At 43.4% G+C, this 288358-nt stretch overlaps 1 long non-coding RNA gene across 1 annotated transcript; it reads left to right on the top strand.

Annotated features, from left to right (window-relative positions):
* The first annotated feature begins 244032 nt into the window (after nt 1–244032).
* LOC117515025 lies at nt 244033–257663 on the top strand. Its single transcript, XR_004562000.1, has 3 exons — nt 244033–244156; nt 247737–247741; nt 257654–257663. It is a non-coding gene; the product is annotated as an uncharacterized LOC117515025 (long non-coding RNA).
* The last annotated feature ends 30695 nt before the right edge of the window (nt 257664–288358 follow it).

Raw genomic sequence — 288358 nt, 5'->3', positions numbered from 1 at the left:
TCAGACGGTGGCGGTCTTTAAACCGGCGGGAGCCTCCTTAATCTCTGTAATACCCCATAAAATCATCCCTGAAAGCCATCTAAATTTTCCGAATGGTGTCCACCTGGAGTCTCTCACAGTTTCTGGACAAATTGATGCAGCAAAGCTCCAAATTGTTCAGAAATTTATTCGCAATAAAAATCCAACGGGAGGGGTGGACCACTGCTCACACAAAGCTGCTCACAGGTGAATGACGCAACCGACAGGCGTGAAAAAACTCACGCATTGCACACGAAGGTTCAAGCTTGGCTGATGAAATCACACGTGATTCAAATCCATATGGTTTTTGCAAAAAATAAAAAGGTCGGATACTTTTCTCACAGACCTCGTATATTCTTTTACAACATGAATTGTATGGACATTAATGACATGCAACACAAAAAATATATTTAATGCCAGTTTTTTGTGGGCCTCCCCCATGCTCTGGGCCCTGGGTACATAGTACCCTTTACCCCCCAGTCCGACGCCCCTGTGTATGGAGTGAGGGTGATCTGCAAACAATGATGCAAACACTTATTTGTCAAAGAAATTAGAACATTATCTACCATCTTGACAAATCAAGTGTTTCTACTCCAATAAGAGTTGAATTTGCACTGTGATAGAGTTGATTTAGTGCTGTAATAGAGTATATCTAACTATATGGACTGGGACCAAATGTTATCCCAGCAGAGTAAATTTTGCTGAGTAAAATTTACTCTGCTGGGATAACAACAGTAAATTTTACTCAGCAAAATTTACTGTGTACCAACCAACACAGTTGACAATACAAATATAAAGGAAATTGTTGTCTTTTGTTTCTATCTGCACCTCCATGAATGACTTATCAGTCCAATGTACGAGTGACAATCTCTGCTGCATTTGTTGCCCGTGCACTGTGATGCCTGCTGAGGTTGCCACTGTCACTCCTTCCTTCTAGGACGTTGCTCAACAAGACCTTGGTTCCTCTCCTGCTCAGCCCTTCGTGCACCTGTTCTGACAGTAAGATTCCAGGCTGCACGGTCCTCTGCACACTGCTCCCATGTGTTGTGACATTGATGCTGCACATTTTCATATCCTTCTTGCAGACATCCTTGAAGCACAGGCGCGGTCGACCAGCCAAACGAGTGCCCTGTCTTTCTTTCTTTCTTTCTTTCTTCATTTGTTTGTAAAGGGACCATGTACAATAAAGAACATAAATGTTTCCATTTGATGCATTGTACCAGAGTTAGCTTAAAGCTAGTTTACATCTGCAGTCCCTTGGCAGGTCACAATTAAAACATAACTAATAAAACATTACAAAAGCACAAGCTCAAAGCTGCAGAGCTGTAAATCACCCACACAGACAAAAACACTCATATACACACCTTCTACCAGCTCACTGTACAGTAGATCTTTCGGGATGTGGCCTGGATCCATTCTCCTGACATGGCTAAGCCAACAAAAGTGCCTTTCGCCAAGAATGGTGAACATGCTGCTCATGTTGGTGCATTCCAAGACCTCTGTGTTGGCCAACTTGTCCTGCCATCCAAGATGTTGTCCTGCTTTTTTTCATATCTGGTGTAGGCGGTCCATGCCTTAGCTGAGCATACAGGTCTGGTAGACGCACAGTTCTCAGTGAGGCTGGAGTTGTTCCAGACTCTGTGGCTTAGTCTTGGCATAACTGCTGCTGCATTCGCAAAACTGCTGTTCATCTCTTAGTTAGTTCCCCTCCGGCAGATCCCGAGCAGCCGGGAAAGCAGGCCGACTGGGTGACTGTGAGGAGGAATCGTAGTCCTAAAGAGAAGCCCCGTGTACACCGCCAATCCATTCACATTTCTAACCGTTTTTTCCCCACTCAGCGACACACCCGCCGAGGATCAAACTCTCGTTATTGGCGACTCTGTTTTGAGAAATGTGAAGTTAGCGACACCAGCAACCATAGTCATTGTCTTCCGGGGGCCAGAGCAGGCGACATTGAAGGAAATTTGAAACTGCTGGCTAAGGCTAAGCGTAAATTTGGTAAAATTGTAATTCACGTCGGCAGTAATGACACCCAGTTACGCCAATCGGAGGTCACTAAAATTACATTGAATCTGTGTGTAACTTTGCAAAAAAACAATGTCAGACTCTGTAGTTTTCTCTGGGCCCCTCCCCAGTTGGACCGGGAGTGACATGTTTAGCCGCATGTTCTCCTTGAATTGCTGGCTGTCTGAGTGGTGTCCCAAAAAATGAGGTGGCTTCATAGATAATTGGCAAAGCTTCTGGGGAAAACCTGGTCCTGTTAGGAGAGACGGCATCCATCCCACATTGGATGGAGCAGCTCTCATTTCTAGAAATCTGGCCAATTTTCTTAAATCCTCCAAACCGTGACTATCCAGGGTTGGGACCAGGAAGCAGAGTTGTAGTCTTACACACCTCTCTGCAGCTTCTCTCCCCCTGCCATCCCCTCATTACCCCTTCCCTGTAGAGACGGTGCCTGCTCCCAGACCACCAATAACCAGTAAAAATCTATTTAAGCATAAAAATTAAAAAAGAAAAAATAATATAGCACCTTCAACTGCACCACAGACTAAAACAGTTAAATGTGGTCTATTAAACATTAGATCTCTCTCTTCTAAGTCCCTGTTAGTAAATGATATAATAATTGATCAACATATTGATTTATTCTGCCTTACAGAAACCTGGTTACAGCAGGATGAATATGTTAGTTTAAATGAGTCAACACCCCCGAGTCACACTAACTGCCAGAACGCTCGTAGCACGGGCTGAGGGGGAGGATTAGCAGCAATCTTCCATTCCAGCTTATTAATTAATCAAAAACCCAGACAGAGCTTTAATTCATTTGAAAGCTTGACTCTTAGTCTTGTCCATCCAAATTGGAAGTCCCAAAAACCAGTTTTATTTGTTATTATCTATCGTCCACCTGGTCGTTACTGTGAGTTTCTCTGTGAATTTTCAGACCTTTTGTCTGACTTAGTGCTTGGCTCAGATAAGATCATTATAGTGGGCGATTTTAACATCCACACAGATGCTGAGAATGACAGCCTCAACACTGCATTTAATCTATTATTAGACTCAATTGGCTTTGCTCAAAATGTAAATGAGTCCACCCACCACTTTAATCATATCTTAGATCTTATTCTGACTTATGGTATGGAAATAGAAGACTTAACAGTATTCCCTGAAAACTCCCTTCTGTCTGATCATTTCTTAATAACATTTACATTTACTCTGATGGACTACCCAGCAGTGGGGAATAAGTTTCATTACACTAGAAGTCTTTCAGAAAGTGCTGTAACTAGGTTTAAGGATATGATTCCTTCTTTATGTTCTCTAATGCCATATACCAACACAGGGCAGAGTAGCTACCTAAACTCTGTAAGTGAGATAGAGTATCTCGTCAATAGTTTTACATCCTCATTGAAGACAACTTTGAAATGCTGTAGCTCCTCTGAAAAAGAGAGCCTTAAATCAGAAGTGCCTGACTCCGTGGTATAACTCTCAAACTCGCAGCTTAAAGCAGATAACCCGTAAGCTGGAGAGGAAATGGCGTCTCACTAATTTAGAAGATCTTCACTTAGCCTGGAAAAAGAGTCTGTTACTCTATAAAAAAAAAAGCCATCTGTAAAGCTAGGACATCTTACTACTCATCACTAATTGAAGAAAATAAGAACAACCCCAGGTTTCTTTTCAGCATTGTAGCCAGGCTGACAAAGAGTCAGAGCTCTATTGAGCCGAGTATTCCTTTAATTTTAACTAGTAATGACTTCATGACTTTCTTTGCTAATAAAATTTTAACTATTAGAGAAAAAATTACTCATAACCATCCCAAAGACGTATCGTTATCTTTGGCTGCTTTCAGTGATGCCAGTATTTGGTTAGACTCTTTCTCTCCGATTGTTCTGACTTATTTTCATTAGTTACTTCCTCCAAACCATCAACATGTCTATTAGACCCCATTCCTACCAGGCTGCTCAAGGAAGCCCTACCATTAATTAATGCTTCAATCTTAAATATGATCAATCTATCTTTATTAGTTGGCTATGTACCACAGGCTTTTAAGGTGGCAGTAATTAAACCATTACTTAAAAAGCCATCACTTGACCCAGCTATCTTAGCTAATTATAGGCCAATCTCCAACCTTCCTTTTCTCTCAAAAATTTTTGAAAGGGTAGTTGTAAAACAGCTAACTGATCATCTGCAGAGGAATGGTCTATTTGAAGAGTTTCAGTCAGGTTTTAGAATTCATCATAGTACAGAAACAGCATTAGTGAAGGTTACAAATGATCTTCTTATGGCCTCAGACAGTGGACTCATTTCTGTGCTTGTTCTGTTAGACCTCAGTGCTGCTTTTGATACTGTTGACCATAAAATTTTATTACAGAGATTAGAGCATGCCATAGGTATTAAAGGCACTGCGCTGCATTGGTTTGAATCATATTTATCTAATAGATTACAATTTGTTCATGTAAATGGGGAATCTTCTTCACAGACTAAAGTTAATTATGGAGTTCCACAAGGTTCTGTGCTAGGACCAATTTTATTCACTTTATACATGTTTCTCTTAGGCAGTATTATTAGACGGCATTGCTTAAATTTTCATTGTTACGCAGATGATACTCAGCTTTATCTATCCATGAAGCCAGAGGACACACACCAATTAGCTAAACTGCAGGATTGTCTTACAGACATAAAGACATGGATGACCTCTAATTTCCTGCTTTTAAACTCAGATAAAACTGAAGTTATTGTACTTGGCCCCACAAATCTTAGAAACATGGTGTCTAACCAGATCCTTACTCTGGATGGCATTACCCTGACCTCTAGTAATACTGTGAGAAATCTTGGAGTCATTTTTGATCAGGATATGTCATTCAATGCGCATATTAAACAAATATGTAGGACTGCTTTTTTGCATTTGCGCAATATCTCTAAAATTAGAAAGGTCTTGTCTCAGAGTGATGTTGAAAAACTAATTCATGCATTTATTTTGTCTAGGCTGGACTATTGTAATTCATTATTATCAGGTTGTCCTAAAAGTTCCCTGAAAAACCTTCAGTTAATTCAAAATGCTGCAGCTAGAGTACTGACAGGGACTAGAAGGAGAGAGCATATCTCACCCATATTGGCCTCTCTTCATTGGCTTCCTGTTAATTCTAGAATAGAATTTAAAATTCTTCTTCTTACTTATAAGGTTTTGAATAATCAGGTCCCATCTTATCTTAGGGACCTCATAGTACCATATCACCCCAATAGAGCGCTTCGCTCTCAGACTGCAGGCTTACTTGTAGTTCCTAGGGTTTGTAAGAGTAGAATGGGAGGCAGAGCCTTCAGCTTTCAGGCTCCTCTCCTGTGGAACCAGCTCCCAATTCAGATCAGGGAGACAGACACCCTCTCTACTTTTAGAATTAGGCTTAAAACTTTCCTTTTTGCTAAAGCTTATAGTTAGGGCTGGATCAGGTGACCCTGAACCATCCCTTAGTTATGCTGCTATAGACTTAGACTGCTGGGGGGTTCCCATGATGCACTGAGTGTTTCTTTCTCTTTTTGCTCTGTATGCACCACTCTGCATTTAATCATTAGTGATTGATCTCTGCTCCCCTCCACAGCATGTCTTTTTCCTGGTTCTCTCCCTCAGCCCCAACCAGTCCCAGCAGAAGACTGCCCCTCCCTGTACCTGGTTCTGCTGGAGGTTTCTTCCTGTTAAAAGGGAGTTTTTCCTTCCCACTGTCACCAAGTGCTTGCTCACAGGGGGTCGTTTTGACCATTGGGGTTTTTCCGTAATTATTGTATGGCCTTGCCTTACAATATAAAGCACCTTGGGTCAACTGTTTGTTGTGATTTGGCGCTATATAAATAAAATATTGATTTGATATATATATATATATATATATATATATATATATATATTCATTCATTCATTTCATTCATTTAAAAGAAAAAAAAACAGAAAAGCAGAAATAAAGCATCTCAATTACCAGAATGAAAAGGAGCAGAGAGAAGAACAAGTCTTATATTTTCTGCCCCTTTTTACAATACAATCTTTCAATATCCAGCGTCATTATTCGACATTATTTAACAGATTGTATTTCTTTAACTTGTCACATACCACTGACTTATTTTATAATTGTGACCATTATTTAATAGATTACATCTCTGACAGGTTACATTTTTAAACTTAAAACATTTTAAACATTATTAACAAATTACCTTTTTGACTTCCTTACAGCCCACTGACTTATTTCATAGTTTCATACTTACTTAATACATCTAGATTAATACGTCTTTTAAATAATTTAAGGGACCTTAATTCTTTAATTTCTTTGTTGAGATTGTTCCATAATTTTACACCATTTACTGCAATACTCCATTCCTTTACTTTGGTTCTGTATCTTGGTTTTCTAAAGACTTCTATTCCTTTCAATTTATAACTACTTACTCTTTTCTCAAACATATTTTGAATGTTTGTTGGTAAAGCATTTTTATTAGCTTGGTACATTGTAATATTTTCAAATCGACCAAATCACGAAATTTAAGTACCCTGTACATAATGAACAATGGATTAGATGGATCTCTAAAACCACTGTTGCTAATCACCCTTAAAGCCCTTTTCTGCAGAATAAACAAAGGTTGTATATAAGTTGTATTGTTGTGGGCTGGGGTGTTTGGCTGGCTTTGTTTTTGTTTTCTGTTTCTCCCACCAGGTGGTATGCGTTCAGGACTGAGTGGCTGACGTGGGGCTGAGTTTGAGGACCTCACCCTGATCACCTGGAGGCTTGTTATCACGTGCAGTTCATCAGGACTCACAGCTGTGGTGCATCTGTCTTGATCAGGGCATGTTGCATTTAAACCTGGAATACACAGTGTGTATTTGCCAGAGACTCGACTTTGTGACCAGACATGTGAGATCGACGTTGGGAGAACAATCTCACTACTACGGACGCAGAGAACGCTCCAGGTTTGACGCCACGGTCTGTGAAAGAGGATTGGGTGAGGTCTCACGCTCTTCAGCACACTTCCTGAGGTATTTTGGTTTTTGTGACTTTCATGAAGTAAAGTCAGTAAATTTGGTGTCCCTCACACCTTGTTATATTGAGCTGTTATGCTATGCTAATCGTCTAAATCAGCTTCTACTGCAGTGGAGTTTTGAACTGAGTTGTTCCGTGCCTGCAGGGAGAGAAGCTGATTTTACATTTAGGCCAGGAAGTGTTTTGCTGATTGTGTGCACCTTTGAGCTGTCTCTCTGTGTGGAGAGTGTTGGACTCACCTTACGGTTTCTTCTTTCACAGACTCGGTTTGTCGCGGCCACCTGGGGGGTGTCGACGGGGTCCTTGGGTCCAGAATTGCTGTGGCTCCGGTCCTTTTGCGCTGCTGGGAGCGCGCCGTTTTTCCACCTCGCCAGACTGTTGACTTTTGGGTTATTATCACTTAATACACTATGTTAATTAAAACTTGTTTTCCTTTGAACCATGCTCTGCTTCTTTTATGCTGGGTCCTGTCAAATGCTGGGTCGGTTCTCTGCCCACGTCCGACACATAACATGTATATGTTGATCCCCAGATTTCTACACAATAAGTTAAATATGGGAAAATCAATGAATTGTACAATGTTAATAAACCATAACTATTTAATGAATATTTTACTTTATGCACAACAGCAATGGCTTTCGCTATTTTTCCTTTTATGTAATTTATGTGTGACTTCCATGTAAGATCTTCATCAATCATGACTCCTAAAAATTTCTTTTTTTACCCTTTGTATATCCATTCCATCTATTTGTAATGACACTTTTTTTTTTTGCTCTGTCATTAAACAATATGAAATTTGTCTTATTAATATTTAGTGACAGTCTGTTTATATCAAACCAATGTTTAACCTTTTCCAGTTCTGTATTTATCACTTGTGCTACTTCCTGTATATCTGATCCAGAGTAAAACAGCGTTGTATCATCATCAAATAAAATGCTTAGAAAGCACATTAGATACATTCACAAAATCATTGATATACAAAATAAACAGTTTGGGTGCAAGTACCGATCCTTGTGGTACTCCATAAGTAATATTACACAATTCTGATTTGGTATTATTTATCTGAACAAACTGTTTTCTGTTTTCTAAGTAGCTTTTTACCCACTGATGTGCAATACCTCTTAATCCATATTGTTGTAACTTGTGAAGCAATCTTGAGTGGTCAATAACATCAAAAGCCTTTTTCAAGTCAATAAAAATACTTACAAAATAATCCTTATTTTCTATTGTTGTTGATATTTTCTCTATTAATTCCATAATTGCCATAGCTGTCGAATGTTTTGTTCTGAATCCATACTGAGCATTATTTAAAATATGATGTTTCTCAATGAATTTATCCAACCTTGTCACAAAAAACTTTTCCCATAATTTTAGAAAACTGTGGAAGCAATGATACTGGCCTGTAATTAGAGAAATTATGTTTGTCTCCATTTTTATATAATGGGACTACCTTGGCAATTTTCATTTCATCTGGAAAAATCCCCGTTAACAGAGACAGATTGCAAATATAAGTGAATGGTTCAATAACAGTTTCTATTATACTTTTTACAGCCATGTCTAAATCTTCATGGTCAGTTGATCTTTTGCTTACACAATTTTTTTTAACAATATTTCTTATTGCATCTTTTTCCACATTGTCCAGGAAAATACTATTGACGGTATTTACAAGTGTATGTAATGTATCTTCTACTATTGGTTTATTTCCCACCAGACTTGATCCTACATTTGAAAAATAATCATTAAACCCATTTGCCACTTCTTTTATGTCATATATCTCAAAGTAATTTGGAAATCACTTTCCATCACACTTTTTACAATTCCCCATGTTGCCCTCATATTGTCTTTACTCTTATTTAATTGTTCACTATAATAATCTTTTTTTTTGTTTCCTAATTATTGTCAATAGTTTATTTTTATATTTTTTGTATCTGTGTTCTGTTTCCTTTGTTTGCATTGTTAAAAAGCACCTGTATAAATACTTTTTCTTTGCACAAGCATTTTTTATTCCCTTTGTCAGCCATGATTTATTTACTCTTTTCTTACTAATTTCTATTAATTTACAGTTTTTATTATATGATTTCATCAATATTTTCATAAATGAGTTATATGCTACATTAACATCACTGACATAAACTTCTTCCCAATTTTGATTTTTAAGATCATATTTTAATGCCTCTAAGGCTTTTACTGACTTATCTCTTTTAAAGTTTATAACAGTTTTTTTCTTGTACCTATTTTTATATTTAAATATTGAAAAGACTGGTAAATGATCACTAACATCTGTCATCAAGATCCCATTCCTGATAATATGTGTGTGTGTGTGTATATATATATATATATATATATATATATATATACGCTTCTTTTATCTTCTCCTCAAATACTGCCTTTTTTCTCCTGCCCCACTTCTCATGTCTTGAGTAAGCGAAGCAGTAGAAGATTGTTTTCTTCTCTTCAGTGGTCCAAGTAACAGTGGCGTATTTTCGTAGATTTCTTTTTGGCCTTTGAGGGTGTTGCTGCTGGAGTCCAGGATCAGAGCTATGCTGATCTGATGGGTTATCCAGTTGAGTGCTCTCGCAGGGGAGATCATTCCCTGCAGCACTAAGAGAAGTTGCACCATTACTTTCCTCACACACCCTGCTGCCTAGGCGTGATTTGGGGACCTTTTTATCCTGGGAGACATCCGGCCAGTACAATTTGCCATTTTTCGACTTTTCCATATTTGCTTTGTGGAGTTTTTAGCTAGGGTTCGTTTTCACTGAAACGTCCTCATACAGAGATCTCTCCCCGCAAACCCTCTTCACAGTGGGACCGAGGACATTTGAGGCAAATGTCCAGTAGGAACTCCAAACCCACCCCATATATATATGTATGTATGTGTGTGTGTGTGTGTGTGTGTGTGTGTGTGTGTGTGTGTATATATATATATATATATACGAGGTCTGTTAGAAAAGTATCCGACCTTTTTATTTTTTTCAAAAACTATATGGATTTGATTCATATGTTTTTACGTCAGCCAAGCTTGAACCTTCGTGCGCATGCGTGAGTTTTTCCACGCCTGTTGGTTGCGTCATTCGCCTGTGGGCAGGCTTTGAGTGAGCACTGGTCCACCCTTCTCGTCGTTTCATTGCGAGGAAATGGTGGAATGATTTGGACTTTTTTTCCATCAGAATTTTTTCAGAAACTGTTAGAGACAGGCAGCTGGAAACCATTCGAAAAATTTATCTGGCTTTCGGTGAAATTTTTACGGGCTTCACAGAGAATAAGGACTGTTACTACAGCTTTAAGGACGGCCCACAATGGCGCACAGCACGCCGCACTCCGAGGCGCCATCGAGAGGCAGAAACCACCACATCATTTCTAAACGGATGGCTGTGTGGAGCCAGGACCGTTGTGTGCAATTTCTCTGGTTATCACAAGAGCTGGACATCAGCCATTTTCCGGCAGATTTCACTTTTAACAAGAGATTTTGTCACGGAAAGCCGCACGGAGGCTTCGCGTGTCACGACCGATTCGCTGATGAAGCGAGACAAAGGAACACCTCCGTTTCGGAGTGTTAGAGGACAAGTTGGGACATGCCTATCTCGGCTTTCAGTGCTTACCAGTCGAGTGAGTATAAGAGAAATTGTGGAGAGCTGGGCAACGCGCCGTCTCGAGCAGCGTGTGAAACAAAGGAATTCAGCCGAGAGGGCGGGACCACATCTCACTCAAGGCCTGCCCACAGGGAAATGACGTCACCGACACGCATGAAAAAACTCACGCATGCGCACGAGGGTTCAAGCATGATTGGTGTAATCGCACGTCATTCAAATCCATATAGTTAAAAAAAAAAGGTTGGTTTATTATCTAATAGACCTTGTATATATGTGTATGTGGCACAGTTTGTGTTTGGGGTGAACTAAGCAATCGACACCAAACTTGGTATGGTGACTGGGAAAGGAGATGTCTCTGGGGTCCTTAAGTTGAAGGCGCATGTGTGCGAACACACACACACACACACACACACACACACACACACACACACACACACACACACACACACACACACACACACACACACACACACACACACACACACACACAGTCAGCCTTATATAGGCTTTGGAGGGTTGCGTCGAAACTACTTCAGGGATTCTCACCAACTTTTCACCATGGATACATATTAGGCGATGGAAGACTCCAATAAATTCTGGAGGTGATCTGGATCCGAATCCGGATTCTGGATCAAGATTCACTTTATATAGGCTTTGAAGGATTTCTTCAAAACTACTTCACAGATTCTCACCAAATTTGTACCACAGATAGATATTAGGGCATGGAAGACTCCACTGAATTTTGGAGGTGATCTGGATCTGAATCCAGTTTCTGGATCACGATTTCACTTTATATATGTTTTGAAGGATTACGTCAAAACTACTTCACGGATTCTCACCAAATTTGCACAACAGATACATATTCGGACACGGAAGACTCCCCAGTATTTTGGAGGAGCACCTCCAGATCCAGCAGCATCACAAATTACTTACTACATAGTGGTGGCTGGTGAGGGCGGACTTTTAGATTCTTAACGGGCCAGTGTGCACTGCATGCGAGTTAAGGTGTGCATTTTTTGACTTAAAAGGTACCTGCTGTGTACAGCATGAAGACTGTCGATATGCCTCCCAAGAAGCAGGGGGTGGTTAGGTCGTAAAAAACCCAAGTGCTCAATGGATGAAATGTAATAAAGCTGATGAAACATCTGCAGACACTAACAACAGTATATGTCCCTCAGCATTGCCATGATATGACATGCTGTCACCTTTTTAATCATCATTCACTTGCGTTTCACGAATGTCACAAATAGCTCTATGAAAATTAATGATGACAGCATACACACAATGCAATGCAACTTACTATACCTTAACTAAAGTGACATGAAATATACAAAGACATGGCTAAAATTCTTCATTACCCATGTGTAGAACAGGTAATTCAGTTAGTCTGTATATGTATAAAGCAAGTGTCTGTGTGTGTGTATGTGGCTCACATATCTCTCTGACTGTTTGTCCGATTGACCTCAGCTTTCAGATATGGCTTGCACATGGCACGATGATGTGCATCCTGTACTCTGAAAATTTTGGGGAATAATTTTCAAAACCTTCATTTACATTACAGGGTTGGTCCGTTCGGGAAATACATTGCTTCTTGAAACGTGCCTGTGAATAAAATCAAGCACATCCTCTTTTCTTCTGTGGTGCACCAGTTTAATTGGCTAACGGTAAGCCCCTTTCACACCGGGCCTGCTTCAAGTTGCATATGCTGTGTATCTAATAACACAGGATTGTCTATGTCAATTTGAGTGGTATAGTTTTAATGCATTGTGTACACGGTCTAAAAAGTTCAACAACAATCCTGCTTGATTTATAGCTTAGCAACAATGGAGCACAGCAGGAATCATAAATTGGTGTTGGGTAGCGTTATATTGTGTGGGTTTGGCATCCAGTCACGTTAAGCACTGTTATGTTGCCTCAACATGCGTGAAACTACTTCCTTTCATGGTGCTGCATGACACAACTCGAAGCAGGCCCGGTGTGAAAGGGGCTGTAGCTTAGCCTTAGGTGAACAATCAATGGGTCCCACGATTTACCCAGACTGACTGCAAATAAGAGTAAATTAAGTACTTTTATTTAATTTTAATTATTTAATTGTTTTTTGTGGCATTTTGTTAATGCTGAAATGTGCTCCGTCCTACCACTGTGAACAAATCCAGCACACCTCTCTCCTTCTATTGTGGATAACAGCATCCTTATTGTTGCATTGCTGCCACCTTCTGCATCATTGTGTTATAGCAGTACTAAACCCTATTAATGAGTCCAGTGTCGTTCTAGCCCAACAACTGGCCTGGCTATGAATTGGGCCGGATACTGGCCTCCATCTTGGAGTGAGATTTCCCACTCCCAAATGACCAATAGGAGAGCAGTGCTTGCGCCACACCCCCAAACCTGCCCAAAGTGAGGCTGACCAACGTTGACGTCAGCCGCCAACCAATCATAGGCAAGGAGAGAGAATTGGGCCAATATTTGGCCCAATTCAGGGCCGGTCATCGGGCTAGTATCTTTGAAGTACAACCCCAATTCCAATGAAGTTGGGATGTTGTGTAAAATGTAAATAAGAACAGAACAGAATGATTTGCAAATCCTCTTCAACCTATATTAAATTTAATACACCACAAAGACAAGATATTTAATGTTCAAACTGATTACCTTTATTGTTTTTGTGCAAATATTTGCTAATTTTGAAATGGATGCCTGCAACACGTTTCAAAAAAGTTGGGACGCGGCAACAAAAGACTGGCAAAGTTGATGAATGCGCAAAGAACATCTAATTAGAAACAGGTGAGTGTCATGATTGGGTATAAAAGGAGAATCCCCAAAAGTCTCAGCCGTTCACAAGCAAAAATGGGGTGAGGATCACCACTTTGTGAAAAACCATGAACAAATGGTCCGACAGTTTAAGAACAATGTTTCTCAACGTTCAATTGCAAGGAATTTAGGGATTCCATCATCTACTGTCCATAATATAATCAGAAGATTCAGAGAATCTGGAGAACTTTCTACACATAAGCAGCAAGGCAAAAAACCAACACTGAATGCCCGTGACCTTCGATCCCTCAGGCGGCACTGCATTAAAATCCAAGATCATTGTGCAAAGGATCTTACCGCGTGGGCTCAGGTACACTTCAGAAAACCATTGTTAGTTAACACATTTCATCGCTACATCAACAAGTGCAAGTTAAAACTCTACCATGCAAAGTGAAAGCCATACATCAACAACATCCAGAAATGCCGACGCCTTCTCTGGGCCTGAGCTCATTTGAAATGGACAGATGCAAAGTGGAAAAGTGTGCTGTGGTCTGATGAGTCCACATTTCAAACATCCCAACTTCATTGGAATTGGGGTTGTATTTAAAAAGCCAACACTTTCCCCTCCCACTTGACCTTTTGCCTAAGATTGTCTGCAGATCACCTAAACAAATTCATACTTATTACAATATTCCACCATACATCATACAATATTCCTAAAAATGAAATCTAACCAGATTGAGCTTTCAAAACACTTTAAAAAAAAATTGTGCTGTTGCATTACTTTTTTGCTTTTCCCCAATGGCCAAAAAAGTAAAAGGCACCGGTTGTGATACTTTCACATTAGTGGAATCTGGTTCAACTCCCTACAGTGTCCTTGCTAAAATATATGACAACACAACAGTTTTCAATCGATCCACACATTTCACAACAAACCTAACTAAATGTCCCTGACTCACATTGTCAGTAACTACTATATTCACATCCATGTGTTTGTGCTTCCTGTACACGAAATGTGTTTATTCCTTCCTATATTTCTATGTGCCCATATATGTCTGACCATGTTGGATGAATGTCAATGTTTTTCTTAAAGTAACTATTTGCGTCTCTGTATCTCAGTGTTATCCCTGTCTTAACAGACGTACACTTTGGCTGTTAAAACTATGTAAGCGTAAGCACACCTCTTGGTACATCCCACCTTCAAAGACAGCCTCATACGACCCTCCATGAAAAATCTACTTTAGCTCCCAATTTTCTAGAGGAATGCAAGCTTCCTATGAGGGCACTGCAGTAATGTTTGTGTGTGTGTATCTCTCTCTCTCTCTCTCTCTCTCTATATATATATAGATTCACGGTGTGTTCAACTGTGTATGAGGCTCGTGAGAATAAAGACCATGAACCATCAGTTAAAGACTCTGATCATCATTCAGCTACCGACATCTCCTGCTCACCTCCATCACACACGCATGCTGTTTTCTACGAAGATTCTCTCCAGCTGCCTTCCCAATATATTGGGAATATGTTTGAAAGCTAACTCTTCACTTTGCAAAAACACTAAATGTCTCCCCCACCTGACTTCTCTGTGAAGTTCAGCTGGTCTGGACCCAAATACTTTACCACTGAGATATCAGCTTCTGTCTCTGCTGATATTTAATAAAGAAGTTAAAAAACCCCCAGCTTGGCCGCTGCATATCATCGCTGCATATCATCGCTGCATATCACTTAAAATTCATCTGGAGCAAGTGGAAGAAGCTCAGTTTCCTGAGGCAGTATAGTAATTAATTCGTAACACTTTGAAGAGTAGAATTGGTCACTGTTGTTTGATCTTCAATCATTGTAAGTCACCCTGAGTCCCACAGGACCCAAGGTGCCCGCTGGTCTGACGTTGCATCGGCCGGCCACGATGGAAAAAGCAGCTCAGTGTTCATGTTTTCTTTCATATTGTGGAAGCGGAGCACAATTCAAGGAAGCCCCGTCTCTGAGGAGTCCTATTGTCTTCAGAAGCAGTTGGGCCAAAGCTGTGCTGCTATTTCCCTTCTTTCAGCCACAAGTCCACCAGACCTGACGTGACCCACTTACTTTTTCTCGTCACACATTCCTTCACATCCCTGATGTTCTTCCCTCACACTTATCTTTGAAGAGTAAATTTATTCAGTTTGATTTACAGTGAGGCAAATAAGTATTTGATCCACTGTCGAGTTTAAAAGTTTTGCCACCTACAAAGAATGGAGAGGTCTGTAATTTTTATCGTAGGAACACTTCAACTGTGAAAGACAGAATTCTGTTTCCTGTAGTTCTTGACCAAATTTGCACACTGCAGCTGGGATTTTGGTCCACTCCTCCATACAGATCAGCTCCCTCCAAAGATTTCCTATTGAGTTCAGGTCTGGAGACTGGCTTGACCACTCCAGGACCTTGAAATGCTTCTTACAGAGCCCCTCCTTAGTTGTCCCAGCCATGACCCATCTTCAATGCTCTTACTGAGGGAAGGAGGTTGTTTGCCAAAATCTCGCAATACATGACCCCATCCATCCTCCTTTCAATACAGTGCAGTCGTCCTGTCCCCTTTGCAGAAAAGCACCCCCAAAAATGATGTTTCCACCCCCATGCTTCATGCATGGGATGGTTTTCTTGGGGTTGTTCTCATCCTCCAAACATGGCGAGTGGAGTTGATACCAAAAAGCTCTATTTTGATCTCATCTGACCATATGACCTTCTCCCATGCCTCCTCTGGATCATCCAGATGGTCACTGGTGAACTTCAAATGGGCCTGGACATGTGCTGGCTTGAGCAGGGGGACCTTGCTGCCCTGCAGGATTTTAAACCATGACGGCGTCTATTGTAATCTTTGTGACTGTGGTCCCAGCTCTCTTCAGGTCATTGACCAGGTCCTCCTGTGTAGTTAATCATCCTTACCCCACGAAGTGAGATCTTGCATGGAGCCCAAAACCGAGGAAGACTGGCAGTCATCTTGTGTTTCTTCCATTTTCTAATAATTATGCCAACAGTTGTTGTCTTCTCACCAAGCTGCTTGCCTGTTGTCCTGTAGTCCATCCCAGGGCCGTATATAGGAATGTGAAAGGGGGGTTCAAATCCTTGAGTTGGGGGTCCAGTGGGCTGCAGGGCCCCGGTGGGGTCGAGGGGCAACGCCCTTATGGGGGGCTCAGGGGGGCAAAGCCCCTTGAAGCAGAAGCTTTTTGAGGATTTCGAGGGGTAAAAAGCTACATAAATTTAATTTGAAACCCAAAATGTATCATTTTAGGAAATACATTTTTATATACAAATAGTCCTTGCTTGGGATTGGATCAGTTGCCATAAGAACCACCCAGGAAGAACCAAGGTAACATTAATGCAAACTTTATACCTGCCTGTCGGTTGCGAATGACACAACTGACAGGCGTGCAAAAACTCACGCATGCGCACGAAGGTTCAAGCTTGGCTGATGCAAGCGCACATGATTCAAATCCATATAGTTTTTGCAAAAAATAAAAAGGTCGGATAGTTGTCTAACAGACCTCATATTTAGCGGTATTAATATTCGCGTTTACATTATGAATATGTACGTATATGTACGTTATGTATTAAAATAGCGGTATTTAATTTGGCGACCTTGTTTAACTCGCGAAATTCGCATAATAAATCCCACGTGAATATTTGCACCTTTACAGTATTTGCAACAGGAAGGAGAAGCTCCCTTTATTTCTCAGCTTATACATACAAACATGTTTTTACAAACCAGACAAGTGTAATTGTGTGTCTACATGGGTATTTACAAGCCTACTAATCTGTTTGATATCAGAGGAGGATAGGGACCAGGGAGCAAAAATTCTCAACCCCCATGGGAAAGGTTTATCTAGCAGTTTCCCCTTTCATCACTTAAGGGATTACTCTGGCAGAGGAAATTGAAACTTGAGGGTGTGTGATAATAGCTGTGTAACAGTTAGTGCTTGTTGCTTATTATCAATGAAAAGAAAATACATAATGTTGATATCCAGATCAGAAAAAAATCAGCAGAAAAAAATCAGCAGAATTCTCAGGGGGGTTTGGTTGAACCCCCTGAACCCCCTCTATATACAGGCATCTTTGGTCTTGGCTATGGTGGACAGGTTGGAGTGTGATTGAGTGTGTGAACAGGTGTCTTTTATACAGGAAACAAGTTCAAACAGGTGCAATTAATACAGGCAAAGAGTGCAGAACAGGAGGACTTCTTAAAGAAAAACAAACAGGTCTGTGAGACACAGAGTTCTTGCTGGTTGGTAGGCGATCAAATACTTATTTCATGCAATAAAATGCAAATAAATTATTTAAAAATCAAACAATGTAATTTTTCAGATTTTTTTTTTTTTTTTTAGATTCTGTCTCTCACAGTTGAAGTGTACCTACGATAAAACTTATAGACCTCTCCAGTCTTTGTAGGTGGGAAAAATTGCAAAATCGACAGTGGATCAAACACTTATTTGCCCGACTGTATATTGCACCTTTCAAGGCAAAGGCCACTGAGTGCTGGAAGGTGTCACCAGAAAAATAACCAAGGAGACAGTAAAAATAGCTATTATTTAAAATAAAATACATTTATAAAATGCCAGATATGAAAAAGAAAACACTGAGCAACAAATAAAACCTCAAAGTCACAAGAGTACTACAATCCAAAGGCTTGTCTGAACACACACACACACACACACACACACACACACACACACACACACACACACACACACACACACACACACACACACACACACACACACACACACACACGTGTAGCGGCTGCACTCTGCGCTGTATGACTCCGCCCATTCGCTCCCCTCGGGACGCGAACTCACGATCCTCGGCATGGGAGTCGGACTCTCTAACCAGAAGGCTAAAACCCTGGGCTCTGGCCTTGTGACCAGAGAATCCTTTTGATCTGTTGGGAGTGAGGTTTACTAACTACATCTGCACAGCGACACCTGCTGGCCTCCGTTACACTCATTCATCTTCAGCCTGTTATCCAAGACTGGGTCGTGGGGCTTGTCTGAACAGATATTTTAAACTCTTTAAAAGGATTCCATGCAACAAGGTGATGGAGCTCTGGGAAGGGAATGTTCCACAATGTTGGAACAAAGATCCATCCATCCATCCATTTTCTTCCGCTTTATCCGGAGTCGGGTCGCGGGGGCAGCAGCTCAAGCAAAGCCGCCCAGACCTCCCGAGCCACACACACCTCCCCCAGCTCCTCCGGGGGAACCCCAAGGTGTTCCCAAGCCAGCCGAGAGATGTAGTCCCTCTAGCATGTCCTGGGTCTTCCCCGGGGCCTCCTCCCAATGGGATGTGCCCGGAACACCTCTCCAGCGAGGCGTCCAGGGGGCATCTGGAAAAGATGCCAGAGCCACCTCAACTGACTCCTTTCGATGTGGAGGAGCAGCGGCTCGACTCCGAGCTCCTCCTGACCTTTTTCCGGTCGAGAACCATGGCCTCGGATTTGGAGGTGCTGATTTTCATCCCGGACGCTTCACACTCGGCTGCAAACCGCCGCAGTGCACTCTGAAGGTCCTGATTTGACAAAGCCAACAGAACCACATCGTCCGCAAACAGCAGAGACGAGATTCTGTGGTTCCCAAACCAGACCCCCTCTACACCCTGGCTGCGCCTAGAAATTCTGTCCATAAAAATAATGAACAGAACCGGTGACAAAGGGCAGCCCTGGTGGAGGCCAACGTGCACCGGAAACAGGTTTGACTTACTACCGGCAATGCGAACCAAGCTCCTGCTGTGGTCGTACAGGGACCGGATAGCCCTTAGCAAAGGACCCCGGACCCCGTACTCCCGGGGCACCCTGTGGTGGGTGCCCCGAGGGACACGGTCAAACACCTTCTCCAGATCCACAAAACACATGTGGACTGGTTGGGCGAACTCCCATGAACCCTCGAGCACCCGATGGAGCGTGTAGAGCTGGTCCAGTGTGCCACGACCAGAACGAAAACCACACTGCTCCTCCTGAATCCGAGGTTCGACCATTGGTCGAATTCTCCTCTCCAGTACTCTGGAATAGACCTTACCGGGGAGGCTGAGGAGTGTGATCCCCCTATAGTTGGAACACACCCTCCTGTCCCCCTTCTTAAACAGAGGGACCACCACCCCAGTCTGCCAATCCAGAGGTACTGTCCCCAATCGCCATGTGATGTTGCAGAGGCGTGTCAGCCAAGACAGTCCTACAACATCCAGAGACAGACTTAAGGTACTCAGGACGGATTTCATCTACCCCAGGAGGATTGCCACCGAGGAGCTTTCTAACCACCTCGGTGACTTCGGCCTAGGTAATGGGTCCGCCTCTGAGTCCCCAGTCTCTGCTTCCTCTTCGGAAGATGTGACAATGGGATTGAGGAGATCCTCGAAGTACTCCTTCCACCGCCCGACAACATCCCCAGTCAGGGTCAACAGCTCCCCACCCGCACCGTAAACAGTGGTAGTGGAGAGCTGCTTCTGCCTCCTGAGGCGTCGGACGGTTTGCCAGAATCTCCTCGAAGATGACCGATAGTCCTCCTCCATAGCCTCCCTGAACTCCTCCCAGACCCGAGTTTTTGCCTCTGTGACCGCACAGGCTGCGGCATGCTTGGCCTGCCGGTATCCGGTCAGCTGCCTCTCGGGTCCCACCTACCAACAAAGATAAGTAGGACTCCTTCTTCAGCTTGACGGCATCCCTTACTTCCGGTGTCCACCACCGGGTTCGGGGATTGCTGCCGTGACAGGCACCAGAGACCTTGCGACCACAGCTACTTGGAACAAAGATTTTAAGTTTAAATCCAGTGGTGGGCAAAGTTCCACTAATCCACCAACTGCTAATTAGCGAAGCTAACTTTTTTGTTCGTGTATTAGCCTTTCAGCTAACTTCAAAAACCATCAGCAGACCAATTAGCTTCCACAAATTGATCCTCTGCTTGGGCCATGATACAGACACAAATTACAAAACAATTCACAAAACAAATATACAGGAAATGTTGCAGGTGAACAGGACAGGAGGGGTGCAGAAACAGACACCACACCCATCTCTGGATGGAGCCACATCTCAAACGGAGAGAAAAAACAAAATCATTCATCAGAAAGATAACAAATACAGTATAATTTGTCAGCATTAGTGTAACAGTGTTCCATGATGCATAACACAAAATGGCTGATGCACATCCAAAATGTCCTTGTAACTATTTGTTATCTTAGCTGCCTTTTAAAATGGCTGACGCACAAAATGTCCTTGTATTTGGTAAACTATCACATCCTCTTACAGCTGTCTAATTGATAAAACCACCTGATCTTTTTATATATGTTTAATTGATACAAACAAAGTATTCATGTCTGTTTGGAAAAAGAATCAGCGTGAAACTACACTACATACATAAACACACACTATAAGATTTTTACATTACAACCGTGAACGCACCGCGAACAGACACCACCCACTTTCACCACCCTGCAGCCAGCTCACATAGACACTGATTCAATCCAGGTTAAGACCTGCCCATATAGTGGTGGCTTAGGCTAAGATAATAAAAGTTAGAGAACAAAGGAAGTCGGGGTTCTTTGTTCCTGGTGTTTACATGCGACCGGTTCAATATCGCAGTGCTGAGATGTGGCTTTGCAAACAGACACAGTGACATGTTGGTGTGTGTGCTGAACTGAGAGGGGGTGTGTCCGCTGACAGGAGCAGCTGTGGAGAACTGTGGTTCTGGATGTCACGGCTGGAGAACACTTACCGTGTTTGGACGGACATGAACTAACAACTTTCCACTATGATGCACGTGTGTCTGCTTGCTGTCCTCATGTGGACATGCATAAAAACATATATTGCTGTTGTGACGGGCTGCAGCGAGCGCGCACATGCCGCACACATTAACAGGCTGTCCCACGTGAAGCAGACCATCAGATCAGTAGGTGATCTGAATGTCATGTCACCCACGTGAGCTCTGTTCCACATGATGTCGTGTCAATCCCGCGGCGCGCCTTCCACAAGACGCGTGTCGGGCAGGACATGCTCACGGGGCATGCCGCCAGCTGGACACGCCACCAGCAGGACACGCCACCAGCAGATGTCGACATGATAAGAGCGCCCTGCTTCTCATTCATCTGAGTTCATGGGTCACAGACGTTAGCTATATTTCGCAGGTGGGAGAAAGCAGTCCTCATAATATCTCTAATGTGGAGGTCAAAGGACAACGTAGGATCAAAAATGACCCCAAGGTTCCTCACTTTGTCAGTGTGATGTATGACACACGAGCCTAGGCTAAGCGTTAGCTGGTCAAATTGATGGCGATGTCTCACTGGATCAAGAAACATCATTTCAGTCTTATCAGAGTTTAAAAGTAGGAAGTTGCTGGACATCCAGCTTTTCACTGATGCAAGGTGATCATCTAAGAATTTTATGTGGATGAGATCACCAGCAGTTATCAGCATGTATAACTGAGTATCATCAGCATAGCAATGAAAGGTAATCCCCCCCCCAAAAAAGTCATTTACATTCACAGCATACAGTGCCCCTGACGTGGGCAAAAGGCATAAACAGAAAAGGAGGTTTGACTTATGGTTTGATTGAATAAACAAACTAATTCTGGACAGTTGTTGACTCTCTCATTTCTACTAAGTGAAAATATCACAAATATCTTTTAGTTTTAAAGTAATGCACTCATTTTGAAAGTTTGAGCATTAAAACTCATAGATGCCAAAAGTCATTATGGAAAATTGAGCCTTCTCGTCACTGGTTGGTTGGTTGTAAAAAAAAAAAAAAAAACCCCACACATGTTACTGTAACGTGTGTGTTGATCTTTACAAATAAATCTGTATTTGTAAATATGTAATTTTTTTCATTGTTAAAAAAGGCATTTGCAAAACTGAAAATTCTGTTTAAGTGTGATAGAGTGCATCGAATGATGACCATATGACAGTTGTATTCTATTTAGACTCCCATCCAGTAGATGGCGGTGTTCTATGAATTCTGGGTCAGAATTAGTGCATTACTTTAAAACTAAAAGATATTTGTGATATTTTCACTTTGTAAAAATGACAGTTATCCGGAATTAGTTTACTTTTCTGTTTATGCCTTTTGCCAACATCCGGCGGACTGTATCCTGTGAATGTAAATGACTCTTCCTTATAGCAGTGAGCAGGGCGCACAAACAGAACCTCTGACTCATTGTTTGTGTTGGGTTTGTGATCGTCTTTACTCAGTAGCATCGGCAGTGCTTAAATTCAAAACTGGTTTGTTATAGCTGACAGTGTACCAGAGTCAATACTAAAAGTTAGTGGTTATCAGTTAGCTGTAGCTTCCACTAATTTTTTTTTTATCAGTTTATCATTATGAAAGTTAACTTGTCAGTTAGTAGATTTGTGGTTTATCGAAGGTAATTTTTTGGTTAGCTGTGCCCACCACTGTTTAAACCTGAATTTAACTGGAGGTCAGTGGAGCTGTGATGAGGTCAGTATTACATGTGATCTTTGACCAAACCAGGTTTAAAGGCTGGCAGCTGTTTTGTGTAGGTTTGGGCAAATTTGCTTAGTGATGTAAACATCGAGTCAAGACGAGTTAAAGAGTTTTTTTAATCTCTGACCCACAGACCAACATCCTAAACTTACACAGTAAAATCACCAGTGTTAAATTAACACTGACAGTGTACATATGGTCCCACTCTGGCCAGAGTAGGACCATATGTACAGTGGCATTGTTAGTTTAACACTGTCAGTGTTGGTTTTACACTGGTGATTTTACTGTGTAGAAAGATTGGAAGTTTGACTAATATCAGCATCAAAGACGAGGGGCTAAAACAGGACTCCCTAGTTGTGAATAACCCATGGAGTAGATGTTGATATTTGCGTAATTTTCTGACTGGTCACAGAATACAGGTCAACAACAACAACAACAACAACAACAACAACAACAATAACAACAAAGACCTCAGTGATAAGGAGCATAACTGCCCATATGTAGACCAATTTTCAAATCCAGCTCATGTTATGTATCTATCTTTGTCTTAGTCCATCCAGATGTAAAAATGCGCAGTGGCCTTGGCTGGTGAAGTAAATGTGAGGTATTGTAAAGCATCTTTAGTTTCTGCTGGATGAAAAAGCGCAGTCGAACTGCAGTCCTTCCATCCTTCCTCTTTTGTTTCCTTCAGCGTTCAGTTGTAGGTAAATTGTTGTTCTTTAACTTTGGTCTTAACTCTGACGTACTGTTGATATTTTGTGCCTTCAAGGTACGACACGGTGCAACTTAGAGCCGGACCAGTAAGTGTCTATGCTGAATTTTGAACTACAGATAGATTTAGAATGTACAGTCTATCTGACATCGATAACTAGATGGCTAATTAATTAACATTTTGGAGAGCAGGAATAATGTATTTTTTAAGTTTTTCAACATTCATTTTTTTGAGAGAGAGAAGAACAAAACAAAACATCAACTACCACACAATATTATGTCCTGTCTTACATAAACCATGAAAACACAACAGTCAGACTCTTGCTGCAGATATTTGGCACCGGGTTTGGTACATTTTTGTAAAGAAATTGTTCACCAAACCGGTGTCTGAAAATGGGTCTAATCTGTAATTAAAAGTTGGACCCTAGAACATTTTGAGCACTCTGAAAGGTCTTAAGTATAATTTTAAAAAAATTGTGATATCAGGACATTGTGATCAACAAAACATAAATAATAAGGTGTAATTAGCACAGATAGGGAGTAATACGTGTGTTACAGATGGCTTTGTGGTATATTTTGTGATTGCATCATTTTTGCTTGAATTTTAATTTGGCTGCTCAGTTATTCTGATGCCAGGTTAAAAATAAACTAAACACAGTCAGCCAGATTGTTGTGTTTGTACACTTTCCAGCGCCATTTATCAGTCCTGTTTTTGCCAAGCCGTGTATCGAACTATTGCTCTGTGTTACCTCGACCATGCCTCTTGCCTCTTCCGGATGTCTATGTTTGCTCGTGCCACTGAACCCTGTTTGTGCATGACTGCGTCTCAGCCTGACCCTGCTAGTACCTTTGCTCTGCTGACTGACCACATGTGTACCGTACCTGAGCCAAGACCATGTTTTCTCTTATATCAAAGCCTAGTCTGGGAGTTTGCATTGCGGATTCTACCGCTCCTGGGTCGCCGCCTGCCCTGACAACATTTTCCATTGTGCTATAAACTCGGGGAAAAATCTCATTTGTTTCACTTGAGGGAAATTATTGCTACATTTGTGTGATGTTTTCAGATTTTTTTTTTTTTTTTTTGGTTTTAGGGGCCAATTCCAAAGATGGTGCCATACCTGTACCAGAACAAGCAAGGATAACCGTCGGCAAGAAGAACAAGCCAAACCAGCTGGAAGTGTTGTGTGGGCCGCTGAAGAGGAGGTACTGCTGGCCCACCACCACCAGAGGGCGCCCTGCCTGGAGTGCGGGCTCCAGGCACCAGAGGGCGCTGCTGCCTTATGGGAGTAGCCTGGGTGACAGCTGTCACCCATCACCAGACACAGCTGTTCCACTCAGCACAGAGGTATATCAGGAGGACGGCGTCTCCACCTCAGTGCCGAGATATCGCCTAAGACTGAGGTAATATTCTCTGCATTTACATTCTGAACAACCAGCTAAACTTGTTAAACCTTTTCAGGACTGTTGACTACTGGTAGCTTCATTGCTTGGATAAGTACTCACCTTCCTGCTGTACATTGACAAGAGGTGGAGGCGGCTTCTCCCCTCTCCGTTACTGGGTGCGGTCGCATCCACACCTGTGTGTTGTTGCTTTCTCCCGCCAGCAGTACCGGATCCGACGAGCGGAGGCAGTGGCCACCTGGGAATTCGGGACTTGGCGGTTCCAGTATTTCCAGGGTTCGGTGGCAGAGGAGATCTGGGTGGTTCCGGTTCGACTGAGACGGACGTCTCCTACCTTCGGGCCTGCCCACACGACACCAGCGGATTCGACCCCAAGTTGTGATTGTTGTATTTATTGTGCTCGTTTCACAATAGTAAACCTTGTTATTCACCTTCCTCCATTGTCCGTTCATTGCGCCCCCTGTTGTGGGTCCGTGTTCCTACACTTTCACAACAGGAAGCCATCCAAAATCATGTCTCAAGATTCCATAAATGTTGTTGAATGAGAATTTATGTGGAAAATTATTGGAGAACAGTATTATCATTGTCAGAAACATGACTGTCACATGTGAATACGTAAATGTTTTGTTTATGTTGTTTATGTTTTTGTAAATGTTAAGTTTATGTTTTGAATTGCTACGGAACAAAATGTAAAGCTCTCCAATTCACAAATGAATGTGAGACAATATTAAGCTCAATTCTATCAATATAAATATTTGCAAGTTTGCTTATCTACCTAACAGGGGCATGCTGGGAACATTTTTTACCCACAAAACCCGGCAGAACCCACCTGACAGGACAGGGACAAAAAGGCCAGTGGTAAACAACTACAACCAGAGGGACCCGGGGCAAGAAGCCATATGGCTGACCGAAATCAGGAACACCTGCTGAAATGTAAGGCAACTTTGAGTCCGTGGGGTGGCTCTGTGACCCAATGAACCCTACGGATGAACCCCAAGAGTGGCCACTTGGCTTAGTGGGGGCTGGTGGAGGAACAGGGCATGACCAAAACTGAAAAGGCCAACCCAGGAAAGTGGATGTTACACGCCAACGAAGCTGGGCGAGGTGTCTCAACTGACCTATTGACCCTAAGACGATGCCAGTGAGTGCTGGAAAGTAATAACTAAAATGATAAGCAAAATAACACAAAAAACAAAGCAACAAAACAAGCCACAGAGTAGGGAATGAACCAGGGAAGGGCACAGAGAGTGCAAACCCAACAAAACCATGAGACAAGGGGTGGTCTGGCCAAAGGGAAGTGACCTTCCAGAGGGAACACATACCCAACAACCCCACCGCAGAACAAAAAATGAAGACAATACATATGGACCTGACAAGCCATCTGAAAAAACAAAAAGTGGAACACCACGCGGGCCAAGAACGGCTGAAAAACCCAGGCAAACCCTACAAAAAGAGCCAAAGTGACCAAAAAATGAACAAATAAACGAGCAAAACAGTTGGAGTGGGAACAAAACAGAAAACATCAGGGACCTGGGAAAGACCATAATATTATTACTATATCATGAAGTCATTATACAATATTTATTGTATATAAGTACATATTTATAATATTCAATCAAACTTAACTCATCTCCTAAGGGAGAAATTATCCCAAGTGAGGCTTTTAGCCTTATTGAATTTTGAGGAGCACTGATACTAAATTAATGTGGGGGGGAAAAAAAAATACATTTCATGGTCATCAATCAATCAATCAATCAACTTTTTTCTTGTATAGCGCCAAATCACAACAAACAGTTGCCCCAAGGCGCTCCACATTGCAAGGCAAGGCCATACAATAATTATGAAACACAGTCTACGTCTAAAGCAACATAACCAAGGGATGGTCCAGGGTCACCCGATCCAGCCCTAACTATAAGCCTTAGCGAAAAGGAAAGTTTTAAGCCTAATCTTAAAAGTAGAGAGGGTATCTGTCTCCCTGATCTGAATTGGGAGCTGGTTCCACAGGAGAGGAGCCTGAAAGCTGAAGGCTCTGCCTCCCATTCTACTCTTACAAACCCTAGGAACTACAAGTAAGCCTGCAGTCTGAGAGCGAAGCGCTCTAATGGGGTAATATGGTACTACGAGGTCCCTAAGATAAGATGGGACCTGATTATTCAAAACCTTATAAGTAAGAAGAAGAATTTTAAATTCTATTCTAGCATTAACAGGAAGCCAATGAAGGGAGGCCAACACGGGTGAGATATGCTCTCTCCTGCTAGTCCCCGTCAGTACTCTAGCTGCAGCATTCTGAACCAACTGAAGGCTTTTTATGGAACTTTTAGGACAACCTGATAATAATGAATTACAATAGTCCAGCCTAGAGGAAACAAATGCATGAATTAGTTTTTCAGCATCACTCTGAGACAAGACCTTTCTGATTTTAGAGATATTGCGTAAATGCAAAAAGGCAGTCCTACATATTTGTTTAATATGCGCTTTGAATGACATATCCTGATCAAAAATAACTCCAAGATTTCTCACAGTATTACTAGAGATCAGGGAAATGCCATCCAGAGTAACGATCTGGTTAGACACCATGCTTCTAAGATTTGTGGGGCCAAGTACAATAACTTCAGTTTTATCTGAGTTTAAAAGCAGGAAATTAGAGGTCATCCATGTCTTTATGTCTGTAAGACAATCCTGCAGTTTAGCTAATTGGTGCGTATCCTCTGGCTTCATGGATAGATAAAGCTGGGTATCATCTGCGTAACAATGAAAATTTAAGCAATACCGTCTAATAATACTGCCCAAGGGAAGCATGTATAAAGTGAATAAAATTGGTCCTAGCACAGAACCTTGTGGAACTCCATAATTAACTTTAGTCTGTGAAGAAGATTCCCCATTTACATGAACAAACTGTAATCTATTAGACAAATATGATTCAAACCACCGCAGCGCAGTGCCTTTAATACCTATGACATGCTCTAATCTCTGTAATAAAATTTTATGGTCAACAGTATCAAAAGCAGCACTGAGGTCCAACAGAACAAGCACAGAGATAAGTCCACTGTCCGAAGCCATAAGAAGATCATTTGTAACCTTCACTAATGCTGTTTCTGTACTATGATGAATTCTAAAACCTGACTGAAACTCTTCAAATAGACCATTCCTCTGCAGGTGATCAGTTAGCTGTTTTACAACTACCCTCTCAAGAATCTTTGAGAGAAAAGGAAGGCTGGAGATTGGCCTATAATTAGCTAAGATAGCTGGGTCAAGTGATGGCTTTTTAAGTAATGGTTTAATTACTGCCACCTTAAAGGCCTGTGGTACATAACCAACTAACAAAGATAGACTGATCATATTTAAGATTGAAGCATTAAATAATGGTAGGACTTCCTTGAGCAGCCTGGTAGGAATGGGGTCTAATAAACACGTTGATGGTTTGGATGAAGTAACTAATGAAAATAACTCAGACAGAACAATCGGAGAGAAAGAGTCTAACCAAATACCGGCATCACTGAAAGCAGCCAAAGATAACGATACATCTTTGGGATGGTTATGAGTAATTTTTTCTCTAATAGTCAAAATTTTGTTAGCAAAGAAAGTCATGAAGTCATTACTAGTTAAAGTTAATGGAATACTCAGCTCAATAGAGCTCTGACTCTTTGTCAGCCTGGCTACAGTGCTGAAAAAAAAACCAGGTCTCTGCATGTGCATGTGATAATAGAAATAAAATTTTGGGGATTGAAGTGAATTACTGACAAGAAACTGACAAATAATATACAGTTAAACAATGTCATACAATTATTATTATTCTAGGTCACACTTCTTTAAAATAATCCATTACCGGTCGTTTTGACCGTTGGGGTTTTTACGTAATTATTGTATGGCCTTACCTTACAATATAAAGCGCCTTGGAGCAACTGTTTGTTGTGATTTGGCGCTATATAAATAAAATTGATTGAATTGATTGATTGATTACCGTGGCAATTATGGTCCTATATTTTGGACATAAAAATGTCACACTGATGCAAAACGTTGGTGAATTATCTGTAAAATGACAATATCCACACCTACAGACAAACTAAAGTCTGTGAGATACATATGAACCTGTTTGAAATCGGGTCTCTCAAATCCTCGCCGACACCTTCTTTGAGGGATGCCGTTCTAATTTCCAAAATAACTGGGGTGAGGCTCTTTTGAAGAAGGTTCTTGGTCCATTTTCAGTTTGAACATGTCGTTTTCTTGGCAGCAGCGTGACTCCAAAACTGACAGCGTAATAAATTATGCATCCATCCATCCATCCATTTTCTTCCGCTTATCCTAGGTTGTGTGTTGCTGCTGCCACAGGGGCAACAGCTCAAGCAAAGCCGCACAGACCTCCCGATCCACACACACCTCCCCCAGCTCTTCCGGGGGAACCACGAGGCGTTCCCAAGCCAGCTGAGAGACATAATCCCTCCAGTGTGATCTGGGTCTTCCCCGGGGCCTCCTCCCGTTGGGATGTGCCTGGAACACCTCTCCAGCGAGGCGTCCAGGGGGCATCCGGAAAAGATGCCCGAGCCACCTCAGCTGGCTCCTTTCGACATGGAGGAGCAGCGGCTCGACTCCAAGCTCCTCCCGAGTGACAGAGCTCCTCACCCTATCTCTAAGGGAGCGCCCAGCCACCCTGCATAAATAAAGATAATAAATAAATTTATCCCCGGAGATAAATTATGCAAAGTTTCTATAGAGGTCAGCTTGTCACTGACCTCTACTGGTGGTTGGCTCTCACTGTGGTATTGTATCACTTCCTGTTCCGGAGCACAGCGGTGTTTTGCTGTATCTGTTAGCTCTTTAATCTGCGTAGTTAGATTGATCTAGATAAATAGATAACGATTTATTTCACAGTGTAATCTTCACGTGCCTTAACTAAAGCGCCCTCTCTGCTGAATCACCTCTAAATTATTTTCACATTATTCACTTTGTGTGTTTTAGGAATCCACTAGCTTAGCGCAGCTATTAGCTCTTAGCCGGTTTAGCATGGCGGCTTCTCCTGTCTCTCCCACATTTTTCTGCTCTGGGTGTGAAATGTTAAGTTAGTCCTCAGCTTCCTTTTGCAGTAATGGTACTTGTAATAAGTGTAGCTTGTTCGTAGCTTTGGAGGCCAGGCTGGGCGAATTGGAGACTCGGCTCCGCACCTTGGAAAATCCTACAGCTAGCCAGGCCCCTGTAGTTGGTGCGGACCAAGGTAGTTAAGCCGCCGTTAGCTGTCCCCCAGCAGATCCTGAGCAGCAGGGAAAGCAGGCCGGCTGGGTGACTGTGAGGAAGAAGCGTAGTTCTAAACAGAAGCCCCCTGTACACCACCAACCCGTTCACATTTCTAACCGTTTTTCCCCACTCGGCGACACACCCGCCGAGGAACAAACTCTGGTTATTGGTGACTCTGTTTTGAGAAATGTGAAGTTAGCGACACCAGCAACCATAGTCAATTGTCTTCCGGGAGCCAGAGCAGGCAACATTGAAGGAAATTTGAAATTGCTGGCTAAGGCTAAGCGTAAATTTGGTAAGATTGTAATTCACGTCGGCAGTAATGACACTCGGTTACGCCAATCGGAGGTCACTAAAATTAACATTGAATCGGTGTGTAACTTTGCAAAAACAATGTCGGACTTTGTAGTTTTCTCTGGGCCCCTCCCCAATCGGACCGGGAGTGACATGTTTAGCCGCATGTTCTCCTTGAATTGCTGGCTGTCTGAGTGGTGTCCAAAAAATGAGGTGGGCTTCATAGATAATTGGCAAAGCTTCTGGAGAAAACCTGGTCTTGTTAGGAGAGACGGCATCCATCCCACTTTGGATGGAGCAGCTCTCATCTCTAGAAATCTGGCCAGTTTTATTAAACCCTCCAAATCGTGACTATCCAGGGTTGGGACCAGGAAGCAGAGTTGTAGTCTTACACACCTCTCTGCAGCTTCTCTCCCCCTGCCATCCCCCCAATACCCCATCCCCGTAGAGACGGTGCCTGCTCCCAGACCACCAATAACCAGTAAAAATCTATTTAAGCATAAAAATTCAAAAAGAAAAAACAATATAGCACCTTCAACTGCACCACAGACTAAAACAGTTAAATGTGGTCTATTAAACATTAGGTCTCTCTCTTCTAAGTCCCTGTTAGTAAATGATATAATAATTGATCAACATATTGATTTATTCTGCCTTACAGAAACCTGGTTACAGCAGGATGAATATGTTAGTTTAAATGAGTCAACACCCGAGTCACACTAACTGTCAGAATGCTCGTAGCACGGGCCAAGGGGGAAGATTAGCAGCAATCTTCCATTCCAGCTTATTAATTAATCAAAAACCCAGACAGAGCTTTAATTCATTTGAAAGCTTGACTCTTAGTCTCTACCATCCAAATTGGAAGTCCCAAAAACCAGTTTTATTTGTTATTATCTATCGTCCACCTGGTCGTTACTGTGAGTTTCTCTGTGAATTTTCAGACCTTTTGTCTGACTTAGTGCTTAGCTCAGATAAGATAATTATAGTGGGCGATTTTAACATCCACACAGATGCTGAGAATGACAGCCTCAACACTGCATTTAATCTATTATTAGACTCTATTGGCTTTGCTCAAAAAGTAAATGAGTCCACCCACCACTTTAATCATATCTTAGATCTTGTTCTGACTTATGGTATGGAAATAGAAGACTTAACAGTATTCCCTGAAAACTCCCTTCTGTCTGATCATTTCTTAATAACATTTACATTTACTCTCATGGACTACCCAGCAGTGGGGAATAAGTTTCATTACACTAGAAGTCTTCCAGAAAGCGCTGTAACTAGGTTTAAGGATATGATTCCTTCTTTATGTTCTCTAATGCCATATACCAACACAGTGCAGAGTAGCTACCTAAACTCTGTAAGTGAGATAGAGTATCTCGTCAATAGTTTTACATCCTCATTGAAGACAACTTTGGATGCTGTAGCTCCTCTAAAAAAGAGAGCTTTAAATCAGAAGTGCCTGACTCCGTGGTATAACTCACAAACTCGTAGCTTAAAGCAGATAACCCGTAAGTTGGAGAGGAAATGGCGTCTCACTAATTTAGAAGATCTTCACTTAGCCTGGAAAAAGAGTCTGTTGCTCTATAAAAAAGCCCTCCGTAAAGCTAGGAAATCTTTCTACTCATCACTAATTGAAGAAAATAAGAACAACCCCAGGTTTCTTTTCAGCACTGTAGCCATGCTGACAAAGAGTCAGAGCTCTATTGAGCTGAGTATTCCATTAACTTTAACTAGTAATGACTTCATGACTTTCTTTGCTAACAAAATTTTAACTATTAGAGAAAAAATTACTCATAACCATCCCAAAGACGTATTGTTATCTTTGGCTGCTTTCAGTGATGCCAGTATTTGGTTAGACTCTTTCTCTCCGATTGTTCTGTCTGAGTTATTTTCATTAGTTACTTCATCCAAACCATCAACATGTTTATTAGACCCCATTCCTACCAGGCTGCTCAAGGAAGCCCTACCATTATTTAATGCTTCAATCTTAAATATGATCAATCTTTCTTTGTTAGTTGGCTATGTACCACAGGCTTTTAAGGTGGCAGTAATTAAACCATTACTTAAAAAGCCATCACTTGACCCAGCTATCTTAGTTAATTATAGGCCAATCTCCAACCTTCCTTTTCTCTCAAAAATTCTTGAAAGGGTAGTTGTAAAACAGCTAACTGATCATCTGCAGAGGAATGGTCTATTTGAAGAGTTTCAGTCAGGTTTTAGAATTCATCATAGTACAGAAACAGCATTAGTGAAGGTTACAAATGATCTTCTTATGGCCTCGGACAGTGGACTCATCTCTGTGCTTGTTCTGTTAGACCTCAGTGCTGCTTTTGATACTGTTGACCATAAAATTTTATTACAGAGATTAGAGCATGCCATAGGTATTAAAGGCACTGCGCTGCGGTGGTTTGAATCATATTTGTCTAATAGATTACAATTTGTTCATGTAAATGGGGAATCTTCTTCACAGACTAAAGTTAATTATGGAGTTCCACAAGGTTCTGTGCTAGGACCAATTTTATTCACTTTATACATGCTTCCCTTAGGCAGTATTATTAGACGGTATTGCTTAAATTTTCATTGTTACGCAGATGATACCCAGCTTTATCTATCCATGAAGCCAGAGGACACACACCAATTAGCTAAACTGCAGGATTGTCTTACAGACATAAAGACATGGATGACCTCTAATTTCCTGCTTTTAAACTCAGATAAACTGAAGTTATTGTACTTGGCCCCACAAATCTTAGAAACATGGTGTCTAACCAGATCCTTACTCTGGATGGCATTACCCTGACCTCTAGTAATACTGTGAGAAATCTTGGAGTCATTTTTGATCAGGATATGTCATTCAAAGCGCATATTAAACAAATATGTAGGACTGCTTTTTTTGCATTTACGCAATATCTCTAAAATCAGAAAGGTCTTGTCTCAGAGTGATGCTGAAAAACTAATTCATGCATTTATTTCCTCTAGGCTGGACTATTGTAATTCATTATTATCAGGTTGTCCTAAAAGTTCCCTAAAAAGCCTTCAGTTAATTCAAAATGCTGCAGCTAGAGTATTGATGGGGACTAGAAGGAGAGAGCATATCTCACCCATATTGGCCTCTCTTCATTGGCTTCCTGTTAATTCTAGAATAGAATTTAAAATTCTTCTTCTTACTTATAAGGTTTTGAATAATCAGGTCCCATCTTATCTTAGGGACCTCGTAGTACCATATCACCCCAATAGAGCGCTTCGCTCTCAGACTGCAGGCTTACTTGTAGTTCCTAGGGTTTGTAAGAGTAGAATGGGAGGCAGAGCCTTCAGCTTTCAGGCTCCTCTCCTGTGGAACCAGCTCCCAATTCAGATCAGGCAGACAGACACCCTCTCTACTTTTAAGATTAGGCTTAAAACTTTCCTTTTTGCTAAAGCTTATAGTTAGGGCTGGATCAGGTGACCCTGAACCATCCCTTAGTTATGCTGCTATAGACGTAGACTGCTGGGGGGTTCCCATGATGCACTGTTTCTTTCTCTTTTTGCTCTGTATGCACCACTCTGCATTTAATCATTAGTGATCGATCTCTGCTCCCCTCCACAGCATGTCTTTTTCCTGGTTCTCTCCCTCAGCCCCAACCAGTCCCAGCAGAAGACTGCCCCTCCCTGAGCCTGGTTCTGCTGGAGGTTTCTTCCTGTTAAAAGGGAGTTTTTCCTTCCCACTGTAGCCAAGTGCTTGCTCACAGGGGGTCGTTTTGACCGTTGGGGTTTTACATAATTATTGTATGGCCTTGCCTTACAATATAAAGCTCCTTGGGGCAACTGTTTGTTGTGATTTGGCGCTATATAAAAAAATTGATTGATTGATTGATTGATAGTGGGTGATTTTAACATCCACACAGATGCTGAGAATGACAGCCTCAACACTGCATTTAATCTATGACTCAGGTGGCTTCGCTCAAAATGTAATGAGCCCACCCACCACTTTAACCTCACTTTAGATCTTCTGACATTTGGCATAGAAATTGAAGACTTAATAGTATTCCCTGAAAACCCCTTTTTGTCTGATTATTTCTTAATAACATTTACATTTACTTTAATGGACTACCCAGCAGTGGGGAATAAGTTTCATTACAGTAGAAGTCTTTCTGAAAGCGCTGTAACTAGGTTTAAGGATATGATTCCTTCTTTGTTATGTTCTTCAATGCCATATACCAACACAGTGCAGAGTAGCTACCTCAACTCTGTGAGTGAGATAGATTATCTCGTCAATAGCTTTACATCCTCATTGAGTACAACTTTGGATGCTGTAGCTCCTCTGAAAAAGAGAACCTTAAATCAGAAGTGCCTGACTCCGTGGTATAACCCACAAACTCGCAGCTTAAAGCAGATAACCCGTAAGCTGGAGAGGAAATGGCGTCTCACAAATTTAGAAGATCTTCATTTAGGCTGGAAAAAGAGTCTGTTGCTCTATAAAAAAGCCCCCCGTAAACCTAGGACATCTTACTATTCATCACTAATTGAAGAAAATAAGAACAACCCCAGGTTTCTTTTCAGCACTGTAGCCAGGCTGACTCTTTGTCAGAGCTCTATTGAGCCGAGTATTCCTTTAACTTTAACTAGTAATGACTTTATGACTTTCTTTGCAAATAAAATTTTAACTATTAGAGAAAAAAATATTCATAACCATCCCAAAGACATATCTTTATGTTCAGCTGCTTTCAGTAATGCTGGTATTTGGTTAGACTCTTTCTCTCTGATTGTTCTGTCTGAGTTATTTTCATTAGTCACTTCCTCCAAACCTTCAACATGTCTATTAGACCCCATTCCTACCAGGCTGCTCAAGGAAGCCCTACCATTAATTAATGCTTCGATCTTAAATATGATCAATCTATCTTTATTAGTTGGCTATGTACCACAGGCTTTTAAGGTGGCAGTAATTAAATCATTACTTAAAAAGCCATCACTTGACCCAGCCATCTTAGCTAATTATAGGCCAATCTCCAACCTTCCTTTTCTCTCAAAAATTCTTGAAAGGGTAGTTGTAAAACAGCTAACTGATCATCTGCAGAGGAATGGTCTACTTGAAGAGTTTCAGTCAGGTTTCAGAATTCATCATAGTACAGAAACAGCATTAGTGAAGGTTACAAATGATCTTATGGCCTCAGACAGTGGACTCATCTCTGTGCTCGTCCTGTTAGACCTCAGTGCAGCTTTTGATACTGTTGACCATAAAATTTTGTTACAGAGATTAGAGCATGCCATAGGTATTAAAGGCACTGCGCGGCAGTGGTTTGAATCATATTTATCTAATAGATTACAATTTGTTCATGTAAATGGGGAGTCTTCTTCACAGACTAAGGTTAATTATGGAGTTCCACATGGTTCTGTGCTAGGACCGATTTTATTCACTTTATACATGCTTATCTTAGGCAGTGTTATTAGAAAGCATTGCTTAAATTTTCATTGTTACGCAAATGATACCCAGCTTTATCTATCCATGAAGCCAGAGGACACACACCAATTAGTTAAACTGCAGGATTGTCTTACAGACATAAAGACATGGATGACCTCTAATTTCCTGCTTTTAAATTCAGATAAAACTGAAGTTATTGTACTTGGCCCCACAAATCTTAGAAACATGGTGTCTAACCAGATCCTTACTCTGGCTGGCATTACCCTGACCTCCAGTAATACTGTGAGAAATCTTGGAGTCATTTTTGATCAGGATATGTCATTCAATGCGCATATTAAACAAATATGTAGGACTGCTTTTTTGCATTTGCGTAATATCTCTAAAATTAGAAAGGTCTTGTCTCAGAGTGATGCTGAAAAAGTAATTCATGCATTTATTTCCTCTAGGCTGGACTATTGTAATTCATTATTATCAGGTTGTCCTAAAAGTTCCCTGAAAAGCCTTCAGTTAATTCAAAATGCTGCAGCTAGAGTACTGACGGGGACTAGAAGGAGAGAGCATATTTCGCCCATATTGGCTTCTCTTCATTGGCTCCCTGTTAATTCCAGAATAGAATTTAAAATTCTTCTTCTTACTTATAAGGTTTTGAATAATCAGGTCCCATCTTATCTTAGGGACCTCATAGTACCATATCACCCCAATAGAGCGCTTCGCTCTCAGACTGCAGGCTTACTTGTAGTTCCTAGGGTTTTTAAGAGTAGAATGGGAGGCAGAGCCTTCAGCTTTCAGGCTCCTCTCCTGTGGAACCAGCTCCCAATTCAGATCAGGGAGACAGACACCCTCTCTACTTTTAAAATTAAGCTTAAAACTTTCCTTTTGCTAAAGCTTATAGTTAGGGCTGGATCAGGTGACCCTGAACCATCCCTTAGTTATGCTGCTATAGACTTAGACTGCTGGGGGGTTCCCATGATGCACCCAGTTCTTTTTATTCACCTCTTTTTGCTCTGTATGCACCACTCTGCTTTTAATCATTAGTGATTGATCTCTGCTCCCCTCCACAGCATGTCTTTTTCCTGACTCTCTCCCCTCAGCCCCAACCAGTCCCAGCAGAAGACTGCCCCTCCCTGAGCCTGGTTCTGCTGGAGGTTTCTTCCTGTTAAAAGGGAGTTTTTCCTTCCCACTGTCGCCAAGTGCTGTTCATAGGTGGTCGTTTTGATTGTTGGGGTTTTTCTATAATTATTGTATGGCTTTTGCCTTACAATATAAAGCGCCTTGGGGCAACTGTTTGTTGTGATTTGGCGCTATATAAATAAAATTGATTTGATTTGATAGTGAGTTGGAATGGTGTGAGTCCAGAATGTTTTTAGAACCTTACAACCCAGACCTCTACAGTTTTAGACAGAAGAACTCAACCCTTTTTTCCTGTTAATTATGTAAGTTTTAATGTTAATTTTATGTTTTAATGTATTTATACATTGTTTAGGTTCTTGGTATCATATACACACTATTCTTCTTCTTATTATTATTATTATTATCAGTATTATTGTCGTTAATTTGTTTTATTATTATTTCTATTTTGAAATTTGATTTTTAAATGGACCACAATAGAAATAAGTGTTTTCACCTACTTGTGTCATCCATGTTGCTCTGCTGTCAGCTCAGTGGGGCCAAAATAGACCTGAAATGTATTTAATGCAAATACTGAACGACGTCAGCGTTAATAGGCAGCGCTACTTCAGTGTTACTTTGCTCAAAAAAAAAAAAAAACAATCCAATGGTGGAATATACTGAAACAGTTGCGTTTCTGCATAAAGCAAATATGTTTCTCATATATTTTGAAAACATTTGTGAGAAATAAACACTTCTAAATCTAAAAATGTTGTTTTTGTACCCAGATAACACCTCTGAAGTTATTTACATTTACAGTTATTTAAATGCAGCGGGCATGACCCGGGAGCACCCATCAATGGACAAAACCAGCTGCCTGCCACCATCATTAAAGATGGACCTGTATAAGGGGGTGGGGGGGGGGGGTGCAGTGGAACCTAGACCTCTTTATCAGCATTGTATGGACTATAACATTCATTCATTCATCTTCTACCGCGTAGTCCAATTAAGGGTCGTGGGGGGCTGGAGCCTATCCCAGCAGCCACAGAGCGTGAGGCGGGGTACACCTAGGACAGGACGCCAGTCTGTCGCAGGGCCACAACCAGTCAAACAAACACAGACACACCCACACACACACCTACAGACAATTTAAAGATTCCAATCCACCTAACCCGCATATCTTTGGATGTGGGAGGAAACCCACGCAAACACTGGGAGAACATGCAAACTCCACACAGAAAGGCCACGGGAATTGAACCCACGACCTTCTCGCTGTGAGGCAACAGTGCTAACCACTAAGCCACCGTGCTGCCCGGACTATAACATGCACAGCACAAATAGATAGTCAAGGACCCCAACAAACATTGATGTTGATAGAAAATCTCATGAAATGTGAGATGATTTTAGTCTTAGAAACAAGATCAGATCCACTTATAAAACTGGGAGAAAATTAAAAATGGAATCAAATTTCCATAACTTTGGTAACAAAATGGCCATGGAGACTCTCTCTCTCTCTCTCTCTCGCTCTCACACACACACACACACACACACACACACACACACACACACACACACACACACACACACACACACACACACACACACACACACACACACACACACACACACACACACACACACACACATTATGTCATTACTGCTGTTCCTGAGGTTAAGAGTTCAGCAGTGGTGAGATGGGCGGGTCTGTTTCCTGTCGTGTTGGACGCCTGTTGGACGTTTGCATGTAATTTGTTTCATGTTCACATTTGTTTTGTTGTGCAAATGAGCACAGGAGGTTACATGATGTTTTAACTCAGGAGAATTTGCATTGCTGCGTTCTGTTTCCTTCGTCTCTGCAGTTTTTCTCTCCAGCTGAACATTTGGAGTACAAAAATGTCATCATCAAAACTCGATGACTTGCTTTGATTATGACGTCAAACTGAGTAAACAGGCTGACGAACCTCTGGACAGTCCTCTGCTCTCCGCATATCCCAGCATGCCTCATTTCTCTTCATGTTTTTCCTCGTCTACTTGGGGTCGGTGTGTCTAATGGAATTGTTCCATACAGTCCATTCTTGCATCTCCACCCGCTCAGACTCTTTCCCTTCATGCCTTCCTTTATCCATCCATGTCCACTTTGACCTTCCTTCAGAGCTGCCAACATTTGAATGTACCAATGCGGGACGGTTGGCAGCTCTGCTTCCTTCCCGTCTCTTCCTCTTGACTTTCATTCTCGTGAATCTTTTACAAACAGTCGTCTCTTCTGATCGCACCTCGGCCTGCTTCCTGTACCTCCAGAGATGGTTCTTCTTCTTCTGTTGTTCCGCCGGCTGTGACAGTGGTACCCTGCGATACGACGAGTCATAGAAACGTTAAAAATTTTAAAGGTTTCTGCTTTTCACAGCTTTACTTTTGGGGACTGGTAGCAATTCTCCCTACCACATATAGGAAAAATCAACCCAGAAAAACTTGTTCCCTAGTAACAATGCCACAGTTTTGTTTATTCGATTCGCCACTGTGGAGATTCACAAGCAAACTCGACTCATTATAGCAAAAGAAACGTGTGAAAAGCAAAACTGGCCCACTGGTCCATTTGGACACTTGATGCCTGGGCCAGTCTCTCTCACACGTATGTTGTTTGTCTTGATTTCACTCATGCACGTGCGTGTGTAAAGGCGGACCGTGCAAGGAGCTTTTTCTTGTGCAGGTAGGCAAACGTTACATTCAGTGACCAGTCAATCACAGCGGGAGCTTAGATGGTGATGTTTATTGGAAACAGGTGTGAGCCAATTGTGTGTGTGTGTGTGTGTGTGTGTGCTCAAATGTTTACATACCCTGGCAGAATTTTTGGGTTTTGACCATTTCTCAGACAATATGAATAATAACACAAGTTTTTTTTTTTCACTCATGGTTAGTGGTTGGGTGAAGCCGTTTATTGTCAAACAACTGTGTTTACTCTTTTTAAATCATAATGACAGAAACTACCCAAATGACCCTGATCAAAAGTTTACATCTCCCTGTTCTTAATACCATGTGTTGCCCCCTTTAACATCAATGATACCTTGGAGTCTTTTGTGGTTGTTGTGGACGAGGCTCTCTGATGGTGAAGCTGCCACTGAATATGTCTTGGACTTTATTTGCATCAATTATGAAGAAATACAAACAGTATGTCACTCTATGGTAAATCTGTGTGGAGTAGACAGTTCTCAAAACTGAGTGACTGTGCAAGAAGCAGAAGAGCGAGGAAAGCCACCAAGACACCCTGACAACCCAGAAGAAGTTATAGGCTTATGTGGCTGTGATTGGAGAACTTGTGCACAGTGCAAGCTTTGCATTTTGTATCACCAGTTATACAGCTTCATGATGAAGTGGCACAGAGGAGGATTTTCTTAAAAGAAAACCTGAAAGTTTAGCTACAAATTGCCAGAAGGTACATCTGAGATGCAAGCCGCGATTTGATGTGTTTTGGTTAAAGAATATCCTTCTTCACTTTACTCCACTATGAAGCTAAGAGTGTTCCTCTAAGTCTCTAAGTCCTGATGGAAGACACTCCTGAAGGTGGTTGAGAATGACGGGGCTAAGGTCCTGTGGGACTTCAAATTCCAGACAGACAACCAGCTGCTGGCCAACCAACCAGACATAGTGGTGGTTGACAAGAGAAAGAAAACCACAGTTGTGATCAATGTGGCAAGCAACATCAGAAAGAAGGAGCACGAGAAAATCCAGAAGTACCAAGGGCTGAAGGACCAAATGGAGCAGATGTGGAAGGTAAAGTCCCAGTGGTAAGAGTGGCTCCAGCAGATTCCAGGCACACCAGAGGTTTCTGTCCAGAATAATGTACTCCTGGAAACATCTGAGATAATCCCAGGGCTCTGGTAGAGGACCTGAGCTTGAGGAACACACATACCACTCCCCCGGGGGAGGTGACTGCTGCTACAAAAAACACACGCACACAGACCTTTTTTACCTGCCAGATGGCTTTCCTAGATGTCCATGCCTTTCCATCTCCCAGCATTTTCCTGAGACAAGATATGTGTGTCTCAAGCCATATAGCTGCTTGGACCATCATACTCTTGCAAAGGTGTAAGTATCACCAAATACCTCATTCTGGTGACCTCATGACTCCATACGCTTTTCTCAGGGATTTTTTGATCTCACAAGCCAAGGGCCCAGAGACATGATATGGTAATGCTTAAATTTTGAAAACTATTCCAAAAATGATACAATGAGGTACATTGTGAGAGCAGGAGATCACTGATATCTTTGAATGTTTTGAAAGGTGGTACATGTCATCTTTCTCTTCTCCATTTTTGACTGGAGTTGCTCAGGAAGGGCATTCGGCTTAAAACCTGTGCCAGATTCCAATGCAGATTTGTATTCCATCTGCTGTTATGATCCCCAGCACCCAGGAACAGCTGAAAGTCAAACAATATGTGATCTTTCTGTTGTTGGGTACAACAATAATAAGAAGAAATACACCAAAAATTGTAAAAGAGGAATCTTAAAATAAGACAGGAACTCAGATATGGAGGCTACACAGTTACATTTGACAGCAACTGTATTAATAATTTTGTTGGGATTGTTTGTCTATCGTGATGCCTGGAACTTGTGCCACGAAATATAATCACCACCATTCTTCACGACGTCGATGAGTCTTGTTCCCATTTGTAAACTCCAACAATCAGCAATCAAACAATGATGAGATCTACATCACACAACCTAGACAATGCAAGACGTGAACACACCAGAAGTGTGTATATGTGTCTCGGACTCAATCCACATCCATTATTTTGTATCACCTGATCCTGAATTAGACACCAGTACTTACTGTCGTAACTTGGTATTTTTTCTCCTCATTAGTAATGTTTCGAAGTATGCTCATAAATCTTGAGTAAAATCACTTTAGACTGACAACCCCAATTCCAATGAAGTTGCGACATTATGTAAAATGTAAATAAAAACAGAATACAATGATTTGCAAACCCTCTTCAACCTATATTCAATTGAATACACCACAAAGACAAGATATTTAATGTTCAAACTGATAAACTTTATTGTTTTGTGCAAATATTTGATCATTTTGAAATGGATGACTGCAACACATTTCAAAAAAGCTGGGACAGTGGTATGTTTACTTTGTGTTACATCACCTTTCCTTGTAACAACACTCAATAAGCGTTTGGGAACTGAGGACACTAACTGTTGAAGTTTTGTAGGTGGAATTCTTTCCCATTCTTGCTTGATGTAGGACTTCAGTTGTTCAACAGTCCGGAGTCTCCGTTGTCGTATTTTGTGCTTCTTAATGCGCCACACATTTTCAGTGGGCGACAGGTCTGGACTGCAGGCAGGCCAGTCTAGTACCCGCACTCTTTTACTGCGAAGCCATGCTGTTGTAACACGTGCAGAATGTGGCTCGTATTGTCTTGCTGAAATAAGCAGGGACGTCCCTGAAAAAGATGTTGCTTGGATGGCAGCATATGTTATTCCAATTTCAATTTCAATACATTTTTCAATTTATTTTCATATATATAACGCCAAATCACAACAGAGTTGCCTCAACCCCCAGAGCAACAGTGGTAAGGAAAAACTCCCTCTGAGGAAGAAACCTCAAGCAGACCAGACTTGGGCCATGCTACAAACATAAATTACAGAACAATTCACAGAACAATTCACAGATGAATATACAAGAAATGCTATTGGCGCACAGGACAGGAACAAATACAACTCCTATCTCTGGATGGAGCTGCACCTTAAACAGAGAGAAAAAAACAGAATCAGGCATCAGAAAGACAATAATTAATATTGTATAATTTGCCAGCATTAAATGACAAGAAAAACAGAAGAAATACTAAGGAGACCAAACCTGGATGTACCTTTCAGCATTGATGGTGCCATCACAGATGTGTAAGTTGCCCATGCCATGGGCACTAACACACCCCCATACCATCACAGATGCTTTTGAACTTTGTGCTGGGAACAATCTGGATGGTCTTTTTCCTCTTTTGTCCAGAAGACACAATGTTCAATTTCCAAAAACAATTTGAAATGTGGACTCATCAGACCACAGCACACTTTTCCACTTTGCGTCTGTCCATTTCAAATGAGCTCGGGCCCAGAGAAGGCGGCAGCGTTTCTGGATGTTGTTGATGTATGACTTTTGCTTTGCATGGTAGAGTTTTAACATGCATTTGTAGATGTAGCGATGAACTGTGTTAACTGACAATGGTTTGCTCAAGTGTTCCTGAGCCCACGCAGTAAGATCCTTTACACAATGATGTCGGTTTTTAATGCAGTGCCGCCTGAGAGATCAAAGGTCAAGGGCATTCAATGCTGGTTTTGGGCCTTGCCGCGTACGTGTAGAAAGTTCTCCAGATTATCTGAAACTTCTGATTATATTATGGACTGTAGATGATGGAATCCCTAAATTCCTTACAATTGAATATTGAGAAACATTGTTTTTAAACTGCTGGACTATTTTTTTTTATGCAGTTGTTCACAAAGTGGTGATGCTTGCCCTGTCTTTGCTTGTGAACGGCTGAGACTTTTGGGTATGCTCCTTTTATACCCAATCATGAGTGTCCTCAGTTCCCAAACGCTTACTGAGTGTTGTTAGAAGGAAAGGTGATGTAACACAGTGGTAAACATTCCACTGTCCCAATGTGTTGTAGGCATCCATTTTAAAATGAGCAAATATTTGCAGAAAACAATAAAGTTTATCAGTTTGAACTTTAAATATCTTGTCTTTGTGGTGTATTCAATTGAATATAGACTGAAGAGGATTTGCAAGTCATTATATTCTGTTGTTATTTACATTTTATACAACGTCCCAACTTCATTGGAATCGGGGTTGTATTTAGCTACAGGTGACTGCTTGTCTTTATCAATCTTTTCTAGTTACATGTGGTTATTTGATGTTAAATGTCAGTGAAGTTTCAGTCGGTCGACACGGTCGTGGTTCGCACTGGTGCCTCACAGAGCCATCACTTACTGCCTGTTCGTTTGCATGTTGTCCTCGTGTTTCTTCCCACTTCCAATGACATTCAGGTTAGGTAAACTGTAAACTTTAAATTGACTGTAGATGTGAGTGAAATTGTGTTTTTCTGTCTATATGTGGCCCTGCGATAAACTAGCGTCCTGCAGGGTGTTCCCTGTCTCCCGCCCAATGAATACTGGGATAGGGTCCAGCCCCTGTAACACTTAGCTGAAATAACAGATATAGAAAATAAATGAATGACATTCCACTATATCTGTGCATGTTGAAACTCTTTAGCTTGAAAAAAGCTTTAGAAATTTATTTCTGAAAGGATTTTTTAAATTCTGTGACATATTTCCATGTCTGATCTCTTGTTTGTTGTGTGAGTCACACCGCCACAGTCTGTAGGACAGATGCTTCCTTTCAAAAGAGAAGAGGATGTGGCAGACACCAGGTTGTTTCCATTTAAAGCGACAGGCACAGAAAGTTGTAGCTGAAAGTATTTTTAAAATGCATCACCGCAGTGTCAATCAATCAATCGATCAACATTTATTTATAGGGGGCTTTACAGCACCAACAGAACATGTCACCTCCCCACTAGGTGTTAAAAGCCAGTTTAAATAAATAAGTCTTTAACTTAGATTTAAAAAGTGCGAGGTCAGGAATAGTATGTAATTCAAGAGGTAGCTTGTTCCACAGTCTGGGGCCAGCTACTGCGAAAGCATGATCACCCCAGCGTTTGTATCTTGACCTCGGAACATCTAAGTAAAGCTGACCAGACGTCCGTAATGTCCTACTGCGCAGTTAAAATTTCAGACAAGTAGGGAGGTGCAAGGCCATAAATAGCTTTAAAAACAAACACTAAAATCTTAAAATCAGTTCTACAAGTAAAACGAACTGGAAGCCAGTGGAGTGAGTACAGGACGGGAGTAATATGCTCACGTCTAAAAGTGGAGCTGATGAAAGCATGAATGGCCGTCTCAAGATCACGTCTACTGAGGAAGTGCTTTATTTTAGCCAAAAGACAAAGCTGGAAAAAACTTACTTTGACAACAGAATTTGTCTGTTGATCGAACCTCAAAGAGCTGTCAAATATCTATCACATACACTCAACAAAAATATAAACACAACACTTTTGGTTTTGCTCCCATTTTGTATGAGATGAACTCAAAGATCTAAAACTTTTTCCACATACACAATATCACCATTTCCCTCAAATACTGTTCACAAACCAGTCTAAATCTGTGATAGTGAGCACTTCTCCTTTGCTGAGATAATCCATCCCACCTCACAGGTGTGCCATATCAAGATGCTGATTAGACACCATGATTAGTGCACAGGTGTGCCTTCGACAGTCCACAATAAAAGGCCACTCTGAAACGTGCAGTTTTGTTTTATTGGGGGGGGGGGGGGGATACCAGTCAGTATCTGGTGTGACCACCATTTGCCTCATGCAGTGCAACACATCTTCGCATAGAGTTGATCAGGTTGTCAATTCTGGCCTGTGGAATGTTGGTCCACTCCTCTTCAATGGCTGTGCGAAGTTGCTGGATATTGGCAGGAACTGGTACACGCTGTCATATACGCCGGTCCAGAGCATCCCAAACATGCTCAATGGGTGACATGTCCGGTGAGTATGCCGGCCATGCAAGAACTGGGACATTTTCAGCTTCCAAGAATTGTGTACAGATTCTTGCAACATGGGGCCGTGCATTATCCTGCTGCAACATGACGTGATGTTCTTGGATGTATGGCACAACAATGGGCCTCAGGATCTCGTCACGGTATCTCTGTGCATTCAAAATGCCATCAATAAAATGCACCTGTGTTCTTCATCCATAACAGACGCCTGCCCATACCATAACCCCACCGCCACCATGGGCCACTCGATCCACAACATTGACATCAGAAAACCGCTCACCCACACGACGCCACACATGCTGTCTGCCATCTGCCCTGGACAGTGTGAACCGGGATTCATCCGTGAAGAGAACACCTCTGCAACGTGCCAAACACCAGTGAATGTGAACATTTGCCCACTCAAGTTGGTTACGACGACGAACTGGAGTCAGGTCGAGACCCCGATGAGGACGGCGAGTATGCAGATGAGCTTCCCTGAGACGGTTTCTGACAGTTTGTGCAGAAATTCTTTGGTTATGCAAACCGATTGTTTCAGCAGCTGTCCGAGTGGCTGGTCTCAGACGATCTTGGAGGTGAACATGCTGGATGTGGAGGTCCTGGGCTGGTGTGGTTACACATGGTCTGTGGTTGTGAGGCTGGTTGGATGTACTGCCAAATTCTCTGAAACGACTTTGGAGACGGCTTATGGTAGAGAAATGAACATTCAATACACGAGCAACAGCTCTGGTTGACATTCCTGCTGTCAGCATGCCAATTGCACGCTCCCTCAAATCTTGCGACATCTGTGGCATTGTGCTGTGTGATAAAACTGCACCTTTCAGAGTGGCCTTTTATTGTGGGCAGTCTAAGGCACACCTGTGCACTAATCATGGTGTCTAATCAGCATCTTGATATGGCACACCTGTGAGGTGGGATGGATTATCTCAGCAAAGGAGAAGTGTTCACTATCACAGATTTAGACTGGTTTGTGAACAATATTTGAGGGAAATGGTGATATTGTGTATGTGGAAAAAGTTTTAGATCTTTGAGTTCATCTCATACAAAATGGGAGCAAAATCAAAAGTGTTGCGTTTATATTTTTGTTGAGTGTAGCTGTCTGTTGGGTATTTGTAGCTTTTCACTTGCTTATGTAAAACACTGGAGGGGTCATTCACAAATCTCTGTGGAATCACAACAAAAGCTTTGTATCTGTTTGCACAAAGGCAGAATATGCATTCTTCACCAAAGTTATAAAGGCGTGCATGTTCACGGTTCTCCTTTATGAGTATCACTTATCATTAGATAGATAGATAGATAGATAGATAGATAGATAGATAGATAGATAGATAGATAGATAGATAGATAGATAGATAGATAGATAGATAGATAGATAGATAGATAGATAGATAGATAGATAGATAGATAGATAGACAGACAGACTTTTAATGTCCCCATGGGGAAATTTGTCTTGGACCTCTCAAAAATCATGACCCATACAAAGATACAGAACAAGACATAAACAGTTCATAACAATAAATAAATAAATACATAAATAAAGAATAAAAAAAAAATTAAAAAACATACAAATACTAAAACCTCCTAATGTGCCTGATTGTTAGCTGTGTTTATTATGATATTTGTTAAGGGCTATGATTGATATAGGAACAAAAGAGTTCCTATATCTATTCAGTCTGCAATGGGGGACTCTGAAACACCGGCCCAATGGTAGCAACTCGTATTGCGTGTGCAGAACATGGGAGGAGTCAGAAAGAATTCTGTCCGCTTGCTTCATCACGCACTGATCAAAAATTGACTGAGGATTGTTATACTGTTTCAAACCAATGATTTTCATTGCTGTGAGAACAAGGTAGTTTAATTTTGATCTTAGGGACACAGGAAGGTTCCCAAACCAAGTGGTTATGTCATATCTTAGAATGCTTTCAAGAACTGCCTGATAAAACAGTAACATAATTTTTTGGTCGACTCCATGAAAACGCAAACGCCGTAGAAAATAGAGTCGTTGATTCAAGCGGGAACATAACCAGTCAACTTGAGTGTTCCATGTAAGGGAACTGTCTATACAGACACCAAGATATTTGTACGATTGCACCTGTGTGATTGGTTGCTGGTGTATAATTACAAGGTTGTGATTGCCAACTAACTTTGGGTCAAAAATGACTTCCTCTGTCTTTTTAACATTTAAAGTAAGGTAACTGGAATCACACCACTCAACAAACTGCCTCACCTCTGAATGATAGATATTCAAATCATCATTCTGTTGAAGTATAAGCACAGAAGTGCTGAGTCGTCTGAATATTTAAAAATATAGTTCCCAGGGTGCTTGGCTGAACACTCATTAGTATATAAAGTAAAAAGGACAGGTGAGCTCACACATCCCTGTGGTGCTCCAGTACTGATGTCTTTGATTTGGGACAGGCTAGAATTTACCTTAACCTGCTGTGTTCTGTTTGTCAAAAAAGAGTGAAACCACTGTATAAGTGACGGGTTGACATCCAACGCTTTAAGTTTCTGAATTAGTAAGTATGGCTGAAGCGTATTAAAGGCAGAGCTGAAGTCAATAAAAAGTAATCGGGCATATGATGACTTGTCATCAAGATGTTTTAAAACAAGATGCATGATGGTGGAAATCGCATCATCTGTGCATCGCCCTCGTCTGTAAGCAAACTGAAATGGATCTAATTTGCCATCTACATCTATTTTCAGCCTGCTCACAATGTATTTCTCGAAACATTTCATCACAACTGATGTCAATGCTATAGGCCTAAAATCATTGTCTTTGATGGGGTTTGCCTTCTTGGGCACCGGGATGATCATAGAACGTTTCCACAGGGCAGGGACTGTATGGGTGTCTATAGACTGTTGAAAAACAGGACACCAAGCTGCAGTAAGCTCCTGTGCAAATGTTTTTAACAAAAATGATGAAATCCCATCTGGCCCTGCAGCCTTTTTTAACGGAGCATGCTGAAAGAGACGTTCGACCTGTTGTGGATCAATCCACAGTCTATGTGACGCATTATCAGAGGGGGGTAGGGAGTCCAGCTCCTTATTACACTTTTCAGAGAAATCATGTGTCTCAAATCTCAAATAAAAATCATTTAACTCATTGGCCATTTTGGAGTCATCAAGTGATATAAAATGCTTTTTATAACGGTTCATGTTTGTGATAGCCTTCATAGAATCCCGGACTCTCTTGGTGTCTGAAATATTAAGTTCTAAAAGCTCTTTATGTTTTCTCCTTGCTACACGCAATTGCTGATTAAGTTCTTTTTGTGCTGATATCAGTGCAGCCTTATCATGAGTTTTAAAAGCAATTTTCTTTCTGTTAATACAGTCTTTGATTTGCTTAGTAATGAAGGGTTTGTTATTTGGATATATAACAACATCCTTTTTTATGACAACACTTTCAATACAGAAATGAATATAGTCTGCAAGTGTTTACATTAAAATGTAAACACTTGCACAAACTGACTTTCCAATCCCATATTTAGCCCTGAATGGATGCACACACTCTCAGTTGTTTGAGGGAGCTATCAGACCTGTGGAAAAAAGAAATATGTTTCATTTACTGGTCTTGGTTCTGCAATCACAAATGAAGGAAAAGCTGCTGAACCTGAAAAAGAAGAACTATTCACGTGCAACACAGCTGCAACAATTTTTAACATCCACAGCCAAGAAAACAAATAAATGTTAATAAGAGGAGTGATAAAACGTAGTACACAATTATTTAGTTCGGGTGTTTATTAAATCATATTTTTTGAAAGCTGAGTGGTTGTTCTCATAACAGTTTTGCATTGTTGTGGACATTGAAAATTAGTACCCACTTATTTTAACATCCACACAGATGCTGAGAATGACAGCCTCAACACTGCATTTAATCTATTATTAGACTCTATTGGCTTTGCTCAAAATGTAAATGAGTCCACCCACCACTTTAATCATATCTTAGATCTTGTTCTGACTTATGGTATGGAAATTGAAGACTTAACAGTATTCCCTGAAAACTCCCTTCTGTCTGATCATTTCTTAATAACATTTACATTTACTCTGATGGACTACCCAGCAGTGGGGAATAAGTTTCATTACACTAGAAGTCTTTCAGAAAGCGCTGTAACTAGGTTTAAGGATATGATTCCTTCTTTATGTTCTCTAATGCCATATACCAACACAGTGCAGAGTAGCTACCTAAACTCTGTAAGGGAGATAGAGTATCTCGTCAATAGTTTTACATCCTCATTGAAGACAACTTTGGATGCTGTAGCTCCTCTGAAAAAGAGAGCTTTAAATCAGAAGTGCCTGACTCCGTGGTATAACTCACAAACTCGCAGCTTAAAGCAGATAACCCGTAAGTTGGAGAGGAAATGGCGTCTCACTAATTTAGAAGATCTTCACTTAGCCTGGAAAAAGAGTCTGTTGCTCTATAAAAAGCCCTCCGTAAAGCTAGGACATCTTTCTACTCATCACTAATTGAAGAAAATAAGAACAACCCCAGGTTTCTTTTCAGCACTGTAGCCAGGCTGACAAAGAGTCAGAGCTCTATTGAGCTGAGTATTCCATTAACTTTAACTAGTAATGACTTCATGACTTTCTTTGCTAACAAAATTTTAACTATTAGAGAAAAAATTACTCATAACCATCCCAAAGACGTATCGTTATCTTTGGCTGCTTTCAGTGATGCCGGTATTGGTTAGACTCTTTCTCTCCGATTGTTCTGTCTGAGTTATTTTCATTAGTTACTTCATCCAAACCATCAACATGTTTATTAGACCCCATTCCTACCAGGCTGATCAAGGAAGCCCTACCATTATTTAATGCTTCGATCTTAAATATGATCAATCTATCTTTGTTAGTTGGCTATGTACCACAGGCTTTTAAGGTGGCAGTAATTAAACCATTACTTAAAAAGCCATCACTTGACCCAGCTATCTTAGCTAATTATAGGCCAATCTCCAACCTTCCTTTTCTCTCAAAAATTCTTGAAAGGGTAGTTGTAAAACAGCTAACTGATCATCTGCAGAGGAATGGTCTATTTGAAGAGTTTCAGTCAGGTTTTAGAATTCATCATAGTACAGAAACAGCATTAGTGAAGGTTACAAATGATCTTCTTATGGCCTCGGACAGTGGACTCGTCTCTGTGCTTGTTCTGTTGGACCTCAGTGCTGCTTTTGATACTGTTGACCATAAAATTTTATTACAGAGATTAGAGCATGCCATAAGTATTAAAGGCACTGCGCTGCGGTGGTTTGAATCATATTTGTCTAATAGATTACAATTTGTTCATGTAAATGGGGAATCTTCTTCACAGACTAAAGTTAATTATGGAGTTCCACAAGGTTCTGTGCTAGGACCAATTTTATTCACTTTATACATGCTTCCCTTAGGCAGTATTATTAGACGGTATTGCATAAATTTTCATTGTTATGCAGATGATACCCAGCTTTATCTATCCATGAAGCCAGAGGACACACACCAATTAGCTAAACTGCAGGATTGTCTTACAGACATAAAGACATGGATGACCTCTAATTTCCTGCTTTTAAACTCAGATAAAACTGAAGTTATTGTACTTGGCCCCACAAATCTTAGAAACATGGTGTCTAACCAGATCCTTACTCTGGATGGCATTACCCTGACCTCTAGTAATACTGTGAGAAATCTTGGAGTCATTTTTGATCAGGATATGTCATTCAAAGCGCATATTAAACAAATATGTAGGACTGCTTTTTTGCATTTACGCAATATCTCTAAAATCAGAAAGGTCTTGTCTCAGAGTGATGCTGAAAAACTAATTCATGCATTTATTTCCTCTAGGCTGGACTATTGTAAATCATTATTATCAGGTTGTCCTAAAAGTTCCCTAAAAAGCCTTCAGTTAATTCAAAATGCTGCAGCTAGAGTACTGACGGGGCCTAGAAGGAGAGAGCATATCTCACCCATATTGGCCTCTCTTCATTGGCTTCCTGTTAATTCTAGAATAAAATTTAAAATTCTTCTTCTTACTTATAAGGTTTTGAATAATCAGGTCCCATCTTATCTTAGGGACCTCGTAGTACCATATCACCCCAATAGAGCGCTTCGCTCTCAGACTGCAGGCTTACTTGTAGTTCCTAGGGTTTGTAAGAGTAGAATGGGAGGCAGAGCCTTCAGCTTTCAGGCTCCTCTCCTGTGGAACCAGCTCCCAATTCAGATCAGGGAGACAGACACCCTCTCTACTTTTAAGATTAGGCTTAAAACTTTCCTTTTTGCTAAAGCTTATAGTTAGGGCTGGATCAGGTGACCCTGAACCATCCCTTAGTTATGCTGCTATAGACGTAAACTGCTGGGGGGTTCCCATGATGCACTGTTTCTTTCTCTTTTTGCTCTGTATGCACCACTCTGCATTTAATCATTAGTGATTGATCTCTGCTCCCCTCCACAGCATGTCTTTTTCCTGGTTCTCTCCCTCAGCCCCAACCAGTCCCAGCAGAAGACTGCCCCTCCCTGAGCCTGGTTCTGCTGGAGGTTTCTTCCTGTTAAAAGGGAGTTTTTCCTTCCCACTGTAGCCAAGTGCTTGCTCACAGGGGGTCGTTTTGACCGTTGGGGTTTTACATAATTATTGTATGGCCTTGCCTTACAATATAAAGCGCCTTGGGGCAACTGTTTGTTGTGATTTGGCGCTATATAAAAAAATTGATTGATTGATTATTTCCTCAGTGTTCATGGATTCAGTTGGATGAAAGTCTTTGAGCTGCTGATAGTTGCTTCAAATGCAAACACCATTAGCACCATACAGACAAGCTCGGCTAACAGGCTAACCTTGGTTCAGGTGTTTATTACATCATATTTTGGGGGGGGGGGGGGGCTGAGTGGTAGAGTGCCTTTATTAGAGAGAGTGACGACATGAAGAGTAAAAAAAAAATCAGTCACGTGACTCATGGTGCCATCTCGGGGCAAAAATAGCGTTGGCTGTTAATATGTCTGCATGTAAATCCAGCTATTTTAATTATTTATCCGCTGAAAATGATGGATTGCTGCGCATTTGGATGCACAAATACAGTAGTGTTCAGAATAATAGTAGTGCTATGTGACTAAAAAGATTAATCCAGGTTTTGAGTATATTTCTTATTGTTACATGGGAAACAAGGTACCAGTAGATTCAATAGATTCTCACAAATCCAACAAGACCAAGCATTCATGATATGCACTACTGTATATATAGTCACAGCAAGGGCTTCAAGATGTACAGATTATCTTCAGATCCGAACAGAAGAAACATTTGGGAAATTAAGGTCAGCCGTGTGGGATGGAAGCCGACATCATCGTCAAAGATTTGAGAGGTAAATTTATTGTTCAGTCCCATTTACAGTAAAACTCACCTAACTGTCATCATATAAACTGGATATTCACAGTCACTGGACAAAAAAAGTCCCAATGTTTTTGTGTTGTTTTCCATGTAATAAACATTGTATATAATGGATTTTGTACAGCGGATTTTTCGCTCGCATCATATAAAATGTCCTGTCCAGTCGCAATGTATTTCCATTAAAAACTCCGATCAGTCTGGACATGCAGAGGTACAAATTAAAGTTCAACCCTGACACTCGCCGATTTGTGGAAAGTGGGAGAGGAATCATTTCTGTGATTAAAAGCCCGACCGTTTAGTTTATTCAAACGGTGTTCAGACTCGGCCCCACGCCCTGATGTGCACCTGTTAAATCAGACGCAAAAGGCTGTGATTTGACACTTTCCTGCTTCTACCCCTTCATCTGCCATCATACGAGGTCTGTTAGAAAAGTATCCGACCTTTTTATTTTTTTCAAAAACCATATGGATTTGAATCACGTGTGATTGCATCAGCCAAACTTGAACCTTCATGCGCATGCATGAGTTTTTTCACACCTGTCGGTTGCGTCATTCGCCTGTGAGCAGGCTTTGTGTGAGGTGTGGTCCACCCTCTGTGGGCTGTGGGCGGTCTTTAAACCGGCTGGAGAACTCCTTAATCTGTGTGATCCCCATAAAATCGTCCCTGAAAGCCATCTGAATTTTCCGAATGGTGTCCACCTGGAGGTCTCTCACAGTTTCTGGAAAAAATTGATGCAGCAAAGCTCCAAATCGTTCAGACATTTATTCGCAATAAAAATCCGACGAGAGGGGTGGACCACTGCTCACAAAGCCTGCTCACAGGCGAATGATGCAACCGACAGGCGTGAAAAAACTCACGCATGCGCATGAAGGTTCAAGTTCGGCTGATGCAATCACACGTGATTCAAGGTCGGATACTTTTCTAACAGACCTCGTATTATAACAGTTTTTACAATGCACACTGCTTAAAAATGGATCAGAAAAGTCTGCAACTTTACAGCACACAGTTAGTAAAAGAGGAAAATGTACAGCTTACCGTTGATTTGGAGGTGATGATTGTAGAAAGAAAAGCTTGTTGAGGGTCAAATTAGTCCATAATAAAGCATAATCCAGAGACAGAGAACTTTAAAACTGTTGTGTACGTCATTGCATGAGAGAGAGTTACAGCAGCTGCATAAATCAGGTTTTAAATTCATTAAATAAATCATCAAAAACTGTACATTTCTGTACATTTGATAGCTTAACTATTTTTATATTTATTTTGATAGCACCTGTACCTGGATGTGTTGCTGTATGTGGTTAAATGATTTTAAAAAATGCTGAAAACATAAAAGGTCCATTCAGCAGTTCAGCGCAGTTGGAACCAAAATGGCACCATATTCTGAGTTGATGCCACTCTCTTCAATCAAGGCACTCTACTGAGTGGTGGTCCTCATAATGCTTTTGATTTGGTGTGGCCATTACAAATAATGACCTATCCTAGAGTCGCAGGGCGGGAGGCGGGGTACACCTTGGACAGGACGCCGGTCTGTCACAGAGCCACATATAGACAAACAAACACCCTCACTCCAGCATGTACACCTACAAACAATTTAACCTGCACGTCTTAGGGGAGGTGAGGGCTAGTGGTTAAGCGTTGGGCTTGAGACCAGAGGATCTTCGGTTCAAATCCCGGCCTGACCAGAAAAAAATTAAGGGCCCTTGGGCAAGGTCCTTAATCCCCTACTGCTCCCGGTGTGTAGTGAGCGCCTTGCATGGCAGCACCCTGACATCGGGGTGAGTGTGAGGCATTAGTGTGTGAAGTGCTTTGAGCGTCTGATGCAGATGGAAAAGTGCTATATAAATGCAGCCCATTTACCATTTATGTCTTTGGATGTGAGAAAAAGCCGGAGCACCCGGAGGGAACCCACGCAAACACGGGAAGAACATGCAAACTCCACAAAGAAAGGCCACAAGTGGAAATCTATCCCATGACCTTCTTGATGTGAGGCAACAGTGCTAACTAGGGATGTCCTGATCCGATCACGTGATTGGAAATCGGGCTCAATCACGTGGTTTCAGACTTGATCGAAATCAGACATTGCATAGTTGTGTAGATTTTATCCTCATTATTTTGATCAGCGCTATTTCAAGCTCATTATTGCAAATTAATGGGCCTTTCACGCAATCAGTGTAAAAAGCATTATTTTCAATGAGACGCGTTGCTTTTCAGAAGCATCGTGTCAAAAGCTGAGCTAAAGCGATGCTTCTGACGTGAGCGCGCATTGCCACTTGTCGGCAGGCTGACGCGGTCAAAGTTCAACCCAGTCTTTTTTTTTATTGAACAAAAGAAAAAACATAAGTTCAACCCAATCCAACTTTCGATGCTCTGAGCTGTGACGTAGCTTCGTGCTGTACAATAGGGACGACACGTCGGGCCAAAACATGGAAGACGAGTGGCAGAAACCACTGATCTGTACAAAAGAGATCGGTGCAGAAACCAATGATCTATACAAAACAGATCGGTGCAGAAACCACTGATCTACTCATTTATAGAGCAGTTTTCTGAAGAAAAATCCTTGGAAATGTTTTTTGTTGTTGTTGTTTGTTACCTCAAAATTTCTTATTACTGTTTAAAAAAGTTTAGAACACTTGAATTAGCTAAATCAGTAAATGGTTCTTTAGAAACCTTTCATCAATAAATTAAAACCACCTGTTATTTCAGATTAGATCATTTCTAATCATCATCATAGATCATTTTTAACATAAGGAACCTTGGACATTTATTTTTAGACAAATAAAATAACATGGAAATTTGTACATTTTTTAAGTCTGGTAGATTATTACTTGATTGTTCAAGCTACCTCAAGGAGAAGTGCACTGTTTAAGTGATAAATAATAAAATAAGGTGATTAAAATGAATATATTATATATTTAGCATTTGTTCATTGTTCATTCAGTTTTTTTAAAGTATCGGCTCGGGACTCGGTATCGGCAGATACTCAAAATCAGATGACTTGGAATCGGATAGGGGCCAAAAAAACCTGATCGGGACATCCCTAGTGCTAACCACTAAGCCACCATGCTGCCCATATTATGGTAACTGCATTATTTTGTCTTTTGCATTATGCATTAGCACATATCAATATTTCTGCTAGTTATGTCTAAAAAGACATTTATAGAAAAAGTTAGGACATTGAGCGCTTGAAAGGCAAAACAGTTTATGAAGATATATCCCTGATTTAAATTCCTTCAAAGTGTGGACACTATATCTGTAAAATGCCAACTCCTTGGACTGTGGCAATGAAGAGAAAGTGCAGCAGAATGAGATGTTCCTGCAGAGTGACTGTGAGCAAGAACCGTTCAGTTCTGAGGAACGTCATTATTGAGTCGACATGGAATTATAGAGCTAAAGCAGCAGACAGCAGTTTACACAACATGTGTACACGTCTGGTCCTGAGGTGAAACCTTCATCTGATGTAACGCTGCGTTTCCACACTGTGTGTGTGTGTGTGTGTGTGTGCATCATTCATAGCTGGATGTAATTTAAAAGTGGTTTTCAAGAGATGATACCTTGTAATTATGAAAATACTGTGTTTGGCTTCCAGAAAGGTTTAGAGAGGAATTGCTTCATGTGGCCAAAGGACAATGACAATTTTAAGAACTAGCAAGTTAAAAGACAAGTTTATTTTTTGCAACTTTTGTCATATTGTTAACAATCTCTATTTTTCAGCATTGTACAATGAAATCAGTTTCAGAAGTTGTGTCTGTGGTGATATTATTTGCTGTGATTTACTACTTATTAAAACTACTCATATTTAGGTTTGAAATTTGTGTTCTGATAGATACAGAAGACCAGAGAATCTCCTGTTTTGGGCCATTTTGACGTGTTTTTAACAGGCATAGTGACCATCACGTACAAGAAAGACACACCCGGGAAAGTCTTTTTCTTTGGTTACAGGCTCCAGATGCATCATGGGATAGCGTAGTGCAATCTGTTTACACACTATGAATGTAGTAGATCATCAAGGTACCATTTGGCTCCTACTTAATGCCTACTGAGTATTCGGACACCCCATGGAATGTGATGCACTGCTCTTTGTTGACTGTAGTCAGCTATTGTGAGCATTCAGATGAAGCATAAGAGAGACACTCGGAGCTCAGACTGCTTTATGTGACATCATGTGCATTCTTCAAGTTCTTCTGAACTTGTTTTGCTTTTTATTTCTGGAAAAGTTATCATTTCAGGTCATAAATTTAATTTGGAAGTTAATTTAAAGATGTGTACTGTTCCTTTAGCCTGTATATTTATTTTATTGTATTTTTTAAAGCAAAAATTGATCACTAAATGCATTCTAAATGGAAGCTGTTTCCGAAGCTCCTCAGCATCTCACCATGTCATTTAGGTCCTTCAGACTGTTTTTCAGTAAATTGGGCAGCATTAGCATGGCTAAAACCATTTAGCTTCTGGGCAGCTTTACTCCCCCAGACCCCCTACCCCCCAAATACAGCCATTTTAAGATGCCCTGACACTTGCATGCATTTTGCCTCAGCACTCTCGCGCACTTTGTCCTGACAATCCCACTCGCTATGTTCCCAGCTGGATGCCATGCTTTGGCAAATTGATTGAAAATTGATTGATTGATTGTTCTGCTGGATGCCACATGTTGTGCACGGAACACTGCATATATAAATAATTATTTCGTAGTGGATTAATCATTTTCTTTCCGGGTTGGCTGTTGAAAACACCTCGAATCGCTGCCGGAATCACAGAGGACTGTTTCAGCTGTAGCGTTTTTTCCTCTCTCTCTTACCTGTGCTTTAGGCAGAGAATGCATTTGGAACCATCTAAAAGGTCATTATTTGTAATGTTATATTGTAATGGCTTGGTAAAACAGTTCCTTCTTTTGAGCAGCTGTAAAAGTATGTTTATGATAGCTTTAACATCTCGTTATAATTGTTCAGATGAGCTGCGCTGTGATGAGCTGCGCTGATCCAATCTCTCGCACTCACACGAAGTGTTTTTTTAATTGTTTGCGCAATGTTCACATGAAGTTCACGTAATTAATGCGTGACAGAGATTTTGAACATTTCAAAATTTTCTTTGCGCACTTGCACAAAGCCGCATACATTTTACAACAGTTTTTGATTGACTGACTAAAATGTTTATTTCGAATATCAAGGCACAAAATAAATAACAACAATAATAACATAAAATATAAAGAAAACTATAATCAATGGATATTCAAAAAGGAGTGAGAAGAAGTAAAACTTGTTTACTCCCACCCCTTGTCCTTAAGTAAATAACATAATTAACTTATACACATGATATATGCATTAATACATATAAACATACACACATAATCAAGTACATCCATCCATCAGCACATGTATCGTCCCACATATAAATCCAACATAATACAAGGAAACACCACAAAAAAAAGACTAGCAAGGCTAGCCAAAGCAAGGAAAGAAAAGAACTAAGTAGAAATAACCAAAAAACAACAACATAATAATAACAATAATAATAATAACTAGACATTTGCCCCTAAAACACCTGGTGACTGGCCACAACTCCTTCATACCTTTTGAAATTCCTATTTTTATACAGCATTTTGAACTGTCTCATATTTGAACATTGCTTCCACACAAAATCCATTCAGAAGTCTCACCCCGCAGACTGATAGACAAAAAGGTTTCCTGGTTGTTCATTTCTGTAGTTATTTCCTCCTGTAATTGTACTATATTATCTCCTGAATGAAAAATATTGGTAACATCAGCAAACAGTACAAAATGCAGTACCTTAGAAACTTATACATATCATTTATATACAAAATAAAGAGTTTGGGGCCTAATACTGACCCCTGGGGGGCACAAACAATGTCCAAACATGATGAGGAACAATTATCCAACTTTACAAATAGTTGTCTGCCACTTACCGTATTTTCCGGACTATAAGTCGCACTTTTTTACATGTTTTGGCCGGGGGTGCGACCTATACTCCGGTGCGACTTGTAAATGAAAAATATACCGGTAGGATCTCAATTAATTTACTGTAACAAAACAATTTTACGTGACAGAGTCGATCTATGTTTTAAAATGGCCACCGGAAAAGGAAATGCAATGCATCATGGGCACTGTAGTATGACGGCCATCCTATAGTTCACGCTGGTCATGATAACCAATCAGAGAACAGAACTTTGGATGCGTATTCCTTACCTCACCCACAGCGTGTGAAGCTGACGAACACGGTGCTTGCTGTTATTCCGGCATGGCGAACAGAACAGCTTCAACCCTTGGATATCAATGTGAGCAGAGTGTTTAAGTTGACGCTGAGAGCTGCGTGGGAGCACCGGGTGAGCGACGGCGGAGGATTAGTGTGTGCACTTGGAAGGAGCTGGCGTCGATGATTGTGAAAAGCGTTTGAAGCAGACGAACATGGTGTTTATTCCGGGACGGCTAACAAGACAGCTTCAACCCTTGGATATCAGTGTGAGCAGAGTTGACGCTGAGAGCTGCATGGGAGCACTGAGCGACGGCGGAGGATTAGCGTCTGCACTTGGAAGGAGCTGGATCGACACCGCTGGGTGGTCATGAGCTGTGCAGGTAGGTGCTGCATGGTTCGGCTCGCAATGTGGTCCGCAAAATACAAACATATCCGTAGGTAAAATGCAGCTCACGAGAGGGCACTCGAGGCTTGTGTGACTGTTCCTGCAACTTCTGACTACCATAGAAAAATAAAAATTTTAACGTTACTGATAACATAACAAGACAACGGAGAAGGCCCGAAAAAATGCCACCAAAAAGAAAATCATACTCTGCAGATTACAAGTTGCGACTGGTGAAATATGCATCCGAAAACGGTAGCCGTCACAATATTATCATCTGAACTTTTCATGTTAACATACCTGTATGTCCATGGGACTTATAGTCCAGTGGACCTTATTTATGGTTTATTTTTCTTTATAATGGATAAAGTGGCTGGTGCGACTTATACTCCGGTGCGACTTATTTATGGTTTATTTTTCTTTATAATGGATAAAGTGGCTGGTGCGACTTATACTCCGGTGCGACTTATAGTCCGGAAAATACGGTAAATAGCTTTTGACCCAGTTGTGCACTAGTCCCCTGATACCATTTCTTTCCAGGTTACTGATTAATATGTCGTGGTTGATTGTGTCAAATGCTTTCTTCAAGTCTATGAACACCCCATGCAGCATATTTCTTGTGATCTATAGCATTTTTAGTTAGCACTATTGCTTCTGTTATTGCCAGTGTTGTTGCTCTATCTGACCTACAGTGGGGCCAAAAAGTATTTAGTCAGTCTCTGATTGTAGAATTTTTAAAGAATTTATTTGTAAATTATGGTGGAAAATAAGTATTTGGTCAGTAACAAAAGTTCAACTCAATACTTTGTAACATAATCTTTGTTGGCAATGACAGAGGTCAAACATTTCCTGTAAGTCTTCATCAGGTTTGCACACAATGTAGCTGGTATTTTGGCCCATTCCTCCATGCAGATCTCCTTTAGAGCAGTGATGTTTTGGGGCTGTCGCTGGGCAACATGGACTTTCAACTCCCTCAACAAATTTTCTATGGGGTTGAGGTCTGGAGACTGTCTTGGCCAATCTTGAAATGCTTTTTATGGAGCCACTCCTTTGTTGCCTGAGCGGTGTCTTTGGGATCATTGTCATGCTGGAAGACCCAGCCACGTAGCATCTTCAATGTTCTCACTGATGGAAGGAGGTTTTGGCTTAAAATCTCATGATACATGGCCACGCTTCTTCTTCCCTTAACACGGATCAGTCGTCCTGTCCCCTTTGCAGAAAAACAGCCCCAAAGCATGATGTTTCCACCCCCATGCTTCACAGTAGATACGGTGTTCTTGGAATGCAACTCAGCATTCTTCTTCCTCCAAACACGGCAAGTTGAGTTTTTACCAAAAAGTTCTATTTTGGTTTCATCTGACCACATGATATTCTCCCAATCCTCTTCTGGATCATCCATATGCTCTCTGGCAAACTTCAGACGGGCCTGAACATGTACTGGCTTAAGCAGAGGAACACGCCTGGCACTGCAGGATTTGAGTCCCTCTCTGCATAGTGTGTAGCCTTTGTTACTTTGTTCCCAGCTCTCTGCAGGTCGTTCATCAGGTCCCTCCATGTAGTTCTGGGATTTTTGTTCACTGTTCTCATCATCATTCTGACCCCACGGGATGACATCTTTCGTGGAGCCCCAGATCGAGGGAGATTATCAATGGTCTTGTATGTCTTCAATTTTCTTACAATTGCTCCCACAGTTGATTTATTCACACCAATCTGCTTGACTATTGTAGATTCACTCTTCCCAGCCTGGTGCACATCTACAATTTTCTTCCTGGTGTCCTTCGACAGCTCTTTGGTCTTGGCCATGGTTGAGTTTGGAGTCTGACTGTTTGAGGCTGTGGATAGGTGTCTTTTATACAGATAAGGAGTTCCAACAGATGCCATTAATACAGGTAACAGGTGGAGGACAGAAGAGCTTCTTAAAGAAGGAGTTACAGGTCTGTCAGAGCCAGAAATCTTGCTTGTTTGTGGGTGACCAAATACTTATTTTCCACCATAATTTACAAATAAATTCTTTAAAAATCTTACAATGTGATTTTCTGGATTTTTTTTTTCATTTTATCTCTCACAGTTGAACTATTACTATATTACAGACCTCTCTCATCTTTCTAAGTAGGAGAACTTGCACAATCAGGGACTGACTAAATACTTTTTGGCCCCACTGTAAATCCATACTGATTCTCTGCAAGTATGTTGTGTTTTTCTAAAAATGAGTCCACTCTGTTATTAAAAACTTTTTTCCAGTATTTTTGAGAATTGTGGTAATAATGAGATCAGTCTGTAATTAGTGAAATGCTGCTTGTTCCCAGTTTTGTGCAGAGGTATGACCTCGGCTATTTTCATTTTACCTTTGGAAATGAACCAGTTTGAAATGAAACATTACATATATATGTTAATGGTTTGGAGATACTCTCAATTACCTTTTTCACTAGTGACATGCAAATATCATTATAATCTGTAGATTTTTTTTATTCTTACTTTTCAATCAATCAATCAATCAATTTTTTTTATATAGCGCCAAATCACAACAAACAGTTGCCCCAAGGCACTTTATATTGTAAGGCAAGGCCATACAATAATTATGTAAAACCCCAACGGTCAAAACGACCCCCTGTGAGCAAGCACTTGGCTACAGTGGGAAGGAAAAACTCCCTTTTAACAGGAAGAAACCTCCAGCAGAACCAGGCTCAGGGAGGGGCAGTCTTCTGCTGGGACTGGTTGGGGCTGAGGGAGAGAACCAGGAAAAAGACATGCTGTGGAGGGGAGCAGAGATCAATCACTAATGATTAAATGCAGAGTGGTGCATACAGAGCAAAAAGAGAAAGAAACAGTGCATCATGGGAACCCCCCAGCAGTCTACGTCTATAGCAGCATAACTAAGGGATGGTTCAGGGTCACCTGATCCAGCCCTAACTATAAGCTTTAGCAAAAAGGAAAGTTTTAAGCCTAATCTTAAAAGTAGAGAGGGTGTCTGTCTCCCTGATCTGAATTGGGAGCTGGTTCCACAGGAGAGGAGCCTGAAAGCTGAAGGCTCTGCCTCCCATTCTACTCTTACAAACCCTAGGAACTACAAGTAAGCCTGCAGTCTGAGAGCGAAGCGCTCTATTGGGGTGATATGGTACTACGAGGTCCCTAAGATAAGATGGGACCTGATTATTCAAAACCTTATAAGTAAGAAGAAGAATTTTAAATTCTATTCTAGAATTAACAGGAAGCCAATGAAGAGAGGCCAATATGGGTGAGATATGCTCTCTCCTTCTAGTCCCCGTCAGTACTCTAGCTGCAGCATTTGCATTAACTGAAGGCTTTTTAGGGAACTTTTAGGACAACCTGATAATAATGAATTACAATAGTCCAGCCTAGAGGAAATAAATGCATGAATTAGTCTTTCAGCATCACTCTGAGACAAGACCTTTCTGATTTTAGAGATATTGCGTAAATGCAAAAAAGCAGTCCTACATATTTGTTTAATATGCGCTTTGAATGACATATCCTGATCAAAAATGACTCCAAGATTTCTCACAGTATTACTAGAGGTCAGGGTAATGCCATCCAGAGTAAGGATCTGGTTAGACACCATGTTTCTAAGATTTGTGGGGCCAAGTACAATAACTTCAGTTTTATCTGAGTTTAAAAGCAGGAAATTAGAGGTCATCCATGTCTTTATGTCTGTAAGACAATCCTGCAGTTTAGCTAATTGGTGTGTGTCCTCTGGCTTCATGGATAGATAAAGCTGGGTATCATCTGCGTAACAATGAAAATTTAAGCAATACCGTCTAATAATACTGCCTAAGGGAAGCATGTATAAAGTGAATAAAATTGGTCCTAGCACAGAACCTTGTGGAACTCCATAATTAACTTTAGTCTGTGAAGAAGATTCCCCATTTACATGAACAAATTGTAATCTATTAGACAAATATGATTCAAACCACCGCAGCGCAGTGCCTTTAATACCTATGGCATGCTCTAATCTCTGTAATAAAATTTTATGGTCAACAGTATCAAAAGCAGCACTGAGGTCTAACAGAACAAGCACAGAGATGAGTCCACTGTCCGAGGCCATAAGAAGATCATTTGTAACCTTCACTAATGCTGTTTCTGTACTATGATGAATTCTAAAACCTGACTGAAACTCTTCAAATAAATAACTTTTAAGGACAATATCCAGTATTTCCTGTTCTGTCACAGCTTTAAGAAATAAAGAACAAGGATTTCTCTCTGGCATATACGAGGTCTATTAGAAAAGTAGACATTATTTTTTTCAAAAACCGTATGGATTTGAATCATGTGTGATTGCATCAGACAAGCTTGAACCTTCGTGCGCATGCGTGAGTTTTTTCACGCCTGTCGGTTTCGTCATTCGCCTGTGAGCAGGCTTTGAGTGAGGTGTGGTCCACCCTCTCGGCGGATTTTTATTGCGAATAAATGTCTGAACGATTTGGACCTTTGCTGCATCAATTTTTTTCCAGAAATTGTGAGAGACCTCCAGGTGGACACCGTTCAAAAAATTAATATGGCTTTCAGGGACGATTTTATGGGGATTATACAGATTAAGGAGTGTTACTGCCGCTTTAAGGACGGCCCACAACTCCTGAGAGCACGGTGCACTCCCAGCCCCCATCGACAGGCTGACACCCCGCTGAAACAACCAGATCATTTCCAAAGTGAAGGCTTTGTTGATCCGGGACCTCGTCTGACTTTCACAAAAAGGCAGAAGATGTGGACATCAGCACTTTTTCCGGCACATTCCACCGTTACAGGAGTTTTTTTCATGGAAAGAAAAGCGGAGGAATGCGCCACGGAGCCATTCATTACGCGGGACAAAACCACCTCAGTGTTGGTCTCTCAGGACAGCTTTCAGGTGGATTTCAGACGGATTCCGATTGCTTTCCAGTCGTGTGAATATCCGATTGTGATTGTGCATGAGCTCGACATGCCAGAACATGTCCCGTGAGGCTTCATCACGGTGTTTCTTTGCGCCGAGCGGCTGCACTGCGACGCGCGGAACTCCTCCGCACGTCTGTCTTAATCTGCCGAAAAAGTGCTGATGTCCACGTCTTTTCACAATTCCTGTGCTAGTCAGATGACATACTGGATCAAGACAGCGTCCAGTTTAAAAATGAACGGCACATTTCACTGTTACAGGAGTTTTTGTCATGGAAATAGAAGCGGCTCCACCGTGCGTGTTATAATTTTCTATATCCTTATCAATAAAATACTTAGGTAAACTACTGTGCATATTGCTATTTGTTATAACATTATTTAGTACCTTCCATGTTCCTTTAATATTATTTTTATTGTCCTCTAATATCCTCTTATAATAATCTTTCTTACTAGCTCTTACAATATTAGTTAACTTATTTTTATATTTTTTATATGTACATTCTGCCTCCATAGTTCTCTGTCTAATAAAAGCTTTGTATAGTGTATTCTTCTTTTTACATGCATTTTTAACCCTCTTGTCATCCATGGGGAAATATTATATGCCAGTTTCTTGCTGTATTTCTTAATTGGACAGTGCTTATCATATAATGATGTGAATACTGGAAGATGGCCACTAATGTCATTAATTGATAATCCACCAATTGCCTTCTTATCAATGTCATTTGTAAATATGTTGTCAGTGAGAGTAGCAGAAGTACTGTAGATGTAATCCCACTGGGTCTTGTGATTCTGGGAAAAAGCACATACTGCACATTGTATCAATAAATTCATTTGTAGGTTTATGCTTGTTGGCATTTAACAGGTCAATGTTCCAATCTGCATATATGAAAATTGTTTTGTTACCTATATTAGAAAACATACTTTCCATCCATTCACTGAAAAGTCCAATGCTAGAATCTGGTGTTCTGTATATACAGCTCAGAATAATAGTTCTGTTTTTATTTTTCTTGCAGATTTCAACTGATAAACATTCCTATAACCTTAAAATCTAAGGGAGGCTTGGCTCATTTTTGGGGGAGCTTAAGCCCCCCAAGCCCCCCCTTGACACCGCCACTGAGTGACATTCACTGTATTTGTCCAGTTCAGTGATGCTTCCTCAGGGGTCCACTTGCAATTTGAAGTCCATGTGTTTTGAATTTTTTTGTTTTTGTTTTTTTGAGTTGTCATGCTTTCCAGGTTATATCAGAGTTGTGTTTGGCTAGGTGCTCATTCATGAAGACATTTGTTCCATTCAGCTTTCTTCCTTGTTTCAGCAGAGCGATTTTGTATTTCTGTTTGTGAACCTGAGTATTACAGTTTACCACGATTTGCGATGAGTTTACGCTCCTGCATGGCAGAGTGCGTGCAAGTGTGCGGATCAAAGTCGTACTGTCAAGGGACCTTTAACCCACCCCCACTTTAAGCATTTTTCTTTGTTTGCCTCTCACATGCCTCGAAAGTCCTCACCATCTCATTTAGGTCATTCAGACTTTATGTTCAGTAAATGCTTCTGGTGAGCATTAGCATGGCTAAAAACCTCAAGCTTCTGAGGGGCTTCACTCCCCACATGCCCCCAACTACAGCCCTGCCCCCCCCCCCACAATTTAAGCATTTTTATTCATTTCTCACATACCTGGGAAGTTCTCACAATCTAACGATGTCATTTAGGTCCTTCAAACTTTATTTTCAGTACATGGTCCTGGGGAGCATTAGCATGGCTCCGGCACTGAATTCCCACAAGATCTCCTCTATTGTCAATCCAGAAAGTGTTGATCCGGGACATGTTCAACATTTGACATTTCCTGTTTCACTGTGGATTCAAAATACGGAAATTCCTGTTTGGGACACCCTGTACCATAAGAGAGCTTGCGCCGCTACTTCTTCACAACAAAAAGTGCCAGCTGAGGTGGTTGAGGCATTTGGTCAGGATACCCTCTGGTAATCTTCCCAGGGAGGCCTTCCAGACTTGTGCAACAGGGATGAGGGCCCAGGGAAGACCCAGGACATCCCGGAGGTTATTACATCTCCCAGCTGGTTTGGGAATGCCTCGGGATCCCCCAGGAAAAATCTGAGGATTTGTCTGAGGATAGGGAAGTGTGGGTTGAGCTGTGGTCTCTTGCCAGCATGACCTGGACATAGATAGGTGGCAGAAAATGGATAAATGAGTGAACTCCAGTCTTTAATCAGTTGTTAAATGAGGCTTTAATTGCCAAAGCTTTTAGTGAAGCAACTGGCTGGGAGGCCTGTTGAAGTGATTAAACCTCTGCGTTCTCTGTGCCACTCCACCATGAAGCTGTATATCTGGTGATACAAAGGCAGCCCAGTCTCATGTTTATTGTGCTCCCATCACGAAATGAGTCAAATTTTTGTGATGGGGTTTTTTTTTTTAACTCACTATGACTAACTGTACTCCTTCCCCCCACCCTAACCATAACCACCCCGACACGCCCACTTCACTTTTAATTTTGTGCAGCCATCACGGAATGTATTAGAATGAATTTGTGCTGTCATGACGAAAAGGTGGCGCTTTTCGTGACAATATCACAAATCAATAGATTAATGTATATTTCATGCTGCTGAATCACGAATTGCTGTGAGACTGGGTTGTGCAAAGGTTAACAGTTACTGTGTGCTCAGATACTACAATCACAGCCACAAATGCCTATAACTTCTTCAGAGTTGTCATGTGTGTCTTGGTGGCTTCTCTTGCTAGTCTCCTTCTTGTACCATCACTCAATTTTTGAGAACTGCCTACTTCAGACAGGTTTACCGTAAAGTACCGTACAGTCTGTATTTCTTAAAGACTGACGTAAGTGACACCAGTGACACATTCAGTGACTTGGAAATGTCCATGTATCCATCCCCTGACTTGTCTAAAGAAACTGGCTGTAAAAGTGATGATTTACCATAAATTCTTCAAAGGGTGCCGGTGTCCCGTCGAGATGAGTTGAAAATCGAGATGAGGTGCATCGCGCTACTGCACATGCATGCGCATGCGCACATCGTTCTATCTTGGACTTGAAGACGTCACCCGTCGAGATGAGGTGCCTCGCGCAACTGCACATGTGGAGATGATGTAACTCGCTCGAAGTGCAACTGCGCATGCGCATTTTTTTTTCTGTCAAAGTTATTTTTTTTATTAATTGTATTCAGTGTATTTATAGCCTAGTAAGTAAAACATTTTCTGTAGTTTACGTTAGGAGCATAAATTATGTTTCGGACGCGGTCGGAGCACCGACCCAGCTTTTGAAAGGACCCAGCATAAAATAAGCAGAGCACGGTTCAAAAGATAACAGAATTTAATAAACATAACAGTGTGTGCAGTGCTAAACAACTAAAAGGTCTGCGGTCTGGTGAGGTGGAAACACGGCGCGCTCTCAGCAGCGCAAACGGTCCGGAGCCACAGCAGTTCGGACCCCGGGACCCCGCCAACACCCCCCAGGTGGCCGCGACAAACCAAGTCTGCGAAGAAAGAAAACATGAGGTGAGTCCAACTCCACACAGAGAGACACAACTCAAAGGTGCACACAATCAGTAAACACTTCCTGGCTTAAATCTATACATCAGCTTCTTACCCTGCAGGCACGGAACAACTCAGTTCAAATCTCCACTGCAGCAGAAGCTGATTAGACAATTAGCATAACGTGACAGCTCAATACAACAAGGTGTGAGGGACACCAAATCCACTGTCATTACTTCATAAAAGTCACCAAAACCAAATTACCTCAGGAAGTGTGCTGAAGAGCGTGAGACCTCACCCAATCCTCCTTCACAGACTGTGGCGTCAAACCTGGAGCGGTCTCTGCGTCCGTGATGGTGAGATTGTTCTCCTGACGTCGATCTCACACGTCTGCTCACAAAGTCGAGTCTCTGGCAATCACACACTGTGCATTCAAGGTTTAAATGCAGCAATCTCTGATCAAGACAGAATACACCACAGCTGTGAGTCCTGATGACAAGCCTCAGGTGTTCAGGGTGAGGTCCTAATGCTCAGCCACTCAGTCCTGAATGCATACCACCTGGTGGGAGAAACAGAAAACAAAAACCAAGCCAGCCAAACACCCCAGCCCACAACAATAAATGTATGTATATGTATATTTTGCCTGTCGAAATGAGCTAACTCCAGGTTAAAAATACTTATCATTTTATAGTGAGTAGATTTTATACATTACTACGTTCGGATGAACAATTTATATATTTACTTGCACATCAAAATAAGCGAACTTCGTCAAGTAATTTTTTCAGTGCACACATATGCAGTTACGCGACATACCTCATCTCGACAACACCGGTAATTGTGTCCAGCACACATTTAAGATCAGAATTTTTAGTTTCACTTTATGAAAGCATTTTGTTTTGTTCTTTGAACATTTCATTTTTTTTTGATCAAAGAAATTTTTTTAAAATTTGCATTTATGAGGTCTATTAGAAAAGTATCTGACCTTATTATTTTTTTCAAAAACCATATGGATTTGAATCACGTGTGATTACATCAGACATGCTTGGACCCTCGTGGGCATGCGAGAGTTTTTTCACGCCTGTCGGTTACGTCATTCGCCTGTGGGCAGTCTTTGAGTGAGGAGTCGCCCACCCTCTCGTCGATTTTTTCATTGTTTAGGAATGGCTCAGAGACTGCTGCTTTGTTTGATCAAAATTTTTTCAAAACTGTAAGGCACAACTGAGTGGACACCATTCGATAAATTCAGCTGGTTTTCGGTAAAAATTTTAACGGCTGATGAGAGATTTTGGTGTGTAAGTGTCGCTTTAAGGACGGCCCACGGTGCCTGACGGCGATCTGCACTTCGAGGCGGCAGCGTCTCGTCATTTCAAGTTGAAAACTTCCACATTTCAGGCTCTGTTGACCCAGGAAGTCGTCAGAGAACAGAGAACTTTCAGAAGAAGTCGGCATGAGGAGTTTATTCGGACATTCCATTGTTAATGGACATTTTGTAATGAAAGAACGTGCGGGCAGAGTCGCATGTTGGGCCGGACCCGACCGCGGGGGGTCGCGACAGGAAAAACACCTCCGTTGGAAACCTTAATGGGCAAGTTGGAACATGCCCAAGCTGTTAAACAATTTCTCAGTTACTCACTTGTTGAAAGCCATCAAATCAGCCTGAATTTTACAAATGGTTTTCAACACGGAGGTGTTTTTCCTGTCACGGCGCACATAGATTTGCCGAGTCGTCACGGAAACGACTCGGCAAATTTGCGCGCACGTCTTTCATTAAAAAATGTCCTTAAACAGTGGAATGTCCGCATAAAGTCCTCATGCCGGCCTCTTCTGAATCTTCTCTGTTCTCTCACGACGTCCTGGGTGAATTAAGCCTTAACTTAGGATGTTTTCAGGTCGAAACAGGCTGACGACGGCGCCTGGAAGCGCTGCACGACGTCCCGCTCCGTGGGAAGTCCTTACACCGACAGAAACACCCCATAATCTCTCATCAGCCATTAAACTTTTCACCGAAAACTAGCTTAATTTCTCGAATAGTGTCCACTTGGATATTCCTCACAGGTCCAGAAAAAAGTTTGATAAAGCAACGCGCGCCGTCTCAAGCAGCGTGTGAAACAAAGGAATTCAGCCGAGAGGGCGGGACCACATCTCACTCAAGGCCTGCCCACAGGGAAATGACGTCACCGACACGCGTGAAAAAACTCACACATGCGCACGAGGGTTCAAGCATGATTGGTGTAATCGCACGTCATTCAAATCCATATAGTTTTTGAAAAAATAAAAAGGTCGGTTTATTATCTAATAGACCTCGTATTTCTGACAATGTATTGAATTGTGTATGTAAAATGTACAGGTACCAGTAATTCTGATCACAACTGTATGTGCAAGTAAGTATACCTAATTTCATCATCATCAATTTTATTTATATAGCGCCAAATCACAACAAACAGTTGCCCCAAGGCGCTTTATATTGTAAGGCAAGGCCATACAATAATTACGTAAAAACCCCAACGGTCAATTTACCATGATTTACCATGGTAAATTTTTGAATGTGTATGATTTCATCATATCACGTCTCTGTGATATGATGTGACTCCCCCTCTAGCTGCCACCTTATCGTGGTGGGGGAGTTTGCGTACACGGATGATCCTAGGAGCTATGTTGTCGGGGAGGTTGGAGACATGGAGTCCGAGTGGACCATGTTCTCCACCTCCATTGTTGATGCGGCCGCTCGCAGCTGTGGTCACAAGGTCTCTGGTGCCTGTCGCGGCGGCAATTCCTGAACCCGGTGGTGGACGCTGGAAGTAAGGAATGCCGTCAAGCTGAAGAAGGAGTCCTACTTATCTTTGTTGGTAGGTGGGACACCGGAGGCAGCTGACAGGTACCGGCAGGCCAAGTGTGCAGCAGCCCGTGCGGTCGCAGAGGCAAAAACTCGGGTCTGGGAGGAGTTTGGGGAGGCCATGGAGGTGGACTATTGGTCGGCCTCGAAGAGATTCTGGCAAACCATCTGACGCCTCAGGAGGTGGAGGCAGCTCTCCACCAGCACTGTTTACGGTGCGGGTGGGGAGCTGTTGACCCTGACTGGGGATGTTGTCGGGCGGTGGAAGGAATACTTCGAGGATCTCCTCAATCCCATCGTCACGTCTTCCGAAGAGGAAGCAAAGACTGGGGACTCAGAGGTGGACTCATCCATTACCCTGGCCGAAGTCACCAAGGTGGTTAGAAAGCTCCTCGGTGGAAGGTTCCTGGGGTGGATGAAGTCCGTCCTGAGTACATTAAGTCTCTGGATGTTGTGGGACTGTCTTGGCTGACACGCCTCTGCAACATCGCGTGGCATTCGGGGACAGTGCCTCTGGATTGGCAGACCGGGGTGGTGGTCCCTCTGTTTAAGAAGGGGGAACGGAGGGTGTGTTCCAACTATAGGGGGATCACACTCCTCAGCCTCCCCAGTAAGGTCTATTCCAGAGTACTGGAGAGGAGAATTCGATCCGATGGTCAAACCTCGGATTCAGGAGGAGCAGTGTGGTTTTCGTCCTGGTCGCGGCACACTGGACCAGCTCTACACGCTCCATCAGGTGCTCAGGGGTTCATGGGAGTTCGCCCAACCAGTCCATATGTGTTTTGTGGATCTGGAGAAGGCATTCAACCATGTCCCTTGGGGCACCCTGTGGAGGGTGGTCCGGGAGTACGGGGTCTGGGGCCCTTTGATAAGGGCTATCCGGTCCCTGTACGACCACAGCAGGAGCTTGGTTCGCATTGCCAGTAGTAAGTCAAACCTGTTTCCAGTGCACGTTGGCCTCCACCAGGGCTGCCCTTTGTCACCGGTTCTGGTCATTATTTTTATGGACAGAATTTCTAGGTGCAGCCAGGGTGGAGAGGGGGTCTGGTTTCGGAACCACAGAATCTTGTCTCTGCTGTTTGCGGACGATGTGGTTCTGTTGGCTTTGTTAAATCAGGACCTTCAGCGTGCACTGCGGCGGTTTGCAGCTGAGTGTGAAGCGTCTGGGATGAAAATCAGCACCTCCAAATCCGAGGCCATGGTTCTTGACTGGAAAAAGACAGACAGAGCTTTAATTCATTTGAAAGCTTGACTCTTACTCTTGTCCATCCAAATTGGAAGTCCCAAAAAACAGTTTTATTTGTTATTATCTATCGTCCACCTGGTTGTTACTGTGAGTTTCTCTGTGAATTTTCAGACCTTTTGTCTGACTTAGTGCTTAGCTCAGATAAGATAATTATAATGGGCGATTTTAACATCCACACAGATGCTGAAAATGACAGCCTCAACACTGCATTTAATCTATTATTAGACTCAATTGGCTTTGCTCAAAATGTAAATGAGTCCACCCACCACTTTAATCATATCTTAGATCTTGTTCCGACTTATGGTATGGAAATTGAAGACTTAACAGTATTCCCTGAAAACTCCCTTCTGTCTGATCATTTCTTAATAACATTTACATTTACTCTGATGGACTACCCAGCAGTGGGGAATAAGTTTCATTACACTAGAAGTCTTTCAGAAAGCGCTGTAACTAGGTTTAAGGATATGATTCCTTCTTTATGGTCTCTAATGCCATATACCAACACAGTGCAGACTAGCTACCTAAACTCTGTAAGTGAGATAGAGCATCTCGTCAATAGTTTTACATCCTTATTGAAGACAACTTTGGATGCTGTAGCTCCTCTGAAAAAGAGAGCCTTAAGTCAGAAGTGCCTGACTCCATGGTATAACCCACAAACTCGCAGCTTAAAGCAGATAACCCGTAAGCTGGAGAGGAAACGGCATCTCACTAATTTAGAAGATCTTCAATTAGCCTGGAAAAAGAGTCTGTTGCTCTATAAAAAAGCCCTCCGTAAAGCTAGGACATCTTTCTACTCATCACTAATTGAAGAAAATAAGAACAACCCCAGGTTTCTTTTCAGCACTGTAGCCAGGCTGACAAAGAGTCAGAGCTCTATTGAGCCGAGTATTCCTTTAATTTTAACTAGTAATGACTTCATGACTTTCTTTGCTAATAAAATTTTAACTATTAGAGAAAAAATTACTCATAACCATCCCAAAGACGTATTGTTATCTTTGGCTGCTTTCAGTGATGTCAGTATTTGGTTAGACTCTTTCTCTCAGATTGTTCTGTCTGAGTTATTTTCATTTGTTACTTCATCCAAACCATCAACATGTCTATTAGACCCCATTCCTACCAGGCTGCTCAAGGAAGCCCTACCATTATTTAATGCTTCGATCTTAAATATGATCAATCTATCTTTATTAGTTCGCTATGTACCACAGGCTTTTAATGTGGCAGTAATTAAACCATTACTTAAAAAGCCATCACTTGACCCAGCTATCTTAGCTAATTATAGGCCAATCTCCAACCTTCCTTTTCTCTCAAAAATTCTTGAAAGGGTAGTTGTAAAACAGCTAACTGATCATCTGCAGAGGAATGGTCTATTTGAAGAGTTTCAGTCAGGTTTTAGAATTCATCATAGTACAGAAACAGCATTAGTGAAGGTTACAAATGATCTTCTTATGGCCTCAGACAGTGGACTCATCTCTGTGCTTGTTCTGTTACACCTCAGTGCTGCTTTTGATACTGTTGACCATAAAATTTTATTTCAGAGATTAGAGCATGCCATAGGTATTAAAGGCACTGCCCTGCGGTGGTTTGAATCATATTTATCTAATAGATTACAATTTGTTCATGTAAATGGGGAATCTTCTTCACAGACTAAGGTTAATTATGGAGTTCCACAAGGTTTTGTGCTAGGACCAATTTTATTCACTTTATACATGCTTCCCTTAGGCAGTATTATTAGACGGCATTGCTTAAATTTTCATTGTTACGCAGATGATACCCAGCTTTATCTATCCATGAAGCCAGAGGACACACACCAATTAGCTAAACTGCAGGATTGTCTTACAGACATGAGGACATGGATGACCTCTAATTTCCTGCTTTTAAACTCAGATAAAACTGAAGTTATTGTACTTGGCCCCACAAATCTTAGAAACATGGTGTCTAACCAGATCCTTACTCTGGATGGCATTACCCTGACCTCTAGTAATACTGTGAGGAATCTTGGAGTCATTTTTGATCAGGATATGTCATTCAATGCGCATATTAAACAAATATGTAAGACTGCTTTTTTGCATTTACGCAATATCTCTAAAATTAGAAAGGTCTTGTCTCAGAGTGATGCTAAAAAACTAATTCATGCATTTATTTCCTCTAGGCTGGACTATTGTAATTCATTATTATCAGGTTGTCCTAAAAGTTCCCTGAAAAGCCTTCAGTTAATTCAAAATGCTGCAGCTAGAGTACTAACAGGGACTAGAAGGAGAGAGCATATGTCACCCATATTGGCCTCTCTTCATTGGCTTCCTGTTAATTCTAGATTCGTGAACAAGACCCCGAGATACTTAAACTCCTCCACTTGAGGCAAGGACACTCCACCGACCTGAAGAGGGCAAAGTACCTTTTTCAATCAAACAGTCAATCAATTTTTTTATATAGCGCCAAATCACAACAAACAGTTGCCCCAAGGCGCTTTATATTGTAAGGCAAGGCCATACAATAATTATGTAAAACCCCAACGGTCAAAACGACCCCCTGTGAGCAAGCACTTGGCTACAGTGGGAAGGAAAAACTCACTTTTAACAGGAAGAAACCTCCAGCAGAACCAGGCTCAGGGAGGGGCAGTCTTCTGCTGGGACTGGTTGGGGCTGAGGGAGAGAACCAGGAAAAAGACATGCTGTGGAGGGGAGCAGAGATCGATCACTAATGATTAAATGCAGAGTGGTGCATACAGAGCAAAAAGAGAAAGAAACAGTGCATCATGGGAACCCCCCAGCAGTCTACGTCTATAGCAGCATAACTAAGGGATGGTTCAGGGTCACCTGATCCAGCCCTAACTATAAGCTTTAGCAAAAAGGAAAGTTTTAAGCCTAATCTTAAAAGTAGAGAGGGTGTCTGTCTCCCTGATCTGAATTGGGAGCTGGTTCCACAGGAGAGGAGCCTGAAAGCTGAAGGCTCTGCCTCCCATTCTACTCTTACAAACCCTAGGAACTACAAGTAAGCCTGCAGTCTGAGAGCGAAGCGCTCTATTGGGGTGATATGGTACTACGAGGTCCCTAAGATAAGATGGGACCTGATTATTCAAAACCTTATAAGTAAGAAGAAGAATTTTAAATACTATTCTAGAATTAACAGGAAGCCAATGAAGAGAGGCCAATATGGGTGAGATATGCTCTCTCCTTCTAGGTTAACAAAATATATATTAACATATAACATATATATATTAATATATTAACAAAATATTTTGAGACTGCTTTGTCAAGAGTTGGTTATTAGTCCACGATACCAGGGTGGTGCCCAGTAATTAATTTTCTGTACCCACGTATTCCAACTAAAGATCACTTGGGCTGGAGCCTTTCCCAACAGTCAGTGGCAGGAAGCTGGAGCACCCAAAGGGAAACCCACACAAACACAGAGAGAACATGCAAACTCCACACAGTAGAGACCAGGTTGGAAGCGAACCTGGGATCTTCTTGCTTGTGAGCAACGGACACAAGAAAGCCACCATGCTGGTGTGTAATTAATAAATTGATAAATTAATTTATTTTGTAATACATTTCTGTAATATTAATGGTTGTCATTGGCACCTCTCCCACCTTCCTCAAAATAGTTTTACTTCATCTTCATTGTGGTGATGCTGTCAGGCTTAAGGATTTTGTCAGGTGTTGAGGATTAATTCTGCCTTTTGTCTTTTACTTTTGTGCTTGGTTTCACTGCTTTCTCTTGTCTGTCACTTGGGTGCTTGGTGGTGGGCAGTTCCCTTTCTGTTTCCCACGCCCTCCTTTGGATCTTTCCTTCACACCTGTTCCTCACCACCCACTCATCACACCAGGTATTTAAGCCTCTCTTGGTAGATTTTTGTCTTGCTTGCCTTACTGTGGTTTTGGTGAATTGCCTGCTTGTTTTTGGACCACGCTTCTGCCTCATGATTCTGTTATCGTTGCTGATTTTGAATTGCCTTTTTGTGTACCAAACCCTGCTTGTGCTCTCAGTAAATCCCTTTGAATGAATCCTGTTTGTGTTTGAGCAAAGCATTTGTGTCCAGCCATTTCATGTCATGAAACTTGATAGATGCACAAAGGAAAAATGACAAAAATTGTCACTATACAAATTCTTATAGACCTGATTGAATAAAATTTACCAGAGACTACTTTATCCCTGGTGCGAGGGTGGTGCCCATTAATTTTATAAATTCATTTATGAATACTTTTTCAATATTAACAGTTAAAATCATCACCAGTAATATTTTTATGTGACAAGTTACTAGAATAATCTTTGCATAAAGAAAATGGTAAAACCGTTTGGTCTAGTCTGCAAGAGAGACTATTACTAGTTGAGATATGTTCAGGTTGGGGAAGGAGGGAGATCAGTGTTGTTTCTTTTTGGACCTTTGTGCAGTTGTTACTGTTGTTCTTCCTCATCTTCTCGTGTTCTCCCTCCTTACCTTCATCCACTTCCTTCTCTTGCTATTTGCTTCTTGGCCTTGGCCACATTCCATCATTCTATCACCTCCCTCTTCAGCTTTTAAATGCTCTCCTTCTTTATCATATCACCTCTTACATCTTCTGAATTCTCCTTGTGATGCGTTCTGACCTCTGTTCATACCATCCACGCCCTCTTTCTCCTCCTCCTCCTTATAGAGACAGACACCTCAATCCTCTATCTGCTCTTCCTCCCTATTTCCTTGATGAGATCCTTCACGGTCCTCCCCATCCACCTCCTCCTCATCCATTGCCCTTATCCTGCTTTCTTAGCAGGCTGATCCAAACCAGAGAGCTTTAATGTGAGTTATGTCTTTGCACCCTTTTTCAGAACCACACCTTCTCTTGGAAAGTGTGTGCTCACATTGACTGAGTTTGTGTGCAAGCCTGGAGGAGAGATACAATCACACACACACAGCGATGCATCAGCTAAGCTGTGTTGATCATATGGCTTCCAGAGTTTTGCTCAGAGGCCAACAGAATATAGCGATCTGTGGCTGAACACACTCTGAATGTACCTGCTCCAAACATTAATTTTTAATCTAATTCTGGATACATGCTCACGTCAACAGGCGTCAGCTGCAGCTACTATTAAAATCTGTGGGAAAACTAAACACCATCCCAGACAAAAATAAGAAAAGTAAGACAACTGATTGAACTCACAAAAAATATGAAAATAAATAAACAAACTTCATGGTGTCACAGTGAACTCAACCACTTGGGGTGTACAGCCATTGCATTCTCAGTGCTGGTCCCTGATGAATGAGCAGGGTTGCATGAGGAAGGGCACCTGGCATAAAATTTTTACAGACCAAAGACAGATAGCACAAATCAAATTTGCATACCAGATTCGCCGAGGTCTGGGTGAACAATGACCTCCACTGATACTGTCAAGCAGGCTACAGTCAGAAACTGTGCTACTGTTTCTACAACCCCAATTCCAATGAAGTTGGAACATTGTGTGAAATATAAATAAAAACAGAATGCAATGATTTGCAAATCCTCTTCAACCTATATTCAATTGAATACACCACAAAGACAAAATATTTAATGTTCAAACTGATAAAATTTATTGTTTTTGTGCAAATATTTGCTCATTTTGAAATGGATGCCTGCAACACATTTCAAAAAAGCTGGCACAGTGGTAAACATACCACTGTGTTACATCACCTTTCCTTCTAACAACACTCAATAAGCACTTGGGAACTGAGGACACGAATTGTGTGTCAAAGGAGCATCCCCATAAGGCTCAGCTGTTCACAAGCAAAGATGGGCGAGGATCATCACTTTGTGAACAACTGTGTGAAAAAATAGTCCAGCAGTTTAAGAACAATGTTTCTCAGCGTTCAATTGCAAGGAATTTAAAGATTCCATCTACAGTGCATAATATAATCAGAAGATTCAGAGAATCTGGAGAACTATCTACATGTAAGCGGCAAGGCCGAAAACCAACATTGAATACCCGTGACCTTCGATCCCTCAGGCAGCACTGCATTAAAAACTGACATCATTGTGGAAAGGATCTTACTGCGTGGGCTCAGAAACACTTCAGAAAACCACTGTCGATTAGCACAGTTCGTCGCTACATCTACAAGTGAAAGTTAAAATTATACCATGCAAAGCGAAAGCCATACATCAACAACATCCAGAAACGCCGTTGCCTTCTCTGGGCCTGAGCTCATTTGAAATGGACAGACACAAAGTGGAAAAGTACGCTGTGGTCTGATGAGTCCACATTTCAAATTGTTTCTGGAAATCATGGACATTGTGTCCTCCGGACAAAAGAGGTAACAGACCATCCAGAACAAAGGGTTGTATAAAAAAATGTCTGAAATATGTTTTGCGTTTATTATATACCACACAGGTTAAATGTAGCAGACACGGATTATTTGGAATATTTGTTTTAGCAAGTTTTCAGGGTCTCATGCAGCAGTCTCTTATAAATGTGATGAAAAGCATAAAAAAATTACATTTTGGTAGTATAATGTTCATTTACAATTGTCCTCATGTGGATTTTCTACAAGGTGTAGGATCACCTACACCTTGATCCTACACTTTGCAAGCAAATCCTGGCCAGCATCCATTTTGAACACCAGTCCATCCCAATGCAGGCACTTCCTGACTCTGGGGCTGATACCAATTTCCTCGACAGCAGAGTTATCACTCAAGCTCACATTCCAGTGGCAGCACTCAATACCCACATTTTGGTTAATGCACTTGACGGTGCACAGTTACTTGCAATAACTCACCAAGCCATTCAGGTCACTTTGCTGGTGTCGGGTGTTCACCGTGAGACTATTCAGCTTTTTGTTTACTCTTCCTCCCCTCCACTGGTTTTAGGACACCCCTGGCTCTCGCTTCACAATCCTGATATCAACTGGCCCACCAGTACTGAAAATAATCTGAAATAATCTGATAATAATCTGAAAATAATCCCTCCCAAATATCATTCTGGAGCATTATTACGATTTAGGAGAAGCTCAGCAAGGGTGGAGCACTCTCACTACCACCTCATAGGCTCTACAACTGCTCCACTGATTTGCTTTCAGACATGTGCTTACCCTAAAGCCAACTCTACAACCTGTCTCGCCCAGAAAGGGAATCAATGGAGCAATAGTGTATCAAAGACTTCCTGGCCATGGGGCAGATTCAGCCCTTGTGATCTCCTCTGAGGGGCAGGCTTCTTCTTCATAGGGAAGAAGGATGGGACCTTGCACCCATAATAGACTTTCATGGTTTGAATGCCATCACCATACAGAACAAGTACCCACTCCCATGACTTTATTCGGCATTCGACTCCTTACATGGGGCCTCAATTTTTACCAAGTTATAGATTTGCGCAATGTGTGCCATCTGGTCAGAGTTAAGAAGGGAGATGAGTGGAAGACCACGTTCAACACACCTTTTGGTCACTTTGAATATTTGGTCATGCCCTTCGGTCTTATCAATGCTCCCGCCACATTCCAGGTTTTAGTCAGTTATGTGCTTAGGGAATTCCTCAACTGGATTGTTTTCATTTAACTCAATGACATCTTTATCTTTTCCAAGAACATCTCTGAACATATCTGTCATGTCCACTTAGTTCTCAACCGTCTCCTGGAAAACCGTTTATTCCATAAGGCTGAAAAGTGTGCCTTCCACCAGGATTCTGTTTCATTCCTCTGGTTCATATTCCACCATAACAAGAATAGACCTGACCCCACCAAAATTAGTGCAGTCTGTGCCCGGCCTACACCCACCAATGTCAAGCAGTTACAACAGTTCTTTGGTTTTGCCCATTTCTACTGCTGTTTAATTCGAAATTTCAACCAGGTCGCCGCACCACTTAGCAGACTCACAGCTCCCAAAACTCCATTCCTCTGGTCCTCGGATGCAGAACATGCATTTCAAACACTCAAACTCCAGTTTTTCACAGAACCAATTCTCATTAAGCCCGATTCGGATTGCCAGTTCATCGTAGAGGTCGATTACTCTGACATCGACAGCAGGGCCCTTGTGTCTCAGCAGCTGAGGGTGACCAATAGCTACACCCCTATGCTTTCTTATACTGGCATCTGACTGCCACTGAGCATAACTATGATGTGAGAAGCGGGAACTACCGGCGGTCAAAGAGGCGCTGGAGGAATGGAGACATTGGCTTAAAGGTACTGCCGGTCCATATATTGTTTGGACAGATCATAAAAACCTTGCTTACATTCTAACAGCTAAAAGACTGAACTCCAGACAGGCCAGGGGGTCGCTGTTTTTGGGTCAATTCAATTTTTCCATCACATACCGTCTAGGATCAAAAAATACAAAACCTGATGCTCTCTCTCACCAGTTCTGCCTTCCTGACCAACCACCACTTCCGGATCACATCCTACCTGATAATATGGTCACCAGTTCCACCACCTGGGACATAGAAAGAGTCATCCGGGAGGTGCAGAAGAACCACCCAGATCCTGGAGGAAGGCCCCCTGGACGGCTCTTTGTCCCACCTTCTACCCGATCAGCAATAGTGCAATTCATCCATTCATCCAAGTTCGCCTGCCGGCTGTTCTCCTCCAACTTCTGCCTATGCTGAGTTGCCACTGGTCGCACATCTACTTGGACTTCATGACTAGATTTCCAACATCCAAGGGTCATAACACCATTCTCACAGTTGTGGACAAATGGCACCCTCTAGCAGCTCGAACGCTTCGCGATGAGAGGCAGCAGGTGTTGTGTGGGCCGCCAGAAGAGGAGGTACTGCTGGCCCACCACCAGAGGGCGCCCTACCTGAAGTGCCGTCTTCAGGCACGAGAGGGCGCTGCCGCCACGGACACAGCCGGGGGTGACAGCTGTCACTCATTATCTCATGACAGCTGTCACCCACCTACACTTCATCATACCACTCCATAAAAACCGGACGTCATCTCCACCTCGTTGCCAAGATATCATCGACCTGTGAAGATAATATTCTCAGCCTTAAAACTAACTGTGTCTTAGTCTGAACTCGTTTTACAGCTGTTTTCCTGTGGAGTGCCTTATCTGGGAGATTGGCGTAATCAGCGACGGCTTCGCTTCGCACCCCAGCCAGATAAGTGTTTGAGACAGGAGCTGCACGAGTGTGTGTGAGAGGTGGAGGTGGACTCTCCACCATTGTTGCTACTGGGTGTGCACACACCCACATCTTATTGTTTCTGCTCCTTGCCAGCAGTACCAGATCCGACATTTGGAGACGGTGGCCACCTGGGGACTCGGGACTTGACGGCTCCGGTATTCTCCAGGTTCGGTGGCAGAGGAAATTGTGTGGTTCCGGTTCTTCTCAGGACAGACGTCTTCTATCCTCGAGCCTGCCCACACGTCACCTTTGTGGATTGACTGTTTGCAAAATTCTGTATTTCTCTGTATTGTGGTTGTGCTCATTCACAACAGTAAAGTGTTCATATTTGACTCTTTCATTGTCCGTTCATTTACGCCCCCTGTTGTGGGTCCGTGTCACTACACTTTCCCAACAGGATATCTCGGCCAAAGTCATGGATCCCGAGGGGCATCACCCATCTGTTAAACAGCCAATGGAAGAGCAGGGTGCACAGGCGTCTGAGGTGTGATTGGTGAGTTGCAGCAAATCCTCACCGCCTTTACCGCTCGGTTGGATCTGATGACCGAGCAAAACGTCATCCTTAATCGCAGGATGGAGGCTCTCACCGCACAGGGCACTGCTGCAGCTCCTCCTCCTGCCGACCCAGTGCAGAATAAAGACGTTCCACTGGTCGTTCAACGACCCCCCCCCACCATCCCCCAGAGCCATACGGACGTTGTGTGGAGACGTGCGCGGACTTCCTTATGCAGTGTTCGCTCGTCTTTGCACAACGAAACCATAATGTATGCGTCTGACGCCAGTAAGGTGGCTTATGTAATTAACTTGCTTCGTGGTGAGGCACGCACTTGGGCTATGGCGCTTTGGGAGCAAAAGTCACGGCTCCTTACCACTTATACTGGGTTTGTGAGGGAGTTCAGAACAGTTTTTGATCAACCTAACAGAGGAGAGACTGCTTCAACAGTGCTACTGTCAATGAGACAGGGGCGCCGGAGCGCAGCCGAATATGCAGTCGACTTCCGCATCGCGGCTGCGAGGTCCGGCTGGAATAATGTTGTGCTCCGCGTCGCCTTCATAAACGGACTGTCGTCGGTCCTTAAGGAGCACCTGGTAGCGAAGGAAGAACCGCGGGATTTAGATGGGCTTATTGATCTCATTATACGGTTAGACAATCGGTTGGAGGAACGCCGTCGGGAGCGAGACGAAGGACGTGGCCGGGCACGCGCCATCCCTCTCCCTTCCGGGTCCGAAAAGGTTCCGCCCTCCCCGCGCTCCACAGCCTCAGCGCTCCGTGTGGCAACAGCTCCCCCTGCTGACGAAGCTATGGACACGAGCAGGGCCACATTTAACAGACAGAGGAGGCTGGCCCGCGGGGAGTGCTTTGTCTACGGCTCGAGTGAGCACCAGCAGAGAGACTGCCCCAAGCGGTTTAAACACCAATGCCCGCCCCTAGAAACTGGGCTTAGGGTGGGCCAAGACATTCACATGGGACACACACATATTTCCACACTCCCAGTTATAATCCTGAGCAGGGATTTAACCCTTCAAGCCCCAGCACTGGTGGACACGGGGTCAGAAGGGAATCTGCTAGACAGCAGATGGGCTAGGGAGGTAGGGCTCCCTCTGGTGGCGCTCCCTTCGCCATTGCAGGTGCGGGCACTAGATGGCACCCTTCTCCCTTTAATCACGCACAAGACACAACCTGTAACTCTGGTGGTGTCTGGAAATCATAGGGAGGAGATCGAGTTTTTTGTGACTCCTTCTACCTCCCGAGTGATTTTGGGCTTCCCGTGGATGTTGAAACACAATCCCTGGATTGATTGGCTATCTGGGGTGGTGGTTCAGTGGAGCGAAACCTGCCATCGGATGTGTTTAGGTTCCTCGGTTCCTCCCGGTTTACAGGCTAAAGAGGAGGTCAAAATCCCTCCCAATCTGACGGCGGTGCCGGTTGAGTACCACGATCTTGCTGACGTCTTCAGCAAGGATCTGGCACTCACCCTTCCCCCGCACCATCCGTACAATTGTGCCATTGATTTGATTCCAGGCGTGGAGTTCCCGTCCAGCAGGCTGTACAACCTCTCACGACCTGAGCGCGAATCAATGGAGACCTACATCCGGGACTCATTAGCTGCCGGGCTGATCCAGAATTCCACCTCCCCGATGGGTGCAGGTTTCTTTTTTGTGGGCAAGAAAGATGGCGGACTCCGTCCATGCATTGATTACAGGGGGCTGAATGAGATTACGGTTCGCAATCGATACCCGTTGCCCTTGTTAGATTCCGTGTTCACCCCCCTGCATGGAGCCAAAATCTTTACAAAGTTGGATCTTAGGAATGTGTATCACCTGGTTCGGGTCCGGAAGGGAGATGAGTGGAAGACAGCATTTAACACCCCATTAGGTCATTTTGAGTACCTGGTCATGCTGTTCGGCCTCACTAACGCCCCCGCGACGTTCCAAGCTTTGGTTAATGATGTCTTGCGGGACTTCCTGCACCGATTCGTCTTCGTATATCTGGATGATATACTCATCTTTTCTCCGGACCCTGAGATTCATGTCCAGCATGTACGTCAGGTCCTGCAGCGGTTGTTGGAGAACCGGCTGTTTGTGAAGGGCGAGAAGTGCGAGTTCCACCGCACTTCTTTGTCCTTCCTGGGGTTTATCATCTCTTCTAACTCCGTCGTCCCTGATCCGGCCAAGGTTGCGGCGGTGAGAGATTGGCCCCAACCAACAAGCCATAGGAAGCTGCAACAGTTCCTCGGCTTTGCAAATTTCTACAGGAGGTTCATTAAGGGCTACAGTCAGGTAGTTAGCTCCCTGACAGCCCTGACCTCTCCAAAAGTCCCCTTCACGTAGTCGGATCAGTGCAAAGCCGCGTTCAAGGAGTTGAAACGACGGTTCTCGACTGCACCAGTTTCTGGTGCAGCCCGACCCTAGCCGCCAGTTTGTGGTTGAAGTGGATGCCTCTGACTCAGGGACAGGAGCCGTGCTATCCCAGAGCAGAGAGACCGATAAGGTTCTTCACCCGTGTGCCTACTTTTCTTGCAGGTTGACCCCGGCTGAACGGAACTATGACGTCGGCAACCGAGAACTCTTGCGGTGAAAGAGGCTCTTGAGGAGTGGAGACACCTGTTGGAGGGAGCGTCTGTGCCGTTCACGGTTTTCACTGACCATCGGAACCTGGAGTATATCAGGACCGCCAAGCGGCTGAACCCCAGGCAAGCCCGCTGGTCACTGTTCTTCGGACATTTTGACTTCCGGATCACCTATCGCCCCGGGACCAAGAACCAGAGATCGGATGCCTTGTCCCGGGTACACAAAGATGAAGTCAAAACTGAGCTATCGGATCCACCGGAGCCCATCATTCCGGAGTCCACTATCGTGGCCACCCTCACCTGGGACGTGGAGAAGACCGTCTGGGAGGCCCTGGCACAGAGCCCGGATCCCGGAACTGGGCCAAAGAACCGACTTTACGTCCCACCAGAGGCCAGAGCTGCAGTCTTGGATTTCTGTCACGGTTCCAAGCTCTCCTGTCATCCAGGGGTGCGAAGGACCGTGGCAGTTGTCCGGCAGCGCTTCTGGTGGGCGTCTATGGAGGCCGACGTCCGGGAGTATATCCAGGCCTGCACCACCTGTGCCAGGGGCAAGGCAGACCACAAAAGGTCCCAAGGACTTCTCCAGCCGCTTCCTGTGCCTCATCGCCCCTGGTCCCATATCGGCCTGAATTTCGTCACAGGCCTCCCGCCGTCCCAGGGCAACACCACCATCCTCACGATAGTGGACCGATTCTCCAAGGCGGCCCACTTCGTGGCCCTCCCGAAGCTCCCAACGGCCCAGGAGACAGCAGACCTCCTGGTCCACCACGTCGTCCGTCTGCATGGGATACCAACTGACGTAGTCTCGGATCGTGGTCCCCAGTTTTCCTCTCAAGTCTGGAGGAGTTTCTGCAGACAACTGGGGGCCACCGTGAGCCTCTCGTCCGGGTACCACCCACAGACGAACGGACAGGCAGAACGGGCCAACCAAGAGTTGGAACAGACCCTCTGCTGTGTGACATCCGCTCACCCGACGGCCTGGAGTAACCATCTGGCCTGGATCGAGTATGCACATAACAGCCAGGTGTCTTCTGCCACGGGCCTCTCCCCATTTGAGGTGTGTCTAGGGTACCAGCCCCCATTGTTTCCCGTGGTGGAGGGAGAGGTCGGTGTGCCCTCGGTCCAGGCCCACCTGCGGAGGTGCCGTCGGGTGTGGCGCACCGCCCGTTCTGCCTTGTTGAAGGCCCTGACGAGGGCTAAGACCCATGCAGACCGCCGGTGGTCCCCGGCCCCTGCATACCAGCCCGGGCAGGAGGTGTGGTTATCAACGAAGGACATCCCCCTCCAAGTGGACTCCCCTAAGTTGAAGGACAGGTACATCGGACCATTTAAAATCCTCAAGATCCTCAGCCCTGCCACAGTGAAGCTCCAACTCCCAGCTTCAATGCGGATCCACCCTGTTTTCCATGTGTCCAGACTGAAACCACACCACACCTTACCCCTCTGTGCTCCCAGTCCGGTGCCGCCTCCTGCCTGGATCATTGACGGGCAGTCGGCTTGGACAGTGCGCCGGCTCCTGGACGTCCGTCGAATGGGCCAGGGTTCCAGTATTTGGTGGACTGGGAGCTTTAATTAGACAGAGCTTTAATTCATTTGAAAGCTTGACTCTTAGTCTTGTCCATCCAAATTGGAAGTCCCAAAAACCAGTTTTATTTGTTGTTATCTATCGTCCTCCTGGTCGTTACTGTGAGTTTCTCTGTGAATTTTCAGAACTTTTGTCTGACTTAGTGCTTAGCTCAGATAAGATAATTATAGTGGGCAATTTTAACATCCACACAGATGCCGAGAATGACAGCCTCAACACTGCATTTAATCTATTATTAGACTCAATTGGCTTTGCTTAAAATGTAAATGAGTCCACCCACCACTTTAATCATATCTTAGATCTTGTTCTGACTTATGGTATGGAAATTGAAGACTTAACAGTATTCCCTGAAAACTCCCTTCTGTCTGATCATTTCTTAATAACATTTACATTTACTCTGATGGACTACCCAGCAGTGGGGAATAAGTTTCATTACACTAGAAGTCTTTCAGAAAGCGCTGTAACTAGGTTTAAGGATATGTTTCCTTCTTTATGTTCCCTAATGCCATATACCAACACAGTGCAGAGTAGCTACCTAAACTCTGTAAGTGAGACAGAGTATCTCGTCAATAGTTTTACATCCTCATTGAAGACAACTTTGAAACTTTGAAACTCTCTGAAAAAGAGAGCTTTAAATCAGAAGTGCCTGACTCCGTGGTATAACTCACAAACTCGCAGCTTAAAGCAGATAACCCGTAAGTTGGAGAGGAAATGGCGTCTCACTAATTTAGAAGATCTTCACTTAGCCTGGAAAAAGAGTCTGTTGCTCTATAAAAAAGCCCTCCGTAAAGCTAGGACATCTTACTACTCATCACTAATTGAAGAAAATAAGAACAACCCCAGGTTTCTTTTCAGCACTGTAGCCAGGCTGACAAAGAGTCAGAGCTCTATTGAGCCGAGTATTCCTTTAATTTTAACTAGTAATGACTTCATGACTTTCTGCGGTGGTTTGAATCATATTTATCTAATAGATTACAATTTGTTCATGTAAATAGGGAATCTTCTTCACAGACTAAGGTTAATTATGGAGTTCCACAAGGTTCTGTGCTAGGACCAATTTTATTCACTTTATACATGCTTCCCTTAGGCAGTATTATTAGACGGCATTGCTTAAATTTTCATTGTTACGCAGATGATACCCAGCTTTATCTATCCATGAAGCCAGAGGACACACACCAAGTAGCTAAACTGCAGGATTGTCTTACAGACATAAGGACATGGATGACCTCTAATTTCCTGCTTTTAAACTCAGATAAAACTGAAGTTATTGTACTTGGCCCCACAAATCTTAGAAACATGGTGTCTAACCAGATCCTTACTCTGGATGGCATTACTCTGACCTCTAGTAATACTGTGAGAAATCTTGGAGTCATTTTTGATCAGGATATGTCATTCAAAGCGCATATTAAACAAATATGTAAGACTGCTTTTTTGCATTTACGCAATATCTCTAAAATTAGAAAGGTCTTGTCTCAGAGTGATGCTGAAAAACTAATTCATGCATTTATTTCCTCTAGGCTGGACTATTGTAATTCATTATTATCAGGTTGTCCTAAAAGTTCCCTGAAAAGCCTTCAGTTAATTCAAAATGCTGCAGCTAGAGTACTGACGGGGACTAGAAGGAGAGAGCATATCTCACCCATATTGGCCTCTCTTCATTGGCTTCCTGTTAATTCTAGAATAGAATTTAAAATTCTTCTTCTTACTTATAAGGTTTTGAATAATCAGGTCCCTTCTTATCTTAGGGACCTCATAGTACCATACCACCCCAATAGAGCGCTTCGCTCTCAGACTGCAGGCTTACTTGTAGTTCCTAGGGTTTTTAAGAGTAGAATGGGAGGCAGAGCCTTCAGCTTTCAGGCTCCTCTCCTGTGGAACCAGCTCCCAATTCGGATCAGAGAGACAGACACCCTCTCTACTTTTAAGATTAGGCTTAAAACTTTCCTTTTTGCTAAAGCTTATAGTTAGGGCTGGATCAGGTGACCCTGAACCATCCCTTAGTTATGCTGCTATAGACTTAGACTACTGGGGGGCTCCCATAATGCACTGAGTGTTTCTTTCTCTTTTTGCTCTGTATGCATCACTCTGCATTTAATCATTAGTGATTGATCTCTGCTCCCCTCCACAGCATGTATTTTTCCTGGTTCTCTCCCTCAGCCCCAACCAGTCCCAGCAGAAGACTGCCCCTCCCTGAGCCTGGTTCTGCTGGAGGTTTCTTCCTGTTAAAAGGGAGTTTTTCCTTCCCACTGTCGCCAAGTGCTTGCTCACAGGGGGTCGTTTTGACCATTGGGGTTTTTACGTAATTATTGTATGGCCTTGCCTTACAATATAAAGCGCCTTGGGGCAACTGTTTGTTGTGATTTGGCGCTATATAAATAAAATTGATTGAATTGATTGATTGGGAGGGGTATGGACCCGAAGAACGCTCCTGGGTAAAGAGGAGCTTCATCCTGGACCCGGCCCTCCTGGCCGATGTCTACCGCCGTCACCCGGATAAACCTGGTCGGGCGCCAGGAAGCGCCCGTTGAGGGGGGGGGGGTCTTGTTGTGTGGGCCGCCAGAAGAGGAGGTACTGCTGGCCCACCACCAGAGGGCGCCCTGCCTGAAGTGCAGGCTTCAGGCACGAGAGGGCGCTGCCGCCACGGACACAGCCGGGGGTGACAGCTGTCACTCATTATCTCATGACAGCTGTCACCCACCTACACTTCATCATACCACTCCATAAAAACCGGACGTCATCTCCACCTCGTTGCCGAGATATCATCAACCTGTGAAGGTAATATTCTCAGCCTTAAAACTAACTGTGTCTTAGTCTGAACTCGTTTTACAGCTGTTTTCCTGTGGAGTGCCTTATCTGGGAGATTGGCGTAATCAGCGACGGCTTCGCTTCACACCCCAGCCAGATAAGTGTTTGAGACAGGAGCTGCACGAGTGTGTGTGAGAGGTGGAGGTGGACTCTCCATCATTGTTGCTACTGGGTGTGCACACACCCACATCTTATTGTTTCTGCTCCTCGCCAGCAGTACCAGATCCGACATTCAGAGACGGTGGCCACCTGGGGACTCGGGACTTGGCGGCTCCGGTATTCTCCAGGTTCGGTGGTGAAGGAAATCGTGTGGTTCCGGTTCTTCTCAGGACAGATGTCTTCTATCTTCGAGCCTGCCCACACATCACCTTTGTGGATTGACTGTTTGCAAAATTCTGTATTCCTCTGTATTGTGGTTGTGCTCATTCACAACAGTAAAGTGTTCATATTTGACTCTTTCATTGTCCGTTCATTTACGCCCCCTGTTGTGGGTCCGTGTCACTACACTTTCCCAACAGCAGGTACCGGTTCTTAATTGTAATGTCATTGAGGTCAGTGACATTACAATGACATGGAAAGAGAGTTTTGTCTTTCTTCTCAACAAAAAAGAACCCCGCCCCGGCGGGCGAAGATGAGGGTCGAATCAAACTCATCTCCAACGACTCCTGAATGTACTTGTTTATAGCAACACATTCTGGTGCTGACAGAGAGAATCATTTGCCCCAAGGGAGACTAGTTTCCAGCAGTACCTCAATGGCACAATCGTAAGAGTGATGTGGTTGTAAAGATTTATCCTTTGCTTTGCTAAAGACCTCGGCTAAGTCATGATAATGCTACGGGACTCTGGAGAGATCTGGAGTCAAGCATGGCACCTTAGTGGTGGAACTAGGCAGACAACATCCAGCACAAGTGGGTCCCCAGGAACTAATCTTCCCGTAGACCAGTCAAATTTTGGGCTGTGTTTCTTCAGCCAGGGGTGCCCCAATATTGCTGAATGATTCATTTTATCAAAAACATGAAAACTAATTGTCTCCAAATGATTTTCAGCTATATTTAAATAGACTGGGTACGATGGGTAATTTGACCAAGTTCGTGGCCATCCACTGCATGCACCACCAGAGGGCGTGAGAGTTGATATAACTTAAGGTGCAGGGACCTGGCGAGAGAAGACAGCAGCAAATTAGCATCAGAACCAGAGTCTATAAAAAACAGAACAGATTCAGACGAGTGTTCGGAGATGAGTTTAACTGAGATCACATTCTGAGGTGACAAGGAAGCAATGGAGCTTTGAATCACCTGCAGTACCGGTTTTGACTGCGTTGGGACAACCCTGACCAGGCAATCGGAGATCACGTGCCCTGCCTGCCCACAATAAAAATACAGACCCTTGTACATACGGCGCTGGCATTCCTCCATTGATAAATGAGTAAGAACCAACTGCTTCGGTTCGTCAGGGGAGCTGTGAGGAAAGGTGCTGTGAGGAGAGCTGGAGCCGAGATGATTCAGGACAATCGCTTGTGCAGGTGATGTGACAGAACGCTGAACCATGAGGAGAGGCTCTCGTCGAGGTCATGTGATGGTCGGTGCGGATGGCTAGAGCGATGAGCTTGTCCAGCTCCTGTGGGAGGTTGACAGCGATGAGCTGGTTCTGGATGTGGTCAGCCAGACCCTGGAAGAACACATCCTGGAGGGCAGCTGGATTGCACTCACTCTTGGACGCCAGTATGCGGCCGTCTTACGTGTAGTCGGGACTCATCTGTTTCCCTGCTGTAGCTTCATTAGGTATCATGCTGCTTCATGTCTCAGCCACGCATGTTGGAATACTTGCAGGAGTGCTGTTTTGAATGCTTGGAAGGAGATACATGAGGAAGACTGCCTGCTCCACTCTGCCACTGCCCACGTCTCAGCCTGGCCAGTAAGATGAGTTATCATGAATGCTATCATCGTCCTTTCAAACAAGTTGCTCCATCTGTGATCTCACAGACAACATGAATGAGTCTTGCCATTTAGCAAGGTCGCTGAATCCAGAGGTTAGTGCTGTAAGGCGGTCTTCTTCAGAATCAGAAGAAGTTTATTGCCATTGCCAGTGAACAGGATTCACAGACTAGGAATTTGCTTCGGTACAATGGTGCAACATTAACAAGAGATAAAATGCTAAGATAAAATATAACATATGTGTCAAAATAAGATAAAATCTAAGATAAAAAAAAAGAAATATGAAATATGAAAGGCTGTGTGCAACAGAAAAACAGAGAAACAGAAAAAACAGTGCAGTGGGAGGAGTGCAATTAAAAACCAAAGTACACTGTCTAAAGTGACCCGTGATAAAATGATAAAGTGACAGAGTTAAGCTTAAGGTGAGGGGAAGAAACTGTTCTTATGGCGGGAGGTTTTGGCCCGGATGGACCGTAGCCTCCTGCCCGAGGGGAGTGGTTTGAACAGACCGTGTGCAGGGTGAGCTGTGATCCGACCTGCTCGGCCCAGAGTCCTGGAGACGTGTAGGTTGTGGAGAGATGGAAGGCTACAGCCGATCACCTTCTCAGCAGAGGCCACAATGCGCTGCAGTCTGTGTCTGTCCCTGGCTGTGGCCCCGGCGTACCACACCGTGATGGAGGAGCAGAGGATGGACTCGATGATGGCAGTGTAGAACTGCACCATCAGCTGGACAGGCAGCTTGGCCTTCTTCAGCTGCCGCAGGAAGTACATCCTCTGCTGGGCCTTCTTGATGAGGGAGCTGATGGTTGACTCCCACTTGAGGTCCTGGATGATGGTGGTGCCGAGGAAGCGGTGACAGTCCACAGTGGTGGATTTTATTACAGAGATTAGAGCATGCCATAGGTATTAAAGGCACTGCGCTGCGGTGGTTTGAATCATATTTGTCTAATAGATTACAATTTGTTCATGTAAATGGGGAATCTTCTTCACAGACTAAAGTTAATTATGGAGTTCCACAAGGTTCTGTGCTAGGACCAATTTTATTTACTTTATACATGCTTCCCTTAGGCAGTATTATTAGACGGTATTGCTTAAATTTTCATTGTTACGCAGATGATACCCAGCTTTATCTATCCATGAAGCCAGAGGACACACACCAATTAGCTAAACTGCAGGATTGTCTTACAGACATAAAGACATGGATGACCTCTAATTTCCTGCTTTTAAACTCAGATAAAACTGAAGTTATTGTACTTGGCCCCACAAATCTTAGAAACATGGTGTCTAACCAGATCCTTACTCTGGATGGCATTACCCTGACCTCTAGTAATACTGTGAGAAATCTTGGAGTCATTTTTGATCAGGATATGTCATTCAAAGCGCATATTAAACAAATATGTAGGACTGCTTTTTTGCATTTACGCAATATCTCTAAAATCAGAAAGGTCTTGTCTCAGAGTGATGCTGAAAAACTAATTCATGCATTTATTTCCTCTAGGCTGGACTATTGTAATTCATTATTATCAGGTTGTCCTAAAAGTTCCCTAAAAAGCCTTCAGTTAATTCAAAATGCTGCAGCTAGAGTACTGACGGGGACTAGAAGGAGAGAGCATATCTCACCCATATTGGCCTCTCTTCATTGGCTTCCTGTTAATTCTAGAATATAATTTAAAATTCTTCTTCTTACTTATAAGGTTTTGAATAATCAGGTCCCATCTTATCTTAGGGACCTCGTAGTACCATATCACCCCAATAGAGCGCTTCGCTCTCAGACTGCAGGCTTACTTGTAGTTCCTAGGGTTTGTAAGAGTAGAATGGGAGGCAGAGCCTTCAGCTTTCAGGCTCCTCTCCTGTGGAACCAGCTCCCAATTCAGATCAGGGAGACAGACACCCTCTCTACTTTTAAGATTAGGCTTAAAACTTTCCTTTTTGCTAAAGCTTATAGTTAGGGCTGGATCAGGTGACCCTGAACCATCCCTTAGTTATGCTGCTATAGACGTAGACTGCTGGGGGGTTCCCATGATGCACTGTTTCTTTCTCTTTTTGCTCTGTATGCACCACTCTGCATTTAATCATTAGTGATCGATCTCTGCTCCCCTCCACAGCATGTCTTTTTCTTGGTTCTCTCCCTCAGCCCCAACCAGTCCCAGCAGAAGACTGCCCCTCCCTGAGCCTGGTTCTGCTGGAGGTTTCTTCCTGTTAAAAGGGAGTTTTTCCTTCCCACTGTAGCCAAGTGCTTGCTCACAGGGGGTCGTTTTGACCGTTGGGGTTTTACATAATTATTGTATGGCCTTGCCTTACAATATAAAGCGCCTTGGGGCAACTGTTTGTTGTGATTTGGCGCTATATAAAAAAACTGATTGATTGATTGATTGATTGGTGATGGGGCTGTTGGTGAGGGTGAGGAAGGGCGGGGGGGCTGTGGCTTTCCTGAAGTCCACAATCATCTCCACTGTTTTCTGGACGTTGAGCTCCAAGTTGTTGCTGCTGCACCAGGTCACCAGCCGGTCCACCTCCCTCCTGTAGGCAGACTCATCCCCATCCAAAATGAGTCTGATGAGGGTGGTGTCGTCCGCAAACTTGATGAGCTTTACAGAGTCGTGGCTGGAGGTGCAGCAGTTAGTGTACAGGGAGAAGAGCAGAGGGGAAAGGACACAGCCCTGTGGAGATCCTGTGCTGAGAGCCCGAGTGTACGAAACATTTTTTCCCAGCCTCACACGCTGACTCCGGTCCGTCAGGAAGTCTGTGATCCACCTGTAGGTGGAGTTGGGCACGTGGAGCAGAGAAAGCTTGTCCTGGAGCAAAACTGGAAGGATGGTGTTGAATGCAGAGCTGAAGTCCACAAACAGGATCCTAGCGTAGGTTCCTGGGGAGTCCAGGTGCTGCAGGATGGAGTGCAGGGCCAGGTTTATGGCGTCATCTACAGACCTGTTGGCTCTGTAGGCAAACTGCAGGGGGTCCAGGAGGGAGTCGGTGATGGACTTCAGGTGGGATAAAACCAGGCGTTCGAAGGTCTTCATGACTACAGACGTGAGAGCCACAGCCCTGTAGTCATTAAGTCCAGTGATGCGTGGTTTCTTGGGGACTGGAACTATGATTGAGGACTTGAAACAGACTGGAACATGGCATGACTCCAGGGAGGTGTTGAAGATCCCTGTGAAGACTGGGGCCAGCTCATCAGCGCAGTGTCTCAGGGTGGCAGGAGAGACACTGTCTGGGCCCGGGGCCTTACGTGGATTCAGCCTTTTAAAATGTCTCCTCATGTCCTCCTCTTGGACCAAGAGGGCAACAGGGGGAGTGGGGAGGGCAGCAGTGAGAGGGGGGATGTCCAGAGTGTTTGAATATCCAGTTGTGTGGGGGGTGGGGAGGTGTGAGTCCTTGACTTCAAACCGTGAATAGAAGATGTTCAGGTCATTGGCCAGCTTGAGGTCGTCAATAGAACGAGGTGCTTTGGGCTTGTAGTTGGTGATCTCTTTCAACCCCCTCCACACAGAGGCCGAGTCGTTGGCAGAGAACCTTTGCTGCAGATGTGAACTTTACATGGATTTAGCCTTTGCCACCTCCTTGCTAAATCTGTACTTTGCACCTCTATAGCTGTCTCTGTTTCCGTCTCTGAAAGCCACCTCTTTCTGCTGACGGAGCTGCTGGAGTTTAGGTGTGAACCAGGGCTTGTCATTGTTATATCTCACCCTGGTACGCTGTGGGATGATGCTGTCTTCACAGAAATGAATATATGACGTCACAGTGTCATCTAGTCATCTAGACTGTCTGTTGAAGCCTCAAACATATCCCAATCAGTGGTGGCCAAGCACGCGCGTAGCTCCTCTACAGCTTCATTGCTCCACACTGTAGATGTCCTCACAACAGGTTTAGAGAGTTTAAGTCTCTGGGGGATCAAGTGGACCATCACGTGATCTGAGAGTCCCAAAGCTGCACGGGCCACCGCGCGGTAGGCACCGCTCACTGTCGTGTAACAATGATCTAATGTGCTCCCTTCTTTTGTCGGGCATTTAACAAACTGTTTGTATTTTGGTAATTCCTGACTGAGATTCCCTTTGTTAAAATCACCGAGAATTATAACAAGAGAGTCCGGAAAGTCTCTCTCCACACTCATAATCTAATCCGCGAGCGCGCGCTCGACCTCGTGCACGTCCGCGCTCGGTGGAATATACACAGAGCAAAGTATAAAAGAGTTAAACTCTTGCTGTGCTAGCTGACGGCTATCATGGTGTACTGCCAACTGGAACACGTTAGAGTCTGCTGTGTCCATTGTTGGCCAGATCAATCAATTCAATTTTTTTTTTTTTTATATAGCACCAAATCACAACAAACAGTTGCCCCAAGGCGCTTTATATTGTAAGGCAAGGCCATACAATAATTATGTAAAACCCCAACGGTCAAAACGACCCCCTGTGAGCAAGCACTTGGCTACAGTGGGAAGGAAAAACTCCCTTTTAACAGGAAGAAACCTCCAGCAGAACCAGGCTCAGGGAGGGGCAGTCTTCTGCTGGGACTGGTTGGGGCTGAGGGAGAGAACCAGGAAAAAGACATGCTGTGGAGGGGAGCAGAGATCGATCACTAATGATTAAATGCAGAGTGGTGCATACAGAGCAAAAAGAGAAAGAAACAATGCATCATGGGAACCCCCCAGCAGTCTACGTCTATATCAGCATAACTAAGGGATGGTTCAGGGTCACCTGATCCAGCCCTAACTATAAGCTTTAGCAAAAAGGAAAGTTTTAAGCCTAATCTTAAAAGTAGAGAGGGTGTCTGTCTCCCTGATCTGAATTGGGAGCTGGTTCCACAGGAGAGGAGCCTATCAGGTTGGGTGGACAGAGACATCTGGACACAAATGCAGGACTCAACAAAGCAGCTCTGGTTTTTAAGATGGTTTACTGTGTGACTTAGCATGGTCTGGTACACAAAAGGCCGTCCAAAAACAGCAAACAAATCAGGTACATCAGGCAATAAGGCATGGTGGAAAAAATAGGCAGGTGGTCAAAAAACACAGCGTGACAAGCAGGACTAGGAAAACACAAAAACAACCTAGCAAGGAACTAGTGCCACCCGTGAAGCTTATACACACCCTGGTGATGAGCTACAGATTAGAAACAAGTGTGCGGAAAGCTCCAGAATAGGGTGTGGCCCAAACAGTGTGCACCACCCACCACCAAGCACAAAGCGAGACACACAAGCAAGAAAAACCCAGCAAGAGAAATCACCTAAACTAAGCAGATCAAACAAAAACACATGACACAAAAGTCCAGATCATGACACTAGTTCCATGTTGATGTTGTACTTATGTTCCTGGCTTTTGTTTTCAGTTATTGTTCAGTTCTTCTGTTGTGTTATTATTTGAGAGTCTGTTTTCCTGTCTTAGTTCATGTTAGTTTTGCCTCTGCACACTTTTGGTGTACCATGTTGTTTTTTGTATTTTGCCCATAGATTTATATTTTGGTATTTTTGATATATATTTATATTTATATTTTGCCCATAGATTTATATTTTGCCCATAGATTTATATTTTGGTTTTGTTACTTCCTCTGTTGTATTTTGTTATGCTGATTTTCTATTAATCCCTGAAGTTCAGTTTTACTTTTCAGTCACCTTGTGTTCCTTTATTCTCACATGTATTTGTTCTTCCTCCTTCCCCTGATTTCATACACCTGTTGTTCATTAGTTCGTGTTTGTATTCAACTCCTCACCTGTCCCCGTTTGAGTTGCCTGTAGATTCACTGTGGTTCCTGCTGTTCCTCCTTTCCGTGAGTATTGTATTTGTGATTGTGAGTTACTACCCATTTTCTGCGTTTATCTGGTTGTTGGTTTTCCATCTGTGTTACTCCGTTTTTAGACCCTGTTCCCTCAGCCCGTGTTTTATCACTGTTTGGATTTTTTGTCATGTGTATATATTGAGGAATAATAAATCACCTTGGAGTTTGCACCTACCTCCTGTATTTTGCTGCCTGCATTTTGAGGTTTAATTTCTCAGTGTGTGTAAAGACTGGAACACCATCATTATTTGGGCTCCATTCAGTACCTATCTCACCTCCTCCCCGAATTTTCACATGACATTCTTCCTCCTTCAGCTTCCACCATCTGGTCCTTGGTTCACCTCTCACTCTCTTCTTCTTCTCCTTCTTTACCTCCATATTCATACCACAAACCGCCATTCAATGCCATCCAGCTACACTCACGCCTGCCACCATCTTTCCAGCTCCAGATTCTTGAAGTTGCATCTCCTGGATAGAATATATTCCACCTGTGTTCACCTTCCTCTTAAAATGCATATTCACCATAGCTATTTCCATGTTTTTTTTGCAAAATCCACCACCATATGCCCTTTTGCATTCCTCTCCTTGCCTTCACCAACATGCCCATTGAAGTCCACTCCAATTGACATTCTTTCTTCTTTGGGAACACTCTTTGCTCATTCCAGAAATTGTTCTCCTCCAACTCACAGCTAACTTATGGGGTATATGCACTGATGACATTTACCTTATCATCACCCCTTCAATTTCCAACTTCACACCTATCACCCTGTCAGACACTTGCTTCACCTCCAAGACTTTAATATACTCTTCTTCCAGAATGACTCCAAAACCATTTCTCCTCATATCCACACCGTGACAGAAGAGCTTGAAACCACCTCCTGGCCTTACATCACTTCCACTCAGTCTTTTGTACACACTATGACCCCCTTTCTTTATCCATCATATCAGCTAGCTCTCCCTTTACCAGCGAAATTACCAAAATTGAAAGTCCTGACTAACTTCCACACTTCCTAACTCACTCTCTTCTTTTTCCTTAAAAAAGAAGAAACAGTATAATCCCAATTCCAATGAAGTTGGGACGTTGTGTAAAATGTAAATAAAAACAGAATACAATAATTTGCAAATCCTCTTCAACCTATATTCAACTGAATACACCACAAAGACAAGATATTTAATGTTCAAACTGATAAACTTTATTGTTTTGTGCAAATATTTGCTCATTTTGAAAAGGATGTCTGCAACACGTTTCAAAAAAGCTTGGACAATGGTATGTTTACCACTGTGTTACATCACCTTTCCTTCTAACAACACTCAATAAGTATTTGGGAACTGAGGACACTAATTGTTGAAGCTTTGTAGGTTGAATTCTTTCCAGTGGAATTCTTTTTGAATTCTTTCTTGCGACTTCAGTTGTTCAACAGTCCAAAGTCTCCGTTGTCGTATTTTGCACTTCATAATGCGCGACACGTTTTCAATGGGAGACAGGTCTGGACTGCTGGCAGGCCAGACTAGTACCCGCACTCTTTTACTACGAAGCCACACCATTGTAACACGTGCAGAATGTGACTTGGCATTGTCTTGCTGAAATAAGCAGGCTCGTCCCTGAAAAAGACGTTGCTTGGATGGCAGCATGTGTTGCTCCAAAACCTGGATGTACCTTTCAGCATTGATGGTGCCATCACAGATGAGCAAGTTTCCCATGCCATGGGCACTAACACACCCTCCTACCATCACAGATGCTGGCTTTTGAACTTTGTGCTGGGAACAATGTGGATGGTCTGTTTCCTCTTTTGTCCAGAGGACATGACGTCCATGATTTCCAAAAACAATTTGAAATGTGGACTCATCAGACCACAGCACACTTTTCCACTTTGTGTCTGTCCATTTCAAATTAACTCAGGCCCAGAGAAGGCGACAGCATTTCTGGATGTTGTTGATGTATGGCTTTCGCTTTGCATGGTAGAGTTTTAACTTGCACTTGTCGATGTAGTGACAAACTGTGTTAACTGACAGTGGTTTTCTGAAGTGTTCCTGAGCCAGCGCGGTAAAATCCTTTCCACAATGATGTCAGTTTTTAATGCAGTGCCACCTGAGGGATCGAAGGTCACGGGCATTCAATGTAGGTTTTCAGCCTTGCCGCTTACATGTAGATCGTTCTCCAGATTCTCTGAATCTTCTGATTATATTATGCACTGTAGATGATGGAATCTCTAAATTCCTTGCAATTGAACATTGAGAAACATTGTTCTTAAACTGCTGGACTATTTTTTCACACAGTTGTTCACAAAGTGGTGATCCTCACCACTTTGTGCACAACTTGCTTGTGAACAGCTGAGCCATATGGGGATGCTCCTTTGACACTCACAATTAGTGTCCTCAGTTCCCAAATGCTTATTGAGTGTTTTATATATATATATATATATATATATATATATATATATATATATATATATATATATATATATATATATATATATATATAAATAAAATGTTTGAAATTCAGTTTTCAGTCACTGGTGGTTGGCTCTCACTGCGGTATTGTATCACTTCCTGTTCCGGAGCACAGCGGTGTTTTTCTGTATCTGTTAGCTGTTTAATCTGCGCAGTTAGATTGATCTAGTTATCTAGATTACGATTTGTTTCCCAGTGTAATCTTTACGTGCCTTAACTAAAGCACTCCTTCTGCTGAATCACCTCTAAATTATTTACACATTATTCACTTTGCGTGTTTTTAGGAATCCGCTAGGTTAGCGTAGCTACTAGCTCTTAGCCGATTTAGCATGGCGGCTTCTCCTGTCTCTCCTGCACTTTTCTGCTCTGGGTGTGAAATGTTTAGTTATTCCTCGGCCTCCTTTAGCAGTAACGGTACTTGTAATAAGTGTAGCTTATTCGTAGCTTTGGAGGCCAGGCTGGGCGAATTGGAGACTCGGCTCCGCACCGTGGAAAATTCTACAGCTAGCCAGGCCCCTGTAGTCGGTGCGGACCAAGGTAGCTTAGCCGCCGTTAGTTACTCCCGGCAGATCCCGAGCAGTCGGGAAAGCAGGCTGACTGGGTGACTGTGAGGAGGAAGCGTAGCCCTAAACAGAAGCCCCGTGTACACCGCCAACCTGTTCACATCTCTAACCGTTTTTCCCCACTCGACGACACACCCGCCGAGGATCAAACTCTGGTTATTGGTGACTCTGTTTTGAGAAATGTGAAGTTAGCGACACCAGCAACCATAGTCAGTTGTCTTCCGGGGGCCAGAGCAGGCGACATTGAAGGAAATTTGAAACTGCTGGCTAAGGCTAAGCGTAAATTTGGTAAGATTGTAATTCACGTCGGCAGTAATGACACCCGGTTACGCCAATCGGAGGTCACTAAAATTAACATTAAATCGGTGTGTAACTTTGCAAAAACAATGTCGGACTCTGTAGTTTTCTCTGGGCCCCTCCCCAATCGGACCGGGAGTGACATGTTTAGCCGCATGTTCTCCTTGAATTGCTGGCTGTCTGAGTGGTGTCCAAAAAATGAGGTGGGCTTCATAGATAATTGGCAAAGCTTCTGGGGAAAACCTGGTCTTGTTAGGAGAGACGGCATCCATCCCACTTTGGATGGAGCAGCTCTCATTTCTAGAAATCTGGCCAATTTTCTTAAATCCTCCAAACTGTGACTATCCAGGGTTGGGACCAGGAAGCAGAGTTGTAGTCTTACACACCTCTCTGCAGCTTCTCTCCCCCTGCCATCCCCTCATTACCCCATCCCCGTAGAGACGGTGCCTGCTCCCAGACCACCAATAACCAGCAAAAATCTATTTCAGCATAAAAATTCAAAAAGAAAAATAATATAGCACCTTCAACTGCACCACAGACTAAAACAGTTAATGTGGTCTATTAAACATTAGGTCTCTCTCTTCTAAGTCCCTGTTGGTAAATGATATAATAATTGATCAACATATTGATTTATTCTGCCTTACAGAAACCTGGTTACAGCAGGATGAATATGTTAGTTTAAATGAGTCAACACCCCCGAGTCACACTAACTGTCAGAATGCTCGTAGCACGGGCCGGGGCGGTGGATTAGCAGCAATCTTCCATTCCAGCTTATTAATTAATCAAAAACCCAGACAGAGCTTTAATTCATTTGAAAGCTTGTCTCTTAGTCTTGTCCATCCAAATTGGAAGTCCCAAAACCAGTTTTATTTGTTATTATCTATCGTCCACCTGGTCGTTACTGTGAGTTTCTCTGTGAATTTTCAGACCTTTTGTCTGACTTAGTGCTTAGCTCAGATAAGATAATTATAGTGGGCGATTTTAACATCCACACAGATGCTGAGAATGACAGCCTCAACACTGCATTTAATCTATTATTAGACTCTATTGGCTTTGCTCAAAAAGTAAATGAGTCCACCCACCACTTTAATCATATCTTAGATCTTGTTCTGACTTATGGTATGGAAATAGAAGACTTAACAGTATTCCCTGAAAACTCCCTTCTGTCTGATCATTTCTTAATAACATTTACATTTACTCTGATGGACTACCCAGCAGTGGGGAATAAGTTTCATTACACTAGAAGTCTTTCAGAAAGCGCTGTAACTAGGTTTAAGGATATGATTCCTTCTTTATGTTCTCTAATGCCATATACCAACACAGTGCAGAGTAGCTACCTAAACTCTGTAAGGGAGATAGAGTATCTCGTCAATAGTTTTACATCCTCATTGAAGACAACTTTGGATGCTGTAGCTCCTTTGAAAAAGAGAGCTTTAAATCAGAAGTGTCTGACTCCGTGGTATAACTCACAAACTCGTAGCTTAAAGCAGATAACCCGTAAGTTGGAGAGGAAATGGCGTCTCACTAATTTAGAAGATCTTCACTTAGCCTGGAAAAAGAGTCTGTTGCTCTATAAAAAGCCCTCCGTAAAGCTAGGACATCTTTCTACTCATCACTAATTGAAGAAAATAAGAACAACCCCAGGTTTCTTTTCAGCACTGTAGCCAGGCTGACAAAGAGTCAGAGCTCTATTGAGCTGAGTATTCCATTAACTTTAACTAGTAATGACTTCATGACTTTCTTTGCTAACAAAATTTTAACTATTAGAGAAAAAATTACTCATAACCATCCCAAAGACGTATCGTTATCTTTGGCTGCTTTCAGTGATGCCGGTATTTGGTTAGACTCTTTCTCTCCGATTGTTCTGTCTGAGTTATTTTCATTAGTTACTTCATCCAAACCATCAACATGTTTATTAGACCCCATTCCTACCAGGCTGCTCAAGGAAGCCCTACCATTATTTAATGCTTCGATCTTAAATATGATCAATCTATCTTTGTTAGTTGGCTATGTACCACAGGCTTTTAAGGTGGCAGTAATTAAACCATTACTTAAAAAGCCATCACTTGACCCAGCTATCTTAGCTAATTATAGGCCAATCTCCAACCTTCCTTTTCTCTCAAAAATTCTTGAAAGGGTAGTTGTAAAACAGCTAACTGATCATCTGCAGAGGAATGGTCTATTTGAAGAGTTTCAGTCAGGTTTTAGAATTCATCATAGTACAGAAACAGCATTAGTGAAGGTTACAAATGATCTTCTTATGGCCTCGGACAGTGGACTCATCTCTGTGCTTGTTCTGTTAGACCTCAGTGCTGCTTTTGATACTGTTGACCATAAAATTTTATTACAGAGATTAGAGCATGCCATAGGTATTAAAGGCACTGCGCTGCGGTGGTTTGAATCATATTTGTCTAATAGATTACAATTTGTTCATGTAAATGGGGAATCTTCTTCACAGACTAAAGTTAATTATGGAGTTCCACAAGGTTCTGTGCTAGGACCAATTTTATTCACTTTATACATGCTTCCCTTAGGCAGTATTATTAGACGGTATTGCTTACATTTTCATTGTTACGCAGATGATACCCAGCTTTATCTATCCATGAAGCCAGAGGACACGCACCAATTAGCTAAACTGCAGGATTGTCTTACAGACATAAAGACATGGATGACCTCTAATTTCCTGCTTTTAAACTCAGATAAAACTGAAGTTATTGTACTTGGCCCCACAAATCTTAGAAACATGGTGTCTAACCAGATCCTTACTCTGGATGGCATTACCCTGACCTCTAGTAATACTGTGAGAAATCTTGGAGTCATTTTTGATCAGGATATGTCATTCAAAGCGCATATTAAACAAATATGTAGGACTGCTTTTTTGCATTTACGCAATATCTCTAAAATCAGAAAGGTCTTGTCTCAGAGTGATGCTGAAAAACTAATTCATGCATTTATTTCCTCTAGGCTGGACTATTGTAATTCATTATTATCAGGTTGTCCTAAAAGTTCCCTAAAAAGCCTTCAGTTAATTCAAAATGCTGCAGCTAGAGTACTGACGGGGACTAGAAGGAGAGAGCATATCTCACCCATATTGGCCTCTCTTCATTGGCTTCCTGTTAATTCTAGAATAGAATTTAAAATTCTTCTTCTTACTTATAAGGTTTTGAATAATCAGGTCCCATCTTATCTTAGGGACCTCGTAGTACCATATCACCCAATAGAGCGCTTCGCTCTCAGACTGCAGGCTTACTTGTAGTTCCTAGGGTTTGTAAGAGTAGAATGGGAGGCAGAGCCTTCAGCTTTCAGGCTCCTCTCCTGTGGAACCAGCTCCCAATTCAGATCAGGGAGACAGACACCCTCTCTACTTTTAAGATTAGGCTTAAAACTTTCCTTTTTGCTAAAGCTTATAGTTAGGGCTGGATCAGGTGACCCTAAACCATCCCTTAGTTATGCTGCTATAGACGTAAACTGCTGGGGGGTTCCCATGATGCACTGTTTCCTTCTCTTTTTGCTCTGTATGCACCACTCTGCATTTAATCATTAGTGATCGATCTCTGCTCCCCTCCACAGCATGTCTTTTTCCTGGTTCTCTCCCTCAGCCCCAACCAGTCCCAGCAGAAGACTGCCCCTCCCTGAGCCTGGTTCTGCTGGAGGTTTCTTCCTGTTAAAAGGGAGTTTTTCCTTCCCACTGTAGCCAAGTGCTTGTTCACAGGGGGTCGTTTTGACCGTTGGGGTTTTACATAATTATTGTATGGCCTTGCCTTACAATATAAAGCGCCTTGGGGCAACTGTTTGTTGTGATTTGGCGCTATATAAAAGAAAAAAAGAAAAAAGAAAGAAGAAAAAGAAGTTTGTGGTTATGAAGATCCACACAGGTTTAATGTAGCAGACACAGAATATTTTGAATATTTTGTTTTAAGTTTTCAGTGTCTCATGCAAGGCATGAAAGTTACATTTTGGTTGTATAATGTTCATTTACAATTCTTGTCATGTAGTTTCTCAGTGTTATTTTGACTACAGCACTCTCTGGTGAGCAAGGGATTATGGGATATCTCAATGGGGCAAATTGTGGTATTTTAAAATGTTATACTGTTGTGAAACTGAAATAAACAAAAAACATGCCAATTTTGACACCCCCCGTAAAGTTACTGTAACTTGTGTTTTGGTTTTTACAATGCATGTGATCGGTGATCCACTTATATTGAGACGTTCTGAGCGTAAAACTGCGTTTGAGATTGACCAATATGTTGGTCTATTTCCACTCCGATTCAGTAGATGGCAGTGTTCTCTGCATTTTGGCAGGGGGGGAGGAGGAAGTGATGAGAGCAGCTCATTTGAATTTCCCATAATGCCTTTTGGCAAATGTGTCTGTTTACGCTCAAACCTTCAGGAATTAGTGCATTACTTTAAAAAATATGTGCAATATCATATTTTCACTTTGGCAAAAATGACAGAGCTGCCATTAACTTCGCTAAACTGTCCTGAATTAGTTGGTTTAAAATGAAGCCATGAATGAAAGGTGCTTTACGCTTCATGTCTCTCACCCTGAGCCTGGTTCTGCTGGAGGTTTCTTCATGTTAAAAGGGAGTTTTTCCTTCCCACTGTCGCCAAGTGCTTGCTCACAGGGGGGTCGTTTTGACCGTTGGGGTTTTTACATAATTATTGTATGGCCTTGCCTTACAATATAAAGCGCCTTGGGGCAACTGTTTGTTGTGATTTGGCGCTATATAAATAAAATTGATGAATTGATGATGATGACTCACTGTCTGAGTATTGGCATGTTGAAAGTAAATGACATTTAGAATTCAAGAATTTTTTTTGTTTACTGAGAGAGAGGGAAAATATAATTTACATGGCTTGTATCATTTTAAAATTGCTGGCGCTTGGACGACCAGGAAAGATTTCTGTGTCTACATGTGTGGTCCTAGACCTGACGGATGAACTGAAATGTTGCCCAAATATCAATCAGTTTAAAAATCAATATAAAGACATGATGTTTTCAAGATATGTATCTGCTGAAGAAGGTTGAGTTTTGTGTGTTGCCAATTGTAAATGTAAATTTGTAAATGTAAATTTGTTTGGTAGCATTCGGATTGTGTCCTTTAAGTTGAAAAGTTTGAAGTGGTTGTAAATGGGAGTGGGAATAGATGGGTTTTTACTCCCCCCTCACACACCTTTTGGACTAGATAATTTTATGTTTAGTTAATGGGGTTGGCATTAATAAGCTTTGCTTCTGCTTGTAACCTTTCAGGCACACGGATGCATTGTAATCATTTTCTTTCTTCGTTGTAAGTTTTTAGTTGTTGTTTTGGACTGTATGTGTGCTGAAGAAATTCATTCATTCATTCAAATTAGCTTTTCTTGCATCGAATTTCTCAAGTGTAAGAAACACATTTGTCTTTTTGCAAAGAAGGCTCACAAATGTATTTTGGTGCCATAGCTGGGATGCTTTCAGTGCCACCAGTAGGTGTCACTCTTCTGCTTGTGTTTTAGCTGATGGTCTGCTTTATAAATTAGTGCTTTGTGGGTATGTAAATCTGCTTTTCAGTATTTAACAGCTTTGTGGACACACCTGTTGGGCAAATGTTTGAAACATTTCCGTCTTTGCAGCTCTGCTCGCACAGCTGAAAGATTTTTCCTTGTCTGACTGATAACTACCAGCCTGTGTTTTTATGTTTATTATTTAGTCACTTTTACCTGAGTCCAAAATATGGCCATTGGGTATTGCGAAGGCCTTGCGTCTGTCTGTGCTCAGCACAAGTCCAGTCCTGTTACTGCCAGGGTCTTTGAATTCACAGGAAGCATTCTTGGGGCACAGACCTTGGACAAGGATGGCTAACCTTGACCTATTTTAAAAAGTCAAAAGGTCACATTCTGTTTCCTATTTTAATGCACATACAGTCAATGGTATATTAGTATTGTGTTAGGTATCATTTTATATCGATTTGCTCTTGACTAAAATCTGAAAGGGTGCAGTTGTTCATTGGTTAGTCAGCAGTCTTGAATGTGGAAGACAACATGTGGCAGCTCAGACGGGTCCAGACATCTTGAATGTGTTTGCTGGTGGAAAAAGATTCCAAAAGGTCAGTAGTTTGAGCCCCACAGTTGCTAAAGGCAGTTAAATTCATGTATATTTTAACTTCTTTGCAGTATGAAATGCAGTATTTTATTAGCCTTTACATGCACACTCCAATAAGTAAAATAGGCAGGCAGATAAAATCAGTGTCCAAAATAATATCACACAGTGAGAGCTGTGATAATTATAGCGACACGAAAAAAGGCACAGAAGTAACAACTAAAGCAAAGTTGAAGGTTTCAGGATTTAGATTTTGTGCTGCTTGTAACCACTGTGGGTCCTGAGTGCAGAGCACCCAGACAGACATTTGGTCCATCATGATGACTCCAAACTAAGTTTCGATTGACACTTTTGTGTGGTCACTGCACCTAAAGGTTTGAGTATTTAATATCTTATCCCTCTACACTTTGATATTCAGAGCAAACATGGCTTCAACCCACCAATCAGTCTTATGTGCAACAGCAGTACAGAAGCATCCTGATCACAACAGGTCCAATTACATCAATAAAAACAGAGAGAGGAGTTAAAAGATGGACCAAAAGGACATGTCCACCAAAAACAGTCACCAAACAGCATGTATGAATTTTCCAAGGCTAGGTTAAGTCCCAGGGAGATGTGACCTAACCTGGGTGGTTGCCATCCAGGACCCAAGGTGGTTCTGTGGTGTCTTGGACAGTGTTGCCACAGTTACTTTGAAAAAGTAATCCAGTTAATGATTACTGATTACTCCTTGAAAAAGTAACTTAGTTAGATTACTAGTTACTTTTTTAGTTACTTTCCCTATCTGCCGACAACAACCCTCTGCCACCTCAACATGACAATGATCCCTGTTTTGCCAAAACTCACTTTATAGTCACCCTTTCTTGACTTCAATGAAAATAAATAGTTTTCTAAAAAGTAAAACAAAGACGTCTTTCTGGACCTCATATTTAACTGTTGACAGCACTGTAACAGTAAAACTTGCAATTTCTAACCTATATTGTTTAGAAATGTAACTATTAAATTCGTTCTAACATTTTTCTAACATTTAAATTCTCTCTAAACATTTTACTTGTTGAAATTGTTATTATTTTAAGTAGTATTAGTAGTTGTAGTAAAAAAAAAAGGCTTCAAAACTGAGCCTTTAATCTAGGTGTGTTGTTGGGGGGGGACATCCTTGCCCCACGCCCCCATTCCATCTGGATTCACCCCTGCTTTGGTGTTTGAGCACAAAGAATGGATAGCATTTATTTATGCAGAAAACATGACCAGATTTACAGGTAAGAAAGTTTTATTGCGTTTTCACATCATGTGGTCCTCAGAAAGAGAGTTTAGGTGCATTTGAGTGGAAAATAGTGTTAGTTGTTGACGCGTCGCGGAGGATCAGCTGTTTTTAACGAGATGATACGGAGCGGCTCAGCTCAGAATTCTAAATAAAGGAGGAAAAAAGCATAAAAATGTCTTTGTAAAGCTCAGTGCAGGTGTGCTGTTGTCACTGCGCTTTAAGAGGTGAGGACGAGTCGTAGCTGCTGCAGAAAACCGCGGATGAAAAGCTCACAGCTCGCTTAAAGTGGGCAGTTCAGTCGAACCCCGACCTCCTGCCCACAGACCAAGTTTAATGCTGCTATTGACCCATAATGCAAAAATAAAAGTAACGCACAGTGACTTGGAGAAGTAACTTTAATCTGATTACTGATTTGGAAAGATTAGATTACTCGTTACTAAAAAAAAGTGGTTAGAGTAATACCGGCATCACTGGTCTTGGATGGGGTGGAGCGTGGCACCAGCGCATGTTCTCAGTCTTGACTTGACCAGGCCAGATGTGGTAGCATGTACATGAACTGTGCATTGTTGTATCCACTACATTACAGAACCACTGTGGGTCCTGGATGGCAACCACCCAGGCAAACAACCAGTCCATCCCTACCTCTTGAGAGGCCTCTATCTGTGGCAGCCAGGTGAAATGTAGGTGTCTTCATGGCCTGTGGTCTTCCACCACTGGGGTTCAACACACTGCATGCTGGCTCATGCCCAGAGAAATGTGCCCCATGGCCAAAATACTTAAGCTGACATTCCCTCACAATGTATATGATATTCCTCACCTGAGTTTCCTTAAGTAACTATTCAAGGATCCTCCAAGGGGTCCGAGCACCCAAGACATCCAGTTATCGCCTTATTGGTTAGTGTCCAACTGTGACAACCATGGCATAAAAGCAGAAGCAACCATAAAGTCTTGGACCCTTGTTGTCCTGCAATGGTATCAGCATCAAATACCACTCAAAACTTTACTGTGCAAAAAAGAAGCCTTATGTTATGGCCCCTTCACACAGTAAAACCCAAAATTAATGCCTCACAGATGTAAAGAAATCATGAAAAACTGTGGTTATACAACTAAATACTAGTTTAGTGACTCACAGGATTGCTAAAAAAGCAGTTTGAACATAATAGTTTTGAGTTTGTAGCATCAACAGCAGATGCTACTATTACTGTGAACACCCCCTTTTCTACTTTTTTTTGTACTAATAGCCCAATTTCATAGCCTTAAGAGTGTGCATATCATGAATGCTTGGTCTTGTTGGATTTGTGAGAATCTACTGGTACCTTGTTTCCCATGTAACAATAAGAAATATACTCAAAACCTGGATTAATCTTTTCAGTCACATAACACTACTTTTATTCTGAACACTACTGTACATGACCCATGGTCACAGACGTCAAGTCATGAAATGACATGACTGAAGCAGTGCGGTCTTATCATGTCCACATCTGGCCCCGCATGTGTCCACCGAATCTCTATGGGGACTAACAACAGGGACATAACAAATGACCCAAATGTAATGTGAGATCTGTTAGATGGCATGACCATGAAGGCATCCAGGGACAAAACTGGAGTTGCTAATGTTCACAGTAGAAGGTGTTTTGTCTCAGTGGGTACACATCCACAGGAGCTGCAACTTGTGCCACTTATGAGTGCCACCGAAGAGTTGATTTTTAAACCAACAGACACAGATCAAAATGCCTGACAAGATCAACAACCAATCAGAGCAGTGAAACTTGTGACATACACTAAAAAGCTTTTCTGAACTAAGAAATCCAATCTTGATCCTGGTTTATTGCCTAATCATACGAGGTCTGTCCATAAAGTAACGGACCTTTTTATTTTTTTCAAAAACTATATGGATTTGAATCACGTGTGATTGCATGAGCCAAGCTTGAACCTTTGTGCGCATGCGTGAGTTTTTCCACGCCTGTCGGTTGCGTCATTCGCCTGTGGGCAGGCTTTGAGTGAGCACTGGTCCACCCTTCCCATTGGATTTCTTTTGTCTGAGAACTTGCTGAGAGACTGCCGCTTTGCTCCATGAAATTTTTTTCAGAAACTGTTAGAGACAGGCAGTTGGAAACCATTCGATAGATCCAGTTGGATATCGGTGAAGATTCTGTCAGCGTCATGCGGATTATGGACTGTTAAAACCTTTTTAAAGACGGCCCACAGCGGCGGAGTTGGAAATGTTGGAAACCATTCAGAAGATTCAGACAGCTTTCGATGGCTTTCAGTTGAGTGAGTATCCGAGAAATTGTGTAACAGCTGGACATGCACCAACATGTCCTGTGAGACTTCCAACACGGAGGTGTTTTTTGCTGCGCATCCTGAGCTGCTTTGTGCCGACGCGTGAAATCCTCCGCACGTCTTTCATTACAAAATCTCCTGTAACAGTGGAATGTGCCGCAAAAGTGCTATGTCCAGCTCTCCTGCCATTTCTCTGGTAGTCACATGATGTCCCGGATCAACACATCGTTCAGTTTAGAAATGATCTGGTCGATCCAGCCTGTTGATGGCCGCTCGGCGCGCCACGCGCCCTATGCCGCTGTGGGCCGTTTTTAAAAAGGTTTTAACAGTCCATAATCCGCGTGACGCCGACAGAATCTACACCGATATCCAACTGAATCTATCGAATGGTTTCCAACTGGCTGTCTCTAACAGTTTCTGAAAAAAATTTCATGGAGCAAAGCGGCAGTCTCTCTGCAAGTTCTCAGACAAAAGAAATCCAACGGGAGGGGTGGACCAGTGCTCACTCAAAGCCTGCCCACAGGCGAATGACGCAACCGACAGGCGTGGAAAAACTCACACATGCGCACGAAGGTTCAAGCTTGGCTGATGCAATCACAACGTGATTCAAATCCATATAGTTTTTGAAAAAAATAAAAGGGTACATTACTTTATGGACAGACCTCATATATAGTAATATAACTAAGGCAAAGCCTTGAACTGAACATTGACATAGGTTGATGTAAATATATCATGCTGATTATATGTGACACACATAGTTCAAAATTGCTTGGGTTGATGTAGGTCTCAAGATAAAGGTATTTTAAATAGACTGACACAATTTGTTAATGATAAACTATTGTAGGTTTCAGTGATGCATACATATGGGCTTATTAAAGGTATTCATGAAAATAATATGCTTCATGTCATCGACATTAATGACCATGTTATTTAGGTCCTGTAGACGTTTTCAAAAAAATTGTTGTGGGAAGCATGAGCATGGCTAAAACCCTTCAGCTTGGCATCACACATGCCTGGCAAGTCCTCATCAACTCAAAGCAAATCTCTAAAACTTGTCCTGGACTTTATTTATATCAGTTATGAAGAAATGCAAACAGTATGGCACTCTATGGTTAAGCCAAGATGATGGTTGCATAAGTAATCAGCCCCTTTGGTATAATACCTGTAAATAATAATCAGTTTTATTGCCAGTTTTTTCACACAGGTCAGGGGATGGAAACATGAACATTTCCAAGTCACTGAATATGTCTTGGACTTTATTTACACAGATTATGAAGAAATACAAAAGTTTCTTTCACCAAAACATCAAATCTAGGCTTTCATCTCAGATGTACTTTCTGGCAAATTGTAACTGAACTTTGAGGTCTTCTTTTTAAGAAAATCCTCCTCTACACCACTTCATCAGGAAGCTGGATTTTATATTTTTAATTAATTTATAACATGTTGTAGACATTTGCTTTCAGTTTGAGTTTAAGGAGGATAACTTTAGATTTATTTATTTATTTGTATTTGAAATGGCATAAACAAATTAAACGTTTGAAATACCAAGTGTTCCAATACTTTTGAGTACAGTTGAGAAACACTCAGTGGGACGTGTATTTTTAAGTGAAATACATCATCCTGGTGTCACTCAGAGAGCAAAATTCAGAATCAGAATCAGAATAGTTTTATTGCCATATGAGTGAACAAGTTCACAACATTAGGAAATTGCTGCGGTACTTGGTGCTAACATAAAAAAAGAGTAGTAAAACAAGTAATATATAATAAAAGTTAACACTATAGCAATGTTACAAAATTTACAGAATGTATGAGCTAAGATAAATAAATGGTGATGATAAATGGTGATAGCAACAATCTAGAGTTCTAAAAGTTCTTGTTGATGAGGCTAACAGCAGAGGGGAAAAAACTGTTCTTATGGCGGGAGGTTCTGGCCCGAAGGGACCGTAGCCTCCTGCCTGAGGGGAGGAGGTCAAAAAGGCTGTATCCAGGGTGAGACGGATCGGCTCTGACCCGACCTGAACGCCCCGGTGTCCTGGAGATGTACAGGTCCTGAAGAGATGGAAGGTTGCGGCCAATCACTTTCTTGGCAGAGCGTATAATGCGCTGTAGTCTCTGTATGTCCCTGGTGGTGGCTCCAGCATACCATACGGTGATGGAGGTGGTGAGGATGGACTCGATGATGGCAGTGTAACATTGCACCATGATCCTTGCTGGCAGGTTGAATTTCTTCAATTGCCACAGGACGTACATCCTCTGCTGGGCCTTCTTGACAACAGAAGTAATGGTGGACTACCACCTGAGGTCCTGGGTTAGAGTGATTCCCAGGAAACAGAAGGTGTCCACTATGGTGATGGGGGTGTCTGCCAGGGTATTGATGGGGAGAGGGGCTGTGTTCTTCCTAAAGTCCACAATAATCTCCACTGTCTTCTCGGTGTTCAGCACCAAGTTGTTATAGCTGCACCAGGACACCAGTCGTTGGAGCTCCAGCCTATAGGCGGACTCATCCCCATCAGAGATGAGTCCGATAAGGGTGATGTCATCTGCAAACTTGATAAGCTTGTCAGACTGGTGATCAGAGGTACAGCAGTTGGTGTACAGGGAGAAAAGCAGAGGAGAGAGGACACAGCCCTGAGGAGTACCGATACTGGTGGTCCGGGAGTCCGAGACATTCTTCCCCAGCCTCACGTGCTGCTTCCTATCCTTCAGGAAGTTGGCAATCCACCTGCAGGTAGAATCAGGCACGTTCATCTGGGGAAGCTTAGCCCGGAGAAGATCTGGGAGGATGGTATTGAAGGCAGACCTGAAGTCCACAAACAGGATCCTAGCGTAGGTTCCCGGGGAGTCCAGATGCTGCAGAACGAAGTGCAAAGCCAGGTTGATGGCGTCATCCACAGACCTATTGGCTCTGTAAGCAAACTGCAAGGGGTCCAAGAGGGAGGCCGTGAGAGATCTGAGGTGGAACAGAACCAGACGCTCAAATTACTTCATGACTACAGAAGTCAGTGCCACCGGTCTGTAGTCATTGAGTCTAGTGATCCTTGGTTTCTTGGGAACAGGAACAATGATGGAGGTTTTGAAACAGTCAGGCATGTGGCAAGCCTCCAGTGAGGAGTTGAATATGCCTGAAAAAACTGGGGCAAGCTCATTAGCACAGTGTCTCAGAGTGGCAGGTGAGACACCGTCTGGTCCAGGAGCTTTGCGAGCTTTTACGTTCCTAAACTGCTTCCGCACCTCATCTTCATAAATATGCAGAGCTGTGAGGGCAGGGAGAGAGGAGGGGGGCTCTGGGATGGAAGTCCTTGGTATTGTGGGCTCCACTAAAGTGTGGTGGGTGGGGGAGGTGGGAGAGTGAATGTCCATGCTGGATGTGTTGCTGGATATGTTGCTGGGACTGGAGGTGTGAGGGCTGTTAAACTGGCCATCAAAACGACAATAGAACTCCTTCAGTCTGTTTGCAGTTTGTAGGTCGTCTGTGAAGTGGGGGGTTTTAGGCTTGTAATTGGTAATCTGCCTAAAACTTTTCCACACTGAGGCTGCATTGTTCTCTGAGATCTGCTGCTGGATGTTCTCAGATTATGAGGTTATTTAAGTCCTTCAGAGAGCAAAAGAGGTTACACAGGTTTTATACAGAATAGAGGAGTAAATTAGATGTATTTCTTTCAGCCTGAGCGTCTTCACGTTATATCTCATATAAACTAACAGAGCATGAATCAGCTGCTGTCTGCTTGTTTCATTCATTAAAATCACTGAAGAAACACGTATATATAAGGTAACCCGAATGAAAGGAGAAATGCCACTTTTAACAGCCTGGACCTCATTTCTGGCATAAACTACAGTCGTTTACTCACCAATATAACTTTGGAGTCCGTGGTTCAGATGATGTGTTCAGATTTAAATCTCAAACATTTTTCTTCTTCTACTAAGGTTGATTAGAACTTCTTGCGGTACACATTACCAGCTACTGTACAGGAGGGGCCTAGCAGTCAGTATGAGTCACCGATTTCAAAATGCAGTTCTTTTCAACTGGACGTGTGGTGCCATGACATGTCAATCATCTGTGTCCAATCAGATTTCAGGGGAGTCCAGTGCAACCGTGGCCTCTGCTCTAGCTCCACCCATGCCAGGAATTGTTCAACATTAGACATTTCCTGTTTAACTGGGTACTCATAATTTGGCACTTGCTGTTTCAGTCTCCCTGTACCATGAGTGAGCTTTGTGCCGCTGCATGGCTCTTTGCTTGTATTATCAATAAAGTCTCCTAATTATTAATTTAAAAAAAAAGATACTGAAGCAAACGGGAAATGATGTCGCAAACAAATCTTTTTTTTTTTGCCACTGCCAAATCAATTCTTCCCCCACACTATTTTAGATCACATCATATGACCTAGGGATCTAGGTGCACTTTAGCTGGATGAAGCAGACACTAACCTGAAATGGAAGCAAACCAGAAGTGACGTTCCACAACCGATTATTTTATTTTTATTTTCTTTTTTGCCACTGCCAAATTAATTCTTTCCCCATGCTATTTTAGATCACATCATGTGACCTTCGTTTATAGGGGTGCTTTAGGTGGATGAAGCGGACTCTAACTGACGGGGAAGCAAACCAGAAGTGACGTTTCGCGACTGATTACTGTATATAGATTTTTTCTTTTTTGCTGCTGCCGAATCAATTCTTTCTCCATTCTATTTTAGATCACATCATGTGACCTTCGCTTCTACGAGTCCTTAAGGTAGATGAGACACAGAAACAAACTGGAAGTGACATTCTGTGATCTGACACAGAAGCAAACCGGAAGTGATTTCGCTGTAACCAGGTCCTCATGGCAAATGAAGCAGATGGCACATGTGCCCATTCAAAATGGCAACACCCATATTCAAAATGTCAGCACCCATGGGTTCTTAGGAGTCCTCCTGGCAGATGAGGCTGATGGCCTATTGGATTTCTTTTTTTTTTTTTTTTCATTACCCGAACATCTCGTTCGTCCTTTGGCCTCACTAGATGTTCGGTATCAAATTCATCTCTTTCTTTAGCCGGTGACAATGTCTTCAGACCAATCCATTAAGCATTTAGGACTCCACAGATGTTTCTCTCACTAAAATGACAAACAATCTTATGCTCACTATAGATTCAGATACCACTTCAGTGCTGCCGCTGGTGGGCCTTAGTTCAGCTTCATCCTTTGTTAAATACAAATTGGGGGGATTCTCCAAGGAATAAAGGTTGGGAGCCACTGCTGTAGATTATTGTTAGATTGAAGAAGTTAGTCCTATATAGGCCCTAAGGCTCATTGGTGTCTGTGCTTATCTCTGGATTCTGTAGTGTCAAACAGATGAGAGTCTATGACTCCCCCAGATGGGACGCCAGTCTGATGCAGGTTACTTCCCGAGCATTAGAAAGGCTTAAACACTTCTGGCTTTTCTGGTCAAGTTCTCCTCGTTGACATCATATTTATCCAACCAATCGCAGAGTGTCTGATAAAATACCATTATTCTGCAATGAAAAATGGGGCACCCAATGCTTCTATTATTCTCACTCAGACAGCACCTCTTGGACAGACACTTCCAGAAGGACAACCATCTCTGCAGCAATCCACTCAAATCAGGCCTGTATGGCAGAGTGACCAGACAGACGCCACTCTTTCGGGCCCCTTCACACATAGTATGAATAAATACAAATCAGGGCAAATCTCGGCAGAACAGCTTGTATGAGCGAAACATGAAAACATCGAGCTGACGAGCAGGCTGAACGATCCTGCTGCGATGGTTTCGTGCACATGACGGTGTCACGCATGAGTATGCACAAAACTGTGGCAGCAGGAACACAGTGGCAGCAGCTGGAGCATGTGTAACCACATCATGCAGCTGCTGTGAAAAAAAAGAAAAATACATGCCACCCGCACATTTTGAACCTGCAATTTACAAAAGCTCTGATTACCAGATGGAAACTTTACCACTGCTCTAAAGTCACTGTATTATAACAGGAGCGTGAAATTACTAAAATCAACAAAGAGATAAAAGTATTTTTTAAAAAAGAGAAAAAGTGCCATGATAACTGACCAAACAGTGTTTGTTACTCTGTATTTCTGCTGATACATGACTGAAGGTGTAATTGTCGCACTGTTGGCTTGTCATATGCCACTCACTTGACACACAGGACACATGAGTTGGGCCAGACCCACCCACGTATCTGGCCTGACACATGTGTCCTGTCAGACAGACGTGACATTCAGATCACCTGCTGCATTTCCACATGAACTGATGGGACAGCCTGTCATTGTGTCAATGTGTCTCCAGCCCGTCGCAAAAGTGATATATGTTTTTATGTATTTCCATGTGCGGACAGCAAGCACACACACGCGTGTGTCCATCAAAGCACGGTACGTGTTCTGCAGTTGTGACGCTCAGGACCAGAGTTGTTAACAGCTCCTGCAGTTGGCAGCCAGCCACACACCCTGTCCATTCAGCGCACTGATCAAGGTGTCACTCTGTGAGGAAGAGCACACGAACCACACACACGCACATGTTGGTAGAGCAGGGGGAGCACGTGAAACACATGCACATGTGTTGTGGGGGGGGGGGGGGCGACACTCTGGCATGCCACATGTGCACTCTGCAACTTCACAGTCGTGGGGGCACTTAGACAAATTTCACCGCCAGCTCGAAAGTAATCATCTGTTGACTGCTGTCATGCTAATAGCTCGAATGGCCACACATTTTCTAAGTGCCAAACGAGCGGTGTTAGATGTTCATGTGTGTCACCTGGAATTTGGCCGACACCTGCCGCGAGAGGGAACGAATGGGCACTCACAGGGTACAGTCTGTCTTTCAGCTGCTGGTGTGCGCAAATAGTTGTAGCAACAGGGGTGTACGAGTCGTTGGAGGCAGCTCAGATTTTACACATATTGCATACGATTCCTGCTTCATGTGCAATTCATACAGTTTGACCACATTCGTACTATGTGTGAAGGGGCCCTTAGTAAAAGGCACATGGCAGCCCACCTGGAGTTTGCCAAAAGGCACTTGAAGGACTCTCAGACCATGAGAAACAAAATTCTCTGGTCTGATGAGACAAAGATTGAACTCTTTGGTGTGAATGCCAGGCGTCGTGTTTGGGGGAAACCAGGCACCATCCCTACAGTGAAGCATGGTGGTGACAGCATCATGCTGTGGGGATGTTTTTCAGAGGCACGAACTGTAAGACTAGTCAGGATTGAGGGAAAGATGAATGCAGCAATGTACAGAGACATCCTGGATGAAAACCTGCTTGACCTCAGACTGAGGTGACAGTTCATCTGTCAGCAGGACAATGACTCTAATCACACAGCCAAGACATGAAAGGAGTGGCTTCAGGACAACTCTGTGAATGTCCTTGAGTGGTCCAGCCAGAGCCCAGACTTGAATCTGATTGACCATCTCTGGAGAGAACTGAAATAGTCTGGGCACCGATGCGTCCCATCCAACCTGAGCCATCCATCCAACCAACAGAATTTATTCCATTTTGGAATAAGGTTGTAACATCACAAAATGTGAAAAAAGTGAAGCACTGTGAATACTTTGCGAATGCATGCTATGTATAGGAGTTGCACATGATCAGAAAGTGTCCAAATAATATCATTTTCTTATGTTTGTTAATTAAGAACATAAGAAAAGATGTTATTTGGACACGTTCTGACCATGTCCAACCCATGTACATAACAATGTCATATTTTTTTTCAGTGGATGCTGTACAGGTTAGGGGGATAGGGGATTCACATGTTTACTCCACATCAGTGGCAGCTTTCTTGGTTATTTATGAAGGTACATTAATGGTGCTTCCTGTGTTGCAATATAAAACCCACCCAGTCAGTTGTGATTGGCCCAGTTAATTTTTTTAAACTCGGGGGGAACTCGAGGCCAGAACTGAGAATGAGAATGAGGGGCCAGAACTATCTGCTGGAGCAAATGAAACATGACTTCTGATTTGTCTGATTCCCAGGTCTGGAAAGGTTTAATCATTTCAGCAGTTAAAAAAAAAAGTTTTGAACACTCATTTCTCAACAAATTAATCCAGTGAACTTGATGTCATACATATGTATTTCATGACAAACAGGATTCTGGAGATGAATTTAAACATATTTTCTAATGACACTGATGTTAAAGTTCTTATATTCTAAGAAATGCAGCTAGAAATATTCAATAATGTTGTTCAATGGAAAGTTTCATAATTCAATGGTCTTGTTAGAGGCTTTGACTCCCCTCATGCTCAAAGTAAATAAGTCCCTTCGGCTGCTCCCTTGTTTGCACTCGGGGTCACCACAGCAAGTCCGAGGTGGATCTGCATGTTGAATTGGCACAAGTGTTATGCCGGATGCCTTTCCTGACGCAACTCCACCTTACATGAAGAAATGTGGCATGGGTGGGATTTGAACCAGGAACCTGCCGCACAGAAACCAAGTGCACTAACCACTTGGTCACCACCCCTGCACTCCCCTTATGCCCTATAAACTGTTAAAAAAGGATATAATGGACTGATTGAAGAGTTGAGGGTTCAGTGGGTTTCATGCTGCTTTTGTTCAGACTTGTGTTTAGAGTTAAATCAGTGTAATTTTAAACTAAGCTCTGGGCTATTGGCTGTTTAAGTGGTCGGAATGACTCATGCACAAAACCAATGATCCACTGAGCGCCGGATACGACTCACAATGTTCCCAAAATACTCATTACCTCACTATATGTCAATTAAAATTTTGAAACAGTCGCTTATTCAGTACGAGTCAGGATGTCAACTTTATAAAAATGGTGTATCGAGACCGAATAAAAAGAAAAATCTATTTTTGGAGAAGTTTTGCTCCCAAACCGATCTGAACAAGGACGTTATATGATCGCCACTGTGTGTTTGTTCGGACAATGATACTGTAATCTACTGATTGTAATAAAACTTTGGTGAAGGGTGGGCCATGAAATCCATCTGCTTGAAAACCATTAAATCTTGGTGCATATACAGATGAAGGGGTAACTCATGGGGGCATAACACTACACAAAAACCATGGTTCAGTATGTACCGTGCATCCAGAAAGTATTCACAGCGCTTAACTTTTGTTATGTTACAACCTTACTGCAAAATGGATGAAATTATTTTTTTCTTCAAACTTCTACACAGAATATATCATAATGACAATGAAAAAAAGGTATGAGATTTTTGCAAATTAAAAAAAAAAGACAACTAAGAAATCACATGTAGATAAATATTTACACAGTCTTTGCCACGAAGCTCAAAATTGATCTCAGATGCGTCCTGTTTCCACTGATCATCTTTGAGATGTTTCTACAACTTAATTAGTCCAAAAAAAGAGCTTCACTAAAAAGCACAAAATATAAAAAATAATGCATGGCCTGTGGTCTTATAGTTTTTCAACGGAGGACCAGCTGCTAAGTCCCTGTTTCTAGCTCTTTTGGTGGTCAGTTACAGCAAAAAATAAATAAATAAAAAGAAAGAAAACACGGGTCACACCATGCCTTAGTTGAATAAACCCAAACATATCATATAAAGTTGCATTTTACTAATTTATTGAACTGAATTGTTTCCTTTAAACAGTGGCATTACTTTTATGTTTTAAATTGCTAAAACAACAACAACGACAAACTGCCAAGCAAGATAACTGTCCTCAATGAACAAAAGTGCATAAAAGCATCATTACCTTCACAATTCACATACTGTACCTGAGTTTTGGATAAAGACAAAAGTGCATATTATGCAAATATTAAACAAAAAATACAACGCCATATCAGTCTACTTTCTCACTTTTTAGCACACTTTAATATATGTCTATTTGCAAGAAAACACTGCCCAACTATCAGAATCGTCACGTTCAACTAACATCTAACACCTTCTTATCTTAAATCTTGCTATGTAGGAACAAAAGTACATCTATATTTTCTGGATTGAGGATGGAACGCCTCTCCTCAATCAGCCTCCCAGCAACACTAAAACTATGCTCAGAAGGAGTACTTGAGGCCAACAGCCTCATGGCAATTGGAACTAGATGGGGTTACTCCTTTCCTGAATTGATATCCGTAGCCACTGATGAATTAGCTGAGGGGGGGTTGAGGCCTATGCAGAACAGCAGCTGGGACGGTGCATTGCCTTGGTATATTCTGCACTTGATGGTGACTTGTATGATTGCCGTGGAGTTGGCCTTCAGTGATGTCTTCCACAGTCCTGTTGAGTTCCTGATGAAGGCTATCAGTGCACTGTTAGCCTTGTATATTACCAAGCACTCCAGTATCCATGTGTGAGGCACTGAGTCATAGGCCTTCCTGTTGTTAATCCAAGCTGTGCTCAGGTTGGTCCGCCTGGTCTTCGAGTCCTGGTGTCCTGCTCGGTCAACCAGTAGCTTTTCCAGCCAGTAGGTGTGGATCATATCAGGCCCTGGTGCTATCGAGTTATTCAACCCTGAGACTTGTTGTTGGATGTCTGCCTTTGTGATGTTGATTGGTTCTTGTTCTTGTGCTGTGATGTGCTCTTAGGTCCACCAGACACTTGGCATTGGTGTTTAGTGATGCCACTTTCTCCCAGATGTTCTTCCAGTATTTCTTGGTCTCAGTTCTGGGCAGGTCTGTTCCTGTATTACTGTTTTTCTCTTTCAGCTGGGAGTACACCCTGGATGGGTGTTTTTGCTCTTCTCTTTCAGCACTTTGGACAGCAGTGCAGCCCGAGCATGGTAAAGTTGGGCAAAGTAGTGTGGCTGTGTTTTCCTGCATGCGCTAATGTGAAATGATGGTCTGGATGATGGCGATGCAAACAATGTGGTTTCATTTCTAATCTGTTTAAATGTGACACCCCCCCCCCCACCCCCAATAATCTGATGCATGATTTTTTAAGAAAGCAGATGTAATCAGATGAAAGGTGCTGTCCAAGGTGCTGAAAGAGAAGCGCGAAAATACCCACTGTGGGTCTTAAAGCTCTGTGCTTTGGCACGCCACACATAGTGGTGGAGAGTGAGATGTACATCTGTCTTGCTGCACTATGATCCCTCACTGTTGTCAGCTCTGCTGCTTACAATTCCCTTTTACTATTCCTTCACGCCTGAAAAATATTTAGTTGCTGAGAATGTTCCGTGATGGAAAGCTCTGCACTTCTGGCCTCCCCTACCAAGATAGTGCCGCCACAATGACTAAGGGTGTTGGACTGCTATAGACAGGGAATAGAAGCTGAGCAGAGGTACGATATTGGCTTTGCTGACATGCTAGTCAGCAGTGATTGTCATGTGCCCATACCCTTTCACAAAATTTCCCCACCCGATACCTGCAGCGCGCCTGTGGGCTGCCACTCCCTGTGACTCTTACGTGTCCACCACACATCATGAGTTGTGAGGTAGGCTTTAATTGGAGTCAGTGGGTGTAAAAAGTGAATGAATGAATGAATAAATGAATGAATGAACGCTTGCCTGTTTTGTCACCAGTTAGTGAAGTAGTACAAAAAAAAAAAAAAAAAAAAAAATCAGTCCAAAAACACAACAGCAACTAAACAACAATCTGTCTATTTAGACTTCCTCAATGTACTACTTGGAGACACATTTTGAGTAATTCATCCACGTTGTATCAATTTAACAGTTTAATGATGTAAAACATAAACTTTTATTTTTTTAAGGAGTAAGCTCACATTCGTTTTCAAACTGGTGTGGACGCAAATGTGCACTAACAGTGTGCATATAGAAGCTTACTAGATTGAGAGTTTTTTAAACATCTGGTTCTAATGTGAGGATTCCAGAGTGGTGCCAGGGAGAGCAGAACACAAGACTCTAAACTTGTGACGTGGATACTAAACAGTTCTGTGTGTGTGTGTTTGTGTCAAAGGTCACACTTATCCCACACACAGAAGCACTTCTGTTAGTGTCCAAAGCAGACAGAGACCGAGACGCCTGACAGATCTTAGAACTCTGGCTAGCTCACTGCAATTTTTTTTGTTTGGATCTGTCAAGTGTGTGATGGCCTCCATCAGACATCTGCATTTATTTTCTTCCAGGCCTATACTGATCTTAATTTTTACTATTTCTTCTGCTGATGCAAACAAGACTACTGTTGTGTTGTCTTGGTGTGTGCGCCGCTTTGCTAGAGTGCCTTAATTGAGAGAGTGGCATCATGAAGAGTCGAAAAAACTGGTTACGTGACACATGGTGTCATCTTGGGTTCAAAATAGTGTTCGCTGTTAATGTGTCTGCATGGAAATCCAGGTATTTTTTTTTATTTATTTGCTGAAAATGACGGGTTGCTGTGCATTTGGAGGCACAAATAGACACAACAAGGGCTTCAAGATGTACAGATTCCCTTCAGATGTGAACTGAAGAAATATTTTGGAAAATAAAGACAACTGTGTGATGGAAGCCAATTTCATCATCAAAGCTTTGCGAGGTAAATTTATTGTTCAGTACCATGTACCGTAAAACTCACATATACCGTCATTGTATAAACCAGATATTCACAGTCACAGAACAAAAAAATTCCCAAAGTTTTTGTATTGTTTCCATCTAATAAACACCATATATAACGGATTTTGTATAATGGATTTTCACTCACATCGGATAAAATGTCCCGCCCGATTGCAATGTATTTCCATTAAAAACCCAGAGCAGTCTGGACATGCACAGTAACAGAGGTACAAATTAAAGTTCAGCGCTGACACTCGACGATTTGAGGAAAGTGAGACCGGAGTCATTTCTGTGATTAAAAGCCCGACCGTTTATTTTTTTCACACCATGTTCGGACTGGGACCTGAAGCCTGATGTGCACCTGTTAAATCAGACACAAACGGCTGTGATTTGACACTTTTCTGCTTTTACTCCTTCGTCTGCCATCATATTATAATAGTTTTTGCAGTGTGCACGCTGAGAAATGGATCAGAAAATTCTGCACATTTACAGCAAAAAATCGGTAAAAGATGAAAATGTTCAGCTTACCTTTGATTTGGAGATGATGATTGTAGGAAGACAAGCTTGTTGAGTGTCACATTAGTCCATAATAAAGCATAATCCAGAGACGGAAAACTTTAAATTTGACAACAAAAAACACCTCTGTGTTGGAAGTCTCACAGGACAAGTTGTGACATGCCCAGCTGTTACACAATTTCTCGGATACTCACTCGACTGAAAATCCACCGAAAGCCGTCTGAATCTTCCGAATGGTTTCCAGCACGGAGGTGTTTTTTGTTATGCGCCATGAGCGGCTCCGTCCCGACGCACGAATTCCTCCGCACGTCTTTCATTACAAAATCTCCTGTAACAGTGGAATGTGCCGCAAAAGTGCTGATGTCCACATTTTCTGCGAATTCTCTGGTAGTCACACGACGTCCCGGATCAACACAGCCTTCACTTTGGAAATGATCTGGTCATTTCAGCCTGTCGATGGCAGCTCGAAGCGCGGCGCACCCTCCGCCGCTGTGAGCCATCTTTAATCCAGTTGTAATCCTCCTTAATCTGTGTGACGCCGATAGAATCTTCACCGAAAGCCATCTGAATTTTCCGAATGGTTTCCACCTGGCTGTCTCACACAGTTTCTGAAAAAAATTTTCATGGAGCAAAGCGGCAGTCGTTCAGCCATTTCCCTGACAATGAAAATCTGATGAGGGGGGTGGACCAGTGCTCACTCAAAGCCTGCCCACAGGCGAATGACACAACCGACAGGCGTGAAAAAACTCACGCATGCGCACGAAGGTTCAAGCTTGGCTGATGCAAGCGCACATGATTCAAATCCATATAGTTTTTGAAAAAAATAAAAAGGTCCGTTACTTTTCTGACAGACCTCGTAAAAGGTTCATTCAGTAGTTCAACACAGTTGGAACCAAAATGTTCTGAGTTGACGCCGCTCTCTCAATTAAGGCACACTTTGCTCTGCTCCCCCTCTCTTCCTGTTTTTTTTTTCAGCACTGCGAGCTGATTACTGCACCTGCCTCCAATCACCTGCATCTGTTTATAAGCTCTGGTTCAGCCGTTCCACCTTTGTAACTCAGTATTCACTACATGCTGCCTGGCCTCTCTACATTGTTTAGTAGAGCTCTAGCTGTGTACATATGTTCAGCTTCCTGACCAGAACTTGTTCTTTGTCTCCTGGTGTTCCTGTAACCTCATTGTCACTTTGCTTTTCATCCCAGCTCCCCACATTGTGGGTCCTATTTTGGCTCAATCAGCTCAACCGTAACAGAAGTTGGCCACGTCAAGGATCCAGCTGGAGCAAACAAACTTCACCTGGCTCTCAGCTCACAGGGGACTTTCCTAGGACAAGAACAACAACAGATCCAGACCCTCAACTGTTATGATTTATAGAGATGATGAACCCAAATTGTAGACAGCGAGGACACAGGGGATGTATATCAATCCAGGTGATTTACTGCGACAACATAGTTCAAATTAGTGCAGAGGGGATGACAAAAACTCAGGAGAATCGCATGGAGAACTATCAAAAACAGACTTAGAGCAACACAAGACCATGGTGGGGTAAACACTGGTTCTTACACACAGTGTAGAGATCAAACCAGGGCAAGAACAATGAGAAGGCACAAATCATGATGGAGAAATAGATTTTGACAGTGACATTCACAATGAACCGGCAAACACTGACAAACAAGGGAGTGGCCGGGTAACAGACAACAGGTGTGCAAAAACATGGAGGCGGAATTAAAAGACACACGTGAATGAAAGAGAATGCAAGGAGATGAATAAATGAACAGACAATAACCAGTGATAAAATAACACGGACAATAAAGGGTGACTAGGAAATGAATACAATAACCAAAAAAAAAACCTGCAGAAGAAGAGAAATAAAAACACAGAAATAAATGACAACCATGGAGGTGAACGAAATGAAAATCAATACAAAATACTAAAAATGAAACATCAAGGTGATAAAACATAAATGACAATCAGAACAAAACGATGATCAGAATCAAAATTAAATTATTTTCAGAAGTCCTTTGCCAAATGAGGATTGGTTTTCATCAGACTGGTTTTCATCAGACTGAAGACAAGCTCACTGAAATGGACAGGTAAGACTATATATTTACTCCTTGAGTGAATGGTTTTAATATTTAATAACATACGCTACTAACGTATGGTACGCTAACTGTATTCAAGAAGGAAACAATATTTAATTTAAAAATAGCAGATATTTTCAGTCCCTCGTGTCATGTTTCAGATTTGAAATGTATGTACCTGTTTCTAAGAAAAAAACATAAGTAAAAAATCCACACTTTTTTCCTGGTGTCACAGATAGTAAAACAAACTTTTTTTAATCAGTTGATTATGACCAAAGAGCTGGCAAAACAACAACAACAAAAAACGGTATAATCTCCGCCTGCATGCCGAAATCGCCTGAATTATTTATTTATTTTATAATCACCATTATGGGCGGCAGGGTGACTTAGTGGTTAGCACTGTTGCCTCACAGCGAGAAGGTCATGGGTTCAAATTCCCATGGCCTTTCTGTGTGGAGTTTGCATGTTCTACCCGTGTGTGCGTGGGTTTCCTCCGGGTGCTCTGGTTTCCTCCCACATCCAAAGACATGCGGGTTAGGTGGATTGGGATCTTTAAATTGTCTGTAGGTGTGTGTGTGGGTGTGTCTGTGCTTGTTTGTCTGTTTGTGGCCCTGCGACAGACTAGCGTCCTGTCCTGGGTGTACCCCGCCTTGTGCTCTGTGACTGCTGAGATAGGCTCCAGCCCCCCGCGACCCTTAATTGGACTAAGCGGTAGAAGATGAATGAATGAATGAATAATCACCATTATGTGTTCTGAACTCTGCCAATATCATCACTGTTGTCAGACTGAAGGTTTTCCTCCAAAAAACAAAAGGTCCACACTAGAAAAAAAAATCCAAACACAGCTCAACCTCCACTGTGTTTAGACTTGATTTGGGCTTGAATCAGCAGGTCCCATTCTCATGATGACATAGCAACAATATGGCCGCGGCTGAGGGTTGAAATAGAACGCAGGTTTCAGACAGCTGTTGTTTCACCCTTCACCCACGCACTGAGCTTGATCGACTTCTCTTGTTAAGGATTTTTTAAAATATCACCATTCATCATTTTTAGTCATTGTCACCTATACTTTAAGGACTCTCTGGCCACTGGTTTAATTCGGCCCTCACCCTTACCACCAGTGGTGGGCACAGTTCAGCTAATCTGGTAGGAGATAATTATCAAATCTAATATTTTTGCTAGCGGATTAGCTTTTCTGATAAGTTTTAAAAACCATCATTGGACCAGTGGCCGACCGGCGCAAATACCCAGTTGAGCAAAGCCTGCCACACTCTGTTTTTATACCTCTCCATGCTCCGCAGTTCTGATGCCAGAGAGTCTGTGAAACTAAATTTATCTTCCGATAAATTTAGTTTCGATCATTTTCAGTCCGATAACATTTTTTTTTTTTTTTTTTTGCTGGTAAAGTGAGCAAAGTTTAATGGTCAAAAACGTTTGTAAACCCGAAAATCAAACATTTTAGGTTTATTTTGGATGTTACAGTGTTGTCCCTTGGAAATCTGCTGCAAAACCCATCACACATCATGCAAAATAATTATTTAAATATCTAAAGGACACTGGATTACTTCACTGCATCTCAACAAATGACTAGCTGCCAGGAGTTAAGGTTTTGTAAAATCTCAGCGACCACTCACCAGCCCGGTAGGTAGCGGTAAATGCACCTTAAACTGGTGCTGTCCGCCATTGGATCTGAAAGAAGAAGAAGAAGGTTATCGTCTGCTCGACACAAAAACAAAACTGACTAATTTTAACATTATTTTATTTTATTTCTTGTGGCTGATGGTAGCCCCAAGACTCGGTGGGAGAGAGGAGCTCTCACAGTGCAGCTGTGTACAGACTGGGACGTTTCTTCACCGATTAAACCGTTTTGGATAATCTCAGGGCGATTATTTTTCAGATGAATCCCACTGAAACTAACAGGTAAGAATTTATATTTATTACATGTCAATCAATGCCTTCATGGATGTATTTCGGTTGTTTAAGACGCAGGGTTGGTTCAAAGAGTGTGAAAAAAGCAGAAGCTTTGAGTTCATAAATGACGGTGAATACCGAGATAATCTGTGACATATAATACTGTGTTTTACTCCTTTTGAAAGATGATGACAGTGTTTGGGGTTTATTTTTTTATTCATTCATTTTTCATGCCTTCTTGTGTGTTTGTGGTCCTTGAATTTACCTGGCAGCCCCTGTGGCGCTTAAAGTGAAACTGGTTTATCAGAAGCCAACAGTGTAATCTGATGTGGCCGCATCCAAATCAATACAACCCCTGGCAATAATTATGGAATCACGGGCCTCGGAGGATGTTCATTCAGTTGTTTAATTTTGTAGAAAAAAAAGCAGATCACAGACATGACACAAAACTAAAGTCATTTCAAATGGCAACTTTCTGGCTTTAAGAAACACTATAAGAAATCAGGAACAAAAAAATTGTGGCAGTCAGTAACGGTTACGTTGTTCATCCCCAAAACTAACACCTTCATCAAATCAGATCTGCTCGTTAGTCTGCATCTAAAAAGGAGTGATCACACCTTGGAGAGCTGTTGCACCAAGTGGACTGACATGAATCATGGCTCCAACATGAGAGATGTCAATTGAAACAAAGGAGAGGATTATCAAACTCTTAAAAGAGGGTAAATCATCACGCAATGTTGCAAAAGATGTTGGTTGTTCACAGTCAGCTGTGTCTAAACTCTGGATCAAATACAAACAACATGGGAAGGTTGTTAAAGGCAAATATAATGGTAGACCAAGGAAGACATCAAAGTGTCAAGACAGAAAACTTAAAGCAATATGTCTCAAAAATCGAAAATGCACAACAAAACAAATGAGGAACAAATGGGAGGAAACTGGAGTCAACTTCTGTGACCGAACTGTAAGAAACTGCCTAAAGGAAATGGGATTTACATACAGAAAAGCTAAATGAAAGCCATCATTAACACCTAAACAGAAAAGAACAAGGTTACAATGGGCTAAGGAAAAGCAATCGTGGACTGTGGATGACTGGATGAAAGTCATATTCAGTGATGAATCTCGACTCTGCATTGGGCAAGGTGATGATGCTGGAACTTTTGTTTGGTGCCTTTCCAATGAGATTTATAAAGATGACTGCCTGAAGAGAACATGTAAATTTCCACAGTCATTGATGATATGGGGCTGCATGTCAGGTAAAGGCACTGGGGAGATGGCTGTCATTACATCATCAATAAATGCACAAGTTTACATTGATATTTTGGACACTTTTCTTATCCCATCAATTGAAAGGATGTTTGTGGATGATGAAATCATTTTTCAAGATGATAATGCATCTTGCCATAGAGCAAAAACTGTGAAAACATTCCTTGCAAAAAGACACATAGGGTCAATGTCATGGCCTGCAAATAGTCCGGATCTTAATCCAACTGAAAATCTTTGGTGGAAGTTGAAGAAAGTGGTCCATGACAAGGCTCCAACCTGCAAAGCTGATCTGGCAACAGCAATCAGAGAAAGTTGGAGCCAGATTGATGAAGAGTACTGTTTGTCATTCATTAAGTCCATGCCTCAGAGACTGCAAGCTGTTATAAAAGCCAGAGGTGGTGCAACAAAATACTAGTGATGTGTTGGAACGTTCTTTTGTTTTTCATGATTCCATAATTTTTTCCTCAGAATTGAGTGATTCCATATTTTTTTCCCTCTGCTTGGTCTAAAAAAAGTAACCGTTACTGACTGCCACAATTTTTTTTTTCCTGATTTCTTATAGTGTTTCTTAAAGCCAGAAGGTTGCCATTTGAAATGACTTTAGTTTTGTGTCATGTCTGTGATCTGCTTTTTTTTCCTACAAAATTAAACAACTGAATGAACATCCTCCAAAGCCAGTGATTCCATAATTTTTGCCAGGGGTTGTACTAAAAGTTATCGGTTATCTGTAACAAAGATAAATTTTTTAGCAGTTTATTGGTTTATCGTCAATCAGATAACTTTTCAGTTATCTGACTGATGATAAACCAATCACATAACTGATATCAGATAACTTTTCAGTTATTGGTTATTGATTAATGGTTATCAAAGCTAACTTGTTGGTTAGCTGTGCCCACCACTGCTCACCACTGGGGGCAGGCTTCTTTATGGTTGGTAAGAAGAACGGGACACTGCACCCATGATGTTGTTAAACATTTTTAAATTTTGACCCCTGTGTAATTCTTCAATTGACCCCTTCCTTGCTGCCTACTGAAATTTCAAGTGGATACTCAGTTTTTTTTAAAAGAGTAATGTTTAAGGAGTATGTGTGCCATTTTTGGTGCTTGTTTCCAGAAATGAAGAATTGTTACAGTTATCTGCTCCGCTGCAGGTAGTGATGTCACGGTGCCTCTCTACGCTGACTGGCTGTCACTGTGTCCTTCCCAGAATCCCTCACGCAAGTCTGGGAAAGCCCCACGTGATCTATGACATCACTAGAATAGACTGTATGGGTCGCTACTATCGCTGCTGTTAGTAGTTAAAGGCCAACTTTGATTTTATTGGTAATGCCATATTCAGTGTTGCCACAGGTACTTTGAAAAGTTACTTTATTAGTTACTTTTTAGCTACTTTATGCATTTACTTTAAACAGTTACTTCATTAGCAGCTCTATACAGTTACTTTATTAGCAGCTGCTGACAACTTGTAAGTAATAAGTAATGTAAAAAAATAAAAAATTAAAAGCACTTGACTTGGTTACTCTTAAGATCGAGTAATCAGCAAAGTAACTAATTAGCAAAGTAACTAATATTTACCTTAAATTTTGAAAAGCTCGTTGGCCCTCTACCTTTAATAACCATAAAAATGTAATGAGCTCGGAGTGGAATGCGACAGGAACTATGCTGGTGTCAGTGTATCACTTACAAAGCAGAAGGCTCCTGGTTCAAGACCACCTGTACCCGCCCATTCTCCATGATCTATAGAATTCCATCATGACAGATATCCAGCAAAAAAAAAAAAAAACCTGTGCAAACTTAACATGTGCATCCATAGTGGCTCTGCTGTGGTAACCCAGAAGCTAAAAGGACTTACTGTTACTTTTACTTTTAGCTGACCACCACCATCTCCTTCATTCTACTGTTGACCACAATCACAGTGTTTTCATGCAGTGACTTTTTCTTCCTTTTTTTGCAGTGATCATGAATTAAGTGTAGCCCATAAAAGTAACAAACAAAGAAACAAAAATCTCAAACAAAACAAGGATGAATGCACTCTTCTGAGTGCCCCTCTATAAACATTTCATTAGTCTTATGTAATTTTTGCTCACTGCTCTCAGAGTCTACAGAGACATATTTTGGGATCCCCTTGGAAACAGAACTCTGGACTGTAGCCTTGAGTGGAAACGTGTCTTTCCATCCGCAGTCACGGCATCGTGCATGTGGCAGCGTCTGTGAAATCTGGTCGATCAGGCAGCCTTCAAGGGAAATTTTCTCATTCCTCAATTACAAACATCTCTGCAGCCTCGTTTTTTTTCCAATATCACATGTTCCCATTAACCTCTTTACACATTCATTCCACCTTCCACCATCCTCCCATAACTCCCTCAGTATTGTTTAAATAAAGCCTTTTGTAGTGCAGTGAGATAAGAATTCCTCCCTGTTTGGCAAGTACCAGGAGCAGAGTTTAAGAGGCCGTAAATGTCTGCGGCAGGAATGTGAGGCGGCCTTGTATGGTCATAAAACTGGCTGCCGCTGTTGCTGCTTTTATTTTTTATCCTCACTTCACTTCTGTTTCTGCCTTTGAGGATCTCGCCTCACGTGGAAGACAACAGAAGGAGTGTAGAAAGAGAGGATGACATGTCCATCAGAGGAGAGGGGAGGAGCCAGGAGAAGTGATGAATCGTGTCAAAATGTCATCTTTTAAACTTTGTCAGAATAATCCCAATCTGAATTAATACATGATTCTGAAACTAGAAGGAAACTCTGAGAGTATTCTTCTGCCAAGGTCTAAAAACTCACTCATCTTCACCAGCTTACTCCAGTCAAGGGTCACGGGGGGAGTTGGAGCCTATCCCAGCAGTCATGGGGTGTGAGGTGGTGCACATCCTGGACTGCACTCCAGTCTGTCGCAGGGCCACATGTGTGAGGAAGCTGGAGGGAAACCACGTAAACATGGGGTCTAAAAGCTATGTTCTCAAATTAAAACCAGTGGGCTCAAATTGGGTTCATATCCCCCACTAAGCTGCTCAAACAACCAGTCATGGTTTGCATACAGTGGGGGGCAGTAAATGTCACCATCATCACTTACATTATAAAATTTGAATGTTTTCCGGTAAAACTGACCACTTTCAGAGTGGTTAGATTGTGATGCGCAACAGGGATATGCACCAACATCATACCAAAAATCAAGGAAATGGTCTACAAGATCTTGTTCCTGGTGGATGGACTGGTGGACATGGACATGAGGGATTCTAATGCCCAGCTGATGAACTACTTAAGGCAGCACGCTTGCTTAGTGGCTAGCACTGTTGGCTCACAGCAAGAAGGTCTTGGGATCACTTCCCAGCTGGTCCTTTTTGTGTCAAGTTTGCATGTTCTCCCCTTGTGTGGGTTCCCTCCGGGTGTTTCGGCTTCCTCCCACATTCAATAGACATGCATGTTAGGTGAACTGCAAACTTTAAATTGGCCGTAGGTGTGTGTGTGTGTGTGGATATGAATGTGTTTGTCTGTATGTGGCCCTACGGCACACTGGCATCCTGTCCAGGATGTTCCACGCCTCACACCCTATGACTGCTGGGATAGGGTCCAGCCTGGAGTTAACTTTTAAAACATCTTTGGAGCTTATGGCTGCATAGGCGGCACACGGTGATAGCTGAACGAAGGAAAGTAACAAAGTCACAAATCGTCGAGATAAGGTGGACGAATGATCCTACACTTTTCCAATCACTGAAAAGGCTGCGAATCAAGAGGACAAAAAGGAACAAAATAAAACCATAAGAAACATGAAGCAAACATCGACCTTGATGCTTTAAACGTAATCAAAACGAAACTTCTCGATGATGTGTCCGACAGCAGGTATGAGACAGAGTGCAGCCTGCCTCGTCCTCATGTCTGCAGTACTTGCAGGGGCAGTTGTGTTGACAACAGGTGAGAGATGTTGTTTGAATTCATAACAACAATGTGTGCGCACACACAGTTCAGCCACAAACGGCTGGACCATGCGTGAGTATTTAAAGTAGTTGATAAACTTTCGCAACGCTGTTGTTTCTGTATGACAATGTTGGTGTTCATCCCACACATGGACGAGTCATCAGCGATACAAGATTGTTATGTGTAGCTCGTCTGAGCTTTAGTTATTGATCCGTTCAGGTATTGTCAATGCTCAACGAAGCTATCGGACTTGGGAGGTTGGACGAAGTTGGACGACAGTCAAACGGAAAGCTGACACTACAGAAACTATGCAAATGATGAGGTCAAGGCAGAAAGCAAAACAATATGGATGATTGTTTTGAGGTTGTTGTCGGGATTCGTTCACATTTTTCAACACTTTGAAAATTCTGATGAAGCGCCGGCTACAGGAACGAAGCTGGACGATGGTTAAACAATGCCTCAGATTGCTTGTTTCGTTTGAGCTTCAGTGTCCTTCAATGTGACTTTATTTTCATTTTCTCACAGCATTTGATTTAGGGTTGTAGCCATTCACCCAATGGTACCTGGATGTACAACATGGCAGCCAACAAGTTTCAGCTTTAGCCAATAACACAAAACTTAGATTAGTTAATAAGGACATTTGTCACAATATATGCTGACATTATGACACACAGATGGACACTTAAACGCATGTATGGGTGGATAAGCTTGGCCACGAGAAGCTGATGAGGAGGAGGAAAAATCAGATCACATAACCAAATCCTCACATAACCTCACATAACATTGTCTGGTCAGTAGCTGAAAGAAGCAGTTTACAGGTACAGAAACAGTTCTGCTGCTTTGAAAGTCCCAATGAGCACAGTTGCTTGCTTCCATCATCCATAAGTGGAAGAAGTTTTGATCCACCCAGAGCCTATCTAAACTTGGTGAATGGGGAGAAAGGCCTTCGTCAGGGAGGTGACCAAGAACCTGATGATCACTCTGTCCGAATTCCGCAGGAATTCACCAATCAGGCCTATATGGTAGAGTGGCCAGATGGAAGACACTCCTTAGTAAAAGGCACATGGTTAGCCCACCTGGAGTATGACAAAAGGTACCTGAAGAACTCTCAGACCACAAGAAACAAATTTCTCTGGTCTGATGAGAGAAAGAGTGAACACTTTAGTGTCAATGCCAGGTGCCATGTTTGAAGGAAACCAGGCATCATTCTTACAGTGAAGCATGGTCAATCAATCAATCAATCAATTTTATTTATATAGCGCCAAATCACAACAAACAGTTGCCCCAAGGCGCTTTATATTGTAAGGCAAGGTGGTGGCAACATCATGCTGTGCGGATGTTTTTCAGCGACAGGAGCTAGGAGACTAGTCAGGATTGAGGGAAAGATGAATGCAGCAATGTACAGATACATCCTGGATGAAAACTTGCTGCAGAGTGCTCTTGACCTCAGACTGGGGTAACAGTTCATCTTTCAGCAGGACAATGTCCCTAAAAACACAGCCAAGATATCAAAGGAGTGGCTTCAGGATAACTCTATGAATGTCCTTAAGTGGCCCAGTCAGAGCCCAGACCTAAATCTGAATGAACATGTCTGGAGAGATCTGAAAATAACTGTGCAACAACACTCCCCATCAAACCTCATGGAGCTTGAGAGATGCTGCAAATAAGAATGTACAAAGCTGTCCAAAGATAGGTGCACCAAGTTTGTGGCATCATATTCAAGAAGACTTGAGGCTGTAATTGCTGTCAAAGGTGCATCAACAAAATTCAGAGCAAGGGGTGTGAATACTTACAGTAAGTACATGTGATTCCTTTTTTTTTTTTTAACTTTTAATAAATTTGCAAAAAAAAAAAAAAAAAGCTTTTTCATGTTGTCATTGTGGGGTGTTGTGAGTAGAATTTGGAGGGGAAAAATATATTTACTCTATTTTGGAATAAGGCTGTAACATAAAATGTGGAAAAGTGAAGCGCTGTGAATACTTATATGTTACTGGGCCAAACCCAACCTATATTCTATCGTCAGCCTATATTCAATTGAATATACCACAAAGAGAAGATATTTAATGTTCAAACTGATAGACTTTTTTGTTTTTGTGCAAATATTTGCTAATTTTGAAATGGATGCCTGCAACACATTTCAGAAAAGCTGGGACAGCAGCGACAAAAGACTGGGAAAGTTGATGAATGCTCAAAGAACATGTTTTGAGCATTCCACAGGTGAACAGGTTAATGTCATGGAAACAGGTGAGTGTCATGATTGGGTATAAAAGGAGCATCCCAAAAAGACTCAGCCGTTCACAAGCAAAGATAGGGCCAGGATCACCACTTTGTGAACAACTGCATTCTCAACGTTCAGTTGCAAGGAATTCTGGAGAACTTTCTACACGTAAGCGGCAAGTCCGAAAACCAACATTCGATGCCTGTGACCTTCAATCCCTCAGGCGGCACTGCATTAAAACCGACATCATTGTGTAAAAGATCTTACCATGTGGGCTCAAGAACACTTCAGAAAACCATTGTCAGTTAACACAGTTCGTCACTACATCTACTACAAGTGCAAGTTAAACTACCACGCAAAGCGAAAGCCATACATCAACAACATCCAGATGCTGCCGCCTTCTCTGGGCCAGAGCTCATTTGAATGGACAGATGGTAAAGTGGTAAAGTGTACTGTGGTCTGATGAGTCCACATTTCAAATTGTTTTTGGAAATCATGGACGTCGTGTCCTCTGGACAAAATATTAAAGAGACCATCCAGATTGTTACCAGCGCAAAGTTCAAAACCCAACATCTGTGATGGTTATGGTGGTGTGTTAGTGCCCATGGCATGGGCAACTTACACATCTGTGATGGCACCATCCATGCTAAAAGGTACATCCAGGTTTTGGAGCAACACATGCTGCCATCCAAGTAATGTCTTTTTCAGGGACATCCCTGCTTATTTCAGCAAGACAATGTCAAGCCACATTCTGCACGTTACAACAGCGTGGCTTCATAGTAAAAGAGTGCAGGTACTAGACTGGCTGCCTGCAGTCCAGACCTGTCGCCCATTGAAAATGTGTGGTGCATTATGAAGCGCAAAATACAACAGAGACCCCGGACTGTTGAACAAATGAAGTCGTACTTCAAGCAAGAATGGGAAAGAATTAAACTTACAAAGCTTCAAAAATTAGTGTCCTCAGTTCCCAAACACTTATTGAGTGTTGTTAGAAGGAAAGGTGATGTAACATACCACTGTCCCAGGTTTTTTTGAAATGTGATTGTTGGGAAGGTGTCGTGACACGGACGCACAACAGGGGGCGTTAATGAATGGACAATGGATAAGCCAAAAGGTAACCCTTAATGAACCACCGATAGAATCTCTCACCGCCACAACCTTGGCCGGGTCAGGGCCGACGGAGTTGGAGGAGATGATGAACCCAAGGAAGGACAAAGAAGTACGGTGGAACTCGCACTTCTCGCCCTTCACAAACAGCCGGTTCTCCAACAACCGCTGCAGGACCTGACGTACATGCTGGACATGAGTCTCAGGGTCCGGAGAAAAGATGAGTATGTCGTCTAGATATACGAAGACAAACCGATGCAAGAAGTCCCGCAAAACGTCATTAACCAATGCTTGGAACGTCACGGGGGCGTTTGTGAGGCCAAACGGCATGACCAGGTACTCAAAGTGACCTAAGGGGGTGTTAAATGCCGTCTTCCACTCGTCTCCCTTCCGGATCCGAACCAGGTGGTACGCATTCCTAAGATCGCGTTTGGTGAAAATTTGGGCTCCATGCAGGGGCGTGAACACCGAATCCAACAGAGGTAATGGGTATTGATTACGAACCGTAATCTCGTTCAGCCCTCTGTAATCGATGCATGGACGGAGTCCGCCGTCCTTCTTACCCACAAAAAAGAAACCCGCGCCCATCGGGGAGGTGGTGTTCCGGATCAACCCAGCAGCTAAGGAGTCCCGGATGTAGGTCTCCATTGATTCTCGTTCCGGATGTGAGAGGTTGTATAGCCTGCTGGACGGGTACTCAGCGCCCGGGATCAAATCGATGGCGCAATCGTACGGTCGGTGCGGGGGAAGAGTGAGTGCCAGATCTTTGCTGAAGACGTCAGCAAGATCATGGTACTCCTCCGGCACCGCCGTCAGATTGGGGGGGACTTTGACCTCCTCCTTAGCTGTCACACTGGGTGGAACCGAGGATCCTAAACATTCCTGGTGGCAGGTTTCGCTCCACTGCGTCACAACCCCAGACGGCCAATCAATCCGGGGATTGTGCTTCACCATCCATGGAAACCCTAAAATCACTCGGGAGGTAGAAGGTGTTACATAAAACACAATCTCCTCCCTGTGATTCCCAGACACAACCAATGTCACGGGCTGTGTCTGATGTGTGATTAATGGAAGAAGGGTGCCATCTAGTGCCCGTACCTTCAAAGGTGAAGGCAGAGCCACCAGAGGGAGCCCTACTTCCTTTGCCCATCTGCTGTCCAGCAGATTCCCTTCCGACCCCGTGTCTACTAGTGCTGGGGCGTGAAGGGTTAAATCCTCACTTAGGATCGTGACTGGGATTCGTGCGGATCTACGGGGCTTCCCCGCGTGCGTGTTATGGCCCACCCTTAGCCCAGTATCTAAGGACGGGCGTTGTAGTTTGACCGTTTGGGGCAGTTCCTCTGTATATGACCACTAGAGCCACAGAAAAACACTCCCCGCGGGCCAGCCTCCTTTGTCTGTCATTTGGTTTCACTTTGGCCCTGCTCATGTCCATAGCTTCATCAGCAGGGGGAGCTGTTGCCACACGGAGCCCTCTGGCTGTGGAGCGTGGGGACGATGGCACCCTTTCGGACCCGGAAGGAAGAGGGGCCGGCTCGTGCCCGGCCACGCCCCCGCCCTGCTCCCGACGGTGTTCCTCTAAGCGGTTTGTCTAAGCGTTATAACCAGGTCGACAAGCCCGTCAAAATCCCGCGGTTCCTCCTTAGCCAGCAGATGCTCCTTCAGGACCGGAGACAGTCCGTTTATGAAGGCGGCGCGGAGTGCAACGTTATTCCAGCCGGACCTCGCAGCCGCGATGCGGAAGTCGACTGCATACTCGGCTGCACTCCGGCACCCCTGTCTCATTGACAGTAGCATGCTCGAAGCCGTCTCGCCTCTGTTGGGATGATCAAAAACCTGTTTGAACTCCTTTACAAACCCAGTGTATGACGTTAGGAGCCGTGAGTTCTGCTCCCAGAGCGCCGTAGCCCAGGCGCGTGCCTCTCCTCGAAGCAGATTAATGACATAAGCCACCCGGCTAGCGTCTGACGCGTACATGACGGTACGCTGTGCAAAGACGAGCGAACACTGCATTAGGAAGTCTGCGCACGTCTCGACACAACCTCCGTACGGCTCCGGAAGGCTTATGTATGCTTCAGGGGACGGTGGGGGGGATCGTTGAACGACCAGTGGAACGTCTGTGTCGGGCATGGGACCAGCAGGAGGAGGTGCTGCAGCAGCGCTTTGATCGTGTGCCTCCACCCTGGCGGTGAGAGCCTCCATCCTCCGATTGAGAATAACGTTCTGCTCGCTTACCAAATCCAACCGAGCAGTGAAAGCGGTTAGAATTTGCTGCAGCTCACCTAACACGCCTCCTGCTGGCGCCTGTGCACCTCGCTCTTCCATTGGCTGTTCAAGCTCTGGTTGACGCCCCTCGGGATCCATGACGCTGGCCGAGAAATCCTGTTGGGAAGGTGTCGTGACACGGACCAACAACAAGGGGCGTTAATGAATGGACAATGGATAAGCCAAAAGGTAACAATTTAATGTTGTGAATCGCACAACGAGATACAGACAGCGACAGAGAATGTGGATCGTCAATCATACACGAGGTGACGTGTGGGCAGGCTCGAAGATAGAAGACGTCTGGCAAGAGAAGAGCCGGATCCCACATAGTTTCCACCGCCAATGGATCTGAAGAACACCGGAGCCGCCAAGCCCTGCGCCCCAGGTGGCCACTGTCTTCAGCAGTCAGACCCGGTACTGCGGGTAGAAACAGAAACAGTTAATGGTGGGTGTGTGAATACACACCCAGCAATCTTACAGTGCTTAATTCCTCCAGGAGGGAAAACCTCCACCTCCAGATACAGAATCACCCGTGCAGCTCCTGTCAGTCACTTCCCTGGAAGGAGTGAGAGGCGAAGATGTCGCGCTCACACTATCCGCCAATCCAGCTTCAGACTGTATCCACAGGAAAACGGCTGCACACAGAACAATATTCAGTCTCAGAAAACCACAGCAGAGAAGGTTACCTGAATGGTAGCTGATTTCTCGGCGGGGAGGTGGAGTTGCAGTCCGGCTTTTATGGAGGATGTAGTTGATGAGTGACAGCTGACAAATCTCCAGATACACTGTATAATCCAGAAAATATGGTACATGTGTGGTAACAGCAGTAATAAAAAAGCAACAAATGCTGCAAGTTGTAACCACAAATATTACTGAACCCAGTCATTCGTTCATATACTACTGTGTAACTTGTGTTGATGAGGTGGGCTTCATAGATAATTGGCAAAGCTTCTGGGGAAAACCTGGTCTTGTTAGGAGAGACGGCATCCATCCCACTTTGGATGGAGCAGCTCTCATTTCTAGAAATCTGGCCAATTTTTTTAAATCCTCCAAACCGTGACTATCCAGGGTTGGGACCAGGAAGCAGAGTTGTAGTCTTACACACCTCTCTGCAGCTTCTTCCCCCTGCCATCCCCTCATTACCCCATCCCCGTAGAGACGGTGTCTGCTCCCAGACCACCAATAACCAGCAAAAATCTATATTAAGCATAAAAATAAAAAGAAAAAATAAAAAAAATAATATAGCACCTTCAACTGCACCACAGACTAAAACAGTTAAATGTGGTCTATTAAACATTAGGTCTCTCTCTTCTAAGTCCCTGTTGGTAAATGATATATAATTGATCAACATATGATTTATTCTGCCTTACAGAAACCTGGTTACAGCAGGATGAATATGTTAGTTTAAATAAGTCAACACCCCGAGTCACACTAACTGTCAGAATGCTCGTAGCATGGGCCGAGGCGGAGGATTAGCAGCAATCTTCCATTCCAGCTTATTAATTAATCAAAAACCCAGACAGAGCTTTAATTCATTTGAAAGCTTGACTCTTAGTCTTGTCCATCCAAATTGGAAGTCCCAAAACCAGTTTTATTTGTTATTACCTATCGTTCAGCTGGTCGTTACTGTGAGTTTCTCTGTGAATTTTCAGACCTTTTGTCTGACTTAGTGCTTAGCTCAGATAAGATAATTATAGTGGGCGATTTTAACATCCACACAGATGCTGAGAATGACAGCCTCAACACTGCATTTAATCTATTATTAGACTCTATTGGCTTTGCTCAAAATGTAAATGAGTCCACCCACCAATTAATCATATCTTAGATCTTGTTCTGACTTATGGTATGGAATAGAAGACTTAACAATTTCCCTGAAAAACTCCCTTCTTTGATCATTTCTTATAACATTTACATTTACTCTGATGGGCTACCCAGCAGTGGGGAATAAGTTTCATTACACTAGAAGTCTTTCAGAAAGCGCTGTAACTAGGTTTAAGGATATGATTCCTTCTTTATGTTCTCTAATGCCATATACCAACACAGTGCAGATTAGCTACCTAAACTCTGTAAGTGAGATAGAGTATCTCGTCAATAGTTTTACATCCTCATTGAAGACAACTTTGGATGCTGTAGCTCCTCTGAAAAAGAGAGCTTTAAATCAGAAGTGCCTGACTCCGTGGTATAACTCACAAACTCGTAGCTTAAAGCAGATAACCCGTAAGTTGGAGAGGAAATGGCGTCTCACTAATTTAGAAGATCTTCACTTAGCCTGGAAAAAGAGTCTGTTGCTCTATAAAAAAGCCCTCCGTAAAGCTAGGACATCTTTCTACTCATCACTAATTGAAGAAAATAAGAACAACCCCAGGTTTCTTTTCAGCACTGTAGCCAGGCTGACAAAGAGTCAGAGCTCTATTGAGCTGCGTATTCCATTAACTTTAACTAGTAATGACTTCATGACTTTCTTTGCTAACAAACTTTTAACTATTAGAGAAAAAACTCATCACCATCCCAAAGACGTATCGTTATCTTTGGCTGCTTTCAGTGATGCCGGTATTTGGTTAGACTCTTTCTCTCCGATTGTTCTGTCTGAGTTATTTCATTAGTTACTTCCCAAACCATCAACATGTCTATTAGACCCCATTCCTACCAGGCTGCTCAAGGAAGCCCTACCATTATTAATGCTTCGATCTTAAATATGATCAATCTATCTTTGTTAGTTGGCTATGTACCACAGGCTTTTAAGGTGGCAGTAATTAAACCATTACTTAAAAAGCCATCACTTGACCCAGCTATCTTAGCTAATTATAGGCCAATCTCCAACCTTCCTTTTCTCTCAAAAATTCTTGAAAGGGTAGTTGTAAAACAGCTAACTGATCATCTGCAGAGGAATGGTCTATTTGAAGAGTTTCAGTCAGGTTTTAGAATTCATCATAGTACAGAAACATCATTAGTGAAGGTTACAAATGATCTTCTTATGGCCTCGGACAGTGGACTCATCTCTGTGCTTGTTCTGTTAGACCTCAGTGCTGCTTTTGATACTGTTGACCATAAAATTTATTACAGAGATTAGAGCATGCCATAGGTATTAAAGGCACTGCTGCGGTGGTTTGAATCATATTTGTCTAATAGATTACAATTTGTTCATGTAAATGGGGAATCTTCTTCACAGACTAAAGTTAATTATGGAGTTCCACAAGGTTCTGTGCTAGGACCAATTTTATTCACTTTACATGCTTCCCTTAGGCAGTATTATTAGATGGTATTGCTTAAATTTTCATTGTTACGCAGATGATACCCAGCTTTATCTATCCATGAAGCCAGAGGACACACACCAATTAGCTAAACTGCAGGATTGTCTTACAGACATAAAGACATGGATGACCTCTAATTTCCTGCTTTTAAACTCAGATAAAACTGAAGTTATTGTACTTGGCCCCACAAATCCCATCTTATCTTAGGGACCTCGTAGTACCATATCACCCCAATAGAGCGCTTCGCTCTCAGACTGCAGGCTTACTTGTAGTTCCTAGGGTTTGTAAGAGTAGAATGGGAGGCAGAGCCTTCAGCTTTCAGGCTCCTCTCCTGTGGAACCAGCTCCCAATTCAGATCAGGGAGACAGACACCCTCTCTACTTTTAAGACTAGGCTTAAAACTTTCCTTTTTGCTAAAGCTTATAGTTAGGGCTGGATCAGGTGACCCTGAACCATCCTAGTTATGCTGCTATAGACGTAGACTGCTGGGGGGTTCCCATGATGCACTGTTTCTTTCTCTTTTCGCTCTGTATGCACCACTCTGCATTTAATCATTAGTGATCGATCTCTGCTCCCCTCCACAGCATGTCTTTTTCCTGGTTCTCTCCCTCAGCCCCAACCAGTCCCAGCAGAAGACTGCCCCTCCCTGAGCCTGGTTCTGCTGGAGGTTTCTTCCTGTTAAAAGGGAGTTTTTCCTTCCCACTGTAGCCAAGTGCTTGCTCACAGGGGGTCATTTTGACCGTTGGGGTTTTACATAATTATTGTATGGCCTTGCCTTACAATATAAAGCGCCTTGGGGCAACTGTTTGTTGTGATTTGGCGCTATATATAAAAAAAAAATTGATTGATTGATTGATTGATTCATCCCTCACTGGACTTGAATTCTTAGTTCCTGGGAATGGGAGGGAGGAGCTCTAACCACAAGGCCAAAACCCAAGACCTCCAGCAGCTGTTGTTGGTACATCTTTTGCTACTGGGGGTGGGGTGTGTGTGAGGTTTTAACAAGTTCACCACAAGAACCAGAATGAATCTTTGCAAATAACAGAATAGCTAGACAGTTATTTATCATTACAGCCCTCCCAGAATCCTTTGCGCTGCTGTGATGTCACCATGCTGGTGTCTTTATTAAGATGAAATGTCTCATAATGAAATTTGAGCAGAGAAAATAATTTGGGCCCATTTTAATATAAAATTACAGCAGAGAAAGGATTTGCTTCATGCCAGTGTAGCAGGTGATAATCAACTCTTGTCCACCATAAATATATTTACATTTTAGCAGCTGTGGTGCGCTGATGAAATAATAAATGTATGGTTTGGTAATGCTGTCGCACATTTAACCCTCTCCAGAATGTTCATATCGATGTGTCACAGTTTACGTACGTCTGCACATTTTGCTGCCTAGTTTGTTTTCATAAATCCCAACATATGCATTAAGATGGTCATGCTCATCATTTAGGTTCTGTTTGTGGGTAGGCGACTGTGATAAATGTCCTTTCTGTGTGGAGTCTGCATGCTCTTTGCCTGTGTTTGTGTGGGTTCCCCTGGGTGTTCCAGGTTCCGCCCACTTGTAAAGACATGCAGGATTGGTGGATTGGTGACTGTAAACTGACAGTAGGTGAACGTGAGAGTGTGAATGTATTTGTCTGTCAGTGTGTCGGCCCTGTGATACACTGCTGGCATGTCCAGGGAGTATGCTGCCTCTCACCCAGTGACTGTTGGGATAGGCTCCAGCCCTCTGTGACCCTTAACTGGAATGAGCTGGTTTAGAGAATGGATGGATGGATGTGTTACACCCATCCCACATCGGTTCTTCTGGGTGAAAGTGAAGCTTAGACGAGTAAAAAGATGAACACTTTTCCTCTTTCCACAAGAGCTCACAGCTTCCATGAAAGGATGGCAAGGTTCAGTATTTGCCCTAGTTTCCACCTTGTGACCTTTGACCCTTGGGCACGCCTTCTCTTCAAACTGTAGCCAAAATCTACAGTAATCATGTTTGTGCGAGTGAGTGTTTCCGTGGACTGCACCGCGCTGCTTCCTGTGATGGATCGCTGCAGGAAACAGAACATGCACACTGAGTCAAGAAAGCAAGGTCATAATTATTTATTCATAATTCAATGCTTTGATGGCAGAGAGAGAGAGAGAGAGAGAGGAGAGAGAAGAAGTCTGAACCGAGACGAGAGACAGACTGACGGCTTTCTTACTGGGGCTGTGTTGAAGTATAATTACTTGATAAATCTCAGTAGGTTCTCACTCGTTCCTCTCGTATGAGTACAGAGTCTAAATTAAGTCTGTGTCAGAGATTAATTTTTCACAATTACACGAATGCTCAGGGGACATCTGATGGCTGCGATTCCTAGACATTATCCCATCAAAAAGACTGACTTGTTACAACACTGCTTATTTCCACGGCTTCCCACAAAGAACAGAGTCTGGGTCGGACTTGCTCTGTGTTCTTTGCTGTTCCTGTCTGTACTTGTTGAAAGAATGTGTTCCTGGGAGTGTTGTTATTGCACACTTTAGCCTGTCTTTTCATTGCATATATTAGGAAAACAAAGACCTCAAACAAGGACAATGGTGAATTTTGACTAACTGTTATATATTTTCTTGACATTACACCAAAGTCAGTTTCATTTTGGAAGATACATTTTCAGGAGTATAAGCTACAGCAGTACAAATAAACTGTTACATCACAGTTACGCATATGGAAACCAGTCCATCTCATAACTTCAGCATTCCTAAAGAAGAGTTCTTGAGATTGGATTTCTGTTAGTCCATTGCATGTTTGACGTATGACGTACTTTCATCCCCCTGGGGCAAAGCAGCACACTGCTAAATTCAAGTGTCACTGGTAATTTCCACCTGACTCAGTTGTGGTTTTCACATTTAGTACCCACATCATCTAAATATTGAATAGAATTGTGGTGACCTTTACACCCGTCTGTGCTGGTGCATTGGTATCAGGGGTGCAGAAAAGGGGGAGAATAAGGAGAAGGATTCTACACAGTAAAATCACCAGTGTAAAACTAACACTGCCAGTGTACATATCAATCAATCAATTTTTTTTATATAGCGCCAAATCACAACAAACAGTTGCCCCAAGGCGCTTTATATTGTAAGGCAAGGCCATACAATAATTATGTAAAACCCCAACGGTCAAAACAACCCCCTGTGAGCAAGCACTTGGCTACAGTGGGAAGGAAAACTCCCTTTTAACAGGAAGAAACCTCCAGCAGAACCAGGCTCAGGGAGGGGCAGTCTTCTGCTGGGACTGGTTGGGGCTGAGGGAGAGAACCAGGAAAATCACTAATGATTAAATGCAGAGTGGTGCATACAGAGCAAAAAGAGAAAGAAACAGTGCATCATGGGAACCCCCCAGCAGTCTACGTCTATAGCAGCATAACTAAGGGATGGTTCAGGGTCACCTGATCCAGCCCTAACTATAAGCTTTAGCAAAAAGGAAAGTTTTAAGCCTAATCTTAAAAGTAGAGAGGGTGTCTGTCTCCCTGATCTGAATTGGGAGCTGGTTCCACAGGAGAGGAGCCTGAAAGCTGAAGGCTCTGCCTCCCATTCTACTCTTACAAACCCTAGGAACTACAAGTAAGCCTGCAGTCTGAGAGCGAAGCGCTCTATTGGGGTGATATGGTACTACGAGGTCCCAAGATAAGATGGGACCTGATTATTCAAAACCTTATAAGTAAGAAGAAGAATTTTAAATTCTATTCTAGAATTAACAGGAAGCCAATGAGAGAGGCCAATATGGGTGAGATATGCTCTCTCCTTCTAGTCCCCGTCAGTACTCTAGCTGCAGCATTTTGAATTAACTGAAGGCTTTTTAGGGAACTTTTAGGACAACCTGATAATAATGAATTACAATAGTCCAGCCTAGAGGAAATAAATGCATGAATTAGTTTTTCAGCATCACTCTGAGACAAGACCTTTCTGATTTAGAGATATTGCGTAAATGCAAAAAAGCAGTCCTACATATTTGTTTAATATGCGCTTTGAATGACATATCCTGATCAAAAATGACTCCAAGATTTCTCACAGTATTACTAGAGGTCAGGGTAATGCCATCCAGAGTAAGGATCTGGTTAGACACCATGTTTCTAAGATTTGTGGGGCCAAGTACAATAACTTCAGTTTTATCTGAGTTTAAAAGCAGGAAATTAGAGGTCATCCATGTCTTTATGTCTGTAAGACAATCCTGCAGTTTAGCTAATTGGTGGTGTCCTCTGGCTTCATGGATAGATAAAGCTGGGTATCATCTGCGTAACAATGAAAATTTAAGCAATACCGTCTAATAATACTGCCTAAGGGAAGCATGTATAAAGTGAATAAAATTGGTCCTAGCACAGAACCTTGTGGAACTCCATAATTAACTTTAGTCTGTGGAAGATTCCCCATTTACATGAACAAATTGTAATCTATTAGACAATATGATTCAAACCACCGCAGCGCAGTGCCTTTAATACCTATGGCATGCTCTAATCTCTGTAATAAAATTTTATGGTCAACAGTATCAAAAGCAGCACTGAGGTCTAACAGAACAAGCACAGAGATGAGTCCACTGTCCGAGGCCATAAGAAGATCATTTGTAACCTTCACTAATGCTGTTTCTGTACTATGATGAATTCTAAAACCTGACTGAAACTCTTCATATGGTCATACTCTGGTCAGAGTGGGACCATATGTTCTGTGTAGGGGCCTATGGTTGACAGGGGCCCAGAGAGGCCCCAAATACAATTATATTATTAATACTAATATACTAATACTGACAAAATAATATGGGGAGTGGCCCAGTAATATTTCTTTTCATGGGGCCCAAAATCTCTGGTGGTGCCTCTGATTGGCATAATAAAAAGCAAAATCCTGGTCTGAAGTCCAGCGTGGTGTATTTGTGGTATTTAAAGAGGTATGAATGGTCATTTAAATATTATTACAACAGTCAAAAAGTTTTCAGTATAAAGATTTGGTGACATAATAGGGTCCTGCAATACAAAATTCAACAACACTCCCTCTGTGTGCTGTAATCTCAGCTTTTCCTGTCCTTGTTTTCGTTGCTGAATCAGCCATACATGCATGTTTTCCATGTGAGTCCCACCTTGTGAAATTGCTGCTCTTCCCCGATCATAAATAGACAGTAGTGAGTGATGGTGCACGTAGCACAGTGCATTCAAAACGGTGGACAGTGGCAACTTTCCACGAACTCCTGCTCTCACGACAACATTCAGAGGCTTAAATGGTCTCAAACCAACATTGTAGTTTGATTTTTTCCCCAGATAAGGAGCCCTTCCAGCCGCAAAAAGCTCCAAAGGGCAGACGCACCATGCACAGGTGGATTCACAACACACCCACACCCTGCTTGTATGCACAATAAAACGGAATTGAATACAACAATTAAACAAAATAAAAGTAAAATAAAAATGAAAAATACAAACTTCATCTTCCTGATTTAATGCTTCACCTCAGGGAGCTTTAGCGGCCTCTCGACACTGGTGTGCTCTCTCACTTTCATCCAGTTTCTCAACAGCAGAGTCATGTGCCCCTGACCTATTTCAATTTAACATGACAACCTAATTGTTTATTTCATATTATGCCCACAACATGCCCATGACTAATGAAGATGATAAATCCAACCCATTTATGAAAAACATCAAAGTTATACTTGGATTACTCACCCTGTATTAACATAAATCATAAACTGAACACACCCCAAATGTATTTGGGCTATGCATGGAAGACTGAGCTTGATAGCTCATCAAGATGGGACCTGTGGTTTGTGAAATTATGTACACATCAGCATAAGACTGGTAGTGAACCTTTGGTTTTAATTAGATCACAACAAAAGTGGGGTGGTCCAGAACAGAAAAACAAAAAAACATTAATACAGTTTTGTCTTTGTGTGACCGTTCTCATGTTCCGAACACTACCATGGTTACTTTTTAAAATTAAATCTCTTGCATTGTCTCATGTTTATGAGAGTTTGTTGGGCTTCCAGTCACGTGTATGTGTTGCACTGAACCCACTTCACTGGAATACAATGTTTTTAATAGGGTTTCTTGGAAGGGAATGTTGCAGTACTGTCTGTCTGTCTGTCTGTCTGTCTGTCCGTCCGTCCGTCCGTCCGTCTATCTATCTATCTATCTAGTACAACCCCATTTCCAATGAAGGTGGGACATTGTATCAAATGTAAATAAAAACAGAATCAGTGGTGGGCACAGTTCCGCTAACCGCTAATTAGTGAAGATAAAGGTGCATTTACACATAATGACAACAAGTCACGATTGCCATGAAGTACACATTCTTGGCCGCTGATCACGAATGTGATGATTCGGGGCAGAGGCGTCAGGTGTCCTCAGGAACTGCTGCAACCTGTTACCATGCATTATGATTAATGGCACGTGTTGCTGGAGAATTATCAGGAACCATTACGCACGGGCAAGAATATGTTTCTGTGCTGTTACGTGCAACAGCACATCGTTAAGTTCTGTCACGTTGTGAATGAGTGAATTGTCTCTACACACACACCCATATTCATCCATCAGCTGCTGAACAATTCAGATTGCTCCAGTTTGCTCCACAGAAGAAGAACTTTGAGACTGCATGTTCAGTTGGGCTCTGTGCCATGGAGTGGCGCAGAGAGAGAGGAGACGGAGAGAGCCAGATTTCCAAAAACATCAGGCACATGCAGCAGGTGGAACACCTGTAGGAGCGTGCTGAGGAGCACTGGAACGAGACTTTTAGTTGACTTGACGTAACTGTTCTCCTTCAGCATACTGCAGCAATGAAACTGAATGCGGTGCAGCAGGGTTTAATTGTGCACATCAGAGAACGCTGTCACGCTCTATTAAAGATCACCACTAATCAAGACGGATCAACACGCTCAGTTGTGACCTTCACATGTGGTGAAATGAGGGTGGTGCGTGACATTCGTGGAAGATTTTTTGAGAGACAAAAACATGCTCCACGAAAATCACGAATATCACGCACCAACATGCACTATTAAGAAACCTATTCAGATGTGTTAAGTCACGTTAAGAATGTCAGGAATGTGCCAAGAATGACCCAAATATGACATTCGTAACACGTCTTGCCTATGCGTAAATGCACCATAATGTTTTCATTATCGGATTAGCTTTTCAGATAACTTTGAAAACCATCACCGGACCAATTATCTTCCAATACGTTTTGATCCGATAATTTTTAGATTGCTAACATTTTTGCAGATGTAGCTTTTTGTAGTAGATGCGCAGTTCTGTCCTCTACAAATAAAGAAGAGCTGGTTCCAGAGGAAACCATCCTATCTATCTATCCTCTGCAGACAAAGGAAGACTGGTCATCGAAAAGAAAAAAGCTCATTTCTTTTAACCCCATACTAATATGCTGAAGAGGATTTGAAAATCATTGTATTCTGTTTTTATTTACATTTTTCACAACGTTCCAACTTCATTGGAATTGGGGTTGTATTTTAAGGACTACAAAGGAGGACTTTCAAGCACTTTCACAAATATATTATTAATCATTTCATAACAACATTTTATACATAGCTGTTCCATTTTCTTTGATTTAAAGCTGAAAATTGCACTTCTGCCACATCCTGGCTGTGTCATATAAATTCCTTTATTCCTTCCTTCATGAGCCAAAATGACAGTCGGCCTCTTGGCCTGCATAGAACTTGGTACTGTATGTACATGAAAAGAAATGCATTTTGAATATAACAAAATCCCGCTCTGCATCATCTGTCACTGGTATGATTCCAAACACCAGCTACATGGTGTTCATTTTCTGGGGTGTTTATCCGTATCCATGGGATACAGAGTGTGAAGTACCTGCTGAAGCACGCTGCTGAGTCACTGTGGCTTCCAGGGCTGCTTTTACAGAACCAAGTCTGATATTTGAGTGTTGCAGCAATGATGAAAGGAGTCAATTCAGTTGGATTTTTTGGCAGAAATGAAAAACATTAAAGTAGCTGCTGAGACTTGACTTGAGCCTTTATGATTTTGATAGCACCTGTGTGCTTGAGATCCTTGAAGAAGAAGAAGTGAACATCAGCACCTTTGTGCCTATGATCAGGCACAAAGGTCAGGATCCGAACACATTCAGGCGTCATGGGCAGAACTGAACATGTCTCTTTTTGAGGTTTGTCTGCTGCATAACTTCCTCAAGGCAATGAGAAAAAGGACGCACAATCCAACAATTAGGACCCTTCTTTCACAAGCAGTTACAAGAGAACAAATAACTCTTGAATTACATTTTCAGGTTGAAAGCCACATCCTGTTGGTATTGTCTGTAGTGGCTCCTCTGCTGTGGGCCAGAGGCCACAAAGTGGAACTGGATCAGGATCTCCAGAAAGCTTTGAGTGAAAAGAAACCGTGTACAACAAACAAAACTTAAATTTTAAGTTAGTCTGCATTTGGCTCTTTGAGCCTTTTGTGGGCCATTTCCACTGAACTAACATAACCCCAAATACTCCTCAGTATATTACTTTGTAGTAAACTACAGATTTTTTTTTTTAATTTCAGGAAATAAACTGGCTTCATATTTGGACATACTCAGGTTCAACATCATTAATGAAAACACAAACATATTTGGTGCACATTATTTTATTTAAGTTATACGTTTTTTTTATTCAATTTCAATTTTCAGCTTCATCACATTTACAATTCTATAAAATAATGTGCCGTGAATCTGACTGGTTAATCGTGAAAATTCACACCATAAAATATCACTGGACGGTGGCAAAATATTAAAACCGTTTCACATTTGATGTGTTACTCTGGCCCCTGACCGTGTTGCTGTGCAGGTGTCAACAATGACGCTGTCACCTGAGAGCAACAGAAACTACTGCAGCGACGATAATCCCGAGATTTGTGGATTTAGTGGATTTAACTGGATTGACTGATGGATTTACTGTGGATTTAGGTCAATGCAGCTGACCAGAGGGAAATCTTTGGGTCTGCTCACAGAATTTCCAGTTTGGCATGAAGACACTGTTGCTCTGGTAAGCTTTGATGAGCCGACCACACCCTTTCACAACGATTCGCCGACCAAATTACTACAGAAAAATAAACCATGCAAACTATGGAAATAACCCTGTTGTGTCTGATGATTTGGGGATCTTCATGCTGGATTATCACAAATAGCCATTTTAAAACTCGATTTGCAACCGTAAAATCCAGCATGAACGTCTGCAAATCATCAAACACAACAGGGTTATTCCCGAAATACGAGCGAAGCGAAGTGCCGCAAAGAGGCATGAAGCTCGCTCATGGTACACTGAGTCCCAAATATGACACAGTGAAGCAGGAAATGTCAAATGTTGAAAAATTCCTGGATTGACAGTATAGAAGATCTCATGGGATCTCACTGGAATTCAGTGGCAAATTGAGACTGAAACAGGAAGTACCAAAATTTTGAGTCCACAGTGAAACAGGAAATGTCAAATGTGTTTAACTTTGGAAAGTTTTTTTAATAATTCCCCCCCCAATTTGATCTTTTTTTTTTATTATTATTATTTATTAACCTGTTCTTTGGTATGTTGTTTTGCTGTTGTATTTAATCCTCTGTAAGGGCCCCTTCACACACAGTGCGAATAAAGTACAACTCAGGGCGACTCACGGCGATATAGCTCGTATGATTGAACCACAAAACATGGTGCTGACAGGCAGGCATGCACGATGCCGGTGCGATAGTTCGTGCACGCGGGAACACACTGCCAGCACCTGCACAATGTGGTTACACATCGTGCAGCGGTTTTGTGCACTCGGGAACACAGCAGCTTTTCACAGCAGTGAAAATAAAAAAAATAATAAAAAATTACATGCGACCCACAGGACTAAAATTCACGCCTTCCAAAACCTTGGATGGCCAGTCAGAAACTTAAAATGAAACAAACCCACACATCTATAAAAACACTGCATTTATCAAGCGGGCAATACAAATATGATCCCTCTGTTCCTCTGTAGATGACCCATGGTCACAGACATACAGTCATGAAATGACATTAATGAGAAGTAGTTCGCTCTTCTCATGTCCGCATCTGCTGGTCCGGTGTGTCCAGGTGGCTGTGTGCGTGTCCTGCCCAACACATGTCTGGTGGATGGCGTGCCACAGCACAGACACTGCGTCATGTGGAACAGAGCTCATGTGGGTGACGTGACAGTCAGATCGCCCGCTGCATGTTATGATCTGACGATCAGTTTCAACCTGGGGGCAGTCTGTCTATGGCTGATGCAGAGACCCTGATTCATGCATTTGTCTCTTCTAGATTGGACTACTGCAATGTTCTATTTTCTGTTTTACTGCAGTCCAGCATTAGGGGTCTCCAATTGTTTCAAAATGCTGCTGCCAGACTCTTGAAAGGAAGTAGAAAGATCAACCACATTACACCCATTTTGGCATCTCTTCACTGGCTTCCTGTCTCTATGAGGTTGGATTTTAATGTTCTGCTATTAACCTATAAGATTATTCATGGACTAGCGTCTCCCTACTTAGCTGAGCTAATTAAACCCTATGTACCAGACCGGGCTCTGCACTCTGGTGCAGGGTTACTTTGTGTCCCTAGGGCGAATAACAAGTATCAGGTTGAGTAGACAGAGACATCTGGACACAAATGTAGGACTCAAACTCACAACTCACATAAATTTTAAGATTGTTTACTTGAAGGGATATGCAGGGCCGGTACACAAAAAGGCAGTTCAAAACCAGCAAACAAATCAGGAACATCAGGCAATAAGGCATGGTTGAAAAAACAGGCAGTAGGTCAATAAACACTAGGAAGCAGATAAGGTGAGGAAAACACAAGGAACAGAGCTGGAAGGTATGGCACAAGGCACAGTGATCTGGCGAGGACACAGTGCAACCAATGAAGTTTATATACACCCTGGTGATGAGCTAGAGATTAGGGACAGGTGTGTGGAATGCACCACAATATGGGTGTGGCCAAAAAGTGTGCACCGCCCACCAAGCACAAAGAGAGGCAGACAAAAGAGATAGGGAAAGACAAAGCCCAAGCAGGAAAAAAAACTCAGCAAAAGACACACAGACCGCAAAACAAACAAACCTATCTAAACAGAACAGCGCAAACATGATACAAAAAGTCCAAATGCTGACAAAAAGCCTGAGGGGCACAGAGCCTCTTATCATGCAACTGTTCTGTGGAATGATCTCCCTACAGCAACAAAACAGATTCTATAGAGACCTTCAAATCCATACTTAAGACACATTTATTTTCCATCTCATATGGCTAGCATACTGGCATAGCATGGTACTATGCTTCTTATCCTTTTAAATTCATTTTATTAGTAAACAGAGCGCGTTTCGGCCTCAACTTTGTCTAAATTCTGGGTCTGTTAGTGAAGCTTAGGGCTACCAGTTGGCAGTCACTTTAGTACCTTCTCTGCTTTACTGTTGCTTAATGCTGCTGAATTTTACCTGAGGTGATTTTTTCTGGCTGACTGTTTATGCTTTTTTCTCTCTGTCTGTGGTGCAGATGGTGTCATGGCATCATGTGCTAGATTTGGCAACTGCATATTTTCTGAAACAGACGTGGAACATGGAACAGACTCTGCCGCAGGAACAGGCCCACTGAATGGCATGCTGGATGTCCCCTGCCTGTGGACTGGACACCTGCATGGATGTCATCAAGGTCATCTTTTGCTGTTATGTTCTGTTTTGTAAAACTTTGCAAAATCTTGTAACTGTTAGAATGGCCTAAGCAGTGGGTCACCCCTCTGAGCCTGGTCTGCTTGAGGTTTCTTCCTTATTATCATCAGAGGGAGTTTTTTCTTACCTTTTTCTTTCTTTCTTGTGCTTGCTCTAGGGGATGGTAAGGTTGTGTATCCAATGAGCTTCAGCACAGCTGCAATTTTGTCTTTGTATAAATACTTTCCCGTGCCTTGTGTTTTTCATTCTACTCACTGATGATGATGCCGAGGCAAACATCTCGGATACACGCAGAACAACTACGACAATGACGAGAAAAATGCCTCCAAAAGGTCGCCACTCCCTAGCTCCTCCGAAACAAGCTTCCCAGGAGAACGTCAAGTACTGTTCTGGAGGACCTGGAAGATGAGCTGCCAGTGCCATGTGTGCAGGGTGTGGTGCAGGAGTCAACAGACGTCCTCAGAGATGTCAGAGGCGACCAGGTGACCAAAAGAAGGAAAGTGGCAGCAACCTTTTTGACTGAGGAACAGGAGGTGAAGGTGGAGTCATTTTATGGACATCCTGAGATGTACAGCAAGTGCTTGGGACAATACAAAACACCCAGTGGAAGGAAGCCCTGTGGGAGCAGAACTCTGGCAAAATTGCGAGGGATGTCTCCATTCTTAAAGTGTGGGACAAGAGTCTGAGGACTCGTCTCGGAAAACTGATGGGTTTGTCTCAGAAAGCTGATGGGTTCAACCACAATCCAGACTCTTATTGGAAGCTATAGGAAGCAGTTAGAGGCTGTTATTTCTGCAAAAGGAAGATCTACTAAATATTGATGTATTGTTTCTGTTGGGGTGCCCAAATTTATGCACCTGCCTAATTTTGTTTAAAGAATTGTTGCACACTTTCTGTAAATCCTATAAACTTCATTTCACTTCTCAAATATCGCTGCGTTTATCTGCTATATGATATATTTAACTGAAATTGCTGATCCAAACAACCAATGATTTATAAAGGAAAACCATGGAAATCATCAGGGGTGCCCAAACTTTTACATACAACTGTATAAATAGAAAAGCAGCATACTGGTGTGGTCAAAACCAGAGGAAGTGGGAATTGTAGTGTGTCAAAGCGCTGCTGTCTCCTAAGATTTGATGAAAAATAGATCCTGTGTGGTGGGATTAATATTCATTTGACATGTCCATCAGAGGAGAGGGGAGGAGCCAGGAGAAGTGATGAATCGTGTCAAATGTCATCTTTTAAACTTTGTCAGAATAATCCCAATCTGAATTAATACATGATTCTGAAACTAGAAGGAAACTCTGAGAGTATTCTTCTGCCAAGGTCTAAAAACTCACTCATCTTCACCAGCTTACTCCAGTCAAGGGTCACGGGGGGAGTTGGAGCCTATCCCAGCAGTCATGGGGTGTGAGGTGGTGCACATCCTGGACTGCACTCCAGTCTGTCGCAGGGCCACATGTGTGAGGAAGCTGGAGGGAAACCACGTAAACATGGGTCTAAAAGCTATGTTCTCAAATTAAAACCAGTGGGCTCAAATTGGGTTCATATCCCCCACTAAGCTGCTCAAACAACCAGTCATGGTTTGCATACAGTGGGGGCAGTAAATGTCACCATCATCACTTACATTATAAAATTTGAATGTTTTCCCGGTAAAACTGACCACTTTCAGAGTGGTTAGATTGTGATGCGCAACAGGGATATGCACCAACATCATACCAAAAATCAAGGAAATGGTCTACAAGATCTTGTTCCTGGTGGATGGACTGGTGGACATGGACATGAGGGATTCTAATGCCCAGCTGATGAACTACTTAAGGCAGCACGCTTGCTTAGTGGCTAGCACTGTTGGCTCACAGCAAGAAGGTCTTGGGATCACTTCCCAGCTGGTCCTTTGTGTCAAGTTTGCATGTTCTCCCCTTGTTGTGTGGGTTCCCTCCGGGTGTTTCGGCTTCCTCCCACATTCAATAGACATGCATGTTAGGTGAACTGCAAACTTTAAATTGGCCGTAGGTGTGTGTGTGTGTGGATATGAATGTGTTTGTCTGTATGTGGCCCTACGGCACACTGGCATCCTGTCCAGGATGTTCCACGCCTCACCCCTATGACTGCTGGGATAGGGTCCAGCCTGGAGTTAACTTTTAAAACATCTTTGGAGCTTATGGCTGCATAGGCGGCACACGGTGATAGCTGAACGAAGGAAAGTAACAAAGTCACAAATCGTCGAGATAAGGTGGACGAATGATCCTACACTTTTCCAATCACTGAAAAGGCTGCGAATCAAGAGGACAAAAAGGAACAAAATAAAACCATAAGAAACATGAAGCAAACATCGACCTTGATGCTTTAAACGTAATCAAAACGAAACATTCTCGATGATGTGTCCGACAGCAGGTATGAGACAGAGTGCAGCCTGCCTCGTCCTCATGTCTGCAGTACTTGCAGGGGCAGTTGTGTTGACAACAGGTGAGAGATGTTGTTTGAATTCATAACAACAATGTGTGCGCACACACAGTTCAGCCACAAACGGCTGGACCATGCGTGAGTATTTAAAGTAGTTGATAAAACTTTCGCAACGCTGTTGTTTCTGTATGACAATGTTGGTGTTCATCCCACACATGGACGAGTCATCAGCGATACAAGATTGTTATGTGTAGCTCGTCTGAGCTTTAGTTATTGATCCGTTCAGGTATTGTCAATGCTCAACGAAGCTATCGGACTTGGGAGGTTGGACGAAGTTGGACGACAGTCAAACGGAAAGCTGACACTACAGAAACTATGCAAACGATGAGGTCAAGGCAGAAAGCAAAACAATATGGATGATTGTTTTGAGGTTGTTGTCGGGATTCGTTCACATTTTTCAACACTTTGAAAATTCTGATGAAGCGCCGGCTACAGGAACGAAGCTGGACGATGGTTAAACAATGCCTCAGATTGCTTGTTTCGTTTGAGCTTCAGTGTCCTTCAATGTGACTTTATTTTCATCTTCTCACAGCATTTGATTTAGGGTTGTAGCCATTCACCCAATGGTACCTGGATGTACAACATGGCAGCCAACAAGTTTCAGCTTTAGCCAATAACACAAAACTTAGATTAGTTAATAAGGACATTTGTCACAATATATGCTGACATTTATGACACACAGATGGACACTTAAACGCATGTATGGGTGGATAAGCTTGGCCACGAGAAGCTGATGAGGAGGAGGAAAAATCAGATCACATAACCAAATCCTCACATAACCTCACATAACATTGTCTGGTCAGTAGCTGAAAGAAGCAGTTTACAGGTACAGAAACAGTTCTGCTGCTTTGAAAGTCCCAATGAGCACAGTTGCTTGCTTCCATCATCCATAAGTGGAAGAAGTTTTGATCCACCCAGAGCCTATCTAAACTTGGTGAATGGGGAGAAAGGCCTTCGTCAGGGAGGTGACCAAGAACCTGATGATCATTCTGTCCGAATTCCGCAGGAATTCACCAATCAGGCCTATATGGTAGAGTGGCCAGATGGAAGACACTCCTTAGTAAAAGGCACATGGTTAGCCCACCTGGAGTATGACAAAAGGTACCTGAAGAACTCTCAGACCACAAGAAACAAATTTCTCTGGTCTGATGAGACAAAGAGTGAACACTTTAGTGTCAATGCCAGGTGCCATGTTTGAAGGAAACCAGGCATCATTCTTACAGTGAAGCATGGTCAATCAATCAATCAATCAATTTTATTTATATAGCGCCAAATCACAACAAAAGTTGCCCCAAGGCGCTTTATATTGTAAGGCAAGGTGGTGGCAACATCATGCTGTGCGGATGTTTTTCAGCGACAGGAGCTAGGAGACTAGTCAGGATTGAGGGAAAGATGAATGCAGCAATGTACAGATACATCCTGGATGAAAACTTGCTGCAGAGTGCTCTTGACCTCAGACTGGGGTAACAGTTCATCTTTCAGCAGGACAATGTCCCTAAAAACACAGCCAAGATATCAAAGGAGTGGCTTCAGGATAACTCTATGAATGTCCTTAAGTGGCCCAGTCAGAGCCCAGACCTAAATCTGAATGAACATGTCTGGAGAGATCTGAAAATAACTGTGCAACAACACTCCCCATCAAACCTCATGGAGTTTGAGAGATGCTGCAAATAAGAATGTACAAAGCTGTCCAAAGATAGGTGCACCAAGTTTGTGGCATCATATTCAAGAAGACTTGAGGCTGTAATTGCTGTCAAAGGTGCATCAACAAAATTCAGAGCAAGGGGTGTGAATACTTACAGTAAGTACATGTGATTCCTTTTTTTTTTTTAACTTTTAATAAATTTGCAAAAAAAAAAAAAAAAAGCTTTTTCATGTTGTCATTGTGGGGTGTTGTGAGTAGAATTTGGAGGGGAAAAATATATTTACTCTATTTTGGAATAAGGCTGTAACATAAAATGTGGAAAAAGTGAAGCGCTGTGAATACTTATATGTTACTGGGCCAAACCCAACCTATATTCTATCGTCAGCCTATATTCAATTGAATATACCACAAAGAGAAGATATTTAATGTTCAAACTGATAGACTTTTTTGTTTTTGTGCAAATATTTGCTAATTTTGAAATGGATGCCTGCAACACATTTCAGAAAAGCTGGGACAGCAGCGACAAAAGACTGGGAAAGTTGATGAATGCTCAAAGAACATGTTTTGAGCATTCCACAGGTGAACAGGTTAATGTCATGGAAACAGGTGAGTGTCATGATTGGGTATAAAAGGAGCATCCCAAAAAGACTCAGCCGTTCACAAGCAAAGATAGGGCCAGGATCACCACTTTGTGAACAACTGCATTCTCAACGTTCAGTTGCAAGGAATTCTGGAGAACTTTCTACACGTAAGCGGCAAGTCCGAAAACCAACATTCGATGCCTGTGACCTTCAATCCCTCAGGCGGCACTGCATTAAAACCGACATCATTGTGTAAAAGATCTTACCATGTGGGCTCAAGAACACTTCAGAAAACCATTGTCAGTTAACACAGTTCGTCACTACATCTACTACAAGTGCAAGTTAAAACTACCACGCAAAGCGAAAGCCATACATCAACAACATCCAGATGCTGCCGCCTTCTCTGGGCCAGAGCTCATTTGAAATGGACAGATGGTAAAGTGGTAAAGTGTACTGTGGTCTGATGAGTCCACATTTCAAATTGTTTTTGGAAATCATGGACGTCGTGTCCTCTGGACAAAATATTAAAGAGACCATCCAGATTGTTACCAGCGCAAAGTTCAAAACCCAACATCTGTGATGGTATGGTGGTGTGTTAGTGCCCATGGCATGGGCAACTTACACATCTGTGATGGCACCATCCATGCTAAAAGGTACATCCAGGTTTTGGAGCAACACATGCTGCCATCCAAGTAATGTCTTTTTCAGGGACATCCCTGCTTATTTCAGCAAGACAATGTCAAGCCACATTCTGCACGTTACAACAGCGTGGCTTCATAGTAAAAGAGTGCAGGTACTAGACTGGCCTGCCTGCAGTCCAGACCTGTCGCCCATTGAAAATGTGTGGTGCATTATGAAGCGCAAAATACAACAGGACCCCGGACTGTTGAACAAATGAAGTCGTACTTCAAGCAAGAATGGGAAAGAATTAAACTTACAAAGCTTCAAAAATTAGTGTCCTCAGTTCCCAAACACTTATTGAGTGTTGTTAGAAGGAAAGGTGATGTAACATACCACTGTCCCAGGTTTTTTTGAAATGTGATTGTTGGGAAGGTGTCGTGACACGGACCCACAACAGGGGGCGTTAATGAATGGACAATGGATAAGCCAAAAGGTAACCCTTAATGAACCACCGATAGAATCTCTCACCGCCACACACTTGGCCGGCGTCAGGGCCGACGGAGTTGGAGGAGATGATGAACCCAAGGAAGGACAAAGAAGTACGGTGGAACTCGCACTTCCGCCCTTCACAACAAGCCGGTTCTCCAACAACCGCTGCAGGACCTGACGTACATGCTGGACATGAGTCTTCAGGGTCCGGAGGAAAGATGAGTATGTCGTCTAGATATACGAAGACAAACCGATGCAAGAAGTCCCGCAAAACGTCATTAACCAATGCTTGGAACGTCACGGGGGCGTTTGTGAGGCCAAACGGCATGACCAGGTACTCAAAGTGACCTAAGGGGGTGTTAAATGCGTCTTCCACTCGTCTCCCTTCCGGATCCGAACCATGTGGTACGCATTCCTAAGAATCGCGTTGGTGAAAATTTGGGCTCCATGCAGGGGCGTGAACACCGAATCCAACAGAGGTAATGGGTATTGATTACGAACCGTATCTCGTTCAGCCCTCTGTAATCGATGCATGGACGGAGTCCGCCGTCCTTCTTACCCACAAAAAGAAACCCCGCGCCCATCGGGGAGGTGGTGTTCCGGATCAACCCAGCAGCTAAGGAGTCCCGGATGTAGGTCTCCATTGATTCTCGTTCCGGATGTGAGAGGTTGTATAGCCTGCTGGACGGGTACTCAGCGCCCGGGATCAAATCGATGGCGCAATCGTACGGTCGGTGCGGGGGAAGAGTGAGTGCCAGATCTTTGCTGAAGACGTCAGCAGATCATGGTACTCCTCCGGCACCGCCGTCAGATTGGGGGGGACTTTGACCTCCTCCTTAGCTGTCACACTGGGTGGAACCGAGGATCCTAAACATTCCTGGTGGCAGGTTTCGCTCCACTGCGTCACAACCCCAGCCGGCCAATCAATCCGGGGATTGTGCTTCACCATCCATGGAAACCCTAAATCACTCGGGAGGTAGAAGGTGTTACATAAAACACAATCTCCTCCCTGTGATTCCCAGACACAACCAATGTCACGGGCTGTGTCTGATGTGTGATTAATGGAAGAAGGGTGCCATCTAGTGCCCGTACCTTCAAAGGTGAAGGCAGAGCCACCAGAGGGAGCCCTACTTCCTTTGCCCATCTGCTGTCCAGCAGATTCCCTTCCGACCCCGTGTCTACTAGTGCTGGGGCGTGAAGGGTTAAATCCTCACTTAGGATCGTGACTGGGATTCGTGCGGATCTACGGGGCTTCCCCGCGTGCGTGTTATGGCCCACCCTTAGCCCAGTATCTAAGGACGGGCGTTGTAGTTTGACCGTTTGGGGCAGTTCCTCTGTATATGACCACTAGAGCCACAGAAAAACACTCCCCGCGGGCCAGCCTCCTTTGTCTGTCATTTGGTTTCACTTGGCCCTGCTCATGTCCATAGCTTCATCAGCAGGGGGAGCTGTTGCCACACGGAGCCCTCTGGCTGTGGAGCGTGGGGACGATGGCACCCTTTCGGACCCGGAAGGAAGAGGGACGGCTCGTGCCCGGCCACGCCCCCCGCCCTGCTCCCGACGGTGTTCCTCTAAGCGGTTGTCTAAGCGTATAACCAGGTCGACAAGCCCGTCAAAATCCCGCGGTTCCTCCTTAGCCAGCAGATGCTCCTTCAGGACCGGAGACAGTCCGTTTATGAAGGCGGCGCGGAGTGCAACGTTATTCCAGCCGGACCTCGCAGCCGCGATGCGGAAGTCGACTGCATACTCGGCTGCACTCCGGCACCCCTGTCTCATTGACAGTAGCATGCTCGAAGCCGTCTCGCCTCTGTTGGGATGATCAAAAACCTGTTTGAACTCCTTTACAAACCCAGTGTATGACGTTAGGAGCCGTGAGTTCTGCTCCCAGAGCGCCGTAGCCCAGGCGCGTGCCTCTCCTCGAAGCAGATTAATGACATAAGCCACCCGGCTAGCGTCTGACGCGTACATGACGGTACGCTGTGCAAAGACGAGCGAACACTGCATTAGGAAGTCTGCGCACGTCTCGACACAACCTCCGTACGGCTCCGGAAGGCTTATGTATGCTCAGGGGACGGTGGGGGGGATCGTTGAACGACCAGTGGAACGTCTGTGTCGGGCATGGGACCAGCAGGAGGAGGTGCTGCAGCAGCGCTTTGATCGTGTGCCTCCACCCTGGCGGTGGAGCCTCCATCCTCCGATTGAGAATAACGTTCTGCTCGCTTACCAAATCCAACCGAGCAGTGAAAGCGGTTAGAATTTGCTGCAGCTCACCTAACACGCCTCCTGCTGGCGCCTGTGCACCCCTCGCTCTTCCATTGGCTGTTCAAGCTCTGGTGACGGCCCCTCGGGATCCATGACGCTGGCCGAGAAATCCTGTTGGGAAGGTGTCGTGACACGGACCAACAACAAGGGCGTTAATGAATGGACAATGGATAAGCCAAAAGGTAACAATTTAATGTTGTGAATCGCACAACGAGATACAGACAGCGACAGAGAATGTGGATCGTCAATCATACACGAGGTGACGTGTGGGCAGGCTCGAAGATAGAAGACGTCTGGCAAGAGAAGAGCCGGATCCCACATAGTTTCCACCGCCAATGGATCTGAAGAACACCGGAGCCGCCAAGCCCTGCGCCCCAGGTGGCCACTGTCTTCAGCAGTCAGACCCGGTACTGCTGGTAGAAACAGAAACAGTTAATGGTGGGTGTGTGAATACACACCCAGCAATCTTACAGTGCTTAATTCCTCCAGGAGGGAAAACCTCCACCTCCAGATACAGAATCACCCGTGCAGCTCCTGTCAGTCACTTCCCTGGAAGGAGTGAGAGGCGAAGATGTCGCGCTCACACTATCCGCCAATCCAGCTTCAGACTGTATCCACAGGAAAACGGCTGCACACAGAACAATATTCAGTCTCAGAAAACCACAGCAGAGAAGGTTACCTGAATGGTAGCTGATTTCTCGGCGGGGAGGTGGAGTTGCAGTCCGGCTTTATGGAGGATGTAGTTGATGAGTGACAGCTGACAAATCTCCAGATACACTGTATAATCCAGAAAATATGGTACATGTGTGGTAACAGCAGTAATAAAAAAGCAACAAATGCTGCAAGTTGTAACCACAAATATTACTGAACCCAGTCATTCGTTCATATACTACTGTGTAACTTGTGTTGATGAGGTGGGCTTCATAGATAATTGGCAAAGCTTCTGGGAAACCTGGTCTTGTTAGGAGAGACGGCATCCATCCCACTTTGGATGGAGCAGCTCTCATTTCTAGAATCTGGCCAATTTTTTTAAATCCTCCAAACCGTGACTATCCAGGTTGGGACCAGGAAGCAGAGTTGTAGTCTTACACACCTCTCTGCAGCTTCTCTCCCCCTGCCATCCCCTCATTACCCCATCCCCGTAGAGACGGTGTCTGCTCCCAGACCACCAATAACCAGCAAAAATCTATTTAAGCATAAAATTAAAAAAGAAAAATAATATAGCACCTTCAACTGCACCACAGACTAAAACAGTTAAATGTGGTCTATTAAACATTAGGTCTCTCTCTTCTAAGTCCCTGTTGGTAAATGATATAATAATTGATCAACATATTGATTTATTCTGCCTTACAGAAACCTGGTTACAGCAGGATGAATATGTTAGTTTAAATAAGTCAACACCCCGAGTCACACTAACTGTCAGAATGCTCGTAGCATGGGCCGAGGCGGAGGATTAGCAGCAATCTTCCATTCCAGCTTATTAATTAATCAAAAACCCAGACAGAGCTTTAATTCATTTGAAAGCTTGACTCTTAGTCTTGTCCATCCAAATTGGAAGTCCCAAAAACCAGTTTTATTTGTTATTACCTATCGTTCAGCTGGTCGTTACTGTGAGTTTCTCTGTGAATTTTCAGACCTTTTGTCTGACTTAGTGCTTAGCTCAGATAAGATAATTATAGTGGGCGATTTTAACATCCACACAGATGCTGAGAATGACAGCCTCAACACTGCATTTAATCTATTATTAGACTCTATTGGCTTTGCTCAAAATGTAAATGAGTCCACCCACCAATTTAATCATATCTTAGATCTTGTTCTGACTTATGGTATGGAAATAGAAGACTTAACAATATTCCCTGAAAACTCCCTTCTGTCTGATCATTTCTTAATAACATTTACATTTACTCTGATGGGCTACCCAGCAGTGGGGAATAAGTTTCATTACACTAGAAGTCTTTCAGAAAGCGCTGTAACTAGGTTTAAGGATATGATTCCTTCTTTATGTTCTCTAATGCCATATACCAACACAGTGCAGATTAGCTACCTAAACTCTGTAAGTGAGATAGAGTATCTCGTCAATAGTTTTACATCCTCATTGAAGACAACTTTGGATGCTGTAGCTCCTCTGAAAAAGAGAGCTTTAAATCAGAAGTGCCTGACTCCGTGGTATAACTCACAAACTCGTAGCTTAAAGCAGATAACCCGTAAGTTGGAGAGGAAATGGCGTCTCACTAATTTAGAAGATCTTCACTTAGCCGGAAAAAGAGTCTGTTGCTCTATAAAAAAGCCCTCCGTAAAGCTAGGACATCTTTCTACTCATCACTAATTGAAGAAAATAAGAACAACCCCAGGTTTCTTTTCAGCACTGTAGCCAGGCTGACAAAGAGTCAGAGCTCTATTGAGCTGCGTATTCCATTAACTTTAACTAGTAATGACTTCATGACTTTCTTTGCTAACAAACTTTTAACTATTAGAGAAAAAAATACTCATAACCATCCCAAAGACGTATCGTTATCTTTGGCTGCTTTCAGTGATGCCGGTATTTGGTTAGACTCTTTTCTCTCCGATTGTTCTGTCTGAGTTATTTTCATTAGTTACTTCATCCAAACCATCAACATGTCTATTAGACCCATTCCTACCAGGCTGCTCAAGGAAGCCCTACCATTATTTAATGCTTCGATCTTAAATATGATCAATCTATCTTGTTAGTTGGCTATGTACCACAGGCTTTTAAGGTGGCAGTAATTAAACCATTACTTAAAAAGCCATCACTTGACCCAGCTATCTAGCTAATTATAGGCCAATCTCCAACCTTCCTTTTCTCTCAAAAATTCTTGAAAGGGTAGTTGTAAAACAGCTAACTGATCATCTGCAGAGGAATGGTCTATTTGAAGAGTTTCAGTCAGGTTTTAGAATTCATCATAGTACAGAAACATCATTAGTGAAGGTTACAAATGATCTTCTATGGCCTCGGACAGTGGACTCATCTCTGTGCTTGTTCTGTTAGACCTCAGTGCTGCTTTTGATACTGTTGACCATAAATTTATTCAGAGATTAGAGCATGCCATAGGTATTAAAGGCACTGCGCTGCAGTGGTTTGAATCGTATTTGTCTAATAGATTACAATTTGTTCATGTAAATGGGGAATCTTCTCACAGACTAAAGTTAATTATGGAGTTCCACAAGGTTCTGTGCTAGGACCAATTTTATTCACTTTATACATGCTTCCCTTAGGCAGTATTATTAGATGGTATTGCTTAAATTTCATTGTTACGCAGATGATACCCAGCTTTATCTATCCATGAAGCCAGAGGACACCACCAATTAGCTAAACTGCAGGATTGTCTTACAGACATAAAGACATGGATGACCTCTAATTTCCTGCTTTTAAACTCAGATAAAACTGAAGTATTGTACTTGGCCCACAAATCCCATCTTATCTTAGGGACCTCGTAGTACCATATCACCCCAATAGAGCGCTTCGCTCTCAGACTGCAGGCTTACTTGTAGTTCCTAGGGTTTGTAAGAGTAGAATGGGAGGCAGAGCCTTCAGCTTTCAGGCTCCTCTCCTGTGGACCAGCTCCCAATTCAGATCAGGGAGACAGACACCCTCTCTACTTTTAAGACTAGGCTTAAAACTTTCCTTTTTGCTAAAGCTTATAGTTAGGGCTGGATCAGGTGACCCTGAACCATCCTAGTTATGCTGCTATAGACGTAGACTGCTGGGGGGTCCATGATGCACTGTTTTCTTTCTCTTTTCGCTCTGTATGCACCACTCTGCATTTAATCATTAGTGATCGATCTCTGCTCCCCTCCACAGCATGTCTTTTTCCTGGTTCTCTCCCTCAGCCCCAACCAGTCCCAGCAGAAGACTGCCCCTCCCTGAGCCTGGTTCTGCTGGAGGTTTCTTCCTGTTAAAAGGGAGTGTTTTCCTTCCCACTGTAGCCAAGTGCTTGCTCACAGGGGGTCATTTTGACCGTTGGGGTTTTACATAATTATTGTATGGCCTTGCCTTACAATATAAAGCGCCTTGGGGCAACTGTTTGTTGTGATTTGGCGCTATATATAAAAAAAAATTGATTTGATTGATTGATTGATTCATCCCTCACTGGACTTGAATTCTTAGTTCCTGGGAATGGGAGGGAGGAGCTCTAACCACAAGGCCAAAACCCAAGACCTCCAGCAGCTGTTGTTGGTACATCTTTTGCTACTGGGGGGTGGGGTGTGTGTGAGGTTTTAACAAGTTCACCACAAGAACCAGAATGAATCTTTGCAAATAACAGAATAGCTAGACAGTTATTTATCATTACAGCCCTCCCAGAATCCTTTGCGCTGCTGTGATGTCACCATGCTGGTGTCTTTATTAAGATGAAATGTCTCATAATGAAATTTGAGCAGAGAAAATAATTTGGGCCCATTTTAATATAAAATTACAGCAGAGAAAGGATTTGCTTCATGCCAGTGTAGCAGGTGATAATCAACTCTTGTCCACCATAAATATATTTACATTTTAGCAGCTGTGGTGCGCTGATGAAATAATAAATGTATGGTTTGTGTAATGCTGTCGCACACATTTTAACCCTCTCCAGAATGTTCATATCGATGTGTCACAGTTTACGTACGTCTGCACATTTTGCTGCCTAGTTTGTTTTCATAAATCCCAACATATGCATTAAGATGGTCATGCTCATCATTTAGGTTCTGTTTTGTGGGTAGGCGACTGTGATAAATGTCCTTTCTGTGTGGAGTCTGCATGCTCTTTGCCTGTGTTTGTGTGGGTTCCCCCTGGGTGTTCCAGGTTCCGCCCACTTGTAAAGACATGCAGGATTGGTGGATTGGTGACTGTAAACTGACAGTAGGTGAACGTGAGAGTGTGAATGTATTTGTCTGTCAGTGTGTGTCGGCCCTGTGATACACTGCTGGCATGTCCAGGGAGTATGCTGCCTCTCACCCAGTGACTGTTGGGATAGGCTCCAGCCCTCTGTGACCCTTAACTGGAATGAGCTGGTTTAGAGAATGGATGGATGGATGTGTTACACCCATCCCACATCGGTTCTTCTGGGTGAAAGTGAAGCTTAGACGAGTAAAAAAGATGAACACTTTTTCCTCTTTCCACAAGAGCTCACAGCTTCCATGAAAGGATGGCAAGGTTCAGTATTTGCCCTAGTTTCCACCTTGTGACCTTTGACCCTTGGGCACGCCTTCTCTTCAAACTGTAGCCAAAATCTACAGTAATCATGTTTGTGCGAGTGAGTGTTTCCGTGGACTGCACCGCGCTGCTTCCTGTGATGGATCGCTGCAGGAAACAGAACATGCACACTGAGTCAAAGAAAGCAAGGTCATAATTATTTATTCATAATTCAATGCTTTGATGGCAGAGAGAGAGAGAGAGAGAGAGAGAGAGAGAGAGAAATGTCTGAACCGAGACGAAGAGACAGACTGACGGCTTTCTTACTGGGGCTGTGTTGAAGTATAATTACTTGATAAATCTCAGTAGGTTCTCACTCGTTCCTCTCGTATGAGTACAGAGTCTAAATTAAGTCTGTGTCAGAGATTAATTTTTCACAATTACACGAATGCTCAGGGGACATCTGATGGCTGCGATTCCTAGACATTATCCCATCAAAAAGACTGACTTGTTACAACACTGCTTATTTCCACGGCTTCCCACAAAGAACAGAGTCTGGGTCGGACTTGCTCTGTGTTCTTTGCTGTTCCTGTCTGTACTTGTTGAAAGAATGTGTTCCTGGGAGTGTTGTTATTGCACACTTTAGCCTGTCTTTTCATTGCATATATTAGGAAAACAAAGACCTCAAACAAGGACAATGGTGAATTTTGACTAACTGTTATATATTTTCTTGACATTACACCAAAGTCAGTTTCATTTTGGAAGATACATTTTCAGGAGTATAAGCTACAGCAGTACAAATAAACTGTTACATCACAGTTACGCATATGGAAACCAGTCCATCTCATAACTTCAGCATTCCTAAAGAAGAGTTCTTGAGATTGGATTTCCTGTTAGTCCATTGCCTGTTTGACGTATGACGTACTTTCATCCCCCTGGGGCAAAGCAGCACACTGCTAAATTCAAGTGTCACTGGTAATTTCCACCTGACTCAGTTGTGGTTTTCACATTTAGTACCCACATCATCTAAATATTGAATAGAATTGTGGTGACCTTTACACCCGTCTGTGCTGGTGCATTGGTATCAGGGGTGCAGAAAAGGGGGAGAATAAGGAGAAGGATTCTACACAGTAAAATCACCAGTGTAAAACTAACACTGCCAGTGTACATATCAATCAATCAATTTTTTTTATATAGCGCCAAATCACAACAAACAGTTGCCCAAGGCGCTTTATATTGTAAGGCAAGGCCATACAATAATTATGTAAAACCCCCAACGGTCAAAACAACCCCCTGTGAGCAAGCACTTGGCTACAGTGGGAAGGAAAAAACTCCCTTTTAACAGGAAGAAACCTCCAGCAGAACCAGGCTCAGGGAGGGGCAGTCTTCTGCTGGGGACTGGTTTGGGGCTGAGGGACGAGAACCAGGAAAATCACTAATGATTAAATGCAGAGTGGTGATACAGAGCAAAAAGAGAAAGAAACAGTGCATCATGGGAACCCCCCAGCAGTCTACGTCTATAGCAGCATAACTAAGGGATGGTTCAGGGTCACCTGATCCAGCCCTAACTATAAGCTTTAGCAAAAAGGAAAGTTTTAAGCCTAATCTTAAAAGTAGAGAGGGTGTCTGTCTCCCTGATCTGAATTGGGAGCTGGTTCCACAGGAGAGGAGCTGAAAGCTGAAGGCTCTGCCTCCCATTCTACTCTTACAAACCCTAGGAACTACAAGTAAGCCTGCAGTCTGAGAGCGAAGCGCTCTATTGGGGTGATATGGTACTACGAGGTCCCTAAGATAAGATGGGACCTGATTATTCAAAACCTTATAAGTAAGAAGAAGAATTTTAAATTCTATTCTAGAATTAACAGGAAGCCAATGAAGAGAGGCCAATATGGGTGAGATATGCTCTCTCCTTCTAGTCCCCGTCAGTACTCTAGCTGCAGCATTTTGAATTAACTGAAGGCTTTTTAGGAACTTTTAGGACAACCTGATAATAATGAATTACAATAGTCCAGCCTAGAGGAAATAAATGCATGAATTAGTTTTTCAGCATCACTCTGAGACAAGACCTTTCTGATTTTAGAGATATTGCGTAAATGCAAAAAAAGCAGTCCTACATATTTGTTTAATATGCGCTTTGAATGACATATCCTGATCAAAAATGACTCCAAGATTTCTCACAGTATTACTAGAGGTCAGGGTAATGCCATCCAGAGTAAGGATCTGGTTAGACACCATGTTTCTAAGATTTGTGGGGCCAAGTACAATACTTCAGTTTTATCTGAGTTAAAAGCAGGAAATTAGAGGTCATCCATGTCTTTATGTCTGTAAGACAATCCTGCAGTTTAGCTAATTGGTGTGTGTCCTCTGGCTTCATGGATAGATAAGCTGGGTATCATCTGCGTAACAATGAAAATTTAAGCAATACCGTCTAATAATACTGCCTAAGGGAAGCATGTATAAAGGTGAATAAAATGGTCCTAGCACAGAACCTTGTGGAACTCCATATTAACTTTAGTCTGTGAAGAAGATTCCCCATTTACATGAACAAATTGTAATCTATTAGACAAATATGATTCAAACCACCGCAGCGCAGTGCCTTTAATACCTATGGCATGCTCTAATCTCTGTAATAAAATTTTATGGTCAACAGTATCAAAAGCAGCACTGAGGTCTAACCAGAACAAGCACAGAGATGAGTCCACTGTCCGAGGCCATAAGAAGATCATTTGTAACCTTCACTAATGCTGTTTCTGTACTATGATGAATTCTAAACCTGACTGAAAACTCTTCATATGGTCATACTCTGGTCAGAGTGGGACCATATGTTCTGTGTAGGGGCCTATGGTTGACAGGGGCCCAGAGAGGCCCCAAATACAATTATATTATTAATACTAATAATATACTAATAATACTGACAAAATAATATGGGGAGTGGCCCAGTAATATTTCTTTTCATGGGGCCCAAAATCTCTGGTGGTGCCTCTGATTGGCATAATAAAAAGCAAAATCCTGGTCTGAAGTCCAGCGTGGTGTATTTGTGGTATTTAAAGAGGTATGAATGGTCATTTAAATATTATTACAACAGTCAAAAAGTTTTCAGTATAAAGATTTGGTGACATAATAGGGTCCTGCAATACAAAATTCAACAACACTCCCTCTGTGTGCTGTAATCTCAGCTTTTCCTGTCCTTGTTTTCGTTGCTGAATCAGCCATACATGCATGTTTACTCCATGTGAGTCCCACCTTGTGAAATTGCTGCTCTTCCCCGATCATAAATAGACAGTAGTGAGTGATGGTGCACGTAGCACAGTGCATTCAAAACGGTGGACAGTGGCAACTTTCCACGAACTCCTGCTCTCACGACAACATTCAGAGGCTTAAATGGTCTCAAACCAACATTGTAGTTTGATTTTTTCCCCAGATAAGGAGCCCTTCCAGCCGCAAAAAGCTCCAAAGGGCAGACGCACCATGCACAGGTGGATTCACAACACACCCACACCCTGCTTGTATGCACAATAAAACGGAATTGAATACAACAATTAAACAAAATAAAAGTAAAATAAAAAATGAAAAATACAAACTTCATCTTCCTGATTTAATGCTTCACCTCAGGGAGCTTTAGCGGCCTCTCGACACTGGTGTGCTCTCTCACTTTCATCCAGTTTCTCAACAGCAGAGTCATGTGCCCCTGACCTATTTCAATTTAACATGACAACCTAATTGTTTATTTCATATTATGCCCACAACATGCCCATGACTAATGAAGATGATAAATCCAACCCATTTATGAAAAACATCAAAGTTATACTTGGATTACTCACCCTGTATTAACATAAATCATAAACTGAACACACCCCAAATGTATTTGGGCTATGCATGGAAGACTGAGCTTGATAGCTCATCAAGATGGGACCTGTGGTTTGTGAAATTATGTACACATCAGCATAAGACTGGTAGTGAACCTTTGGTTTTAATTAGATCACAACAAAGTGGGGTGGTCCAGAACAGAAAAACAAAAAAACATTAATACAGTTTTGTCTTTGTGTGACCGTTCTCATGTTCCGAACACTACCATGGTTACTTTTTAAATTAAATCTCTTGCATTGTCTCATGTTTATGAGAGTTTGTTGGGCTTCCAGTCACGTGTATGTGTTGCACTGAACCCACTTCACTGGAATACAATGTTTTTAATAGGGTTTCTTGGAAGGGAATGTTGCAGTACTGTCTGTCTGTCTGTCTGTCTGTCTGTCCGTCCGTCCGTCCGTCCGTCTATCTATCTATCTATCTAGTACAACCCCATTTCCAATGAAGGTGGGACATTGTATCAAATGTAAATAAAAACAGAATCAGTGGTGGGCACAGTTCCGCTAACCGCTAATTAGTGAAGATAAAGGTGCATTTACACATAATGACAACAAGTCACGATTGCCATGAAGTACACATTCTTGGCCGCTGATCACGAATGTGATGATTCGGGGCAGAGGCGTCAGGTGTCCTCAGGAACTGCTGCAACCTGTTACCATGCATTATGATTAATGGCACGTGTTGCTGGAGAATTATCAGGAACCATTACGCACGGGCAAGAATATGTTTCTGTGCTGTTACGTGCAACAGCACATCGTTAAGTTCTGTCACGTTGTGAATGAGTGAATTGTCTCTACACACACACCCATATTCATCCATCAGCTGCTGAACAATTCAGATTGCTCCAGTTTGCTCCACAGAAGAAGAACTTTGAGACTGCATGTTCAGTTGGGCTCTGTGCCATGGAGTGGCGCAGAGAGGAGGAGGAGACGGAGAGAGCCAGATGTTTCCAAAACATCAGGCACATGCAGCAGGTGGAACACCTGTAGGAGCGTGCTGAGGAGCACTGGAACGAGACTTTTAGTTGACTTGACGTAACTGTTCTCCTTCAGCATACTGCAGCAATGAAACTGAATGCGGTGCAGCAGGGTTTAATTGTGCACATCAGAGAAGAACGCTGTCACGCTCTATTAAAGATCACCACTAATCAAGACGGATCAACACGCTCAGTTGTGACCTTCACATGTGGTGAAATGAGGGTGGTGCGTGACATTCGTGGAAGATTTTTTGAGAGACAAAAACATGCTCCACGAAAATCACGAATATCACGCACCAACATGCACTATTAAGAAACCTATTCAGATGTGTTAAGTCACGTTAAGAATGTCAGGAATGTGCCAAGAATGACCCAAATATGACATTCGTAACACGTCTTGCCTATGCGTAAATGCACCATAATGTTTTCATTATCGGATTAGCTTTTCAGATAACTTTGAAAACCATCACCGGACCAATTATCTTCCAATACGTTTTGATCCGATAATTTTTAGATTGCTAACATTTTTGCAGATGTAGCTTTTTGTAGTAGATGCGCAGTTCTGTCCTCTACAAATAAAGAAGAGCTGGTTCCAGAGGAAACCATCCTATCTATCTATCCTCTGCAGACAAAGGAAGACTGGTCATCGAAAAGAAAAAAGCTCATTTCTTTTAACCCCATACTAATATGCTGAAGAGGATTTGAAAATCATTGTATTCTGTTTTTATTTACATTTTTCACAACGTTCCAACTTCATTGGAATTGGGGTTGTATTTTAAGGACTACAAAAGGAGGACTTTCAAGCACTTTCACAAATATATATTATTAATCATTTCATAACAACATTTTATACATAGCTGTTCCATTTTCTTTGATTTAAAGCTGAAAATTGCACTTCTGCCACATCCTGGCTGTGTCATATAAATTCCTTTATTCCTTCCTTCATGAGCCAAAATGACAGTCGGCCTCTTGGCCTGCATAGAACTTGGTACTGTATGTACATGAAAAGAAATGCATTTTGAATATAACAAAATCCCGCTCTGCATCATCTGTCACTGGTATGATTCCAAACACCAGCTACATGGTGTTCATTTTCTGGGGTGTTTATCCGTATCCATGGGATACAGAGTGTGAAGTACCTGCTGAAGCACGCTGCTGAGTCACTGTGGCTTCCAGGGCTGCTTTTACAGAACCAAGTCTGATATTTGAGTGTTGCAGCAATGATGAAAGGAGTCAATTCAGTTGGATTTTTTGGCAGAAATGAAAAACATTAAAGTAGCTGCTGAGACTTGACTTGAGCCTTTATGATTTTGATAGCACCTGTGTGCTTGAGATCCTTGAAGAAGAAGAAGTGAACATCAGCACCTTTGTGCCTATGATCAGGCACAAAGGTCAGGATCCGAACACATTCAGGCGTCATGGGCAGAACTGAACATGTCTCTTTTTGAGGTTTGTCTGCTGCATAACTTCCTCAAGGCAATGAGAAAAAGGACGCACAATCCAACAATTAGGACCCTTCTTTCACAAGCAGTTACAAGAGAACAAATAACTCTTGAATTACATTTTCAGGTTGAAAGCCACATCCTGTTGGTATTGTCTGTAGTGGCTCCTCTGCTGTGGGCCAGAGGCCACAAAGTGGAACTGGATCAGGATCTCCAGAAAGCTTTGAGTGAAAAGAAACCGTGTACAACAAACAAAAGACTTAAATTTTAAGTTAGTCTGCATTTGGCTCTTTGAGCCTTTTGTGGGCCATTTCCACTGAACTAACATAACCCCAAATACTCCTCAGTATATTACTTTGTAGTAAACTACAGATTTTTTTTTTTAATTTCAGGAAATAAACTGGCTTCATATTTGGACATACTCAGGTTCAACATCATTAATGAAAACACAAACATATTTTGGTGCACATTATTTTATTTTAAGTTATACGTTTTTTTTATTCAATTTCAATTTTCAGCTTCATCACATTTACAATTCTATAAAATAATGTGCCGTGAATCTGACTGGTTAATCGTGAAAATTCACACCATAAAATATCACGTGGACGGTGGCAAAATATTAAAACCGTTTCACATTTGATGTGTTACTCTGGCCCCTGACCGTGTTGCTGTGCAGGTGTCAACAATGACGCTGTCACCTGAGAGCAACAGAAACTACTGCAGCGACGATAATCCCGAGATTTGTGGATTTAGTGGATTTAACTGGATTGACTGATGGATTTACTGTGGATTTAGGTCAATGCAGCTGACCAGAGGGAGAAATCTTTGGGTCTGCTCACAGAATTTCCAGTTTGGCATGAAGACACTGTTGCTCTGGTAAGCTTTGATGAGCCGACCACACCCTTTCACAACGATTCGCCGACCAAATTACTACAGAAAAATAAACCATGCAAACTATGGAAATAACCCTGTTGTGTCTGATGATTTGGGGATCTTCATGCTGGATTATCACAAATAGCCATTTTAAAACTCGATTTGCAACCGTAAAATCCAGCATGAACGTCTGCAAATCATCAAACACAACAGGGTTATTCCCGAAATACGAGCGAAGCGAAGTGCCGCAAAGAGGCATGAAGCTCGCTCATGGTACACTGAGTCCCAAATATGACACAGTGAAGCAGGAAATGTCAAATGTTGAAAAATTCCTGGATTGACAGTATAGAAGATCTCATGGGATCTCACTGGAATTCAGTGGCAAATTGAGACTGAAACAGGAAGTACCAAAATTTTGAGTCCACAGTGAAACAGGAAATGTCAAATGTGTTTAACTTTGGAAAGTTTTTTTAATAATTCCCCCCCCAATTTTGATCTTTTTTTTTTATTATTATTATTTATTAACCTGTTCTTTGGTATGTTGTTTTTGCTGTTGTATTTAATCCTCTGTAAGGGCCCCTTCACACACAGTGCGAATAAAGTACAACTCAGGGCGACTCACGGCGATATAGCTCGTATGATTGAACCACAAAACATGGTGCTGACAGGCAGGCATGCACGATGCCGGTGCGATAGTTCGTGCACGCGGGGAACACACTGCCAGCACCTGCACAATGTGGTTACACATCGTGCAGCGGTTTTGTGCACTCGGGAACACAGCAGCTTTTCACAGCAGTGAAAATAAAAAAAATAATAAAAAATTACATGCGACCCACAGGACTAAAATTCACGCCTTCCAAAACCTTGGATGGCCAGTCAGAAACTTAAAATGAAACAAACCCACACATCTATAAAAACACTGCATTTATCAAGCGGGCAATACAAATATGATCCCTCTGTTCCTCTGTAGATGACCCATGGTCACAGACATACAGTCATGAAATGACATTAATGAGAAGTAGTTCGCTCTTCTCATGTCCGCATCTGCTGGTCCGGTGTGTCCAGGTGGCTGTGTGCGTGTCCTGCCCAACACATGTCTGGTGGATGGCGTGCCACAGCACAGACACTGCGTCATGTGGAACAGAGCTCATGTGGGTGACGTGACAGTCAGATCGCCCGCTGCATGTTATGATCTGACGATCAGTTTCAACCTGGGGGCAGTCTGTCTATGGCTGATGCAGAGACCCTGATTCATGCATTTGTCTCTTCTAGATTGGACTACTGCAATGTTCTATTTTCTGTTTTACTGCAGTCCAGCATTAGGGGTCTCCAATTGTTTCAAAATGCTGCTGCCAGACTCTTGAAAGGAAGTAGAAAGATCAACCACATTACACCCATTTTGGCATCTCTTCACTGGCTTCCTGTCTCTATGAGGTTGGATTTTAATGTTCTGCTATTAACCTATAAGATTATTCATGGACTAGCGTCTCCCTACTTAGCTGAGCTAATTAAACCCTATGTACCAGACCGGGCTCTGCACTCTGGTGCAGGGTTACTTTGTGTCCCTAGGGCGAATAACAAGTATCAGGTTGAGTAGACAGAGACATCTGGACACAAATGTAGGACTCAAACTCACAACTCACATAAATTTTAAGATTGTTTACTTGAAGGGATATGCAGGGCCGGGTACACAAAAAGGCAGTTCAAAACCAGCAAACAAATCAGGAACATCAGGCAATAAGGCATGGTTGAAAAAACAGGCAGTAGGTCAATAAACACTAGGAAGCAGATAAGGTGAGGAAAACACAAGGAACAGAGCTGGAAGGTATGGCACAAGGCACAGTGATCTGGCGAGGACACAGTGCAACCAATGAAGTTTATATACACCCTGGTGATGAGCTAGAGATTAGGGACAGGTGTGTGGAATGCACCACAATATGGGTGTGGCCAAAAAGTGTGCACCGCCCACCACCAAGCACAAAGAGAGGCAGACAAAAGAGATAGGGAAAGACAAAGCCCAAGCAGGAAAAAAAACTCAGCAAAAGACATCACACAGACCGCAAAACAAACAAACCTATCTAAACAGAACAGCGCAAACATGATACAAAAAGTCCAAATGCTGACAAAAAGCCTGAGGGGCACAGAGCCTCTTATCATGCAACTGTTCTGTGGAATGATCTCCCTACAGCAACAAAACAGATTCTATAGAGACCTTCAAATCCATACTTAAGACACATTTATTTTCCATCTCATATGGCTAGCATACTGGCATAGCATGGTACTATGCTTCTTATCCTTTTAAATTCATTTTATTAGTAAACAGAGCGAGTTTCGGCCTCAACTTTGTCTAAATTCTGGGTCTGTTAGTGAAGCTTAGGGCTACCAGTTGGCAGTCACTTTAGTACCTTCTCTGCTTTACTGTTGCTTAATGCTGCTGAATTTTACCTGAGGTGTATTTTTTCTGGCTGACTGTTTATGCTTTTTTCTCTCTGTCTGTGGTGCAGATGGTGTCATGGCATCATGTGCTAGATTTGGCAACTGCATATTTTCTGAAACAGACGTGGAACATGGAACAGACTCTGCCGCAGGAACAGGCCCACTGAATGGCATGCTGGATGTCCCCTGCCTGTGGACTGGACACCTGCATGGATGTCATCAAGGTCATCTTTTGCTGTTATGTTCTGTTTTGTAAAACTTTGCAAAATCTTGTAACTGTTAGAATGGCCTAAGCAGTGGGTCACCCCTCTGAGCCTGGTCTGCTTGAGGTTTCTTCCTTATTATCATCAGAGGGAGTTTTTTCTTACCTTTTTCTTTTCTTTCTTGTGCTTGCTCTAGGGGATGGTAAGGTTGTGTATCCAATGAGCTTCAGCACAGCTGCAATTTTGTCTTTGTATAAATACTTTCCCGTGCCTTGTGTTTTTCATTCTACTCACTGATGATGATGCCGAGGCAAACATCTCGGATACACGCAGAACAACTACGACAATGACGAGAAAAATGCCTCCAAAAGGTCGCCACTCCCTAGCTCCTCCGAAACAAGCTTCCCAGGAGAACGTCAAGTACTGTTCTGGAGGACCTGGAAGATGAGCTGCCAGTGCCATGTGTGCAGGGTGTGGTGCAGGAGTCAACAGACGTCCTCAGAGATGTCAGAGGCGACCAGGTGACCAAAAGAAGGAAAGTGGCAGCAACCTTTTTGACTGAGGAACAGGAGGTGAAGGTGGAGTCATTTTATGGACATCCTGAGATGTACAGCAAGTGCTTGGGACAATACAAAACACCCAGTGGAAGGAAGCCCTGTGGGAGCAGAACTCTGGCAAAATTGCGAGGGATGTCTCCATTCTTAAAGTGTGGGACAAGAGTCTGAGGACTCGTCTCGGAAAACTGATGGGTTTGTCTCAGAAAGCTGATGGGTTCAACCACAATCCAGACTCTTATTGGAAGCTATAGGAAGCAGTTAGAGGCTGTTATTTCTGCAAAAGGAAGATCTACTAAATATTGATGTATTGTTTCTGTTGGGGTGCCCAAATTTATGCACCTGCCTAATTTTGTTTAAAGAATTGTTGCACACTTTCTGTAAATCCTATAAACTTCATTTCACTTCTCAAATATCGCTGCGTTTATCTGCTATATGATATATTTAACTGAAATTGCTGATCCAAACAACCAATGATTTATAAAGGAAAACCATGGAAATCATCAGGGGTGCCCAAACTTTTACATACAACTGTATAAATAGAAAAGCAGCATACTGGTGTGGTCAAAACCAGAGGAAGTGGGAATTGTAGTGTGTCAAAGCGCTGCTGTCTCCTAAGATTTGATGAAAAATAGATCCTGTGTGGTGGGATTAATATTCATTTGTGGTAACAATGTATATAACAATGTATATCCATTTGAATCCATTCCTACCTCAACACCAAGAAACACATATGCAGAAAAACATGAAATTCAAACAATATATCTTTTATTATGTGAAAATGACATATTCAAATATTTGCATTCATCAAAATGTATCAGCAAAGTACAGAAAACATATGCACTTCAAATAAAAAATGCAAATGCAATGTCAGTGTTGGCAGTCTGACAGTGATGAGCACGCTACAGTTCAGATCATTCTGTTCTGCCAAGACACAGATCCAGCAGCTGTGCTGAAATGCAGGATTCAAGGATGTATGGTTTCATCATGTAGATCCTGACAGCAATTGTGTCATGACCAATGATGAAGAATGGTTTGTCAAGGGCACTCTGTGGCAGTGGTTCCAGAGCCGTGAAGTTGATGGTCTCATCTTCGATGCACTGCTTCAGTTTCAGTGCACTGAAGAGTTGGCAGTCTGAAATAGCAACCGTGCCACCAATAACACACCAAATCAACTTGTAGTTGACATCTACAAGGTCACGGAGAACCACAGAGAGGAATCCCCTGTAATTATGGTAAAGGCTGCCTGTGTTGCGAGGACAGCAGATAACTACATTTCCCATCAAGGACACCACATGCATGTGGTCCATTCCAGTGGATCTGGAAGCCATCTGCAACTGCCTTCTATTCCTGGAGGTTTCTTGGGCATTGATCACTTCATGCATGTAGTCTTCTCAAATTGCTCTGCATACCTCTGGAACAAAGCTGGAATCTGTGGAGATTGAAACACATAACTGATACTGCAGCAAAGGATACTAGGTACCTGAGTGTCAGCGCTCGCTCTGGACCTGGTCGCAGACACTCTCTCCAGTTGGTATCACCTTTGATGATTTTAGGTCCAACCCTATGCAAGAGCTCATTAAACATTATGGCTCCATATACACATGTAATTGCAGAAAGCTCCCTCATCTTCCAGCCTCAGTACATGCATCAGTCTGTTGTAGTCACCAAAAATGTAGCAGCCTTCTTTCTTGTCTCAGCCAGGGCCAGACCCACCAGGTTCTTGGTCTCCGCTTTCTGCACATCTACATCCTTCTGAACACAGCAATGGCCATCTGGTTCATGACCCATGTGTGGCGTAGGATTGCGGCATGCAGCATAACTTTGTTGCTTATCGTGGAATCTTCAGGGGAGGCTTCTTCTTCAATAGCAAAGCAAAGAGTGACAGAAAAGCACCTGATACTGCAATATACAGCCTCATGCATACGGTCGCAAAGCAGATGCCAGGGTTGCTCCAAGGATGTAGAAGTGACACGGAGTAGATGCTCAAAGAATGACATTGGTCACCAAAGTGCAACAGACGGAAAGCACAGAAGAAGCACAAAGGATACTCAGTGGAGACACAGCACTCTATGGCAGTGTTGTATAAAGTACCGGAAAATCACACTTAAGTAAAAGTACAGATACCCATTAAAAAAATGACTTTGGTAGAATTTAAGTAACCGATTGAAATGCTACTCAGTAAAAGTCTTAAAGTATCTAGTATTTATTGTACTTAAGTATGACAAGTAATGTACAACTAAATGTACTCAAGTATTGAAAGTAATAGTACAAGTAAATGTTAATAATGAAAAACTGACTGATATATTTTTTTTATATAAAAGTTTATCTAGGCTTGTAAATGTCTGGTAGTATTAGTCAAAATACTGAAAATTGTGCACATCACACAAAAACACTTCAGAAACAAGGTTTTAAAACCTAAACGAGAGTAGGCTACTCACTAGGTGTTCACAAGAAACACTTATTTATTTCTATATGTATTTATTTATTTTCATTGTTACATGGTTTTATCTTTTCTGTTGTGTTTTGTTTCATTAGGTTCTTTTTGTCTCTTTCTTGTCTATTATGTAGACTATTATTGTTGTTGCTATAATATAAGAATAAAAAGAAATTAAAAAAAATTACAATTTGACTCTTTTACGACAACGAACACAAATCAACACAAACATGCTGATGCGAACAGCTTAATGCTAACTTTAACATTGAAAACGCCATAGACACGCTAACGCGTTAGCATCGGCCCCGTTTTTAAGTTATAAAATACATCTAACAACTGTTTCAGAAGACCATAACAGGTCGGTTTAACATAAAAATATTAAATATTACTCACAGACATATGCTCTTCAGGGTTTTAGCGGGAAAAATTAGGATAAAGCAAAATAAAATCCACGAATCATAGATCGAAGCACTGCTTCGACCTGCGAATCACTGCTTTGATTGGTTCAAGGTTCAAAGCAAAGCCGAGCTGCAGAAAAGTTGATTACAGACCCGCTGCAGGTCTGTAATCATTTTCCTGACAAACACCCACCAAGTGCGCAACTGCAAAAAAGCCTACTGGACATGCCTCATGACAAATCGGCCTGACTTCATTGCAGTCACTAGTAATCAGTGGTGTCTCTGGGTGAAAACACAACTTTTTCGTGTGTGTTTTTTTGTAACGAGTAACGGCATGGCGCATAGACAAGAAGTATGTAATTAAGGTCGGAAATGTAGTGAAGTAAAAGTGAAAGTAAGCTAAATTTAAAAAACTCAAGTAAAGTACAAAGTCTCCCAAAACATACTTAAGTACAGTAGTGAAGTATTTTTACTTTGTTACTATACAACACTGCTCTATGGTCGCCAGTGTTTGCACAGAGGAGGCACAGAGGAAGCACAGTGGATGCTCGGGGGACACTGGAAATGCTTAGATTTGGTGTTTAGAATGCTGAAATAACACAGCAGGGATGTGGAAGCACTTACACAGAAAGGTGTTTTGGTGTCCCGTGACCGTGCTGGTAATTCTTTTGGATGCACAAGGGACGCACAAAGGATGCCGTCCTGTGTAAGAGACCCCTAATGCCTAACAGTCAGCATGGTTTAACTGTGATGATGCTAAAGATCACAAACAGCATTATTGTCACTCACAAAAATTTCACATATTAATTTTGTGCTAAAACTGCTTTTTGCAACCTAAACAAATACAAAAAGAGAAAGAGAGAAAATAACCCTTCTGGGTCACGAGCAACTTCATTTTGCTGTTCTGGATTGCTGTGTTCCCAATATGGCAATAATCATGTTATACAAATTTCACCAAGGTTGGGTAGGATTACTTTGAAAGAATACATGTGGATTACATGTATGTATGTACATATTTAGATTACTTGTAATCTGATGACTTTTGGATTACATTTCAGAGTAATCCTACCCAACCTTGAATTTCACACACTTGAAGCTGTGCTGACACGGCTAAACAATAGCAGATAGGCCATGGCAGTCTGCTGCTGTGTTACTGTGAAGAACTTTAAAATTGAATGCGTCTCCAGAAGCGACATTACTGATAAGTGAGGCTTTGGTCTGGAGGACAGTGTTTTAGTTGAATTTATACTGGGATTATAAAATGTTGTGTTTTGGTTTATTTGTTCTGAAAAAAGTAAAGCTGCTCTGATGCCTAACCACTTACACAGGCTGGCACACCTCGTGTGGTTCGGAGGAGGTCGGCGTGTCACTTGGTCTTTTAGCCTTACATACAGTTCCTTTACTGTCTTATCCAGTTGCACATCGGTGGAGCAAAACCTCTGGTGATACAATTGGATTGATATCATTCTTTTGATGAATGAACTCTTTTACTCTTTCAAAATCTGCACTTTGAGCTTTGCCAGTCAAACGGAAAATAATAGTAACATAATTTCAAAAGCCCAGTCTGACTTTAGTTATCCACAAGTCACTGCAATACATTGAAATCAGGTTTGGTCGGCTCAGGGAGAATGTACTGATGCTGTTTGTCACTGCATCCATCACACCACAGAACACTCCCAGGCAACCACCCTGTCAGACAACCACTCCTTCTTTGTCATTTGGGACCAGCCACTTATCTGCCACAGCCAAGGAAAACATAGGTGTTCTCTAGGCCTTCACATCTGCTGGGGCGCTCTACAGTCAGGTTCTTTCATGCCACAGAACTACATCACATGGCGAAAATGTTGTATCTGGGGCTCCTTTCTATTCACAAGTTGTCAAGTTGCTATTCACTCTCCTGGCACAAGAGTAGATAACAGATGACCACATTTGAGCTGTCTGTGAAAACTGTCAAAATGCAACACGAGTGTGGCATAACCTAGTAACACATGGGTGTGACTGTGCCAACCCCCCCCCACAGACACACACAAATGGCTTGTGGAGTGTGTCGTTATCATTGTCTCACCTAACACACCTGGCATGTGGAGTGTGTTGTCATTACCCCCCAACACACACACACACACACCATGAATCCAACATGGTCAGCTGTGGCTGAGGGTCCCGGAGTCCGGTCGCTGTCCAGTGCAGTGCGCTGCTGGAACAGTTGACCACTGTGGACTGCAACTCGGATGGTGAGCACGCAATGCACACGTGTGGGTGGCCGCGCATGCCCTCATCACATGAGGACCGGCCAGCGTCTGAGCACGCGGCATGGTGTGAAGCCGGTCGGATAGGCTGATGTCATTTCCACCAGGTAAATTGTAGTTTACATGACAGAGAGGAGGAGTGGAGATTAAATAAAACAAATAAGGGTAGAGGTGTGAACTCATTCATGTGTGATCACTTTGCTCATGCACTTTGCTGTGGATATGCAGTGCCTATCAGCTGACCACCGACTGTCAGCTGGACCTAACCGTGCACGCAAGGTGTTAAATTAAAAACAGGCAGCTCCTCCTGTTCCTCCTGCTGTCTGTCTGGCGCTTCGTCCATTTCACACTGTGACTCGTGTGGTCTCTGTGCAGCTCTGCCTCTCCCAGACCTTACACAAAATTTACAAATGGTGTGGGAGCAAATAGGGAACAAACCATCACTGGATATGTCACTAGCTCAGACATATCTGTCACGGTGTTAATGATGTCTATGTGATAGGTTAGAAGGGTAGCACGCCTTTAAAAACTATGCTCAGCACCAATAAATAGTGATTAGCTCTCTGCTAATAAATAAGGATAATTCATAAGGTGATGTCATATTAAAAACAGTAGGGAATAGAAATAGTTAAAAATAGTAAAGTGCTTAAAACGTTAAAAAGGTTTGTAATAAATATACATTTACATAAAAGCCTTCAGAACAATATAAATACAGTTAAGAGTTAAAAGTTAAAAGTATGTTATTCTTTATTTTTTCTAAATGTTTTGTAATTCTATTCAAAGGAATTGTGATCGCATTCTCAGAAATCGTCTAGTAATCAATCAATTCAATCAATCAATTTTTTTATATAGCGCCAAATCACAACAAACAGTTGCCCCAAGGCGCTTTATATTGTAAGGCAAGGCCATACAATAATTATGTAAAACCCCAACGGTCAAAACGACCCCCTGTGAGCAAGCACTTGGCTACAGTGGGAAGGAAAAACTCCCTTTTAACAGGAAGAAACCTCCAGCAGAACCAGGCTCAGGGAGGGGCAGTCTTCTGCTGGGACTGGTTGGGGCTGAGGGAGAGAACCAGGAAAAAGACATGCTGTGGAGGGGAGCAGAGATCGATCACTAATGATTAAATGCAGAGTGGTGCATACAGAGCAAAAAGAGAAAGAAACAGTGCATCATGGGAACCCCCCAGCAGTCTACGTCTATAGCAGCATAACTAAGGGATGGTTCAGGGTCACCTGATCCAGCCCTAACTATAAGCTTTAGCAAAAAGGAAAGTTTTAAGCCTAATCTTAAAAGTAGAGAGGGTGTCTGTCTCCCTGATCTGAATTGGGAGCTGGTTCCACAGGAGAGGAGCCTGAAAGCTGAAGGCTCTGCCTCCCATTCTACTCTTACAAACCCTAGGAACTACAAGTAAGCCTGCAGTCTGAGAGCGAAGCGCTCTATTGGGGTGATATGGTACTACGAGGTCCCTAAGATAAGATGGGACCTGATTATTCAAAACCTTATAAGTAAGAAGAAGAATTTTAAATTCTATTCTAGAATTAACAGGAAGCCAATGAAGAGAGGCCAATATGGGTGAGATATGCTCTCTCCTTCTAGTCCCCGTCAGTACTCTAGCTGCAGCATTTTGAATTAACTGAAGGCTTTTTAGGGAACTTTTAGGACAACCTGATAATAATGAATAGTCCAGCCTAGAGGAAATAAATGCATGAATTAGTTTTTCAGCATCACTTTGAGACAAGACCTTTCTGATTTTAGAGATATTGCGTAAATGCAAAAAAGCAGTCCTACATATTTGTTTAATATGCGCTTTGAATGACATATCCTGATCAAAAATGACTCCAAGATTTCTCACAGTATTACTAGAGGTCAGGGTAATGCCATCCAGAGTAAGGATCTGGTTAGACACCATGTTTCTAAGATTTGTGGGGCCAAGTACAATAACTTCAGTTTTATCTGAGTTTAAAAGCAGGAAATTAGAGGTCATCCATGTCTTTATGTCTGTAAGACAATCCTGCAGTTTAGCTAATTGGTGTGTGTCCTCTGGCTTCATGGATAGATAAAGCTGGGTATCATCTGCGTAACAATGAAAATTTAAGCAATACCGTCTAATAATACTGCCTAAGGGAAGCATGTATAAAGTGAATAAAATTGGTCCTAGCACAGAACCTTGTGGAACTCCATAATTAACTTTAGTCTGTGAAGAAGATTCCCCATTTACATGAACAAATTGTAATCTATTAGACAAATATGATTCAAACCACCGCAGCGCAGTGCCTTTAATACCTATGGCATGCTCTAATCTCTGTAATAAAATTTTATGGTCAACAGTATCAAAAGCAGCACTGAGGTCTAACAGAACAAGCACAGAGATGAGTCCACTGTCCGAGGCCATAAGAAGATCATTTGTAACCTTTACTAATGCTGTTTCTGTACTATGATGAATTCTAAAACCTGACTGAAACTCTTCAAATAGACCATTCCTCTGCAGATGATCAGTTAGCTGTTTTACAACTACCCTTTCAAGAATTTTTGAGAGAAAAGGAAGGTTGGAGATTGGCCTATAATTAGCTAAGATAGCTGGGTCAAGTGATGGCTTTTTAAGTAATGGTTTAATTACTGCCACCTTAAAAGCCTGTGGTACATAGCCAACTAACAAAGATAGATTGATCATATTTAAGATCGAAGCATTAAATAATGGTAGGGCTTCCTTGAGCAGCCTGGTAGGAATGGGGTCTAATAAACATGTTGATGGTTTGGATGAAGTAACTAATGAAAATAACTCAGACAGAACAATCGGAGAGAAAGAGTCTAACCAAATACCGGCATCACTGAAAGCAGCCAAAGATAACGATACGTCTTTGGGATGGTTATGAGTAATTTTTTCTCTAATAGTTAAAATTTTGTTAGCAAAGAAAGTCATGAAGTCATTACTAGTTAAAGTTAATGGAATACTCAGCTCAATAGAGCTCTGACTCTTTGTCAGCCTGGCTACAGTGCTGAAAGAAACCTGGGGTTGTTCTTATTTTCTTCAATTAGTGATGAGTAGAAAGATGTCCTAGCTTTACGGAGGGCTTTTTTATAGAGCAACAGACTCTTTTTCCAGGTGTGTAAGACTACAACTCTGCTTCCTGGTCCCAACCCTGGATAGTCACGGTTTGGAGGATTTAAGAAAATTGGCCAGATTTCTAGAAATGAGAGCTGCTCCATCCAAAGTGGGATGGATGCCGTCTCTCCTAACAAGACCAGGTTTTCCCCAGAAGCTTTGCCAATTATCTATGAAGCCCACCTCATTTTTTGGACACCACTCAGACAGCCAGCAATTCAAGGAGAACATGCGGCTAAACATGTCACTTCCGGTCTGATTGGGGAGGGGCCCAGAGAAAACTACAGAGTCCGACATTGCAACTTGTAATGTCTTCCCACACCACTGGAGGGATTTCACAGGGTTTCTCCTCATTGCAACAACCTGAAATAACTCTCGTGATTATTTCTTCATATTTTCAGGTAAACGTTTCCCAGTGTTATAAAAATGCGTTATATGCATTGTTAAGCTATTTTTCTGTTTATATCGCATGTTACAGTGAAGCTAAAGAAACGTTTTCATGCATGTTTTAAGAGTTTAAAATATGTTTTTTTCTGCATATGAACTTAGCTTGAGTCTGCCATTTTATGTTAAAAAAGATAAGGGAAATAATGATTGCAATAAACCTCTGCGTGAAGGAAACAACCCGAAATAACTCTCGTGATTATTTCTTCATATTTTCAGAGGTACTGCATCACATTACCCCATATTCAGGGGTACAACATCTACAGGCTCAAAATATGAAAGTCCCTGGTCTAAGTCTCAGTCCTGTCGACCACCAGGACATAACTCCCTGGATGACTTAATGCCGCGTTCACACCGGGCGCGACGCGAGTGACTGCAGCCACAGGTTGCCATGTAATCCCTATGTAAGGACGTATTTTGGCGCCAAACCGCGCAGCGCGATGCGATGGACGCGAGTGAAGCGACGCGAGTGAAGCAATTTTGAGCATTTTGCGCGTTTGTAGCGCGATATTGCATTGCGTCATGTCGTGTCGCCCTCCTCCCCAAGTTGAAAAATCTGAACTTTTTCGTCTCTTCGCGCCGCGATGACCAACCAGTGACTGGATATGTAGTGACGTGGAGATGTCTGGAGTTTGACTGAAGATGTGAACATGTCCTGTCTCTGGTAGCAGCCTGTGAGCAGGACTTATGTCTCTTTTGTCCTTTATTTCACAATTATGAGAGAGTTTTTAGAGCGAGCAGCAGCACCACAGCAGGGGGAGCGGAGTTTCTTTTTATTTTTATTTTACGTGCGCGCGTGAGGGTCCATGGAGATTATTTTACTTATTAACTACGCAGATGTATAATGGTGACTGGTTTCTAAAGACAATTATGACAGTTTTTTTTGGGAAAGAGCGAGGAGCAGCCTCACAGCAAGCTGCAGAGTTTCTTTCTTTCTTTTTTTTTCTTTATGTGCGTGCGCGAGCGAATCGTCTGTGTGGAGAATATTTTATTAATTAACTACACAGATGTATAATAAAACAAATGGTGACTGGTTTCTAAACACAATTATGACAGAGTTTTTTGGTGGAAGAGCGAGCTGCAGCAAGCAGCGGAGTTTCTGAAAGCGGCCGTCATCCAGACGCAGCTCCTGCAGCAAATGATACTCTCTGTATTGGGAGCTTTTCACAACAACTCGCTCCGTGTGATCAAGGTCCGTCATGATGACTTGACACCGAGTGGAATGGAAGGTCCTCCTATTTGATGACGCACCGGGGCAAATTTTCGCAGCGAAAGTCCACCCAAGCAGAGCGACACACCGGGCGAAGGAGGAGCGTCCGTCGCCACGCGACCCCCGCGAATTTGTAGCGTTTGATTGCGCCCGGTGTGAACGCAGCATAAGAGTCACGACTGTTGACTGCAGCTGTGTAGCCTCCTACAGGTACGTGCATGCGTGCACTCGTTACACAAACAGAATGAAGATAGGAAATACACAACAAATTCTGAATTATTGTTTCACCTGCTCATCTACAAAGCAACTTTTTTTGGAAAAAATAACTTGTACTCAGTTATAGCACTGAGTGACACAATATCAATATTATTCTTCATACTGAAACAGTTTTACTCTAACATTGATCATATATTGATCTGTAACCGATAAATCTCAGCGACAACAGACATTATTCTATTTAGTTTGTCTTATTGGGAATATGACAAAATACTCAAATCACAATATGATACGTACGCTTTAGCAAATTTTTATTTTAACAACATGAGGTACATATAAGTAAGTATTGAAAAGATTGTATTCAGTGTGAAATATTATGCAATAATAAGTGTAAAATATATTAACCTCTAGAGGGCACTCACAGTGTGCATACTAGAGCCTGGATACCCGACCCAGGCCGGATGAGACATCATAGCCCTTCCTCTCTAAGCCCGTTTGCTCATAATGAATGACATGTTGTTGTTAACAGTGGAATTTAACATACTTTTTTTTTTTTGGTGGATCCTTAATGAGATTTATTTTTGTGAAGTGATGGACACTGTGGAGAACTCTGACAGTGAATAAATGGAGCACTGTTGTGCTAAGAAAATAATTGCAGAAAGGACTTTGAGCTTTTAAAATAAATCTTTCTTCTTGTTGGTGGGACAAACTTCATCTTCCTGATTTAATGCTTCACCTCAGGCAGCTTTGGTGGCCTCTCGACACCGGTGTGCTCTCTCTTACTCATCCAGTTTCTCAACAGCAGAGTCCTGTGCCCCTGACCTAGTTCAATTTATCATGACAACCAATCCGCACTCTAGTGCTCACGTCCTAAAATGGTCAAATGGGGTGGAAGTGCAGGTGTGTGTGGATGTGTGTGTTGGGGGCACTATTTCACTAAAGAACACATAATATGTCAATCAACGGAAGACATTATAACAGTATAATAAGTAATTCTGTTCTACATAAGATGAACAAAAATAAATAACTAAACAAACAAAAGCAACTGCATAATGTGCACTAACCTGCGGTGTCCTGTGCAAATGTCCATAAGCTTCCCATTGACAAGTGTTGCTTTTCTGTAGAAAGCTTTTACAAAGTACACTTCAATGATTTTAAATTTTGAACTTTTAACCCCAACAATCGGTAGACTTGAGGTCACCACACCAACACACCTAAATCATATACCAGGTGTATTGACAATCAGCCAGGAGAGATATTATTGCGCAAACAATATTTTTACAATGTACACTCTAGTGACCTTGACCTTTGACCTTTTGACTTCAAAATCAATAGGTTTCTTTGGGTCACTATGCATAATGCATGCCATATACTATGCAAGTTGGTGACAAGTGGGTAGGATCACCTGAAGTAACCTTGCTCACAAGTGAAATGTCGCCTAACTGACTGATTCCACACACATAGTCATGTGTGGACCATCGGCTGTGCTGTAGCAGTAGTAATAATAATAATAATAATAATAATAATACCAACTCAACATACAGATCCACTTTGGAGTGAAACAAAGGAGAGTCTGAATGAACGTATGAACAAAAACTATTGCTGATAATAATGATAGAAATCTGTTTAGTCTGTTTGAGATCAATGCAAAATAACAGGCAGAACAAAGAAAAAACAGTCTGTCTGGTTCTGTGGTGTGGTGGACCTGGAACATATTGACAGCAGTGTTGCCACAGTAACTTTTAAAAGTTATTTTATTAGTTACTTTATACAGTGATGTGATACAGTTACTTCATACAGTTACTTTAAGTTATTTTATTAGTTACTTTATAAAGTGACGTGATAGTTACTTCATACGGTTACTTTATACAGTGACATGATACAGTTACTTCATACAATACTTTATACAGTTACTTTATGCAGTTACTTCATACTGTTACTTACACAGTGACATGATACAGTTACTTTATACAGTTACTTCATACTGTTACTTACACAGTGACATGATACAGTTACTTCACAGTTAGTTCATACAGTTACTTTATACAGTTACTTCATACTGTTACAGTTACTTCATACTGTTACAGTTACTTCATACTGTTACTTACACAGTGACATGATACAGTTACTTCATAGTTAGTTCATACAGTTACTTTATACAGTTACTTACCTGGACAACTTGTTGGCAGTTGCTGAATGTAACCAGTAAAGTACCTAGTAATCTAACTTGGCTATTTTTAAAATTGAGTACTCAGTAAAGTAACTATTAGTGACTAAATAATCAGTAAAGTAACTATTAGTCACTTTACTGATTAGTTACTTTGCTAATTACTCAGTCTTAAGACTAACCAAGTTACTTTACTAGTTAACTTTTTAGTTACATTCAGCTGCTGACAAGTTGTCCTCAGCTACTAATGAAGTAACTGCATAAAGTAACTAAAAAAGTAACCAATACAGTAACTTTACAAAGTTACTGTGGAATCCCTGGACCCTCTGACTCAGCCCGTCCCCCTGTCTGTGCGTGTGCGGGTCGGGACAGAACACAGCACGCTCTTATCAGTCAGTGCACAGCTGTGGGGCGACGACATGCAGCTGTTTGTTAACAGTGTGGACTGACTCAGTCACGCTGTCCACAAACACAATGGCGATGCTGAAGACACTTTGAACTGCACATGAGGTTGAAATGATTCTAAACTGATTTAGTATCTTGGCATTACTCTACATTACCGTGGCCATGCCGATAGAGCTTCTTTGAAGTGTTGCATGTGCCGGCGAACCGCGTGCATAAAGAGCACAAAACCTCAAAACATTCCAACTAAACACGACAAAACATTGTCAAATGTTATGCTCAGCTTTCATGCTGATTTGGACATATTGTGGATTTTTTAGCCTTTTTAACATAGTGTGATGGGCATTTTTAAACATTTCTTCAAGACTTTATTCTGATTAAAATCAGACACAGCAACCAATTTAAAAACACAGCTTTCTCGTAACCCACTCCATCCGTGTTTTCTAACTTTGTGTGTTCTCATGCTCCATTACAGCACTGCATATTGACAATGAAGCACTGTGCCGTAGTCACTTTCTCGAGCATTAGGCCTGATGTGGTGTTCAACATACCCGCTAACATTTCTCTTCACCAGCTAACAACTTGTGAGTTACAGTCTCACTTTAAGGGCCCCGTGTTCCACCCACCGCAAAGTAGCGCACAGCGCAGTGCAAATATCAGTGCTAGTCTGCAAATGACAGTTGTCATTTCACTCCCAGCATTCACTGCGTGTAAATAGTGAGTGTTCATTTATGTGCCTGTGGCCGTGTTATGCTGCATTTACACATAACGATGACAAGTCACGAATGCCATGAAGTACACATTCTTGGCCACCGATCACAAATGTGATGATTCAGGGCAGAAGCATCAGGAGTCCTCAGGAACTGTCGCAACCTGTGAACAAGCGTTACGATTAATGGCACATGTCGCTGGTGAATTATTACGAACCATTACACAAGGTCAAGAAGATTGTCTCAGGCTGTTGCGCATTATTGTGCATCCAGATGAATCCACAGCAGAAGAAGAACTTTGTGATTGCTTGCTTAGTTGGGCTCTGTGCCACAGAGTTGCGCAGAAAGGAGAAGGAGGAGATGGAGGGAGCCACACTGGAGGAAGCTCAGACTCATTCTCCCAGTCATCAGGCACAACAGCAGACAACACTTGGCCAATTTGGGGTCACTGTCCTTCTTCAAACTGCAGCAATGAAACTGAACGCGGTGCGGCAGGGTTTAATTGTGTGCACTTGAGAGAAAGTGATTCATAGTTTCGCGCAGTGAATTGTGATGCCGCGTTACAATTCGTGTTAAAACTGGACAGTTTCCGTGTCAATTCGTAATGACGTGTGACAGTTTGGGCTCCAAGAACCATCATAGGAACCACTACGAACGCTGTCACGCTCTGTTAAGGATGACCACTGATCAAGATGGATCAACACACTCAGTTGCGACCTCCACGACATGAGGAGAAATGAGGATTGTGCATGACCTTTGTGGAAGATTTTTTTTGACAGCCAAAAACATGCTCCACGAATATCGCAAATGTCATGCACCAACAAACACTATTAAGAAACCTATTTAGATGGCTTGGGACTCAGAAGGGTGGTCGCATCTCCTCCACTCTCCCTTATCTCTGTTCTCTGCTTTAACCTTCAAGTCCCTACTTCACCAGACTGTAAATTCCTCAAATTATATTGGATTCTGGAGCTATTGGACTACTATTGGATTAACCATGGAATTGATCAGCTGGTCTCTGAACACTATTGACAATTTTTTCTACAAGAAGGTCAGGACCGGGGGATCCTACCTGCCCAGATGGAACGCATCCTGCGGGCTATGTTCTCGACTCCTGGAGTTCCTGGCGTGTGGCATGCTTGGCGCCTTTCTCCGTTGAGGACGTCGAGGATTTATTCATTTTTGGTATGGTAGCAGGGCTGGTACTTTTTGGCTGATGTGCTGCCCTGATCTACCGGAAAATTGGCTAGACGGTGGCATCAAGAACCATCGCTTGTCCGTCATGATTAACGAGGTTGGCAAGGCAGTGCATTCTCAGACTGCGATGACTCTTGAACTCAGACGCAAATTGGATGACATCTTGGAGCAGATTGGTGCCTTGCAGTTGAAGCTGAACATTTCAGAGGCCAGTGAATATTATTAATTCATAATTGGGAATATTCTTAATTCATAATTAGGATTTGGTTTTGCAAGTGGAACTGTTAAAAGTGTTTTTCACTGCTCAAGCCATAATACTACAGGCTTATCAAGCCTGAAGGTCAAATTGCCCGACTGTTTTCCTCCAGAGGAATTTCTTTGGCCTGGGGATCATTTGGCTGTTTCTTATCTCAACTCACAAAGACAATAAACTGCTTTTCACAGGACTGAAGCATGCACCGCCTTTTCTAAGTGCAGAGCGAGTGGTGTTGGATGTTCGTGTGTGGCACCTGGAATTTGGTCGAGACCTGCCGAGAGAGGGATCAAATGAGCACACACAGGGCACTCACTGTCTTTTGGCCGCTGGTGTGCATGAATGGTTGTGGTGACAGGTGTATGAGGTGTTTGAGGCGACTCCCATTTTTCACGAATGGCATGCAATTCCTCCTCCGTGCACCAGTTGGCTTCAACCGTGTTATGTGTGAAGGGGCCCTTACAGAATAATCAGCACAGCAGGAACTCTCCCAGAGCTCTGCTGGCCTTGAAGGCAGGATCAGGTTAATGAGGGATTCTTTCCTCTGTAACCCGGAGTTGCTCACAGTGAAACATCTACTGACTTTAACAAAAAAATAAATGTCCATTCTTTGTATGACTGTGTCTCTTGCTGTGCTCTTCCACAGTGTGTGCACATATTGTGGTGTGTGTCACAGTCTATCTTCCGTCAGGACACTTGAACAGGAGCCTCTGTGTTTGTGTGAGGACACTCGGTCCCTCTTACAGTAATAAACTGTAGCTGGTCACAATGTGCAAAACCATGGAGCTCACAAAGAATTGACACGGTCACAGAGGACACTTCTATTTATTCAGAGGCACGAACCCACTGAGACTCTGAACACACTCAAGATACAATAACACACTAGTCTGAAATGACTGCTTGATGTTTTCCTGCTACTAAAATCTGCTGTGCACATCTGTTTGGTAGTTTTGTGGACAGCGCACTGCGCACAAACTGTCCAAACGTCTGAGAGTTTTTTCTCAAAGGAAGCTGTTCTGATAAGTAAATTAATAAGACTCATTAGTAAAAACTGTTGTTTCTGGTCTCTCGACCAGCCTTATTTCACATGCCCTAACCCAGCTATTTTGCAAGCTCCAAATAAACAAACAAACAAATCAAGTGGAAGGAATCATAAAGAGAGAAGGATATGTAAACATTTTGAAAACCTCAAGCAGTGAGCAGAATAACTGGTTCTGAGTCCTCACTTTGTCTTCCAACAGGACAACAACCCAAAACATACCTCACCATCTGGTGAAGAACTACAGCTGTGCGCAAAAGTTTACATTCCCTGGCAGAATTTTTGATTTTTTTGGCAGTTTTTCAGAGAATATAAATGATAACACAAAAACTTTTTTCACTCATGGTTTGTGGTTGTTAAGCCATTCATTGTCAAACAACTGTGTTTACTATTTTTAAATCACAATAACAGAAACTACCCAAATGACCCTGATCAAAAGTTTACATACCCCTATTCTTAATACCGTGTGTTGCCCCCTTTAACATCAATGACAGCTTAGAGTCTTTTGTGGTAGTTGTGGACGAGGCTATTTATTTTCTCTTGTGGTAAAGCTGCCCATTCTTCTTGGCAAAAAGCCGCGAGTTCCTGTAAATTCCTGGGCTGTCTTGCATGAACTGCACATGTGAGATCTCCCAGAGTGGCTCAATGATATTGAGATCAGGAGACTAAGATGGCCACTCCAGAACCTTCACTTCATTCTGCTGTAACCAATGACATGTCGACTTGTCCTTGTGCTTTGGATTGTTGTCATGTTGGAACATCCAAGTACGTCTCATGTGCAGCGTCTGGGCTGATGAGTGCAAATTTTCCTCCAGTATTTTCTGATATATGCCACATTCATCCTGCTATCAATTTTGACCAACTTTCCTGTGCCTTTGTAGCTCACACATCCCCAAAGCATTAGCAATCCACCTCCGTGCTTCACAGTAGGAAGGGTGTACCTTTCATCATAGTACTTCTTGACTCTCTCCAACTGTAACGTTCTTGGTTGTGGCCAAAAAGTTCAGTTTTGCCCATTCAACCTGATTTGGCCTGGTTCGGCCTCATTTGTGCTATGTGTGAAGGGACCTTAAGTGGGATACTTTGTGGCATTTGCATAGTAATGGCTTTCTTCTGGTGACTCGACCATGCAGCCCATTTTTCTTCAAGTGCCTCCTTATTGTGCATGTTGAAACAGCCACACCACTTTTTTCAGAGAGTCTTGGGGTCTCTGAAAAGACATCAACCAAAGTTATTTGTGGGTTTTTCTTTGAACCCTGAACAATTTTCCTGACATTTGTTTCAGAAATTTCTGTTGGTCTACCTGAATGTTTGGTTTCCCTCATTTTCCACTTCTTGATTAGAGTTTGGACACTGCTGATTGGCATTGTCAGTCCTTTGGATATCAATATATCCTTTTCCTAATTTATACAGTTCAATTACCTTTTCCTGCATATCCCTTGACAATACTTTTGCTTTCCCCATGACTCCGAAAGCAAATACGTCAGTGCAGCACTGGATGAAAGATGCAAGGGTCTGTCAAGAGCCCAGAAACTCAATGACCTTTTATAAACACACACTGATTACAAGCAAAACAGAACACAGGTGAGGATGGTTACCGTTTGTAGCCATTCAAACCTGTTTGTGTCAACTTGTGCATATGCTATTAGGTCTAAATTAAGAGGGTATGTAAACGTTTGAGCAGGGTCATTTGGTTAATTTCTGCTGTCATTATGGAGTAAACACAGTTGTTTGACAATAAATTGCTTCACACAACCACTAACCTTGAGTGAAAAAAAACTTTTTGTGTTATCATCATATTCTCTGAAAAATGCCCCCCCCCCCAAAAAAAAAAAAAAAAAATCAAATATACTGCCAGGGTATATAAACTTATGTGCCTCCAGAAGACTAAAGTGTACACTATTCACTGGCCTGCACAAAGCCTTGACTTTGTGGGGTGAACTGAAGACCAAGGTCCATGACAGAAGGCCATCAAATTTGAAGGAGCTTGAGAGATTTGCCAAAGAAGAATGGGCTGGGATTCCTCAGGAGACATGTCTGAGACTTGTTGGAAAACTACAACAAATGACTGCTGGTTGTTATCCAGAAACAAGGATATGCAAGTGGCATGGGGGGGGTATTTTGACCCTGTTAGTTTTTTAAAACCAGGACCTTTAGAAATGCTGTGCTAAAAATGCCCTGCTCTGTTAAAAAAAGCACTTGGGGAAAAAATGTAATGAAATGTTAAGTTTCATAGGGAGGCTAATTATTTTCTTGCTGATTACTTTAATTGAAAACACCATTTTTACACAATCTCATTTATATGTTTATTCATGTTTGTAGGTCTGCAGCATGCTGTTCATAGGTCTGCTCTGTGCTGGTTGTAGGTCTGCAGCGTGCTGTTTGTAGGTCTACTGCATGCTGGACGGAGGTCTGCAGCATGCTTTTCGTAGGTCTGCAGCGTGCTGTTTGTAGGTCTGCTGCGTGCTGGTCAGAGGTCTGCTGTGTGCTGGTCATACGTCTGCTCTATTTGAACAGAAAACTGGACCTGTCAGCAGTTGTGTGGGTTGATGATAATAAATGTGCGCTGTGTTTTGGATCTGTGGTGTGTGACACGCCCAGCATGTCCAGATGAAAACAGCAGCCTGAAGTTCAGCTGGAAAATGTTTTTATCTCCACTCTCTTATTTCAGCTGTTCCTCCTCCTGACTCCTAAAGACATTCTCCACATTCCACCTCCCAAGGTTCATATCAGGTGCATTTGCTCATCTAGCATAGAAAGATTACACTGTTTGACTGTTTGAGACTGAGATTGCTTTTGCAGGGGACACCTGGACAATTATTAAGTTTCCAATTCACCAAACCTGCATGTCTTTGGATGTGGGAGAAAGCCGGAGCACCCGGAGGAAACCCACGCAAACACAGGGAGAACATGCAAACAGAAAGGCCCCAGGTCGGAACTGATCCCATGACCTTCTTGCTGTGAGTCAACAGTGTTACCCACTAAGCCACTGTGCTGCTAGTTGTGTCAGTTTGCGATCTTACTGTGGTGAGTGATATTTCAGTGAGGGAGACTTTTTACTCAGTTTCAGTCGGTTATTGATGATTATCTGAGAGGTGATGCTACAGATGTCACGGCTGATTTAAATGCAACCACTCAACTGCATCAGCTGCCATGGATCTGGTTACTGTAGTGAAATGCCAAAAAAATCTGGTGCAACAAGTTGTTGGCTCCTGGTTCCAGTGTACCGAGCAGGTCAGCTGGTGCTGCAGTACTGGTGGTGAAGGTACGGAGAACGGTCATACGATTGAGAGAAAATGCTGGAGGCTGCTGCAGAACTGCAAGTTCTGCTGAGGTTTCTGTGAAGGCTCTCAGATGTCCAGGTGGTTTCCATAGTAGAGAAGCTTGAATCTTGAATCACTTCAAATCGCGAGGACGTTTCGAAGCGAAATGTCCTCGCGTCAATCAACCCAGTCCAGTCGAAGATTCAAGCTTCTCTACTAAAGTTCTACTGAAGTGCTTAGTTTGAGCAACCTGAACATATTTTAACACTATATTCAGTTATCACTGAATTTGTTTTGTAATATAAAAATGAAAATGTATCTCAGAATTGGGTCATGTCTTGGAGCATCCAATAATGCCACATGTTGCCACGTGTTACCGCGGGCCTCATACTGTGGAACCGCCCAGGCAGACACCCAGACCATCTCCACCTCTCAAAAAGCAGCCATCTGTCTGTTGCTGCCTGGTGAATCATGGGTGTCCCTTTGGCCTTTTCCAGTTGTTGGGTTCTTCGACATCAAGGTACTTGCCCAAAGAAATGTCAGTATAGTTCTTCAGAAAAAAGGGCCAATTATAATCTATAGGCCGAGATTAAGTCCACAAGATGACATAGTACCTGTAGCTCATGGAACTTTGACAAAGTACTGACCATGTGGCATTTGAGAACACAGAGAGTCTCCTAAAAGCCATTAGAGTTTTGAAGGGAGGGAGTGTCACGATTGGGTGGACTCAGATGCATGAGGCAGTCGAGTAAAAAGCACAAAGGTTTATACACAGTAAAGAGTTTGGTGGTGTTGACAGGAGTAGATGCTGAGGCGTGGAGAGAGGAGGCCCCCGCGGTCTGCCACTGGCTAGATTTGGAGGGTTTAATAAAATTGGCCACATTTCTAGAGATGAGAGCTGCTCCATCCACAGTGGGATGGATGCCGTCTCTCCTAATAAGACCAGGTTTTCCCCAGAAGCTTTGCCAATTATCTATGAAGTCCACCTCATTTTTTGGACACCACTCAGACAGCCAGCAATTCAAGGAGAACATGCAGCTAAACATGTCAGTCCCGGTCTGATTGGGGAGGGGCCCAGAGAAAACTACAGAGTCCGACATTGTTTTTGCAAAGTTACACACCGATTCAATATTAATTTTAGTGACCTCCGATTGGCGTAACCGGGTGTCATTACTGCCGACGTGAATTACAATCTTACCAAATTTACGCTTAGCCTTAGCCAGCACTTTCAAATTTCCTTCAATGTCGCCTGCTCTGGCCCCCGGAAGACATTTGACTATGGTTGCTGGTGTCGCTAACTTGACATTTCTCAAAACAGAGTCACCAATAACCAGAGTTTGTTCCTCGGCGGGTGTGTCACCGAGTGGGGAAAAAACGGTTAGAAATGTGAACGGGTTGGTGGTGGCTTCTGTTTAGAACTACGCTTCTTCCTCACAGTCACCCAGCCGGCCTGCTTTCCCGGCTGCTCGGGATCTGCTGGGGGACAGCTAACGGCGGCTAAGCTACCTTGGTCCGCACCAACTACAGTGGCCTGGCTAGCTGTAGGATTTTCCAAGGTGCGGAGCCGAGTCTCCAATTCGCCCAGCCTGGCCTCCAAAGCTACGAACAAGCCACACTTATTACAAGTACTGTTACTGCTAAAGGAGGCCGAGGAATAACTAAACATTTAACACCCAGCGCAGAAAAGTGCGGGAGAGACAGGAGAAGCCACCATGCTAAACTGGCTAAGAGCTAATAGCTGCACTAAGCTAGCAGATTCATAAAAACACACAAAGTGAATAATGTGAAAATAATTTAGAGGTGATTCAGCAGAGCGAGTGCTTTAGTTAAGGCACGTGAAGATTACACTGTGAAATAAATTGTTATCTAGATCAATCTAACTATGCAGATTATACAACTAACAGCAAAACACCACTGTGCTCCGGAACAGGAAGTGATACAATACCGCAGTAAGAGCCAACCACCAGTAGACGTCACCAGTGAAGTGCCACCTCCTAATTATCATCACCATCGATCAGACTTCAGACAACTTTATTGATCCCAAAAAAGGGCAATTACGTTTACACTCCAATTACCTCAGACAAGATACAGCAATTAATCCACAATTATTACTTGTTTACTGTAATAATGGCACACATCAAAATTAAAGACAACACATATACATTTGACATTGTTTATGTGTACTAAACTTGAAGCAGTCCATCATCCGAATTGAGGTAAAGTGGGTGAAGGCCGCTGCAACTGGAGTCACGCCGCCGCTAGCTTGGGGGGAATGGGGACCTGCCGCAGTTTAAAAACCGCGCAGCCCCCGGAGGGGGGGAGAGGTGGCGTGAGCGGTGGCCGGGATGGAATAAAGTGATGGGGGAGCAGGAAGGGAGGTAAAGGAGAAAAAAATATGGAGCATGCTTCAGTCTTGTCCATGTGTAAGTCTGTCAGTTTATCGTCTTTGTGGGTTGAGATAAGAAGGAGCCGAATAATCTCACCAGAGCCTGAAGACATTCCTCTGGAGGTAAACATTGGGCAATTTGTCCTTGAGGCTAGATAAGCCTGGAGTGTTGTGGTTGAGCAGTGAAAAACACTTTTAACAGTTCCACTTGAACAACCAAATCCCAATTGTGAATTTAGAATATTCACCGGCCTCCGAAACCTTCAGCTTCAACTGCAAGGCACGCATCAGCTCCAAGGTGTTATCCAATTTGCGTCTGAGTTCAAGAGTCAACGCAGTATGAGAATGCACTGCCTTGCCAACCTCGTTAATCATGACGGACAAGCAAGGGGCCGTGGTTCTTGATGCCGTCGTCTTGCCAATTTTCCGGTAGTTCAGGGCAGCACATAAGCCAAAACGTACCAGCCCTGCTACCACGAGACCAAAAATGAATAAATCCTCGACATTCTCAATGGAGAAAGGCACCAAGCATGCAACACGCCAAGACCCCCAGGAGTTGAGGACATAGCCCGCAGGATACTTTCCATCTGAGCAGGTACGATCCCCCAGTCCTGACCTTCTTGTAGAAAAAATGGTGTCAACTGCATTCAGAGACCAGCTGATCAATTCCATTGTTAATCCAATAGTAGTCCAATAGATCCAGAATCCAATATAATTTGAGGAATTCACAGTCTGGTGAAGTAGGGACTTGAACAGAGAAAACAGATAAGGGAGAATGGAGGAGATGCGACCACCCTCGTCGGAGTCCCAAGCAACAGGATCCAGTGACCAACTTCATATTTATTTACTTTAAGACTCAATAAAATGTTACTGACATAGAAAACTTGTAAAGCCTACATAGAAAATTCATAAGAGGTATTGATAAGGGAATCGATAAAGAATCAAATCAATATGTGGAATTGATAATGGCTACGATATCGATAAAATCTTATCAATACCCATCAGTAATCGTATTGCATCAAATTGCATCGTATCGCATTGTGAGGAATTGAATTGCCATCAAATACATATCAAATTGCATTGAATTGGGAACAGGGGTGAATTGTATCGCACTGTATTGTCATGTATCACTGTATGTATCGCTATATGTATTGTATTGAGGTGCGTATCAAATTGTTGTAAGTGATGAGATTCACATGCCTATAAAACATACAAGCATTTTGCACACATAATATCTGTTTGGTAGTCTCGTGTTTTTAGATAGTATCTTCAGTAAATTACAGATCTTATGTACAAGATACTGGCATCACTTGACATGTCTTTTCAGCAGCCTCATGACCTCCATGAGCTCTTTCATTGGATCCCAATGATCAAGAACCCAGAGCCACGAATATCACTGCTGAGATAATGGCATTTATGATGCTGGTTTCTACAACTCCACCCAACACCCAGTCCATCCAAGAACTGAAGATAGGAACCAGAACACATCCAGACAAATGACAGTATTCACTGAGATTGCATTCCCACACTACACATCACTCACATTACATGTGGTTGGCAACTGGCAACAGTGGTTTGGAAAAACTCGCAAATTATTGTTTTTTTTTTTTTACAGGAACAAATCTCCAGCAGACCAGACTCAGCAGGCTCACCATCTGCTATGGTCATTCTATCAAGACAAAACAAAGCACAAGACAAGACTGGCAGAACATGCAACTGGGATGAGCAAAGACCCTACATCAAAACATGACCCCCTGTGTGATAGATGTTATTAATGGGTGTTTTTATGGATAATAAGAAAAACACAACAACATCACTGTAAAGTGCTTTGACTATAAATAGCGACACATAAATGCGGTCCTTTTACCATATAGTGCAGGTTTTACCAGTAAGACTTTCATTCAGTTTTGCCTTATCAATAACAGCTGTATCTCTAAGAAGACTCAGCTGCTGCACAATTTAGTCACCAACCTCAACCAACAGGAAACACCCAAGTCATAAAGATATCAATTCTGACTCACCTCTCTGCTGCTTATAGTCACTGACCGAAACTCAGCCTCCTCCACCCTGCCATCGCTGGTCGGTCTCTTTTTGATGCCTGGGTTGCTGGCCATGACTACGCCTGCCTCTGTCTCACCCCTGCAGGTTGGTCCCTGTCTGATACTGAGGTCATTGATGAGACTCTGTCTTATCCACACCACCAACACTGGTTTGTCCCTGTTGTTGGCCACACCCTAATCTGCTCCAACACCACCAATTGGTCCTTGTCTAATGCTGGGATGGGCTCCAGACCTGCCTTCTTCTAACAGCAGGATTCAAGTTCAAAATACACAGATGCTGTCAGGATTGGGACTGGCCCCAAAGACATTTCATTTGTAAAACATCTCCATGGAGTAAATGTTTAACAGTTTCAAGTCTCCTGAGTCTTAATGGTAGAAAAATGGCAGCAGTGTTGTGTGGGCCGCTGAAGAGGAGGTACTGCTGGCCCACCATCACCAGAGGGCGCCCTGCCTGGAGTGCGGGCTCCAGGCACCAGAGGGCGCCGCCGCCTCACGGGAGCAGCCTCGGTGACAGCTGTCACCCATCACCTGAGACAGCTGACGGCAATCATCAGTGGGGTATATCAGCAGGACGGCATCTCCACCTCATTGCCGAGATATCGTTTCTACCAGAGAGGTAACATATCAAAGCCTACTGAGTACACAGTTTTGACTGAGCTAGTTATTGGTTTACTGTTCCAACGAGAGGTGGAGGTACCTTTCCTGCCGTTCGGAGTTCTGGGTGCAAACGCGCCCCCATCTAACTGTTCTTTTTCCCTCGCCAGCAGTACCAGGTCCGACACGCGGAGGCAGTGGCCACCTGGGAGTTCGGGACTTGGCGGCTCCAGTATTCCCGGGGTCCTGTGGCGGAGGAAGCCGTGTGGTTCCGGTCTTACCTTGGAGAGGCGTCTCCTATCTTCGAGCCTGCCCACACGACACCTTTGTGTATTGACTTTTGTCCATTTCTGTAATTGGTTGTATTCGTTGTGCACATTCACAACAGTAAAGCGTTGTTATTTTGACTTACTCCATTGTCCGTTCATTTGCGCCCCCTGTTGTGGGTCCGTGTTCCTACACTTTCCCAACAGGATATCTCGGCCAGCGTCATGGATCCCGAGGGGCGTCAACCGGCTGTTGAACGGCCAATGGAAGAACAAGGCGCACAGGCGTCCACAGGAGGGGTAATCGGTGAGTTGCAGCGGATCCTCACCGCTTTCACGACTCGGTTAGACTTGATGGCCGAGCAGAACACCCTCCTGAACCGCAGGGTGGAGGCTCTCGCCGCGCAGGTGGAAGCGCGCCCTCCGGGCGCCGCTGCGGCTCTCCCTCCCGTAGACCCTGTGCGTGACAGCGACGTTCCACTGGTTGTCCAACGACCCCCCCCACCATCCCCTGAAGCATACATAAGCCCCCCGGAGCCGTACGGAGGCTGTGTGGAGACGTGCGCGGATTTCCTTATGCAGTGTTCGCTCGTCTTCGCACAGCGTCCCGTCATGTACGCGACCGACGCTAGCAAAGTAGCTTATGTGATAAATCTGCTTCGTGGTGAGGCACGCGCTTGGGCTACAGCACTCTGGGAGCAAAGTTCACGGCTCCTTCTGACATATGATGGGTTTGTGAGGGAGCTCAGAACAGTGTTCGATCACCCTAATAGAGGAGAGACCGCTTCAGCCGTGCTGCTGTCAATGAGACAGGGGCGCCGGAGCGCAGCTGCCTATGCAGTCGACTTCCACATCGCGGCTGCGAGGTCCGGCTGGAATAACACTGCCCTCCGCGCCGCCTTCGTAACGGACTGTCATTGGTCCTCAAGGAGCACCTGGTGGCTAAGGACGAACCGCGGGATTTGGATGGGCTTATCGATCTTGTCATACGATTAGACAATCGGTTAAATGAGCGCCGTCGGGAACGAGACGAAGGGCGTGGCCAGGCACACGTCGTCCCTCTCCCTTCCGGCTCCAACCGCGTTCCGCCCTCCCCACGCTCCACGGCCCCTGCGCTCCGTGCGATCACAGCTCCCCCTGCTGACGAAGCTATGGACACGAGTAGGGCAACATTTAGGGCACCGGCCACACAGAGGAGGCTGGCCCGCGGAGCGTGTTTTGTTTGTGGCTCGATTGAGCATCAGGTACGAGACTGCCCCGAGCGGTTAAACACCAACGCCCGCCCCTAGACACTGGGCTAGGGGGGGGCCGAGACGTGCACGTGGGACACACCCACATCGCCACACGACTCCCAGTTACAATCCTTTATGAGGATTTAACCCTGAAGGCCCCAGCACTGGTGGACACGGGCTCAGAAGGGAATTTGCTTGATAGCAAATGGGCCAGGGAGATAGGGTTCCCTCTGGTGGCACTTACCTCGCCTGTGCAGGTACGGGCACTAGATGGCTCCCTACTTCCTCCAATCACTCACAAGACACCACCAGTAACTCTGGTGGTGTCGGGGAATCACTGGGAGGAGATCGAGTTTTTTGTGACTCCGGCCACCTCCCGTGTGATTTTAGGTTTTCCCTGGATGTTGAAACACAATCCCCGGATCGATTGGCCGTCCGGGGTAGTGGTCCAGTGGAGCGAGACCTGCCATCGGGTATGTTTAGGTTCCTCGGTTCCTCCCGGTTCCCAGGCCAGGGAGGAGGTCAGAGCCCCGCCCAATCTAGGGACGGTGCCGGTGCAGTACCATGACCTTGCGGAGGTGTTCAGCAAGGATCTGGCACTCACCCTTCCCCCGCACCGCCCGTATGATTGTGCCATTGATTTGGTTCCAGGCGTTGAGTTCCCGTCCAGCAGGCTGTACAACCTCTCACGACCTGAACGCGAATCAATGGAGACCTACATCCGGGACTCTTTGGCTGCCGGGTTGATCCGGAATTCCACCTCCCCGATGGGTGCGGGTTTCTTTTTTGTGGGGAAAAAGGATGGCGGATTACGTCCATGCATTGATTACAGGGGGCTGAACGAAGTCACGGTTCGTAACCGATACCCCTTACCCTTGTTGGATTCGGTGTTCACGCCCCTGCATGGAGCCAAGAATTCACCAAGCTTGATCTTAGGAATGCGTATCACCTGGTTCGGATCCGGAAGGGAGACGAGTGGAAGACGGCATTTAACACCCCGTTGGGTCATTTGAGTACCTGGTCATGCCGTTCGGTCTTACAAATGCTCCCGCGACGTTCCAAGCATTGGTTAATGATGTCTTGCGGGACTTCCTGCACCGATTCGTCTTCGTATATCTAGACGACATACTCATCTTTTCTCCGGATCCTGAGACTCATGTCCGACAAGTACGTCAGGTCCTGCAGCGGTTATTGGAGAACCGGCTGTTTGTTAAGGGCGAGAAGTGTGGGTTTCACCGCACCTCTTTGTCCTTCCTGGGGTTCATCATCTCCCCCAACTCCGTCGCTCCTGATCCGGCCAAGGTTGCAGCGGTGAGAGACTGGCCCCAACCCACAAGCCGTAGGAAGCTGCAACAGTTCCTCGGCTTTGCAAATTTCTACAGGAGGTTCATTAAGGGCTACAGCCAGGTTGTTAGCCCCCTGACAGCCCTGACCTCACCAAAAGTCCCCTTCACCTGGTCGGATCGTTGCAATGCCGCGTTCAAGGAGTTGAAACGGCGCTTCTCGTCTGCACCCGTTCTGGTGCAGCCCGATCCTAGTCGCCAGTTAGTGGTTGAGGTGGACGCCTCGGACTCAGGGATAGGAGCTGTGCTGTCCCAGAGTGGGAAGACCGATAAGGTCCTTCATCCGTGTGCCTATTTTTCCGCAGGTTGACCCCGGCTGAACGGAACTATGACGTCGGCAACCGAGAACTCCTTGCGGTGAAAGAGGCTCTTGAAGAGTGGAGACACCTGTTGGAGGGAACGTCCGTGCCATTCACGGTTTTCACTGACCACCGGAACCTGGAATATATCAGGACCGCCAAGCGGCTGAATCCCAGGCAAGCCCGCTGGTCACTGTTCTTCGGCCGTTTTGACTTCCGCATCACCTACCGGCCCGGGACCAAGAACCAGAAGTCGGATGCCTTGTCCCGGGTACACGAAGACGAGGTCAAGGCGGAGTTGTCGGATCCACCGGAACCCATCATCCCGGAGTCCACTATCGTGGCCACCCTCACCTGGGACGTAGAGAGAACCGTCCGGGAGGCCCTGGCATGAAGCCCGGACCCCGGGGCTGGACCAAAGAACAGACTTTACGTCCCACCAGAGGCAAGGGCTGCAGTCCTGGACTTCTGTCACGGCTCTAAGCTCTCCTGTCATCCAGGGGTGCGAAGAACCGTGGCAGTTGTCCGGCAGCGCTTCTGGTGGGCGTCCCTGGAGGCCGACGTCCGGGATTATATCCAGGCCTGCACCACCTGTGCCAGGGGCAAGGCCGACCATCGCAAGGCTCCGGGACTGCTACAGCCGCTGCCCGTGCCTCATCGCCCCTGGTCCCACATCGGCCTGGATTTTGTCACGGGCCTCCCGCCGTCCCAGGGAAACACCGTGATCCTCACGATAGTGGACCGATTCTCCAAGGCGGCCCACTTCGTGGCCCTCCCGAAGCTCCCCAACGGCCCAGGAGACAGCGGACCTCCTGGTCCACCACGTCGTCAGCCTGCATGGGATACCATCAGACATCGTCTCCGATTGCGGTCCCCAGTTCTCCTCGCATGTCTGGAGGAGCTTTTGCCGGGAAACTGGGGGCCACGGTCAGTCTCTCGTCCGGGTATCACCCCCAGACCAACGGGCAAGCAGAGCGGGCCAATCAAGAAATGGAGCAAACACTGCGTTGTGTGACAGCCGCGCACCCGGCGGCCTGGAGTACTCATCTGGCCTGGATCGAGTACGCCCACAACAGTCAAGTGTCATCAGCCACCGGCCTCTCCCCTTTGAGGTGTGTTGTGGGTATCAGCCCCCGTTGTTCCCGGTGGTTGAGGGAGAGGTCGGTGTGCCCTCGGTCCAGGCCCACCTGCGGAAGTGCCGTCGGGTGTGGCATGCGCCCGTTCTGCTTTGCTGAAGGCCCGGATGAGGGCGAAGGACCGTGCAGACCGGAGGCGGACCCCGGCCCCTACGTATCGCCCCGGGCAGGAAGTGTGGTTGTCCACCAAGGACATTCCAATGCAAGTGGCCTCCCCAAAACTCCAAGACCGGTTACATAGGTCCGTTTAAAATTCTCAAGGTCATCAATCCCGCACAGTGAGGCTTCGCTTCCGACCTCACTGCGGATCCATCCAGTATTTCATGTGTCAAAAATCAAGCCCATCACACCTCGCCCCTCTGTACACCCGGTCCGGCACACCTCCTGCTCCGGATCAATCGATGGCGAGCCGGCTGGACAGTGCGCCGGTGTTGGACGTCGACGGATGGGCCGGGGCTTTCAATATCTGGGGGACTGGGAGGGGTACGGTCCCGAAGAACGCTCCTGGGTGAAGAAGAGCTTCACCTGGACCGGCCCTCCTGGCCGACTTCTACTGTCGCCACCCCGGACAAGCCCGGTCGGGCGCCAGGAGGCGCCCGTTGAGGGGGGGGTCCTGTTGTGTGGGCCGCTGAAGAGGAGGTACTGCTGGCCCACCATCACCAGAGGGCGCCCCTGCCTGGAGTGCGGGCTCCAGGCACCAGAGGGCGCCGCCGCCTCACGGGAGCAGCCTCGGTGACAGCTGTCACCCATCACCTGAGACAGCTGACGGCAATCATCAGTGGGGTATATCAGCAGTGACGGCATCTCCACCTCATTGCCGAGATATCGTTTCTACCAGAGAGGTAACATATCAAAGCCTACTGAGTACACAGTTTTGACTGAGCTAGTTATTGGTTTACTGTTCCAACGAGAGGTGGAGGTACCTTTCCTGCCGTTCGGAGTTCTGGGTGCAAAACGCGCCCCCATCTAACTGTTCTTTTTTCCCTCGCCAGCAGTACCAGGTCCGACACGCGGAGGCAGTGGCCACCTGGGAGTTCGGGACTTGGCGGCTCCAGTATTCCCGGGGTCCTGTGGCGGAGGAAGCCGTGTGGTTCCGGTCTTACCTTGGAGAGGCGTCTCCTATCTTCGAGCCTGCCCACATGACACCTTTGTGTATTGACTTTTGTCCATTTCTGTAATTGGTTGTATTCGTTGTGCACATTCACAACAGTAAAGCGTTGTTATTTTGACTTACTCCATTGTCCGTTCATTTGCGCCCCCTGTTGTGGGTCCGTGTTCCTACACTTTCCCAACAAGCAGTCCCCTTCCAGAAAGTTGACTGTGGCTTGCATTTCTGTAAGATCTTGGCGAAAGTCACATTCATATCACATCATCATGTAGTGAAGTGCTGCCTTTATTGTTGTAATGGTGGGATAACTGAAAAGACAGAAATGAGGTGCAGATCAGAGTCCCAGAGAAACAGACTGCATGGAGTTGGCGTGTATGTTGATGTTAGATCTCAGTCACTGAGGCAGGAGATTTCCAGGAGCTATCTGCTCCTCCAATATCTCTTCAATATGTTTTGACATTCAGCAAAGTGAATTCCTTTATTCTAAAGTTTCTGATGTAGTCTGTGCATGTGTCAATACAGGATCTCAGTGACTTTGTGTGAAATGTGCTCTCCACAGATGAGGCCTATTCCAAATACCTGCATCTGAGCAGTTTGTTTGAGCGTTATCCAGGTGCCTCAGTGCTGAGGATCCGAGAAACTACATCAGACCAACTCGACTCACTGTTGCAGATAGCCGGCATACTTATTATCGTTTGCTCTATATATATATATATATGTATATATATATATGTCATTGAAGTGCTTGCTCACAGGGGGTCGTTTTGACCGTTGGGGTTTTTCCATAATTATTGTATGGCTTTGCCTTACAATATAAAGCGCCTTGGGGCAACTGTTTGTTGTGATTTGGCGCTATATAAATAAAATTGATTTGATTTGATTTGCTTACTTGCTTGTTTATTATGCCTGGTTCACACAGCAAGATAATTATGCCGATTTCTGACCCGATCTTCCCCTTCCGACAATCTTAAGGACGTTCCGGCTATTGGGTGGCTCTAAAGATAAGCTTATCAGATATTCCTGATGTGTGTGATGTGTTAAGAGTGCTCTGTTCTGCTCAGAAGTATGTTGGGAACGCTCAGACCTCAAATTGTGATCATTCAACATGCTGGATTGTCCTGGCCCGATATACCAGCATGTAGGGTGTGCCCCGAGTACAAACTAGCACTCAGCCTGTTGAATGTGATGTGTAGCCCATCAGAAAGTGAGGTGATGGCAGCACAGAGGGGAATCAAAAGCTGATTACTTCGAAGTCACGTTTGATCTCGAGAGGTTTTGTGAGATTTCCCGTCTGACTTGGGAATATTTGTGAGTGAAATCTTTTCCTGTGTGGTGTGTTGTCTTCACAATGTGGCTGCACACCACACACCTACCGCATGCTGGGTAATCGGGAGAGTTGGGAGTTTTCCCGGTGGGCTGGTCCAACCTGGGGCCATTGTGAAGGGGTTAATATATACATACATATATGACCACCACTGTTAGGCTACACAGCAAGACACTTGGGCTGCTGTATCTTAAAGAGAAGACATTAAGTGTTATAAATGTCTTACAATCACGAAAATTCACAAGAAAATAACTTAAGACTGCATCTTTTGCAACGTTATCTTTTCCAAAGCCTGAGGTAGGGACATCCCATTACACGTTTAACACCCCTATGCATTCATTACAGTTAGTTCAGTCCAACCAAGCCCTGTGCGCTCAGATGGGACTTGCGCTACTAGCAAGTACAGGTGGAGTGGCCTGTGAAGGAAAAGATGGACAGAAAAAAGCCAGGTGGAGCTGAAAAAGCTAGATTAAGAAAAAGAAAAAGACACTGACTTGGCTGGGCATACACTGTATGATATTTTCAATCGTTGTACTCAGCTTCAGCTCAAACTGTGCGACAAAACCACAGGGTTTAAAAGTTCAGAGTGCACGATTCATGGTCTCACACTGTACGGCCCGATGCTCTGATGCGATCTGACTACTCACATTGTACCTTCAAATACCACACCTTGGGGTCGCTTTTCTTTTTTAAAATATAATTTATTTCATGCCTATCAGCGCGCACAGTGAGTGATATCAGGTGGGTGGAGACTGAATGCATATGCGCGCGCGCGCACACACAGCAGACAGCAACATGATTCATGAGAGGACAAAAAAGAAAACATGAACATTCATAACAGGTGTTGCTACTTACACTGTTGTATAAATAAACTATATTTCATACAAAGTCATACAGCTGCGCAAGGTGTAGGAACTTATTCCCTCATCTGTCGTGAATCCTGTTGTTGTCTGCTGTGTGTGTGTGTGTGTGTGTGTGCGCTCACGCGTGCATATACGTTCAGTCTCCCCCCACCTGATTGCACTCACTGTGCGCGCTGATAGGCATGAACTTTAATATGATATTAGGTTATTGCGAGGGAACGCAATAAAAAAAAAAAAAAACACGACTTTACATGAGATCACTGTTTGCTCTCTCCGGTGTTTGCACACGCACAGTGCGCAACGTAATCAGCACGTAGACGCTTGTAGCGCTGTTTCAGCAGCGCGGAACCCTCACGAGTCATGACAGCCGACCAAAATATCAAACAGGGTTGATATTCATCTGACCATATGATTCCCCATCGGGAGGTGGTCGTGAGATGTTAAACGCAGCTCGTTACTCCATGTAGACTGCACGATGCAGGATGCACGATTAAGCTGAAACTCGGCGCAATCCAAAAAATTCTTGCAGGAGTGAAAAATTGGCTGAAAAAGAGCCAAAAATGGTGAGTTAACAATACCGTTCTTGTTTTAACTAACTAGCTTTTACTTTCTATTATAAGCCACCCAATGTTCACAGTCAGTCAGCACATAAATGCTGGATTGAAATGCCACAGCAGAACTCTTATTATCGCTGTGTGCTGGCGGTTTTTGGCCAGTTGGATATGAAACTCCCAGGCTGAAAAATGTTCCCAGCACACCCCTGCCACACACTGTATGACCAAAACGGTTATAATCTATGATTTTTATCACCATGGGGTGTCTCAGGTATTGAAAACTTATGGACAATTTTACAATGTTTCCGTGTGAACCAGGCATTATAGACAATAATGGATATGATTTAAGGATATGATTCCTTCTTTATGTTCTCTAATGCCATATACCAACACAGTGCAGAGTAGCTACCTAAACTCTGTAAGGGAGATAGAGTATCAATCAATCAATCAATTTTTTTTATATAGCGCCAATCACAACAAACAGTTGCCCCAAGGCGCTTTATATTGTAAGGCAAGGCCATACAATAATTATGTAAAACCCAACGGTCAAAACGACCCCTGTGAGCAAGCACTTTGGCTACAGTGGGACGGAAAAACTCCCTTTTAAACAGGAAGAAAACCTCCAGCAGAACCAGGCTCAGGGAGGGGCAGTCTTCTGCTGGGACTGGTTGGGGCTGAGGGAGAGAACCAGGAAAAAGACATGCTGTGGAGGGGAGCAGAGATCGATCACTAATGATTAAATGCAGAGTGGTGCATACAGAGCAAAAAGAGAAAGAAACAGTGCATCATGGGAACCCCCCAGCAGTCTACGTCTATAGCAGCATAACTAAGGGATGGTTCAGGGTCACCTGATCCAGCCCTAACTATAAGCTTTAGCAAAAAGGAAAGTTTTAAGCCTAATCTTAAAAGTAGAGAGGGCGTCTGTCTCCCTGATCTGAATTGGGAGCTGGTTCCACAGGAGAGGAGCCTGAAAGCTGAAGGCTCTGCCTCCCATTCTACTCTTACAAACCCTAGGAACTACAAGTAAGCCTGCAGTCTGAGAGCGAAGCGCTCTATTGGGGTGATATGGTACTACGAGGTCCCTAAGATAAGACGGGACCTGATTATTCAAAACCTTATAAGTAAGAAGAAGAATTTTAAATTCTATTCTAGAATTAACAGGAAGCCAATGAAGAGAGGCCAATATGGGTGAGATATGCTCTCTCCTTCTAGTCCCCGTCAGTACTCTAGCTGCAGCATTTTGAATTAACTGAAGGCTTTTTAGGGAACTTTTAGGACAACCTGATAATGATGAATTACAATAGTCCAGCCTAGAGGAAATAAATGCATGAATTAGTTTTTCAGCATCACTCTGAGACAAGACCTTTCTGATTTTAGAGATATTGCGTAAATGCAAAAAAGCAGTCCTACATATTTGTTTAATATGCTCTTTGAATGACATATCCTGATCAAAAATGACTCCAAGATTTCTCACAGTATTACTAGAGGTCAGGGTAATGCCATCCAGAGTAAGGATCTGGTTAGACACCATGTTTCTAAGATTTGTGGGGCCAAGTACAATAACTTCAGTTTTATCTGAGTTTAAAAGCAGGAAATTAGAGGTCATCCATGTCTTTATGTCTGTAAGACAATCCTGCAGTTTAGCTAATTGGTGTGTGTCCTCTGGCTTCATGGATAGATAAAGCTGGGTATCATCTGCGTAACAATGAAAATTTAAGCAATACCGTCTAATAATACTGCCTAAGGGACGCATGTATAAAGTGAATAAAACTGGTCTTAGCACAGAACCTTGTGGAACTCCATAATTAACTTTAGTCTGTGAAGAAGATTCCCCATTTACATCAACAAATTGTAATCTATTAGACAAATATGATTCAAACCACCGCAGCGCAGTGCCTTTAATACCTATGGCATGCTCTAATCTCTGTAATAAAATTTTATGGTCAACAGTATCAAAAGCAGCACTGAGGTCTAACAGAACAAGCACAGAGATGAGTCCACTGTCCGAGGCCATAAGAAGATCATTTGTAACCTTCACTAATGCTGTTTCTGTACTATGATGAATTCTAAAACCTGACTGAAACTCTTCAAATAGACCATTCCTCTGCAGATGATCAGTTAGCTGTTTTACAACTACCCTTTCAAGAATTTTTGAGAGAAAAGGAAGGTTGGAGATTGGCCTATAATTAGCTAAGATAGCTGGGTCAAGTGATGGCTTTTTAAGTAATGGTTTAATTACTGCCACCTTAAAAGCCTGTGGTACATAGCCAACTAACAAAGATAGATTGATCATATTTAAGATCGAAGCATTAAATAATGGTAGGGCTTCCTTGAGCAGCCTGGTAGGAATGGGGTCTAATAAACATGTTGATGGTTTGGATGAAGTAACTAATGAAAATAACTCAGACAGAACAATCGGAGAGAAAGAGTCTAACCAAATACCGGCATCACTGAAAGCAGCCAAAGATAACGATACGTCTTTGGGATGGTTATGAGTAATTTTTTCTCTAATAGTTAAAATTTTGTTAGCAAAGAAAGTCATGAAGTCATTACTAGTTAAAGTTAATGGAATACTCAGCTCAATAGAGCTCTGACTCTTTGTCAGCCTGGCTACAGTGCTGAAAAGAAACCTGGGGTTGTTCTTATTTTCTTCAATTAGTGATGAGTAGAAAGATGTCCTAGCTTTACGGAGGGCTTTTTTATAGAGCAACAGACTCTTTTTCCAGGCTAAGTGAAGATCTTCTAAATTAGTGAGACGCCATTTCCTCTCCAACTTACGGGTTATCTGCTTTAAGCTACGAGTTTGTGAGTTATACCACGGAGTCAGACACTTCTGATTTAAAGCTCTCTTTTCAGAGGAGCTACAGCATCCAAAGTTGTCTTCAATGAGGATGTAAAACTATTGACGAGATACTCTATCTCCCTTACAGAGTTTAGGTAGCTACTCTGCACTGTGTTGGTATATGGCATTAGAGAACATAAAGAAGGAATCATATCCTTAAACCTAGTTACAGCACTTTCTGAAAGACTTCTAGTGTAATGAAACTTATTCCCCACTGCTGGGTAGTCCATCAGAGTAAATGTAAATGTTATTAAGAAATGATCAGACAGAAGGGAGTTTTCAGGGAATACTGTTAAGTCTTCATTTCCATACCAATAAGTCAGAACCAGATCTAAGATATGATTAAAGTGGTGGGTGGACTCATTTACTTTTGAGCAAAGCCAACAGAGTCTAATAATAGATTAAATGCAGTGTTGAGGCCGTCATTCTCAGCATCTGTGTGGATGTTAAAATCGCCCACTATAATTATCGTATCTGAGCTAAGCACTAAGTCAGACAAAAGGTCTGAAATTCACAGAGAAAACTCACAGTAACGACCAGGTGGACGATAGATAATAACAAATAAAACTGGTTTTTGGGACTTCCAATTTGGAATGGACAAGACTAAGAGACAAGCTTTCAAATGAATTAAAGCTCTGTCTGGGTTTTGATTAATTAATAGCTGGAATGGAAGATTGCTGCTAATCCTCCGCCCCGGCCCGTGCTACGAGCATTCTGACAGTTAGTGTGACTCGGGGGTGTTGACTCATTTAAACTAACATATTCATCTGCTGTAACCAGGTTTCTGTAAGGCAGAATAAATCAATATGTTGATCAATTATTATATCATTTACTAACAGGGACTTAGAAGAGAGAGACCTAATGTTTAACAGACCACATTTAACTGTTTTAGTCTGTGGTGCAGTGAAGGTGCTATATTATTTTTTCTTTGAATTTTATGCTAAATAGATTTTGCTGGGTATGGTAGTCTGGGAGCAGGCACCGTCTCTACGGGGATGGGGTAATGAGGTGATGGCAGGGGGAGAGAAGCTGCAGAGAGGTGTGTAAGACTACAACTCTGCTTCCTGGTCCCAACCCTGGATAGTCACGGTTTGGAGGATTTAAGAACATAGGCCAGATTTCTAGAAATGAGAGCTGCTCCATCCAAAGTGGGCTGTATGCCGTCTCTCCTAACAAGACCAGGTTTTCCCCAGAAGCTTTGCCAATATCTATGAAGCCCACCTCATTTTTTGGACACCACTCAGACAGCCAGCAATTCAAGGAGAACATGCGGCTAACATGTCACTCCCGGTCCGATTGGGGAGGGGCCCAGAGAAACTACAGAGTCCGACATTGTTTTTGCAAAGTTACACACCGATTTAATGTTAATTTTAGTGACCTCCGATTGGCGTAACCGGGTGTCATTACTGCCGACGTGAATTACAATCTTACCAAATTTACGCTTAGCCTTAGCCAGCAGTTTCAAATTTCCTTCAATGTCGCCTGCTCTGGCCCACGGAAGACAATTGACTATGGTTGCTGGTGTCACTAACTTCACATTTCTCAAAACAGAGTCGCCATAACCAGAGTTTGATCCTCGGCGGTGTGTGTCGTCGGAGTGGGGAAAAACGGTTAGAGATGTGAACGGGTTGGCGGTGTACACGGGGCTTCTGTTTAGGGCTACGCTTCCTCCTCACAGTCACCCAGTTGGCCTGCTTCCCGGCTGTTCGGGATCTGCCAGGGGGGGAACTAACGGCGGCTAAGCTACCTCTTGGTCCGCACCGACTACAGGGGCCTGGCTAGCTGTAGATTTTCCACGGTGCGGAGCCGAGGTCTCCAATTCGCCCAGCCTGGCCTCCAAAGCTACGAATAAGCTACACTTATTACAAGTACCATTACTGCTAAAGGAGGCCGAGGAATAACTAAACATTTCACACCCAGAGCAGAAAAGTGCGGGAGAGACAGGAGAAGCCGCCATGCTAAATCGGCTAAGAGCTAGTAGCTACGCTAAGCTAGCGGATTCCTAAAAACACGCAAAGTGAATAATGTGTAAATAATTTAGAGTATCTCGTCAATAGTTTTACATCCTCATTGAAGACAACTTTGGATGCTGTAGCTCCTCTGAAAAGAGAGCTTTAATCAGAAGTGTCTGACTCCGTGTATAACTCACAAACGCGTAGCATTAAAGCAGATAACCCGTAAGTTGGAGAGGAAATGGCGTCTCACTAATTTAGGAAGATCTTCACTTTAGCCTGGAAAAAGAGTCTGTTGCTCTATAAAAAAGCCCTCCGTAAAGCTAGGACATCTTTCTACTCATCACTAATTGAAGAAAATAAGAACAACCCCAGGTTTCTTTTCAGCACTGTAGCCAGGCTGACAAAGAGTCAGAGCTCTATTGAGCTGAGTATTCCATTAACTTTAACTAGTAATGACTCATGACTTTCTTTGCTAACAAAATTTTAACTACTAGAGAAAAAAATTACTCATAACCACCCCAAAGACGTATCGTTATCTTTGGCTGCTTTCAGTGATGCCGGGATTTGTTAGACTCTTTCCCTCCGATTGTTCTGTCTGAGTTATTTTCATTAGTTACTTCATCCAAACCATCAACATGTTTATAGACCCTATTCCTACCAGGCTGCTCAAGGAAGCCCTACCATTATTTAATGCTTCGATCTTAAAAAGATCAATCTATCTTTGTTAGTTGGCTATGTACCACAGGCTTTTAAGGTGGCAGTAATTAAACCATTACTTAAAAAGCCATCACTTGACCCAGCTATCTTAGCTAATTATAGGCCAATCTCCAACCTTCCTTTTCTCTCAAAAATTCTTGAAAGGGTAGTTGTAAACAGCTAACTGATCATCTGCAGAGGAATGGTCTATTTGAAGAGTTTCAGTCAGGTTTTAGAATTCATCATAGTACAGAAACAGCATTAGTGAAGGTTACAAATGATCTTCTTATGGCCTCGGACAGTGGACTCATCTCTGTGCTTGTTCTGTTAGACCTCAGTGCTGCTTTTGATACTGTTGACCATAAAATTTTATTACAGAGATTAGAGCATGCCATAGGTATTAAAGGCACTGCGCTGCGGTGGTTTGAATCATATTGTCTAATAGATACAATTTGTTCATGTAAATGGGGAATCTTCTTCACAGACTAAAGTTAATTATGGAGTTCCACAAGGTTCTGTGCTAGGACCAATTTTATTCACTTTATACATGCTTCCCTTAGGCAGTATTATTAGACGGTATTGCTTAAATTTCATTGTTACGCAGATGATACCCAGCTTTATCTATCCATGAAGCCAGAGGACACACACCAATTAGCTAAACTGCAGGATTGTCTTACAGACATAAAGACATGGATGACCTCTAATTTCCTGCTTTTAAACTCAGATAAAACTGAAGTTATTGTACTTGGCCCCACAAATCTTAGAAACATGGTGTCTAACCAGATCCTTACTCTGGATGGCATTACCCTGACCTCTAGTAATACTGTGAGAAATCTTGGAGTCTTTTTGATCAGGATATGTCATTCAAAGCGCATATTAAACAAATATGTAGGACTGCTTTTTTGCATTTACGCAATATCTCTAAAATCAGAAAGGTCTTGTCTCAGAGTGATGCTGAAAAACTAATTCATGCATTTATTTCCTCTAGGCTGGACTATTGTAATTCATTATTATCAGGTTGTCCTAAAAGTTCCCTAAAAAGCCTTCAGTTAATTCAAAATGCTGCAGCTAGAGTACTGACGGGGACTAGAAGGAGAGAGCATATCTCACCCATATTGGCCTCTCTTCATTGGCTTCCTGTTAATTCTAGAATAGAATTTAAAATCTTCTTCTTACTTATAAGGTTTTGAATAATCAGGTCCCATCTTATCTTAGGGACCTGTAGTACCATATCACCCCAATAGAGCGCTTCGCTCTCAGACTGCAGGCTTACTTGTAGTTCCTAGGGTTTGTAAGAGTAGAATGGGCGGCAGAGCCTTCAGCTTTCAGGCTCCTCTCCTGTGGAACCAGCTCCCAATTCAGATCAGGGAGACAGACACCCTCTCTACTTTTAAGATTTAGGCTTAAAACTTTCCTTTTTGCTAAAGCTTATAGTTAGGGCTGGATCAGGTGACCCTGAACCATCACTTAGTTATGCTGCTATAGACGTAGACTGCTGGGGGGTTCCCATGATGCACTGTTTCTTTCTCTTTTTGCTCTGTATGCACCACTCTTCATTTAATCATTAGTGATCGATCTCTGCTCCCCTCCACAGCATGTCTTTTTCCTGGTTCTCTCCCTCAGCCCCAACCAGTCCCAGCAGAAGACTGCCCCTCCCTGAGCCTGGTTCTGCTGGAGGTTTCTTCCTGTTAAAAGGGAGTTTTTCCTTCCCACTGTAGCCAAGTGCTTGCTCACAGGGGGTCGTTTTGACCGTTGGCGTTTTACATAATTATTGTATGGCCTTGCCTTACAATATAAAGCGCCTTGGGGCAACTGTTTGTTGTGATTTGGCGCTATATAAAAAAATTGATATGGTATATAATAATAGACATGCATGTCAGGTCTCCTATGGATGCCAGTTAGGACCTAAACAAGGGCAACACAAAGCACATGCATTTGCACACAAACCAGGGTTGGGTCTGTTGTATTTGTTTTGGGCCACTGGCATCAGTTTTTGAGTAATCCTATTGATAAACCAATTACAATATAAGAAGCTGCACTCACCATTATTAATATGTATATGTCACGGACATGAACGAGTGAAGCTGTTCGGCATCTCACCATGTCCTTTAGGTCCTTCAAAATTTTTTTCAGTAAATGCTTCTGGAGAGCATTAGCATGCCTAAAAATCTTCAGCTTCTGGGGTGGCTTCACTCTCCAGGCCATCCTAACTACAGCCCTCTTAAACCCCTGCCACTTTAAGCATTTTTAAAATGTAGATGTAAATTCAGATTCAAGCTTTTCAGCTAGCTGACAGTAGGGCTGCACAATATGGCCACATTAACTGAACTTTCAGGTCTTCTTTTTAAGAAAATCCTCCTCTAACACCACTCCATCAGGAAGCTGTATTTTATATTTTTAAATTAAATTTATACCAAGTTGTAGAGATTTGCTATCAGTTTGAGTTCAAGGAAGATAATTTTGTATTTTCTTTTGTATTTGAAATGGCATCAAGAAATTAAAATGTGTGAAGTGTTTCAATACTTTTGAGGTCAACTGTGAGACGGGCAGCATCTTATATCTCAAATAACCAAACAGAGCATGAATAAGCTGTTGTGTGCTAGTTTTATTAATCTAAAATCACCAGAGAAACACATGTATATATAAGGCAACCCGAATTAAAGTAGAAATGCTGCTTTTAGCAACCTGGACCTCATTTCTGGCATAAAATACAGCCGTTTATTCACCAATATTACTTTGGTGTCATTAGGAGTCTGTGGTTGGGATGACGTGTTCAGCTTTCAATCTGGTTCAAAGATTTTCCTTCTTCTACTAAGGTTGATTAGAACTGTTTTGTGGAACACAGTGCCAGCTATTGTACAGGAGGCACCTAGCAGTCAATATGTGTAACCAATTTCAAAATGGCTCTTTTTAACCAGACGTGCAGTGCCATGACATGTCAATCATTTGGGTGGCACTTGGGGTGTCCAATCCGATTTCAGGGGAGTCCAGCACAACCCAGCTACACCCATGCCAGGACGTGTTCAACATTTGACATTTCCTGTTTCACTGTGGACTCAAAACATAGCAGTTGTGCTCATGTCCTGTTTCAGTCTCAACTTGCCACTGAAGTCCCCCGAGATTGCATAAGATCTCCTGTATTGTCAGTCCAGGAAGCGTTCAATATTTGACATTTCCTGTTTCACTGTGGACTCAAAATTTAGGACTTGTGCTCACTTCCTGTTTCAGTCTCAACTTGCCCCTGAATTCCCACGAGATCCCATTTATTGTCAAACTAGGAAATGTTGATCCAGGAAATGTTCAACATTTGACTTTTTAAATTTAATGAGACAAACAAAAAGTTACACAGAAACCTTGCAGAGAATTAAATACAACAGCAACAACATACTACAGAACAGCTTTATTTAAAAAACAGATAAAACAAGCGGGAAATTATTAAAAAAAACTTTACAAAGTTCCAAACACATTTGACTTTTCCTGCTTCACTGTGGACTCAAAATTTGGCACTTCCTGTTTCAGTCTCAACTTGCCACTGAATTCCCACAAGATCCCATGAGATCTCCTGTATTGTCAGTCTAGGAAGTGTTCAACATTTGACATTTCCTGTTTCACTGTGAGTTCAAAATTTGGTACTTCCTGTTTCATTATCAAATTGCCAGTGAATTCCCATGAGATTCCACGAGATCTTGTCTACTGTCGATCCAGGAAGCGTTCAACATTTGACGTTTCCTGCTTCACTGTGGACTCAAAATTTTGGCACTTCCTGCACGGTGCTTCACTCGTATTATGTTCAGAATTGAGAGGGGGATGGTCAAGTGCTTAAAGTTGTAGGCTTGAGACCAGAGAATCATCACTTCTAATCCAGGTCAGGCTGGAAAATCAGGAAGGGCCCTTGGACAAGGTTATTAATCCCCAGGTTGGTCCGGGTATGTAGTTAAGTGTGTTGGGGAAAGTGTACGGACCCACACCAGGGGGCGTAAATGAACGGATAATAGAGAATCCAATAAATACAATTTATTGCTGCAAATGTGCACAACAGGTCAAAATATGCTTTTAGTCTGTCAATATCAATATAACCAAAGATGACGCATGGGCAGGCCCGAGGGTAGGAGACGCCTAACCAGAGAAGAGCCGGGACCCACGATGTTTCACCGCCAATGGAGACCTGCAACACACCAGAGCCGCCAAGTCCCGAGTCCCCAGGTGGCCACCACTTCCAGCTGTCAGATCCGGTATTGCTGGCAGGAAAAGAGACAGGTTACGGGGTGGGTCATACTCAATCCAGGCCAGATGTTGGCTCCAGGCCGTCGGGTGTGCGGAGGTAACACACCTCAGGGCCTGTTCCAGTTCTTGGTTCGCCATTGCTTGGCTGTTGGTCTGGGGGTGGTACCTGGACGACAGGCTCACTTTGGCCCCCAGTTCCCTACAGAAACTCCTCCAGACTTGCGAGGAGAACTGGGGACCACGATCCGAGACGATGTTCGCTGGGATACCATGCAGATGCACGACGTGGTGGACCAGGAGGTCTGCGGTCTCCTGGGCCATCGGGAGCTTCGGGAGGGCCACGAAGTGGGCCGCCTTAGAAAACTGGTCCACTATCGTCAGGATGGTGGTCATTCCCTGGAATGCAGGGAGGCCCTTGACAAAGTCCAGGCTGATGTGGGACCAAGGACGATGAGGCACGGGAAGCGGCTGGAGGAGTCCTTGCTCGGGTTTATGAACAGCCTTGCCCCTGGCACAGGTCGTACAGGCCCAGATGTAATCCCAGGTGTCAGCTTCGACTGACGCCCACCAGAACTGCTGCCGGACCACTGCCACGGTTCTACGCACCCCTGGATGACAGGAGAGCTTGGAACCGTGACAGAAGTCCAAAACTGCAGTCCGAGCGTCTGGTGGGACGTACAGCCGGTTTGGTGGTCCACCGCCAGGATCAGGATGTCGGGTCAGGGCCTCCCTGACCACTTCCTCGACGTCCCATGTGAGGGTGGCGACGATAGTGGACTCCGGCAGAATGGTATCTGGTGGATCTGACAGCTTTGGTCCAACTTCCTCTTCATGCACCCGGGACAATGCGTCAGACCTTTGGTTCTTCGTCTCGGGGTGGTAGGTGATCTTGAAGTTGAACCTACCGACAAACAGTGACCAACGGGCTTGCCTGGGGTTCAGACGCCTGGTGGTCTTGATGTATTCCAGGTTCCGATGGTCAGTGAGAACAATAAATGGGACCACAGCTCCCTACAGCAAGTGTCTCCACTCCTCCAGGGCCTCTTTCACTGCCAGGAGTTCCCGATTGCCAACGTCGTAGTTCCGTTCAGCTGGGGTTAACCTGCGGGAGAAATAGGCACATGGGTGGAGACCCTTGTCGGACTCCCTACTCTGGGACAGCACGGCTCCTATCCCTGAGCCTGAAGCATCCACTTCAACTATGAACTGGCGGTTTGGATCAGGCTGCCCCAGAACTGGTGCAGTCGAAAACCGGCGTTTCAACTCCCTAAACATGGCTTCGCACCGATCCAACCAGGTGAAGGGGACTTTTGTGGAGGTCAGGGCAGTAAGGGGACCAACAACCTGACTATAGCCCTTAATGAACCTCCTGTAGAAATTTGCGAAGCCGAGGAACTGTTGCAGGCCAATCTCTCACCGCTGTGACCTTAGCCGGATCGGGTGCGATGGAGTTGGAGGAGATGATGAACCCCAGGAAGGACAAAGAAGTACGGTGGAACTCGCACTTCTTGCCCTTCACAAACAGCCACAAATAACCACCGCAGGACCTGACGTACATGCTTTACATGGGTCTCAGGGTCCGGAGAGAAGATGAGGATATCGTCTAGATATATGAAGACGAATCGATGCAGGAAGTCCCGCAAGACATCGTTAACAAGTGCTTGGAACGTCGTGGGGGCATTAGTAAGGCTGAACGGCATGACCAGGTACTCAAAGTGACCTAAGGGGGTGTTAAATGCCGTCTTCCATTCGTCTCCCTTCCGGATCCGAACCAGGTGATAAGCATTACGCAGATTGAGTTTGGTGAAGATTTTAGCTCCATGCAAGGGCATGAACACTGAATCTAATAAGGGCAATGGGTATCGGTTGCGAACCATGATCGCGTTCAGCCCTCTAAAATCAATGCATGGATGGAGTCTGCCGTCCTTCTTGCCCACAAAAAAGAAACCCGCACCCAACAGGGAGGAAGAGTTCCGGATTAACCCGGCAGCTAAAGAGTCCCGGATGTAGGTCTCCATTGATTCGCGTTCAGGACGTGAGAGATTGTACAGCCTGCTGGACTGATACTCAGTGCCCGGAACCAAATCAATTGCACAATCATACAGTCGGTGCGGGGGAAGCGTGAGTGCCAGATCTTTGCTGAAAACGTCAGCAAGATCATGGTACTCGGCCGGCACCGTTGTAAGATTGGGGGGGACTCGGACCTCCTCTTTAGCAGTCTCACCGGGTGGCACTGAGGATCTTAGACACTCCCAGTGGCAGGTTTCGCTCCATTGAGCCACAACCCCAGACGGCCAATCGATCCGGGGATTGTGCTTCACCATCCAGGGAAAACCCAAAATAATCCTGGAGGTAGAAGGTGTTACTAAGAACACAATCTCCTCCCTGTGATTTCCAGAAGACAACCAGAGTTAAGGGCTGTGTCTGGTGTGTGATTACTGGAAGGAGGGTGCCATCTAGTGCCCGTACCTTCAATGGTGAGAGAACGGCCACTAGACGGAGCCCTACCTCCTTAGCCCATCTACTGTCCAGTAGATTTCCTTCTGACCCTGTGTCGATCAGTGCTGGGGCATTAAGGGTTAAATCCCCACAGAGGATTGTGACTGGAAGTCGTGCGGATTTACGTGGTGTTCCCGTGTGTGTATTATGGCTCACCCTTAGCCCAGTCTCTAAGGGCGAGCGTTGGTGTTTAGCCGCTTGGGGCAGTTTTTCTGCATGTGCTCACTCGAGCCGCAGTAAAAACACTTTCCACGGGCCAGCCTCCTTTGTCTGTTATCAGATCTCATTTTAGCCCTGCTCGTGTCCATAGCTTCGTCAGCAGGAGGAGCTGTCGTCACGCGGAGTGCCCTGGCTTTGGAGCGAGGGGAGGACGGTGCTGCTTTGGACCTGGAAGGGAGAGGGACGGCACGCGCCCGGCCACGTCCTTCATCTCGCTCCCGTCGATGTTCCTCTAATCGATTGCTAACCGTATAACCAGGTTGATAAGCCCATCTAAATCCCGCGGCTGATCCTTGGCCACCAGGTGCTCCTTAAGGGCCGGAGACAGCCTGTTTACAAAGGCGGCGCGGAGCGCTACCGTATTCCAGCCGGCTCTCGCTGCTGCGACGCGGAAGTCGACTGCATACTCAGTGGCGCTCCTGCGCCCCTGTCGGATTGACAGTAGCACATTTGAAGCAGTTTTGCCTCGGTTGGGATGATCAAACACCTGTCTGAACTCCCTAATAAACCCAGTGTATGCTAGGAGCCGTGAATCCTGTTCCTAGAGCGCTGTAGCCCAGGCGCGTGCCTCGCCTCGAAGCTAATTTATGACATAAGCCACCCGACTCTGGTCTGACGCGTACATCACGGGGCGCTGTGCAAAGAAGAGCGAGCACTGCATTAGGAAGTCCGCGCACGTCTCGACACAACCCCCGTACGGTTCCAGGGGGCTAATGTATGCTTCAGGGGATGGGGGAGGGGTCCGTTGAACGACCACTGGAAGGTCTCTGTTCTGCGTTTACATGGACAGACAGACGGGTGGCTGGTGAAGGTGACTAATATCATAATGAAGTTTAATTAACAAATAAAGATGAAGAATACTTTGGACTAGGTCTGAATGTAGACTGTAAGTAAATTAGTTATTTCTCAGCATTTTTGTGTATTTTAGTTGTGCTTGTCTGTGAATAACATTATAATATAATAATGATTGAATGGTTTCAAGTATCTGACTGATGTTTGGCATACTGACTAAAGAAACAGCTTAAATTCTGAGATAGGTACGTATTATTGCTAAGTATTGAATTATTCTGACTACAAAGTGATGCAGGAGGTGGATGGTCCATCTCCAGATGGCCTCAAGTTTACATTTTGTCTTCAGGTACCTCTTCAGTTTTATTACCACAGAGTTTTTGTGAACTGTCAGCATTGTAAAAAGAGTTGATAGCTGTAAATACTGACGTAAGACTTCCACTTTTGGTTGCATAGATTCAAAGCTTGGACAAATATGGTCAGAGTGTAAAATAATGCACTTCATTATACAAATTCAGGATATCTTTTTTGAAAACCCCAAACTGATGACCTTTATTAAAATGAAATATTGCCCTCCAAAAGTATTGGGCCCCTTGGTACTTCACAGATTTTAATTTGTTTACGTCATTTCAAATACAAAAAATAAGTAATTCAGGGTACTCAGTATAAATATTTCTAAAGTTATCTTCCTTAAACTCAAAATCAAAGCAAATCTCTACAACTTGACATAAATTAAATAATCCCAAAGATGCTCCAGGTGTGCAGTTGAGTGCCTTGGATGGTAGCACCTTGACATTAGTGCATGTGTGAATGTGACACGTCACTGTAAAATGCTTTAAGAATGAAGCATGTTTGCATTATATATATATATATATATATATATATATATATATATATATATATATATATATATATACACAAAACCCCTGGCAAAAATTATGGAATCACCGGCCTCAGAGGATGTTCATTCAGTTGTTTAATTTTGCAGAAAAAAAGCAGATCACAGACATGACACAAAACTAAAGTAATTTCAAATGGCAACTTTTTGGCTTTAAGAAACACCAGGAAGCAGAGTTGTAGTCTTACACACCTCTCTGCAGCTTCTCTCCCCCTGCCATCCCCTCATTACCCCCATCCCCGTAGAGACGGTGCCTGCTCCCAGACCACCAATAACCAGCAAAATCTATTTAAGCATAAAAATTCAAAAAGAAAAAATAATATAGCACCTTCAACTGCACCACAGACTAAAACAGTTAAATGTGGTCTATTAAACATTAGGTCTCTCTCTTCTAAGTCCCTGTTGGTAAATGATATAATAATTGATCAACATATTGATTTATTCTGCCTTACAGAAACCTGGTTACAGCAGGATGAATATGTTAATTTAAATAAGTCAACACCCCCGAGTCACACTAACTGTCAGAATGCTCGTAGCATGGGCCGAGGCGGAGGATTAGCAGCAATCTTCCATTCCAGCTTATTAATTAATCAAAAACCCAGACAGAGCTTTAATTCATTTGAAAGCTTGACTCTTAGTCTTGTCCATCCAAATTGGAAGTCCCAAAAACCAGTTTTATTTGTTATTACCTATCGTTCAGCTGGTCGTTACTGTGAGTTTCTCTGTGAATTTTCAGACCTTTTGTCTGACTTAGTGCTTAGCTCAGATAAGATAATTATAGTGGGCGATTTTAACATCCACACAGATGCTGAGAATGACAGCCTCAACACTGCATTTAATCTATTATTAGACTCTATTGGCTTTGCTCAAAAAGTAAATGAGTCCACCCACCACTTTAATCATATTTAGATCTTGTTCTGACTTATGGTATGGAAATAGAAGACTTAACAGTATTCCCTGAAAACTCCCTTCTGTCTGATCATTTCTTAATAACATTTACATTTACTCTGATGGACTACCCAGCAGTGGGGAATAAGTTTCATTACACTAGAAGTCTTTCAGAAAGCGCTGTAACTAGGTTTAAGGATATGATTCCTTCTTTATGTTCTCTAATGCCATATAACAACACAGTGCAGAGTAGCTACCTAAACTCTGTAAGTGAGATAGAGTATCTCGTTAATAGTTTTACATCCTCATTGAAGACAACTTTGGATGCTGTAGCTCCTCTGAAAAAGAGAGCTTTAAATCAGAAGTGTCTGACTCCGTGGTATAACTCATAAACTCGTAGCTTAAAGCAGATAACCCGTAACCTGGAGAGGAAATGGCGTCTCACTAATTTAGAAGATCTTCACTTAGCCTGGAAAAAGAGTCTGTTGCTCTATAAAAAAGCCCTCCGTAAAGCTAGGACATCTTTCTACTCATCACTAATTGAAGAAAATAAGAACAACCCCAGGTTTCTTTTCAGCACTGTAGCCAGGCTGACAAGAGTCAGAGCTCTATTGAGCTGAGTATTCCATCAACTTTACTAGTAATGACTTCATGACTTTCTTTGCTAACAAAATTTTAACTATTAGAGAAAAAATTACTCATAACCATCCAAAGACGTATCGTTATCTTGGCTGCTTTCAGTGATGCCGGTATTTGGTTAGACTCTTTCTCTCCGATTGTTCTGTCTGAGTTATTTTCATTAGTTACTTCATCCAAACCATCAACATGTTTATTAGACCCTATTCCTACCAGGCTGCTCAAGGAAGCCCTACCATTATTTAATGCTTCGATCTTAAATATGATCAATCTATCTTTGTTAGTTGGCTATGTACCACAGGCTTTTAAGGTGGCAGTAATTACTTAAAAAGCCATCACTTGACCCAGCTATCTTAGCTAATTATAGGCCAATCTCCAACCTTCCTTTTCTCTCAAAAATTCTTGAAAGGGTAGTTGTAAAACAGCTAACTGATCATCTGCAGAGGAATGGTCTATTTGAAGAGTTTCAGTCAGGTTTTAGAATTCATCATAGTACAGAAACAGCATTAGTGAAGGTTACAAATGATCTTCTTATGGCCTCGGACAGTGGACTCATCTCTGTGCTTGTTCTGTTAGACCTCAGTGCTGCTTTTGATACTGTTGATCATAAAATTTTATTACAGAGATTAGAGCATGCCATAGGTATTAAAGGCACTGCGCTGCGTTGGTTTGAATCATATTTGTCTAATAGATTACAATCTCTCGTGTTGGAGCCATGATTCATGTCAGTCCACTTGGTGCAACAGCTCTCCAAGGTGTGTTCACTCCTTTTTAGATGCAGACTAACGAGCAGATCTGATATGATGCAGGTGTTAGTTTTGGGGATGAAAATTTACAGGGTGATTTCATAATTTTTTCCTCAGAATTGAGTGATTCCATATTTTTTCCTCTGCTTGGTCTAAAAAAGTAACCGTTACTGACTGCCACAATCTTTTTTCTTGATTTCTTATAGTGTTTCTTAAAGCCAGAAAGTTGCCATTTGAATGACTTAGTTTTGTGTCATGTCTGTGATCTGCTTTTTTTCTACAAAATTAAACAACTGAATGAACATCCTCCGAGGCCGGTGATTCCATTATTTTTGCCAGGGGTTGTATATATATGCAATCCACTTACTATTTAATGTGCAGGGCATGTAATTGAAAAGTGAAGGAGGCAGCAAAACACTGCACCACCCACAGCTTTTTGCAGAACTCAGGCTAACTGTTGTGTGGGCCGCTGAAGAGGAGGTACTGCTGGCCCACCATCACCAGAGGGCGCCCTGCCTGGAGTGCGGGCTCCAGGCACCAGAGGGCGCCGCCGCCTCACGGGAGCAGCCTCGGTGACAGCTGTCACCCATCACCTGAGACAGCTGACGGCAATCATCAGTGGGGTATATCAGCAGGACGGCATCTCCACCTCACTGCCGAGATATCGTTTCTACCAGAGAGGTAACATATCAAAGCCTACTGAGTACACAGTTTTGACTGAGCTAGTTATTGGTTTACTGTTCCGAGAGGTGGAGGTACCTTTCCTGCCGTTCGGAGTTCTGGGTGCAAACGCGCCCCCATCTAACTGTTCTTTTTCCCTCGCCAGCAGTACCAGGTCCGACACGCGGAGGCAGTGGCCACCTGGGAGTTCGGGACTTGGCGGCTCCAGTATTCCCGGGGTCCTGTGGCGGAGGAAGCCGTGTGGTTCCGGTCTTACCTTGGAGAGGCGTCTCCTATCTTCGAGCCTGCCCACACGACACCTTTGTGTATTGACTTTTGTCCATTTCTGTAATTGGTTGTATTCGTGTGCACATTCACAACAGTAAAGCGTTGTTATTTTGACTTACTCCATTGTCCGTTCATTTGCGCCCCCTGTTGTGGGTCCGTGTTCCTACACTTTCCCAACACTAACATTTTCAAATTAACCTCATCAAGAAGACAGTAGCCTTGATCATGAGAAAGAGAACTTATTATTAAGCTCACGTCAGTGGTGTTTACACTCCTTCATTCTATGTTGTCAGGAATCAAAGTAAAATGCCACTGAGTCAGCATGCTGTTCAACAAAATGCATTAAAATTTTGCATCTTGAAGGACTTCCTGTAATCTGTCAGTGGAAATTTATTTCTGTCTGATGAAATTATTTAAAAATCACAGCACATTTAATAGTCTATGGGCCAAGCAGGTTTTGGCACCACTTAAGGGCACTAAACATTTATAACCCAGCCTCTGTTTACCGTGGTTGAATTAATAGGGTGTGTTTTTTAAAAAAAAGGAATATTCTGCACCATCTGTTGTGTCTTAGGTATCACGTTATGGGGAAACACATATATGTCACAAAATCCAATGGGCACCTTGTTTTACCTTTACTTTGGAGACCAAACATTCAACACAGTCACAACTAATCCATTTATTAATCCTATTGGCTCAGCCAATAATTTTCATCACTTTTTTTTTTAAACAAAATTGGAGCAACTTTCCCTATTGACCCCTGTCAAATTTGAAATGGACCTTTGTCTCCATTTCTGCTGTTTTTACCCCATAACTCCATAACATTCAGCCAAAGATAGTCCAAACTATTTATACAATTTTGGAGTCTTTATGATGTGACAAATAATGTGTTATAGTTACCTCTGCCAAGGAGGTTATGTTTTCGGTCGCGTTTGTTTGTTTGTCTGTCTGTTTGTCAGCTGGATAACTCAAAACGTTTTGAACAGATTTTGATGAAATTTTGTGGAGTGGTTGGAAATGACAAGAGGAACAAGTGATTAAATTTTAGTGGTGATCCGGATCACGCTCTGGATCCAGGAATTTTTTTTAAAGGATTCTTCACCATTGCGAGATAGGGGGAATTTTGACATTCTAGTTTCTAACTCCACAAAACCAAGGCAGAAAGGCTTTTTAAAAAAACTAGGGTGTAACATAGTCAAATGTTCTATCAAACAACAAAGTTTGGTGATGATCGGATCCAGATTCCGGATCTGGTGATCCAGAATATGCAAAAATATAGGAAAAATAGAAAATGTGTCAGTGTGAGGTGACAAATGAAGCTAGAGATGCACAACTAACACCAAATTGTAGCTGAATCTGTACTGATTCAGTAAGGTGTCATCAGATTTGATATAGCTTCAAATGTTATGGAGCTAGAGCCAGAAGAAAAACCGCCATTACCGAAAAAAATCGTTTTTATACAATAACTTTGAACTAATAAGACATAAAAGTGATTCCAAGTTCTAGTGGTATGTTTTCATGGTCAAGGATGTCAAATATAAAGGAAAGAAAAGTGTATGTATCATAGTTTTGGTTGTAACACTGAATTGTTGATAGATCACTGTGCCAAGGAGGGAATCTCTTAGGGTCAGTGACCCTATGGCCTTGTTTAGAGAAGTGTTTCATAAATGTTAAAAAATTCAGATATTTGCAGTTTAGTTGAATAATAAATTGAATTTGTCTCTATTTGTTTTTGTCTATAAGCACATGCAATATCAATTCAGTGCTCAGATGACAGTAGCTTCTGGGAAAGGTGCAAGTTGCAATAAACTGTGATGCCAAGAGCTAAGGATACATGCTATCCAGTCACAGCATATGAAACTTTTTTTTACTACTGAGCAAACATCATTGTTAGACTTTTAGGTTCAATGATTCCACGGCGTGTAGATGTTATGGCGTCAGTGACCCCATGGCCTTGGCGGAGGTTTGCACTCTTTGAGTGCTTCTAGTTTGAATATGATTGGTGCATTTTTCAGTTTTGACCCCTGTGTAATCCTTCATTGGCCTCCGACCTGCCTATAGCTAACAGAGTCTCTCACGACATCGGTCCACCCTGCCTTCGCTGCGCATGCATCATTTTGGAGCTCAGCAGCGTCATTTTGGAGCGTCACCAGCAATTCACTGATTATCACCTCATTTCTGCTTGAAACTGCACTCCAGTCATCATCTATCTCAGCGACACATACCTGAAGCTTATTACATCATTTACACATAAATTCAGCATTATTTCATCATAAAAGACGGAGGACCGATCAGAGCGCACAGCAGCTACTCCAGCGCCTACGTCATTTCAAAGTGTCAGTAACAACTTGCCAATTATCGCCTCGTTTTCTGCTTAAAACTGACTTTAGAATGATTTAAGAGGTTTCACCTTGTCGTCTGATGGTTAATAATCCCACGAATCCATTTGATCACTTTGGGTGAAGAAAGTCAATGCCCACTGACACGAGCGTGCCTTTGCTTCACGCAGCAGCATGACCTGTGTGGTGCTGGAAAGTAAACTAGTCTTTAACTGGTGCAGACAGGACACCAGAAAGGGCTGGTGTGTGCTATTGCGCACATAGAATTTTGAAATGTTCAAAAAAATTTTCACGCACAAATGTCGTGCTATGTGGCGCGATCTAATCTCCAACACGACGTGCAGCTCGTCAAGTGGAGTAAAGAAGTGAACAGAGCGAGTGGTGATGTCAGCGGATTGCATCAGAGCGCAGCTCGTCTGAAGGATTATAACAAGACGTTAAATCTGTTATAAACATACAATAGCTGCACACAAGAAGGAAAGAACACACAACTGTTTTATCAAGAAATGACAAGGTAAACATAACAAATAATTACCTTTTTAGACAGCTCAAAATGCTTTCTGCAGGTAGTCAGGCGCGCGCCTCTGCGGCAGCAGCCTCCTCTGTGATTCAGGAAGGGATTAGAGCTGTTTTCAATGGCCAATTTGCAGAAAAAATTATTAATCCATCACGAAATAATTATTTTATATATGCAGCATCAAGGGCAGAGCGCATGGCAGCCGGTAGGACAAAGAACGATGACCAGCTGTGAACACAGTGGGTGGGATCATCACAACAACGTTCATGCTACTGCGTGAAGCAAAGGCATTCCTGTGCACCTTTTCAGACTTACACCCTTGCCCTTCACATACTGAAAATCATCCAGATTACTTGAATCATTTAATAATACAACCCCCTCCAACCCCCCACCAAATTAACTGAACTAAGATCTAGATGAACATAAAACTCAGAAGAATACGAATCAGGTTTTATTGTCATTGCACAGTGACGTACAATGAAATTTAGGTGCTCATTCCTAAAAAAAAACAAGCAACAACAAAAAAAAGGAAAACTGTACAAGACAGGTAGAAGGGGGCCAGACAACCTGTGTATGTGATCAGGGGGTCAGGGGTCAGTTCTTATGGCTCAGGGGTTAGCAGCTGATTAACTAACTGAAAACCTAATTAAATAATCAAACACCAGAACTACCAGAGTGGTGCCAAATGGCACGTCTTCCTTTAAAGGGGCTTTCACAGTGGCGTATACGTAGAGCTGCTATATTGCAGCGTTGTGTTTCATTTAAATACGCCCGAAATACGCGCGTAATCAGCCTTTAACAGTGTTCGTTCATACTTGCAGCTGCGTGTGTTCGCATTTTAATATGTGCACGCAGTCGCGTGTGCCATGCCACACCATTTTCAGTGCTATTTTCTGCCTCTGTGGAAGTACGCTCTGTTCTCTACTGCATGGTGTGGTGCGGCTCAAAAACAGTGTCATTTAACATTATCATTATTATTATTATTATTTTTTTTTTTTTTTATGAACTTCATGCTGCTTTTTGAGCCCCACGTTTCCCCTGACTTGTATAATTGTTGCATGCCATGACTACTGTTTTTTGTGCTTGACCTATGTTTATTTGGATCACCCTTTTGCTTTCCCCTCCAAAAAGACACTTGCTCTCGACTGTTCTCAAGTGTATCGACCTTGCATTTGCTTTTGCTCTTGACCTTGATCCAGCCCTGCCATTTGTTTGTTTTTGCTTTTGTTGACTTTTTTTTTTTTTTGGATTCTTTTTTATTTCCTGTTTGTTGTTTTGCACAATAAACCAGTGTTTTTTGTTTTGGGTTTTTTTTTTTGCTGTTTTTTCACCACCAACTTTGTTCCTGCTTTGGGGTCCCACTCACAACCCTTACAGAAAGATTTTAGTTTATATGTAATGTTTATATGTCAATTTCTAAAATATCTGAGAAAAAAAATTGAAGTTTTTCACAATATTCTAATTTTGTGAGATGCACTTGTATATATTAAAAGCAGTTAGCGTCATACATTTGTGGACATCAAAGTAAAATATTATTATTATTATTATTATTTACATTTATTTAACCAGGAAAGTCTCACTGAGATTAAAAATTTCTTTTGTAAGGGAGTCCTGGCTAAGAGGCAGAAAAAGTTACACTACAATTCAAATTAAATTCACACAATTAAAATAAAAAAGATTAACAAAACAGTTACAATTTAAAGTTGTCATTTCAAGTGCTCGCAATCTGGACTTAAACGTGCTCAATGAAATAAGTTCAGTTAATTTCCAGTCTTTTTGCAACATGATCCGTGTAGACAGAGCCGAGTAAACAAAAGCCCCTTTTCCCAGTTCTGTGCAGGCAAGTGGAACAGAGAGCAACAAATGATCATTTGAAGGCAAAGAATAAGAATCAACACTATGCTCAAACTGCTGGTGACTCTGGTACTGGCACATTCCAATCTAATGGCTGCACATAAGAAAACGTGGCCTAATGAGTTGTAAATTACCCCAGCTGTGCCATTTGGCACCCTCTGGTAGAAAAAGGAGTAGTGAGAAAAGGCTGGTAGCTCTAGTGTTAAAAATATAAAAGCAAAAAAAAAAAAAATGGGTTGCATAATTAATGAGCCACTTTGGTATAACGCCTGTAAATAATGAGTTTTATTGGTACTTTTCTTCAGAGGTCAGGGGATGGATACATGAACATTTCCAAGTCACTGAATATCTTGGCTGTGAGCTGAGGGTCATTGTCCTGCTGAAAGATGAACTGTCACCCCAGCCTGAGGTCAAGAGCGCTCTGGAGCAGGTTTTCATCCAGGATGTCTCTGTACATTGCTGCATTCATCTTTCCCTCAATCCTGACTAGTCTCACAGTTCCTGCCACTGAAAAACATCCCTGAGTCATTCCATTAGAATGGTTAGAATGGGACTTCAACATTTTCACATTTTTCACCAAAATGTATTATTTGTATCTGTATTCCACAGCATTAAGGACATATTTAACTCACAAAAAATATTTTCCCATCTCAGGCATTAGTTGTTGTCAGTTGAGCTTCTCTCGTTCAGGGTTGCCACAGCAGGTACAGTCAGATCCACATAGGTATTTGGCACAAGTCTTATGCCGGATGCCCTTCCTGTCGCAACTCCAGTTTTACCTGAAGAAACACACACAGCCGCTGGTGTTCCAAAGAGGTCTCCCATTCAAGTACTAACCTGACGCTGCCCTGCTTAGCTTCTGAGATCTGATGTAATCACAGAGCAGACCGGTTGCATGGAAGCTGTCTGAATATGGTCATAAAATGTATTTTTAAAGAAATTAATATTGTTATATTAATCAGATGTCCACTACACTGATTCAATACTTTTAAATACAAAAATAACATCAAAATCTCCCATTTTTGTTATCCTAAAACCTGAAATGTATTTACAGTGGGGTAAAAAAGTATTTAGTCAGTCCCCGATTGTGCAAGTTCTCCTACTTAGAAAGATGAGAAAGGTCTGAAATTTTCATCATAGGTACACTTCAACTATGAGACAAAATGAGAAAAAAAAAAATCCAGGAAATCACATTGTAGGATTTTTATTAGAATTATAAATACTTTTTTTTTACCCCACTGTATGCCTGAAAGCACTCGTGGGATTTTTCATCAAAAATGTAGTTTAGTTGAAGTATTGTAAATCAAATTCAATGATCTTATGGTACCTCAGTAGTCAACAAATATTAAATTATTTTTTAAACATTTTTTAAAATGCATGAAAATGCGAGTGTGATGGGGTTGAGACTAGGATAACGTGGTTGAAAATGGTAACGGGGTTGAAGGGACAAATAGAGCTTTACATATATATAGTTGTTTTTTACTCTCAAATTCAGTGTACAGGATTTTCTATTAGCATTATATTTCATTATGCAGTCATAAGAAGGACAACAGATATAAATTGCAAATTGAACTTCAACAGCATATCAACTACACTGTTAACTACCCATTGTCCTTACCTCAAAGATCTCTGCTGCATTGTAAACTGAGCCCCGGCAAAACTGGTAAGAAAGTATCTCAGATTACTTTTGCCAAGGCAGTACTCTGTCAGTGAGTGACTCACTTTAAGTCACATCATTATGTGGTATAATGATGTTGTCTTACTGTTTACTGTTTAAGTTCTGACAGTGTGATGAAATGGTTCCAAATTTGATGTGAACCGATTCCTGTTCCTTAATGTTGAATCTGGTAAATTTGCTGCTTATAAGGAGTAAAACAAATCCTCTGCCTTATTAGAATCACAAGAAGAAGAATACCATAGTACCATACTGAACTGCAGCTTCTGATCTTCTATTTAAATTTTTAGTATAATTTTTTTGTGTCATGTTGAAGTGCATCGTATTGCACCAAATCGCATCATATCCCATTGTGAGGAATTGAATTGCCGTCAAATGCATATCAAATCTGGTTCATGCCTTTATCTCCTCCAGACTGGACTACTGTAATGCACTTCTCATTGGGATCCCTAGCAACAGCCTGCTGAGTCTCCAATACATCCAGAACTGCAGCTAGGATCCTGATGAGAGTGCGCAAACATGAGTACATTATCCCCATCCTCCACTCACTCCACTGGCTTCCCGTCTCCACCAGGAGAATACAAGGTCTTGCTCCTCACACACCAATGTATCAATGGACGTGTCTCTCCTACCTCAAAATAACTCTTCAACCCACAATACACAACACGTTCCTCACTTAAATCTCCTCCACACACCCATAACTAGGCTAAGGACCACGGGTGATAGGGCCTTCTGTGCTGCTACCCCACACCTGTGGAATGCCCTCCCGGACACCCTGAGGGCACCACAATCCAATGACTGCTTTAAAAGGAGTCTAAGACATTTCTTTTTAACAAAACATATGTCCCTCCTTTTAAAATATGACTGTTTTGGTTTTTTGCTCTTATTTTATCTTTTTAACCTGTAGTCCCTTGAGATCACTGATGAAAAAGGCAATTATAAATAAAATGTATTATTATTATTAATTATTATTATTAAATCACATTGAATTGGAACAGGGTTGAATTGTATTGCATCGTATCATCAGTACTGTCATGTACAGGGCTGCCTCTACTGGTGGTTGGCTCTCACTGTGGTATTGTATCACTTCATGTCCGGAGCACAGCGGTGTTTGCTGTATCTGTTTAATCTGCGTAGTTAGATTGATCTAGATAACTAGATAATGATTTGTTTCACAGTGTAATCTTCACGTGCCTTAACTAAAGCACTCCCTCTGCTGAATCACCTCTAAATTATTTACACATTATTCACTTTGTGTGTTTTTAGGAATCCGCTAGCTTAGTGCAGCTACTAGCTCTTAGCCGGTTTAGCATGGCAGCTTCTCCTGTCTCTCCCGCATTTTTCTGCTCTGGGTGTGAAATGTTTAGTTATTCCTCGGCCTCCTTTAGCAGTAATGGTACTTGTAATAAGTGTAGCTATTCGTAACTTTGAGGCGAATTGGAGATTCGGCTCCGCACCTTGGGAAATCCTACAGCGAGCCAGGCCCCTGTAGTCGGTGTGGACCAAGGTAGCTTAGCCGCCGTTAGCTGTTCCCCAGCAGATCCCGAGCAGCCGGGAAAGCAGGCCAGCTGGGTGACTGTGAGGAGGAAGTGTAGTCCTAAACACAAGCCCCCTGTACACCACCAACCCGTTCACATCTCTAACCATTTTTCCCCACTCGGCGACACACCTGCCAAGGAACAAACTCTGGTTATTGGCAACTCTGTTTTGAGAAATGTGAAGTTAGCGACACAGCAACCATAGTCAAATGTCTTCTGGGGTCAGAGCAGGCGACACTGAAGGAAGGAAATTTGAAACTGCTGGCTAAGGCTAAGTGTAAATTTGGTAAGATTGTAATTCATGTCGGCAGTAATGACACCCGGTTACGCCAATCGGAGGTCACTAAAATTAACATTGATTCCTTGTATAACTTTGCAAAAACAATGTCGGACTCTGTAGTTTTCTCTGTGGCCCCTCCCCAATCGGACCGGGAGTGACATGTTTAGGCCGCATGTTCTCCTTGAATTGCTGGCTGTCTGAGTGGTGTCCAAAAATGAGGTGGGCTTCATAGATAATTGGCAAAGCTTCTGGGGAAAACCTGGTCTTGTTAGGAGAGATGGCATCCATCCCACTGTGGATGGAGCAGCTCTCATTTCTAGAAATCTGGCCAATTTATTAAACCCTCCAAACCGTGACTATCCAGGGTTGGGACCAGGAAGCAGAGTTGTAGTCTTACACACCTCTCTGCAGCTCTCTCACCCTGCTATCCCCCCAATACCCAATCCCCGTAGAGACGGTGCTGCTCCCAGACCACCAAGAACCAGTAAAATCTATTTAAGCATAAAAATTCAAAAGAAAAAATAATATAGCACCTTCAACTGCACCACAGACTAAACAGTTAAATGTGGTTTATTAAACATTAGGTCTCTCTCTTTTAAGTCCCTGTTAATAATGATCTAATAATGATCAACATATTGATTTATTCTGCCTTACAGAACCTGGTTACAGCAGGATGAATATGTTAGTTTAAATGAGTCAACACCCCCGAGTCACACTAACTGTCAGAATTCCCGTAGCATGGGCTGACGGGGAGGATTAGCAGCAATCTTCCACTCCAGCTTATTAATTAATCAAAAACCCAGACAGAGCTTTAATTCATTGAAAGCTTGACTCTAGTCTTGTCCATCCAAATTGGAAGTCATAAAAAACAGTTTTATTTGTTGTTATCTATCGTCCACCTGGTCATTACTGTGAGTTTCTCTGTGAATTTTCAGACCTTTTGTCTGACTTAGTGCTTAGCTCAGATAATTATAGTGGGCGATTTTAACATCCACATAGATGCTGAGAATGACAGCCTCACACTGCATTTAATCTATTAGACTCAATTGGCTTTGCTCAAAATGTAAATGAGTCCACCCACCACTTTAACCATACTTTAGATCTTGTTCTGACTTTATGGTATGGAAACTGGAGACTTAAACGTATTCCCTGAAACCCCCTTGTGTCTGATCATTTCTTAATAACATTTACATTTACTATAATGAACCACCCAGCAGTGGGGAATAAGTTTCATTACAGCAGAAGTCTTTCGGAAAGTGCTGTAACTTGGTTTAAGGATATGATTCCTTCTTTGTTATGTTCTCCAATGCCATATACCAACACAGTGCAGAGTAGCTACCTAAACTCTGTGAGTGAGATAGATCATCTTGTCAATAGTTTTACATCCTCATTGAGCACAACTTTGGATGCTGTAGCTCCTCTGAAAAAGAGAGCCTTAAATCAGAAGTGCCTGACTTCCGTGGTATAACTCACAAACTCGCAGCTTAAAGCAGATAACCCATAAGTTGGAGAGGAAATGGCGTCTCACTAATTTAGAAGATCTTCACTTAGCCTGGAAAAAGAGTCTGGTTGCTCTATAAAGCCCTCCGTAAAGCTAGGACATCTTACTACTCATCACTAATTGAAGAAAATAAGAACCCCAGGTTCTTTTCAGCACTGTAGCCAGGCTGACAAGAGTCAGAGCTCTATTGAGCCGAGTATTCCTTTAACTTAACTAGCAATGACTTCATGACTTTCTTTGCTAATAAAATTTTAACTATTAGAGAAAAAATTACTCATAACCATCCCAAAGACATATCGTTATCTTTGGCTGCTTTCAGTTATGTGGTATTTGGTTAGGCTCTTTCTCTCAGATTGTTCTGTCTGAGTTATTTTCATTAGTTACTTCCTCCAAACCATCAACATGTCTATTAGACCCCATTCCTTCCACGGCTGCTCAAGGAAGCCCTACCATTAATTAATGCTTCGATCTTAAATATAATCAATCTATCTTTATTAGTTGGCTATGTACCACAGGCTTTTAAGGTGGCAGTAATTAAACCACTACCTTAAAAAAGCCATCACTTGACCAGCTATCTTAGCTAATTATAGGCCAATCTCCAACCTTCCTTTTCTCTCAAAAATTCTTGAAAGGGTAGTTGTAAAACAGCTCACGATCATGAACTGATTACAATGATCTTCTTATGGCCTCAACAGTGGACTCATCTCTGTGCTTGTTCTGTTGACCTCAGTGCTGCTTTTGATACTGTTGACCATAAAATTTTATTACACGAGATTAGAGCATGCCATAGGTATAAAGGCACTGCACTGCGGTGTTTTGAATCATATTTATCTAATAGATTACATTTGTTCATGTAAATGGGGAGTCCTTCTTCACAGACTCAGGTAATTATGGAGTTCCACAAGGTTCTGTGCTAGGACCAATATTATTCACTTTATACATGCTTTCCCTTAGGGAGTATTAATTAGAAAGCATTGCTTAAATTTTCATTGTTACGCAGATGATACCCAGCTTTATCTATCCATGAAGCCAGAGGGACACACACCAATTAGTTAAACTGCAGGAATGTTTACAGACATAAAGACATGGATGACCTCTAATTTCCTGCTTTTAAATTCAGATAAAACTGAAGTTATTGTACTTGGCCCCACAAATCTTACAACATGGTGTCTAACCAGATCCTTAGTCTGGATGGCATTACCCTGACCTCTAGTAATACCGTGAGAAATCTTGGAGTCATTTTTGATCAGGATATGTCCTTCAATGCGCATATTAAGCAAATATGTAGGACTGCTTTTTTGCATTTGCGCAATATCTCTAAAATTAGAACGGTCTTGTCTCAGAGTGATGCTGAAAAACTAATTCATGCATTTATTTCCTCTAGGCTGGACTATTGTAATTCATTATTATCAGGTTGTCCTAAAAGTTCCCTGAAAGCCTTCAGTTAATTCAAATGCTGCAGCTAGAGTACTGACGGGGACTAGAAGGAGAGAGCATATTTCACCCATATTGGCCTCTCTTCATTGGCTCCTGTTAATTCTAGAATAGAATTTAAAATTCTTCTTCTTACTTATAAGGTTTTGAATAATCAGGTCCCATCTTATCTTAGGGACCTCATAGTACCATATTACCCCAACAGACCGCTTCACTCTCAGACTGCAGGCTTACTTGTAGTTCCAAGGGTTTTTAAGAGTAGAATGGGAGGCAGAGCCTCAGCTTTCAGGCTCCTCTCCTGTGGAACCAGCTCCTAATTCGGATCAGGGAGACAGACACCCTCTCTACTTTTAAGATTAGGCTTCAAACTTTCCTTTTTGCTAAAGCTTATAGTTAGGGCTGGATCAGGTGAACCTGAACCATCCCTTAGTTATGCTGCTATAAACGTAGACTGCTGGGGGGTTCCCATGATGCAATGAGTGTTTGTTTCTCTTTTTGCTCTGTATGCACCACTCTGCATTTAATCATTAGTGATTGATCTCTGCTCCCCTCCACAGCATGCCTTTTTCCTGATTCTCTCCACTCAGCCCCAACCAGTCCCAGCAGAAGACTGCCCCTCCCTGAGCCTGGTTCTGCTGGAGGTTTCTTCCTGTTAAAAGGGAGTTTTTCCTTCCCACTGTCACCAAGTGCTTGCTCAGCAGGGGGTCGGTTTTGACCGTTGGGGTTTTTCTATAATTAATGTATGGCTTTTGCCTTACAATCTAAAGCGCCTTGGGGCAACTGTTTGTTGTGATTTGGTGCTATATAAAAAAATTGATTCGATTTGATGTATCGCTATATGTATCGTATCCCTGGTAGTGTATGGAGATGTGTATCAAATCGTTGTCAGTGATGAGATTCACATGCCTACTCTGCAGGTATCTCTCCCTTCCTTCAGGATCAGCTTTAAGACATGTCCGATACTGTCTCTGCCTTTCTGCTTGCTGTTGTTGGTGCCATCTACTCACAGCTGAAACATGGAACATAAACCACATTCAGTCTGCATGTGGCATAACAATGTTGATTGAATACAATAACAGTTGATTTAAGTAACTGGCTAACTTAACAATCAAAGTATTAAAGTCACAACCCCATCACAATCTCACAACCCTGTTACTTTCAAACATATGAGGTTGGGTGTGACAGGATTGTGATTTTTGTACAAAATGGCTGCTACTCAATGTAGCGAATACCAGAGAGAGCATATGGCATGCATGAGATTCAGAATTAGAATATATTCTTGAATAATAATGACAAAAAATCATAAATTCTAGTTTTCTATCCTTTTTTTCACAATTAGTGTTGAGTCACTGACTTTGACGAACATCAATATCACAAGGAAAATGACTAACATAAAGGAAAAGAAGGGAGCAACGTGCCGGTCTGTGTTACCCTGTTTGTCCAAAAGACTTCAGTGATGTCACTTCCTGATTGGAAGTGCTCCGTGGGTCAAAAGTACACACATTGTGTACTTAAGTAGAAGTATAGATACCTGCAGTTTAACAACACTCTGGTAAAAGTTGAAGTATCAACTTGACCTCTTTACTCAAGTAAAAAGTCTGGGAGAAATGGCTGAGAGACTGCCGCTTTGCTCCATGAAATTTTTTTTCAGAAACTGTTAGAGACAGCCAGTGGAAACCATTCGAAAGATTCAGATGGATATCGGTGAAGATTATCGTCGGCGTTCACGTGGATAAGGACTATTAAACCTTTTAAAAGACGCAACAAAAAACACCTCCGTGTTGAAAGTTCACAGGACATGTTGTGGCAATGTCCAGCTGTTACACAATTTCTTGGATACCTCATTCGACTGAAAGCCATGGAAAGCCGTCTGCTGAACCTTCTGAAGGATTTCCAACATGGAGGTGTTTTTTTTTTGTTGCGCGCCATGAGCAGTTCCGTGCCGATGCACGAAATCTCCGCAAGTCTTTCATTACAAAATCTCCTGTAACAGTGGAATGTGCCGCAAAAGTGCTATGTCCAGCTCTCTTGCCATTTCTGTTGGTAGTCACACAATGTCCCGGATGAACACAGCGTTCAGTTTAGAAATGATCTGGTTGATCCAGCCTGTCGATGGCCCGCTCGGTTGCGCCGCGGCGCCCTCCGCCGTTGTGGGCTGTCTTTAAAAGGTTTTAACAGTCCTTAATCACGTGACGCTGACAGAATCTTCACCGATATCCATCTGAATCTCTTGAATGGTTTCCAACTGGCTGTCTCTAACAGTTTCTGAATAAAATTTCATGGAGCAAAGCGGCAGTCTCGCCAGCGCCAGTTCCCAGACAAAAGAATCCGACGAGGGGGTGGACCAAGTGCTCACTCAAAGCCTGCCCACAGGCGAATGACGCAACCGACAGTGTGAAAAAACTCACGCATGCGCACGAGGTTCAAGCTTGGCTGATGCAATCACACGTGATTCAAATCCATATAGTTTTGAAAAAATAAAAAGGTCCGTTACTTTTGGACAGAACCTCGGATTTCCCACTGTCTATTCTCTGCTTGAACGTTGGTATGGACAGCATGGACTGACTGGTTGAGCTTTACTCGGGAGGCTTCGTACCTCCTTTCTGTCCGGATTTCTCTTAATAGCTCTAAAAGGTGCGGGGTTTGGCCTCGCCTTTCTCTTAATATGAGTTGTAACAACATTAAGTCAGCATCAACTGCCCCTTTAAGCAGCTGATCGACTCTGGCTGTGTCCGTATTTTTGGCTGACAGGCCACCTCGTTGTATGACTTTTGGTCAGTGTACGCTCAAGCCTTCTGAGGAAGTCTGACAGCTTTTCCCCCAGGTTGTTGTCGTAGAGTCTAAAAGAGAAATACAAGTCATCACCAGACTCAGCTAGTCCAAAAGCACTTTCGAGGGCTTCTAAGCACTTACTGGTGTAATCCGGTTGTTAGTGTGACATAATGCATCATGTGATTTTCAACTTCCGGCTCCAAACAAAAAAAGGCGTGCTGTCATTAACATTGAGAACCTGCACTGAGATGATCTGATCAGGCTGCACTTTAACTGCTGCAGCACGGACAACAACATTAACATTGCAACATAAAACTCTTTGTATATTGTGCCTAAAAACTCTCCTGGATATATTAACTGGGTTTTTAGACGTCATTACTGCGTTGTTTTATTAAAAATGTCAGACGCTCAGGTTGTTTCTTCTCCGTTATTTCAATGGGAGTTGCTGTGAGCTGCGATCGCTTCCTGTTCATGTCGTGACGTTTGTACTTTAACGTCCTGTTTATTGTAATAAATAATTTTTTATTAACAAACAGACATGTATATTTTACCTGTGTATAATAAAATATGTAAAGTAAAAAGAAAAAAAACCGTTTTATTAAGTGTTCTGACCATAGAACCAGACGAATGCGGTTGTACGGAGGTGGAGGCGGAGAAGGGAGGGACGGAGTTTGCGCACAATGTAAACACAACTAACTTAAACTGCAAATCCTTAAAAGGATCAAACAGACGTAACTTTAATTGTAAACTTGGAGGTCTTTGGACCCGGAAACAGATTTATCATGTGAGGCGTTACGTCAGTGCTTAACAACCGGATATCAGGATCTGATAGGCGTATTGCTTTGATCACTTCCAGAGCTGGTCCCTTTAAACTCTCCATTATCCTTCTTCTTTTGTCTTTGTCAGAGCCATCACTTTCCTCAACCATCAGGTAAGCTTGCTTTTGCCAATGGTCAAATTGTTCCTCTCCAGCCGGAGTAGGTAAAATACCTGAGAAGACACGCAGGCGGTGATACCCTCTGCTCTCTGCAGCAGTTTGTTTGTCTTGTCTAATAGGTTAGTAACAGCACGAATGAGGGACTCTTCTGGAGAGGGGGTAGGTTGTGAATCAGCAAACAGAGCTTGTACATCATTCATGGTTTTTCCCTCTGCCTGTAAGAGAGCGATCAGTTTAAGGTTAAAGTCATCCTGAAGACTGGACTTATCAAATGCAGTGATAATTGGCCAGGCTGCCAAGGCTTCTGGTGCTGCCACTTCTGGTGGGACACGTTTTGCAGAGATTGTCTCTCGGCATTCACAAAGCAGTTACCACACACACCACACACACTCACACACCAGCTTATTTAGTTATCAAAACCTTATAGTTGCAGGCCTGAGTGATGCTTGGGAGCGGCGAAGCCCAGAACTTAATGGCCGCCTCATTCTCGGAGCAAAACTCTTGTCCAAGTTCAGGTAAGAGGAAGAAACCAAACCGTGTCCTAAGATGGTGATGCTGCCACCCGTCTGCTGGTTCAGGCTTAAGCTCCAGTGAGTGATCTCCAGGAAAAGATACCATCCAAAGGCACACTTTTAGGACTTCACAAATGACTAGTCGTCATCTCCAAGGCGGAATGATGAACAGGTAGTCTCTGTAGCCAGCTGAGTTAGCTGAACTAACTCTCATCCAATGCATTTACTTAGCCAGCAAATGCTAAATGTCCATACGCTAAACCACTTTAAAATAACACAGACACCTTACTGCAGGACAAACTTCGAGTTGAAAAGTCCTCAGGTAGTCCAAAAGCATTAACAAGTGTCCATTAACGACCACTGAGTTAACGATTAGGAAACTTAGTTAATTACTCGAAGAGCAGCGCACATGTTAACTTCAAAGTGCGTTCCTGGTGGTACATCAAAGCATCTCCCTCCCAGCTTTTTCACTCACGTCAAGCTACTACAACAACACACTGACAGCGGTGGTATACAGGACACAGCACTTCCTTTCGCTCTTCACATAAAACAGAAATAAGATACATCAGAAGCATTTTATACTTTACTTGTTTTTAACTAATACCAGGTAGTTTTAACAGTTCTCATTCCTTTAAAACATAAATGAAATACCCATATTTATGTAATATATTTAACAATTCAAACTTTTTAACCCTCTTTAACTAACAAATCTCATGAACTCAATATATTTGTCCGGGTTACATAAGGAAATACTGACAGTGAATAATAACACTAAAATAAACAATGCCACCATGTCATTAATGCACAATCCTACTACCTATCCCAGGAACCATTATTTAAGACTCTAATTGACGTGGGCACAAATTAGTTTTAAAGCAATTCAATTTGCACTGAGGGATTCTGTATCGCCTACCAGACGGTAGGAGTTCATACTCAGGATAGAGCATGTGGGAAGGATCTGACAAAGCTCGCTGTGCTTGTTTGAGAACAGACTGTTCATACATGGACTGCAGGGAAGAGTTTCCCGTCCTCCCTACAACTTTCATAGCAGTCTTCACCAGACAAGCAAGCTTAGAGTTTAACTGGACAGAGAGATTACCGTACCAAGATGACATCCCATACCGGATAATGCTTTCCAAAACAGCCTGATAAAACAGAAACAAGATGTTCTGATCAACCCCAAACACCCTGAATCTGCGCAGGAAATATAACCTCTGCTGTAAACGACAGCATAAGTTATTGACATGTGTTTCCCAGCTGAACTGGTTATCTAAGTAAATGCCTAGATACCTGTAAAAGCTGACCTGATTGACTTCTTCATCATGGATTACCAGAGGGGTATGATCACCAATAGAACGAGGGTCAATTATCATCTCCTTAGTTTTCTTTACATTTATGGTAAGAAAATTAGCATCGCACCAGTGGACAAAAGACTGCACCTCCTTAAAGTACAGTGATGGATCTGAGTCTTTATGAAGCAGACTGAGGATGGCAGTATCATCAGAAAACTTAAAAAAACATGATTTCCCTGAAAGTGGCTAAGCAATTTAGTATAGAGCAGGGCTATTCAACTGGCGGTCCGCGGGCCAGAACCGGCCCTTTAATAAGTTTGGACAATTTACCCATAAATATTAATAATAAACAATCAAAAGGCCGCTACAAAGCGCATTCGCCAATTTCAGCATTTTTGCCGACCATTTTGTGGCGCTTTGCGGCACGTTGAATCCTTTACGGCATGTCAGCACTGTTTCCAAACAGCCCCACTCACGTGAAGGCATTGCAGGCTCTCGAACAGTTGGTGGCGGTAATGTATCATAATGGTTTGCAAACGCCAGTAACTTGAACTGAAGAACAAGACAAACCGGGCGCATTCAAAGGAGTAAGAACGTAAAGTTGACAACGAAAATAGAAGATTTAATGATGACTGGCCTGTAAATATGTGCACGTAGAAAATGTCTGAAGGCAATCCTATGTTCCTGCTGTGTTCTGACTGTGCTCGGTGAATAAGGAATATAACGTGCGGAGGCACTTCATTACGACTCACTCCCATTTTGACAATGAATATCCACTGGTTCTGATGCTCGTCAAATAAAATAAAAGGACTTAATATGAACTACAAGTGAAGTACCCCATTGTAAACAGGGGACAAAGCGTGTCTTGAGACCCGCCCCCCGGTTAAGGCTGGGTTTCAACTGTTTTACAAAGAATGCTTCCTTGACACCTCTCTCAAACCATTTCTTCTCTCTGGCTAAGATTTTAACTTTTAACTTTTTTAACTTCCTAACCCTAAAGGGACGCTTTGTCCCCTGTTTACAATGGGGTACTCAGGTCAAAGCAGTTTCAGTCTTTTGTTCATGGTAATGAGTCATTCACGTAATCAGGAGAGTCGTCAAGGGAGCCATCAGGGGAGGCTTCCATCCCATCATTAGGAGAGTGCTAACTAGAGCACAATAGGTGCTAATTAGAGCTATTGTTTAGTCACTAGCCTATAGCAGTCGGCCTCATCGGTAGGAGGGGTCTGGTTAGGTTAAAAACTCCAGCTTTTGTTGGCTTCTGGTTTATTCTTCTCTACAAGAGTCAAGACAGAAGTCAGACTACCACAGCAAGAATTTTAGCTGAGGAAGCTTCTGTGATTTGAAGTGAAACGTCCTCACGTCAAGCAACCCAGTCCAGTCAAAGATTCAAGCTTCTCTACTATTTGTCGCAAATGTACATCAGAGAGTAATAGTACAGGTCACAAGAATGTCCGGCCCACAGATCATAGTATTCTGACAAATTTGGCCCTCAGAAAAATATAGTTTAATAGCCCTGGTATAGAGAGTAAAAATGACAGGCGAACTGACACAGCCCTGAGGTACATGCACTGAGGTGCAGCTTTATGTGTTCCAAAGGTGATATGTGTTTTATTTTTTACCATGTCGAGAGCCCACCAACACATGTGCATCATGGTGGCGTGTTGAGAGGTGATGTTCTTCATGGCACAGTATGTGTTTTCCAGCTGTGAGTAGGGATGACACAGCGGTCAGGTGCAGCTGTGACTGCATGGTCATTGCTGTGCACACTGATATGTGGTTGGGGTGATCCAAAGGTGATCTGGTATTTTTTTATGCCTCTTTAGTTACTGCAGCTCTACACATCACCCTTATTCTTAAAAATCAGTACTATTTCATTTCTTTTCCACTCCTCAGATAGCTCCTCATTTTCCAAGATTTTCTTTAACAGTGGTTAAAACTCCACTATCATCAGCAATGTTTCATCTACACCAGCTGTCTTTTCATTTCTTTTCCACTCCTCAGATAGCTCCTCATTTTCCAAGATTTTCTTTAACAGTGGTTAAAACTCCACTATCATCAGCAATGTTTCATCTACACCAGCTGTCTTTCCATTCTTCATCCACTCCATATCTATCCTCACTTCATCCTTACTAATCTGTGACACGTTCCGAATCAGTCTCAACATCATCCAGCCTTCACTCCCTCTCTTTCTTCATTCATCATCCTCCTCAAAGTACTCCCTTCACCTTCTTAACACACTCTCCTAACTGTGCTGTGCTTTAAACTGTCTCTGAATTGGTCTAACAGTAGACATTGTGGACTCAGGGGCTCACATAAATCGCAGGGATGCCTGCCTCCTATAGGACCAGAGGAGTGTGTGTTTACAGGACATCCAGAAAGTATTCACAGAGCTTTACTTTTTCCATATTTTGTTATGCTACAGCCTTATTCCAAAATGGAGTAAATTAATTTTTTTCCCCAAAAATTCTACAAACAACACCACATAATGACAACATGAATTTTTTTTAAATTTTTGCAAATATATATATATATATATATATAAAAAAAAACTAAGACATTGCACATACATAAGCATTCGCAACCTTTGCTCAGTACTTTGTTGATGCACCTTTGGCAGCAATTACAGCCTCAAGTCTTCTTGAATATGTTGCCACAAGCCTGGCGCACCGATCTTTGTCCATTCCTCTTTGCAGCACCTCTCAAGCTCCATCAGGTTGGATGGGGAGCGTCGGTGCACAGACATTTTCAGATCTCTCCAGAGATATTCAATCGGATTCAGGTCTGGACTCTGGCTGGGCCACTCAAGGACATTCATAGAGTTGTCCTGATGCCACTTGTCCTTTGGGTCATTGTCCTGCTGGAAGATGAACCGTTGCCCCAGTCTGAGGTTAAGAGCAGTCTGGAGCAGGTTTTCATCCAGGATGTCTCTGTACTTTGCTGCATTCATCTTTCCCTCCATCCTGACTTATTTACTTACTTATTCTTATAAATGAAAAAAAAAAACATAAATTGAGGAGGTAGTTCTCAAAATCTAAGTGACTGTGCAAAAAGGAGACAAGTGAGAAAAGTAACCAAGACACCAAGACAACCCAGAAGAAGTTATCGGCTTCTGTGGCTGTGATTGAAGAAGTGCAGGTTTTGCACGGTGCACAACATATGGCAAACTTTCCCAATTACATCAAACCTCTTGTTGCTCCTCAGTAACCCGGCTTCCCGTATCGGGTCAGAGGAAAAAGTACACATTGTAGTTTACTCCCTCTGGAGTCATTTTTACTGTTTTCTCTCTGAAATGAGCAGCTGAAGACAATCCATGGCGTGGCTGTGTGCCACACCATCGCTCCTCCGCGTCCCTCCGTGATAACAATACACGGAAGCAGCCAGCGGAGGCTAATTTAGGTAACATGAGAGCACTCTTTGGGGGATCATTTTCACATCCAGCACTCAAAAACATGTCGTCATATCCTCGCTGCTACCAGGTGTCGCATATGGGACAATGCCGCGGAGAGGATGAGGGCGTGAGCTGCATTACCGGACTCACCGACAGATTTACACATTTCATCTGAAGCCCCATTAGCAGCATGACATTCCACTGACAGGCGAGGAAATCCATCCTCCCAGCTCCCGTCCAAACATTTGCAACACGTTCCGTCGTCTGTGCTGCACCAAACAGCCACATGGGCCTTTACAAATGTCTGAGTGCTGACATTTGCTAACCACCACTTCCATAAGTTTATTTTTTTGTGTAGCACAATTCAAATGTGTTTGTGGGAACACATATGAGGCTTCATGAATTCACAATGTGTGTGTGTGTGTGTGCATGAGGGCGGTGACAGCTACTGGAAAGAATTTCATGCGATGGTAGGGTTTCCCTGTCAGGCTTTTGAAAAATGTTCCTGCTTCCTACGGAATTCCCTCACATGTGGTGTGAAACAATAGTGCAGCAGTGTTGTAGATTTTTCCTACAAAAACACTCATCACATTTCTCAACGATTCAGGTTCAGAGGCCGGAACAATATTGACTTCTTATGTAATGAATGACACTAATTATGGTCGTAAAGGGAAAACATGAAATCATGAACTATTTCTTTTTCCGGTCGTAGTTGAGTAAAGTGATTTATCTGTTGTCAGCTTGTGCCAGAACAAATGTGTCTGCTTTCTGTCTCATGCAGTAAAACATTCTATTGTGCTTTGAACAAAATATGCTGAAAGACCTCTGAAGACATCCACCTTATGTATGTATTAGTACATCTGTCTGTGTTTTACATCAATCCGTCCATCCAATTTGTCATCCAGTTCAGTCATGGGACGGGGGGGGGGGGGGGGGGGGGGGGGGGTATGTCCACTGGGCAAGAAGTGCTCAATCAACATATTTTCAGGCCACATATCACATGATATGAAGAGCGAAGCACAATTCACTTAAAATGTTGACAAATGTGCATTGTATATGCAGTGCCCTTCAAATGTATTGGAACACTTGATATTTTAATTTGTTTATGCTGTTTCAAATACAAAAAATAAAAATTTCTAAAATTATTTTCCTTAAACTCAATCTGAAAGAAAATCTCTACAACTTATTATAAATTAATTAAAATATAAAAGCCAAGATGATAGGTTGCATAAGTAATGGAACTCCTTGGTAGAAAACATGTAAAAAAAAATCTGACTTATTACCAGTTTTCTTCAGATAAGTCAGGGGATGGATACATTAACATTTCTAAGTCACTGAATATGTCCTTGACTTCATTTAGATCAGTTATGAAGAAATACTAAAAGTATGGCACTCTATGGTAAATCTGTGTGGAGTTGCTTTTCTGACTGTGGTTGGAGAAATGTACGTTTGCATTTTTTATACTTCAGCCGGATTTGGATCCACGGGTTTACTACCAGATCCAGCACCCCTGGATCCATTGTAGCAGATCCACATTGTGCCAAAGTACTTTCCTTTGGCCATCCTTGCTGGCAGAAGGACAATAGTTTGCACACAACATGGATCCCCAATCTTGTTAAACATATCATTCTCGAAAAGATACAGTAATTTGCTGAGGTATAAAACAACACACTCCTCATCTGGGGAGCAATATGAGCGGAGGAACCAGTTCATTGGACATGGCGGATTACCTGAGCTGGAGGTGAAGGTGATCCCTCCACCATCCCCAACTCACTGCATCCGCTCACATTGCTCCTCAGACTCTGGGTGTTTTGTCATTGTATCCCCAGTTACGCAACTTCATGATGAAGAGGTGTAGAGGGGGATTCTCTTTCACCAAAACATTAAATGTAGGCTTGCATCTCAGATGTACCTTCTGGCAAATTGTAGCTGAACTTTCAGGTGTTCCTTTTGAGAAAATCCTCCTCTGTACCACTTCATCATGAAGCTGTATAACTGGTGATATAAAATGCAAATGATGCACAATTTCTCCAATCACAGCCACAGAAGCCTATAACTTCTTTTGGGTTGTCTGGTTGTCTTGGTGGCTTTCTTCACTCTTCTTGCACAGGCACTAAGTTTTTGAGAACTGTCTACTCCACACAGATTTACCACAGAGTGTCATACTGTTTGTCTTGCGGTCCGTGACTCACGTGAGAGGTCAGTTTCCTCCTGATAACCCTCTCAACTTGGACGAATGTGTCATCATCATAACTTGCTGAATCAACGCCATCAACATCCCTGCTAGCCATTGTTTACATGGCTTTGAAACATTGGCACTCTGCTGACGCCACAGTGCATTCTGGAAAGCACAGAAGGCTTATGGGAAACGTTAAGAGACCTCAGATGTAGCACATACAGTAGTCTTCAGAATAATAGTAGTGCTATGTGACTAAAAAGATTAATCCAGGATTTGAGTATACAGTGGTCCCTCGCTATAACGCGGTTCACCTTTCGTGGCCTCGCAGTTTCGCGGATTTTTTTAGTCCAATTTTGCATGCTTTTTTTTTTTTTTTTTTTTTTTACAGCGTATTGTGTTCTGCGTCCTCATCAAGCAGGTTGGTCGCAGCACCGCGAAGGAAGAGTACGCACATTGTGTTCTGTGTGTCTGTTTATAAATCAAATCAAATCAATTTTATTTATATAGCACCAAATCACAACAAACAGTTGCCCCAAGGCGCTTTATATTGTAAGGCAAAAGCCATACAATAATTACAGAAAAACCCCAACGGTCAAACGACCCCCTATGAGCAAGCACTTGGCGACAGTGGGAAGGAAAAACTCCCTTTTAACAGGAAGAAACCTCCAGCAGAACCAGGCTGAGGGAGGGGCAGTCTTCTGCTGGGACTGGTTGGGGCTGAGGGAGAGAACCAGGAAAAAGACATGCTGTGGAGGGGAGCAGAGATCAATCACTAATGATTAAATGCAGAGTGGTGAATACAGAGCAAAAAGAGAAAGAAACACTCAGTGCATCATGGGAACCCCCCAGCAGTCTAAGTCTATAGCAGCATAACTAAGGGATGGTTCAGGTTCACCTGATCCAGCCCTAACTATAAGCTTTAGCAAAAAGGAAAGTTTTAAGCTTAATCTTAAAAGTAGAGAGGGTGTCTGTCTCCCTAATCCGAATTGGGAGCTGGTTCCACAGGAGAGGAGCCTGAAAGCTGAACGCTCTGCCTCCCATTCTACTCTTACAAACCCTAGGAACTACAAGTAAGCCTGCAGTCTGAGAGCGAAGCGCTCTATTGGGGTGATATAGTACTAAGAGGTCCCTAAGATAAGATGGGACCTGATTATTCAAAACCTTATAAGTAAGAAGAAGAATTTTAAATTCTATTCTGGAATTAACAGGAAGCCAATGAAGAGAGGCCAATATGGGTGAAATATGCTACAGGGACTAGAAGGAGAGAGCCTCGTAGGTTGATGGTTAAAATTAAATTTGTTAGTTCTAAAAGCCATCATAATTATTTATAGGAAAACGTTCGATTTTTATTTCTCAAAAAAATGTTTGGGCCTGGAAACAGGTTGGTCTTATTTTTCGAGTAAGGTTTGAACTTTGAGTGTTTACACACGAGAGAAAAGTGAGAAAATGTTAATGCCTGTTTGAGAAAAATGTATAAAGTTTGTAGTGAGGGGTTTTACAGCCTTAAAACATCTATAATAATTGTAAAAAATAACGCTGACTACTTCGCGGATTTCACCTATTGCTGGCTATTTTTAGAATGTAACTCCCGCGATAAACGAGGGACCACTGTATTTCTTATTGTTACATAAGAAACAGGGTACAGTATATTCAGTAGATTCTCACAAATCCAACAAGACCAAGCATTCATGATATGCACACTCTTAAGGCTATGAAATTGGTCTATAAGTAAAAAAAGTAGAAACGGGGGTGTTCACAATAATAGTAGTGTGGCATTCAGTCAGTGAGTTCATCAATTTTGTGGAACAAACAGGTGTGAATCAGGTGTCCCCTATTTAAGGATGAAGCCAGCACCTGTTGAACATGCTTTTCTCTTTGAAAGCCTGAGGAAAATGGGACGTTCAAGACATTGTTCAGAAGAACAGCGTAGTTTGATTAACAAGTTGATTGGAGAGGGGAAAACTTATACGCAGGTGCAAAAAATTATAGGCTGTTCATCTACAGTGATCTCCAATCCTTTAAAATGGACAAAAAACCAGAGACACATGGAAGAAAATGGAAAACAACCATCAAAATGGATAGAAGAATAACCAGAATGGCAAAGGGTCACCCATAGATCAGCTCCAGGATGATGAAAGACAGTCTGGAGTTAACTGTAAGTGCTGTGACAGTTAGAAGACGCCTGTGTGAAGCTAATTTATTTGCAAGAATCCCCCGCAAAGTCCCTCTGTTAAATAAAAGATGTGCAGAAGAGGTTACAATTTGCCAAAGAACACATCAACTGGCCTAAAGAGAAATGAAGGAATATTTTGTGGACTGATGAGAGTAAAGTTGTTCTTTTTGGGTCCAAGGGCCGCAGACAGTTTGTGAGACGACCCCCAAACTCTGAATTCAAGCCACAGTTCACAGTGAAGACAGTGAAGCATGGTGGTGCAAGCATCATGATATGGGCATGTTTCTCCTACTATGGTGTTGGGCCTATATATCGCATACCAGGTATCATGGATCAGTTTGGATATGTCAAAATACTTGAAGAGGACATGTTGCCTTATGCTGAAGAGGACATGCCCTTGAAATGGGTGTTTCAACAAGACAATGACCCAAAGCACACTAGTAAACGAGCAAAATCTTGGTTCCAAACCAACAAAATTAATGCCTTGCAGATGTGAAGAAATCATGAAAAACTGTGGTTATACAACTAAATACTAGTTTAGTGATTCACAGGATTGCTGAAAAAGCAGTTTGAACATAATAGTTTTGAGTTTGTAGCGTCAACAGGAGATGCTACTATTATTGTGAACACCCCCTTTTTCTACTAATAGCCCAATTTCATAGCCTTAAGAGTGTGCATATCATGAATGCTTGGTCTTGTTGGATTTGTGAGAATCTACTGAATCTACTGTACCCTGTTTCCCATGTAACAATAAGAAATATACTCAAAACCTGGATTAATCTTTTTAGTCACATAGCACTACTATTATTCTGAACATTACTGTAGAATCTGCTGGAGCAATACTGCCAGTTTGTGGCTCAAAGCACCAACATCCAAATTTTTTCTGGTTCTTCCTTTAGCTTCTGGTATTTCTTGATCTTCTCATGCTCTTTATGATGCTGCTTTCACTTGAATTTCCACACCTGCGACAACTGTACTTTTCTGCTCTTTGTCAATGATCTGCTTTCATCCTGAGGTATGTTGGGAAAAGGTTGTGGTACAAAGGTGAAACACTAAGCTGGTTTGTTTAACCACAGTCACAAGTCAGAAGATTGTAACATGCAGTCTGCTTGTAAAACATGGAGCCTTGGATCCAAAGCTGGGCTGGGAAATAGAGCTAAAAATATTACAGTGGTGAAAACTGTAACTTTGTAACCTGTTTTTGTTGCTAATGTTCTTTTTATGAAATGCGGGATGAGTGCTCATGCTTTTTCCCCACAAACAAGGTGACTTTCAACCTTCTTGGATCAGCAGAGCAACATGGCGATGTAGAAAACTGTTCCTCCTCAGCAGCAAGCCAATGTGCTGTTCTGAGCGTCTGTAAGTGCAAAACGCAGTGTCATGCACATCAGGTGTGGACGACTTTTTTTTGGAAGATGTTTTTTGTTTGTTTTTAAATTTTTACTGATCCCTAGAAGTGTCATCGCAAAATGTTTTCATTTTGCTAACGTGCACTCGTTTCACTGAATTGTGCTCTTGTTTTACTATATTGTGTGCTCATTTTACTAAATTATGTGCTCAAATTACTAAATTGTGTTCTCGTTTTACTGTACTGTGCACATATTTTACAAAATTGTGCTCTCATTTTAAGCATTGTAAAATAAGCACACAATTTAGTAAAACAAGGGCACAATTTCTAAAACGAGTGCACGATTCAGTAAAACAGGGGCATGATTTATTAAACCGATGGAACAATTTAGTATAATGAGAGCAGAATTTAGTGAACATGGTTACAGAACATTGTGTGCACAATCTACTTAATCATGGCCACAATTTGTAAAACGTGCACTCAGTATTGCCTTGACACATGTAAACATGAGCACATTATATAGTATATTCAAGATCTTGATCTACTAACTGCAGGTGACCCTGCTACAAAGAGTAGAAGTCTGCTATAAACCATCACGCTAACCCTATTGAAGAAAACTAAACGGCTTTAAATAAGTGCCTACGGTTATCGTCACTTACCAATATAAACTGTAATGTGTATAACTGTAATGACAACAATGTGTTCACATTTAATTAATTCAAGGGTTCAATTAAAGGAAAATGTGCTCACAAATTATCACGGCCACACTTTAAGTGACCTCTCCCGGGTTCCGTAAATTGTGATTATTTTAATGATTGTTTAATTGCTGAGCCTGTAGCATGTTTCTTTCTTTCTTTTTTTGCAATTGTGATTGTTTTAGCAGGAGTGGTGGCCAAGTGGTTAGTGCATTTGGTTTCAGAGCAGAAGGTTCCCAGTTCAAGCCCCCCGCCACATTTCTCCATGAAATGTGGAAGGTGCATCAGGAAGGGCATCCGGCGTGAAACTTGTGCCAATTCAATATGCAGATCCACCCTGGATTTGCTGTGAAAAACAAGGGAGCAGCCGAAGGGATTTACTTAATTATGACTGCATAATTGCTGAGCCTGTAGCATGTACAATAGCGTGTAAAATAATGGTTTTAGAAACAGTCCTTGGTTTGGACTGTCAGATCTTTCAAAATGAGAAGCTAATACTTTCATGAAGCAGTCTAATCTTGTTTAGTCAACTAAACTCGACAAACTTGACAAATTTTTTGACATTAGTCATTGCACAAAAATTTTGCGTTACTCGAGTAAAGTTTTTAGCCTTGTACAGAGGAGGCTAATCTTATTTTAGATGACAAAACATAAGTGTCTTACCTCAATAAATGGCGGCTATCATGTACCACCTCTTGCTGGAACACTCAAATACACCCCTACGTCGCTAGTATTCCTCCAGAAGGAGAGTTGCCTCCGCTTTTGGCCATGCTTGTAGCAGGCAACCACTGTCATGATGTGCTTGTGACTGTTCTCACATTAGCCACCAGGCGTTGCTGTTACGCTGAGCAGCATTGTGTGCACAAAAAGGCATTGAAGTGTAGAAGAAGAAGAAGTGCTAGGCTAAGAGCTAAACACGTCATTCTGCAGTTTGTACGTGTCCATAAATGCCAATTAAGCCAGTTAACGAAAAAAAGGCTGGACAGTTCATGACAACGACCAACTTGGAAGTAAACAAAATGGTCGCGCATTGGGGGCTTTTCTTGGCAACGGCACGCGCAAGGCCATTATGCCCATGAAAATCGTCGACTAACATAAGACAGCTAATCTAAAAGTTTAGCCATCGACTAATGTAAGACGGCTAATCTACAAGTTTAGCTGTTGATGTGAAACTGTGATTAGACGGATAATGTTGGGTGACTAAACATAGTTGACTAAGTAAGTTTAATAGACTAAAAGATTAGACTGCTTTATGAAACCGGGCCCTGTACCATTTTCTCCAAACTCATGCAGAACCTAACATTTCTCCACCTCTGTGTTCCTGCTTTTCACACTAATGTGTGTTTTTGGATCAGAACCGGTAATGGTGTCCCAGAACACTTTCCATCAAAACTTTTCCAGCACCAAAGCCACAGCAGTGGCAATTTAGCAGGGAAAGAGCCCGTCATTTCTCAGTTATGTAACGCGCATTGTTATGGAAACATGCCACCAACAGATTACCAGTTGAGGAAAAAGAGGGGACGCCAGTGTTGAGAGAAAAAAACAAGGCTTGGCGGGAGTATTTGTGGCTGGGAGGAGGTATGTCATCCACAGACTATACTGGCCTCTGCGCTGTGGTTTTACAGTCAGGAACTGTGTGTGTGCACATGTGCATGTACAGTCAGTCTGTGAAAGTATGAGCAGAACTGTGATTTCATTCTGTGTATGAGCCTTTACGGTGGATTGGGTGCAGTTGTTGTGGATAAACTCAGGACTGACGACAAGATGATTCATCAGCATCTGGTGTGACACAGCTGGTTGCTATGACGGTGTGGTGAGGGTGTGTGATGTAGACCGGAGATATGCAGTGGGATGTGTTTAAGAGAAGTCCATTGTATGACAAGAGTTCCTGTGGCACTGACAGCAGAAACAAATCTGTGCAACTGTACACTTAAAAAATGGTTGTTTTTACAGGGTGGGGGACTGTCAATGAAAAATACAATAAAAAATATGTATTTTTTTTTTTTTTTTTTTACAGTATAAAGCCAGTTATTTGGAAAAATTCTAAATGAAGAATGTTGTTAAGGCAGTTTTGAAGCGGGAGTGGTCTGTTTGAGAAGCAAGCATACATAACAACAACGAACTGCAGAATCTGATCTTATTACGATTTAGCCTACTCAAGTCTAAAGATATATGATTTTTTTCAAAACTCTTCATATTAAAGTACTTTGAATGAATACAGTAAAAATACGTTAATATGGCAGTATGATACACAAGTCATTATATTTTTTGAGTAGTTCCTATTGTGTGACAGCACAGATTCAAGGCTGCCTGAACTCTTTATGGTGCGTTTACACATAACGACGACAAGTCACGAATGCCACGAAGTATACATTCTTGGCCGCTGATCACTAATGTGATGATTCGGGGCAGAGGCGTCAGGTGTCCTCAGGAACTGCTGCAACCTGTTATGATTAATGGCACGTGTTGCTGGAGAATTATTACGCACGGTCAACAATAAGTTTCCGCGTTGTTGCACGCTGTTGCACGCTATTGCGTGCTATCACGTGTAAGTTCTGTCACGTTGTGTCGTTAACTTTTGTCACGATGTGAATGAGGCGAATTGTATCCACACACACCCCCAAATTCATCCATCAGCTGTTGAACAATTCACATCGCTCCAGTTTGCTCCACAGCAGAAGAACTTTGAGACTGCATGCTTAGTTGGGCTCTGTGCCACGGAGGGGCGCAGAGAGGAGGAGGAAGATGTGTGGCTCCTCGCAGCTCTCATCTCGCTCATTTTCCAAAACATCAGGCACATGCAGCAAGTGGAACACCTGCAGGAGAGCACTGAGGAGCATCAGAACGAAACTTTTAGCCGACTTGGCGTCACTGTCCTTCAGTTACTGCAGCAATGAAAGTGAATGCGGTGCAGCAGGGTTTAATTGTGCACACGTCAGAGAAGAACGCTGTCACGCTCTATTAAAGATCATCACTAATCAAGACGGATCAACACGCTCAGTTGTGACCTTCACGACATGAGGCGAAATGAGGGTGGTGCGTGACATTCGTGGAAGATTTTTTTCACAGCCAAAAACATGTTCCACAAAAATCACGAATATCACACACTATTAAGAAACCTATTCAGATGTGTTAAGTCATGTTAAGAATGTCAGGAATGTGCCAAAAATGACGCAAATATGACATTCGTAATGCATCTTGCCTATGTGTAAACGCATTACACAGCTGGATCTGTGTTAGAAAAAAACGATCAACATGTGGATCCCATGCCAAACCTCCTGTGGTGGCTCTTAGCAGAATGGGGGCAGCACAACACAACCTCATTGAATGGGATTCAGTTGATAACATGTGCATTTAAATTCCACAGAAAAAAATATGGTAAAAGCATGGTAATGTTAATTTAGCAAAGAAATGAAAATAAATAAATAATGCTATTGATTTACTGGTTGAAAATCTTTTTTTTGTTGTTTTTTGTAAATTACAACAGCTTTATACAGTAAAAATTTTGTACTGTAATGGTTTTTACATATTTTTTATTTTATGTTTGACAAAATTATTTTGGAAACTGACAGTTTTTTTTCCATGAAAACAACATAATTTTTTCTTTACACTACATGTTTGTCCTTGACCTGTCAGTCCCTCTTGTGTGTTGTTTGTCTGTTTTCCCTCCAGGTGGTGCGCTGCCGAGGAGCACCTGCAACTCATCATCTCATGAGCTCCTGATCAGGAGCGGGTTACTTAAACCCAAGCTTTGAGCTCAGTCTTTGTCACATTCTTCCATGACCTTGCCTACGTCAGATTATCAGCCTGCATAGCCAGATACTACTTTGAGATACCGTTACTCTGATGCTTCCATGCGTCCTGTCTTCTGAGAGACTCCCTGAGATGCCCCTGTGTGATGTCTGACTTTCCCACAGCTCTTCTCGAAGGTAACCTGGCACCGCTATTTTCTGTAACAGAGCTCTTTGACCTTTGGTGGTTCCAGACGCCTTCCTGCACAGCTTCCATGCTGGAACATCTCTTGACTTCCACGCCTCTACCTGCACGACATCACTTTGGACTCGCAGCTGTGCCGCTGCGCCTCAGCACTCCTTGCCTCAGAGCATGCTGCTCTGCTCTGTACAGCTAAGTTCCTGTCATCTAAGTTTGTCAGATTCCATCTCTCCTTCAGCTCCTGTCTGTGACTTTGTCTGTTTATTCACAAGAACTGTATGCAGAAATACTAAGAACTTCCAAGTCATTTCTGAAGCCAAGTTCTAGCTAAACTGAACTGCGTCATAAGTAGGGATGTCCCGATCAGGTTTTTTTGGCCCCGATCCGATTCCGAGTCATCTGATTTTGAGTATCTGCCGATTCCGCGTCCGGATCTGATACTTTAAAAAACTGAATGAACAATGAACAAATGCTAAATATATGATAATTTCATTTTAATCACCTTATTTTATTATTTATCACTTAAACAGTGCACTTCTCCTTGAGGTAGCATGAACAATCAAGTAATAATCTACCAGACTTAAAAAATGTACAAATTTCCATGTTATTTTATTTGTCTAAAAATAAATGTCAAAGGTTCCGTATGTTAAACAAGAAATTATCTAATCTGAAATAACAGGTGGTTTTAATTTATAGATGAAAGGTTTTTAAAGAACCATTTATTGATTTAGCTATTTTAATTACAAGTGTTCTAAACTTTTTTTAAACAGTAATCAGAAATTTTGAGGTAACAAATAACAACAAAAACATTTCCAAGGATTTTTCTTCAGATACGTGGTTTCTGCACTGATCTGTGCTTCAAATCCCCACCTGACTGGAAAATCACTAAGGGCTCTTGGGCAAGGTCTTTAATCCCCTATTGCTCCCGGTGTGTAGTGAGCGCCTTGTATGGCAGCACCCTGACATTGGGGTGAATGTGAGGCATAATTGTAAAGCACTTTGAGCGTCTGATGCAGATGGAAAAGTGCTATATAAATGCAGTCCATTTACCATTTGTACAGATCAGTGGTTTCTGCCACTAGTCTTCCGTGTTTTGGCCCGACGCGTCGTTCCTATTGGACAGCGCGAAGCTACGTCACAGCTCAGAGAGTCGAAAGTTCAAAAGTCAACTTGAAAAGTAAAAGGAAAAAAAACAACAACTTACATTTGTGTCCTGACAGTCCTCAGTGTCCCTCTGATGCTTTATCAGTGTTCAACAAGTTCAGAGCAGCGCAGTGAACATGAATGAAGACGAAGGTTCTTTAAGACGTGCTCCTAAATGTGATGAGTGCGCACGTCGCTCGTGCACACACCATCTCTCGCTCCGTTTTGCAGACAAACGATCACAGGACAATTTGTTTTTTTCTTTTTGTTAATCAGATGACAGATTGTCGTCCTGAGGACTTGGTCAGCACCGGGTCCTGCTGTGCACGGAGGGATGACTGAGCAAGAGTTTTGGTGGGAAAGTGTCCATCATCCTCTTGTCATTCCATTGAGGCGTCAGGCTGAGCGCGTAAACACACAAACAGCAGTTCTGCAAAAGGAACTTTGCGTGCGTAACTCCCCCCACCTCTGTCCGGTGGAACTTATGTTTTTTCTTATGTTCAATTAAAAAAAAAGAGATTGGGTTGAACTTTAACCGCGTCAGCCTGCCGATAAGTGGCAATGCGCGCTCCCGTCAGAAGCGTCACGTCAAAAGCCGAGCTAAAGCGACGCTTCTGACGCCTCTAAAAAGCAACGTGTCTCACGCCTCTGACGCTTCTGACGCGTGAAAGGCCCATGAATCTGCAATAATTAATTTAATTAGAATAATGAGCCTGAAATAGCGCAGATCAAAATAATGAGGATAAAATCTATATCGGATTCCTGATCGGGATGCAGCGTCCGATTTCATTCAAGTCTGAAACCACGTGATCAGGCCCGATTTCCGATCACGTGATTGGATTGGGACATCCCTAGTCATAAGACACGCTGCAGCTTAATTGCACTGCTGACCTCTGAACAATTCCTGAACTCTGAACATTCTGTTGTTAAAGACTTCCAGTGTTATGCGTGCATTCACTCACCTTTGTTCTCCTCATCTCAGAACGTTCCTCAGCTCTGTGTGGCCACCTGACTCCGGTTCCAGGATGGATGTGGGATATTACGTTGTTATTATGTGAAAGAGGCTGTGAAATTTCTCCCACCTTTAGGCAGAAAAGCACGTGGAAGGCCACTCACGGACTTGCAGAATAATGTCCAATAGCTGGTACATGTTCTCGCGAATAACCATACAATCCTCTATTGGCTGAGCACCGTGATCCGCTCGAAGCACTGCTCGATGCACATGTGGGCTCTGTGATCCTCTTGAAGTGCAGATAAAAACAAAACAGAACAGTAAAGCTGGAGCCCTGGCGATGTCCTCATTCTCCACACAGGTTTTGTCCAGCACGCTGTCCATCTGTGCACGGCAGGTGGTCGCCGACCAGCAGCATTAAACTTATTCCACTGCTGTCCTCAGAAAAATAATAAATAAGGAAACACAATAAATTCAGTTGATACAGCTCATCCATGGCCAGAGAGGATGCACCCAATCTGCTCACGAGCGTGCACAGCAGGTGAGCCCTGACCAGGAGCATTAAATTTAATTTCCACTTTGTCCTCAGAAAAATAAATAACAACAACAACAAAAAAAGAGGCAAACACAATAAATTCAGTCGTGTGCAGCTTGTGCGTGGCCAGACAGCACGTGTCCAACCTGCTCAAGCGCGGGCACGGTGGGTGCCGGCCTGCCTGCAGAGCTGGGTGGCTGGAGGCTGCTGGATTCATTCGTTCACTTCCAGAAGCGCTGCTTTTCTCTGATCATATGAATGGAAAAGTGTGTGCCAACCCCTCACAAGTTGTCCCACATGCTGCGCACTTTCTGAGTCGCAGAGACTAAATGGTTAGGGGTACGAGGTGACTGACTGACAATTTGACGAGGGAGTTTTTCACACCAATTTTTTTGGTCTGTTCAAAAACAAATGATGTGTGGGTGCTCATCACGCGACTGAGGGGACGTGAACAGCTGCAAACCTCGTGCTAAGGTGTGGGAGTTTCCTCGCGGATGCCGTTTGCAGGCTGTTGCAGCCTCAGTGAGATACTAGCCTAAGACTATATCTTAGCAATGATTTGAGATCTGAAATGCAGATTTCTGCACAAATGTTTGCTCTCTTGGTGCTGGCTAACGAATCAGACCTGTGACATCAGACATATCAAGTGTTGCAGCAAAGTTGAAAAAATAACTGGCAGCGGTGAAGCCCTGCACACATAAAAGTGCATTGAAATGATGAGAAAACTGCTGATGTTTTCAACCACTTGTTGGGGAAGTGTAATGACACAGACCCACAACAGGGAGTGCAAATGAACGGTCAATAGATAGTCCAATAAATACAATTTATTGTGGCAAATGTGCACAACAGGTCGAATACTGCTTTTAGACAGTCAATTACAAAATACAACAGGTGACGTGTGGGCAGGCCCGAGGGTAGGAGACGCCTATCCAGAGAGTCGTTGAATGACCAGTGGAATGTCTATATTCGACACTGGGTCAGCAGGAGGAGGAGCTGCAGCAGCGCCCTGAGCGCGCGCTTCCACCTGCGCGGTGAGAGCCTCCATTCTACGTTTGAGGATGACGTTCTGCTCGGTCATTAGATCCAACCGAGCAGTAAAGGCGGTGAGGATTTGCTGCAACTCACCAATCACGCCTCCTGCAGACGCCTGTGCACCCTGCTCTTCCATTGGCAGTTCAACTGGTGGTTGACGCCCCTCGGGATCCATGACATTGGCCGAGATATCCTGTTGGGGAAGTGTAATGACACGGACCCACAACAGGGGGCGCAAATGAGCGGTCAATAGATAGTCCAATAAATACAATTTATTGTGGCAAATGTGCACAACAGGTCGAATACTGCTTTTAGACAGTCAATTACAAAATACAACAGGTGACGTGTGGGCAGGCCCGAGGGTAGGAGACGCCTATCCAGAGAGTCGTTGAATGACCAGTGGAATGTCTATATTCGACACTGGGTCAGCAGGAGGAGGAGCTGCAGCAGCGCCCTGAGCGCGCGCTTCCACCTGCGCGGTGAGAGCCTCCATTCTACGTTTGAGGATGACGTTCTGCTCGGTCATTAGATCCAACCGAGCAGTAAAGGCGGTGAGGATTTGCTGCAACTCACCAATCACGCCTCCTGCAGACGCCTGTGCACCCTGCTCTTCCATTGGCAGTTCAACTGGTGGTTGACGCCCCTCGGGATCCATGACGTTGGCCGAGATATCCTGTTGGGGAAGTGTAATGACACGGACCCACAACAGGGGGCGCAAATGAGCGGTCAATAGATAGTCCAATAAATACAATTTATTGTGGCAAATGTGCACAACAGGTCGAATACTGCTTTTAGACAGTCAATTACAAAATACAACAGGTGACGTGTGGGCAGGCCCGAGGGTAGGAGACGCCTATCCAGAGAGTCGTTGAATGACCAGTGGAATGTCTATATTCGACACTGGGTCAGCAGGAGGAGGAGCTGCAGCAGCGCCCTGAGCGCACGCTTCCACCTGCGCGGTGAGAGCCTCCATTCTACGTTTGAGGATGACGTTCTGCTCGGTCATTAGATCCAACCGAGCAGTAAAGGCGGTGAGGATTTGCTGCAACTCACCAATCACGCCTCCTGCAGACGCCTGTGCACCCTGCTCTTCCATTGGCAGTTCAACTGGTGGTTGACGCCCCTCGGGATCCATGACGTTGGCCGAGATATCCTGTTGGGGAAGTGTAATGACACGGACCCACAACAGGGGGCGCAAATGAGCGGTCAATAGATAGTCCAATAAATACAATTTATTGTGGCAAATGTGCACAACAGGTCGAATACTGCTTTTAGACAGTCAATTACAAAATACAACAGGTGACGTGTGGGCAGGCCCGAGGGTAGGAGACGCCTATCCAGAGAAGAGCCGGGGCCCACAAGGTTCCGCCGCCAATGAAGACCTGCAGTACACCGAAGCCACCAAGTCCTGAGTCCCCAGGTGGCCTCTACTTCAGCTGTCAGATCCGGTACTGCTGGCAGGAACAAAAACAGGTTAATGGTGGGTGTGTGGACACCCAGTAAGCAGTCAGCAACTCACAATGTTTATCCACTTGGAGGGAACACCTCCACCTCCAACTCTGGAACCAGTTAACGGCAGAGCCTGAACTACTACTTAACGTAAGTGGAATGAGGAGTGAAGATCGTCACTCCCCCACCGTCCACAAACCCAGCTCCAGCTGTAAGTAGAGTTCCAGGTACTCCTGCAAAAAGTTCAGAACAAACAAGGTATGTGCATTCGGCACAGAAACAACGGCTGAGAGAATTACCTGAGTGTTAAACTGATATCTCGGCAGAGATGTGGTGTCTCCTCCAGGCTTTTATGGTGCAGTGATGATGATTACTGACAGCTGGTAGTCCTGGCTCCTGGGTGGTGACTGCGCCCTCTGGTGCCTGAAACCCGACTACAGGCAGGGCGCCCTCTGGCGTTGACCAGCAGTACCTCCTCTTCGGGCAGCCCACATAACACCACTACTGTTATGTAATAATACAACCCCAATTCCAATGAAGTTGGGACGTTGTGTGAAATGTAAATAAAAATAGAATACAATGATTTGCAAATCCTCTTCAACCTATATTTAATTGAATACACCACAAAGACAAGATATTTAATGTTCAAACTGATAAACTTTATTGTTTTTGTGCAAATATTTGCTCATTTTGAAATGGATGCCTGCAACACGTTTCAAAAAAGCTGGGACAGTGGTATGTTTACCACTGTGTTACATCACCTTTCCTTCTAACAACACTCAATAAGCATTTGGGAACTGAGGACGCTAATTGTGAGTGTCATGATTGGGTATAAATGCAGCATCCCCAAAAGGCTCAGCCGTTCACAAGAAAGATGGGATGCGGATTACCACTTTGTGAACAACTGTGTGAAAAAATAGTTCAACTTAGTTAGTTCAATTTAAGAACAATGTTTCTCAATTTTCAATTGCAAGGAATTTAGGGATTCCATCATCTACAGTCCATAATATAATCAGAAGATTCAGAGACTCTGGAGAACTTTCTTCACATAAGCGGCAAGGCCGAAAACCAACACTGAATGCCCGTGACCTTCGATCCCTCAGGCGGCACTGCATTAAAACCAATATCATTGTGTAAAGGATCTTACCACGTGGGCTCAGGAACACTTCAGAAAACTATTGTCAGTTAACACAGTTCGTCACTACATCTACAAGTGCAAGTTAAAACTCTACCATGCAAAGCAAAAGCCATACATCAACAACATCTAGAAATGCTGCTGACTTCTCTGGGCCCGAGTTCATTTGAAATGGACAGACACAAAGTAGAAAAGCGTACTGTGGTGTGATGAGTCCACATTTCAAATTGTTTTTGGAAATCATGGACGTCGTGTCCTCTGGACAAAAGAGGAAAAAGACCATCCAGATTGTTACCAGCACAAAGTTCAAAAGCCAGCATCTGTGATGGTATGGGGGTGTGTTAGTGCCCATGGCATGGGCAACTTACACATCTGTGATGGCACCATCAATGCTGAAAGGTAATCCAGGTTTTGGAGCAGCACATGCTGCCATCCAAGCAACATCTTTTTCAGGGACGTCCCTGCTTATTTCAGCAAGACAATGCCAAGCCACATTCTGCACGTGTTACAGCAGCGTGGCTTCGTAGGAAAAGAGTGCAGGTACTAGACTGGCCTGCCTGCAGTCCAGACCTGTCGCCCACTGAAAATGTGTGGGGCATTATGAAGCATAAAATATGACAACGGAGACCCCGGACTGTTGAATAACTGAAGACGTACATCAAGCAAGAATGGGAAAGAATTCCACCTACAAAGCTTCAACAATTAGTGTCCTCAGTTCCCAAACACTTATTGAGTGTTGTTAGAAGGAAAGGTGATGTAACACAGTGGGAAACATACCACTGTCCCACCTTTTTTGAAACGTGTTGCAGTCATCCATTTCAAAATGAGCAAATATTTGCACAAAAACAATAAAGTTTATCAGTTTGAACATTAAATATCTTGTCTTTATGGTGTATTCAGTTGAACATAGGTTGAAGAGGATTTGCAAATCATTGTATTCTGTTTTTACTTACATTTTACACAACGGCCCAACTTCATTCGAATTGGGGTTGTATGATCCTTTCATTGAGAATTAATTGTTTCTTGTACAGTGTCACCTTACTCACTCATGTGTGTCTCTATGTGAAGAGCAGCTGAAACACCACAGTCATTAATGTTTTGTTCACAATAGGCACAGACTGGTAAAGTTTAGTAAGTCTGTGCCTGCTTCATATCTGGCACCTAACAGGATTTGTGGCTCCACTTTTGGGTTGTGTGTTTGGAAAAAGTGTGTGTGTTTTTCTGAGCGACACATCTCAACACTCTGTAGCTCCGCCCATTTTCCTACCTCTACAGAGGGCCCAGTGATAAACGGCTTTTGGCCTAAGTGCTGCATCCAACATCAGAGCGGACAAAAGTTTGGCACATCACTCGGACGGTTTAACAGAGCTGTCACACACACACACACACACACACACACACACACACACACACACACACACACACACACACACACACACACACACACACACACACACACTGTTTTGGAATATCACTTACAACTCTGATATACAAAAGCAAGACTGAGTCACCCAAAGTGAGGAACACCAGAGAGGAAAGACTTAATCCTTTTTCATCACAGAAGCAAGAGAGAGATAGAGAGAGAAGCTGTTAATAAAGACTGAATGGAAAGAAATTCATAAGAAAGAGAAACACATGCAAAAAAGTAACAATGTAAAATAAAATTATGAATGACAGAAAAATCAGAAATCAAGAGAGAAGTAAACTGTTATGTGTCGGATGCAGCTCGGAGAACCGACCAGCGTTTGAAGGACCCAGTATGAAAAAAGCAGAGCACGGTACAAAGGCTAACTGAATTTAATACATAACAGTGATGTGATACAAAACAACAAAAGAGTGTGCGGTCTGGCGTGGTGGTGATACGGTGCGCTCCCAGCAGCGCTAACGGTCCGGAGCCAGAAGCCGTTCGGACCCAAGGACCCCGCCGACACCCCCCAGGTGGCCGCAACAAACCGAGTCTGTGAAAGAAGGAACCATTATGTGAGTCCACACTCTACACACAGAGAGACCACTCAAAGGTGTACATAAACAGCAAACACTTCCTGGCTTAATTACTAATCAGCTTCCCAACCTGCAGGCATGGAACATCCAGTTCACAAAACTCCACTGCAGTGGAAGCCGATACATGACTAACGTACAGCTCAATATAATAAGGTGTGAGGGACACCACATTTACTGACTGTATAAACGTTAGTCACAAAATCTAACGTACCTCAAGAAGTGTGCTGACGAGCGTGAGACCTCACCCCCTCCTCTTTCACAGACCATGCATCAAACCCTGGACGTTCTCTGCATCCACTGATGATGAGATGGCTCCCGAGACGACGATCTCACCCGTCTGGTCACAAGGTCGAGTCTCTGGCAAATACACACTGTATACTCCAGTCTTAAATGCCACCATGTTCCAATCCATAAAGATGCACCACAGCTGTGAGTCCTGACGAGCCGCAGGTGATCAGGGTGAGGTCCTGATAACCTCAGCAACACAGCCACTCAGTCCCAAATGCAAGCCACCTGGAAGGAAAAACAAAAGACAGAAACAAAAAGGCAGCCAGGCCCCCCAGCCATACAACAGTACCCCACCCTCACGGGAAGCCTCCCGGCGACCACACAAACCTGGTCCAGGAGAAACACCCCCCTCCAGGGACCATGGCTGGAAACCGCATCTGCATTCGTCTTCCAACAGAATGGTTGATGTCCTCTCCTCTGGCTGCATCCTTGCCTTTGTTTCAGTCAGTCACTTAGCACAGGTGTGGCCAGGAGTTCTTAAACCTGTGCGGTCAGCCTTTATCCAACCATGTGCGGTCTTTAGTCATAAAACAAAAAACACAAACACAAACAACCAAAACACCCCCCCTCCCCAGGGGACCATCCCATCAAACCCCGGGAAGAGGAGAAAAGAAAAACCCCAAACTTAAGCTTACAAATAAAAGTGCTAAAACACCCCCCCCCCCCCAAACGACATGTAGGGACCAACACCCCCCAGAGGACTTCCCGCCAGCTCCAGGAGTAATAACCACAGCTGAGGTCCCTCTGGGATCCAACGTCACCCACGGGGACTCCCAGCGCCTCCCAGAGGACCACTCGTCAACCCCAGGAGACGCCTCCCCTCATGACCAATGGACCCAGCCCCGGCCATCTATGGCTAGATGGACCCACAGCCCTTTCCCCCCCAGAGGACACCACAGTCAAACCCTGAGGGTGGAAACTGGGGGGAAAAACAAGAAGAGAGAAAAAAAAAAAACATACAAACAAAACAACCCCAACCCCACCCCCTTGGCGCAGTGGAAACTGGAAGCACGTCCAGTGTCACCAACCGTGACTATACCCCAAAAGCCAACCGGGAGGAGTGGAACAGCGGTTATGGCAAACGGCACAAAACGGCGCCACTCCTCCGACTTCTACACCAGCCACTAGCTGCGGGTATATCCCACTGCCCCAAACCTCAGCCACGCCGATGGCAGACGGCCAAAGGCGTGCTGAAGCCGGAGGTGGAACAGGGAATCAAACCCCCCCCCCCCCAAGGTGCAGAGGTTACCCGGGAAACGCCCAGTATAACCAAACTGCACCACTCCAGCAACGCCGACACTACGGCTCACCCGGCTGGAGCCAGAGGAGAAGAGAGGGAAGAAAAAGAAAATACCCCAACCCCCCCCCCCTCCCGGGTGCAGAGGCTACCTGGGAAATGCCCAGCACAACCAAACTGCACCCCTCCAGCAACGCCGACACTACGGCTCACCCGGCTGGAGTCAGAGGAGAAGAGAGGGCATAACAAAAACAAACAAAAAAAAAAGAAAAAAAAACCCAAGTACCACCCCATCACCCCTCAGGGGACCGTCCCATCAAACCCTGGGGAGGTGAAACAAAAAGAAATAAAAAGAAAGACTAACAGACCAACATACAGTTGTTTGGGTCCTTTTTTTTTTTTTTTTCTTCTTAGACAGGCTGCAGGGTCACAACCCCAGACACAAACAGTGGAAAAAAATAAATAAATCCCACACAAAAACCAACTCAAAAAACACCCACACGAAATGAACTAACACAAAACAAATCAGTGACGTATACCGTTAAGCTCAAACAAATCGAACACACCTGTTCTAACTTAAGAGCTTAACGGTAATGTGACTAAGTCACCAAAAGAGGGAGCCAAAGTGCTAAAAATGAAAAAACCCCCTTTGGTGACAGAAAACAAACGAGCTGCATCTCTGTGCGCAGCTGTGTGCAACACACAACCAAAATGTGCTCAACTAAATAACACCGGAGCTGATACAACAGATGCAGTAGTTATCTTTATCCGGGGAAACGGGGCTACAACTGTAACACAGGAAGCTCAGCGACCCGTGCCACAGAGCTCCGCCGTGCGCATGCACCCATTACAGACACACTCTTGCAGCTCCCGTTTAAACCTCTTATCCGGTCGGAGCGTGACGCGAAGCCGTCGCCAGTCACACTCCACCACGACCCACGGATAAGGCACAACACAGGAACACGGCTGCAAGAGAGCACAAATCAGTATTCAGCAATGGGTCTCAAACATGCACCATCCGGGCGGAGAGCACCCGCAACTGATCCGGATAACTACTGAACGTCTGCTGCCACCTTCCCGGCGCGTTACCGTCTCTGCTACCGCTGGGTCCGTGATGTTTGGCCAGAGACTACTGTTATGTGTCGGACGCAGCTCGGAGAACCGACCAGCGTTTGAAGGACCCAGTATGAAATAAGCAGAGCACGGTACAAAGGCTAACTGAATTTAATACATAACAGTGATGTGATACAAAACAACAAAAGAGTGTGCGGTCTGGCGTGGTGGTGATACGGTGCGCTCCCAGCAGCGCTAACGGTCCGGAGCCAGAAGCCGTTCAGACCCAAGGACCCCGCCGACACCCCCCAGGTGGCCGCAACAAACCGAGTCTCAGGAAGTAGGAACCATTATGTGAGTCCACACTCTACACACAGAGAGACCACTCAAAGGTGTACATAAACAGCAAACACTTCCTGGCTTAATTACTAATCAGCTTCCCAACCTGCAGGCATGGAACATCCAGTTCACAAAACTCCACTGCAGTGGAAGCCGATACATGACTAACGTACAGCTCAATATAATAAGGTGTGAGGGACACCACATTTACTGACTGTATAAACGTTAGTCACAAAATCTAACGTACCTCAGGAAGTGTGCTGACGAGCGTGAGACCTCACCCCCTCCTCTTTCACAGACCGTGCATCAAACCCTGGACGTTCTCTGCATCCACTGATGATGAGATGGCTCCCGAGACGACGATCTCACCCGTCTGGTCACAAGGTCGAGTCTCTGGCAAATACACACTGTATACTCCAGTCTTAAATGCCACCATGTTCCAATCCATAAAGATGCACCACAGCTGTGAGTCCTGACGAGCCGCAGGTGATCAGGGTGAGGTCCTGATAACCTCAGCAACACAGCCACTCAGTCCCAAATGCAAGCCACCTGGAAGGAAAAACAAAAGACAGAAACAAAAAGGCAGCCAGGCCCCCCAGCCATACAACATAAACACAGTTAAAGTGTGGATTTTTTTTCTTGCCATGTTGGTTCCACGTTGTGTCCTGATAAGAAAAACAAGAAAAACAGTTTTACAGATTGTAACAGGCGGTGAACGCACCCTGTCGGGGCTGCTCCTTCATACATACTTCAAGTTCAAGTATGAAACAGCGCCCCCTACTGAACGCTTACAATGGCAAGGGGACAAAGTGTTTCATGACACAAACTCCTTTTGCTCCATACTTTTTAAACAAACAAACAAATCAGTTCATTTTAGGGTATTTGTACTTTGTTGGTTCACACCTCAACACAACCTCCTCCACACATCACTGAGGACCAGGTCAGAGGACAGCTGAGGAAGCTTCATCCCAGGAAAGCAGCAGGCCTGGATAAAGTGTGTCAAAGACTACTCAAGACCAGCGTGACTGAACTGCGAGAGCCACAACAACGTTTCACTCCGCAGCCTGCTGCAGCCTGACGTGCTGCATCTCTGTCCTGCAACAGGTTGTGCAGGACAGAGATGCCATGGAGGGTCCCATCTTGGAAGTACTAATGTTACAATGTCAAAATAAAGGTTTAATGTCAAAATAAAGGTTTTGAAAATTAATCCCCTGAATTTTCATAATAAAGGATGCACATCATTGTGCCATGTGCAAGCCATATCCAAAACCTGAGGTCGATCTGACAAACAGTCAGAGAGTTAGCTCAGTTGGTACACTGAGCTAGCTGTCTTATGACCGAAGGGTTGACAGTTCAAATCCGGCTCCCAACCAGTCAAAATCTGCATAGTCCCGTTGTGTCTTTTGGCAAGACACCTAACCCACCTTCCCAGTGTATGAAGTAAGTGGTGGTCGGAGGGCCGTAGGCGCAGAATGGCAGCCACCCTTCCATCAGTTTACCCCAGGCCAGCTGTGGCTACACTACTGGCTTTCCACCACCACTGTGTGTGAGTGAATGAATAATGCAACTTGTAAAGCGATTTGGGTGTCATTATACATATAGTCATTATTATTATATGTAAGCCACATACACCCCCCACCCTCACACAGACGTTTCTTGCTTTATAGATAGATTAAAAAACAAACAAACGTAGAAATCACATGTACATAAGTATATACAGCCTTTCCCACATAGCTCAAAATTGAACACAGGTGCATCCTGTTTCCACTGATCATCCTTGAGATGTTTCTACAGCTTAATTGGACTCCACCTGGGGTAAATTCACTTGATTGGACATGGTTTGGAAAGACACACACCTGTATACATATAAGTTCCCACAGTTGACAGTGCAAGTCAGAGCACAAACCAAGCATGAAGTCAAAGATTGTCAAAATCAAAATTGTCTGGAGACCTCTGAGACAGTATTGTCTCATGGCACAAGTCTGGGGTACAGAAACATTTCTGCTGCAAATGTGCACAGTGGCCACCATCATGTTGTGTGGGCCGCTGAAGAGGAGGTACTGCTGGCCCACCACCAGATGGCGCCCTGCTTGAAGTGCGGGCTTCAAGCACGAGAGGGTGTCGGAGCAAACGGGAGTGACAGCTGTCACTCATCATCAGCACCAGCTGTCACTCATCCACGACTCATCACCATCACCATAAAGGCCGGACTGCAACTTCACCTCCCCGCCGAGAAATCAGCTACCATAGAGGTAATTTCTCTGCTGAATCTAAACTGAGTCACAGTCTGATCTCTTTTGCAGCCGTTTTCCAGTGGTGTTTCCTTATCTGCTGGATTGGCATTTGGTGTGAACAGCGACGGCTTCGCCTCACACCCCAACCAGATAAGTGGTTAAACAGGAGCTGCACGAGTGTGTTATTGGAGGTGGAGGTTCTCCCTCCTTACGGAACACAGACTGAGGGATTATTGAGTGTGCGTACTCACACTCATCTGTACTGTTTCTGTTCTCTGCCAGCAGTACCAGGTCTGGTCTGGTGGCCACCTGGGGACCCAGGACTTGGCGGCTCCGGTGTTCTTCAGATCCGTTGGCGTTGGAAGCCGTGTGGGATCCGGCTCGTTTCTGGACGGATGTCTCCTATCCTCGAGCCTGCCCACACGTCACTCAACGTATAATTGACTGTATTTCCAAACCTGTTATTGTCTGTATCCCGTTGTGCACGTCATAACATTAAATTGTTACTGTTTTGGCTTATCAATCAATCAATTTTTTTATATAGCGCCAAATCACAACAAACAGTTGCCCCAAGGCGCTTTATATTGTAAGGCAAGGCCATACAATAATTATGTAAAACCCCAACGGTCAAAACGACCCCCTGTGAGCAAGCACTTGGCTACAGTGGGAAGGAAAAACTCCCTTTTAACAGGAAGAAACCTCCAGCAGAACCAGGCTTAGGGAGGGGCAGTCTTCTGCTGGGACTGGTTGGGGCTGAGGGAGAGAACCAGGAAAAAGACATGCTGTGGAGGGGAGCAGAGATCGATCACTAATGATTAAATGCAGAGTGGTGCATACAGAGCAAAAAGAGAAAGAAACAGTGCATCATGGGAACCCCCCAGCAGTCTACGTCTATAGCAGCATAACTAAGGGATGGTTCAGGGTCACCTGATCCAGCCCTAACTATAAGCTTTAGCAAAAAGGAAAGTTTTAAGCCTAATCTTAAAAGTAGAGAGGGTTTCTGTCTCCCTGATCTGAATTGGGAGCTGGTTCCACAGGAGAGGAGCCTGAAAGCTGAAGGCTCTGCCTCCCATTCTACTCTTACAAACCCTAGGAACTACAAGTAAGCCTGCAGTCTGAGAGCGAAGCGCTCTATTGGGGTGATATGGTACTACGAGGTCCCTAAGATAAGATGGGACCTGATTATTCAAAACCTTATAAGTAAGAAGAAGAATTTTAAATTCTATTCTAGAATTAACAGGAAGCCAATGAAGAGAGGCCAATATGGGTGAGATATGCTCTCTCCTTCTAGTCCCCGTCAGTACTCTAGCTGCAGCATTTTGAATTAACTGAAGGCTTTTTAGGGAACTTTTAGGACAACCTGATAATAATGAATTACAATAGTCCAGCCTAGAGGAAATAAATGCATGAATTAGTTTTTCAGCATCACTCTGAGACAAGACCTTTCTGATTTTAGAGATATTGCGTAAATGCAAAAAAGCAGTCCTACATATTTGTTTAATATGCGCTTTGAATGACATATCCTGATCAAAAATGACTCCAAGATTTCTCACAGTATTACTAGAGGTCAGGGTAATGCCATCCAGAGTAAGGATCTGGTTAGACACCATGTTTCTAAGATTTGTGGGGCCAAGTACAATAACTTCAGTTTTATCTGAGTTTAAAAGCAGGAAATTAGAGGTCATCCATGTCTTTATGTCTGTAAGACAATCCTGCAGTTTAGCTAATTGGTGTGTGTCCTCTGGCTTCATGGATAGATAAAGCTGGGTATCATCTGCGTAACAATGAAAGTTTAAGCAATACCGTCTAATAATACTGCCTAAGGGAAGCATGTATAAAGTGAATAAAATTGGTCCTAGCACAGAACCTTGTGGAACTCCATAATTAACTTTAGTCTGTGAAGAAGATTCCCCATTTATATGAACAAATTGTAATCTATTAGACAAATATGATTCAAACCACCACAGCGCAGTGCCTTTAATACCTATGGCATGCTCTAATCTCTGTAATAAAATTTTATGGTCAACAGTATCAAAAGCAGCACTGAGGTCTAACAGAACAAGCACAGAGATGAGTCCACTGTCCGAGGCCATAAGAAGATCATTTGTAACCTTCACTAATGCTGTTTCTGTACTATGATGAATTCTAAAACCTGACTGAAACTCTTCAAATAGACCATTCCTCTGCAGATGATCAGTTAGCTGTTTTACAACTACCCTTTCAAGAATTTTTGAGAGAAAAGGAAGGTTGGAGATTGGCCTATAATTAGCTAAGATAGCTGGGTCAAGTGATGGCTTTTTAAGTAATGGTTTAATTACTGACACCTTAAAAGCCTGTGGTACATAGCCAACTAACAAAGATAGATTGATCATATTTAAAATCGAAGCATTAAATAATGGTAGGGCTTCCTTGAGCAGCCTGGTAGGAATGGGGTCTAATAAACATGTTGATGGTTTGGATGAAGTAACTAATGAAAATAACTCAGACAGAACAATCGGAGAGAAAGAGTCTAACCAAATACCGGCATCACTGAAAGCAGCCAAAGATAACGATACGTCTTTGGGATGGTTATGAGTAATTTTTTCTCTAATAGTTAAAATTTTGTTAGCAAAGAAAGTCATGAAGTCATTACTAGTTAAGTTAATGGAATACTCAGCTCAATAGAGCTCTGACTCTTTGTCAGCCTGGCTACAGTGCTGAAAGAAACCTGGGGTTGTTCTTATTTTCTTCAATTAGTGATGAGTAGAAAGATGTCCTAGCTTTACGGAGGGCTTTTTTATAGAGCAACAGACTCTTTTTCCAGGCTAAGTGAAGATCTTCTAAATTAGTGAGACGCCATTTCCTCTCCAACTTACGGGTTATCTGCTTTAAGCTACGAGTTTGCGAGTTATACCACGGAGTCAGACACTTCTGATTTAAAGCTCTCTTTTTCAGAGGAGCTACAGCATCCAAAGTTGTCTTCAATGAGGATGTAAAACTATTGACGAGATACTCTATCTCCCTTACAGAGTTTAGGTAGCTACTCTGCACTGTGTTGGTATATGGCATTAGAGAACATAAAGAAGGAATCATATCCTTAAACCTAGTTACAGCGCTTTCTGAAAGACTTCTAGTGTAATGAAACTTATTCCCTACTGCTGGGTAGTCCATCAGAGTAAATGTAAATGTTATTAAGAAATGATCAGACAGAAGGGAGTTTTCAGGGAATACTGTTAAGTCTTCTATTTCCATACCATAAGTCAGAACAAGATCTAAGATATGATTAAAGTGGTGGGTGGACTCATTTACTTTTTGAGCAAAGCCAGTAGAGTCTAATAATACATTAAATGCAGTGTTGAGGCTGTCATTCTCAGCATCTGTGTGGATGTTAAAATCGCCCACTATAATTATCTTATCTGAGCTAAGCACTAAGTCAGACAAAAGGTCTGAAAATTCACAGAGAAACTCACAGTAACGACCAGGTGGACGATAGATAATAACAAATAAAACTGGTTTTTGGGACTTCCAATTTGGATGGACAAGACTAAGAGACAAGCTTTCAAATGAATTAAAGCTCTGTCTGGGTTTTTGATTAATTAATAAGCTGGAATGGAAGATTGCTGCTAATCCTCCGCCCCGGCCCGTGCTACGAGCATTCTGACAGTTAATGTGACTCGGGGGTGTTGACTCATTTAAACTAACATATTCATCCTGCTGTAACCAGGTTTCTGTTAGGCAGAATAAATCAATATGTTGATCAATTATTATATCATTTACCAACAGGGACTTAGAAGAGAGAGACCTAATGTTTAATAGACCACATTTAACTGTTTTAGTCTGTGGTGCAGTTGAAGGTGCTATATTATTTTTTCTTTTTAATTTTTATGCTTAAATAGATTTTTGCTGGTTATTGGTAGTCTGGGAGCAGGCACCGTCTCTACAGGGATGGGGTAATGAGGGGATGGCAGGGGGAGAGAAGCTGCAGAGAGGTCTGTAAGACTACAACTCTGCTTCCTGGTCCCAACCCTGGATAGTCACGGTTTGGAGGATTTAAGAAAATTGGCCAGATTTCTAGAAATGAGAGCTGCTCCATCCAAAGTGGGATGGATGCCGTCTCTCCTAACAAGACCAGGTTTTCCCCAGAAGCTTTGCCAATTATCTATGAAGCCCACCTCATTTTTTGGACACCACTCAGACAGCCAGCAATTCAAGGAGAACATGCGGCTAAACATGTCACTCCCGGTCCGATTGGGGAGGGGCCCAGAGAAAACTACAGAGTCCGACATTGTTTTTGCAAAGTTACACACCGATTTAATGTTAATTTTAGTGACCTCCGATTGGCGTAACCGGGTGTCATTACTGCCGACGTGAATTACAATCTTACCAAATTTACGCTTAGCCTTAGCCAGCAGTTTCAAATTTCCTTCAATGTCGCCTGCTCTGGCACCCGGAAGACAATTGACTATGGTTGCTGGTGTCGCTAACTTCACATTTCTCAAAACAGAGTCGCCAATAACCAGAGTTTGATCCTCGGCAGGTGTGTCGTCGAGTGGGGAAAAACGGTTAGAGATGTGAACGGGTTGGCGGTGTACACGGGGCTTCTGTTTAGGGCTACGCTTCCTCCTCACAGTCACCCAGTCAGCCTGCTTTCCCGGCTGCTCGGGATCTGCCAGGGGGTAACTAACGGCGGCTAAGCTACCTTGGTCCGCACCGACTACAGGGGCCTGGCTAGCTTTAGAATTTTCCACGGTGCGGAGCCGAGTCTCCAATTCGCCCAGCCTGGCCTCCAAAGCTACGAATAAGCTACACTTATTACAAGTACCGTTACTGCTAAAGGAGGCCGAGGAATAACTAAACATTTCACACCCAGAGCAGAAAAGTGCGGGAGAGACAGGAGACGCCGCCATGCTAAATCAGCTAAGAGCTAGTAGCTACGCTAAGCTAGCGGATTCCTAAAAACACGCAAAGTGAATAATGTGTAAATAATTTAGAGGTGATTCAGCAGAAGGAGTGCTTTAGTTAAGGCACGTAAAGATTACACTGGGAAACAAATCGTAATCTAGATAACTAGATCAATCTAACTGCGCAGATTAAACAGCTAACAGATACAGAAAAACACCGCTGTGCTCCGGAACAGGAAGTGATACAATGCCACAGTGACAGCCAACCACCAGTAGAGGCAAGCAAGAGGATCCAACCAAGGATTAGGGTTTATCCATTGCCCGTTCATTTACGCCCCCTGTTGTGGGTCCGTGTTCCTACACTTTCACAACAGGATTTCTCGGCCAGCGTCATGGATCCCGAGGGGCGTCAACCATCGCTTGAACAGCCAATGGAAGAGCGAGGTTTACAGGCGCCAGCAGGAGGCGTGTTAGGTGAGCTGCAGCACATCTTAACCGCTTTCACTGCTCGGTTGGACTTGGTAACCGAGCAGAACGTTATTCTCAATCGGAGGATGGAGGCTTTCACCGCCCAGGTGGAAGCGCGCGCACAGGGCGCTGCTGCAGCACCTCCTCCTGCTGACCGAATGCCAGATACAGACATTCCAGTGGTCGTTCAATGAACCTCCCCTCCATCCCCTGAAGCATACATAAGCCCTCCGGAGCCATACGGAGGTTGTGCCGAGACGTGCACAGACTTCTTAATGCAATGTTCACTCATCTTTTCACAGCGTCCCGTCATGTACGCGTCAGACGCTAGCCGGGTGGCTTCCCAGAGCACGCGCCTGGGCTACGGTGCTCTGGGAGCAGAATTCACGGCTCCTAACGACATATACTGGCTTTGTGAGGGAGTTCAGATAGGTGTTCGACCACCCTCATAGAGGCGAGACCGCTTCAAGCGTGCTGCTGTCGATAAGACAGGGGAGTCGGAGCGCAGCGAAGTATGCTGTCGACTTCCGCATCGCGGCAGCATGAGCCGGCTGGAATGCTGTTGCGCTCCGCGCCGCCTTCGTAAACGGACTGTCTCTGGTCCTTAAGGAGCACCTGGTGGCGAAGGACGAGCCACGGGATTTAGACGGGCTTATCGACCTGGTAATACGGTTAGACAACCGATTAACAGAACACCAATGAGAGCGAGGCGAAGGGCATGGTCAGGCACCAGCCGTCCCTCTTCCTCCCGGGTCCGAAAGGGAGCCGTCTTCCCCACGCTCCACAGCCAGGGCACTCCACGTGACGACAGCTCCCCCTTCTGCCGTTATTAGGGAAATGAGCAGGGCCAAAAAATCAGATCAGAGACAAAGGAGGCTGGTCCGTGGGGAGTGTTTTCATGCAGCTCAACCGAGCACACGCAGAAAAACTGCCCCAAACGGTCAAAACAGCAGCACTCGTCCTTAGAGACTGGGCTAAGGGTGGGTCATAACACTCACGCGGGGAAACCCCGACGATCTGCACGCATCCCAGTTAAGATCCTGAGTGGGGATCTAACCCTTCACGCCCCAGCACTGGTGGACACGGGGTCGGAGGGGAATCTGCTGGATAGCAGATGGGCAAAGGAGGCTGGGCTCCCTCTAGTGGCCTTACCGTCATCATTGTTGGTACGGGCACTAGATGGCACCCTTCTTCCACTAATCACACACCAGACACAGCCAGTGACATTGGTTGTGTCTGGAAATCACAGGGAGGAGATTGTGTTTTATGTAACACCTTCTACCTCCTGAGTGATTTTGGGTTTTCCATGGGTGTTAAAACACAATCCCCGGATTGATTGGCCATCTGGGGTTGTGACGCAGTGGAGCGAAACCTGCCACCGGGAGTGTTTAGGATCCTCGGTTCCACCCGGTGTGACAGCTAAGGAGGAGGTTTTAGTCCCCCCCAATCTGGCGGCGGTGCCAGCTGAGTAGCATGACCTTACTGACATCTTCAGCAAAGATCTGGCACTCACACTGCCCCCGCACCGTCCGTACGATTGTGCCATTGATTTGATATCGGGTGCTGAGTACCCGTCCAGCAGGCTGTACAACCTCTCACGTCCGGAACGTGAATCAATGAAGACCTACATCCGGGACTCGTTAGCTGCCGGGTTGATCCGGAACTCCACCTCCCCGATGGGTGCCGGTTTCTTTTTTGTGGGCAAAAAAGACGGCGGACTCCGTCCATGCATTGACTACAGAGGGCTGAATGAGATCACGGTTCGCAACCGATACCCGTTACCTCTGTTGGATTCAGTGTTCACGCCCTTGCATGGAGCCCAAATTTTCACTAAACTGGATCTTAGGATTGCTTATCACCTGGTTTGGATCCAGGAGGGAGACGAGTGGAAGATGGCATTCAACACCCCGTTAGGTCATTTTGAGTACCTGGTCATGCCGTTCGGCCTCACAAATGCGCCCGCGACATTCCAAGCGTTGGTTAATGACATCTTGCGGGACTTCCTGCATCGGTTTGTCTTCGTATATCTGGACAATATACTCATCTTTTCCCCGGATCCTGAGACCCATGTCAAGCATGTACGTCAGGTCCTGCAGCGGTTGTTGGAGAACCGGCTGTTCGTGAAGGGTGAGAATTGCGAGTTCCACCGCTCTTCTTTGTCCTTCCTGGGGTTCATAATCTCCTCCAACTCCGTCGCCCCTGATCCGGCCAAGGTTGAGGCGGTGAGAGACTGGCCCCAACCAACAAACCGTAGGAAACTGCAACAGTTCCTCGGTTTTGCAAATTTTTACCGGAGGTTCATCAAGGGCTACAGTCAGGTAGTTAGCCCCCTGACAGCCCTGACCTCCACTAAAGTCCCCTTCACCTGGTCGGATCGGTGCGAAGCTGCGTTTAGGGAGTTGAAACGCCGGTTCTCGACTGCACCAGTTCTGGTGCAGCCCGATCCAAAACGCCAGTTTATAGTTGAAGTGGATGCCTCTGACTCAGGGATAGGAGCCGTGCTATCCCAGAGCAGGGAGTCCGACAAGGTTCTCCACCCATGTGGCTACTTTTCCCGCAGGTTGACCCCGGCTGAAAGGAACTATGACGTCGGCAATCTGGAACTTGCGGTGAAAGAGTGGTGAAAGAGGCTCTGGAGGAGTGGAGACATCTGTTGGAGGGAGCTTTGGTACCATTTACGGTTTTCACGGACCATCGGAACCTGGAGTACATTCGGACTGCCAAGCGTCTGAACCCCAGGCAAGCCCGCTGGTCACTGTTCTTCGGGCGTTTTGACTTTCAGATCACATATCGCCCCGGGACGAAGAACCAACGATCTGATGCCCTGTCCCGGGTGCATGAGGAGGAAGTCAAGACCGAGCTGTCAGACCCAACGGAAACCATCATCCCCGAGTCCACTGTCATGGCCACCCTCTCCTGGGACGTGGAGAAGACTGTCCGGGAGGCCCTGACACGGAACCCGGACCCAGGGACTGGTCCGAAGAACAAGTTGTACGTCCCACCAGAGGCCAGGGCTGCAGTCCTAGACTTCTGTCACGGTTCCAAGCTCTCCTGCCATCCAGGGGTGCGAAGAACCATGGCAGTGGTCCGGCAGCGCTTCTGGTGGGTGTCTCTGGAAGCCGACGTCCGGGAATACGTCCAGGCCTGCACCACCTGCGCCAGGGGCAAAGCCGACCACCATAAGGCCCAAGGCCTCCTCTGGCCTTTGCCCGTGCCTCATCGCCCCTGGTCTCACATCGGCCTGGACTTCGTCACGGGCCTCCCGCCGTCCCAGGGCATGACCACCATCCGCACGATAGTGGACCGGTTCTCCAAGGCGGCCCACTTCGTGGCCCTCCCGAAGCTCCCGAGGGCCCAGGAGACTGCAGACCTCCTGGTCCACCACGTCGTGTGTCTGCATGGGATTCCATCGGACATCGTCTCGGATCGTGGTCCTCAGTTCTCCTCTCAGGTCTGGAGGAGTTTCTGCAGGGAACTGGGGGCCACCGTAAGTCTCTCGTCCGGGTACCATCCCCAGACGAATGGACAGGCAGAGTGGGCGAACCAGGATTTGGAGCAGGCCCTCCGCTGCGTGACCTCCGCACACCCGATGGCCTGGAGCAACCATCTGGCCTGGATCGAGTACGCTCACAATAGCCAAGTATCATCTGCTACCGGCCTCTCCCCGTTTGAGGTGTGTTTGAGGTACCAGCCCCCATTGCTAGTGGAGGGAGAGGTCGGGTGCCCTCGGTCCAGGCCCACCTGAGGAGATGCCGTCGGGTGTGGCGTACCGCCCGCTTTGCCCTGCTCAAAGCCCGGACGAGAGCCAAGGCCCATGCAGACCACCGGCGTGCCCCGGCCCCTACATATCAGCCCAGGCAGGCAGTTTGACTATCCACAAAAGACATCCCCCTGCAAGTGGAATCCAAAAGGCTCAAGGACAGATTCATAGGACCTTTCACCATCCTCAAAGTCCTCAGTCTGAAGCTGAAGCTGCCAGCTTCACTGCGGATTCATCCCATCTTTCACATGTCACGTCTCAAGCCCTGCCATACCTCTCCACTCTATGCCCCTGGACCAGCGCTGCCTCCTGCCCGGATCATCGACGGGGAGCCGGCTTGGACCGTGCGCCGGCTCCTGGATGTCCGTCGGAAGGGCCGGGGGTTCCAGTACTTGGTGGACTGGGAGGGGTATGGACCAGAAGAACGCTCCTGGGTAAAGAGGAGCTTCATCCTGGACCCGGCCCTCCTGGCCGACTTCTACCGATGACACCCGGACAAGCCTGGTCGGGTGCCAGGAGGCGCCCATTGAGGGGGGGTCCTGTTGTGTGGGCTGCTGAAGAGGAGGTACTGCTGGCCCACCACCAGATGGCGCCCTGCTTGAAGTGCGGGCTTCAAGCACGAGAGGGCGTCGGAGCAAACGGGAGTGACAGCTGTCACTCATCATCAGCACCAGCTGTCACTCATCCATGACTCATCACCATCACCATAAAGGCCGGACTGCAACTCCACCTCCCCGCCGAGAAATCAGCTACCATAGAGGTAATTTCTCTGCTGAATCTAAACTGAGTCACAGTCTGATCTCTTTTGCAGCCGTTTTCCTGTGGTGTTTCCTTATCTGCTGGATTGGCATTTGGTGTGAATAGTGACGGCTTCGCCTCACACCCCAACCAGATAAGTGGTTAAACAGGAGCTGCACGAGTGTGTTATTGGAGGTGGAGGTTCTCCCTCCTTAAGGAACACAGACTGAGGGATTATTGAGTGTGCATACTCACACTCATCTGTACTGTTTGACGGTCTGACAGCTGGAGACGGTGGCCACCTGGGGACCCAGGACTTGGCGGCTCCGGTGTTCTTCAGATCCGTTGGCGGTGGAAGCCGTGTGGTATCCGGCTCGTTTCTGGACATCTCCTATCCTCGAGCCTGCCCACACGTCACTCAACGTATAATTGACTGTATTTCCAAACCTGTTATTGTCTGTATTCCGTTGTGCACGTCATAACATTAAATTGTTACTGTTTTGGCTTATCCATTGCCTGTTCATTTACGCCCCCTGTTGTGGGTCCGTGTTCCTACACTTTCACAACACATCATCTGTAAATGGAAGAAGTTTGGATCCACCAGGTGTCCAGGTGTCAGGTTTGGTGGACAGAGACGTCTGGACACAAATGCTGGACTCAACAACACAGCTCTGGTTTTTAAGATCGTTTACTGACTGAATCAGCGGGGTCCGGTACACAGAAAAGCAGTCCAAAATCAGCAAACAAATCAGAATCATCAGGTGTTAGGCATGGTTGGATAAACAGGCAGGTGGTCAAAACACAAAGTGGAAGCAGGACTAGAAAACACGGAATACAGGGCTGGAAACAAAGGCACAAAGTGCAACAATCTGGTGAAGAACTAGTGACACTTAAATACACCCAGGTGATGAGCTGCAGATTAGAAACAGGTGTGTGGAAGGTTTCAGAACAGGGTGTGTCCCAGACAGTGTGCACCACCCACCTCCAAGCACCAAGAGGGACAGACAAGAGAGATAGGGAAAGACAAAGCCCAAGCAGGAAAAACGAGACGAGAAATTACACACAGAAAACCAAACCAAACTCAACTAAGCAGAACTAAACAGAACAAAGCATAGTACAAAAAGTCCAGATCATGACACCAGGACTCTTCCTAGAGCTAGCTGCCGATCTAAATTGAGTGATCGGGTAGAAGGACCTTAATCAGGGAGGTGTCCAAGAACCTGATGGTTGCTCTGTCAGGACAAAAGGACAACCATCTCTGCAGCAATCCACCAATCAGGCCTGTATGGTAGAGTGGCCAGACTGAAGCCACTCCTTAGAAAAAGCCACATGGCAGCCCACCTGGAGTTTGCCAAACAGCACCTGAAGGACTCTCAGACCATAAGAAACAAAATTTTCTAGTCTGATGAAAAAGACTGAACTCTTTGGCACTGTGAGACTAGTCAGGATTGAGGAAAAGATGAATGCAGCAATGTACAGAGACATCCTGGATGAAAACCTCCTCTAGAGCACTCTTGACCTCAGACTGGGACGATGGTGCATCTTTTAGCAGGACAGTGACCCTAAGCATACAACCAAGCTATCAAAGGAGTGGCTTCAGGACAAGTCTGTGAATGTCTTTGAGTCCAGCTAGATCCCAGACCTGAATCCGAATTAACATCTCTGAAGAAATCTGAAAATGGCTGTGCACCGATGCTCCCCATCTAACCTGATGGAGCTTGAGAGGTGCTGCAAAGATGAATGAGCAAAACTGCCCAAAAATAAGTGCACCAAGCTCGTGGCATCATATTCCTGAAGACTTGAAGCTGTAATTGCTGCTAAAGGTGCATCAACAAAGTACTGAGCAAAGGGTGTGAATACTTATGGCTTGTGATTTCTTAGTTTTTTATTTTAATAAATTTGCAAAAATTTCAAAAAGCTTTTACATGTTGTCATTATGGGTGTTGTGCGTAGAACCTTTAGTGAAACAAATGGATTTCCACTTTTGAAAAAAGCTGTACATAACAAAATGTGGAAAAGTGAAGTGCTGTGAATACCTTCTGGATGCACTGTAGGCATCCAGCATTTAAAAATGCTCCAATCATATTGAAAGCTATACCACATTATTTGTCTGATCACAACAATATCAAAAAGGTATAGTTTGGACTATCTACGAATTTTATGGAGTTATGGGGTAAAAACAACAAGAATGGTGACAAAGGTCAATTTCAGTTTGTACAGGGGTTAGAAGTTAAAGTTGCTCCAATTTTGGTAAAAAGTTTTGCAAATTATTGGTTGAACTAATAGGATTAATAAATGAAATAGTTTTGACTGTGTTGAATGCTTGGTCTGCAAGGTAAAGGTAGAGCAATGTCGACGTCCATTGGATTCTATGACATGTGACATATGTTACCCTGTAACATGATAACTAAGCATGCCACATAGTGCAAACTATTCCTTTTTAAAACCCTATTAACTCAACCAATAATTTGTATCACATTTTACAATATTTAGAGCAACTTTAACATCTGACCCCTGTACAAACTAATGCTGACCTTTGTTACCATTGTTGCTGTTTTTACCCCATAACTCCATAACATTCAGTCATAGATAGTCCAAACTATACCTTTTTGGTATCGTTGTGATCAGACAAATAATGTGGTATAGCTTTCAATATGATTGAAACATTTTTAAATTTTGACCCCTGTGTAATTCTTCAATTGACCCCTACCTGGCCGCCTACTGAAAATTCAAGTGGCTACTCAGTTTTTTCAAAAGAGTAATGTCTAAGGAGTATTTGTGCCAACTTTGGTGCTTCTTTCCAGATTTGAAGGATTCCTCTGTAAATATTCTGTTATCTGCTGCACTATCACTCAAAATTAGCAGCAACACCACATTCACACAATGAAACTTTAATCTTAGTATTTTGGCAGCTGAAGGTTTCATTGCCTGGCTTCAGCTTTTTCATTAACAATTCACAACAAGCTGGCACGGTGCCTTAGTGGTTAGCACTGTTGCCTCACAGCAAAAAGGTCCTGGAATGGCTTCCCACCTCGTCCTTTCTGTGTGGAGTTTGCATAATTCTCAACAGATGGTGGACGGATGGTCAGGGAACATGAAGTATGATTACAGTCTGACAGAGACCTGATCTCAAAGTGTTTTATTCTATTGTTGCGAAGCAACTCAAAATTCTTTTTTTGTTCTTCGAAGTCACCAAAGCACCATGCAAACTCAGTGCGCAGTGTACTGTTTATCAGCAAAGTGCGTATTTGGGAACACCGTTGTGCCCAGTTGGTTCAACATTACTTGGCAACAGGGAAAGTGTGACAAGTTGCACTGGTGAATTTGTGTCGCCCATAAAAGCAGCTTCACTTGAAATGCCTTCACTGCGTCATACATGTCAGTGATCATGCGGTCACGTCCCTGGAGCTTGAGGTTTAAGGCATTGAGATGAGCTGTTATGTCAGCCAGAAATGCCAACTCGCATTTCCACTTTTCATCCCTAAAATTGGAGGAGTCTTTTCCTTTACTGTCCATGAACTGACAGATTTCGTTGCTGAGCTCAAAAACTCTGTTGAGAACTTTTCCCTGACTTAGCTAACGCACCTCTGTATGATCAGGAATGTCAGCAAACTCTGAATCTATCTCCTGCATAAAGGACTGAAATTGCCGGTGATTTAAACCTTTAGCTCGGATAAAGTTTAGGATTTGTGTTACAGTGCTCATTACATGGTCCATCTTCAGGACTTTGCCACATAGTGCTTCCTGGTGTATAATGCAGTGATATGCAGTTAACTCACCAGTACAGTTCTCCTCCTGCATCTTTACTCGCATCCTTCCCACTAGTCCTCTTTTTTCACTACACATAGATGGTGCTCCATCAGTAGTAAGTGCAATAAGTTTGTCCTAGGGCAGTTTCATGTCGGTTATACTTTGACATACATTTTCAAAAATGTCTTTTCCAGTCGTCGTCCCGTGCATCGATTTAATGTCCATTATTTCCTCTGTAATGCGCAAATTGGAGTCCACTCCACAGATGAAGATGGCCAGCTGTGCAGTATCAGTCATGTCAGTACTTTCATCCACAGCAAGAGAGTATGCAATAAAATCTTTGCTTCTTTCACTCAACTGTGTTCTTAAATCAGTGGCCATCTCACAAACTCGATCAGCAATCGTATTTCTACTCAGGCTTACATTTGCCAACATCTGCTTTTTGTCTGGACATAACACGTCAAACACCTTGATCATGCAGCTCTTCAGAAATTCTCCCTCTGTAAATGGCCTGGCTGATTTGGCGATCTCCTCTGCCGCGATAAAACTTGCTTTCACAGCAGCTTCACTTTGTGATTTTGCACGGGTAAAAAACATCTGCTGAAGTGTCAGATTCTTCTTTAACTCTTCTGCTTTCTGTATCTTCTGCTCTGCATTCAGGTCTTTCAGGTTATGCTGATGTTTTGTCTCATAGTGCCGTCTTTGATAAAATTCTTTAATTACAGCCACATTAGCTCCACAAATGAGACACACGGGTTTACCGGCAATGTCAGTAAACATATACTCAGCCTCCCATCGGCTTTTAAAGGCTCTGTTTTCACAATCGACTTTTCTCTTCTGCATCGTGAGGGCTCAATAATTCAGGCGCAATAACTTGCAGCATCATAAGCTAGGCTAAATAAGCACGAAGCGTTTGGCAAGGCAGCTGAAGCACTGCATTATGGGATCTGGCAAGGCAGCTGAAGCTCTGCATTATGGGATCTGTAGTTTATTGTGTTACCAGCGCTTCATATCGCCGGGCCATTAATAACAATATATAAAATGATCTCGCGGGCCAGATAAAATTACACACCGGGCCGGATATGGCCCGCGGGCCTTGAGTTTGACACATATGGTTTATACCATATTGCATTCTTTAACATTGTGAGAAAGGGGATTTTTCTTGAATTTTTAACAGAATTCCAAAATACTACAATTTCAGAAACTAATCTGTGCTGTTAGGTGGCGCTATTTCTCTCTACTGAAACTAAAGAACTGAGGCGATTCAAACACCTATGATAGTGTCTTTCTGTAGGACAGATATATATGGAGCCTGTCTCATTTTCATTGTGTGAAATCACTTTGTCAGAGCTCTGCCGCTGTATACCAGCAGTGAAGATACTGAGGATTTGAATCGATATAACAGGTCAAGAGACTAAATTCCAGTATATTGGTAATCAAGTATTCTGTGACTAAACATTCTTAGTTTGTGTCCAACATGATCAAACATAGATGTTGTTTCATTCTGTCACTTTCCAAAGGTTTAAGAGAGTAGAAAAATGTATTTCAGGATAATAACCCTTTGGATTACTTTGGGATTTGTAGCCAACACTTTGTATCAGGTAAGATTTTAGTTAAATGTAGGGCTGGGAGATTAATGTGTTGTAATTGTAAACATACTGATATAGTGAACTACCAAGTCCAAAATGTCCCTGAATGCCTGATTCACAATCCAGGACAGTCATCAACCCAAACACTGTGCATCTTCATTCAGCTTCTCAGTGCTTGATTCCACAAAGTTCACAGAAAAGTCAAGCACAATAAATGTTTCGTCACTGACAAAGGCACCCAAGGTATTGGTCACCCTTAGCTTACCCACCACTCAGCCAATGCAAACACTGTACAGAATTGCATCAAGAACCTATGCATGATGAACCTCAAAATTCATTGGGAAGAAGTCAGATGCTGCCTCCACTGCACACACTACTCCCAGGGCTCAGGTGTCGGCTGGCTAAGATGTGGGGATTACTGTCATGGTCTGCCTTTGTCTGCCTCTCTTCTTTCCTTTTTTTTTTTAACCATGTGTATAGTTTGTTAGTTCCCCCCAGATATTGCACTGCAAAGCCTCGGAACACCTGCTCATCACTGCCACACACCTGACGTGCATGAATGGCTCATCATCAGCAGGTTACTTAAACCCGGGATTTCAGCTTATTCACTGCTGGATTCTTGGTTTTCCATGCCATGGAGCCAGATTCTTGCATCACATCCTGTATGAGATTCCATGACTTTGACCTCGTCTTTTCTGCAGCGTCCATACACTCTGACGTCGGAGCTTTCCGCAGCTCATATCAAGGTAACCTGGCAAACTCTAATTCTTGTATTAGAGCCTGGTGTTTCCAGACACTTTCGTGTGCAGCTTCAATGTGCCCCTGGCTCCACGACAATCTACACCACGTCACTTTAGATCTCTCCATCTCTCAGCTACAGAGCGCGTAGCTCTGCCACGTTTCAGTTAAGTTCTTTCATGTTCTGTGGAATTCCGCTCTCATGCAACTATCTGTGAACTGTTCCAAGAACTAGTACCAAGAGCTATTACCAAGAACTGTTTCCAAGAACTGTATGAACTCTGATATCAAACCACTAAGAACTTTCCAAGTCATTTCTAAAGTCAAGTCCTGTGTCACCAGACACGCAGCACTTGACCTCTGAAGATACCTCTTGTACTGTGAACGATTCCTGAACAGCAAACCTTATTTCCTGAACTGTGAACATTATTCCCACAAATGTGAACATTCCTGTTTTGAGCCTTCAGTGATATGTCAGTTGTTAAAGGCTTCAGTGTTACGATTGCAGTCACTCACCTCTCCTCTCCTCTGTTCACCTAATTCCTGTCCTTGGCTCTGTGCACCCACCTGGTTCTGGATCCAGTTCCCATATACCCCAGGATTCCAGTTTCTTTTCAGACTCCCAAGTCTGTCCATGTGTGCACTGCAGCTCCCAGAATTCCACAGCTACAAGCGGGCCCTGTTTTGGCTTAGCAGGCTGTCTAACCAGCGCAGCATTGTTCATATGTTTATTGTAAATAAATCTCTTTTCGTTCACAACCAGTTCTGTTCATTGCTCCCAGCGTTTAAGTCCATCACCTGTAGCATTCCGGTCCCGTCCAGACACCTAACCATAACAATTATATAAGTTCTCATGATCCTCCTGAATGCAAACTGATCAGTTTAATCATAAAAATCCTGTCGATATTCACATTCACATTCACAGTCATTTAATCAGTACTCACAGAACCAGGATGTAGTCAATGAATCATGAATGCCTCCCTGAGCCTGGTTCTGCTGGAGGTTTCTTCCTGTTAAAAGGGAGTTTTTCCTTCCCACTGTCGCCAAGTGCTTGCTCACAGGGGGTCGTTTTGACCGTTGGGGTTTTTATGCAATTATTGTATGGCCTTGCCTTACAATATAAAGCGCCTTGGGGCAACTGTTTGTTGTGCTTGTACGTTCCTTGCCTGGTACATTTTACTCTGTAGATGGAATCCAGGCAATCACCATTTCCTTTTGAGAAAAGGACAACGGGCCCTTTTTTCATTCAATTGCAGTTGAGATGATTATATCCCAAAGCAAAGCAAAGCTTGCTTACTCCATCAAGATAAAAGTATCTCCACCCTCAGCAGCTCAGCCTTGATGCCATGGATCCCTGTGGCCTAGCCACCTTAAGCTGCTTTACTACCTTTGCAGTTTCACTGAGATTTGTTGATTTCCAGATAATCAGAAAATCAGCAACAAGTACCCATGCACCAGAGATGTACAACATCAGGGAATGAGGATCAGCCTAGTATAGCTGTACAAAGTAGCAGGTCACTAGCACAGTACAGTGCTCTTATCTGTCAGGGCCATAACTGCATCAGTTGCCATAACTGCAGCTGGACAAGGTAAAGGGTTGGAGGAATGCAGTGCACTGATTCCTTTGGAATCATGGATAGTGTCACAAGACCACATCACCTGCTCATGGATTCCACAGAGATTCCTCAAATAAATATTTCCTTGTCACCCCTCACTGCCATCAAATCCTGCTTTCTCAGATTATTCTACAGCTCCACCAAGATGTGTACTATGACTCTGAATGATATTAGAGATGAAACATTGTCAGTGAATACTGGGTACTACAATGCAGTCTTTGACAGCTTTAAAAGTCTTGTTGCAGAAGAATTCCCACATTCCATCCAGATAATTTGTTGTGCTCATGTTTGCAAGTGCTCCTTTCAGAATGCAAACCAGTCCAGACAGATTTAACCTGGGATACCAAGCAGACATCAGTCTGTAGCACTTCAGATGAATCCTTGGCGAAGCTGCAACAGGTCTGTAGGGTACATCCATATATGATTCTGCATCATCTTCCCAGAACAACACAACAGAGACATCTTGCAACATGACACTCGTGCATGCACCCAACCCTGACAAAACCTCATCTGCTCTATTTTTAGGCTTTTTAAAACATTTTTATTCAGCTATTCCCAAAAATGATTTTAATCAATCCAGTATTGATTTAGAATGCTAACACCTCCAGGAGCTAAACAATGACACAATGTAAGGCTAGGGGACAAACTAAAAACACTCCAACTACTTCTAATGCTTCGGCCACTTCTGAGGACATTTTTTCGCATATTTAGTAGTGGCAAGAAGATGTGTTACTGTCACACTTGGACGCTAACCAGACACTAATGGTAGATGTCTTTGGTATCCGGTATGTTTCCAAGATCCTTGGATACCTCTGGAATGCCTTTGTATCAAATGAGCAGTTCCTTAGGGAGAGTCAGACAAGACGTATCACTTGCATTGTGAGGGAGTGTCATCTGCAACATTTCGGCCAGACATCATGTCGGCACAAAATAATTTATGTATGAAAAAGAAATGAATGAATCCAGCACACAGAAGCCTCAGTGTTGCCACACTGGCAGCTGGAGAAGGTCTAGGGTGCACTCAGTTTTCACCTGGCTGTGACAGATAGGTGGTTAGTTTTGAAAGGTGAGGCTGTATCAGTTGTCTACTTGGGTGGTTGCCATCCAGAACCCAAGGCTGTTCCATGGTGTGGTGGATGTGGGGACACCTCTGCATGCACCAGTACTTGACTTGAGCAAGAGGCAGGCAGGGATTTCTTGTTGTGTGTGGGCCGCTGAAGAGGAGGTACTGCTGGCCCATCACCACCAGAGGGCGCCCTGCCTGGAGTGCGGGCTCCAGGCACCAGAGGGCGCCGCCGCCTGATGAGAGCAGCCAGGATGACAGCTGTCACCCATTACTGGACACAGCTGACTTCACTCAGTACGGAGGTATATCAGCAGGACAGCGTCTCCACCTCAGTGCCGAGATATCACCTTGAGTTTAAGGTAATCACCTCTGCAACAGATACTGTATCTTTGTGACGATACATTATAAACTTTTCAGGACAGCGGAAGGCCAAGTGTTCGGATAAGTACTGACCTTTCCTGCTTCAGTGTGACAAGAGGTGGAGGCGGCTTTGCCCCTCTCATCTACTGGGTGCGGTCGCATCCCAACCTGTGTGTTTGTGTTCTTTCCCGCCAGCAGTACCGGATCCGACGAGCGGAGGCAGTGGCCACCTGGGAATTCGGGACTTGGCGGTTCCAGTACTTCTGGGTTTCGGTGGCAGAGGAGATCTGGGTGGTTCCGGTTCAACTAGGACGGACGTCTCCTACCTTCGGGCCTGCCCACAAGACACCAGCAGATTTCGGCTTACAAATTGCTAATTGTTGTATCAGTTGTGCTATTTTCACAACAGTAAAACTTGTTCTTACTTTTCTCCATTGTCCGTTCATTGCGCCCCCTGTTGTGGGTCCGTGTACCTACACTTTCACAACAGGATATCTCGGCCAGCGTCATGGATCCCGAGGGGCGTCAACCGGCTGTTGAACGGCCACTGGAAGACCAAGACGTGGCGGAGGCTTCGGGAGGGGTAATCGGTGAGTTGCAGCGGATCCTCACCGCTTTCACCTCTCGGATCGATTTAATGACCGAGCAACACGTTCTCCTAAACCGCAGGGTGGAGGCTCTCGCCGCACAAGTGGAGGCACGCCCTTCGGGCGCCGCTGCGGCTCTCCCTCCCGAGGACCCTGCGCGCGAAAGTAACGTTCCACTGGTCGTTCAACGGTCCCTCCCTCCGTCCCCAGA

This window comes from Thalassophryne amazonica, chromosome 8 (assembly GCF_902500255.1).
Source record: "Thalassophryne amazonica chromosome 8, fThaAma1.1, whole genome shotgun sequence".
In the NCBI taxonomy this organism is placed as follows: Eukaryota; Metazoa; Chordata; class Actinopteri; order Batrachoidiformes; family Batrachoididae; genus Thalassophryne; species Thalassophryne amazonica.
Note: the sequence above shows the minus strand (reverse complement) of the source record. Positions and strands in the feature narration are given on the sequence as shown.